At 46.6% G+C, this 288,358-nt stretch overlaps 2 protein-coding genes across 2 annotated transcripts; one reads left to right on the top strand and one right to left on the bottom strand.

Annotated features, from left to right (window-relative positions):
- Nucleotides 1-95,969: 95,969 nt before the first annotated feature.
- Nucleotides 95,970-163,619, bottom strand: ABCC6 (ATP binding cassette subfamily C member 6). Its single transcript, XM_060261036.1, has 31 exons — nucleotides 163,563-163,619; nucleotides 159,004-159,180; nucleotides 156,889-157,014; nucleotides 154,866-155,003; nucleotides 153,390-153,512; nucleotides 151,512-151,573; nucleotides 150,795-150,926; nucleotides 149,952-150,152; nucleotides 146,744-146,921; nucleotides 143,816-143,977; nucleotides 137,854-137,946; nucleotides 136,633-136,836; nucleotides 136,399-136,545; nucleotides 134,862-134,949; nucleotides 132,964-133,033; nucleotides 132,070-132,196; nucleotides 129,106-129,282; nucleotides 127,786-127,953; nucleotides 124,423-124,603; nucleotides 122,343-122,406; nucleotides 119,583-119,664; nucleotides 117,780-117,987; nucleotides 115,622-115,932; nucleotides 112,851-113,050; nucleotides 109,360-109,486; nucleotides 107,480-107,581; nucleotides 106,350-106,496; nucleotides 104,701-104,859; nucleotides 103,129-103,295; nucleotides 100,863-101,057; nucleotides 95,970-96,170 (listed from the first exon to the last, which is right to left on the bottom strand). Exons 1-31 carry the CDS (start codon nucleotides 163,617-163,619, stop codon nucleotides 96,062-96,064), a joined length of 4,482 nt encoding a protein of 1,493 aa, XP_060117019.1. The 3' UTR covers nucleotides 95,970-96,061.
- Nucleotides 163,620-167,686: 4,067 nt separating this feature from the next.
- On the top strand, nucleotides 167,687-222,660 carry LOC132588206 (BOS complex subunit NOMO1-like). Its single transcript, XM_060260557.1, has 31 exons — nucleotides 167,687-167,848; nucleotides 170,399-170,488; nucleotides 170,864-170,909; nucleotides 172,379-172,479; nucleotides 172,611-172,717; nucleotides 174,005-174,077; nucleotides 177,329-177,481; nucleotides 178,511-178,648; nucleotides 180,072-180,161; nucleotides 180,371-180,476; nucleotides 182,205-182,355; nucleotides 183,347-183,524; nucleotides 185,913-186,054; nucleotides 189,063-189,194; nucleotides 190,958-191,094; nucleotides 192,337-192,424; nucleotides 194,430-194,493; nucleotides 195,563-195,658; nucleotides 196,169-196,378; nucleotides 197,060-197,142; nucleotides 199,292-199,451; nucleotides 199,630-199,756; nucleotides 201,891-202,004; nucleotides 203,322-203,449; nucleotides 204,796-204,937; nucleotides 208,640-208,723; nucleotides 216,565-216,675; nucleotides 217,896-217,997; nucleotides 219,606-219,725; nucleotides 221,280-221,372; nucleotides 222,219-222,660. Exons 1-31 carry the CDS (start codon nucleotides 167,702-167,704, stop codon nucleotides 222,348-222,350), a joined length of 3,645 nt encoding a protein of 1,214 aa, XP_060116540.1. The 5' UTR covers nucleotides 167,687-167,701; the 3' UTR covers nucleotides 222,351-222,660.
- The last annotated feature ends 65,698 nt before the right edge of the window (nucleotides 222,661-288,358 follow it).

Genomic DNA, 288,358 nt, shown 5'->3' with positions numbered 1-288,358 from the left:
CGGTGACCTCTGGATGGCACTGGCTCTTCAGCTGAAAGCAGGCCTCTTCCCTTCCTGATCGGAGGGTGCTGAGGAATTCCACTTGGCAGCCATCTTTCTGAATAGACCCACTCAGCTGAGAACTACTCGGAAGCCTGAGATCCTAACAAGATATCAAAAGGCATTTTCTCAGTCTGTAAACCCATCAGGGTCTCTCAGTTTCAGAACCTTTTTGAGGAACCATGGTGTTTCAAAATGGAGGGGGAAAGCTAGAAATTACAGATAATGTGCTGTCAGATTAACATTTTTCCCCACAAAGATCTGCTTAACTAATCTACGGTTTTTAAGAGTATTTATGATTAAAAATTTAAATGTTAAATATCAGATGAATAATAGATGAAAGATAGCAGCAGCCACATTTAGAAGAAGAGATTGGATTTATATCCCCCTCTCCACTCCGAAGAGTCTCAGAGTGGCTCACAATCTCCTTTACCTTCCTCCCCCACAACAGACATCCTGTGAGTTGGGTGGGGCTGGAGAGGGCTCTCACAGCAGCTGCCCTTTCAAGGACAACCTCTGCCAGGGCTATGGCTGACCCAAGGCCATTCCAGCAGGTGAAAGTGGAGGAGTGGGGAATCAAACCCGGTTCTCCCAGATAAGAGTCCGCACACTTAACCACTACGCCAAACTGGCTCTCTCAAGGGTTTACAATCTCCCTTGCCTTCCTCTCCCCACAACAGCCCCCCTATGAGCGATGTTCCCTCTAAACTGCAGTTTTGTGGGCAAAAATTCTATGTTGTGAGCTACTGGCATTAAAGCTGTGAGCTACTGCATAAATTATTGTGATCTGGGGCCATTTTTCCTGAGCTAAGACTAAAAAGGCTAAAGAAAATCTGTGAGCTAGCTCATGCTAACTCAGCTTAGAGGGAGTGGGGCCTGTGAGCAGTGTTCCCTCTAAGCTGAGTTAGTGTGAGCTAGCTCACAGAGTTTTAGCCTCCAGCTCACACATTTTGTCTTAGCTCAGGAAGGATGACCCCAGAGCACAATAATTTATGCAGCAGCTCACAACTTTAATGCCAGTAGCTCACAACTTTAATACCAGTAGCTCACAAAGTAGTTTCAGCTCACAAGACTCTGCAGCTTAGAGGGAACCTTGCCTGTGAGGTAGGTGGGGCTGAGAGAGCTCTGAAAGAACTGCTCTTGAGAGAACAGCTCTGAGAGAACTGTATCTGACCCAAGGTCACCCAGCAGGCTGCATGTTGAGGAGAAGTGGGGAATCAAACCCAGTTCTCCAGATTATACTCCAAACCACACCAAATTGGCTCTTGGTCAGGACAATGAGGGAGCCAGGGAACTTCGCATAGTGATTCTTTTTAGACTATGATACACTGAAGCCTTTACTTTAGTGACGTGTTCTGCCCTTTTAGCATGCTTCCCCTAAACCACCACATGCACTACCTGTAGGATTTTGCAGTCTGCTTCCATCACCAGTGTCCATTCCGTTCTGTTGTGGGGCTGGAGTTCTCCTTTAGCTTCAAGTTTGCAGCTGCCGGCATTTAGCAACAAAAGCCCCTCCAGCACAGAGCCATTTGTAAGAGAAAGCAGGGCTGAGTTTTCAAAAGGAAGACCCAGATCACGGAGGCAGGGGAGAGAGTGACTCAGAGTTCCTTGCATGGTATATTTGTCCACAGAAGACAGCTTCAGTTGAAGGCCAGTGGTTTTGCTGTTAACCTGGAGGTATGCTGTTAAGCTGACATTATAGGTTTTAAAGAAGAAGGAGCCCCCGGAAGCCAGAGTCTGGGGCAACTCTGCTTTCTGGAAGACAAAAGGTGAAAGGATTCTTGTAAGTGTGTTTCTTATCTAGAAGCTGGTCTCATAAAACCAGTTGGTCTTAGAGATTCACATGGCAGAGTCCCACAACCATAGCATCATAGAGCTGGAAGGGAACCCAAGAGTCATCTGGTCCAACCCCTTGCACAATGCAGGAAACTACAAATACCTCCCCCTAAATTCATAGGATCCTCATCATTGTCAGATGGCCATCCAGCCTCTGTTTAAAAACCTTCAAGGAAGGAGAGCCCATCACTTCCTGAGGAAGCCTGTTCCACTGAGGAACTGTTCTAACGGTCAGGAAGTTCTTCCTAATGTTGAGCTGGAAACACTTTTGATTTAATTTCAGCATGTTGGTTCTGGTCTTCCCTTCTGGGGCCACAAAAAACAATTCCTCACCATCCTCTATAAGACAACCCTTCAAGTACTTGAAGATGGTGATCATATCACCTCTCAGCCGCCTCCTCTACAGTCTAAACATCCCTGGCTCCTTCAACCTTTCCTCATAGGACTTGGTCTCCAGACCCCTCACCATCTTCGTCGCCCTCCTCTGGACCCATTCCAGACTGTCTATATCCTTCTTAAAATATGGATTTTAAAATCCTGGGTTAAAATGTGGGTTTTAAAATCCTGGGTCTGATGCCATTGCAATAACAACACTAACATTCATATAGATCAGGGGTGGCGAATGGTAGCTCTCCAGTCATGCTGGCTGGGGCTGATGGGAGCTGTCGGCAAAAAACACCTGCAGAGCTACCGTTCACCACCCCTGATATAGATGTTGTGATGTTCAAAGTACTCCACACACATTTTCTTGTTGAAATAGGCGCACCAGCCCTGTAAGGTTGGCTGGTATTTTTATCCCCCATAAACAGCAGGGAAAGACCACAGCTTGCCTACTGCCAGTTATTGAGTTCAGGGCAGTGGATGGATTCAGGCTGAGGGAGGACTGGTACCTCATTCTGCTAGCTGAAGCCATGGAACGGCACACAACTTTCACATAGTAAAATCCAGTTGCTAAGTGCACTGAAAATAGATGAGAAGTGCATTATTTAGTGTGTGTGAAAGCACCTCAGGAGACCTCCCTCCCACCATGCTGCGGTCCTGAGACAAATCACACATCCCTCCCTCGCTTTCAAAATCATGCTCCTCGCAGCTGAACTGTCACTGCAGGGATAACAAGTTGGATTCAGGAAATGAGACCCAATGCATCAAAAAACATTTTGTGGCGTGGCCCTTAAACAACAATATGGAGGGGCAGCAGCGCACTTCAGATTGGGGCATGACGTACTTGAAGTGCAGATCCCACCTGACCATTGGAGGACAAATGCATTTGAGGAAAGACTTTCAATAATCACCCCCAAAGCCCTGACCTAGATAGCCCAGGCAAGCCCAAGCTCATCAGATTTCAGAAGCTAAGCAGGGTCAACTCCGGCAAGTACTTGGATGGGAGACTTCCTTGGAAAACCAGAGCTAGAGGCAGGGGCAGGCTTTATTCAACCACCTCCCTGAATATCCTCCAGGCTCCCAGTAGGGGTCAGTCACCAGAGGTCACCAGGACTTCAAGGTTCTTCTCTGGCAAGTTCTTGGATGGGAGACCTCCTTGGAATACCAGCAGTCAGGAGGGCAGGGGCAGGCCCCATTCAGCCACCTCTCTGAATGTCCTCCGGGCCCCCAGTAGGGGTCAGTCACCAGAGGTCACCAGGACTTCCAGGCTCTTCTCTGGCAAGTTCTTGGATGGGAGACCTCCTTGGAATACCAGCAGTCAGGAGGGCAGGGGCAGGCTTTATCCAGCCACCTCTCTGAATGTCCTTCAAGACCCCAGTAGGGGTCAGTCACCAGAGGTCACCATGACTTCCAGGTGCACACACACACTCACATACGTGCATGCACAAACACGTACACACACACACACAAAATAATTACCTGCAGAATGTCACATTTACTCCTCAGGACTATTCTCCACTCTGCAGCTGTTACATCGTCTTCTGTGCTCAGTTCCCCAGTCCCTGTTAACTTGCAGTCTCCCAATGTGACCTCCAGCAGGCTTTTGTACGGGTTCCCTCTTGCAGTTGCAATTTTGAACTGGTTCACTGGGGCAAGACACCAAGACCTCAGGAAAGACCAGGAATGTTGGAGGCTGATCTCCACATAGAATTTGGGGTTGCAGGCAGTGTGGATGTGGGCCTGGACAAACATATTGTCAGAAGCAACCTTTCCAAGGAAGCTGGCTGCACAGTTGCTAGCAAGCACCGATCCATTAAACAGAATCTTTGTTGGTGCCTAGAACAGGAAAAAAGAATCAAACTTGTCATGTTCTATTTACCAAACAAACCAGCATGCTCATCTGTTGAAAGCGGGGTTGCCAGCAGTGGGACCTTGGTCTTCTCTGGGAGTTTCTGCTGCATGCTATGATGTCACCCCGAAGCAATGTCATCACATTGCTGACATCAAAGGGTGATACTCTAGAAGCTTTTCAGCAAAACTCTATGGCAGGGGTGGCCAAACTTACTTAACAAAAGAGCCACATAGAAAAAACATCAGATGTTTGAGAGCTGCAAGACATTAATGTTAGATGTTGGAAGGAAGGAAGGAAGGAAGGAAGGAAGGAAGGAAGGAAGGAAGGAAGGAAGGAAGGAAGGAAGGAAGGAAGGAAGGAAGGAAGGAAGGAAGGAAGGAAGGAAGGAAGGAAGATAAATAGATGGAGGGGAGGGAGATAGAGAAGTGGAAAGAAAGCAACTTTAAATTTGTTCCTCAAGCCACCAGCTGGCTTGGCTTGAGGAAGTGATTTAAAGAGAAATGCCTTCTCCAAGGCCACCAAAGGGGTGGTGGGATTGAAGAGCCACTTAAGATGTGCAAAAGAGCCCCACGTGGCTCCTGAGCCATGGCTTGGCCACTCCTGCTCTACTGTTTGTAGCCAATTCTACCACAGGATTTTGCCCCAAAATGAGTGTTGCTGTGCAATTTTGGTGAGGTGATGATGTCACTTCCAGGTGATATCATCACATCACCTTTCAGGCCAGCTGTGGAAGTGCCCCACAAAAGCAGGGGTCCACTGGGGCCATATGGGCCATCTAGTCTCCATCTAGTCTCCAAAGACCACACCACTCCGTTGACCAGGTTTTGAGAAAGAACCCTGTACCTCAAATGGGCTGCTTGCAACCTCTCCACTACAGTGGCCAGTTAGCTGATTAGATGTGGATTCTCCACCACACTGGATCTACAGAAGATGAATAAAAACAAGTCATCAGTACAACTCAGATATCAGAGACAACTTAGTAAACAACGGTCGTTTTCCCACTGACCTTACTCCGGAGCGACGTCCCTCTTCACCGCGCAGCATCTGCGCGGATTTCGCACCAACTGCTCCGCAGAACCTGGAAGAGCCGCAAAGTCCCACGGCTTTTGCGTCGCAAATGTAAACTGCCAAAACCCAGTTTACATTTGCGCTGCAAAAGCCGCGGGACTTTGTGGCTCTTCCGGGTTCTGCAGAGCAGTTGGTGCGAAATCCGCGCAGACGGTGCTGGGTAAAGAGGGACGTCGCTCCGGAGTAAGGTCAGTGGGAAAACGACCAACATTTTGCAGTGCTTTCTTTGGTTAACAGCATTGTCACACAGGTAGCTCATAATTTCATAGGGCGTTTTCGCACTGACCTTCAAGTGGTGCGACCACCCTCCTCACACCGGCGGATCTGCAGGGATTTCGCACCAGAAGCGCCGGCGCACCCAAAAGAGCCGGCGACTTCCGTCGCGAAACCAGCTCAAACCGAAACCGCCAAGAAGCAGGAAAACGTTTGAGCTGGTTTCGCGACGAAGTCGCTGGCTCTTTTGGGTGCGCCGGCGCTTCTGGTGCGAAATCCCTGCAGATCCGCCGGCGTGAGGAGGGTGGTCGCACCACTTGAAGGTCAGTGCGAAAACGCCCATAGAGTTGGAAGGGAGTCCCCCCCCCCCAGGCCATCTAATCCAACCCCCTGTACAAATACCTCCCCCTAGATCCTTTTTGCACATACTACTGGTAAGACAAGTCTCCCCCATCCTATAACCATGCATTGGAAAGCAGAACTTCACATTTATCTGTTAAAATTCATTTTATTTGTTTTAGCTCAGTTTTCCAGGCTGTCAAGATCATACTGTATCCTGTGTTTCTGTCTTCTACTGTATTTGCAACCCCTGCCTATTTAGAATCATCTGCAAATTTAATAAGCATTCCCTCTGTTCCTTCATTGATAAAGATATTAAAGATATTTTCCCCTTCTTGAAGATGGGGACAACGCATATGTGTCCCTAATGCCTTACAAGATTCTAAATGGGAGACGTGGATTCTAATGGCACTCTGAACACATTTATACACGATGCACCAATAATTTGCTACTAACCTGTACTCCTGGTGGGATAAAATGCAGCAGGAGTGTGACATTATGATGGAGATCAAGAGCAAATCCATTGGTGCCTTGACTCTCCAGTTCAATCCTGAACTGCTCTTTCTCAGCCTGGATGGTCATCCCCACTGTAAGCTTGTTGCTGAAATTCTAACCAGAAAGGAAACTTGTTTTATGGCAAAGAATGACAAGTTCAGTAGGGCCAGATTAAAGGGCAATGGGGATCACCTATGCTGGGACTGTATTCAGCATCTCTAGGCCCCAGTAAACATCACAGTATAGGCCAGGGGTGGCCAACGGTAGCTCTCCAGATGCTTTTTTGCCTACAACTTCCATCAGCCCCAGCCATTGGCCATGCTGGCTGGGGCTAATGGGAGTTGTAGGCAAAAAAACACCTGGAGAGCTACCGTTGGCCACCCCTGGTATAGGCAACAGAGGCCTTTGCACAGACAGGACTTTGGAAGTCAGGGATAGTTAGGGAGCTGGCGAACTTCGCATGGTGGTCTATGATAACACTGAAGCCTGGTTGGGACACATGACCCAGGGCTGCAGTCTTGATCTGAGGCACAAAGATGTACAACCAACCACTGTAAATAACTTGTGGGACTCAATGCTACAGGGCTGTCATCTTACATAGTTTCAAGCAGAGGTTGTTTTGTAGCAGAATAGGTGGTGGAGCTCATCCAAGGATGGTTATGCAGCGGCACCTACTATTCAATGGACAAGGTGGGGAGGAGGAGGGGGAACCCTCAGAAAGGTTCAGGAGCTGTGCTTCTGTGAGCTCCTGCTGAATTCAAGGCCTGGTTTCAAGAAAGGGCTCAGTCAGATTTTAGAGCCCTTCGAACAATGAGAGGAATGGGATTAAGAATTGCGATTATGAGCAGGGATGGAATTGTAGCAGGAGCTCCTTTGCATATTAGGCCACATACCCCTGATGTAGCCAATCCTCCAAGAGCTTACAAAAAAGATCTTTGTAAGCTCTTGAAGGATTGGCTACACCAGGTGGGAGTGGCCTAATATGCAAAGGAGCTCCTGCTACAATTCCATCCCTGATTATGAGGCACAATTATAAAATGCAACTGCCCTGTTCCTCTGAATACCATTTTCCGGGGGGCGGGGGGAACAGGCAGCAGGCTTTGGCCTCTGAGCCTTAGTTTGTGAGGCTTCCGAAGGATCTGGCTAGCTATTGAGGGAAATAAGACATTGGACTAGATGGAACTTTGGTCTGATCCAGCAAGCCTCTAATGCTCCACCCCCTCCCCTTCACTACAGTTTGAAAACAAATGTGCAAGGACGATGCTCTCTGTGGAAGCCCATTCTCACAAATTAGGCCACTGTTCACACAGGCTTCCAAGTGGAGTGGCCATCAGAGAAGTGGCAAGCAGCAGTGTGCTTACACTAATTTCCACCCCTGGACCAAAGGAGGCCAGGTTACGTTTGAGACGAGCCAGGGCCTTCTCGGTGGCAGCACCAGAGTTATGGAATGCCATCCCGGAGGCCATAAGGCCCCTGCGGGACCTCCCTACATTCTGCAGGGCCCGTAAGACCGAATTGTTTAGACAGGCCTTCGAAGCTTAAACTGAGAGAGAGCTGCCACCTGACATCAGCTAGAGTTCCTGGTGACCAACCGTCTGAAAAGCAGAACCGCCAACATACCGTAGTAATGGTACAGCACCGTGGAATAGTTCTTAAATTTTAATTGTATTAATGTTTTATAGATTTTATTGACATTGTTCTAATCGTGTAAATGACTGTTGTAAGCCGCCCTGAGTCTGCTTGCGGAGAGGGTGGGATAAAAGTCTAATGTAAATAAATAAATAAATAAAATTTCTTCATTCTGTTGAGCAATGATTTTGAATTGAAGAAGAGGAAGAGTTGGAATTATACCCTGCCCTTCACTCGGAGTCTCAGAGGGGCTTACAATCTCCTTTCCCTTCTTCTCCCCATAACAGACACCCTGTGAGGTAGGTGGGGCCGAGACAACTGCTCTTGAAAGAACAGCTCTGAAAGAACTGTGTCTGACCCAAGGTCACCCAGCGGCTGCATGTGAAGAGTGGGGAATCAAACCCAGTTCTCTAGATTAGAGTCACCTGCTCTTAACCACGACACCAAACTGGCTCTCAGTTTGGATCTCGGAGAACGAGACAAGAACCCCCCCTGGCATCGTCACTCAGGCAGGAAACTGTCCTGGATGACTCATAACTAGAAGTGGTGGGCAGGTGGTAATCCAGTGCAACCAAGTCTGTGCAAGGAGCCAGTCTGGTGTAGTGGTTAAGTGTGTGGGCTCTTATCTGGGAGAACCGGGTTTGATTCCCCACTCCTCCACTCGCACCTGCTGGAATGGCCTTGGGTCAGCCATAGCTCTCACAGAGTTGTCCTTGAACTGTGAGAGCTCTCTCAGCCCCACCCACCTCACAGGGTGTCTTTTGTGGGGGGAGAAGATATAGGAGATTGTAACCCGCTCTGAGTCTGTGATTCCCCTCCCCCACCCACCTCACAGGGTGTCTGTTGTGGGGGGAGAAGATATAGGAGATTGTAAGCCGCTCTGAGTCTGTGATTCCCCTCCCCCACTGACCTCACAGGATGTCTGTTGTGGGGGGAGAAGATATAGGAGATTGTAAGCTGCTCTGAGTCTGTGATTCCCCTCCCCCACCCACCTCACAGGGTGTCTGTTGTGAGGAGAGAAGATATAGGAGATTGTAAGCCGCTCTGAGTCTCTGATTCCCCTCCCCCACCCACCTCACAGGGTGTCTGTTGTGGGGGGAGAAGATATAGGAGATTGTAAGCCGCTCTGAGTCTGTGATTCCCCTCCCCCACTGACCTCACAGGGTGTCTGTTGTGAGGAGAGAAGATATAGGAGATTGTAAGCCTCTCTGATTCCCCTCCCCCACCCACCTCACAGGGTGTCTGTTGTGAGGAGAGAAGATATAGGAGATTGTAAGCCGCTCTGAGTCTCTGATTCCCCTCCCCCACGCACCTCACAGGGTGTCTGTTGTGAGGAGAGAAGATATAGGAGATTGTAAGCCGCTCTGAGTTTGTGATTCCCCTCCCCCACCCACCTCACAGGGTGTCTGTTGTGGGTGTGGGGAGAAGATATAGGAGATTGTAAACCGCTTTGAGTCTCTAAGATTCAGAGTGAAGGGTGGGATATAAATCCAATATCTTTTATCTTCTTCTGCAAGGCTTGCAGGCTGAACAGTTTGAACTTTGCAAAACATGGCTGGTGCCATAGACATACGAACCAGGAATCCGTCTCCTTACTTGGTAGTAGCAGACCCCTTCAACAGCGAGAGGAATGCCGTGGTTCTTTAGCTTCACAATGTTGTGGCTCAAACTGGCCATGAGCTTGGCCTGGAGGGGGTTTAAGTGCAGTTTCTCAATTCCAAACACTACAGTGATCCTTCTCTTGCCTCCAAGGAAGTTTACAGTTATGGTCTGGTTGCTGCTGATGTGGCTGTACAGAGCTGTGATGCTGCCCTCTGTGAAAAGCCCTGCAAAGAGGGCCAGGGGGGGAAAGAGCAGACAATTAAAAAAATATATGTTTTTACAGAACTCTCTGAAAAAAAGACTCAAAGCAGATTACAAAGATACTTATAAACCGATAAACAGAAACTAATAAATAACATTTATAGAGCAAGTGCAACCAAGCAGGAAGCCAATTTAGAGCCAGTTTGGTGCAGTGGTTAGGAGTGGCATGTGGCATTCACACTACACTAAATGCTTTTTACATCCAGATTTTTGCTGTTCTTACGCAATAAAATCCAAATGTAAAATGCATTATTTAGTGTAGTGTGAATGCACCAGCAGATTCTAATCTGGAGAACCAGGTTTGATTCCCCATTCCTCCTTCATATGCAGCCAGCTGGCGTGACCTTGGGTCAGTCACAAATTCTCTAAAAAGGCCCTCCCCTCAAAAGTTCTGCTCTACACAATCTGCAGGGGAACATATGAACGCATGAAGTTGCCTTATACTGAATCAAACCCGGTCCATCAAAGTCAGTATTGTCTACTCAGACTGGTAGCGGCTCTCCAGGGTCTCAAGCTGAGGTTTTTCATGCCTACTTGCTTGGACCCTTTTTAGTTGGAGATGCCAGGGATTGAACCTGGGACCTTCTGCTTACCAAGCAGATGCTCTACCACTGAGCCACCATCCCTCCTCAACAAAACAGAAGCATCTGGGCTTTCATAACTCCCTCTGTTAAGCTGTTCCATCAGGCAGGTGCTACAGACAACAAGAACAGTGAGCATGTAACAGGAGTCTGGCTGGTGGGTGAGCTTGGCTTGAAAGTAGCTGGCGAGAAATGAAAGGAGCTTTACACTGCCGGAAAATTACAGGGGATGTTTCCAGGTGAAAGCATTCTTGATCTTGGGACACTAGGAAAAACTTCTTATTATTTTCACTTAGCTTTGATGTCTGAAAGTGTACTCTGGGCAATGGCTCAAGATCAGCTGAGATGGCCAGAGTCAAGTTTTTCTACTGTGAATTTAAGTACACTTTAGAATGGGATCAAAGTATCAAGTATCAAAGCAAAGCTGCCATTTAGAAAACAGAGACATTGCTTTTTTTTATCTCCCTAAGTTTCTAATTTCCTCCTCTTTGTATTCAGGTAGGTGAAACAGAAGAACTTCTGAGACGGCGGAGAGTTCCAGAACCACCTCAAGGAAATGAAATTCTAAAAAAAAAAGTTTAAAAGTTCATGAGGGGGCTCCCATGATTTTCTCCTTCATTTCCCTCATGAGAGTTCCGGCACCTCTTTTTCTGGAAAAAAAAGCTCTGGTCAGCCAGCTAAGTAAGTGGCCAAGACTGGTGGCTACCCCCACTAAAAATCTGCTGTCTGAGGCATCTGCCTCAGTTTGCCTCATAGTGAAGCAGATCTTTTCTGTTGGCACAACGGCTCGGGGGAGAATAGAGGATGTTCCAGGGATGTCAACAACATGTTCAGCATCATCACATCAGCAGGAAAAAAACAGCTACAAAGAAGAAGAAGATTTATATACCACCCTCCACTCCGAAGAGTCTCAGAGCACCTCACAATCTCCTTTACCTTCCTCCCCCACAACAGACACCCTGTGAGGTGGGTGGGGCTGGAGAGGACTCTCACAGCAGCTGCCCTTTCAAGGACAGAGAGCAGCCTACAATCTCATTTCCCTTCCTCCCCCACAACAGACACCCTGTGAGGTGGGTGGGGCTGGAGAGGACTCTCACAGCAGCTGCCCTTTCAAGGACAGAGAGCGGCCTACAATCTCCTTTCCCTTCCTCCCCCACAACAGACACCCTGTGAGGTGGGTGGGGCTGGAGAGGGCTCTCACAGCAGCTGCCCTTTCAAGGACAGAGTCTCAGAGAGGCTCACAATCTCCTTTACCTTCCTCCCCCACAACAGACACCCTGTGAGGTGGGTGGGGCTGGAGAGGGCTCTCACAGCAGCTGCCCTTTCAAGGACAGAGTCTCAGAGAGGCTCACAATCTCCTTTACCTTCCTCCCCCACAACAGACACCCTGTGAGGTGGGTGGGGCTGGAGAGGGCTCTCACAGCAGCTGCCCTTCCAAGGACAAAGTCTCAGAGCGGCCTACAACCTCCTTTACCTTCCCCCCCCACAACAGACACCCTGTGAGGTGGGTGGAGCTGAGAGAGCTCTCACAGCAGCTCCCCTTTCAAGGACAACCTCTGCCAGGGCTATGGCTGACCCAAGGCCATGCTAGCAGGTGCAAGTGGAGGAGTGGGGAATCAAACCCGGTTCTTCCAGATTAGAGTCCGCTCACTTAACCACTACACCAAACTGGCTCTCCATAGAGTTTTGTCCAAAAAGTAGAGCATCACCACTGAGATGATAACACCACTTCTGGAAGTGATGTTAGTATATCACCCACAACCCATAAGGGTTGGTTGTTTGGAGGTGAGGTTTCCCCAGCTGGCTGGTGGTGGGCCAGAGCCCACACCCCAGGGCCTCGCAACCCTACCTGAGCTGGCATTTCTATTAATTAGATGAGCCTTTCCAGCTGGCAGTGGGGCTGGGCCGGGCCAGGTCAAAACGGAAGCCCAGCTTTTCATTGTACAAGCTTGCCATTGACCCATGGGCTCAGACTGTCATCATCATCACACTGTCTTTTGACTGCTGCAATTAGACCCAATCCTTTGACCTATCCACTCTGGATACGCGTCTCATGGGCCAAATATAGGGAACAGCATAATTTAGTAGGACTGGAATGGAGCTTGTGCTCCTTTAAAAAAAATCCCATTCCTTTAAAGCATGTTTAACTTGCTTTAATGCAACATGGTGTGCACGCTTAAACTGTACTGCCTTAACCCATATATGGTAAGCAATAAAGCAAATGACAAATGGAGGGAAAGGAAGCTGCCCTCTCTAATTGATCAAATGCACCCTAGTCTGAAAACAGTCAAGGGTTTACCTGCAGTGGACAGAGCGCTGATGTTGTGTGTGAGTGTGGCTGTGAATCCCATCTTCTCCCAAATGTTGATGTTTGAGATGTCCATACGGAGAACAATTTTGTCCAGTTGGACGCTGGCTACACCTCTTCGGAGTCCCTCAGTGAGCGCCAGTTGTCCTCTTAGCTTGACCACTGCTGGTAATGCCCCACTGCCATTTTGGGTCAAGGCCACTGTGATATCATGAATGCGTGAGCTCCCAAGCACATTCCTGTTCCAGAAGCGAAATCTGTACGCTGACTGGTTCATCATCAAGCTTACAGCTCCTACGAAAGGGAAGTCAGAAGTTCACTTCAGTAAGGGGAAAATGCCTTGATGTGGCTCTTGGTGCCCATGAAGGTTTGGCTTACAACAGCCACATCAAGGTATCTTCCCCACTTTCCCCCAGCAGATTTGACAGCAAATAACTTTAAACCAGCCAGTGAGAGTCAAACTTTTAATCTTGACCCAATTCAAACTCAGGATGTGTCAAGTCTGCTGTGGGTTACTCAATATCTGTATTAAGGTTGGTTCTGAAGTGAAGGAGTCTGGGTACTTTACAGTGTACACCGGGGGCTGCTAGCTCACTCTCCTGCCCCCTCTCTAGAAATGCCTTTGTTGTGTAACCTGCTTTGAAATGCTAACCTGTGAACAAGATAGTGGCGCCTTCCCAGCTTTGTTCTCTGTGGGGAGTATGGGGCGTCAAGACTTCGGTCTGGGAACGAAAGAAGTAGCATCCTAGTGTGAAGATGTGTTGCATAGATTGCCCCCCGTAGGAATCCTTTAGATTCATACTTTAAATACTGGATTGGTGCATATGTGTTTCAGTCCTTCAATCTCTGCCATGGTCCACAGTTCTGATTACAATAAACTTGCTACTTTATCAAGAGACTCGTTATTGAATTCAGCCGACTTGACATTTTGAAGGACTCCCTATCTTGGAGTTCAACCTTTCCGGCAACTGAAAAGGCGATGTCCGAACAGTCTCCGGAGAATGGAGGATTCCCAACCAGAGTGGAGGGGGCCGAGACACCCTGGCACATCCATACTGCCAGAAGGACCGTGGCCTCCCCTCCACAGTTTCAGCTGGTGGCGACCCCACGGCAATACCAGCCAAGAACCTCCACTACGCTGATGGATCAAGCCCCGGTCCGTCGGGAGGCGATCATGACCCGCCACACCAAGCGGGTCCAACTGGCCGAGGCCACCGCCGTCCACCCGGGCGAGGCGAGCGAAGGCGCCAGCGCCGCGGGGGCGCAGGACCTCGAGAGTGGAAGCGAAGGGGCCGAGTGCGGAGCGGAGGACGGAGGGGCGAGCCCCAAGGACCAGACCGATGAGGAGTACGAGACGTTTCGCGCGATGGTCCGCAGGGAGATCGACGGGGCGGTGAGAGACCTAAAGGACCAGATGCAGACCCTGACCGCGCAGCTGGGCAGAGCGCTGGGGGTGACCGGGGCTCGCCAGCAACAGCCAGCCCCGGCGGGTCCGCGGGGACCCCCGGCTCGACAGGGCCCCGCCGCTCCTCCACCCGGAGCGGCCCCGCAAGCCCCAGCGGCGCCCCCCCCTGCCCCGGTCAGACAAAGAGACCTGGGGGGGGGGCCGGGAGCTGGACGCCACGTTCGACGGGGACCCGGAGGAAGTGAACTACTTCGCGATCCAAGCAAACAGCTACATGCACTACTGGGGGGACTCATTCCCCGATGAGATGAGCCGCGTGGACTACCTCGGGTCGAAGCTACGGGGCGCAGCGAAGAAGTGGTATGTGAGCCTATGCGAAACCAACAGCCCGGTCCTCCATTTCGTAAACACTTTCGTGCAGGCCCTGCTGACCCAGTACGAGGACCCCCTGCAAGAAACCCGAGCGCTGGCGGCGCTGCGGAACATGAAGCAAGGGGCCCGATCCATCCGGGAGTACGCGGCCGACTTCCAGGCCAACGCCGCCCGGGCTCGGAACTGGAACGAGGTGATGAAGATCGAGCACTTCACCAATGGGCTGAACCCGAGCATCCTGGATAGAGCGCTCACGCAAGCCCGCCCCGATACCCTGGTGGGGTGGATTCAGCTGGCGGGGGAGGTGGAGACCAACCTGAAACGAGTGGCGATGCTGCGCCAAGCACTGGCCGCCGGCAGGGGAACGCCGAAAGCAAGCCCCGGGAAGGCTGAGCCACCTAAAGTCAAGAAGCAGGCGGTGGCTGCCCCGGGGGGGCCCCGACGTTGTTTTCGGTGTGGGGACCCCAACCATCTAGCCTCCGGCTGCCCCCAATCAGCCACCGGGGCCGCCCCACCGCAGGGAGCCACCCGCCCGGGCACCCCCGGCCCCAAGAAAACCACCGGCCGCCCTAAGGACGCGGCGAAGAGCAGCGCGCTCCTGGTGCAAGACGACCTACAAGAGGAGGAGGTGCGTCTGTCAGAGGAGCTGGCCGAGCTGGCGTGGGAAGAGGAGCCGGCGGGAAACGACGCCGACCTGCTTTGAACGGTGCCAACCAGCAGGTCGACCGAGAGGAGGCACCGCTCACGGTGAGACCCACGGGAAGGTTGTACTTTATAGTGGTCAAATTGTTGAACCCAAAGCTAAAAAGGTTCCTACAGATCCGGGCCCTCATAGACTCGGGCTGTAATAGAGAGCTGATTTCCCCCAAGGTGGTGGAGGCTCTGGGATTGAAACGCTTACAACTGCCCCACCCCATGCACTTTGAACAGATGGATGAGTCAGTAATGGGGGGGGAACCCTGCACGCAAGAGACTGAGCCGTGCCCCCTGGGGATTGAAGATCACTGGGACTCAGAGACGTTTGTGATCGCGCCCGCCTGCGGCTACCCCGTGGTCCTGGGAGTGGGGTGGTTGGAAAAGCACGAGCCCCTCATCCGCTGGAGAGCCCAGACCATCAGATTTCCCGACCCAAGTTGCAACCAGCACCTTTGGCAGGCAGCATGGGGGCCACGAGCGCCAGCCGCTCGGGAGAGGGCGTGCGTCCTGGTGGAAGAGGTGCACCATGTCCCGGACGCCTACCGTGACCTGATGGAGGTATTTAGTGAGCGGGAGGCCAACCAGCTACCCCCCACAGGAGCACAGACTGTGCGATAGAACTAATCCCCGGGGAAAGCCTTCCCAGGGCCAAGCTCTACCAAATGGGGTGGGCTGAGAAGAAGGAGCTGCGAAAATTCCTAGACTTGAACTTGAAAAGGGGGTTCATCAGACCCGCGACGGCCCCCCACGCGGCCCCCGTGTTGTTTAGAAAGAAAAAGGACCACAGTCTTAGGCTTTGCATGGATTTTCGTGGGATTAACGCGATTTCCATGTCAAACGCCTACCCCATCCCCCTCATCAAAGATTTGCTAAGCACGGTGGCGGGGGGGAAGATTTTCACAAAGCTTGACCTGCGGGACGCGTACTTCCGAGTGCGCATCAAGGAGGGGGATGAGTGGAAAACGGCGTTCAACACCCCGATGGGGCAATTTGAATATTTAGTCATGCCGTTTGGATTGCAAGGGGCACCGGGGGTGTTCATGAATTTCATAAATGATGTATTGCGGGAATTTCTGTACAAGGGGGTGGTGGTGTACCTTGATGACATCATTATTTATTCGCAAGACGAACAATCCCATGTGAAACTAGTGAGGGAAGTGCTGGCCACCCTGCTGAAGCACCAGCTCTACGCCAAGCTGTCTAAATGCGAGTTCCACCGCACGGAACTAGACTATTTGGGCTTCCGGGTGTCTGGGGACGGGCTGGCCATGGATCCAGCCAAAGTTCAGGCAGTTCTAGAGTGGGCCCCCCGAGGACACGTAGACAGCTCCAAAGTTTCCTCGGATTCTCCAATTTCTATAGGACATTCATTGAGGGGTTCGCCCAGATCGCTCTGCCCCTAACAGACCTCCTGAAGACGAAGGGGAAGGGGGAGGAGGCAAAGCGACCAGGGGCCAGGCTGAATTGGACACCGACTTGTCAGGCGGCTTTCGACCGGCTTAAACAACTGTTCACAAGCGAGCCGGTCTTAAGCCACCCAGATGAGCGGAAGGGGTTTGTGGTCCAATGCGACGCCTCCGACGTCGCCGTAGGAGCCATTCTCATGCAGAGGGATGAGGAGGGGAAGCTGAGACCCTGCGCTTACATTTCGCGAAAGTTCTCGGAGGAGCAGAGGAACTGGTCAGTGTGGGACAAAGAGGCTTTCGCTGTCATGTTTGCACTGAAAACTTGGAGGTCCTGGTTGGAGGGAGCCAGGGTGCCCTTTGAGATATGGACGGACCACAAAAATCTAGAGGCACTAACAGGGAAAAGAAAGTTGAGTGAAAAGCAAATCAGGTGGGCGGGCTTCTTCTCCAGATTCGACTTCACCCTGAAACACATCCCGGGGACCCGCAATTTCCTAGCAGACGTCCTGTCCAGGCTCCCACAGCATGAGAGCCAGAGAGAGGAAGTGGTAGATTCCCTGATCCCCCCCACACAAGTGGCGGCTATGGTCACTACCCGCTCGCAGAGGAAAAAGGAATTGAGCGGGCTAAGCAAAGAACGAATCACCCTAGAGGCCGAACGGGAGGGAGGTGGGCGGCCGGAGGGGTTGCAGAAAAGAAAAGACGCTCTTTGGTACAAGGGGGAGAAACTGTACATCCCGGAAATATTAAGGAAAGAAATTCTCCAACTATGTCACTGCTCCAAATTAGCTGGGCACTTCGGCTATGTAAAAACCTTGCACTTGGTGCACCGGCAGTTCTGGTGGCCGTCCCTAAAGAAGGATGTGTCGGACTTTGTAGCTGGTTGCCCGGTGTGTGTGATGGCAAAAAGGAGGGGGGGGAACCCCCGGGACTCCTACAGCCTCTGGAAACAGCAAAACGGCCATGGGCCATGGTGTCCATGGACTTCATAGTCGAGCTACCCCCCTCCCGGGGGAAAACAGTCATACTGGTGGTGGTGGACACGTTTTCAAAACAAGCCCACTTCATCCCCTGCAGCCAATTACCCACGGCCAAGAAACTAGCGACTTTATTTTTCGACCACGTGGCCAAACATCACTCCATCCCTGACAAGGTCATAAGTGACAGGGGGCCTCAGTTCGTTGCCACCTTCTGGCGGGAGTTTTGTAAGTTACTAGGGATGGAACAGGGGCTAAGTTCTGCCTATCACCCCCAGACGGACGGACAGACTGAGAGAGTGAACGGGGTGCTAGAGCAGTACCTACGGTGCTTTGTGAGCCTACGCCAGTCGGACTGGGTGGACCTCCTCCCCTTCGCTGAATACGCTTACAACAACAGCGCTCACAGTTCCACAAAAGCATCTCCCTTTGCAACAGTGTTCGGGTATGAGGGAAAGCCGATTCCCATGCTGCCAGGGGGGGAGGGATTGACGGGCTCAAGTTTCGAGCAATGGTGGCAAGGTCCCAGCCAATGTTGGCCAGCCATTCAAGAAAACCTGAAGCTGGCCAAGGAGGCGTATAAGAAACAGTACGATAAAAGCCATGTGCCAGTCTGGGACTTGAAGGTGGGGGACTCCGTGTACCTGTCAACAAAAAACCTGCCTCTGGCACAACCGTCTAGGAAATTGGCTTTTAAGTTCTTAGGGCCATTCAAAATCAAGCGGGTAATCAACCCGGTGACAGTAGAGTTAGACCTCCCCCCTGCTCTTGGTAAAGTCCACCCTGTTTTTCATTGCAGCCTACTGCGCAGATCTCCGGGGCCGTCCAAATGGCATTCACAAGATTCACCAACCCTCCCCTCGAAGGGGGAGTGCCGGAGCCTCTCGGGGCCCGAGTTCCGGAGCCATAAATGTGACTCGCCCTCCTTGCAAGGCCGCCCGGCAGGAGGGGGATCCTAGGGGGGGCAGTATGTCAAGTCTGCTGTGGGTTACTCAATATCTGTATTAAGGTTGGTTCTGAAGTGAAGGAGTCTGGGTACTTTACAGTGTACACCGGGGGCTGCTAGCTCACTCTCCTGCCCCCTCTCTAGAAATGCCTTTGTTGTGTAACCTGCTTTGAAATGCTAACCTGTGAACAAGATAGTGGCGCCTTCCCAGCTTTGTTCTCTGTGGGGAGTATGGGGTGTCAAGACTTCGGTCTGGGAACGAAAGAAGTAGCATCCTAGTGTGAAGATGTGTTGCATAGATTGCCCCCCGTAGGAATCCTTTAGATTCATACTTTAAATACTGGATTGGTGCATATGTGTTTCAGTCCTTCAATCTCTGCCATGGTCCACAGTTCTGATTACAATAAACTTGCTACTTTATCAAGAGACTCGTTATTGAATTCAGCCGACTTGACAGGATGGCCCAAGTCCCACCCACCCTGGGGATCTTCTGTCCATAAAAGAGGAGCCTCGTGCCATAGAAAATTCTTCCTCAGATCCCTGGTCCAGAACTCTGGTTTCCTGGTGAGAACCCCTGTTGCACTACACAGGCTTCTTCTTCTTGCTAAGCTGCCTCCTCCTTATGCTCCTTGGACCTCAGCTGTGTTTGCCCCTGGACCTCAAGCCCAGAATTTCAGGTCACATGTCCCAGGGGTGGAATTCTAGCAGGAGCTCCTTTGCATATTAGGCCACACACCCCTGATGTAGCCAATCCTCTAAGAGCTTACAAAAAATGTGAGCTTGATACAGACATGCACTCCCAAAGATGTGTGCACACCTGTCGACTGCACTTAAAACACTGCGCCTCCCTTCCCTCCTTAGTTCAGAACCCATACCTTCGTGAATGTTGTTCTTGCACTTCAGGGATCCGTTCAGGGCAAGATCCTGGGGGAGGACACTCTTTATGCTCCCGAGGTCATGTTGGAGGCTGCCACAGAGGGCCAGCTCGTTCTGCTCCCTGGTCCCTACAATGCCCAGGTGAAAAGAATCCTCCCTCAGCTTCATCACAGAATTCAGTGTAATACTGTGTGGAAGGAAGGAGATGCAGGTCAGCAGAGCAGCATCGTATGCGGAACACTCAGCAATTGTTGGCCTTGAACATGGCTTATATCTTAGGTTTTGTGAAGCTGCACCACTGCACAAAGGAGCTTATACCAATCCCACACTGTGCAGGTTAATTCTCTAAGCTGAGTTCTTCCAACTCAGTTACCCTTTAATACTATTTATTTATTAACAACTGTTATCAACAACAACAGAATCACAATATAGGGAAAACATGAAGAAAATAGAAATTCAGACTTAAACAAAGAACAAGCAATGCCCTGACTTAGATAGGCCAGGCAAGTCAGATCTTCATCAGATCTCAGAAGCTAAACAGGGCCAGTCCTGGCAAGTACCTGGAAGGGAGACCTCCTTGGAATACTCGTAGTGGGAGGCAGAGGCAGGCTGTATCAAGCCACTTCTCTGAACATCCTCCCTGCCCCAGTAGAGGTTAACTGAAGCTACCATGTCTTTCTTTTCTTCTTCTTTTTTTTTAGTTTAATTGAATTTTAAAAAAGAAGACAAGAAAGACACGATGACTTCAGGCAACCTCTACTGGGGCAGGGGCGATGTTCAGAGAAGGGGTTTTCAGGCACACATGCACATAACACACACAATACAAAAAATACCCAACCATACCTCTCTCCCCCACAATCCCATGAAGAACAACAGTTAGAAGCCACACAGATGCCCCAGGGAGGTTTGTAGGACACAGGGTGGAGGGGGGACTGGGAAGGGGCATTTTAGTTCAGTGGAGCTTACTTCTGAGGAAAACTGCTAAGTGAATCAGGCTGTGCAAAGGAATGGAGAAGCTGCTCTTATTTTGTTTTGAGCAGCTGACATTTTGCCGGGTCAGGGCTAACCTGTGAGAAATGCTAATGATTTCCTGGCCAGAGACAATGACATGGTCAGTTTATACCTTCACCTAGGTCGTTTTTGCACTTACCTTATTCCGGAGCGACGTCCCTCTTCACCGCGCAGCGTCTGCGCGAATTTCACACTACTTACTCCGCAGAACCCGGAAGTCCCGCGGCTTTTGCATCGCAAATGTAAACCGCCAAAAACCAGTTTACATTTGCGACGCAAAAGCCGCGGGACTTCCGGGTTCTGCGGAGCAAGTAGTGCGAAATCCGCGCAGACGCTGCGCGGTGAAGAGGGACGTCGCTCCAGAATAAGGTAAGTGCAAAAACGACCCTAGTCAATTACTACCCAGCCCAACAACACTTTAGAAATGCTAATAACTTTCAGTGAAAGTGTCAGTTTTCACACCTCCAGCTAGAAGCTGACAGCTAGCAGGAAAATGAAAACAGCTTTTACATACAGAAGGGTTCCCCCCCCCCGCCCCTCTGTCTCTCCTACCAGAACAGATAGAAGTACAATCAATCTTTTGGTCGGACTGGACAAATTGGGGAGGGGGCATTTCCTGGTGAGAGCCCTCTCATAGCTACGGGCCTGGTTGGAGTCCAACTGCAGAACCTCTATTGAGTGCCAAAGACCACTCCCCCCACAAAGCAGGTACTTCTGAGCATGCACTGTGTGTGTTCCCTTTGCCTCTGATAACCAGAACCCATTCTCAATGGTATGTGGCTGTTGTTTTACCTGGATGGTGAAATCTTGCCCAGGAGCTGCAGCCACAGATATCTCAACTGGGTCAGAACTGTCTGTCTCAAAAAGATGCTCACTCCAACAGCCTTGGGATTCTCTCTCGCCTCGCTGGTGAAGTCAGCCTCAAACCGCACCAGGTCGCTTCCGCTGGAATGAAGGTAAAAGGATCCATTGAGACTGTTCCCATCGTAACGCTTCATGACAGCATAGGCCTAAGTCACAGGGGAAAATGGAAACAAGGAGTCTGCTGAATCAGAGTGCAGCTGCATTGGGACAACGCTCCTCCTACATGGTTGCAAATGCCAAGAGGAGAGGGAGGGCCCAGGGCTCCCAACAGGACAGGTTGCCATCCTTGCTGTGGCCACAGAGAAGCCCAGCCACTCCTCCTCTGGCCAACCCTGCTGTGGTCCCTTGACAGCACCAGCCACCAACAGAAGGTGTCCAGCTTCCCCTTGTCCCTTTGTAGCCTCTACTAATGGCTTGTGCCACACGGAAGTCATTAGATCTCTGATCAGAGTTCATATGGGCAGTGAGGGGAAGGATTTGGGTTTCATCAGGCCCATCCCATTCCTTAACTGACAGCGACTCTGGATTTTTCTTGTATATAATATTAGTGTCTGCCATTGTTGAGGGGGGGCGGGGTTTGCCAGCATTTCCTTTGCGGGTCTTCACAGGAGGCCAGAACGTGTATTTCTAAACAGACACGAGTAAACTCCTGTTTTTAAAAAATAAATATGGGATTCTTTTCCTTCGGTATGATGTATGCTGAAATTGCTACTTGCTTGAAAATTTTTGCATTATGCGTTTACCTTTCGTTAAATAAAAGACACTTTGGACCAGTTCTCTCTCTCTCTCATAAGAACATAAGAGAAGCCATGTTGGATCAGGCCAATGGCCCATCCAGTCCAACATTCTGTGTCACACAGTGGCCAATATATGTATACACACACACACATATATATATACTGTGGCTAATACCTGCTGATGAACCTCTGCTCCATATTTTTATTCAATCCCCTCTTAAAGCTGGCTATGCTTGTAGCCGCCACCACCTCCTATGGCAGTGAATTCCACATGTTAATCACCCTTTGGGTGAAGAAGTACTTCCTTTTATCCTGCTCAGCAATTTCATTGAATGCCCACGAGTTCTTGTATTGTGAGAAAGGGAGAAAAGTACTTCTTTCTCTGCTTTCTCCATCCCATGCATAATCTTGTAAACCTCTATCATGTCACCCCGCAGTCAATGTTTCTCCAAGCTAAAGAACCCCAAGCATTTTAACCTTTCTTCATAGGGAAAGCGTTCCAAACCTGTAATCATTCTAGTTGCCCTTTTCTGCACTTTTCCCAATGCTATAATATCCTTTTTGAGGTGCGGTGACCAGAATTGTACACAGTACTCCAAATGAGACCGCACCATCGATTTATACAGGGGCATTATGACACTGGCTGATTTGTTTTCAGTTCCCTTCCTAATAATTCCCAGCATGCATTGGCCTTTTTTATTGCAATCGCACACTGTCTTGACATTTTCAGTGAGTTATCTACCATGACCCCAAGATCTCTCTCTTGGTCAGTCTCTGCCAGTTCACACCCCATCAACTTGTATTTGTAGCTGGGAATCTTGGCCCCAATGTGAATTACTTTGCACTTGGCCACATTGAACCTCATCTGCCACGTTGATGCCCACTCACTCAGCCTCAACAGATCCCTTTGGAGTGTCTCACAATCCTCTCTGGTTCTTACCACCCTGAACAATTTAGTGTCATCTGCAAACTTGGCCACTTCACTGCTTACTCCTAACTCCAGATCATTAATGAACAAGTTAAAGAGTATGGGACCCAGTACTGAGCCCTGCGGCACCCCACTGCTTACCATCCTCCACTGCAAAGACTGCCCATTTATACTCACGCTCTGCTTCCTATTAATTAGCCAGTTTTTGATCCACAAGAGGACCTGTCCTTTTACTCCATGACTCTCGAGCTTTCTAAGGAGCCTGTGATGAGTAACTTTATCAAAAGCTTTCTCTCTCTCTCTCTCTCTCTCTGTTAAACTCTACGGTTCCTACTGGTTTCCATCCCTCTCCCCTATCAATCGTGGGGGGGGGGGGGAAATGGAAGTCCTGCACTTTTAATCTCTCCAACAAGAACATGACATTGAGTCACTGAGTCACAGCTGACTCACAGTGACCCCATCCAAGGGCATTGCAGGCCAGTGATGAACAGAGGTGGTTTGCCATTGTCTGCCTCTGAACAGCAACTCCTGTCTTCTTTAATCTTCCTCAGCACAGTCTGCTTGTGCATAGCGACCCCTGTCTCCCATCCAAATGACTGGGGCCAACCCTGCTTAACTCCTAAAAAAGTCAGCGTAGCCCCCCTATGCAAGCACCAGTCGTTTCTGACTCTGGGGTGATGTCACATCACAACATTTTCACAGCAGACTTTTTACGGGGTGGTTTGCCATTGCCTTCCCCAGTCATCTTCGCTTTCCTCCCAGCAAGCTGGGGACTCATTTTACCGACCTCGGAAGGATGGAAGGCTGAGTCAACCTGGAGCCGGCTACCTGAATCCAGCTTCTGCTGGGATTGAACTCAGGTCGTGAGTGACCAGAGGGCAGTACTGCAGCTTTACCACTCTGCGCCACAGAGCTCTTATAACTAAATTCTGACAAGTCCAGGCTAAGGCTGTTTGGGCTTCAGGGGAAGAATCAGATGACAACAAAGCTCAGTATCTGGACACTAGGAATAGCAGTTGATTGATTCAGGTGAGAAAGCTGGGAATTAATTCCCAAGTAAATTTCTTATCTGTCCAGGTGAGTGCTGAACTGTTGGCACAAGAGGTGGTGGCGGCCACAAGTATAGCCACCTTCAAGAGGGGTTTAGATAAAAATATGGAGCACAGGTCCATCAGTGGCTATTAGCCACAGTGTGTGTGTATATATAAAAAAATTTTTGCCACTGTGTGACACAGAGTGTTGGACTGGATGGGCCGTTGGCCTGATCCAACATGGCTTCTCTTATGTTCTTATGAGATACTAACAGAGGTTAAAAGAATACCTCCATTTTGACAAAAACAGTAACTGCTCTTATAATCTAGGCCAGAGGACTTTAACCCATGGATTGAGACTAGGGTTGCCAGCTCCGGGTTAGGAAATGTCTGGGTATTTGGAGCCTGGGACATGGGTGTTGAGAAGAAGAGGGACCTCAGCTAGGTAGAGTGCTATAAAGTCCATCCTCCCAAGTAGCCATTTTCTCCAGGAGAACTGACATCTATAATCTGGAGAGCAGTTGTAATTCTGGGAGATCTCTAGATGCCACCTAGGCACTGCCAGCCCTGACTGGGCCTGTCACAGTCCTTGGTAGAGCTGCCACGGGAAGGGTGTATTTTGCTACCAGCTGGTCACCCATGGACACTAAGAGACTCTACATCAGGGATGGCCAAACTTAGTTAACATAAGAGCCACACAGAATTAAACGTCAGGTGCTTGAGAGCCACAATACATGAATGTCAGAAGTTTGAGAGCCACAAGACATTCATGTCAGGTGTTTTGAGAGCCACAAGACATGAATGTCAGATGTTTGAGAGCCACAAGTCATGAATGTCAGATGTTTGAGAGCCACAAAACATGAATGTCAGATGTTTGAGAGATGCAAGATAGGAAGGAAGGCAGGCAGGCAAACAGATGGGGGAGGTAGAGGTGGAAAGAAAGCAACTTTAACTTTAAATATGTTTTTCAAGCCACTGGCCGGCTTGGCTGGGAGATGTGATTTAAAGAGACAGATGTCTTCTCCAAGCTGGTTGACGGGGCTTTGAGATCCACACAATATGTGTGAAAGAGCCACATGTGGTTCCTGAGCCGCAGTTTGGCCAACCCCTGCTCTACATACTTGGGGAATTCCTCAGGTATTCCAAAATGTTACTATATGAATTAACTAAAAGATCCTACACCTCCTCAACCAACCCTACCCTAATGAGGACTGAATCTGGTCTAAGCAGTGCAGATTGTCACAAGCAGTTAAAAGGAAGAGGATGTGAAATCAGGCCACTTAAGATCTTCAGATATTTTAGAGTCCTAAAGAGGAAGCTTTCCAAATTATTCCTATCCCCTCCCCCCACACAATTCCTCTTGCACTTCCCCACCCCATTTTATAACATCAATTTGTTAAATCTCCACATCGCATCGAATAAAACAGAAGCACACAATCTGACCTGTGAAGTGTCCTGCCGATTGACCGTTGTGTTCATATTCAAGCCCCAGGCAAAATTTCCTGGTTTGGTGTCTTTAGAAAATAGTTCCCCATTCATGGCTACTGACCATGGAAACTGCAGCTACAAGGAAGAGAGAACCAATTAATTCATAAATCTTCTTTCTCAGGATCAATGGAAAACTCTCTGATTCAGCTCAATGCAACTTTGAGGGCTGCATATTATTGTCTGAGCTGCATGCAAGATTTAAATGTATATATAAAATCTCTAGGGTTTCTGTTAAAGAGTTCCTGCTATATTGCTGCTCCCCAGGAAAAAGAGGGAATGTTGAAATTAGCGGTAATTTGGAACCAGTGAATGGTTTAAAGCCATCTTTTTAGCTATAATAAGGTAAAGGTAGTCCCCAGTGCAAGCTACCAGTCGTTTCTGACTCTGGGGTGACGTTGCTTTCACGTTTTCACGGGAGACTTTTTATGGGGTGGTTTGCCATTGCCTTCCCCAGTCATCTACACTTTCCCCCCAGCAAGCTGGGGACTTATTTTACCAACCTCGGAAGGATGGAAGGCTGAGTCAACCTCGAGCCGGCTACCTGAACCCAGCTTCCGCCAGGATTGAACTCAAGTCGTGAGCAGAGCTTAGGACTGCAGTACTGCAGCTTTACCACTCTGCGCGATGGGGCTCTTTTTGGTAGCTATACAGGCTCACAAATAAAGGAGTGGGGAAAGAGAAGAGTTTTCTTCTTTGTTACTTACCTGGAAGATATGGCTCATCTCCATTTGAACAAGATGCTGGAAATTAGCTGTGCTGGATGCATTCTGATACTTGCCCAGAAAGCTGAATACCTCTTTCTCATTGATTCTGAGGGTTGCTTCAACCTCACGTTTAGCCTGTGGGTAGACATTTTGAATATTTAAAATGGCTAGATCAGTAGAGCTGGGCCTACATTTGAATGATGAGAAAATTTAGGATTGCCAACTTTCCAACTGGAAAAAGTCCTGTCCCTTTAATAGAAGTTTAACATATTTACTCAAAGGGAAGATTTTTTTTTAACTTTTTAACTTTTTTTACAGCATAGTTCTCCTAATACTGCTGACATTAAAACTGGGATTAATGCTGGGACTAGAGCTATATTGCCAACATTAATGCTGGGATCAGTTGTACGAATCTTGACTGTATGAGCAGTGGTTCCTAACAAACAAGGCGACCAGATGAAGGTACGTTGTTGAAACATGCGAAGGAATACCTAGGATGCATGTCATCTCGCCTTTAATCTCTGCATGTTTATTGGCATTCCTATCAGTTGTTTATCTTGAGATATCATTATTAAGACTTTTATGTTAGCAGCTGAGACTGAGCCCATGTGCTAGCAATATTGTATGTAAAGATGTACCTTGTAGCATACTAACCAGTAACAGGTCTGGGAATACTGTGTTATCCACAAGAGAGACCAGATGTGGAATTGTTTGCAATACCTTTAATTGTGTTAAAAGAATATGCATGAGCTTTTAACAAAGTTGCAGAAGATCCTAAGTGTGGGGTTTCATATCCCATCTGTTTTTGATGGGATATGAGCCAGTTTGGTGCAGTGGTTAAGTGCGTAGACTCTTATCTGGGAGAACTGGGTTTGATTCCCCACTTGCACCTGCTGGAATGGCCTTGGGTTAGCCATAGCTCTGGCAGAGGTTGTCCTTGAAAGGGCAGCTGCTGTGAGAGCCCTCAGCCCCACCCACCTCACAGGGTGTCTGTTGTGGGGGGAGAAGATATAGGAGATTGTAAGCTGCTCTGAGTCTCTGATTCAGAGAGAAGGGTGGGGTATTAATCTGCAATTCTTCTTCTTCTTTTGGCCCTGAGTCTTTAAGTTATCACCAGACTGAATGTTTATCTGATTTTTACTGAAAACAACTCTGTAAAGTATTGCATAAGCCCCTTTGTGTGGAGTAGCGAATTGTCCCCCCCCCCTTCATTCTCTAACTTACTTTTTAAAAAAGGTAAAGGTAGTCCCCTGTGCAAGCACCAGTCGTTTCCGACTCTGAGGTGACCTTGCTTTCGCAACGTTTTTACAGGGTGGTTTGCCATTGTCTTCTCCAGTCATCTACACTTCCCCCCTAGCAATCTGGGTACTTATTTTACTGACCTTGGAAGGATGAGTCAACCTGGAGCCGGCTACCTGAACCCAGCTTCCGCTGGGATCGAACTCAGGTCGTGAGCAAAGCTTAGGGCTGCAGTATTGCGGCTTTACCACTCTGCGCCATGGGGCTAACTTACTTACACGGCTGAAATTTCGAGTCATGAAACATGCTTCTGTGTTCCTGGGGAAGATCTTGCTGCTGTAAGGATGAACCAATGCTGCATAAATCTGTAGAAGAGACAAGTAACTTTAGGTTGGAAACAACAGCCTCTTTTATGGGCTCTGAAAGTTGCAAGGAAAGTTTTCCTCCTTTGCCCCCAACTGCCTTAAACATTACTCACATATGGAGTTTCAGTCTGATAGCCTAGTGAGAGAGTCTGAACAGTCTCCAGCTCATTGATCAAAACTTTGGTCTCCAAGCAATAGAGCTTCTTCTTTTTGTCAACAGTAAAAGTTTCCTGCAGTAGGAAGCTTTGGGGAACCGGCAATTTAAACAGATGCCTGAAATGCAAAGGAGAAATTTTTTTAAAAAAAATTAAAGACCTTCTGTTTGGGCACTGAGAAAGGAAAAGACAATCAGGTGTTTGCTTTTGCATTAACAGTTACAATATGATTCTGCCCTGGGTTCCAAGATTAAATTGGGCTATATGGGAACACAAAGTTAATAAATATATTAATTCAACACTGAACAATTGTATGACCGGCTCCTATAGAAGGCATTGTGTCTAAGCAGATTTGACCCTCAACTGCTCTCATAAACTTGTGAAAAGTTCTGATGAATAAAATGATTATCTGTACCATACTGTGCTCACAGCAGTAAAACACCTGCTCCTCAGCAGCTAACCTGGTATGATGGTATAGAATGCTCATGAACATTCCAACTACTCTGTAAACAAAATAGTCAGAAATACCATCTCCTTCAATGAAGCTGATCATACCTGGCAGGAATAACAACTTCACATGGGGCTTTAGCGTTTGGAGAAGACTGAGGACTGAAAAGAAGGTCCTGGAGATCAGGAAACTACTGCAGTAGGGAAAGTAACAGTACAATCCTCAACAGAGTTATTGCAGTTAAGCTCATTCATTTCAATGGAGTACAGTAACTCTTTTTAGGATTGCACTGTAAGAGACCCAGCTTGGTGTAGAAGTGTAACACTGAGTCCAAAATCCATGGGTTCAAATCCCCTTTATATCATGAAGCTCACCAGGTGCTCTTTGAACCAGTCACTCTGTCTCAGCCTAACCTAACTTAGGGTGTACTTGTGAGAAGGGGTGGAATTCTAGCAAGAGCTCATTTGCATACTAGGCCACACCCCTTGATGTAGCCAATCCTCCAAGAGCTTACAAAAAAAGATTCTTGTAAGCTCTTGGAGGATTGGCTACATCAGGGTGTGTGTGGCCTAATATACAAAGGAGCTCCTGCTACAATTCCACCCCTTTTTGTGAAGATAAGATGGGGGGCCAAAATGTATGCCTCCCTGAATATTTCAGAAAATGGGAAGGCTTAAAATCTAAAGCAGACATTTAAAAACATAGCAGATATGGGCTGAGGGACAAGAGCAGACCATAAACTAAAAAAACGGAACCTGCGGCAAGGTCAGAAGTGGTGGAAGAGGAAAAAAAGTCAGAGAAGGCCGTTTTGATTAGCAACTTTAACTTGGCAGCTATATTTCGGCCACAAGCATTCAAAAAGAAGGCCGGGGGGTGGGGGGCATAGTACCTGAAGCGGATAATCCCCTGCTTTTGATAAAGCATTTTTTCCTTCTTGACTTCTTCAATCTGTGCCTCAGCATTCAACATGACCAGCAGGTTCTTGGGGTCTGTCCACGAAACCCACATGGAGACATTGGTCTTTTTAGGCTGCAGCATATCCAAGATATGTTGAGAACAGGTAAGCAAGGAAAGGGAGGCTGGGGGGATTCTCAGATTCAAGGGATGATAAACATGCAATGCCAAGCCATGCTGAGACGAGGCAACTGGGCCCCAGGGGGGGTCTGAAGATCTCCTTTGACATGCCCTCACTTATACCGAAGAGCAATTACAGTAGTTTAAGAGTGAGTGATTCACTTTGGCTGCACCCCTAAGGATATTTTCCTGGGAATAAGCCCTACTGAATGACGCGGGACTTACTTCTGAACAGGCCTCCTTAGGATTGCTTTCTCTGTTAGGAAGTTATAAGGTACATTTGTTTAAATATATTTTCTTGCTTGTTTGGGGAGAGAATTGTGACATTTCTGTTGGCAGTTCACAACATTGCTAATTTTTCCCATTTGCTTCCTTTCCTTTTATTCATTAGCTCTTTAGACCAGAGACCTCTAGCTTAAACCACATCAAAAAGTGAAACATTGTAAGATAAAATATTGCATAAAACAATTACAAGAGATCCAAAGAGACATTATATAATCATCAAAAATTGTCACGGGATTACAAATACTGCAAATTAGGAGACAGCAGAGAGACATTCAAACAGAAGTTAAAATATCCCAGTAGGATAAATATACTAACATGAGAATGATATGGTACAATAGAATTTGCTTCCTTGAAGCTATGCCTAGAAATCCTTAGTGCTGAAGGCTGGCAGTAGGCTCTGCATCTAATTCTCTGATTCATTTAATCAGGGCTTTTTGGGTAGAAAAAGCCCAGCCTTAACTCATTTACATATTAGGGCACACCCCCTGGTGTCACCATTGTTTTTTGTGCAGAGTTTTTTGTAGAGCCCAGCAGGGACTCATTTGCATATTAGGCCACACCCCCTGTCACCAAGCCAGCCGGAACTGTGTTCCTGTGCATTCCTGCTTAAAAAAAAGCCCTGCGTTTAGTACATTTTAAAATCTTGCCTGTCCTCAAAGGGGCTTCTGGCAGATTTCACTGTTCTCCCCTCCACCATTTTGTATTTTTCTGTGTGTGTGTGTGCCCACATCTAGAAGTTATGGCGAACTCTGGTGACTGACCCCTAATTGGAGGCCTGGAGGATGTTCAGTGAGGTGGCTGAATAAAGCCTGCTCTGCCCTCCGGACTGCTGGTATTCCAAGGAGGTCTCCCATCCAAGTACTTGCCACAGTCCGCCTTGCTTAGTTTCCAATATCTGATGAGACTGGGCTTGCCTGGACTATCCAAATCAGGGTTCCCTTCCTCCATTTTTTTTATCCTCACAACCAGGGGTGGAATTCTAGCAGGAGCTCCTTTGCATACCACGCCACGCACTCCTGATTGTAGCCAATCCTCCAAGAGCTTACAAAAAAGAGCCTTGTAAACTCTTGGAGGATTGGCTACATCAGGGTGTGTGGCCTAATATGAAAGGAGCTCCTGCTACAATTCCATGCCTGCTCACAACAAACCTATAAGATAGGAGAACCTGAGAGAGGCCGAATGGCTCAAGCCTACCTGGATCTGAACCTGGATCTCCCAGATCCTACTCTGATGCTATTATCAGTAAGCTACGCTGGCCCTCTGATCATCTTACCGCCTCCAGATGGAAGTAAGCAGCTGTGATGTTAAGCTCTCTCTTGCCAAACCTGATCTTGAAACGGAGAAACTTGGTGTGTTCGCTATTTTCTAGACAAATCTCGTTCTTGATTGGCTGGTTCCACAGAGACACCACTTCACTCTGGCTGTGCAGAATGTTCTTCTCAGACCGATAGACTGTGGATGCCTGAAGGACAGAATGATACAGTTGTTGTTGGTGATGACTTCATTCTTTGTACTGCATGGTACAGTCTAGAGACAAACATCCAGACACTGCGAGATCATGCTGCGAGGAAGGATGTATGCAAACAATTTGCATCTGGAACAGGAAAGGGCCTCAGTGGGACAGTGTGCGTGGAACTGGCAGGCTAGTGGAAGACAACTTGACTGAGGCTGTGGTCAGATGGGTAGTTTGGCCAGATATAGTTACTGTTCCCTTTTGGATTAAACGGGCTCATTCACACAGCCACATCTGGTGCCCATTCCCCAGTCATACTCACCCCATCATACGACAAGTTGGATGCGGAGTAAACAGCCATCAAAGAAGACGACGACTGCAGATTTATACCCTGCCTTTCTCTCTGAATTGGAGACTCAGAGCGGCTTACAATCTCCTGTATCTTCTCCCCCCACAACAGACACCCTGTGAGGTGGGTGGGGCTGAGAGGGCTCTCCCAGAAGCTGTCCTTTCTGCCAGAGATATGGCTGACCTAAGGCCATTCCAGCAGGTGCAAGTAGAGAAGCGGGGGAATCAAAACTGGTTCTCCCAGATAAGAGTCCGCACACTTAACCACTACACCAAACTGGCTCTCTCCAGTTGACCAGTGCTTACAGATGTTCGGTGTTTACGGATGCCCACGCATTCATACCACATTTCCAGATATCTGAACACATGGGAGAGCACACAAATTGGTTGGGAACTCTGAACTCTCCAATCAGTTCCAGGCAGGTTTTTCTCCCCTACCTGCAACGTGCACATAAGAGCATGTGCCAGGAAAACTTTTTAAAAGAACAACCCAAACCACACTGCATGAGTGACTCGCTGTAACACTGTGAACGATCATCTGTAGGCTGTAAAGGCACCTCAGGGTTTGGTGTCTGACCAAGATTCTCTGTTCTCAAATGAAACGGAGAGATTAGTGGTGCACCCATACTGCGCCAACCTTCCAGTCTGACTGCAACCTGATCGTGCCATACTAAGAAGAGTTGCACCACTGTAAGCTCATTGGATTCAATAGTCTTAGATTTACAGTATTTTTTGCACCATAAGACTCACTTTTCCCCCCAAAAAAAGTGGAGGGAAAAGTGTGTGCGTCTTAAGGAGCGAATATTGCAAAAAATTCACACAAATGCCTCTAAATTCACACAAACGGCTCTAAAAACTAGGTGCGTCTTATGGAGCGAAAAATGCGGTATTTATTTTTATTTAAGATTTATACCCCGCCCTTCCCACAAGATGGGTCTAACTCTGCTTAGGATAGCACTGTGACTGTCCAGTTCGCTTCCTTATTAGAGTGAGCTTAAGTTCAGCAGCACAGCATATCTTTTGCATAAGATCCCAGGTTCAAATCCCAACACATCCAAGTAAAAAATAATAACCACAGTGCTTCCATATTCAGAGACCACACCTCTCTGAATACCTATTGCAAAAGAGGCAAGAAGCTGGAACGTTTTGGCCTCTGCTTTTGGGCCTTCCAGGAAAAACAATTTATTTATTAAGTTATTTACTTTACTTGCTGAGACTGAGGCAGATTACACAGTGGGAGCCAATAAAATCAACAGGATGGGACATCCAGTGTGCATTGCAATAGGATCTGTTGTTGTTCAGTCGCAGAGCTAACACGGTAGGACTATACACACAGCAACACACAGTGTGAACTATACACAATAGTACCGCAGTGCCCATCACTTTACCATAGCAACATTCTGCAACATTTGAACACATGCAACTGTCTTATATCGAACCAATTCATTGGTCCATCACGGTCGCTATTGTCTATAGTCAGACTGGCAGCAGCTCTCCCAGGGTCTTTCACAACACCTGATCCTTTCAATTGGAGATGCCAGGAATTGAACTTGGGATCTCTTGCATGACAAGTTGATGCTGTATCACTGAGCCACAGACCCTCTCCTGTATTACAGTACAGCCCTATTCCTAAATAATTTATTTTTTCATAGACTGGAGAAAATCAGTAGAGTGGGAGTCTTCCTGACTGCATCTGGCATAACATTCCACCAGATGGGGGCCACAACAGAGAAGGCCCTGTATGGGCAGGTGTTGATCTTGCCCATTTGAAAGGTGGCACCTGTGGAATGCCCTGCTCAGATGAGCACAGCTGTCAAGGTGGAGCAAATATGATGGACCCAAGCCATGAAGGGTTTTGAATTGAGCCTGGTAACTGATTGGCAGCCCCTGGACCCATGAAACATGCAAACCCCATCCCTGCAGTCTGAAGTGGTATGGTCCATTCTGCCATCCCATCCTGCTGTTTTGCATAAACCAGGCTTAAGTTTGGGGAAATGAAGTCTCAAAAAAAAATTAAGGAAGATTTAAATAGGAGCCAACAAAGTCTGGCTTGCTTATAGGACCACCAAAGCAGCAATGGCAGGACGAACAAACCCTTAGGTAGGTAGCGGTTGGCGTGTGGATCCAGAGTCTCCCCTCCTTGTCACCTTCGTTATCTCTGCAGAAGATTTCCACTGCCAAACCTTTGACCACAAAGGCCTTCCCGGCAGTGAACTCCGCTGTAGCTGAGAAACTTGAGCGCTGCGGTTGGTGCAGTCTGTGAACAGCGTAGAGGTACAGCCAAGGGGAGTCTGTGTTGAACGTACCTGTAAGGAAGAAGAAGATATTGGATTTATATCCCGCCCTCCACTCCGAAGAGTCTCAGAATGGCCTACAATCTCCTTTACCTTCCTCCCCCACCTGTGAGGTGGGTGGGGCTGGAGAGGGCTCTCACAGCAGCTGTCCTTTCAAGGACAGAGTCTCAGAGCGGCTCACAATCTCCTTTACCTTCCTCCCCCACAACAGACACCCTGTGAGGTGGGTGGGGCTGAGAGGGCTCTCACAGCAGCTGCCCTTTCAAGGACAGAGTCTCAGAGCGGCCTACAATTGCCTTTCCCTTCCTCCCCCACAACAGACACCCTGTGAGGTGGGTGGGGCTGAGAGGGCTCTCACAGCAGCTGCCCTTTCAAGGACAGAGTCTCAGAGTGGCTCACAATCTCCTTTACCTTCCTCCCCCACAACAGACACCCTGTGAGGTGGGTGGGGCTGAGAGGGCTCTCACAGCAGCTGTCCTTTCAAGGACAACTTCTGCCAGAGCTATGGCGGACCCAAGGCCATGCTAGCAGCTGCAAGTGGAGGAGTGGGGAATCAAACCCGGTTCTCCCGGATAAGAGTCTGCACACTTAACCACTACACCAAACTGGCTCTCCAAGAACGCAGACTTTACAAAGTGCCTCAAACTGTATTCAGTGTTTTCCCAAGTCAGTTTTCAAATACAAACCTGGAAAGGGTTCTTTTAAAAAAAAAAAAATGGAAATATAGTTCGGTAGTTGTAAGCAGTGCCGGTTTGAGCCTTGTGGAGGCCCCTAGGCAGTCAAAATCTTGGGGGGCCCCTTGCAAATTATCTCTGAGTCAGAGCGCCTAACCCACTGCCTGCGGCCCCTGCTGTAGCCTGCAGGCCCCTTCTCCAAAGCCCCTTTGACAAAGCTGCAGGGGAGAGGCAAAGAGAGGCAAACTAGGCGACGACACCAGCAGCAGCCACACCAAGCAAGCTGGCCAAAGAGCGGCTCAGTTGCTGGCTGTGTGTGCCGGCTGGGAGGGCTGCAAGGAGGGTGGGAATGAGGGGGGAGCCAGCCTGCGGCCCCTAAAAGGCATGGGGGCCCATAGGCCAGTGCCTACTTGGCCTAATTGTTAATCTGGCCCTGGTTGTAAGGCAGATATGTACAAACAGTTAATATTTCAAACCAGCTTACATTGTTTTTAACTGTAAAGAGCAAGCAATCCCACAAAGATATAACCACTCAGAGCTTATATACATCAGGCAAGTCAAAAGTAAATAAGACCATGATAACATTTGTTTTTGGGGAGAACATCATTTTTAAAAAGGGTTCATCATCATCATCATCACCATCCCTAAAGAACGCTAATTTTGAAATGTAGGGCCCATTTTTAATAGGGTTGCCAGGTCTGCGTTGGAAAATACCTGGAGATTTTGGGGGTGGAGTTGGGAAAGGGTGGGGTTTGGGGAGGGGCCTCAGCATGGTACAATGCCCTAGAGTCTACCCTTCCAAGCAGCCATTTTCTCCAGGGGAGCTGATCTCTGCCAGCTGGAGACCAGTTGTAAAAGCGGGAGATCTCCAGGCCCCACTTGGAAGCTGGCAACCTGTTTTTAAATGTATGTGAAATTTCTGTTCTCCCCCTTGCAAATTATCTCAGAGTCAGAGCACCTGACCCACTGCCTGCAGCGCCTGCTGCAGCCTGCAGGCCCCTTCTCAAAAGCCCCTTTGACAAAGCTGCAGGGGAGAGGCAGAGGCAGAGAGGCAAACTTGGCAACGACACCAGCAGCAGCCACACCAGGCAAGTTGGGTGAAGAGTGGCTCCAGGGGAAGTGAAGTCATTGCGAAGGCAATGGTGTGCAGTGGCCACTCTAGGCGTTTTCAGGGAAACTCGATGGTTTTCCCAGATGCTCTAGCCATTTGGGAGGGGAAAGCTCTATGGTGTACCATAGAGCTTTCCCCTCCCAAATGGCTAGAGCATCTGGGAAAACTATAGAGTTTTCCCAGAAGCGCCTAGAGCAGCTCCATGTGGCATCACCAATGCAATGATGTCACTTCCGGGTGACATTATTGCCTCACATGTGCAAAAGTCCCCCATTCTAGGACAAAGAGGACTTGGCAACCTTAACCACTCTTCACATTTTTAGCTTGCCCTTCTGAGGCACTGTACATATTCTCCTCTCGCAACAATCCTGTGACACAGTCAAGTCTGGGAGAGAGATCGACTGACCCGGTGTCACCGTGAACTCTGGGATTCAAACCTGGAACTTCATTGTCCTACTTCAATCCTGTGACTCCTACTGAGCCACAAAAGTTCTCAAGTTTCTCAGAAAAAATCATTATGGAAATACTCCCCCCCCCCGGGCTGCTTTTCAGACTGGACGGAGCTGAAGCTTTTGCTGGTGAAGCTACCTTCCCACTTCCTCAGGTCATGTCTGGACGAATCTCTCCAGTGCAGCCCTGCTACAAAGGGCAGGTGGTTGTTGTACTGAGCTTTGAAGTTGGTGTTGCTCTCGATGAAGCTCTGAGCCGAATGGGAGTGCTGGAGCTGCGCCCTGTAGTCCACCTCCTTTTCGGGCACATGAACTGTGAACTAGAAAACAAGGAATGAATGCCTTGTGTTACCAGGCGGACATTGCCTTTGACCACATGCATGAGTCTTGAACCCAGGTTCACAGAGGGTGCAGGGTACTGTAGTCCCTTGTGCTTTTACAGGGGTGATTGGGTTAGGACTTGGCTGTGCTTGGACTTAAAAAAGTTTCAGGGGACAAATTGTCAAGTACCACACAGTCTTTATTAATGATGAGCTCTATGTTTGTTTAATCATAGAAAGCTTGATTCATTTAACAAAGCTGTTTCAGGCAAGACTTCATCTAGAATAAAGAGTCAAGGGTAAACAATCAGATACATAGGCTGGTTCAGACTGTTAGTTCATTTGAGTAAAAAGTGCCTTTTTTCTATCAATGAAACAGCTCCCCTACCCCCCTCCATTCCGGCGATAGTCTCTAAGAGTACAACCTTGAATATCCAAGTGTACCAAATACCTCAGGGTGAGAAAAAGGATACTTGTAAGCAGGAGAAAGTAGACAAAGAAGTCCTTTTCTCCCTTTCTCACAATACAAGAACTTGTGAGCATTCAACGAAATTGCTGAGCAGTCAGGTTAAAACGGATAGAAGGAAGCACTTCTTCACCCAAAGGCTGATTAACGTGTGGAATTCACTGCCACAGGAGATGGTGGTGGCTACAAGCATAGCCAGCTTCAAGAGGGGGTTAGATAAAAATATGGAGCAGAGGTCCATCAGTGGCTATTAGCCACAGTATGTGTGTGTGTGTGTGTGTGTGTGTGTATATATATGTGTGTGTGTGTGAATACACACATATATTGGCCACTGTGTGACATAGTGTGTTAAACTGGATGGGTCATTGGCCTGATCCAACATGGCTTCTCTTATGTTATGTTCTTATGTTATGTTAGGAGTCATTTTTCAGAAAAACATGTGGTGGAGCGCATTAGCATAATTCATTATTCAATGGACTAGTCAATGGACAAGGTAGGTGAAGAGGAAGAGGAGAACTGTCGGAAAGGTTCAGGAGCTGTGCTCCCATGAGCTCCTGCTGAATCTGAGGCCTGCTTGTAAGTTACATAGACAAAATATGTGTGATTAGCCAGCCATCTGCATCTTCAAGCACAACAGCCAAGTGTTACAGAAACTGAACCAACACAGAAGTGCTCATGGCAAGGAAATGCCTTGACACAAATAGGGATTGGGAGCATGGCTCTGGGGAAGGTGGAAGGAGTTAATTCTTCCCTTGTACCATGTCCTCCTTCAAAAATGTCTGTCCCACTTGCTTTCACATCACAGAGGGAAAAGTCATATACCATAGCTTCCAGTTTGGTGTAGTGGTTAAGTGTGCAGACTCTTATCTGGGAGAACCAGGTTTGATTCCCCACTCCTCCACCTGCACCTGCTGGAATGGCCATGGTCACCCACAGCTCTGGCAGAGGTGGTCCTTGAAATGGGAAGCTGCTGTGAGAGCTCTCTCCAGCCCCCCCCCCCACCTCACAGGGTGTCTGTTGTGGGGGGGGGGGAGAAGAAGAAGAAATTGGATTTATATCCTGCCCTCCACTCCGAAGAGTCTCAGAACGGCCTACAATCATCTTTCCCTTCCTCCCCCACAACAGACAACAGACACCCTCTGCCAGAGCTGTGGCTGACCCAAGGCCATGCTAACAGGTGCAAGTGGAAGAGTGGGGAATCAAATCCAGTTCTCCCAGATAAGAGTCCGCACACTTAACCACTACACCAAAGATAAAGGAGATTGTGAGCCACTCTGAGACTCTTGAGTGGAGGACAGAATATAAATCCAATGTCTTCTTCTTCTTCTTCCTGGAAGCCCTCCCCACCCCAATGGCTGAGGTTCATAGCATCATTTTGAGTTATTGGACTGAAGTAACTCTTCTTAGGGCTGTACCATAAATGTGCTATTACCTCCATGAAATAACTGGTCAGAGTTGGGTTGGAATTATTTTGAAAGGTCTGGCTGACCAGCACCCTCTTCTTGTTGTTGACTTCGTCCCAGTGTTTCCCATAAAGCACCTCCAGTTTGGAGTGCCGCTGAGATGCCGTTTCTTCGTGCTGCAAATGAACCTGCACAAAAAAATCAGTGTGCTTTATCCTCTCTTCCAAAGAATGCCAGTGTTCACTCAGTAAAAACAAGATAAGAGTTGCCAGGGGTTTTTTTGTTATGCTGGTGGGGGGATTTGGTGGACATTCCAAGGGTGGACGGGGAAGTCGCGCAATGCACTGATGTCACCCAGAAATGCTGTCAATGTTGCAGCAATATCAGGGGTCACGTGCTGCCTTATGGGCAAGATTCAATGGTAAAAACAGCCTCAAACCATAGAGATTTTCCAAAAAGCAGACTGCCTCCCCCCCCCCCCCCCTTCCCCAATGCTCTGAGGTCCTTTCTAGGTGATGTAACTACATCATGCACAGTGTCAGGACACGGGGATTTCCCTCCTGCCAGAGCCCACAAAAGCAGGAATTCTACCTACCTGGGGAATGGCACCCCTAAAACTAGTACTGTCTTCAGTTTTGGGCACCACAATTCAGGAAGTATATAGACAAGCTGGAAGGTGTCTAGAGGAGGGCTACAAAGATGGTGAGGATCTGGAGACTTAAGTCTTTCAAGGAAAGGCTGAAGGAGCTGGGTATGTTTAACCTGGAGAGGAGATGACTGAGAGGTTATATGATCTCCATCTTCAAGAACTAGAAGGGCTGTCATATAAAGGAGGGTACAGGATTATTTTCTGTTGCTGGAGAAGGTCAGACCAGAACCAACAGATTAAAATTAAATCAAAAGAGTATTTGACTAAACATTATGAAGAACTTCCTGAAAGTTCGAATTGTTCCTCAGTGAAACTCTCTTTCTTTTGAGGTTTTTAAACAGAGGCTAGATGGCCATCTGACAGCAATGCTGATTCTGTGAATTTAGGGGGAGGTGTTTATGAGTTTCCTGCATTGTGCAGGGGGTTGGACTAGATGACCCTGGAGGTCCCTTCCAGCTCTATAACTCTATGATTCTATAATAATCCTTTCGGCCCATCATACCTAAGCATCCTGTTTCCCATTGTGCCTAACTAGATTACTCCAAAAAGTCTACAAGCAGAGACATTGGATTATAGTTCTCCCCACTGTACATCCCCCAGTAACCCCTCAGTTTGGTTTGACTCAAAACCCCATTTTGAAATTTGGGAGCTTTCCATACCATATAGAGGACAATGTTAACAGAATGATCAATTCATCCTGTGATGTGTATCCAAATCATGACTTACTACACAGTCAAAACCTGGATCCAGTGCCATAAATCTGGACTCATGCCCAGCGCATCAAAGCAATTCACCTTGTGATTGTAAGCCAGAATCTGGGTGCAGTAAAACTCATGTTCCAGATGCATTCTGTAGGTGCTTGGTGGGCCATTTTCCGCTTTTAACTTCTGGCCCGTGTTGCATTCCTGTTGAAGGGCTTTTGCATCTGCTGCCCCAAGTAAAACGAAATAGCCACACGTCAGGGAGGAAAAGATCAAGGGCTCAAGTTTATAATCCTCGCCTTCCACAACAGAAAGATATTATCAATGGTAGCAGTAAAGACAGATCTATGTTTGGACTATTTAATTCAGTTTTAACAGAATGGTCTCTGGCGTCATGGCCTCTAAACACAGTACAAGAAAAATGGGTATCTGACTTTTTAACAAAATATAAGAGAATAATGGTGTACCGAACAATCCATATTTAATTCTCAGGGCATTGGACCAGAGATTTCCTCGTTGTTGTAGTAGACCAATGAGATGGTAGCCTAGAATTCCTGGAATGTGGGTTTCTCCTTCCAGTGAGTACTGCTTCAGCGTATCACCTGCCTTTTTCTCCAAGCATACTAGAGAAACAAGAGAAATTACACGATTCATTGCTTCTATCTAGCATGAAAGAGACCACACTGCAGGGGGTGCATGAAGGAGACCAAGTCCTACGAGGAAAGGTTGAAGGAGCTGTGTATGTTTAGCCTGGAAAGAAGACAACTGAGAGGTGATGTGATCACCATCTTCTAGTACTTGAAGGGTTGCCATATACAGGATGGTGTATTGCTGTGTTAGTTTTCTGTTTGCATGGAGTTTTATGCAAAAGAATGTTTCAGGGATATACTTCTGGGGGACACACTTCCAGGGAGCAGTCTGTGTGTGAACAAGATCTTGGGATGCAGATGGACTGTAAGCTAAATATGAGCCGTCAGTGTGATGCAGCAGCAAAAAAGCCTAATGTGGTCTTGGGGTGTATCAATAGAGGAATAATATCAGGCCTCACTGGAGTATTGTGTGCAGTTCTGGAGCTCTGACTTTTCAAAGGATATGGACAGAACCAAGCAGGTTCAGAGGAGAGGGAGGAGGAGGATCAGGGGCCTGGAGACCAAGCCCTGTGAGGAGAGGCTGAGTTGGAAAAGTTCAGTCTGGAGAAGAGGTGATTGAGGGGGGGGCATGGTTGCTCTCTTGAAGGCTTTGAAGGGCTCTTACTTAGAGAGCCAGTTTGGTGTAGTGGTTAAGTACGTGGACTCTTATCTGGGAGAACCGGGTTTGATTCCCCACTCCTCCACCTGCACCTGCTGGAATGGCCTTGAGTTAGCCATAGCTCTGGCAGAGGTTGTCCTTGAAAGGGCAGCTGCTGTGAGAGCCCTCTTAGCTCCACCCACCTCACAGGGTGTCTGTTGTGGGGGGAGAAGATATAGGAGATTGTAAGCCGCTCTGAGTCTCTGATTCAGAGAGAAGGGCGGGGTATAAATCTGCAGTCTTCTTCTTCTTCTTCTTAGAGGAGGGCAGGAACCTGTTTCTGTTGGCATTAGAGGAAAGGACTTGCAAGAATGGGCTTAATTTACAGGCAGAAATACACCAGCTGGATATTAGGATTTTTTTTTTTTTTACAGTTCAACAGTGGTTTTTTACAGTTCAACAGTGGTCCTCACTGGCAAATCTTTAAACAGCGGCTGGATGAACACTTGTCCAGGATGTTTTAGCCCGATCTTGCACTGAGCAGGAGATTGGACTAGATGGCTTCTATGGCCCCTTCCACCTCTCTAATTCTATGATTCTAAGACTGGAATTAATCACCTGCATGCAGTCTGAAGTATTATAGGCAATTCCAACCACCAGGCCTACAGTTAAGCAATTAGACAGTCAGCGTAGGACGAGGAAGACCTGGGTTCAAAGCAGGCCTCATTTTTTGGCAGAAGCTTACAGGAGCAGAGTTCTGGAACCTCTAAATTTTGTTTTGCCTTTCTTTCTCCCCATCCCCACCCCCAAATATTTGCTTCTGGGCTCTACTGTCCAAACCCCCTGTGAGAACTGTGCAGAATTCTAAGATTTGACAAACTTTCTAATATTTCACCCCACAAAAATGGGAAAATAATCAAAACACATAAAGCAGACAGATGGAAATCTTCAGCATGCCACTGTGGCCACGTAGAAGTAATTTTAAAAGTATGATGGGAGTAAAATTTAGTGTGACAATTATAATTCAAGAAGCATTTTAAGGTAGATGCTGAGCTGCTATAATTTGGTACACCTTCCAGTGATGTCAGCAGTGTGTCCCATATGCAAATGAGCAGAGCTTTTTTTGTAGCAGGAACTCCTTTGCATATTAGGCCACACACCCCTGATGTAGCCAATCCTCCAAGAGCTTACGGGGCTCTTTGTACAGGGCCTACTGTAAGCTTCAGGAGGATTGGCTACATTGAGGGTGTGTGGCCTAATATGCAAAGGAGTTCCTGCTACAAAAAAAGCCCTGCAAATGAGTTAAGCAAATGAGTTTTGCTAATGAGCTCCGGCACCTCAAAATGACTCCTGGTTCAAATCTATACATGGTTATTATAATATAGTGGGTTCAATGCAAGGAGGAGACGCTGTTGTAGTGATCATAGCTCTTTTCTTAAGTACAGCATGGCAACGGCTGAACTCAAGACTCAAGAATGGGATCAACTATATACACTTCAGGGTTCCTGCACAAGCACGTCATTGGACCATTCAAACCAGCAGGGGGCCCGTGATTGCAGCAGGGCAGCGGGGATTTGGATCCTACCGCCCATTGTTCCCAAGCTCAGTTCTAAAGGCTCCAATGAGCCAGGCAGGAACACCATTAATTATTCACAACTTTAATCCACATACACAACTGTTAAGAACATAAGAGAAGCCATGTTAGATCAGGCCAATGGCCCATCAAGTCCAACACTCTATGTCACACAGTGGCCAAAAAAAAAAATACACACATACATATACGCACTGTGGCTAATAGCCACTGATGGAACTCTGCTCCATATTTTTATCTAAACCCCTCTTGAAGGTGGCTATGCTTGTGGCCGCCACCACCTCCTGTGGCAGTGAATTCCACATGTTAATCACCCTTTGGGTGAAGAAGTACTTCCTTTTATCTGTTTTAACCTGTCTGCTCAGCAATTTCATCGAATGGCCACAAGTTCTTGTATTGTGAGAAAGGGAGAAAAGTACTTTTTTCTCTGCTTTCTCCATCCCATGCATTATCTTGTAAACCTCTATCATGTCACCCCGCAGTCGACGTTTCTCCAAGCTAAAGAGCCCCAAGCGTTTCAACCTTTCTTCATAGGGAAAGTGTTCCAGCCCTTTAATCATTCTAGTTGCCCTTTTCTGAACTTTCTCCAATGCTATAATATCCTTTTTGAGGTGCGGCGACCAGAACCGCACACAGTACTCCAAATGAGACCGCACCATCAATTTATACAGGGGCATTATGATACTGGCTGATTTGTTTTCAATTCCCTTCCTAATAATTCCCAGCATGGCGTTGGCCTTTTTTATTGCAAACGCACACTGACATTTTCAGTGAGTTATCTACCATGACCCCAAGATCTCTCTCTTGGTCAGACTCTGCCAGTTCACACCCCATCAACTTGTATTTGTAGCTGGGATTCTTGGCCCCAATGTGCATTACTTTGCACTTGGCCACATTGAACCGCATCTGCCACGTTGATGCCCACTCACCCAGATCCTCAACAGATCCCTTTGGAGTTCCTCACAATCCTCTCTGGTTCTCACCATCCTGAACAATTTAGTGTCATCCGCAAACTTGGCCACTTCACTGCTCACTCCCAACTCTAAATTATCTATGAACAAGTTAAAGAGCATGGGACCCAGTACTGAGCCCTGCGGCACCCCATTGCTTACCGTCCTCCACTGCGAAGACTGCCCATTTATACTCACTCTCTGCTTCCTATTACTCAGCCAGTTTTTGATCCACAAGAGGACCTGTCCTTTTACTCCATGACTCTCAAGCTTTCTAAGGAGCCTTTGATGAGGAACTTTATCAAAAGCTTTCTGGAAGTCAAGGTAAACAACATCTATCGGGTCTCCTTTGTCCACACGTTTGTTCACCCCCTCAAAGAAATGTAACAGGTTAGTGAGGCAAGATCTTCCCTTACAGAACCCATGCTGAATCTTCCTCAATAATCCGTGTTCACCAAATGTGCCTACTCATTCTGTCCTTGATAATGGTTTCTACCAACTTTTCCAGTATTGAAGTCAGACTGACTGGCTTGTAATTTCCCGGATTCCCTCTGGAACCCTTTTTAAAGATGGGGGTGACATTTGCTACCTTCCAGTCCTCAGGAACGGAGGCAGATTTCAATGAAAGATTACAGATTTTTGTTAGAAGATCCACAAGTTTAACTTTGAGTTCTCTCAGAACTCTCGGATGTATGCCATCCGGACTTATTAGTTTTTAATTTGTCTATCAGTTGTAGGACCTTCTCTTTTGTCACTTCAATCTGACTCAGGTCTTTCAACACCCCTTCCAAAATTAGTGGTTCTGGGGCGGGCAAAAAGTTCTCATCTTCCACAGTGAAGATGGAGGCAAAAAATGCATTCAGCTTCTCAGCCATTTCCCTATCCTCCTTCAGTAATCCTTTTACCCCATGGTCATCCAAGGGCCCCACTGCCTCCCTGGCTGGTTTCCTGCTTCTAATATATTTGAAGAAATTTTTATTGTTGGTCTTTATGTTTTTTGCAATATGCTCCTCAAAGTTCCTTTTTGCCTGCCTGATCACAGTCTTGCATTTGATTTGCCACAGCCTGTGTTCCCTTTTATTAATCTCACTTGGACTGGTTTTCCACTGCTTAAAGGAGTCCTTCTTACCTTATGATGCTTACAGTTATGATGCTTGTTGGATGTTCTTGGCCTGGATGCTTGCTCTCTCCATCTAACCTATCTCACAGAGTTGCTATGAGCATAACACGGAGATGGGGGAGAGAGCCACGCATGCCAACTTGAACTGCCAGGAGAAAGAACAGGGGAAATAGAGAGGTAGTCTAGTCCATGAGGAGATTGTACCTGAAAAAGAAGCTGTGTCTTTCAACAGGTTGACCAAGGACACCGAAATGGCCATCTTCTTGCTGGGTTGCCTTGTGACATTTCCAGACAGAATGATGGGGCTCCCATGTTTAAGCAACTTTGCCTCCAGGCGAGTCAGGTACCGCTGCTCCACACCCACTGCCTGCAGATCCATCCTTCCCTGCAAAAATCAACCCAAATGGCATGTTTAGCACACCCTGAGAGAAAGCATTTTTGTATAATGTCTGGGGTTGCCAGCTCTAGGTTAGGAAACACCTGGAGATGGGGGGGGGGGCTGAGGAAGGTGGGGTTTGGGGAGGTGAGAGACTTCAGCCAAGTATAATGCCACAGAATCCACCCTCCAAGGCAGCCATGTTCTTCAGGGGAACTGATCTCTGTCACCTGCAGATCAGCAGGGCTTTTTTTTTTTTTTAGCAGGGAAGTACAAGAATGCAGTTCCAGCTGGCTTGGCTTCAGGGGGTGTGGTTTAATAGGCAAATGAGTTCCTGCTGGGCTTTTTCTGCAAAAAAAGCCCTGGAGATCAGATGTAATCCCAGTAGATCTCCAGCTAACACCTGGAAGTTGGCAAGCCTAAGAGAATGCCCCCCCCGCCCGTAATGGAAAATAATACTTCTGGGATTCACTTGATGAAGAATGCTGCAGCATCTCCACAGACAATTCTATGCGAAGGTTGTGTCATCTTATTCCGTCTTCTGTCCTTTGCCATGTAAATAAACATCTTTGGCTCCGAAATCAGCTCACCTACCTTAATGTAATAGACAATGCTGTCGTCCAGAATTAATTCCAGATGCCCAGTACAGGAGTTTCTAGAGACTTCAATTTTCCCTGTAAAATACAGAAACAAATGTACAAATGATTTTAATTTGTTGGTTTGGTCATAGCCAAGTGCAGGCCTTGAATTCAGCAGCAGCTCACAGGAGTGCAGCTCCTGAACCTTTCTGAGGGTCCCCGTTCCTCCTCCCCACCTACCTTCTCCATTGAATAGTAGGTGCAGCTGCATAACAGTCCCTGGATTAGGAGAGCAGCCAGCCAGCCAGACATCAGAGGTTTTGCCGCACCCCCAGCAGCCCTCATTAACCCCTGGAGAAGCCTGTGCCACCCTTTCTTCACTTCTTATGTGAGTTTGGGTGACAGGTGGCTTGCTGACCTTTTGACTGTGGAGGAGGGCAGCTAAGGAGAGCCCCGGGTGAGCGAGGCCTGTTTGGGCTGACTGGATTTCTAGCCAGTCCAAGCAGGCCTCACTTGCTCAGGGCTCTCCTTTCTTGCATTGGGTTGCTTTTGGCTGGTGTGGGGAGGGGGGAGGGCGGCATATGCTAATGAGTTGTGCTAATGAGCTCCACCACCTATTTTTCTACAAAATGAACCCTGGACAAGTGATAGTCCACGAGGTTCACATGCTAGAAAGACAGGCATATATCTAAGAAACTTAAGAGTGGGATCCAAGACAGAAGTGTCCTCGGTTAAATCACCTTTTCTCAGTTTTCTCATCTGTAAAATCTGAATAATAGCAGATTATCAATTCTTGCAGAATGATCACAAACAAAAAAAATGCTCCAGGATGTGTTAAGTTTCACCATGTGGGGAAGCATTTAGACAGGGTGCTTTTGTAGAAAAAGCCCAGGAGGAACTCATTTGCATATTAGGCCACACCCGGACACCAAGCCAGTCAGAACTGCGTTCCTGTGCGTTCCTGCTTTAAAAAAAAAAAAAAAAAAACCTTCGTTGGGAGACAATAGACGACTAGCTGATGCCACTGGTGAATGGATCATTACCGTTCATTTGCAGTTTTTTCTTTGGCTGAATATATTCAAATGTGAACTTCTTTTGGGGGATATGGAAATATATGTTTATAGCAATGTCCCTCTTCAGCTCTGATTTTGGAGTCCCCACAAAGAAGTGCAAGCCAGCTTCATTCGGGATCCAGGAACCTTTCTGGGAGAGGGGAAAACAACAACCACCACCTGTGACACATGGAATGAATGCATGATTGTCAGAACTAGCTATCCTAGCAATCCACACCACACTTTAGAGAAGACCCAACTGTGCATCTATTTTATTTATTTTTATTTTGTTCATCTAGACGCAGGACTCCTCATCATACAGGTCATATTGCAATGCCTCAGGGCTGGTAGAAGAAGAAGAAGAAGAAGATGGATATTGGATTTATTTTCTGCCCTCCACTCTGAATCTCAGAGCGGCTCACAATCTCCTTTATCCTCCTTTCCCACAACAGACACCCTGAGAGGTAGGTGGGACTGAGAAAGCTCTCCCCGAAGCTGCCCTTTCAAGGACAATTCTGCAAGAGCCATGACTGAGAGCAGCTCACAATCGCCTTTATCTTCCCCTGCAACAAACACCCTTAGAGGTAGGTGGGACTGAGAGAGCTCTGACAGAAGCTGCCCTTTCAAGGACAACTCTGTGAGAGCTATGGCTGACCCAAGGCCATTCCTGCAGCTGCAAGGGGGGAATCAAACCCGGTGCTCCCAGATAAGAGTCCGCACGCTTAACCACCACACCAAACTGGCTCTCAAGAAGGCAAGGGTATGTGTGCTTGCATCAGCCTTTGGATTTGGAAGGCTGGCATCTCCCCATCTTGCCTGCCATCCCTGCCAGCCAGCTGCTCACTTGCTCTTCCCACCCCTGAACTAGAGGAACGCTTAGAATTGGAACCATCTTCAGCCTGAACTGGTCTTACTGTCTTCTACCAGCTCAGGATTCAGTTATTACTACAGGAATAGACTTGGTGTGTGATTATGCTAGACAGGAAACTACATCCAGGCTGGTTGAATAACAGGAACTGAACCTGGGAAACATAATTATATGCAGCTTTCATTAAGTACTGGTGTAGCCGTCTGTCTTGCTTCTTCAATGTTATGGCAGCTCGCATCGGTCCAGGGACTGGGAAAGTGAAACCTCCGGCCTCTTCACCAGGGAGAGAAACCTCAGAGCACAACTGCCAGCCCAGAGCTATAGACACTAGTGAGCAGAGGGAGAAAAAAGAGGGTGAATTATTTTGTTCTAATGGTCAGTTCCCATTGCCAGCAGATTATGATTAAAAACAAAATTAACATACATTTTATTTCTTTAGTGCATTTGTTTTTTTTTGGGGGGGGGGTTATATTTTTTATGCATGTAGGTGCATGTGAGTGTGTGTCTGCACCTGGAAGTCATGGCACTTCTGGTGACTGACCCCTACTGGGGGCCTGGAAGATATTCAGAGAGATGGCTGAATAAAGCCTGCCTCTACCCTCCTGACTGCTGGTATTCCAAGGAGGTCTCCTATCCAAGTACTTGCCAGAGGAGAAGCTGGTGACTGATCTCTACTGGGGCCCGGAGGATATTCAGAGAGGTGGCTGAATAGAGCCTGCCCCGGCTTCCCGGCTGCTGGTATCCCAAAGAGGTCTCCCATCCAAGTACTTGCTGGAGTTGACCCTACTTAGCTTCTGAGATCAATGAGACCAGGGCTCTTTAGTGCATTTTTGAGTCGCCATAGATTTGAAGCTGTGTCAGTCAACTCCTAGTCCAATGCTTCAACTGTCACAGCAATTTGGCTTTCATACAAAAAAAAATAGAGTTATTACAGCGCAGGTAACACTGCACCTACCTTCTTCATTTGTGCATGATTTAGTCTGAACTTTTCCTGGGGCGATGTTGACACTTTCTGTTCCATCTGCTTTGGTTAGAAAAAGCTGAGAACTATAATGAAGAAATGAAGTCACTGCATTTTCCTTCGTTTTACAACTTTTATATTCAAATGAACAGGGCTTTTTTTTTGCAGGAAAAGCCCAGCAGGAACTAATTTGCATATTATGCCACACCCCTTGACACCAAGCCAGCCAAAACTTTTTTAAAAAGCCCTACAAGCCTCAGTGGCATGCATTCCCTCATTTCTAGCAAGGGCTCAATTTCTTTCTTTTTAAAAAAAGTGTTGTCTTTGAGCCTTCTAAAGGTGCACTCATGCGCACTAAACTGTTTTAATGCAAGTTGCTGTTTGATTCTGCTACGTTAAATGGAAAAATCCACTTTCAAACAGTTGCAGGGTGAATGCACTTTAAGACAATATTCTGCTGCCCTTCAAACCCCATTCAGCCTTATTTCAGGGCCTAGCCAATTTTGGGGTTGCAGTTTCACAGTGATATTGGGGAAGCTCAAATGTGCTCTCCTTTTTCTGTTGTTGCATGCTCCCTGAACAGAAATAAGTTCCAGATGCAACTTTTTTTTTCAACAGTAAAGTTTCAAAGCTTTTCTGTCATACCGCCGAAAACCATTCATTGCCCCATCTTTCGGGGCGGGGTGGGGTGGGGGAGAGATTTCAAATACACATTCTTGCAAATGTTCCACAAAAATGGAAATAGCCTACTGAAAATGGCACAGATCCTTAAACAAAAGCAAAAGGGTTTTACCTAAAATAAACAATGTCCATGGAATCTTCAGGTGTGTTCAAAAAAACCTTGAACTCCTTCCCCTTTTTCACCTGGATCCCTCCGTCCAGGCTGGTCGATGACCTCAAAGCAGTGGTCCACTTCAAGCCTGTTTGTCCTAGAATCCCCACCATTCCCATTTGGGCAGAAATCTGAAATACTGAGCTGCAACAAGATGCATAGAAACACAGAAGCTGTTGAAATTTCTTTCTTTCTTTCTTTCTTTCTTTCTTTCTTTCTTTCTCTCTTTCTTTCTTTCTTTCTTTCTTTCTTTCTTTCTTTCTTTCTTTCTTTCTTTCTTTCTTTCTTTCTTTCTTTCTTTCTTTCCAACCAATATTTGCAGATATATTGCCTCGATTAACTGATTTCTTGGGGAAATTGCAAAATCCAGCTAGAGCTTTCTTAGAATCATAGAGTTGGAAGAGACCTCCAGGGTCATCTAGTCTAACCATCTGCACAATGCAAGAAATTCACAAATGCCTCCCACTTTACACACATACCCAGCGACCCCTGCTCCATGCCCAAAAGATGGCAAAAAACCTCCAGGATCCCTAGCCAAACTGGCCTGGAGAAAATTGCTTTCTGACTCCAAAGTTGCAATCGGCATTTCCATGGGCCACAAGAACTAAGCAGTGATGCAACCCTTCCTGCCCTCCTTCTCATAATCTGTCTAATTCACCGAATCAGCGTTGCTGTCAGATGGCCATTAATTGGCCTCTGTTTCAAAACCTCTGAAGTAGGAGAGCCCACCACCTCCCAAGGAAGCCTGCAGCACTGATTGTACCAGTAAACATGGAACTTTGGTTGTGCTTGGAAGATGGGACAGTGGGATCAAGAAATGACCAAAGAAATCCCAACATGACCGAGGCACAGAGAGACTGTGTTGGGCAAATAGAATTCTGATGAACTGGGAGCTATTTTTTTACAGACTCTTTCTGTTCCCATCAAACTGACTGACATGGTGTCATTCTTCAAAGCCCTGTTTCAAACATTCGCTACAGCAAAATGCAACTTTTTACCTTGGTTTGATGTAGCCATTGACAAAAAAATTGTTCCGCTGTTTGAAATCCACACTCCCTCTGAGGGTCACGTTGACCGCCGCCGAAGCGTTTAAAGCCAGGAGAACTGGCAAGCCAGAGAGCGCTGGGAACAGCAGCTGTTCAGTGGCCAGACTTAGACGTTTGTTGAACTGGACTTCTTGGCCCTGTTACAGATTAGACATTGGAAACCAGAAATAGCATGTAAATACCACTGGCCTCCTTACAGCAACTGAATAACCTCCAAGTGGGACATCATGTGAATACGTGAAGCTGCCTTTAATATTTATTTATTCCTTCAGTCTGTATCCTGCGCTCCCCAACTATTATGGGGCTCTGAGCAGGACACAACCAACGTTCCCTCTAAGCTGCAGAGTCTTGTGAGCAAAAATTCTACTTTTTAAGCTACTGTGCTCTGGGGTCCTCCTTCCTGAGCTAAGACAAAAAGGTGTGAGCTGGAGGCTAGAAATCTGTGAGTGAGCTCACGCTAACTCAACTTAGACGGAACGCCTACTGAAACAACATGCAATGAATCGTAACATAGTTAAAACAGACCGGTTTGAAAATCCCAAACATTTCCAGTTATTGGATGGCACATAATAACATTGTTGACACCGTCCCAGGAGAAGAAAAAGGGAAGGCAGAGGCAGAAAAGCTGTATAGGTGGGAACTCTCCTGACCTCACCCGTACATCTAACAGTATTTTGCACTTTACAGCCCAAGTGGAACTGTACCAAGTTCCACAGGGTCTGGTTCTCACTTGGAAGCATGTTCCATCAAACTGGAGCCACAGCCGAGAAGGTTCTGGCTCAGGAAGTAGCCAGGCAAATACTCTAAGCCAGGGGTGGCCAGCGGTAGCTCTCCAGATGTTTTTTGCCTACAACTCCCATCAGCCCCAGCCACTGGCCATGCTGGCTGGGGCTGATGGGAGTTGTAGACAAAAAACATCTGGAGAGGTACCGTTGGCCTCCCCTGCTCTAAACTGTGGAGTCTTTTGAGCAAAAATTCTACTATGTGAGCTCCTGCATAAATTAGTGTGCTCGCAGGGCTCTTCGTGCAGGGTCTGCTGTAAGCTCTTGGAGGATTGGCTACATCAGGGTGTGTGTGGCCTAATATGCAAATGAGTTCCTGCTACAAAAAAATGGCCAGAACGTTCCCTCTAATCTGCAAAGTCTTGTGAGCAAAAATTCTACTTTCTGAGCTATTGGTATTAAAAGTTTTGAGCTACTGGCATTAAAGTTGTTGTGAGCCACTGCATCAATTAGTGTGCTCTGGGGGTCATCCTTCCAAAGCTAAGACAAAAATGTGTGAGCTGGAGGCTAAAAATCTGTGAGTTGGCTTGCGCTAACTTAGAGGGAACTCTGGTCAGGGGCCATCCTTCCTGAGCAGGCTGCGCTAAGACAAAAACATGTGAACCAGAGGCTAAAAAACCCTGTGAGCTAGCTCCACTAACTTAGCTTAGAGGGAACACTGCTACGGAATAGTTTGTTTTGTTAGCACAGCTGCCCTCGCTGGTGGCAGCCACAAAGAATCAGGATTCCTCACGCTTCAGGCACTCTCAGGTAAGCTCATGATTGTTCAGGCCCAACCATGAAATGCTCACAAGATCTTCACCTTTAGCAGCTTGACCCCAAGTCCTGCCAGGTCCAGGTAGTAGGGCTTCACTCGACTCCTCAGATCTCCACAGTCCAAATACAAGAGCTCATTCCCAAAGATTTTTACGCTCAGGTTGCATGTTGGCCCTTTCTTCTTCTTCCCCATTCTTCTGGTGAACTGGCGCATCATGCGAGAGAGAGCAAGGCAACTTCATTAGATATTTCTTTTGCTACCATTTGAGCACAAATTCTGAAAGAGACTCATTATTAAAGTTATAATCAGTTATCATTAGCAAAGCTTTGCAAGCTACACTAGAAGTCTTGAAACCAGTGACTCTGGCTGCAAGGGCCAAGTCCTTCTGTGCTGCCAAGACAACAGACAAGCAGGAGAAACCACTGCTGCCACCCACGGAGATGGCCAGAAAGAGTACTGCAGTTTTTTTATCCCTGCAAGACTGGAAGATGTGAATAGGAGCCCATTTAATACTTCGTTGATTCCAGCCTAACTTTTCAGTATTGACAAACCGCATGCAAATACAAGCCATTCTAGTCAGAAATTTGACATAGTAGCCCTAGCTGATAATGGAGGACCAATCTGGTGCGGCTGAAGGACACAAAGGGTGTTTTCGCACTCACCTTCAGCCGGCGCGACCCCCCTCTTCACCGCGCAGGATCTGCGCGGATTTCGCACTAAATGCCGCGGAGCAGCCGGAAGAGCCGGAAGCTCCCGGTGCAAAAGCCGCTCAAACGTAAACCGCCAAAAAGCAGTTTCCGTTTGCGCGGCTTTTGCGACGGGAGTTTCCGGCTCTTCTGGCTGCTCCGCGGCATTTAGTGCGAAATCCGCGCAGATCCTGCGCGGTGAAGAGGGGGGTCGCGCCGGCTGAAGGTGAGTGCGAAAACGCCCAAAGTCTTGCAGATGTGCGCCTTGTTTCCCTCAATCTGCATACCTCCTCACAGGGGAAAGTCATCTGCAAATACAGATTTCTCAGTTCCAGCCACTCTTTCTCTGGTTGTCAACTTGTATTCTGTATTAATCCCTCAGATTGTCAACCCCCTGGCTTGCATAGGTGACTTTCTACCTGTTTCTCAGGCCCTGACAAATAATGTTACTAAATTTAATATCTTTTTCTTATCCATGTCCTTGTGTTAAAAACACACACATTATATACTTGGGTGTACTACCCATATTCACCATTTATCCCCTCTGGTTTTGCTGTAGAAGCTCTTGTTTGCTTGTCCAAAATTGGGCTGAAAGTGATATGTACCCAATCCTATCAGCTTTGGGAGGCCAGTTCCAGTTTGGGGTGGGGTCCCCTGACAAGATATGACTAACGTAAGAACATAAGAGAAGCCATGTTGGATCAAGCCAATGGCCCATCCAGTCCAACACTCTATGTCATACAGTGGCCAAAACCCAAGTGCCATCAGGAGATCCATCAGTGGGGCCAAGATACTAGAAGCCCTCCCACTGTTGCCCCCCCCGCAAGTGCTAAGAACAGAGAGCATCACTTGACACAGACAGGGAGTTCCATCAATAACCTGTGGCTAATAGCCACGGATGGACCTCTGCTCCATATGTTTATCCAATCCCTTCTTGAAGCTGTCTATGTTTGTAGCTGCCACCACCTCCTGTGGCAGTGAATTCCATGTGTTAATCACCCTTTGGGTGAAGAAGGACTTCCTATTATCCATTCTAATCCAACCGCTGAACAATTTCATTGAGTGTCCACGAGTTCTTGTATTGTGAGAAAGGGGGAAAAGTCCTTTTCTCTACCTTCTCTAACCCATGCGTAATCTTGCAAACCTCTATCATACCACCCCTCAATCGGCATTTCTCCAAGCTAAAGAGCCCCAAACATTTTAACTTTTCCTCATAGGGGAAATAGTAGGCTTCCCAATCCCCAGGTCCCAGTGGGGGATCCCCCGTTTTTACAGGCTTCTCCCCGCTCCCAGCCAGCTGGCCAGCGGGGGAAGCCCTGCCCCCCACAATCACCATGTAGTTTTAGAGCTCCTGCAGGTCTGTTTTTAAAATATGTGCCTTTAAGGCTGAGCAGGAAGCAGGAAACAGGAAAAGCTTCGGAGAACGGCCCCTCCCTTTGTTTTGCTTTTGTTTTTAGATCAAGTAAAGTTCTGCAGAAACAAGAACCAGTAAGTATTTGTGTGTGAGAGAGAGGGAGGGGGCAGGGGATTCCCTGGTTTGGAGGCCCTCCTCCCACTTTAGAAAGTGTGTGTGGGGGGGAAATGTCTACTGGGCACTCTATTATTCCCTATGGAGAACGATTCCCATAGGGAATAATGGGGAATTGATCCGCGGGTATTGGGGGCTCTGGGGGGGGCTATGTTTTGAAGTAGAGGCACCAGATTTTTAGTATAGCATCTAGTGCCTCTCCCCAAAATACCCCCAAAGTTTCAAAATGATTGGACTAGGGGGTCCAATTCTATGATCCCCAAAAGATGGTGCCCCTATCCTTCATTATTTCCTATGGAAGAAAGGCATTTAAAAAGGTCTGCTGTCCCTTTAAATGTGATGGCCAGAACTCCCTTGGAGTTCAATTATGCATGTTACACCCTTGTTCCTGGCTCCACCCTCAATGTCTCCTGGCTCCGCCCCCAAAGTCCCAGATATTTTTGAATTGGATTTGGCAACCCTAGGAAATAGACTAGTAGACTCTGAGCCTTCACTCTATCCCGGATTGTTGTGAAGAAAAAAATGGGGAAAACTACATAACCACCTTGAGCACAATATTAAAAAAAAAAGTAAGAGATTAAATTACCTTTTTCACTAACTCGCTCATCTTACTGCGCTCAGAAAGCCCTGGGCAGCTCAGATTTTCCTTCCTCAACTCAGACTTGCTGTCTTTAGGAGGCAATCGATGTCTACGGCTGTATCTTCCAAAAGTCTGCTTTATTCGCTGTGTTTGGTTTGCCGTCTTCTCTGATGAGGGTTCCACTTTGGAGTTCTGTTCTTTGTTGTTTCGAACAGGATGGAGGCCAACAAATTTCTGCACCATGCCTTCCACATCCTCTAGCCTTATACCCAACTGAGGAATAAGAGACAAGGTTTTACAGTGGAACTTGTAAAAATGGCCCTCTGCTGAACACCCTGGATTTTAGTGCTCCATTACTATCTTTAAATATTTACCGGTGACACTTCTGCAATTGTATTTGCATAATTCATACCACAAAGAGAAGCAGAAATATTAAATACAGGCCTCGGTTTCGGTGGGAGCTCTCAGGAGCGCAGCTCCTGAACCTTTCTGAGAGTTCCACCTCCTTGTCCATTGAATAGTAGGTGCAGCTGCATAACAATCCCTGGATGAGCTCCACCACCTATTTTTCTACAAAATGACCCAATTAAATATATATGAAATATATATTAAAATCCAGAAACTCGCTTTCTTTTGAGGGGGGTGAGAAATGGGGAGGGAGCGCAGCGATACAAATCAGCCTTCTTTTGAACTTTGGAATTGGAAGTTGATCACTGCAGGCTGAGCTTCAGGAAAGGTAGAAGGGGAATCGGGGCTCACATGCAATTTAAATCACACTGGAGGGGAAAGGGAGAGAGGTGGCCCCCAGCCTCGCCAGCTTCTTGTTCTCATTCCCATGGCCCCCCTTCCTACGGCCCCCTCCTCTGTGATTCTTAGCTACGGGGCTGGTTTGCTGGTATTCTTCTACTTGGGGAGCCCCCTGGTTACTGCTCATATTCCTCCGTAAAGCCTTCATATTAGCTCATTTTAATGTCCTTCCTTCTGCTGTGTTGTATAGGTGGCCAAAGAAAATTCCATACTCCAACAGGCAGGGCTGGACCTAAACTGTCCGGCACTGTAGGCAAGGCTAACTTCTCCCCCCCACACACATTGATAATGTCATTGAGTCACATGGGGGTGCCCAGTTCCATCACCCCCAGAAGGCTGGCATCCTCAGCAATTGCCTACTTTGCCTAGTGGCAGCAGGTTTGGGGTTTTACTGCTCATATTTGACTGCTCCTCACTGTAGGTGTGCCTTTCTCTTGGGGCACCTTAATGCCCAACGGTTTAAGAGTTTCTCAAGGGAGGTATCTCAAGAAACCATACTCTGATAGAGTATGTGACTATGAGGCAGGTAGTGTGGAGTGGACCCCCTGTATCATGGGACCTTTCAATGCAATCATTTTTCTGAGCCTTGACATTTTTCAGTTCTTCCTTTGCTCCAAAATATAAATAATATGGAGATATAACCTCATTTATTAGAAGACAATAGCGGACCTATCACTCTTTTAGCTGTGAAATTGTATGTATCTGCGACAGATACTTGCAGCCATTTAAATGAAGTCTAGTTTTTTCTATTTTTAAATAATCAGTATATAAATAAATAAATAAATATTTAAATAATCAGTAAAACAGCATGATGTAGAGAGAGATAGAGTGCAAAAATAGTTCCTAATAAAGCACAAATGACTCTTTCTTTGTTGTCACCTTTCCCTACAACCTAGCAGTCAATATACTCTGGAGCTAGTTATCAGTGCATTTAGGGTCACTTGCCTCCAAGAGATTAACAGCTCTTCCCAGCACATAGACTGTCAAGTTGGTTGCTAGCATGCGTGGTATGAAAGATTCAGGCGTAAAGATGACCCTGGCCTCAGAATTTGCACTTGCTGATGCTGCAGCATAAATTCAAAAATGATAAATTCAAAGATGATAATAAGCCGGAAGATCATGAGGGTTCACAGAAACAATTTGGAATCCTGCCCCCCCCTTCAGATAAAGAGCCCTGTAGCTCAGAGTGGTAAAGCTGCAGTGCTGCAGTCCAAGCTCTGCTCATGACGTGAGTTCAATCCCAGCAGAAGCTGGGTTCAGGTAGCCAGCTCCAGGTTGACTCAGCTTTCCATCCTTCCAAGGTCAGTAAAATGAGTACCCAGCTTGCTGGGGGGGAAGGTGTAGATCACTGAGGAAGGCAGTGGCAAACCACCCTGTAAAAAGCCTGATATGAAAACGTCGTGATGCAATGTCACCCCAGAGTCAAAAATGACTGGTGCTTGCACAGGGGACTACCTTTACCTTTTTTCTTCAGATAACTTCCTCCAGGATTCTATAAATTCTGAGGATCTTCAACAGGCTACCCCTGCCCCCCCATATGCTCTCAGCTGCTCTCAACACTTGGCCTTCACTAAGCCATTTTGGATCTGTGTCTTTTCCTGCAAACATTAATCTTCCCAAGTATGTAGAAACCTCTACTGATCTATGGGTGACAGACAGTCTGCTTGATGTCAAATGGAACTTATGCAAAAGCTTTGCTGCTTCTTTTGAAAGATACTGTGAAATTCATAATTGCATATTTTTACATATTAATAAACCTACCTGAGTGGAAAGTGGCATCCGAGTAGGAAGAAAACTTCCAGGCCTCCCATTCAAATTCTTTGCTAATAATGTTGTCGGGAATGGAATTCTTAAGGTCCTGCTTCAGTGGATCATTCGTTTCCAAGATTTGAGAAAGGTGACTCCACACAAAAGAACCCACTTAAGTTTGGATAAGAAAGAAGTATTTAAAAAAACCAAAACGACTTCATTTGGGGGAGGAGAGAAGTAGAGCCCCACAGTAGGCAGACAAAAGAGTCCAGTCCTGGATTTATCAACTAACTTTCCCATAGAAGGAAAACAAGCATGTTTAGGAGGGAACCACAAGGAACCTGCAGGACTTGAACACACAATGGAGAATTAAGGTCACTTTAGGCTGGTCTGACGGGAAGTGTGTGTGGGGGGGGCAGCCTGAGTGACAAGTCCAGATGACCATTCAGAAATAAAATATATGTTTTTGTTCCCACGACTCATGAGCCTCTATGCAGTGCTACTAAAAGTCACTAGGGACCTCCAGATGAAGATTCCAATCACAACACATTTGTGTCTCTCTGACATTCAGAAATTACACATACAAGATGCTCAGTTAGAACAGGAGTATTGCTACTATCTCCCATCCAGTGTTCCCTCTAAACTGCAGAGTCTCATGAACAAAAATTCTACTTTGTGAGCTACTGGCATTCCAGTTGTGAACTACTGGCTTTCAAGTTGTGAGATACTGAATAAATTATTGTGCTCCGCGGCCATTTTTCCTGAGCTAAGACAAAAATGTGTGAGCTGGAGGCTAAAAATCTGTGAGCTAGTTCACACTAACGCAGCTTGGAGGGAACACCATCAGTACCCTGGTGCCCCTAAAGTGATCCCCAACTCCTACATTTTGCACCTTTAACCACAACCCCTTTGGCAGACCTGACTTTATTTATTTGATTTATATCCCACCCTACCTCTCTAGTGGGCTCAGGGTGGCTCAAAACAAACTGTAGATATAGTTTTTTAAAAAATTAGAACATAATACTGTAAACTGTTCAAATTCAGTTCCTACAAAAATCATAAGATGGTAGAAAGTGCTCCCAGAGATTCTCCCTTGTATGTGTGCTCAATTGCACTGGTGATTAGCATGTGATCAAATTCCCACCAATCAATACATAAAAATATCCTCTACCTTGTGCATTGGGCAGAGTGACTAGGTGGGTCAGGCAGGTGGGTAGGTGTCCGCCACCTCAACCAGGTGGGTCAGGCCGGTGAGCTAATATGGTGCCCACCACCTCAACCAAAGGCCTGGCAGAACAGCTCTGTTTTATAGGCCCTGTGGAATGGTTGTAAGTCCCGCAGGAGTAGGATCATGTTCTGGAAGGGGCACAAGCCTATAAACGTGTTTTTACCAGACCTAGAGAAATGATGCTAGGGCCCTAATAATATTTAAATATTATTTAAATATTTATGCCACTATTGTCTCCTTAACAAGAGAGCCAGCATGGTGTAGTGGTTAAGAGTGGTGGACTCTACTTTGGAAAACTGGGTTGAATTCCTCGCTCCTTCACATGAAGCCTGCTGGGTGATCTTGGTCCAGTCACGGTTCTCTTGGGATTCTCTCAGACCTACCTACCTCGTAAAGTGCCTCTTGCGAGGAGAGGAAGGGAAGGCGATTGCAAGCCATTTCAAGACTCCTTAAGGTAGAGATAAGCAGGATATAAAAACCTACTCCTTTTCTACAATAGACTCAAAGCAGCTTACAATATTGATCTCTTCTCCTTCATATATTCTCACAACAACCAACCTGCAAGATGGTTAAGTTGAATGAATGTCACTTGACCAGGGTCACCACGCAAGCTTCCATGGCAGCAAGTTTCCACGCAAGTTTCCATGGCAGCAAGTAACTGTTACATCACGCTGGCTAGAGCCGCATACTCATGCAGTGCTAAAACTATGATGCGACATCACCCCAGAGTTGGAAATGACTGGTGCTTACACAGGGGACTACCTTTACCTTTTAAAAACTATTTTTGCACCGTTCCTGTCATCACTATGGATGGTTTTGATTGTTTTTTTGCAATTTTATTTTGCCCCCAGATACAGGATTTCGAAGACATTTATAGATTTTTATTTTCCAGGGAGATACCAGTCAAGCTAAGATAACATAAGGGAATCTTCATTAACTCTGGAATGAACAAGGAGAGGTTAGATACAACAGAGGTGGTTTCTTACCTTGGCTGGACTTCTCCTCCTGTAAAGTCCATTTAATTTGGCTAAATAACTCTTCACTTGGGCATTTCATGGATGCAAGATAAGAAGCAATTCTTATTTCCACATCTTCGTCATAGGTTTGATACAAACGCACCAATATGGTACGCTAAAATCAACAAAACACAGATATCTGTGTGCTCACTTTTGATGCACAATATTGATACACAGCCTTTCCATAAACCTCTTGGTGGCTTACAGTTCTGAGAAATCTTTAAAACAGATACTTTTAAACAATCCATTGTCACCAAGGCCAATCATTCAAAATGGCATTGCAAATAACAAAAGGCAGCAGGTAGCCCAAGGGCAAAGACAGAAAGAAGCCCTTCAAAACCCAATTCCCAAGTTAGCAAAAAAGTTGAAGTGGGGGTGTGGCCTGCCTCAGCAAAGGGACCTGATATATCTTTCAGGCAGGTCATTGCATAGAGCAGGAGCTGGCAAATGCCCATAGAGCAGGGGTGGCCAACGGTAGCTCTCCAGATGTTTTTTGCCTACATCTCTCATCAGCCCCAGCTAGCATGGCTAATGGCTGGGGCTGATGGGAGCAGTAGGCAAAAAACATCCGGAGAGCTACCATTGGCCACCCCTGCCATAGAGCATCCCTGGAAGGAAATGGTGCTTCACTCACACAGAAAGGTGGAGGAGGAGGAAGAGGAAGAAGAAGAAGAACAACAACAGGAGGAGGAGGAAGAGATTGGATTTATACCCCACCCCTTCACTTGGAGTCTCAGAGTGGTTACGATCTCCTTCCCTTCCTCTCCAGACAACAGACACCCTATAAGGTAGTTGAGGAGCTGGGGGAGCTTTAAGAGAACTGTGGCTGACCCAAGGTCACCCAACTGGCTGCATGTGGAGGAACATGGTCCTGATTCAAGTCCTGATTCAAGTCCACTGCCCTTAACCAGTACACCAAACTGGCTGTTAACAGGCTGGACTATGGATTTCTCTGTAGTTCCAATAGTGAGGTATGGCTGACATCCACAACCAGTCTTAGTTGAAGGCTTTTCTGAGACTGGGTGCTCAAATTAGAATCTCCTTGTTTTCTGGAGAAAAACTCACATGCTGAATGCTCACCAGTCTTCTATGATTTCACTCTGTTTAATTCAGACATCACATTGAACTGTGGTTTAGACATAGTTCAAAACCCTGACTGCCTAGTCCGAAAACATCCATCCAGCCAACAATGCCTTAGGGCTTATTTCCCATTTGTGCTAGGGCAGGGGTGGCCAAACTTGCTTAACTTAAGAGCCACATAGAATAAACGTCAGATGTCTGAGAGCCGCAAGACATGAACATTAGATGTCTGGGAGCCGCAAGACAGGGAGGGAAGAAAGCAAAGAGGAGGGAGGAAGAGGTGGAAAGAAAGCAATTTAAAATGCAACTTAAAATGCATTATCCAAGCTGCCAGCTAGCTTGGCTTGGAGAGGTGATTTAAAGAGAGAAATGCCTTCTCCAGGTTGGCCAACAGGGCAGTGGGGGCTTTAAGAGTCACACAATATGTGTGGAAGAGCCACACGTGGCTCCCAAGCCACAGTTTAGCCACCCCTGTGCTAGGGCTTCTTATCATCCAAAATTTATCTCGTCCCTCCCAAAATTTATCTCAGTCTTTCAAGGCACAATGGCAACTGAAACTATGGGTTGTGAAATCAGGTGTCTTGCCAAGGGCCACACAATGAACCTCAGAGTGGAGCAGTGGTTCTCTAAAGTCAGCCAATACAGTTTTCAGTACTTGGTTCTCTCTCCAGCCTCTCACGCACAATTTGACAGATTACAGATACAAGCTGGGCCTCAGGAGGCCACTTACATTGGCTGAACAAGGAATGCGTCGGAAGGCCTCTATAGCAGCCAGACGGATTTCCAAAGGGTTCCTTTTCAGACTTGCACAGGAAGTGAGGAGGGTGGCAAGAGGTGTCCCTGCTAGCCCTGCATTTCCAACAGCTTTTAACACAAGCTCCACCTGGAAATCCAAAATGGAATTGTACTAAGTCCCTTTTAGATGACCCCTCATCTGCATGTAGAAATGTTGTTAATAATAATAATAATAAGAAGAAGATATTGGATTTATATCCCGCTCTCCACTCTGAATCTTAGAGCAGCTCACAATCGCCTTTCCCTTCCTCCCCCACAACAGACACCCTGTGAGGTGGATGGGGCTGGAGAGGGCTCTCACAGCAGCTGCCCTTTCAAGGACAGAGTCTCAGAGCGGTCTACAATCTCCTTTCCCTTCCTCCCCCACAACAGACACCCTGTGAGGTGGATGGGGCTGGAGAGGGCTCTCACAGCAACTGCCCTTTCAAGGACAGAGTCTCAGAGCGGCCTACAATCTCCTTTACCTTCCTTCCTCACAACAGACACCCTGTGAGGTGGGTGGGGCTGAGAGGACTCTCACAGCAGCTGCCCTTTCAAGGACAACCTCTGCCAGGGCTATGGCTGATTCAAGGCCATTCCAGCAGCTGCAAGTGGAGAAGGGGGGAATCAAACCCGGTTCTCCCGGATAAGAATCCGCACACTTATCCACTACACCAAACTGGCTCTCAATAAACAATAATGATAGCTGTCTTTTAATCACGCATCCAGTAAATGACATGAACAGAATCAAGAGTTTAGAATATTCAGATTTTAAAAAAAAATCTTAGCTCATTCCTCCTTAGGAAGAGAGGATGATGCACATTAGGGACATGATGTTGGGGAAGGAAAGGAGATTTAATATAAAAATAGTGGAATGAACCCTTTGGTTCCTGTGGTGTTTCCTCAGTTGGAAACACCTCCCGCCCTGCTTCAAGTTCCATGATAGGGAAAAGACAGGGGTCCTATTCATTGTCTGTCTTTTTTTACTTTCCCTGAAGAAGCTCAAACCTGCCAATTGTGGCTAACTTTGATGGGGGAAATGGCAAGGGATGGGGAGCACATTAGACCAACCATTCATATTCCTTTTTGTAGCTAGAATACATGTCTAGGGAACCAATCACATATTCACAGCATCACATGTGATTTAATTTTCAGCCACTTAGCCACACTGCTACATCCACTGATTCTATACTGTGACAACAGCAATTTTCCTGGTTAAACCAGAATAAAGGATGGACAAAAGGCAGTGCATAGTAAGGCTTCCAGACCCCCCGGTCCAGACAGGGGTTCCCCCACTTCTGCAGGCTCTGTTCTGCCACTGGACAGCTGGCCTGCAGGGAAAAGCCCCACCCGCAAATCCCCCCAAATGCAACATAATGGCATCATCTGGAAGTGATGTCATCACATTGCTGATGTCAGAGGGTGCTGCTCTAGTTTTGGGGCAAAACTATGGAAAAACAAGGCTCAAACCATAGAGTTTTCCCCAAAAACTTGAGTGTCACCCCCTGACTTCAGCAGCGTAAAGACACTTCTGAGTGATGTCATAAGGGTGTGTGCACCGAAAATCCCAGAATTGACCCTGGAGCCCCATGTTGGCAGGCAGGTAGGACATTGCAGCCCTAGTGCACAGCAGTTTTCTGGAACAATAAAAGAACAAAATGGTGAGGGAGACACACCCTTTGCCATTCCGGTTCATTTCTCATGAGGCAAGGCACAAGGCAGACCACGCCCCCAAGGAAAGAGGCAGCCCCAGGTCTTCCAGACAATTTTCATACTAAAAATAAAGCCTGCAAATGCATCTGAAATATTACAAAGTTTCATCTCAGCTGCCTGACAAAGCAAGAATGAGAACTACTCATACACGTAGCATCTAAATCATCTACCTGTCTGGTTCTTTCTGATTTGTGCAGGGTACAATTTCCTTCCAGGTACTCCTCTAGAATTGTGGTTACCCTCCGTACTGCAGGCTCCTGGTCACAGGCGTCCCCCCTGGAGCAGAAGTGATGCACGAGGGCAGTCACTGCCAAAAAGGCACTTGGTCTTCCTCCCAGCGACTGCAGCAGAGGCTGTACAAACCCAAGACACAAACAGAAGGCATCTATGAAGAGAGAAGGACCGGAAGAGAGCAGGGGCTACAACACCTTCAGGGGGCTTCCCAGGCAGGCAGAAAATGAGTGCTTTGCAAATTAACCCCTCCCTAAATAAAACCAGATGATAAGATGTAAAGACCTAAGGGGAAAAAATACAAAAACTGGGGAGGGGGCTTTTTTTTTTCCTTCCAAATTTCCCAGCAGCAAAATTTATATGTTTGGGGGAGTACAGAAAAAAAGACTCCAATTAAATAGTTTCCCTTTTAGAACAAGCAAAATGCTTTTAAAGACAAGTTTGGCACACTGTAGACATGTACACCTCTTAAATCCAAGATATATTTCCACACCTAGATACGTTTTTGCACCTAGAAAGATACCTAATCTTCATGAGGGAAGACTGCTGGGCTTTTATTGCTTGTCAAGTGTTGTCCTTTTGTGATTGACCTTTTCACTTCTCTGATTTGTGGTTGACCTTTTCACTTCTCCCTCAAATCAACATGGCACATATACTGACAGACTAGGTAAGAAGTAGCTTATTGCCCTACCTTGCTGGAGGGGAGAAAAGATCAGAAAGAGGTGGGGCAGAAACTATGCCAAAGCCTCAGAGGGAAACTGAACGTTTCATTGAGAAAGGAGCTCTGTCTAGCCAGATAGCAAAAATTAAGGTACATGTGCTGAGATAGCATAGCCATCAGCCATGCTGGTTGGGGCTGATGGAAGTTGCAGTCAAAAAACATCTGGAGAGCTACCGTTGGCCACCACTGGCATAGGTGCATGAGTTTACAGTTTTCTCTTGAGCACTGGATATATTTACAATTTTGCTTATAGACAGGGCTTTTTTTTAATAGAAAAAGCCCAGCAGGAACTCTTTTGCATATTAGGCCACATCCCCAACATCACCATTGTTTTGCACAGGGCTTTTTGTAGGAAAAAAATCAGCAGGAACTCATTTGCATGTTAAGCCACACCCTAGATTTGTCAATCCCCGGGTCCCAGCAGGGTTTTTCCCACTTTCCCAGGTTCCTTCCTGCTCCCAGTCAGCTGGCCAGCGGGGGAAGCCCCGCCCCCACAGCCACCATGTGCTTTTCCACCTCTGGAGGCTTCAGTCTCTGCTTGGAAAGCCTTCCTCTTGGGATGGTGTGTGGCCAGACCGTCCCGGGCGCCCGGGAATGTCCCGGTTCTGGCCCCCTATTCCCACCTCCCGGGCTGGCTATACCGGGACCATTTAGAGGTCCCGGTTTAGCCAGCCCCGGAGGCGGTGAGCCGTGGGCGCCGGCGGGGAAGGCAGCGAGTGAGGGAGGGAGCGCCCCTGCGCACGCGCAGGGACGCTCCCTCCCTCACTCGCCGCCTTCCCCGCGCGCGGGGCCCGGCGGCGGTGGCAGAGGCCTCTCCGCGGCCTCCGCTGGTCGCTGGAAGCCCTCCAAAGACTCTGGAGGGCCTCCAGCGACCAGCGGAGGCCGCGGAGCAGCCGGAACTGGTCCCTGGAGGCCTCCAGAGGCCAGCGCCGGCAGTGGAGAGGCCCCCGCGGGTCCCTGGAGGGCCTCCAGAGGCCCGCGGAGGCCGCGGAGAGGCCCCCGCGGGTCCCTGGAGGCCCTCCAGAGGCCCGCGGAGGCCGCGGAGCAGCCGGCGCTGGTCCCTGGAGGCCTCCAGAGGCCAGCGCCGGCAGTGGAGAGGCCCCCGTGGGTCCCTGGAGGCCCTCCAGAGGCCAGCGCCGGCAGTGGAGAGGCCCCCGCGGGTCCCTGGAGGGCCTCCAGAGGCCCGCGGAGGCCGCGGAGAGGCCCCCGCGGGTCCCTGGAGGCCCTCCAGAGGCCTGCGGAGGCCGCGGAGCAGCCGGCGCTGGTCCCTGGAGGCCTCCAGAGGCCAGCGCCGGCAGTGGAGAGGCCCCCGCGGGTCCCTGGAGGGCCTCCAGAGGCCCGCGGAGGCCGCGGAGAGGCCCCCGCGCGTCCCTGGAGGCCCTCCAGAGGCCCGCGGAGGCCCCGGAGCAGCCGGCGCTGGTCCCTGGAGGCTTCCAGAGGCCAGCGCCGGCAGTGGAGAGGCCCCCGCGGGTCCCTGGAGGCCCTCCAGAGGCCTGCGGAGGCCGCGGAGAGGCCGGCGCTGGTCCCTGGAGGCCTCCAGAGGCCAGCGCCGGCAGTGGAGAGGCCCCCGCGGGTCCCTGGAGGGCCTCCAGAGGCCAGCGGAGGCCGCGGAGAGGCCAGCGCTGGTCCCTGGAGGCCCTCCAGAGACCAGCGCCGGCCTCTTCGCCGCCTTTCCGGCCTCCGCAGCCGCCGCCAGCCCCGCCAGCAGCCCGGAGGAGAGGCCGCCACCGCCCTGGATCAAGGTAAGCCAAAAGCGGGGGGGGGGCGGCTGGCGGAGGGGGGGCGGCTGGCCTTCCTTCTTTCCTTCCCTCCCTCCTTCCCTCCTTCCTCCCTCCCTCCTTCCTTCCTTTCTTCCTTCCTTCCCTCCCTCCTCCCTTCCTTTCTTCCTTCCCTCCTTCCCTCCCTCCTCCCTTCCTTCCTTCCCTCCCTCCCTCCTCCCTTCCTTCCCTCCTTCCTTCGCTCCCTCCTTCCTTCCTTCCTTCCCTCCCTCCCTTCCTTCCCTCCCTCCTCCCTTCCTTCCTTCCTTCCCTCCCTTCCCTCCCTCCTCCCTTCCTTCCTTCCCTCCCTCCTCCCTTCCTTTCTTCCTTCCCTCCCTCCTCCCTTCCTTTCTTCCTTCCTTCCCTCCCTTCCCTCCCTCCCTCCTCCCTTCCTTCCTTCCTTCCTTCCTTCCTTCCTTCCTTCCTTCCTTCCTTCCCTCCCTTCCCTCCCTCCTCCCTTCCTTCCCTCCCTCCCTCCTCCCTTCCTTTCTTCCTTCCCTCCCTCCTCCCTTCCTTCCTTCCCTCCCTCCCTTCCCTCCCTCCTCCCTTCCTTTCTTCCTTCCCTCCCTTCCCTCCCTCCTCCCTTCCTTCCTTTCTTCCTTCCTTCCTTCCCTCCCTTATTTCCCTCCCTCCCTCCCTCCCCCCTCCCTTCCTGACTGAATGCACCACTGGCCTGATCCAACAGGGCTTCTCTTATGTTGTTATGTGACACAGTGTGTTGGACTGGATGGGCCACTGGCCTGATCCAACAGAGCTTCTCTTATGTTCTTATGTGACACAGAGTGTTGAACTGGATGGGCCACTGGCCTGATCCAACAGGGCTTCTCTTATGTTCTTATGTGACGCAGAGTGTTGGACTGGATGGGCCACTGGCCTGATCCAACAGGGCTTCTCTTATGTTCTTATGTGACAATACTGACTTTGGTGGACCCAAGCACTGATTCAGTGTAAGGGAGCTTTGTGTTTGTGACTGGAGTGGACAATACTGACTTTGGTGGACCCAAGCACTGATTCAGTGTAAGGGAGCTTTGTGTTTGTGTCTTCTGGTGCAATTTTGTTCTCAGATCCTGTATTTACTTCATCAGTATATGGGATAAGGCACTTTCTCAACTGTGCTGCATAATGCAGCCTATTTATTTTGTCCTGTTTGCTCTGTTGGCTCTATCTGCGCCACCTTCATCACTTTCAGGGTGTGGATCCCCCAGTGGGGTGGTCTCGCGACTCCCTCCGCCGGCTGTTTCTGATAGCCCTGCGCCCCCTCTTTCATTTGATATGTGTCCCGTGCGGATGCCACCCTCCCGCCGGGAGATGCCGCAAAATGAACCCCCTTGAGGCTTATGGCAGCAGGGCTCGGGGGAAGCGAGCTAGACTGCTGTTCTTTTGAGGGGTCATAGAGTGTTTCGAGCCCGTCCCTGTGGCATCGGTCCCATCGTTGTGGGGCCCAGGGGGCCGGCGCAGCGGCACGCCGAAGCAGCCTGTCGGTCACTTCCGGGTTCCTGTCCTGCATCTCGACCTGTGTTATTAGTGACAGGCTGCTTCGGCGTGCCGCTGCGCCGGCCCCCTGGGTCCCACAACGATGGGACCGATGCCACAGGGACGGGCTCGAAACACTCTATAACCCCTCAAAAGAACAGCAGTCTAGCTCGCTTCCCCCGAGCCCTGCCGCCATAAGCCTCAAGGGGGCTCATTTTGCGGCATCTCCTGGCGGGAGGGTGGCACCCGCACGGGACACATATCAAATGAAAGAGGGGGCGCAGGGCTATCAGAAACAGCCGGCGGAGGGAGTCGCGAGACCACCCCACTGGGGGATCCACACCCCGAAAGTGATGAAGGTGGCGCAGATAGAGCCAACAGAGCAAACAGGACAAAATAAATAGGCTGCATTATGCAGCACAGTTGAGAAAGTGCCTTATCCCATATACTGATGAAGTATATACAGGATTTGAGAACAAAATTGTTTCCAGCGGTGATATTTGAGGGATTTTTGGGGACGTCACAGGAAGTGCTGTGAAGTCACTTCCTGTTTCCGGCAGTGGCATTTGGGGGAAATGATGTCATTTGGGGAAGTGATGTCACAGGAAGTGATGTCACTTCCCGTTTCCGGCAGGTGACGTGGGGGAAATGATGTCACAGGAAGTGGTGTCACTTCCTGTTTCCGGCGGTGGCATGACGTCACCAGAAGTGACGTCACTTCCTGTTTCCGGCGGTGCACGCTTCGCGCGCGTGCACCCCTACCTTCCCCCCCCCAAAGGTGTCCCTGGCTGGCCTTCAGACATTATGGTCACCCTAGATGTCTGTGTCTTTAAGGCTGAACAACATGGCTGCTCCCAGTGACTGTGAAAGCAGCCCAGACCCTCTGTTGGTTGCACAGTCTTTTCAGAGGTCGTTTGCATGGGAAAGGTAAACTTGAACCTTTGGTTGTTCTGTGTTACTTTGAAGAAGTTGGAAGTTCAGCAACTCGTGAGTAGAGATGTCAATCCCCACGTGGGAGTAGGCCCTCCCCTGCTTCAGAGTCATCAAAAAATGGGGGGGGGGGATGTCTGCTGGGCACTTCATTATTCCCTATGGAGATCGATTCCCATAGGGTATAATGGAGAATTGACCTGGGGGTATCTGGGGCTCTGGAGGGGCTGTCTTTTGAGGTAGAGGCACCAAAGTTTCAGCATAGCATCAGATGCCTATCCTCAAAATGCTCTCCAAGTTTCAAAAAGATTGGACCAGAGGGTCCAATTCTATGAGCCCCCAAAGAAGTTGCCCCTATCCTTCATTATTTCCAATGGAGGGAAGGCATTTAAAAGGTGTGCGGACCCTTTAAACGTGATGGCCAGAACTCCCTCTGAGTTCAGTGATGCTTATCACAACTTTGCTTATGGCTCCACCCCCAATGTCTCCTGGGTCCACTCCCAAAGTCCCCAGATATTTCTTGAATTGGACTTGGCAGCCCTAAGCCACACCTCCCCGATGCCCAGCCAGCCAGAACTGCTCAATGAAAGGCCTGCTTGTAGAAAACTAAGGCATTTATACCTTTTATGTTCCATAAATATGTCAAATATTAAAATTTTACATTCTAACCAAGGTATTAATTGTCCATTTTATGTTGTTAAAGTAGTATAATTAATTTAGATTGATAGGGCAGTAAATATTGCATATATTTCATTTTCTCCCAAATGTCCATATTTTTAAAAACCCTCACCAAGGGAGGGAATTTCCCCACCATGGCTTCAACATATATGGAAATCTGACAACTCTAAGTAATGTTTCAGGAGGCACGGGAGGTTGAGAAAAGTTGAGAAACAGGTAAAGTGGAGAAAATAGGAAGGGGCAGAGCTTTTTTTCTAGCAGGAGCTCCTCTGCATATTAGGCCATGCCCTCCTGATGTAGCCAATCATCCTGGAGCTTACAGTAGGCCCTGTAAGAAGAGCCCTGTGAGCTCTTGGAGGATTGGCTACATCGGGGGGGGGTATGGCCTAATATGCAGAGGAGCTCCTGCTGGAAAAAGAGTCCTGGGAAGGGGAACTATGCCTGCTCAAGCCTCCGGGAGCTTAAAGAGTTGTGGAGATTGGGGAAAGGATTACCTGTTTCCTAGGTGTCATTTTGTAGAAAAAGAGGTGCTGGAGCTCATTAGTACAACTCATTTGCATATGCCATACACGCCCTACATCAAAGGAAGTTGTACTAAATTATATTAGGGGAGGGACGGTGGCTCAGCGGTAGAGCATTTGCTTGGTAAGCTGAAGGTCCCAGGTTCAATCCCCGGCATCTCCAACTAAAGAGGGTCCAGGCAAATAGGGGTGAAAAACCTCAGCTTGAGACCCTGGAGAGCCGCTGCCAGTCTGAGTAGACTTTGGTGGACCGAGGGTCTGATTCAGTAGAAGGCAGCTCCATTTGTTCATTAGTTCAGCAACTACCTTAAAATGCTTCTTGAATGATAATTGTCATCATAAAACCTGACTCCCGTCATACTTTTTTAATTACTTTCTTCCAATGTGGCCACAGTGGCATGAGGAAGATTTCCATCTGTCTGCTTTATATGTTTTAGTCATTTCCCCATTTTTTATGGGGGAAAACATTAGAAAGTTTGTCAAATCTTAAGAGTTCAGCAGAATTCTCACGGGGGTGGGGGGTGTTGCACAATGGACCTCAGAAGCAAGGTTTTTTGGGGGGTGGGGAGAAAGAAAGAAGAAATAAAATTTAGGGGTTCTGGAGCTCTGCTCCTATGATCTGCTGCCCCAAACGAGGCCTCCTGTTTCCTCATGTGGTCCTTTAAGTCCCCAACCTAGGGTTGCCAAGTCCAAATCAAGAAATATCTGGGGACTTTGGGGGTGGAGCCAGGAGACTTTGGGGGTGGAGCCAGGAGTAAGGTTGTGACAAGCATAATTGAACTCTGAAGGGAATTCTGGCAATCACATTTAAAGGGACTGTACACCTTTTAAATGCCTTCCTTGTATCAGAGGTATAGGATAGGGGCACCTTCTTTTGGGGCTGATAGAATTGGACTCCTTGGTCCAATCTTTTTGAAACCTGAGGGATATTTTGAGGAAAGGAACGTGATGCTATGCTGAAAATTTGGTGCCTCTACCTCAAAACACAGCCCCTTCAGAGCCCCAGATACCCATGGATCAATTCTCCATTATTCCCTGTGGGAATTGGTCTGCATAGAGAATTATGGAGTGCCCAGCACACATTTCTTCCCCCCACCCCCTGCTTTCTGATGATCCTGAAGCAGGGGGAGGGCCTCCAACCCGGGGGATCCCCTGCCCCCACCTGGGGATTGGCAACCCTACCCCAACCAATAGAACACACGGCAACCAATAATATACTGTTTGCTTCTACAAAGAGGTTCTCCACAAGCCACACTTTCACATCCAAGCCATCAAGCTGTCCTCCTTACGGCCAAGGCATCAATCATGCCTGCAGTAGGCTCTGGGATGAAGGCCAGCGACCACAGAAAAGACACGATTTGGCCCTCGTCCACTTCCCCTGACACAATCATCTCTTTCATCAGGATAACGCAGGCTTCACTGGCACAGGCCGGGAGAGCGTCCACCAAGGGCTGCCTGAAAACCAAGAAGAAAGCAGATCACGTCGACCCAGTGGCCAAAGAGTTGGAGGCTTCCTCCATAAAACTCAAGAGCTTTTAAAATCGAGGGAGAACTTAGAGACAATTTCCTCCCCTGTGCATTTTCTACATCATCATCAGTTTAGCCATGAGATCGGCTGCCAGGCTGGTCTTGCACTTATTATGGCACCAGCAGGCAAGTAGCAAGAAAGGTTTTATGGAGGAGGGGGGAAATTACAGTAGGGTTGCCAATCCCCAGGTGGGGGCAGGGGATCTCCCAGTTTGGAGGCCCTTCCCCTGCTTCAGGGCCATCAATGTCTCATGACTCCACCCCCAAAGTTTCCTGGCTCCACCCCCAAAGTCCCCAGATATTTCTTGAATTGGACTTGGCAACCCTAGAGTACAGTGGTGGTCAGTCCATTTTTTTCTTTATTATTTCTTTATACGTTATTATTTATTTACCAATTGCCTACTTGAGACTTACTCAAGGGAGAGAGCCTACTCTGGATATTTTGTGCAAGGGCCCCACTGAGTCTAGAGCAGATTTTACTCTAGATGGTGTATTCTGCATTGAAACGACAGCTATGGAACATTTGGGGGGCTGTCTTACCAGTTGTGTCTACACTTCAGTGAAGATCTTCGCCACAGGCTCAGTAAAGCATTGATTTGGAGATGACGAAGTTCAAACACCAATGTCATGAAGAGATCTGCAGACTGGGGAAGGAAAAGAGGACAGGTTGCGTCTTACAGTTATGGTTGCTACTAGCTGAGCATCCATTTCACAGTCTCCAAGTTCCACTGCAGATATAAATAACTTGTTTATTCGCAGCCGAAGCCAGCATTTAAAACAGTAAAATCGTACAAAATTAAAACTGATTGACCATAAAATCATACATAAAAAGGCATAAAATACTGTTGTAAAACTACAAATATAACAGAACATGGCAGTTACAGCAAACAGATTAGCAAAGGTGTTTAGCCATTTCCTGACTGAATTATTAGAGTTTTCCTTATTCATGTGGCAAGCCAGCCAAATTTTGCTAATTTGTATGTACCCTCAGGGTTCTTATCGCTAAGAAGATTCTTAAGGAGTTGCAAATTTTGGCTATTGATAAAAGGTATGGCCGTGGAAAATGGATGTACTTCTTAATGATCATTATAAGCCTCACAGTCAAATATGACATGGACTAGAGATTCGATACCATCACTGCAGCAGGGACAGAATCGTTCTTGGAACAGCACCTTTTTTTATCTCCCCTCCATCACTGCTGAAAGGAGAACATCCCACCTCATAAGAGTGCAGATAATTTCTCCTTTTTACCAGTGTGCATGATTATTTCTCAGTCAGTCAGTCAGTCAGTCAGTTTAATACGGCTCTAGGCATGATTATTTGTAAAACCATGGACCACAAATTTCTGCCACGCTTTTCTTTAAGGTGCCACAAGATCCTACTTTATGCTTGAGTTTTGTGACCCTTGATGACCCTTTGAGGAAAAGGGCTGGTTTGCAATCCAAATACACGAACAGCAGTGCAAGTTGAGGGAATGCAAACATCCTCCACACAGAGGGCTTCATTCTCTAGAACTGTCAATAATCTATCTCTGAAGTGAATGCCTTCTTTCCTATCTAGACAGCTGCCTCCCTCCCCTCCCCCGTCCTGCCAGCTCAAGGCTTTTCCGGAGCTGAACGGCCCATTAGTCAATCTGCAGCTGCATTTAAATCCAATCTGTTCCCATAATGGTGGCTGAAATGATTATATAAAGATTCCTGGTGAGTGACATGTTTTTCCCATCCCCTGCTTTCAATGGGAATCGGGGTGGTTCTCTGCTGGCCCCCCACTCTATTTAGCCTTGCTTTTGTAACCTGAATGAAAACACACACACACCCCCTGTATAATCTTGCCTCATTCAAAACCAAAACAATACAGGGGATAAAAATAAGACTCTATATACTTATAGCGAATTAATGGTCTCCCAGGCAACACCGTGGACATTTCCCATAAACCTTTTGTTGGTCCAGAGGGTACTTTACTGGTTGGAAAGATACAGATAAGAAGGAGAGTGTATGTGTGCAAAGCCAAGAGAATAATGGATGTTCTATGCCCCTATTGAGGGTGTCCACATAAGGCAGATAATACCGCAAATAGCAAACAGCCGGTTCCAATACTGAATAAAATGCACTTCATGAATAATTCTCCTTGCTTCTAAAGAGAAGCGAATTACTACAGAAAGACATCAGCAACTCCTTTTCAAACCCCTGAAACTATATCCGGTTGGGCAAGGGGAAATTAAATTTGATGTTTCTTGCAAAGTCAGAGGAGTAACTCTACACGCATACACCTTGGTCTACATAGGCAGGGGAATGAAGTGGAAGGAGTAGATTGTAGGAGGGAAGTGTGTTTATGAAAATGTATTAAAAAACCACCTCTCATTGCAAGCAGAAAACTGACCTACAAGGCATAAAGATTCTGGCCCTGCTAAGGAGTTTTACAAGAATTACTTATTAGAATTTTTATATCTCACCTTCCTTTTTCCTTTTACAGCTGGATAAAGAAAATGCACCCCCAAATGGTCCTCCCAGATCAGTTGGCTGCTGTGAGGTAGGTGGGGCTGAGAGAGCTCTGACAGAAACAGCTCTTGAGCAGAACAGCTCTGAGAGAACTGTGGCTGGCAAAGTTCACCTAGCAGTTGCAAGTGGAGGAGTGGGGAATCAGACTCAGTTCTCCCAGATTAGACTCTGTGCACTTAACTACTACACCAAACTGGCTCTTAGTAACTTCTCACTTGGCATTTGGAGGTTATGCTGACACAGGGGTTAAAGAGCTGTCAGACAGCAGGTTAAGTATAAAAAACTGTGAGGGAAACCAACAGTGACAGTGATCCAGAATATGCTCTTATGACCTCTCTGTGTGACCTCTCATATCCATAGAAACAAGGAACTTCTATCACTCAAACTCGTTACCCTGGGCCCTCACTGTGTATCTGGATTGATCCACAAATCACACTTTCCCTTTCACAAGCACCATGTCCAGTCTGCTTCTGATAAAGTGGGATCTGGGTCCACAAAAGTCCACGACTATGAAAATCCAAATTCAATCCTCCCTCTGCAGTGAAGCTCACTGGATAACTTTAGGCCAGTTATGTTATCTCTCTCTCCAGGGATCATTTTGTAGAAATACAGGTGATGGAGCTCATCCAGGGATTGTTATGCAAATGCACCCACTGTTCAATGGTAGGTGGAGAGGAGGAGGGGGACCCCTCAGAAAGGTTCAGGAGCTGCGCTTCTGTGAGCTCCTGCTGAATTCCAGGCCTGTCTCTCTCCCTCTCAGCTGCAGGTGTCTCACAGGTTTGTTGTGAGGACAAAATGGGAAAAGGGTCACATGAAGGAAAAAAGTGCTCCCCGGAGAACAGACGGAAGCACACTCAAATCAACAAGTAGAAGAAGAAGAATTGCAGATTTATACCCCACCTTTCTCTCTGAATCGGAGACTTGGAGCAGCTTACAATCGCCTATATCTTCTCCCCCCACAACAGACACCCTGTGAGGTGGGTGGGGCTGAGAGGGCTCTCCCAGCAGCTGCCCTTTCAAGGACAACCTCTGCCAGAGCTATGGCTGACCCAAGGCCATGCCAGCAGGTGCAAGTGGAGGAGTGGGGAATCAAACTCGGTTCTCCCAGATAAGAGTCTACGCACTTAACCGCTACACCAAACTGGCTCTCTGTAAATCCCCATTAAATGTGCCTGTCTTGAAAGCGCCACACAACTTTGTAATAATTCCTAGGAAATCCAGGCTACCCTATGTCATCAGATTTTGGACAGTGAGCACTAGTTACTATTTGGATGGAAGACCAGCAAGGAAGTCCAGGTTCATAAAGCAGAGGCAAGCAATGGCCATCCACCTCTGTTTGCCTCTAGGGTTGCCAGGTCCCCTCAGTGTCGTGGAAGGGGGATTTTGGGGGTGTGTGCTTTGGGGGTGGACAGGATGTCATGCATGATGTCCCCAATGTGATGATATCACCTGGAAGTGTCATCAGTGGATTAAGGCGACGTCACACATGATGCTCTGGTTTTGGGGCACAATTCTATGGCTTTTCAGAGAGCCCTGTGGCACAGAGTGGTAAAGCTGCAGTACTGCAGTCAGAGCCCTCTGCTCATGACCTGAGTCCAATCCCAGCGGAAGCTGGGTTCCGGTAGCCGGCTCCAGGTTGACTCAGCCTTCCATCCTTCCAAGGTTGGTAAAATGAGGACCCAGCTTGCTGGGGGGGAAAGTGAAATGACTGGGGAAGGCAATGGCAAACCACCCCCTAAAAAGTCTGCTGTGAAAATGTTGTGAGAGCAACGTCACCCCAGAGTCGGAAACGACAGGTGAGTGCACCTTTACTTTTTTTTAGTAAATACACTCCCCACTAAGCCAATTGGAAGCTCACTGGATTGCGGCATTGGGCCAGCTGCAGACTCCCAGCCTAGCTCAGAGGTGGCCAAACTGCAGCTTGGATCCACATGTGGCTCTTTCACAAATATTGTGTGGCTCTCAGAGCTGTCCCCCTCCTCATCAACCAGTTTAGAGAAGGCATTTGTTTCTTTAAATCACTTCTCCAAGCCAAACCAGTGGCTTGGAGAAGGCATTTAAAGTAAAATTTGCTTTCTTTCCACCTTTCCCTCCCTCCTCCAATCTATTTTCCTTCCTTCCTTCCTTCCTTCCTTCCTTCCTTCCTTCCTTCCTTCCTTCCTTCCTTCCTTCCTTCCTTCCTTCCTTCCTTCCTTCCTTCCTTCCTTCCTTCCTTCCTTCTTTCCTTCCTTCCTTCCTTCCTTCCTTCCTTCCTTCCTCCCTCCCTCCCTCCCTCCCTCCTTCCAGCTCTCAAACATCTGACATTCATGTCTTGTGGCTCTCAAACATCTGATTTTATTCTCTGTGGCTCTTATGCTAAGAAAGTTTGGCCACCTCTGGTTAAGCTTTTCTTATACGGTTGTTAGGAGGAGGATCTGGAGGAAGGAACAGTGGTATATGCCACTCTCAGTCTGACCCATATCTGGACTTCTGGCCTTGGAAGCTCATCTGCCCCCCACTCCCAGTTTGGATGCATTTTAGTTATCCTCAAAAGCAAAACAAACCAAAAAAGATTAAAGATTGTAGTCCTGTTGTCTCTCCCTAAGAGCCCCATGGCGCAGAGTGGTAAAACTGCAGTATTGCAGTCCAAATTCTGCTCACATGACCTGAGTTCGATCCCGGCAGAAGTTGGGTCCAGCTAGCCAGCTCCAGGTTGACTCAGCCTTCCATCCTTCTGAGGTCGGTAAAATGAGTACCCAGCTCGCTGAGGGGAAAGTGTAGATGACTGGGGAAGGCAATGGCAAACCACCTCGTAAAAAGTCTGCCGTGAAAACGTTGTGAAAGCAACGTCAACCCAGAGTCGAAAACAACTGGTGCTTGCACAGGGAACCTTTTCCCTTTCCCTGTGGCTTTCTGCCTTCAAAACTATAGAGTTTGCCCAAAACCCAGGGCATCATTGCATCAAGACACCCGTAAGTGAGATCATTGCATCAGAGATGTTGTACAAGGATGTCCCTGTTTGGGGATGGGGGAAACCCTCAAAAGTGGGGGAAGCTCTCCTGGGACCGGGGGGCTGGCAACCCTACTTGAAAACCATAAATTGGCTGTGACTTGATGGGAAAATTAAAATAAAATGCAGGAATCCCTTGCTGTGCCAACCAATGAATGAATGGCTTAACAATAATTATACAAAAATTACCTCAGAATTCACCCTAGGCGCCACACACAGCTGTTGCAGAATGGCAGCCACTTCCTCTTCACTGAGCTGTCTCACTGGCTTTTCCTTTTCATAGAGCAAGTTGCTCTCATAGATATCCTGGATGTCTCCTGGAGCAGTGGAACAAGGGTTAGGGTTAGATTGCAGTGTACAAAATGGTTTACAAACTTGCTCAGATAAATGTTCTTTTGTTTTAAAACTAAACAGAATGTTAATGTTTCTAAATATTCCTACTGACCTAGCACAAGCTAAAAGATGATCAGTGAAAGAACATAAGAACATAAGAGAAGCCATGTTGGATCAGGCCAATGGCCCATCCAGTCCAACACTCTGTGTCACACAGTGGCTAATATATATATATGTGTGTGTGTGTGTGTGTATATATACACACACACAAACACACACACACATACACACACACACACACATATATATATACACTGTGGCTAATAGTCACTGATGGACCTCTGACTACGAGCCAGTTTGGCATAGTGGTTAAGTGCATAGACTCTTATCTGGGAGAACTGGTTTGATTCCCCACTCCTCCACATACAACTACTGATGTGACCTTGAGTCAGTCACAAGTTCTTACAGAGTTGTTCCTCTCAAGAGTAGTTTCTGTCAGAGCACTCTCAGCCCCACCTACATCACAAAGGAAGGGGGAAGGGGAAGGAGATTGTAAGCTGCTCTGGGACTCCTTTGGCTAGCGAAAGGTGGGGTATAAATCTAAGCTCTTCTTCTTCTTGACAAATAAAAGGTTAACGAGCCTCATGGTAACAACTAGACTTGGAATCCCAACCCTGTTCTTTCAGCATATTCACCTTATGAAACTCTGACAGTGATGCCGGTCCCCTGATTTTTCAGGCTCCTGTTTGCTGCTGGACATCTGGCTGGTGGAGGGAGCCACACCCCCAACCGCCATGATCCCACACATCCCTGATGTGATGATACCATATGGAAGTGACATCATCACACCAGGGATGCCACACAGCAGTGTGGTAGTTTTGGGGCAAAACTCTATGGTTCAGGCCTAATTTTACCATAGAGTTTGTCCAAAAACAGAGCGTCACACCACGATGTCCCCAGCATGATGTCGCTTCTGCATGACATCATCACATTGGGGATTTCATGCATGGTGATGTTGCCCAACCACTCCACTTCCAGAAAGCTCCCTCCCACACCCCACCAGCAAGAAGGTAAAACCTGGCAACCCTCGAAGCTTATGCCTATAAGGCATGTGTTCTCTCTTAATCCGGCCTACCTCACAGGATTGTTTTCAGAATAAAATAGAAGTAGGGGTAATTGGAGGCAGGGAAAGTCACATAGCTTCTGAAGCAACCTTGAACTAAGCATTCTCTCAGTCAGTACCAAGCTGGCAGTGCCAGCACTGTGCCACAATTTTAAAAAGGTAAAGGCAGTCTCCTGTGCAAGCACCAGTTGTTTCCGACTCTGGGGTGACGTTGCTTTCACAACGTTTTCACAGCAGACTTTTTTATGTGGCGGTTTGCCATTGCCTTCCCCAGTCATCTACGCTTTCCCCCCAGCGAGCTGAGTACTCATTTTACTGATCTTGGAAGGATGGAAGGCTGAGCCAACCTTGAACTGGCTACCTGAACCCAGCTTCTACCGGGATCGAATTCAAGTTGTGAGCAGAGCTTAGGACTGCAGGACTGCAGCTTTACCACTCTGTGCCACGGGGCATTATGTCACAATAAAAAGCAGTCCCCAAACTAACCTTTCTCAATTGTTCTACCAGCCTCCTTTTGAAACAGCTTCACCGTGGTTTGACTCTCTGTCTTTACACCATTGCTGCTTCTCACAGTAGTTGTCAAAAGGTTGGATTCGGCACATTTGGCTTCTGCCAGGAGGCCCTCCTCAACCCGCTGGATGCATTCAAGGTTGGCCGAGAGCAGATGCGATTGGTCCTGAAAACAGAAAGGCAGGGCCTTCTTGGCAGCCACTTCAGAGACCACATCTTTGTTCATCTGAATGCTCGTTTTTGCAGGTCACATGGAAAGACTGTTCCTTTATTGATTTCCAGGATTTAGAACCTGTTTAGTTTTATTACAATCTTCCAAAACAGGGCTCTCTTCTGAGTAAGACCGCAATTAATTAAACCGACTCCTGGCTATTTTTCTAACGTGTTATTTCCTAGTTCTGGAACACAACAATGCACAGAATCTGACTTCAGGGTCACTCTGCTGATGTTAGATCATGACGGCAATAACAATGAGGAGGCAGTATCTTTTTGTGGCCAACAGAGGGCAGGGCAGCCATTTGGGATCGTAACATAATGACATCTATCCATATTCCAGTTGCATTAGATCAGGGGTGTCAAACATGCAGGCCGGGGCCAAATCAGGCCCCTGGAGGGCTCCTATCAGGCCCGCGAGCAACTCACTGTCATCTGCTTCCTTCTCTCTCTCTTGCTTTCTTCTGCATCACAACTTGCTTTGCCAGGCTTGCTGAAGTGCACAGGAGCTACAGAGCAAAGCTCCTCCCTTGGGGAGGAAGTGGGGGAAGGAGAGCTTGCTTTGCCAGGCTCTCTCAATTGCACAGCAGAGCTACCGAGCCAAGCCTCTCTTCCTTTTTTTGGCTGAAGCTCAACAAGCCAGTGAGGTGGATTAGGCTGAGTGTGTGTTTGTCTGTGTCCTTGTCTGTGTGTTTATATCTCCCTTGTCTGGCATTACCTTTTATGACACACATGGCCCGGTCTGACAAAGTGAAGATTTGGTCCTCATAACAAACGAGTTTGACACCCCTGCATTAGATCAATTGCATTGCTTGCCAGTTTGTTTCAGGATTCAAGTCAAGGCGTTAAAAACCTTCAACAACTAGGACTCCTATATGTGAAGGATGCTGCTCCCCATGTGAACCTGGGAGATCCTGTCAGGGATGGTGCCCTGCCCTTTTCTTCAGCTAGGATGGGGCTGCTTTGGCCTGTTGAAGTGACAATCCCATTGCTGTGGCTATTTTTACAAGTTCCCTCCCTGAAGTCATGAGATAATTGTTTGTTTATGCATGCTGATCTCTTATCTAGCTTCAGGTGACAGACCAATAGAATAGTCAGCATGTGTTTGCAGCCAAAGCTAGGTGAAAATAGGCATAATTAATTTGTATTGGGATGTTTCAGTTGGGGATAGACTGGAGAATAGGACTGGGTTTCAGTTTTATGGCTCTTTGTTCCCAGGATCTCTAATCTTTCCTCACATGAGTTTTAGACTTTAGAGAATCAACATGTAGATTACTGAAGTCAGATAGGATGTTAATCATTTGTTTGTTTTTCTAGACTTCGCAGTTACCCTTTCCCTCACTGGATAAGTAAAGATTACCTTTTAAGCTAATACAGGTGTGTAGGCTGCTTTATTTCCTTTTACCCTTTTGCATAACTCTGCTATAGAATACCTAACAAAATGGTTATGGGCCCAGAAGTTGCCCAGTGAAGCAAGAGCTGTTGTGTCTTTGTTAAGAGTGAAGTCTGTAGGTAAGGAATATTTTCAACAGCCATTACTGCTAATTCCTTGACATACTAGCACAGTACTTACTGGTGCACTGGATAGAGTGACAGACCTCAGAGCAGTAAATTCAGAAAACCGATGAGTACACAGGTTTAAATCTTTTGTCTTAAGAAGGAGATTTCCTTTCCACTGGTATCTAGTAGGACATATTCCCAAGACATCCACCTTAGAAAGAATAGGAAAGAAATAAAGCTTATTACTTAAAAACTGTGCAAAAACTTGTCCATGCTAGTGTCAGGGAAGTGGGTGGTAGAAGTGCCACCAGAATCACAATCACACGCACACACACTGCCCACCTCCTGTTGTACTTAATGGTGTGGGGAAACAAGCTAATGATGGCCTTGTGTTTGGGTAAGAATATGGTAAAGGGTAGGAATGGCAGTTTTTTGTGAAATCTACCACTGGCATCCACTTGGTGAGATATAACAACCCGTTCTAGGGATGGGCACAAACCAGGAAAATGAAGGTTCATCCCAGGTTGTAGTTTGTGGAGTTTCACAAACCACAAATCTTCATGAACCTTTCCATTTAATGAACTGGTTTGTAAGGTTCATGGCACAGCAGAATGGCTCCCCCATGTGGGCTAGAGATGCCAAATTTGCAGCGAGTTTCCAGCTCTCCTCTACCTGGCTCTCCAAGTTTTGCCCCCCTCCAAATCCAAAGGTAAAAGTAGTCCCCTGTGCAAGCACAACATTGTTACTGACCTATAGGGTGACATCACATCATGATGTTTTCTTGGCAGACTTTTTTACATGGTGGTTTGCCTTTCCCAGTCATCCACATTTTACCCCCAACAAGCTGGGTACTCATTTTACCAGCCTCAGAAGAAGTCAACCTTGAGCTGACTACTTTAAGCTAGCTTCCGATGGGATCGAACTCAGGTCATGAGCAGAGCTTGGACTGCAGTACTGCAGCTTACCTCTCTGTGCCACAGAGCTCTTTATAGGTTCTCCACAAGGGTACTGCTCAGGGCTTTTTTTGTAGCAGGATCTCCTGTGCATCTTAGGTCGCACACCCCTGATGTAGCCAATCCTCCAAAAGCTTACAGTAGGCCCTGTAAGAAAAGCCCTGTAAGCTCTTGAAGGATTGGCTACGTAAGAGGGGTGTGGCCTACTATGCAAAGGAGTTCCTGGACAGAAAAAGCCCTAGTACTGCTAATCTGCTTTCATGGGCTTTTGGGGATTCAGAGCAGGAATATAAACCCAGCGTTGACTTCAAATGACTAACCTCTTCTGCACTGCTATTGGCAGCCGATGTCTGAAGGATGCTGAGGACCCCTCGCTTGATGTTGAGTGCCCAGGTTGGCTCCCTCTGCCGGGGGAAGATCTTCAGGATCTTCCCGTTATGAAAACAAAACCGCAGTGGATCCCGCTCCAACATTTCCCTGAGAAAAGCAGAATAGTGGATAGTTGCTTGGTTTTTCCAATTGTCATGTCGAGGCAGTTTGCCACACACTCCTGTAATTTTGCTTAGGTCTGTCATTTTGCATCTAGGGCTTATATCCATAGATGGTGACTCCCTAACCATGATCATAGAAAGAAATCACTGAGACTGATTTCTCACTAGGCTTGTTCTGGTCTCAGAGCCTCCCCCCGCCCCCTGGTGCTTTTGTCTGATTTTGCACAAGCTGCCACGCGGCTGCGACTCGCCCCGCCTCTTTCCCACGGCAAGCAGAAACCAATTTTCAGAGGATCTCACTTGCCGCAGGAAAGAGCTGGTGGGAGGGAGGGCTCCGAGACCGGAACAAGCATTAGAAATTGGTCTGAAAGAAAGTCCCATGCGGTATTCAGGAATGCTCATTTCACATAGAGATATAAAGATCTTTTATAGATGCATAATGTTTTCCTGATTGATCCAAAATCACAGAATGCAAATTACAAAAAAACAAGAACCATTTAGTGAATTAACTGCTCAAGACTTATCAATGAAAACATTTTTATTGACTAAAAACCTTTGACTAATCAGGCAGTAGATTCTAAAATTGTTTTACTTGTTTTTAATACTGCAGAAGGCAAACACCTTCTTGGACAAGGCAGTCCCTGTGGAAGATGAAACAGATTATGCTTGTTCTGGTTTCAAGTCCTGATTTTGAACTTATGGCTGGGAGTAGGGGGAAACCATTTGACAATAATGTTGCATACCTAATGGGCAGTATGGCTTAAAGGTTAAGAACAACCACGGCTTTTTTTTTTTTGTAGCAGGAACTCTTCGCATCTTAGGCCACACACCCCTGATGTAGCCAATCCTCCTGGAGCTTACAGTAGGCCCTGTAAGCTCTTGGAGGATTGGCTACATCAGGATGTGTGGCCTAATATGCAAAGGAGTTCCTGCTACAAAAAAAGCTCTGCAAACCACTGATCTGGACAGAACACTGCTTTACCTTAGACTGTCATGATCCTTGTGTAACTCTTCTTTAGATTCAAACGTCGTCTTTATCCGTACATCTTGCAACTAGAGATAACAACATGAGTTAGAAGCTTGTTTTTGTCCTCTTAAACGCAAAAGCAGATGAGCAAAGAGCTCAACATGTGAACAGACTGAGGAATTAGTTAGAGATAGAAATTTGTTGAGGGGATGGTATGACAAGACAGTGACCAATGTCCCAGGCCTCACCCTACTCACTTTTAAAACTTGATGGCATTTTGCTAGCACTTCAACGACCACTACGCTCTCCAAGATGACACCACTCCTTTTGTGGATGATCCCTTGAAGGAATGTATGGGTAGAAGCAAAATACCTATAGCTGAGCCTGGATCCGGGTGGGAGATTCAGCACGCTGTGCTCTAGGAAAGGGCGGAATATAAATCGACACAATAAATAAAATAAAATAAAGTCAGACATTACAACTGTGCCTTGAGAACCGCCAACAGCCTTATACTGAGTTTATCATTTTGATTCTCACCCAATGTTTCAGAGGTGAAGTCTAAAGACTACATTCCCCCCCCCCCCCCCCCCGGGATAAGAAGGGATGAGAGAAGCTGGTGGGAAAAGTGCTTCAGACAGAGAAGACTGCAGCCTAGGGACAGGACTGTGAGAAGGTGGAGCATCACACATGCTGGAAAATTAGGAGGGAAAGAGTGCAGGTGGTGGAATGTAGCTTTGCCCTTTACTTCACATAAAACCACCACAATGCAAAGAGAAAACCTGTATAGCAGGGAGAAAGATTTTACTCTCTCCTTGATATCCTTGTTCTCTGTGAAGAATTTTCATGGTAGGGGAGCATACTGAAATATAAATTTCCATGAACGTACCTCTGCAATCTAAAATGGTGCAATCCATGCAAGTTTATAAAATTATGTACAGTGTCGAAAAGGAAAGAAAGCATTTCGTCTCCCTCTCTCATATTATTGGAACCTCCCAGTGAAAATGATGGGCAGTAGAGTGAGGAATTCACTGCCACAAGACAGGAGTAGTATTGGCAACTAGCTTAAAGCCAGGGTTGCCAGATCTGACTCAGGGAATATCTGGGGACTTTGGGGGTGGAGCCAGGAAAAAGATGACCAGGGCTTTTTTTTTTTAAAGCAGGAACGCCCAAGAACGCAGTTCCGGCTGGCTAGGCATCAGGGGTGTGGCCTAATATGCAAATAAGTCCCTGCTGGGCTTTTCCCACAAAAAGCCCTGTGCGAAACAATGGTGATGTCAGGAGGTGTGGCCTAACATGCAAATGAGTCCCTGCTGGGCTTTTTCTACAAGGCGTGATTGAACTCTGAAAGGAGTTCTGGCTATTACATTTAAAGAGACCACACTCCTTTTAAATACCTTCCTTCTACTGGAAATAATGGAGGATGGAGCAACTTCTTTTGGGGCGAATAGAATTGGATTCTGTGGTCCAATCTTTTTTAAACTTGGGAGTTTTGCGGGGAGAGGCACCAGTTGGCTCTATTGAAAATTTGGTTCCTCTACCTAAAAAAACAGCCACCCCCAGAGCCCCAGATACCCACAGTTTAATTCTCCATTATACCCCATGGATACCAGTCTCCATAGAGTATAATGGAGTGCCCAGCAGACATTCAATTTCAAACCCTAGCTTTCTGATAACCTCTGCACCATGCAGAGACTGAAAGTACACATGCATTTATCCAAATGTGAAGATTTTTCTCTGTGGCTCCACAGAATGTTATGTAATTGACAGGGCTTTTTTTTGTAGCAGGAACTCCTTGGCATATTAGATCACACACCCCTGATGTAGCCAATCCTTCAAGAGCTTACAGTAGGCCCTGTAAGAAGAGCCCTATGAGCTCTTGGAGGACTGGCTACATAAGAGGGGTGTGGCCTAATATGCAAAGGAGTTCCTGCTACCAAACAAGCCCTGGTAATTGATATTATATGTTGCATGTCTACTGTGTTCATATGTTAATATGCTTATTGTTCGGTGCAAGTTTGTTTGACACCCCCTGGAGAAAATGGCTGTTTTGAAGGGTGGATTCTGCTGATGCCCCTCCTCTCCCCAAACCCCGCCTTCTTCTGGCTCCACTCCCAAGTCTCCAGATATTTCCCAATACAGAGTTGGCAACCCTAATGGGGAGGTGGCAATTCCATCTGCATTGGCTTCCCCCTGCTTTGTTCTCTTGTTTTTCCATCTGTTATATTATCATTCCAACATCCACAGATGACCATGAAGTATAATCTTTGGAGAGAAGGCACACCAAGCTGTGTCAAACTATTGGCTGCCACCTGATTGACCAGTTTAACTGCTGTTATAAATGGGGTTTTAATATGTAATTATTGTTCATTGTTGTAATGTGCAAGGGCAAAAGGGCTATAAGCTGAATATAATGCATACATACAGGGCTTTTTTGTAGCAGGAACTCCTTTGCATATTAGGCCACACCGCTCTGATGTAGCCAGTCCTCCAAGAGCTTACAGTAGGCCCTGTAATATAAGCTTTGTAAGCTCTTGGAAGATTGGATACATCAAGGGGGATGTGGCCTAACATGCAAAGGAGTTCCTGTTACAAAAAAAGCCCTGCATACATACGTACATACTCAGATTGGCCTAGACTTTCTTTATGTTACAGGTAACAAATTAAAGTATCTGTAATTCACTAAACTAAAAATTATTGTCTGCTGGCTGTTCAGACATCTCAGCAGCCAATGCCGTATTAGGCAGAGGCATAGATAGAAATGTTCCAATAATAGCTAGTGGTTATGATGATGGCATAGCATCTGGGAGCCCCAGATTCGAATTCCCACTCCATCACGGAAGCCTGCTGGGCGACCATAGGCCAGACACACACTCTCAGCCTCACCTACCTCACCAGGTCGGTGTGAGGATAAAGTGGAGGAGAGGAGCCTGCTGTAATTGTCTTGTGTCCCCACTGGCCCCACTGGGAAGAAAGGTGAGGTAAATATTTGAATTCAATGGTTCACATCTTGATGAGAAGGACTGCTGGATTACCCAGCTAGCTGATATTTCTTCAATCCTTCCCAGCAGAGCAAAACTCTCCATAGAAATCCTTGCATATCAACTGCTGCATCGCAGTTCCTTACTGGGAATTTGTCTTCTCTACTCACCAGCACATTGAGAAGGGCAGGAGGCTTCGTGCCTTAAATTCTCCGGGGGTTCTGCAATAACAGACCAACAGCAACTGTAGAAAGGCATTAAGAAACCCCTTGTGTTGTTCCAGGTGCTGATCCTGCAGCTGTTTATTTATCATAGGCCTTAAAGCAACATTAAAGCAGTGGTGCACATTCACAGAAACTGGGGTCAAACCTGTCATCATGGAAACTGCCATGTTTACTTAGGAATAATAAGGGACAGAGTGTGGGTGTGAAAAATACCCGGTTTTGTCTCTGTGGAGCCCGTTTTCAGATCTAATGTTTCAACTTCTTATCAATAGTGCGATGTGATCCCAATGTGTGTGCCCTAGAAATACCACCTTACTGTCTTCACATCAGAAAACCCAGTACACAAATTAGGGGCAAGGACTTGGTGTTTGTAGTGAAACTCATTCCACAATTTAGAGTCCCCTCTGAGTTATCCAATGTAGTATGGGTTTGTCTTAGGGTTGCCAAGTCCAGTTCAAGAAATACCTGGGGACTATGGGGGTGGAGCCAGGAGCAAGGTTGTGACAAGCAGAATTGAACTCCAAAGGGAGTTCTGGCCATCACATTTAAAGGCCTTCCCTCCATTGGAAATAATGAAGGATAGGGGCACCTTCTTTGGGGGCTCATAGAATTGGACCCCCTGGTCCAAACTTTTTGGCAGGTGTTTTGAGGAGAGGCACTGGATGCTATGCTACAAATTTGGTGCTTCTGCCTCAAAAACAGGCCCCTGCAGAGCCCCAGATATCCACAGATCAATTTTCCACTATACCCCATGGGAATCGGTCTCCATAGGGAATAATGGAGCACCCAGCAGACATTTCCCTTCCCCCCTTGCTTTCTGATGACCCTGAAGCGGGGGGAAGGCCTCCAAACCGGGGAATCCCCTGCCCCCACCTGGGGATTGGCAACCCTAGTTTGTCTTCTAGGCATGGGCACAGATTCCTAACACCGAGTCAAAGTCCAGCCCAAACTTGGCCCAGTTCAGGGGTTGTGAGCTGAGGTCTAGGGAAGACGTCTTCCCTGGACACTCACCCCGAGCTTTTCAGGCAGCTCAGGGTCACATTCAGAATGATGCACACCCACCAGTTCTGGGTAGCATCGAGCCCCGCCCATGGCATGCCAGCATTTTCTGGAAGTGACACTTGTGTTACTTCTGGAAAATGCCAACATGCCGGTGGTGGTGCCTGATGCTACCTGGAACTGGTGGGCGTGTGTTGCTTCCAAGTAACATGGGCATGCTGGGGGCGGGGCCTGATGCTGTCCAAACTGGTTCTATTTGGGTAGGGTTTGGGGCTCGGGGGTTCAGTCCGGGGCCACCTGGCTCGTGAGCCCCGAACCAAACCAACATTTTCCATCTGTGCCCATCCCTATTGTCATCTAAATAAGCCAGATGCTGAGAACTAGCGACTTGTCAATAAAACAAGCAGAGCTGGGATTTGCACCAGAATTCTCCATTGAATATTCTCATCCTTCCTCCACTGACACTTAGCGATACACCTTCCGAAGTGTATCAGACAGGTTTATACTCAGGCACACACACACCACCTAAGGTTGGCACAATGGACAAATTGTCCATCTGTCAGTGTCAGAAGACCACTCTTTATTTGACCATAGTCAAATGTTGTTGAAGATTTCATGAACTCCAAAATTTCAAAAACATTCAGTTCTGAGGCAACATGTAGGCAAACTTGATACTAAAAACCTCTCATTTCAGAAATCAGGCGGACAAAATGCACCCCTTTCTCTTTTGTTTGTTTTGCATTTTTTGGTCTCGATGACCTTGCCGTTCAATTGCCATCCAGTTTTTACAATTTCTTTTTGAGAGAAACAAAATCTTAACCCTTGCAAAATGATAGAAATAATGAAGGATAGGGGCACCTTCTTTTGGGGGCTCATAGAATTGGACCCCTGTCACCGAGTCAATAAAAAATGCAATATTTTAAAAACAAATTTCACCCTCCCCACAAGCGGACTCAGGGCAGATTACAACAAAATATTCTATCTTTCTCAGGACCAGATGTGATGCTTAGAAATATGTGGACAGATCTTACCAGTTTCTTTTAAAAGGACAACAGACATATAGAGCTCCAATTACTCCCACAAGGCACTATCAGTTCTGAATGGGAGTAACTGACTAGCAACTTCATGCTTAGCTTATAGAGCACTGGTTCCAGATAAAAAAAATATAGTCTGTGGTGCAGGGCCGCGTTAGAAAGTGATTGCCTTGGAAACTGACATGCACATACTTACAGAATAACCCTTCTGTGGTTCCAGAAGAGTTGTATTGTGGACGAAGACACGCCATCGAAACACGCCTATTACCAGAAGCGTGTCCAACTTCAATTTGTTTTCTTTCAGGAGCATCCTATTTTGTTACCTTGCCTAATACTTACTTGTGTAAACATTGTGGACTTTGTAACTTATGTGAATGCATTGTGGACTTACCAGGTCACATTTAAGTATATGCATTGCACATTTTGTTATGCTTATGTATGTTCATAAAGTAGTATTAAGCAGCTAATTGGTATTCATGTTGCATGTACAATGTATATTGTATGAAGTATTGCATTTAGACTGGTGCATTTTGAATGACACAAGCAAGGTTTCCTTTTAGTCTTTCCTTCTCTGTGCTTCCCCCCCCTTTTTTTAATTAATCCCCAGCCATTCTACATGGCTCTTACATTAAGGAAATTTGGCCACCCCTGGATTAGATCATTGAGTGGTGTGTGCAGAAAGAGGCGTATCAATGGCTATTTGCTATAAGGTTTAAAAATTGAACTTCTGCGCTCAGGGGGTAGGTGCTTTTGAGTTACCAGGGGGTGTTGCAGCCACACAAAGTGAAAGAGCCACGATCACCTCTTGGTCTCATCTAGGAAGACACATTTCTTACTCCTGTTGTTCTAAGGCAATCACTCAACTGGTAATGAAAGTTCTGAGCTGCACTTAATTCTTTAGACAAGGAGAAAAAATGAAGCTTTTAAAGAAACTTCAGAATAGAGAGGAGATTCACAACGTCAATGTTTAACCCTGCTAAAAACAGAAATGAAAACGAGCACATCACTTTTAATGAACAAATGTCTATTTGAGTGACTTATAACAGGTTCTACGATGAACCAAGAAAGTCCACTTGCTAGGTTAGCAGGGGCAATGTCCCATCAACATTAGCCCAATGTGCAATGCAGAACTGTGATTTTTAGCAACGAAAAAGACAATTTTGAAGCAGAACTGTTGTGAACATGGTAGCTTCATTCACAATATGCCAGATGCCAGGCAAATGAGATCACTGTTCTACAACCACAATATGCATTGAACACAGAAAAGAGCTAGACAGAGTGCGAGCAGGTTGCAGATTTTTAGGGGAAAAAGAGTTGAAACAGCATTTCATTCCTTGTACTTACGTCTTGATAGTCCAGCCATGAGAGTGCAAAATAAAACGATGGCATGCCATAGCAGTTCCATGACCTTCACAGTTCCCCCCACCCCAGACAAGTTAGCAAAAACACATCAGTTCTTTGAGGCAGCTCTGAAGAGATCTGGGGAAAGGAATTTTTCTTTACAAAGCTGGACTTGACTACTTCAGCCTCTTCTCTCCCCCTGGAGGAGGGGCTGAGAGATTTGTGTGTGTGTGTGTGGGGGGGGACACACTGGAATAACTCAGCTCTTTGATAATATGTTCAAACCTCCCCACCCCAACGATCTCCACCAGATGTCTAATGATAAACAGTAATACTTCTAGAGGAAAGAAGTTTCTCAGATTCTTTAGATATAAAGTGGAGGAACAAACTGAGTAAAGGCACAGAATACATAAGGAAAGCTTTATATCACAAAATGAAAAAGCCACACATTGAAAGAAATCTGCATTTTAAAAGTCAAGACCAGGGGTGGCCAAACTTACTTAATGTAAGGGAAAAGGAAAGATCCTCTGTGCAAGCACCAGTCGTTTCCGACTCTGGGGCGACGTTGCTTTCACAACGTTTTCACAGCAGACTTTTTATGGGGTGGTTTGCCATTGCCTTCCCCAGTCATCTATACTTCCCCCCCCAGCAAGCTGGGTACTCATTTGACCGATTTTGGAAGGATGGAAGGCTGAGTCAACCTCGAGCCGGCTACCTGAAAACCCAGCTTTGGCTGGGGATCAAACTCAGGTTGTGAACAGAGGTTAGGACTGCAGTACTGCAACTTTAACACTCTGCGCCACGGGGCTCTTCACTTAATGCAGGGGTGGCCAACGGTAGCTCTCCAGATGTTTTTTGCCTACAATTCCCATCAGCCCCAGCCATCGACCATGCTGACTGGGGCTGATGGGAGTTGTAGCCAAAAAACATCTGGAGAGCTACTGTTGGCCACCCCTGACTTAATATAAGAGCCGCATACATAAATGTCAGATGTTTGAGAGCTGCAAGACAGGAAAGAAGGCAGGCAGGCAAATAGATGGGGGAGGGAGAAGTGGAAAGAAAGCAACTTTAGCTTTAAATGCATTCTCCAAGCTGCTGGCTGGCTTGACTTGGAGAAGTGATTTGAAGAGAGAAATGCCTTTTCCAAGCTGACTGACAGAGTGCTGGGGGCTTCAAGAGTCACATAATTGTTGGGAAATTTTGTGAGGGAGATTGTTTAAAATTTCCCAGACAGTTCAATGGACCGCAGGATCGCAGAAGAAACGGAGACATCTTTAGTATTGAAATACATATATTTTATTTCTAAAGGGATAGGGACACAGGGATGAAAATTATAAAGCTATAGACTACATCCTTATTCTATTGCGAACAAGCTTGGTACTCCATCAGCTCCCCTCAGATCCGAAGCTGCCAACTGCTCTTTCTTAACCGTGGTTTCCAACCCTCTCCTTAACATTCCACCTGCTCTCATCTCATTGGCAGGGAGCCAGACATCTCTTCCTGAGTTAGCAAAACAATACTAATTGGTAAACATATTTAACCCTATAATGACTAAACTCAGATATTGCCTGGACATGCAATATAAATACGCAGAATTCCAACAACAATGCGTGTGAAAGAGCCACGTGGGGCTCCTGCGCTGCGGTTTGGCCACCCCTGGTCAAGATCCTTGAGTGCAAGTCAGCAGGAATCTAATTCTCCTGGGTCTCTTTTTTGGGGAATCTGTATGGATTTTCCAAACTGCTATTAACACTTTCCATTTGTTTTCTTACACACAGACGCACCCATTTTTTCATTGCAATAAGCTTAAGGACATTTTGGTCCTGCAATATGACACATATTTAAGATAAGGTGGCTGTTTTTTCCCCAGAATGAATTCTCTTCCGACCAAGACTATTTCTACGCTTTCATGAACAACAGCAATGGCCTTCAATGCCTCAATAAAATAATTCAAAACAAATCATCAGTCAGTCCTGGAACATTTAGAAAAGATTGCTGTGATTACTAAGAGCCAGCATGGGTTTCTCAAGAACAAGTCATGTCAGGATAACCTGATCTTTTTTTGAGAAAGTGACTACCTTGCTGGATCAGGATAAGGTTGCCAATCCCCAAGTGGGGGCAGGGGATCCCCCGGTTTGCAGGCCATCCCCCCGCTTCAGGGTCATCAGAAACCGGGGGGGGGGATTTCTGCTGGGTACTTCATTATTCCCTATGGAGACCAATTCCCATATAGTAGAATGGAGAATTGATCTGTGGGTGTCTGAGACTCGGGGGGGGGGGCTGTTTTATGAGATAGAGGCACCAAAGATATTTATGAAGATATTTACACTGAAGTTGCATGAGATAATGATGTTGGATTGTGCACTCACCATATATGTCCATAGATCCAGGCGGGCATCACTAGGAAATACATGTCCTTTTGTTTAACCTAGACTTGTAGCAATAGAGCAATTAACCGGCAACTTTTATTACCTTTTATTGGTTTCCTACGCAAATGCTATCCAACCAAATGGTCTTCCAGTTTGTTTATTGCACTATTTTGCCATTTGATCCTAACTTTGTCTCACTTTACACTCTTAATATTTATTTCTGCTCACTGTACCCCATTCCCTCGTCTGAAGAAGTATGCATGCATACAAAAGCTTACATTCCAAATAAAACTTTGTTAGTCTTAAAGGTACTACTGGACTCCTACTTGCTTCCATATATGTCCAGTTTTTGATGGAATGACATTGATTTTTGCAAAAAGATTGTTTAAAATCCCATTCTTTTTTTAGCCACTGTGATGACCGTCGATCTTACACTTCATTGTGTCATGCTAATTTAGCTGACCTGGGTCCACAAGGAGAAAGGAGGGATAGAAATACTTCTTCTAACAGCATTAAAGAACTCTTGGATCATATGATGACTGTAATGTACCCACTGCAAACCCAATTCAACAATCATACCAGACATATTATTGTGAAGCAGAGCACCCCGATTCCTCCCAAGGGTTAATGGGAATACTAACAAGCCTATTGCATCTTGCAGATGTTAGTAATTGGGTCTCTCTGCCTATATGGCCCTTATCATCTTCAAGTCCAGAGTTAAGAATGTGATCATGGGCTCTTCTTGAGAAACAGTGGCCTACAGAATGGGAGCTGGATGACTCTAGAGGATTTCAGTGCGAACATGTCTTGATTGGATTGTGTTTAAATTTTTAATTAAGGTTTTCATGAAAATACATGAAAAGTACATAAAAGGAAAAATTGAATAAATAAAACAGAAAAAAGGGAAATGTATTTCAATTTTTATCTTCAAGTGGTACATTTTAATTCTCTATTCACTCTCTCTATAAATGCATAAATAAAAACCCCTGTCTTTTATATTTCATTTCTCATTCTCCTATTCTTCAGACCCATAAATCATAAGTTAATTTCTCCATATTTCCTGCAAAAAATCCATCAGAGGTTTCTAGTTAGTTATAAATGTATTTAAAGTCTTCCCTGTGATCACAGAAGTTTGGCCACCTCCGCTAATTCCATCAGCTTCACAATCCATTCTTCTAATGTAGAAATGTAGATTTCCATTTCTGAGCATATAGTAATCTTGCGGCCATTCTCATATACAAAAATAAAGTTTCTTGTGTTCTTTTTAATTGACCATCCATTAATCTCAACAAATAAGCCTCTGGTTTCAGCTGTATATTAATCTTTAAAATTTCTCAATAACAGAATGTATATGTATCCATCATTTTCTAGCTTTAGTAGATGTCCACCATAAATGATAAAATGTCCCTTTTCTTGCTGTTATACATTTTAGCAAAGTTTTCTGGAGACATATGCCATTGACACATAACTTTATAAACGTTTTCTTTCAAATTAGTATTTAATGTGCATTTAGGACTCTTCGACCACATATTTTGCCATTGTTCTGATTAAATATTGTATCCAAAATGTTTAGCCCCTTATTTTGTTCCTCCTCTGTCTCAAATTTCAACACCGATTTATCCATTTTGGCAAGAATATGCTCATCATTCTTACATAATCTTGTTTCAAATTTCATCATAGATTGTCCTGATTGGATTGTCACCATCACCAGTTGACTCAAGACTATTTATTTATAAGTCACATTTTTTTTTTGGACCACCATTCCCACAGGACTCAGTGTGGTTTACAATAATTTTGTTGTACAATAAAATGTACAATACAGTATAAAACAAATTAAAACCATAAAAATACAACATTTTAAAGCATTCAGAAACATTTAAACATTTTAAGAACAAGATGGCAGTGCTAGCATTCAGTCATGGGGGGAGGGGGCAGCTGCCAGGCAGATGTAGAGAATCGTCGCTGGCCTCAACCGAAGGCCTGGCAGAGCATCACTGTCTTACATGCCCTGCAACTTCGACAGATCAGACAGGGCACGGATATCACTCAGTAGAGAGTTCTATCAGGCCATAATTGAGCTAACAGCCTAAGAGAAAAGGGGGCTAACTTTGAGACACTGGTGAACTGAGGCCTTGAGTATGATATGCTCAAGGCTTTTTTTGAGCTGGAGCATACTGGAACACCACTGGCTTGGTCAGGGCTTCGGTTCAAAAAAAGGTCTCTGGCAGAGCAGCTGAACCACACTGTGGCACAGCTTCCTCGGGGGTCCTGTTCTCCAGCCGGCTTTGCGGGGCCGGCTCACCAGCTGGGCTACTCTTTGGCATGGCTTCCTGGGGCCAAGCTGCGCTGGGGCACAAATTGTAAATCTACATTGTTTTTGTTGTTGTCGTCGTCCTCCTTCTTTTCTTCTTCTTCTTCTGGTCTGGCTTGCCAGCCAGGCTTGTGGGACTGGGCCACACAGCAGCATGGCTTCCTGAAGCTCCTGTGGGACTTCTTCTAGAAGATTCTATATTGCAGTGAACGGTTACATAAAGAATGCTCAAATTACAGCCTTTGACTTGGGGGGACTCCAAGATTGTGGTGCAGAGTGGTAAAGCTGCAGTACTGCAGTCGGAACCCTCTGCTCACAATCTGAATTCAATCCCAGCGGAAGCTGGTTCAGGTAGCTGGCTCCAGGTTGACTCAGCCTTCCATCCTTCCGAGGTCAGTCAAGTGAGTACCCAGCTTGCTGGGGGGAAAGTGTAGATGACTGGGGAAGGCAATGGCAAACCACCCCGTAAAAAGTCTGCCATGAAAGCGTTGTGAAAACAACGTCACCCCAGAGTCGAAAACGACTGGTGCTTGCACAGGGGACTACCTTTACCTTTAAGATTGTGCCATCTAACACAAAGTAAACATGTTAGAAAAGTTAGCTTTTTTTGTTTTTCTTTGCTGCAAGGATTATAGAGTGTTGTGCTGCTAGAAAAAAAACTATTTCAGAAAATATTTAATAGACTATTTTTTAAATAAAGGACTGGTTTCTTGTGTACTCTAGCTTTGGAAATTCACAGGGTTCAGGTTAGGGCTCCTCGACATATACAGACACACAATTCTATTTTGATTCATTTGAGGAGAATTCTAAGTACAGTGGAATAAAACATTGAAGCAGCATAGTGGCTAGGAGATGAAACTACTGGTTCAAATTTCACCACTGCCATGAATTCACTTAGAAAATCAATCTCTCCTCTCACTCTCTCTGTATCATATAAGGATAATACTGACAAGAGCCCCGTGGTGCAGAGTGGTAAAGCTGCAGTAATGCATTCTTAAACTCTGCTCACGACCTGAGTTCGATCCCAGCGGAAGCTGGGTTCAGGTAGCCGGCTCCAGGTTAACTCAGCCTTCCGTCTTTCTGAGATCAGAAAAATGAGTACCCAGCTTGTTAGGGGGAAAGTGTAGATGACTGGGGAAGACAATGGCAAACCACCCCGTAAAAAGTCTGCTGTGAAAACGTTGTGAAAGTAACGTCACCCCAGAGTCGGAAACAACTGGTGCTTGCAGCTTTACCTTTAATACTGACTTAGAAGGTTGTTGTAAGTACTGCAAGAAGAGAACATCTGTGAAATGCTGTGAACACTCACATGAACATGTCTCCTTCTCTCCCCTCCCACCTCACTGGCTGCCTTTCTTCACATAAACCTCCTCTTGCTTTTTTAATTGTTTCATTAGCATCCATTACTAGCATGGAATGAATTTTGCCCAGATCTAACAGATGTGGGGGAGGGAGAAATCTAACAGCACAACAACTTGCAATCTTTATTAGTGGAAGGGAGCACCTTAACAACCAAGAAGATTTGTGGCAGGGCGTGAGCTTTCATGAGTCACTACACACTTCTTCAGATACAGCTAGATTAGATTAGTCCATCTGTCCTTATATTTTGAAGTGATTTCAGACGCCAAATGACAATAGCAGGCATTGGTAATGAGAGAAGAAACCTAGGTCTCAATTCAGTCCAGGAGGATGCATTCTCTTAAGCTTCATTATTAGCTGCAATTCAACAGTCTCTCTTTCTATTCTCCCTTTGAAATTTCTTTGCAAGAGAAATTGCTACTCTTAGGTCAGCAACTGAATTGACCTGGAAGGTTAAAATGCTTCCCCATTGTTTTGAATGTTGGGGTCTCTAATAGCAACAGAAAGAGTAAGAGTCCAGTAGCACCTTAAAGACTAACAAAATCTGTGGTTTCATGAGTCACTGCTCACTTCTTTAGACTTATTTCTGTTTATTCTTTATTTCTCCTGGACTGAATCCTCCTGGACCAAATTGAGATCTAGGTTTCCTGTCTCATTACCACTGCTGATATCTCCACACCTAAAACTCCCCTTTGCTTATTTATTTATTTGTCTTATATCCTGCCCTCCCTGCCGAAGCAGGCTCAGGGTGGCTCACATTCCAAAAGGGCATAAAAACCAGTACTGATATAAACCATAAAACAGAGAAATATAAAAATACATCATACATAAAAACACATAAAACAATATTAGGTGCTATTTCCTAATCCAATCAAACCTGCTTCTGCCATTTGGCATCTGAAATAATCTTTATAAAGTTTATATCTCTGGTACTTCATGTTACTTTTTATGGCACACATGGTCCTGCCCAACAAAAATTTATGTCAAATCCGACCTCCGTAACAAATGAGTTTGACACCTCTGACATAGATATTCCTTTTGCATGCCTGCATGCCAGACCTGAGCCTTGGAAATCTAGCCTGAGCATCCACAGATGTACTTTGGGTTTTGAGCAAGTCTTCTTTCAGCCTCAGTTGCCTTTCAGTTCAATGGAAAGAACAACAGTTACCTCTCTGACTGGGATGTTGCAAGGTGAAGTATTTAATTAAGATCAACAGTGGCTCTGCAGCACTGAATGTTCCTGGACTTTGGTCACATTAGGCCGGATTCTTCAGCCATTCTGTAGAAAAGCCCTTTCTGGGCTATTAATGCCTCTGGGATATCAAATTCTGCCACGTGACCACTTTCCATCACTAGAATCCTGCAAATGTTAGAAAAAGGAATTTCACTGTTGAGAGACATAAAACGAGTTGCTACAAAGCCAAACACAGTCCTAGAAGCTTCTCCTCCCATATGATTCCTCTCAGACCATGAGACCAGCAGTCAGGCCCCACTACAGATCCCGATTTTTTGTGGATGCTTGTTTGTCAGACACTAGGAGCACAGCCTTTTTGGTGATGGCTCCTAGCAAGAGTGTCTTCCCCCAAAGAAGCTTTCTTAACATGACATCTTTCCTCTTTCCAGAGACAGCGATCTTTCTGACCTGTCAGAATGTTGAAAGAATGTTGGTATTTCTGCTCCTAGTTTCTGACATTTGTTTTATTATAAGTTAGAAGTGGAGGTGTGCTTTTGGCTCAATCCAAACTGGAAAATAGTTGGAAAATACCTTATTGGTATTTATCGGCTATTCTTTTCAGTCATATAGAGAGAGGAATGTATTTTTGGCTATAAAGCAGGGTTTCCCAAACTGTTCTTTCCCGTAGCCTGGTTATTTTTACACTTCTCCTTCGTAGCCCACTAAAATTCGGGGGTGGAGCCAGGAGACTTTGGAGGTGGAGCTGGAAGACAGAAATTATGTCATTTCCTATGGTGTCATTTCCAGGTCAAGGGCAAAGTGATGTCACTTCCAAGGCACACTGAACCAAAACTCCACTTCTTCCTGTGATGTCACTTCCAGGGCACTCCTCAAACCTGCCTCTTCTCTGAAGTAACTTCATTTTCAGAAAAATCTCTCTGAAACTCATGCTGAGCCAAAATGGTGGTGGAAAGTGTGCGGTTTGCAACTCTGTCATACATTCCCAGGGTCCTCTCTTTCCACCCTCACACCTGCGTGCATTTGTTTGTGTGTTCTTCTCCAGTTTGCAAGCACTCCTAATGCCCATGTTCAATTGCCTGCACCACCTACACACCCCTTCCTCAACAGCACTGGCCAGTGTATGCAGTTGGGAGTGCTGTTGCCATTGCCATCAGGAATGCCAGTGCTGTGTACCACCCACACTGGGCCCTGGCAGCTGCTCTGCCTCAAAATATGCTGACACATTTAGTAGGCCCTTCCTTCAGCTGCTGCTACTGGAACCCTGCCTCAAACTACAACCAAGCTTGCATGATTTCAAGAAAATCTTTTGACAGCTATTTTTCATACTTGACTGTAACACTGGGAAATTGGTGTGAAAGGTAGCAGAGAACTTACTGCAATTGATGGATTAATTTTAAGTTATATGAAGTTCATACAAGCTTTTGTATTTATGAGGATATTTATGAGTAGGCTTCCCAACCCTCCCGCCCTGGCGGGAGACCCCAGGATTTCCACCCTCTTCCCCCGTTCCCCCAAAAAATGGAAGCGGAGTGAGGGGGGGAATGGCGCCAGGGAGCATGGCGAGCCGCCTGATCCTGGAGCAGGCGAGGCCGCCGCGCCGCTGCCACCCCCTCCCTGCCCACCGCAGCTGCTCCTCCGAGATCGGCCCAGGCTGAGCCCATCTCGGAGGAGCAGCCAAGAGGCGGCAGGCAAAACCAGAGAAAGGGAGGGCGAGGCGGGCCAGGAGCATGGCAAACCGCGAATCCGGGCCCTTCTAGGACCCGGACTTGCCGCTCGCCATGCCCTCGGCCCGCCTCCACCCCCCCCTCCGCTTCCACCCCAGAGGCGGAGCGGGCAAGGCCGCTGTGCTACTGCCACCTCTTCTCTGCTCGCCGTGGCTGCTCCTCTGAGATGGGCTCAGGCTGAGCCCATCTCGGAGGAGCAGCCACGGCGAGCGGAGAAGAGGCAGCAGCTGCGAGGCGGCTCGCCATGCTCCTCGGCGCCGTTCCCCCCCCCCCCCGTAGCTCCACCCTAGTGTCTCCTGGCTCCACCCCCAAAGTCTCCTGGCTCCACCCCCAAAGTCCCCAGATATTTCTAGGATTGGACTTGGCAACCCTATATATGAGGGCCCTGCAGCTTTTTACTGGCTGAGTTTCCCATGCCTTTAAAAGCAACCTGTTGTGCAGATATTTAGCCAGTGAACTTCTTTCATCCTTTTTAATATCTACAGGAGAAGTTTAATTTGGGTATCAGACAGCTGTTAAAAGCAGGACCAGTAAAATAGTGCCAAGTCATAGTACCATCACTTCCAGTGCTGTTGAGTGCAGTAATCTCCAATAATCTCTTTCTGCCCCAAACCTCTCACTCTCACTCACTCACACAGAAATCTCATAGAAAGGCCAGCTGGGAGTGCCAACTTTTCATTGGTAGAGCTCCTATGTCTGCAACAACAGTATGATGAACAGAAAAGTTTCATCCAGTAAAAATGGAAGGAAGGAAAGAAAAAGAAAGGGAAAGAAAGAAAGGGAAAGAATGAAATGGAAGGAAAGGAAAAGAAAGACATGGAAAGAAAGAACATAAGAACACAAGAGAAGCCATGTTGGATCAGGCAGACGTGTTTTCTGTGGCCAGAACCAATGGGTTGAAATTAAATCAAAAGAGTTTCCGGCTCAACATTAGGAAGAACTTCCTGACCATTAGAGCGGTTTCTCAGTGGAACAGGCTTCCACGGGAGGTGGTGGGCTCTCCTTCCTTGGAGGTTTTTAAACAGAGGCTAGATGGCCATCTGACAGCAATGAGGATCCTGTGAATTTAGGAGGAGGCATTTGTGAGTTTCCTGCATTGTACAGAGGGTTGGACTAGATGACTCTGGAGGTCCCTTCCAACTCTATGATTCTGATTGGGTAGCACTTTTGCACCCAGTGTGGCAGATTTGTACATGGCTAGGATGGAAGAACAATACATTTGTAATGAGGCCGCTAACCTGTTTTTGGCTAATATTTATGCCTACAAAGGTTTCATTGATGGTCAGTTTTTCATAGTCCAGGATGAACAAGTTGGTACAGCCTTTCATCTACTGGCTTAGTAGTCTTCATCCTAATATTAAATTTTCAGGGTCCTCCAATAACAAATCCATTGCTTTTTTTTTCTTAAGGAAAGACCAGGTTGCTAATATCCCCCTATTGCTGGTCTAAAATGCACCAGGTCAATCAGGGATCAGATCATTAGGTCAGCTGTAGTAACCCCGTGAGCAGCGGCACATCCATTGGCTGGCCATTACCGGTGTGGCAGCTGCCTGATTTGTGCTCTTGTGATTGAAACCAGAGTTCCTTCCTCCAAATGGCCATTTTAGCATTCCACTTCAGGTGTTCAGCAATTGCAAATTTAAAAATTTGGTCCACGCCATCATCTGCCCTTGTTCTTTGCTGCATGTGGGGACACCCACCAGCCCCATGGAGGTGCGGCTCATGGAGCACCAATCAAGGGTGGTTCTGTGGAGCACTCTGTACATGCGCTGGTCCTGTGGAGCACTCTGTACATGCGCTGGTTCTGCTGCACTTGAAAAAAATCCCTCCCCACCTTCAGTTTCTACTGAAAAGACTGGGATCCCCTGGTCCAATCTTTTTGAAACTTGGGGGTTCTTTTGAGAAGAGGCACCAGAAGCTGCAATGAAAATTAAATTTTGGTGCCTCTATCTTTAAAAAGAACAGCCCTCCCCCAGGCCCGTGGATACCCCCAGATAAGAAGATATTGAAGATATTGGATTTAATTGGATATTGGATAAGAAGATATTGAAGATAAGATTCCTCATTGATTGTGGCCCTTTCTGTACTCACAACTTCCTGCAGAGTATCCAAGCAGTGAAACCTTTAAACTTGACTACAGATTTCTGTGCCTGCCATCGGCACCAATCTTACACCGTATGGTGTATTTATCCTGCAGCTTCAAGCTAAAAACCACACTTTTAAAAATCAGAATGGAACATCCCTTGTGACTTGCGGGGGAGGAAAAAAACCCTCTCAATCTTGGTAGTGGAGTTGACAAAAAAAAAAGAGGGGCAGGAAAAGTGTGGGGTTGAAAGATCCATGGAAATGTGTATGCTTCTGAATTACCTTTGGCTTGGAAGCGAGGCAAGTGAAAAGTCCGCCACAAAACAACTTTCAGAAAAGCCAGGGATACAACAGAAGGAAAGTGAACTGAGAGCTGAGTGGGCAAAAAGCAATGCACAATGAAGAAGAAAACCCAATGGACATACAAGATGAAAACGGAAGGAAATGCAGAACTAAATTTAAAAGATGCATGGAGATGCATGGAGAAAGCAAAGGAAATGACTGGAGCAGAAAGGCCCTATAATGGTCCCATAGCCTATAATGGATTGATCACTCTCTCTCTCTCTTTCAGGATTTTTTTTTTTAAAAAAACAAATCTAAATACCATACTGGTATAGGAATTCGAGTTTTTCCAAGAATCCTGAATATTTTGGTTTCCAGTATACCCAATCTGAAAAATCCTTGGTGCGTATGCACACACCCTTAATTACAGCCCTGTTGAATTTTAACTGGTTTTGGGATTTCCCTGTTATTTTGTTTTAATTTCTGTTAAATTTGAATTGACTTCAGGATTCGTCGTTTTCTTTTAAACTTTTAACTGTCTCAGAAAGGGTGGTTTATATCTTTTTGAACAGACACATGATTATTTTACTACATTTTTTGACCAGGTCTTTCCTTTGGACAGCACACGTGGCAGTGTAAGCAGTCCCTCAGTCTACCCACCATCATCACAACAAACCTATGAGGTAGGTCAGGATGACCAATAGTGGGCGTCAGGGCAAAGTCTCAAAAAAAGAAAGGCTGCAGATGCCTAACATGAACCTCCTACCTGTCATAGTCCATGATGGTCTTAACCCGGTGGGCTATGGTGAGGACAGTGCATTCGCTGAACTGAGTCTTTAGGGTTGCCTGAAGCTGCACATCCGTCTTGGGATCCACCGCTGCAGTGGCTTCATCCAGAACCAGGATTCGAGTTTTTCGAAGCAATGCTCGTGCCAGGCAGATGAGCTGCCGCTGGCCAACACTAAATGGAAGACAGAGGGACAGGTCAAGGTTCTGGTGTCACCATGGGTCATCAGCACCTTGCAAGAACAGCTTTGGTTCAGGGTTCCCCTTCCCTTTAGACAAGGGTTTCCTATTTATTTTATATTTATATCTATATCCCGAAGAGCCCTGTGGCGCAGAGTGGTAAAGCTGCAGTACTGCAGTCTGAGCTCTCTGCTCACGACTTGAGTTCGATCCCAGCAGAAGCTGGTTCAGGTAGCCGGCTTGAGGTTGACTCAGCCTTCCGAGGTCGGTCAAATTAGTACCCAGGTTGCTGGGGGGAAAGTGTAGATCGGGGTGGCCAACGGTAGCTCTCCAGATGTTTTTTGCCTACAACTCCCATCAGCCCCAGCCAGCATGGCCAATGGCTTGGGCTGATGGGAGTTGTAGGCAAAAAAAATCTGGAGAGCTACTGTTGGCCACCCCTGGTGTAGATGACTGGGGGAGGCAATGGCAAACCACCCCGTAAAAAGTCTGCCGTGAAAACATTGTGAAAGCAACATCACCCCAGATTCGGAAACGACTGGTGCTTGCACCTTTCCCTTTTTATTTATATCCCACCCTCCCTGTGAACAAGAATAACAGTGTGTAGTCTTGAACACATATGAAGCATCTTCGAATATCACATCACTTCACTGGTTCACCAAAACCAATACCTCCAAGCAGGGGTCATTTTGTAGAAAAACAGGTGGCAGAGCTCATTAGCATAACATTAGCATATGCTGCCCTCCCCCACCAGCCAAAAGCAACCCAACACAAGAAAGGAGAGTCCTTGGCTAGAGATCCTGCCAGCCCAAGCAGGCCTTGCTCACTTGGGGCTCTCCTGGGCTGCCCCCTCCCACAGTTAAAAGGCCAGCAAGCCACCTGCAACCCAAAATCCCATAAGAAGTGGAGAAAGGGTGGTGCGGGCTTCTCCAGAGGTTAACGAGGGCTCCTGGGGGCGTGGCAAAACCCCTGGTGGCTGGCTGGCTGCCCACACTCCTAATCCAGAGATTGTTATGCAGCTGCACCTACTATTCAATACACAAGGTGGGGAGGAAGAGGGGGAACCCTCAGAAAGGTTCAGGAGCTGTGCTCCTGTGAGCTCCTGCTGAATCTGAGGCCGCCTCCAATGTCTCAGATCTTTCCTAGCTGCCTATCAGAGATTCTTTACCTGGAAATGATGAAGGCTGAAATGCTGAGCTATAGCCATGAGACATGAGAAGGTGGTTTGGTAAAGAAACACACGTGTTCAGAGCAGGCTCATTTTGGGCAGGAGCTCACAGCAGCAGAGCTCTGGAACCTCTGAATTTTCTTGTGCTTTTTCCTTCTTACACTGCCCCCCCCCCCCAATACTTACTTCTGGGCTCCATTGTTCAAACCCCTGTGAGAATTTTGCTGAACCCTAAGATGTGACTAACTTTCAAATATTTCCCCCCACAAAAAAATGGGAAAATAAGAAAAACATATAAAGCTGACAGATGGAAATCTTCATCATGCCACTGTGGCCACATAGGAGAAAGTAATTTTTAAAAGTATGATGGGAGTAAGGTTTTATGATGGCAAGTATAATTCCAGAAGCATTTTAAGGTAGATGCATCACTTTCTGGTGATGTCAGGGATGTGTGGCATACGCAAATGAGTTGCGCTAATGAGTTCCAGTACCTCTTTTTCTACAAAATGACCCCAGGTTGGGTGTAATCTTAAACACATATGAAGCTTCTTCAAATATCATGTCAATTATTTGATTCACCAAAATCAATACCTTCAAGGTCTCGGGTCTTTCCTAGCTGCCTATCAGAGATTTTTTTTACCTGGAAATGCTGGCGGTTGAACTGCCTTTAAAAATCCCCTGCTTTACTGCTGAACTATAGCCAAGAGACATGAGAAGGTGATTTGATAAAGAGACACATGTGTTCAGAGTACTTTTGCTCTGCATCTTTGCCAGCATTCATAGCATATCGGTTGTGGGGGCAACAATAGGCAGTGTTGGTTGGAGAACACTGGAAAGTCAATCAGCCCATAAGATCTGAAACCAATGAGGGTGTCTTTTCTTCCCACATTTTGGGTACCTCAGATTTCTACCACCTTCAGAGCACTCATAGGCCAAACGGTCAGGCTGATCCAAGACAAAGCTCTTCAGCAGAACCCGTTCCAAAGCAATCCAGATGTCTTCATCAGAGTACTCATTCAGAGGATCAAGGTTCCTTCTGAGAGAATCTGGAAACAAGACCGGGTCCTGGGGAGGGAGGGGGAATATAAAATTAAACTATCTACAAGCGTAGGTTTTGTAAATAGATGAAATGAAAGGTGCTTCCTGAAATTAATAATCATTGGCCTGGAAGGCCCCTAATGTCAAGACAGTGCGCGATTGCAATAAAAAAGGCCATGCTGGGAATTATTAGGAAGGGAATTGAAAACACATCAGCCAGTATCATAATGCCCCTGTATAAATCGATGGTGCGGTTTCATTTGGAGTATTGTGTGCAATTCTGGTCACTGCACCTCAAAAAGGATATTATAGCATTGGAAAAAGTGCAGCAAAAGGGCAACTAGGATTAAAGGTTTGGAACACTTTCCCTATGAAGAAAGGTTAAAACGCTTGGGGCTCTTTAGCTTGGAGACACATCGACAACGGGTTGACATGATAGAGGTTTACAAGATTATGCATGGGATGGAGAAAGTAGAGAAAGAAGTCCTTTTCTCCCTTTCTCACAATACAAGAACTCATGGGAACTCAATGAAATTGCTGAGCAGTCAGGTTAGAATGGATAAAAGGAAGTACTTCTTCACCCTAAGGGTGATTAACATGTGGAATTCACTGCCACAGGAGGTGGTGGCGGCTACAAGTATAGCCAGCTTCAAGAGGGGATTGGATAAAAATATGGAGCAGAGGTCCATCAGTGGTTATTAGCCCCTATGTGTGTGTGTGTGCGTGTATATATATATTTTGGCCACTGTGTGATACAGAGTGTTGAACTGGATGGGCCATTGGCCTGATCCAACATGGCTTCTCTTATGTTCTTATCTGCAAACAAACGTTAGAAGAATTTATCTAGGCAAGAAAGAACCTTTGGTATCACTGCTGTTACAAACCAACTTCCAGCTATAAGGATAATTAATAGATATAAGATATACTCAGGGCTTCTGTTGTAGAAAAAGTCCAGCAGAAACTCATTTGCATATTAGGTCACACCCCCTGACATCACCATTGTTTCACACAGGGGCTTTTTCTGTAGAAAAAGCCCAGCAGGAGTTCATTTATATATTAAGTCGCAACCACTGGCACCAAGCCAGCTGGAACGACATTCCTGTGTGTTCCTGCTCAAAAAAAGCCCTGGATATACTGATCCTGGGAAAGTTTATGATCAGATTTCAATTTGGGTATGAGTTTTAAATGTGAGGAAATGAGCAATGGCAAACCACCCCGTAAAAAGTCTGCCGTGAAAACGTCGTGATGCGACGTCACCCCAGAGTCGGAAACGACTGGTGCTTGCACAGGAGACCTTTCCTTTTTCCCTTCAAATGTTAGATTAATTGTGATTTGATCTATGTGATTTACTGCTTTAATATGTTGAGAATGTTGGAAAGTTGAAATTAAAACAGCACCGGGGGGGGGGGGGAGGGAGAAACCAACTTCCTACCTGGGGGATAATGGTTATCTTGCTTCTCAGATCATGCAGACCTAATTGGGCAATGTTGATCCCGTCAACCAAGATATCTCCCTCTGCTGCTTCCACTAGCCGGAGGAGACCCATTGCCAAAGAGGATTTCCCAGCCCCTGTCCGGCCAGATATGCCAACCTAGGAATATAACAGAAGTCTGAGAAGAAAGATCTGAGTTGCTCTTGAGGCTTTTATAGTGGAGGCCCCTATGTTATGGAACTGCCTTCTTGAGAAATCACAAAGAAGATAGCCCCTCATGGTTTTTCAGAAGCTGTTTTAAGACGTATTAGTCAGGAATGTCTGTGTAACTGGATGATGTGAAGTTTTTAGCCTAGCTGGCACTGCAGGAGAATGGCTAATCAGGTTATTAATATTAGCTTTAGAAGAAGAATTGCAGATTTATACCCCACCCTTCTCTCTGAATCAGAGACTCAGAGCAGCTTACAATCTCCTCTATCTTCTCCCCCCACAACAGACACCCTGTGAGGTGGGTGGGGCTGAGAGGGCTCTCACAGCAGCTGCCCTTTCAAGGACTACCTCTGCCAGAGTGAAGGCCATTCCAGCAGGTGCAAGTGGAGGAGTGGGGGGATCAAACCCGGTTCTTCCAGATAAGAGTCCACGTGTCATGGGTGCTGGGGGCCCTGCAGAAGAAGCTGAGCCTGCAGAAGAAACTGTGCCCCTGCCACCTGCACCAGTGCCCCTGCCTCCTGCTGGAGAAGATCCAAGCCCCCCTGCCTCGCCCTCTCGGGTGGCTCGGGTGCGTGACCGCCTTCGTCAGGACCTCAGGGATCGGAGGAGGGCAGCACGCTCACAAGCAAGACGCTCCCTGAGCCCTGAGTTTTGAAAGGATTCTGGCCCTTCTGGAGTGAGGATGCTTGAGTCTCAGCAGGATCCTGGCTGCCTCTCTGAGCCAGCAATTAGCCCAAATGGGCAACAGCCAGCAGAGGGCTATATAGCTGTGGGCTTTGGGAGGAGGCTTTGTGGAAGCAACTAGTCACTTACCTGACGTTCTAGCATCCACTTCGGCTTTTGACTTTGGCTTCTGGACCCCCTGACTCTGGCATTGACTTCTGGACCCCCTGACTTTGGCTTCTGAACCTCTGGCCTGCGATACCTGGCCTGTGATTTGGTTTTGGCACCTTGGACCCTCTTTGCTCACAAGCTACAGACCTTGGACTGTCCCTGGACTTTGCCTGACCCGGCCTCAGCCCGTGACACCATGCACTTAACCACTACACCAAACTGGCTTTAAAAAACCTGCTTAAAATCTAACCAAGACCAATTCCCCACTAGGCTTACCCCACTCTCACTCTCCTCTTCTCCATGGGGCTTCTGTCGGATTTTGCACAAGCTGCCCTGGGGCTGCAACTCGCATCGCCTCTTTGGCACAACAAACAGAAACTGGTTTTTAGAGGATCTTTCTTGCTGCATAAAAAAGGCGGAGCGAGTTGCAGCCCCAGGGAAGCTTGTGCGAAATCCGACAGAAGCCCCCCCCCGGAGAAGAGGAGAGGGAGAGCAGGGTAAGGCTAGTGGGGAATCGGTCAAAGTCTGTGTTTGAAAGAGATGCTTTTTCAACAGTACTTGCCTGTTAAAGTCCCTAAACCATAACAGAAGCCTGGATGACTTACTTTTTCTCGCCCATTGATCTTGATGTTAATATTCTTCAGTGATAGCTCCAGGTCTGGCCTGCAGCGTAAGCTGTAATTTTTAAATTCAATCATTCCTTCAGGAGGCCAGTTCTCACTTAGAAAGCTGCTACCCAAAGTCCAAGGAGCCTGGATAAAATACAAAGAAACATCTCATATTCAGGACACCAGAGGCCCATGTTCCCACAATGACAAAGCAGGCAAAAAAAGCACCATGAATGTAGGTGAAAATTTCACTTGGGATGTTTTATTTATTGGTGTATGCTTGGTTTTAGTCTTAAATGTATAGTGGAATGAAGTCTCAGATTCAGCGGGAGCTCCCAGGAGAATAGCTCCTGAACCTTTCTGAGGGTTCTGCCTCCTCCTCCCCACCTCCCTTGTCTATTGAATAGTAGATGCAGCTGCATAACAATCCCTGGATTAGGAGAGCGGGCAGCCAGTCGACCACCAGGGGCTTTGCCACACTCCCAGCAGCCCTCATTAACCCCTGGAGAACCCCCACCACCCTTTCTCCACTTCTTATGTGATTTTGGGTGATGGGCAGTTTGCTGGCCTTTTGACTGGGAGGAGGCAGCCCAGGAGAGCCCCAGGTGAGTGAGGCCTGCTTGGGCTGGCTGGATCTCTAGCCTGCCCAAGTAGGACTCGCTGCCCCGGGGTTCTCCTTTCTTGCATCAGGTTGCTTTTGGGTGGGGGCAGCAGCATATGCTAAAGTTATGATGAGCTCTACCACCTATTTTTCTACAAAATGACCCCTGAGTGGAATCCTCTTGTCCACCTCGGTTAGAGTGAACCAGACTTTTCAAGCATTATCAGAGAATTCTTAGGAAAAAGGGCTGGGTTTTCCCTCTGAAATAAAAGTGAGTGGGTGGTGGAAGAGATAAGCAAGCCTCTCCACAGCTTTCTCTTCACTTCCAGCTACTTCCTCCCCAAAGTCACTTTTTGTGTGTTCAGTTACTATATACAGCAAGCATGTGTCATTTACAGTTTGGCCTTAACCAAAGCAATTTAACAAAGCTTTGGGCAGGGTAGGAAAAGACTGCTGAAGGCTTTGCTTGCAAAAGGAACTTCAATAATATGTTTTGTAGAAGAACTGAAAATTAATAGCGACTGACTTCTTTGGGTGTCTCAGAGTAGTCTCTCACTCTCTCTACTGACACAATGTTGTTCTCCGTATCTGCCAAGGAACGCACCATCCAGTTCAAAATGCCTGTCACCTGGTAAAAGGAAAGAGAAACTGAAGATATGGCCACAGTACGGTATTTTTTTGACAGCACCTTCCAACACAAACACAGACCAGTTACTCACGTATCACCATACCTTACCTATATACCTAAGGATGCCAGTGTTAAAAGTTGATGGTAGATTAATTATTATTGTAATAACTATGAAACAATTAAAAGGCCTCTGAAAAATGGGAAATATTGGAGGAACAACTGGAAACTTCCCTGGAAGCCACATGTCCATTCCTAAACATGTCTTGCAGTAGGAAAAAGTCAGTGGGGGAAGGGCTTAATCTTCTCCTTGTGCTCAGATTCTCTGCTCTAAATCACACCCTCCAAGCTAAGGGAAGAGGGGCACAAGGAGTGCTGCCAGGACACTGGGGAAGGGGTTCTTCCCATACACCCCACACCATTTATCTTACTGAAATCAGCTCACTGCCACCCATTACCATTGCTTTTAGTGGCAGTGAGATAGTTACATTTATTTCCCCAGCAGAGTTAAAAGCAGTCATGGGAGGGATTTTGATGGGAGGCAGGGGTCTCTCTGTAGAAAAACAGGTGGTGGAGCTCATCCAGGAATTATTATGCAGCTGCACCTACTATTCAATGGACAAGGAGGTGGAACTCTCAGAAGGAGGAGGAGGAACTCTCAGAAAGGTTCAGGAGCTGTGCTCCTGTGAGCTCCCACTGAATCCAAGGCCTGATGGGAGAAGATGTGTGTGGGGTATGAGCTAACTCTTACCCTGCCCCATCCCATACTTTTAATCCCTACTGAACTCTCATAGGATTGCTTTGGGGGTTAATTTGTATATGGAAGGGATTTCTTTTGTTTCAGTTGAGTGTTTTGCTTTGTTTACCAATTAAGAAGATGATGATATTGGATTTATATCCTGCCCTCCACTCTGAAGAGTCTCAGAGCGGCTCACAATCTCCTTTCCCTTCCTCCCCCACAACAGACACCCTGTGAGGTGGGTGGGGCTGGAGAGAGCTTTCACAGAAGCTGCCCTTTCAAGGACAGAGTCTCAGAACGGCTCACAGTCTCCTTTCCCTTCCCCCCCCACAACAGACACCCTGTGAGGTGGGTGGGGCTGAGAGGGCTCTCGCAGCAGCTGCCCTTTCAAGGACAGAGACTCAGAGGGGCTCACAATCTCCTTTACCTCCCTCCCCCACAACAGACACCCTGTGAGGTGGGTGGGGCTGGAGAGGGCTCTCACAGCAGCTGCCCTTTCAAGGACAGAGACTCAGAGGGGCTCACAATCTCCTTTACCTCCCTCCCCCACAACAGACACCCTGTGAGGTGGGTGGGGCTGAGAGGGCTCTCGCGGTAGCTGCCCTTTCAAGGACAGAGTCTCAGAGCAGCTCACAGTCTCCTTTACCTTCCTCCCCCACAACAGACACCCTGTGAGGTGGGTGGGGCTGAGAGGGCTCTCACAGCAGCTGCCCTTTCAAGGACAACCTCTGCCAGAGCTATGGCTGACCCAAGGCCATGCTAGCAGGTGCATGTGAAGGAGTGGGTAATCAAATCCGGTTCTCCCAGATAAGAGTCCGCACACTTCACCACTACACCAAACTGGCTCTCCATTAAGGATGTCAAGCTATGTCAGAGAGGTCCCTGTTACAGGTCAGCACCTGATGTATGTGAAAACCCCCCTGGGATGCCCACCCCCTGCCCCATGTACACCACTTTCTATATATATTCTATGAAACAAACAACAGCAGGCTATAAATGCAATGCATAATAAATGTAGATTTTTTTAAAAACCAATGGTTACCTGAAGAGCACAAGAAATGGAAAAGCCAACCATTCCTGGGCTGAGGTGTGGCTTGCTAAGCACAGCAAGTACAGCTGCAGAAAGGACGAGCCCATTCCCAAGGAGCTCCATGTTTGTGGCCAGCCACCTGGAACACAAAGGCCATGGTGTTGGTGCTTGACCGTCTTCACAGTCAGTGGGACTGGACTCCAAACTGCAGAGGGTTTGAGTTACGCCGAGGCAGCAAAAAGATGAGGATGCTCACATCCTGTCTAGGGTGAAAGTCTCTCCTCATCTGCACCCCTATTCCCGCATTCACCTTGTGCTCACAGTGCAGAGGGCAAGCATTTTCAGAGGTCTAGAAACCAGCAATGGCCCTACCACACTACCTCCAGAGTGAGACCAAACAAGGCCAGGAGGAGCACAAGAAAACGATGTCAACTCTATGCCTCTGGACTCCATGACCAACAAACTTCTGTTCAGAATATAAGCTTTCGTGTGCATGCATACTTCTTCAGACAAGGAATGAGGTACAGTAAGCAGAGCTACATATAATTGGTGGGGTTTAGAATGCAAAGTTAAAATCCAAAAGCAGAATGGTAAAATTAACAAATTCAGAAAACCTTTGATCTGGATTGCATTTGTGTGGGCAACCAATACAACAGTAGCATATCAGAATGCGAGAATGTCTGTTAATTATTCCTATTGCTGATAAGCCTGGGTCAACATGAGGCAAAAAATTACAATGCATCTGAGTAGCACATACAAGATTCTTAAAGAAATATTATTTAAAGACCCAATGCAACAAAATTACATAAAGAATGCAAAAAGTCCCAGTATACAAAATTCTCTGATACAGTCCAGACTCCAGTACTTAGAATACTGTTTTTCATAGAAATAAATTCTCGGAGAAGGAATAACAGGAGACTTGTTTCGGCCACGCCTTCCTCAGTCACAAGTTGCATCGCACATCACTGTGCATTTCTCCTCCTAAGACAAAATGTAAACCAGTACACAAAATATTTTCCAAAACATTATTAACAAAAATATATATAGTCCCAACCCCCTCTTTTTAACATACCAGTTTCATAGATGTTCATTCACTAGTGGGGACCCAGTCCTACTCATTCTATGGGCAATGCCTCACATTGGATCTATGCTGCCGGTTGCGTCCCTACAAGATCTCAGACGCTGCTTGCTTTGATATATCCCATTGCAAAAGGTTTCCCTCTAAACTCATGGTAGCTGTTACATCACCTTGCAGTTTTAAAGAGACAGCATAACAATATACAATTAACATTGCCAAATACCTTATATCAATTTGCTACTATGCACACGCATTGCTAAAAATCTATTTAGTTACAAATAACACTATTGCCAATTTTTTTCCACAGCATTGTTACAGCAAAATATTGTTACAACAAACAGACCAAATTGCCTCCTGTTACAAAAATACAGACCAATCCAGACTCTGGTTTAAACCCATTGGTGCCATTGTACTTAGGGTGTGTATCCAGTAACTTTCTCATCTCAGAAGACGTTTTTGAATACCTGTCCTGACATAGGGGTGTGCCTCAAACTTTTCCTGAACCGAAAAAACAAAATCAGAAGGCAAATAATCAGCTTCAGCAAAATGTTGGCTTAAAGGAACGTTATTTTGGATGTTCCTTAAACGTGAACAATGTTCACAAATCCTTTTCCTAATGGTCCTACTTGTAGAGCCCGCATATAATTTTGAACATACACATTTTATTAAATATATGACTCTTTTACTTCCACAGGTTGTCCAGGTTGTCAATTCCTTCTTAAAATGTGGGAAAATCAATTCATCCGTTCGCCGTGCCAATTCGCATATAGAGCAAGCCCCGCACGGGAAGTGCCCTTTCAGGGCTGTGGTTTCCTTCCTAATATCAGTTTTCATATCAGCTCTAATCAACATATTCCTAAAGCTTCTGGGCTTCTTAAGTCCAATAAAGGGGAGCCTTTCACAGCCTGGTATATCCTGCACCAAAAACCAATTTTTCTCTATGATTCTTTTAATCTCATGAGATCTATTATTAAATAATTTAAGAATCTTGTATGTGCTACTCGGATACATTGTAATTTTTTACCAAATATTTACCGGGTATCCTCTGTATTTACCAAACTCTGGGTCAAAATTAGGGCATTTCTTTTCCAGAAGTTTTCCCTGTCCAACTAATTTACCTTGTAACATGTAACATAAATATATACATCATTCTATTTTGCCATTAGAAAAAAATACATTAAAATATAGTGGAAGATGGGTTTAGTATATGTAATGAGATAAACAGCCAATATCCCTTGTTTGAGTATGTCAATACAAAAGCATTATTCTGATACTAAAAGGGAAATACACTGGAATACTGTGGATATATAGCTATACTCGGTGAAAGTGGGTTTAGCATATGTAATGAGATAAAAAACCCCAATATCCCTGTTCAGTCCTGGGGAGAGGGAATGGAGAGGGCAATTGCTGAATTACAAATTATTATGAAACTTGGATTCACTGTTATGATATAGCCAGGGAAGTCTATAGGGAACAGCAGGGTGCACAAGGCTGACATGCAGCAGCAAATTCTTGGTACTATGTGTGCTAGCAAAAGGTACAAAGCCTTTTGTCAGTTTCAAATTAATAAGAGTCTTTTAGTAGGGAACTCAATTCTAGATAGTATAGGTGAGAGATAGGGATAGAATCTAATCTAATCCAAATAGGATGAATGGATGCAGTTGCATATCTTGCAGTAGGATTAAGCCTCCCCCTTCTCTGTGTGTGTGTGTGAGAGAGAGAGAGAGTGGGAGAGGAGATGTCACACAGAAGAAAGGAGGGAGGGAGAGAAGGAAGGAAGGAAGCCTAAGAATAGCATCCCACTTCAAAGGGGTGGTATCAGATAACAGGAAGGATAGGATGCCCTGTGTCCTGATCCCCTCTATCTATCTAAATCTGTGGTGCTGTCTCTGAAGACTGAGGCAGGAGACAGTGGGCGTTTTCTCACTGACCTTACTCCGGAGCGACGTCCCTCTTCACCATGCAGCGTCTGCGCGGATTTCGCACCAATTGCTCCGCAGAACCCGGAAGAGCCGCAAAGTCCCCCGGCTTTTGCGTCGCAAATGTAAATCACCAAAAACCAGTTTACATTTGCGACGCGAAAGCCGCGGGACTTTGCAGCTCTTCCGGGTTCTGCAGAGCAATTGGTGCGAAATCTGCGCAGATGCTGCGTGGTGAAGAGGGACGTCGCTCCGGAGTAAGGTCAGTGAGAAAACGCCCAGTGTCCAGTCCTCCACTTCCAACACCAACTACCTCTACTTGGCTATTGTGTGGGGTGGGATGCTGGAGTAGACAGATTCCTAGTCTGATCTCATATGGCTGCACTTTTCTTCTAAGGCACATGGTAAACGGTTCTCTGGAAGCAAGACTAAACAGGGACATGACTTCTTGCTAGCACTGACCCTCTTCTCTGTAACCTTCACAGCTTGAAACTGGCTCTGTATACCTGTCAGCCACCACAGCAGGAAAAGCAGCCCTCTGGTTTTCATCCACATTGAAATCGTTCTGCAAAATGAACCGTTGCTGGTCTTTGTATGCACGGATGCTGCTGCTTCCTTGGAAGGTCTCTGCGATGTGGGAATAGACAGGGGAACGGCTGTGGGCTTCCAGGCGTTTTAGCTGGCAGGAGGTGGCAACAAAGAAGCTCTGACAGAGAGCAAAAGAAAGAGGCATGTCGGAAGCTGAAGGGTCCATTCTCATCTCACAGTGGTGGGGTTTGGCGTGTTGGTGGGTACATCAGGCCTGGCAAATATTACTCAAACAGGGCAAGAGCCCCTTGAAAAAATGCAATAGTGTCGATACAGAACACATGTGGGAAGCTGATCACATGAAACAATGTGTGATACGTTTTGGCCAACCCCACTCCAAACCCAATACAAATATTTAAATAAATACAAACAATGGGGTGGAGGAATGGGGAATAGCAAATGAGGAACTGAGGTCATGATTCCCACCAGCCCATTAGTGGCTCACAAATTAAACCATATTCAAACCAAGTCTTCACCAAAAACATAAGAGAAGCCATGCTGGATCAGGCCAATGGCCCATCCAGTCCAACACTCTGTGTCACACAGTGGCCAAAAATATATATATATACACACGCACACACTGTGGCTAATAGCCACTGATGGACTTCTGCTCCATATTTTTATCTAACCCCCTCTTAAAGCTGGCTATAAGAACAATTGTTTGTCAAGGGCCCTTGCCATTTTGCTATTTTTGTAGGCCCATAGCTATGGGGGGGGGGGGGGGTCCTGGGGTCCCTGGCTGCTCCACCCAAACCCCCCTTCCACTTGTATGGCCCCTTCTTTCCTTGCCGCTCTCGCTGCTGCTGCTCTCCCCATGCTCTTGCTTCCCGTTTTTGCCTTCCCCGCTCTCCCCGCCGCCAGTTTTCACTTCCCCCACTCTCTCCGCTGCTCTTGCCGCCCCTTTTTTCCCTCCCCCGTTCTCTCCGCCACCTGTTTTTGCCTCTCTCACTCACCCCGCTGCCTGTTTTCGCTTCCTCTGCTCTCATCACCCGTTTTCGCCACCCCTGCTCTTCTCGCCACCTGCTGCTCTCACTGCCACGTTTTTGCCATCCCCCACTCTCCCCGCTGCTTTCGCCCCCCCTTGCTGCTGCTGCCACTCTCCTTTTTAATTTTTAAAGTGTGTGACGTCATTTTGGGCCCCAACCTTCCTTAGCACCTGAAATGCTCTAAGGAAGAACTTCAGTGCAATATTTTCTGTTATGTTTAATAATATCTCTTTGTAGAGACAACTCTGCTGCCCACTGTCTGGTGTGAGAGGGATGTTGTGGGAATTGATTTGTATTGCACTATGTGGACTTTTTGCACTGCGGTTTTGGTGGGCTGCTTAATGGCCCTAGATAAGGCATATAAGACTGGTCACTTCACAAGTGAGTCAGTTCTGACACAGCTATGTATTAGGAGTGTAGTGTATTGTGCTTTAGTAAAGCACCGTGCGGCCACGCGGCAGAGGTGACCTGGGGGAATTTCGGCGCAGCGCGCGAAAGGACTCCGCCAATCAAGATCTGTGGCGGGAAGTTTGACTGGCCAGGATTGGTCTGGGCCAGCTGGGGGGCCGTTCCGGGCTGAGGGTATAAAAAGTGGGTCCCGGCCCACGTTGCCCAGTTCTGTTGTGATGTACCTTCCATTAAAGCATGTTGCCTTCAACACGTCTCGTCTCTGAGTACATTACAGCTACTGTTCTATCTATCAATAAAGCCAGCTTTCTGACCATACTGGAAGCCTTTTTTGGTCAAGGATAGTCCCAGAGGTGACATCGTCTTTAAAAAAAACCAAAAATCCTCAAAGCTAAGTTCTAAGTTTTCATCTAGATCTTCCATTTCCATCTCTCTCTCTTTTTTAAAAGTTTGTGTTGGACCCAGCATCTTCACAATGATGATATTGGTACCAATTCTATTGCCAGGGAAGAGGTTGAAAGGAGGCGGAAGAGGAGGAGGAGAAGAGTTGCATTTATACTATTCAAACCAAGTCTTCACCAAACACAATTGTTTGTCAAGGGCCCTTGCCATTTTGCTATTTCTGTAGGCCCATAGCTATGGGGGATGGGGGGGGAAACCGAGGTACCTGGCCACTCCACCCAACCCCCCCCTTCCACTTATATAGCCCCTCCTTTCCCTGCCGCTCTCGCTGCTGCTGCTCTCCCCACGCTCTTGCTTCCCGTTTTTGCCTCCCCCGCTCTCCCCGTCGCCTGTTTTCACTTCCCTCACTCTCTCTGTTGCTCTCGCCCCCCATTTTTGCCTCCCCCGTTGAGGCTGAAAGGACGCGGAAGAGAAGGAGGAGAAGAGTTGCATTTATACTCTGTCCCTCACTCAGAATGGCTTTCTTTCCCTTCCTCTCCTTGCAACAGACACCCTGGGAGGTAGGGAGCTGAGGGAGCTCTTTGAGAACTACTCTTGAAAGAACAGCTCTGAGAGAACTGTGGCTGGCCTGAGGTCACCCAGCCGGCTGCATGTGAAGTAGTGGGGAATCAAACCCAGTTCTCCAGGTTAGAGTCCCCCACTCTTAACCACTACACCAAACTGGCTCTCATCATCCATATCATCAGGCACTGCAGTTGGAGACAAGCCTGGAAGCTTCTCACAGCATTGGCACATCACCCCATCTTGAGACCATTTGTAACCAAGCTTGTTCCCTGTCTGGAGATCTGCCACAATGGTGAATCTGACAGCCTGCCTATGGAGGTCTTTCATACCTGGCACACAGCATACAAGGCAGTCAGGGGCACAATGGCCACTACGGCTATTGGCGTGGCCACCATTACTGCAATGTAAATCTCCAGTAGATGGAACATAAATCCAAGCAAGGACTTCAGCTTGTCCGGGATGATGGAATCAATCGAATCCATTTCTTTGGAGAAGCGGTTCAGCAGGTCACCAGTGGGCGTCTGTTCAAAGAACATCATGGGAGATCGGAGAACGTCCTGGAGAAGGTTCACAAAGAGCTTGCGGGATGCGATTGCTCCAGCCAGGAATACAGCGGCTGTCGACCCAAACTTGCTGAGAGCTGCAATGAATGCAGGACAAGAGATTTCCTTTGGCTCAGAAGGACATAATTTTCCTTTTGGTGCTAACATAAATATTAAGATTACTTGGAAATTAGCTCCTTTCAAATTAAGAAAGGCTCAGTACTGTGTCAGTTCCTAGGAAAGAATGACCAATGGCAGTAACAGATAAGGGGTGTACCAAGAACATGAAGCAGAATGACAGATGGGTGGCGAATAATGGAGGTTTGTGCAGACTATCCCTCAGTTGCAGGTGACTAGCTACCTTGGTAGAACTAAATTCAAGTCCAGTAGGACTTTGAAGACCAATAAATTTTTCCAGGTATAAGCTTTCATGAGTGAAAGCTCACTTCATCAGATACTTCATGCTGTTTGTATCTGATGAGGATAAATTTGACTCACAAAAGCTTACACCTTGGAAAGTGTTGTTGGTCTTTAAAGTGCTACTGGACTTCAGCGTTGTATCCTGAGGAGATATGATTTTGGTTTCTGAGACTGTAATCTAATCTATACATGTATCTAATCTTGGTTCCAAGAAAGCCGTAGGCCTTTGCACTGCACACCCTAGCTTGGCTTCCCAGGCAGTTCAGTACAAGACCTGGCTTTTCTTTCTTCTTAAAAAAAAAAAACTATTTGTGTTTTGTGTTTTGCACTCCTGCACTTCTGCAAGTCATGGTGACTTCTGGCAACCACTAGTGGAGCTAGGACATTTCAGAGAGGTGAGTTGTTTGTCTGCCTCTGCTTCCCAACTGCTGGTATTCCAAGGAGGTTTCCTATCCAAGTTCTTGCCAGAGAAGAACCTGGAAGTCCTGGGACCTCTGGTGACTGACCCCTACTGGGGCCTGAAGGTTATTCAGGGGTGGCAGAATAAAGCCTACCTCTGCTTCCCAGCTGCTGGTATTCCAAGGAAAGTCTCCCATCCAAGCAATTGCCAGAGAAGAGCCTGGAAGTCCTGGTGACCTATGGTGACTGACTTCTACTGGGGGCCTGGAGGATATTCAAGGAGGTGGCTGAATAAAGCCTGCCGCTGCCCTCCCGACTGCTGGTATTCCAAGAAAGTCTCCCCCATCCAAGTACTTGCCAGAGAAGAACCTGGAAGTCATGGTGATCTCTGGTGACTGACCCCTACTGGGGGCCTGGAGGATATTCAAGGAGGTGGCTGAATAAAGCCTGCCGCTGCCCTCCCGACTGCTGGTATTCCAAGAAAGTCTCCCCCATCCAAGTACTTGCCAGAGAAGAACCTGGAAGTCCTGGTGACCTCTGGTGACTGACCCCTACTGGGGGCCTGGAGGATATTCAGGGAAGTGGCTGAATAAAGCCTCCCCCGCCCTCCTGACTGCTGGTTTTCCAAGGAGGTCTCCCATCCAAGTACTTGCCAGAGAAGAACCTGGAAGTCCTGTTGACTGACCTCTACTGGGGGCCTGGAGGATATTCAGAGAGATGGCTGAATGAAGCCTGCCCCTGCCCTCCTGACTGCAGGTATTCCACGGAGGTCTCCCATCCAAGCAATTGCCAGAGAAGAACCTGGAGGTCCTGGTGACCTCTGGTGACTGACCCCTACTGGGGGCCTGGAGGATATTTAGGGAGGTGGCTGAATATAGCCTGCCCCTGCCCTCCTGACTGCTGATACTCCAAGGAAGTCTCCGTCATCCAAGCACTTGCCAGGGTCGGCCCGGCTTAGCTTCCGAGATCTGAGGAAATTGGGCTTGCCTGGGCTATCCAGGTCAGGGCCATACCTGGCTTTTCTTTTCTTTCTTTCTTTTTAAACCTGACCACTGCTTCCAACACCAACAGCAATTACATTCTGGAGAAAAATCAGCTCCCGAGAGAAAGGCAGAGCCGAGCATACCTTGAGCAACGCCAAGGAAAAAGAAAACCCCTAGGTGGAGCTGCACGTGCTGCTGCGTTCCATTGCCAGTGGAGTCGTTGGCCCAGAGGCTCAGCCAGTAGCTGCGGCTAAAGGAGGCTGTTTGCTGACAGATGAAGAGGAGCACAATGTAGGCCCAGAAGAGGGAGCCGCCTGCTCGCAGATAGCTGAGGTAGACTGAAGGCTTGACCTAGACCAAAACCAAGAAGGAAGGAAGTGCCTGAACCCCCTAGAGCAGGAGTGTCAAACTCATTTGCTATGAGAACCAGATCTTGACTTTGTTGGGCCGGGTCATGTTTGTCATAAAATGTAATGCCAGGTCAGGGAGACTATAAACTATAAAGGATATTGATAAACACATACACTCTGCCTAATCCACCTCACAGACTTGCTGAGCTTCAGCCAACAGAAGGAAGAGATGCTTGGCTCAGTAGCTCTGCTGTGCAATTGAGACAGCCTGGCAGAGCTAGCTCACCTTCCCCCCACAAGGGAGGAGCTTTGCTCTGTTGCTCCTGTGTGATTGAGCAAGTCTGGCAAAGAAAGTTGTGATGCAGAAAGAAGCAAGAGAGAGGGAGAAGGAAGCAGACGACAGTAGTTGTTCATGGGCCTGATAAGAGCCCTCTGGGGGCCTGATTCAGCCCCCGGGTCACATGTTTGACATCCCTGCTCTAGAGGATGGACAAGCTAAAACAAACAAACAAACAAGCTTTCTCTCAAAAACTGCTTTGGCATCTATACCTGTCAAGACCCCTTGCCATTTTGCTCTATCTGCATATCGTGCATTGCCTGAGTGGAGGAGGGGAGGAGGGGGAGAAGTGTGCCTGCTTTGCTTGTGCCTTGCCTTTCACACTTTGTACCAGACATAAGTTTCATTTTCTACCTTGCAGGAAGATGTAAGGCAGAGAACACTTTCCCTATGAAGAAAGGTTAAAAAGCTTGGGGCTCTTTAGCTTGGAGAAACGTCGACTACGGGGTGACATGATAGAGGTTTACAAGATTATGCATGGGATGGAGAAAGTAGAGAAAGAAGTCCTTTTCTCCCTTTTTCACAATACAAGAACTCGTGGGGACTCAATGAAATTGCTGAGCAGTCAGGTTAGAATGGATAAAAGGAAGTACTTCTTCACCCAAAGGGTGATCTCTTCCAACTGATTATCATTTAGTACATTGCTTATTGCAGGGGTATCAAAATGTGGCCTGGGGGTCGAATCAAGCCCCCGGAGAGGTCCTATCAGGCACCCAAACAAGTGGCTGTCATCTGTTTCCTTCTCCATCTCTCTGGCTTCCTTCTGCATCACAGCTTGCCTTGCAAGACTTGCTCAATCACACCCGAGCTACAGAGCAAAGCCTCTATTATCTCTATTGGCTGAGGCGCCTCCCTTGGGAAGGAAGGGGGGAGGGATAGCTTGCTTTGCCAGCAGAACTACTGGGCCAAGTCTCTCTTCCTTCTATTGGCTGAGGCTCCCCCCCACCAGTCCCCTGGGGAAGGAAGGCAGAGTCAGAGGTTCCTTTGCCCATTTCCCTGGATCCCGCAGGAGAGATACAAAGAAAGCATCTTTAAGACCAACCAGTGTTAATGTTTTAAGCATGTTTTAATTTTTAAAAAAATCTTTAATTGACGTTGTTTGTGTCTTTTATAAAATTTATCTCTCGGCTACCTGGCATTGCATTTTATGACACCCATGGCCTGGCCCTACAAGGTCTCATTGAGTTTGACACCCCAGCTTATGGCAAAAAAACCCCAGAACCACATTCAGTAAGGGGAGGGGAAGTCTCCCAAGTTACCCTGCCAGTTAATTCTCTCTCTCCTTCTGTTACTGGTTCTGCCATTTCCTCCTCTGTAGGTTTGTATCCACCTCTCTCAAGCCTTCATGGAAACAAAAAGCAAAAAAGTTTTAAGGTTGAAAACATGCATTGTGCTGCACTGTGGTAACTGTTTTGGTAACACAATAGAAGTATCCTGCTGCTAGCTGCAGCTATTTATTATTTTGAGTTGCACCAAATTTTGATGAGTTTCTGAGTTTTGAGTTGCACCAAATTATTATTTTGAAAACTTCACTCTTCTACCAAAATAACATTCAGGGCAGCGTACAAAATACTAAATATAACTCCCCCCCCCCATACACACAGTTTAAAATCAGATGCACCAAACAGAAATAAAGGAGTCATAAAACAATAAAACCCAAACCACAAAGGGGCAAGAAAACTGGAGCAATAGCCATACTTACAGCACAGTCTTAATAAGACTTAAGTCCAACTGAATAGACCTGAATAGAGTTCGGAGTAAGTAAACCCACTTAAAATTGCTCTCTTGGTATAAACATGATTCATATGTGGTTGGGGCACAGAAGAAGGGTTTCAGGCTCAGTCCCCAGCATCTTAAATAGCAGGTGCTGGAAAGAATTCTTCTGCATCTGAAATTCTAGAGCAGGGGGTAGCCAAACTTGATTAACATAAGAGCCATATAGAATAAACAACAGATGTTTGAGAGCCATAAGACATGGACAGATGTTATACACACATCTATCAAAACTCTTAATACTTCCTTTGCACAGAAAGATAAAATACATACGTATGCACTTGACAACACAACGAAGATTTTTTTTTTTTTAAAAAAAAACCCTGGGAATAACAGTCTCCATAAGACCAGCATAGAGAATAGTTAGGAATTGTTTTTTTGCACCAGTGGGAGAAGGAAACACAGATGTACCGCATAAATTACTGACCGTCATTTGCACCATTACGCATCTCTTTTTGCCTTGACACCAAGGTCCGTAAATACAGCTCCTCCAATAGCTATGAAGCTAAGGGGGAACTTGGTGCTGCCCTCTTTAATTCCGTCCCTCCTTCCAGTGGCTCCCTCAGCTCTTGTGCTATCTTTCCCCAGTCTAGGTCTTCAGGCGACCTCTGTGGTGATGGTGAAGAGTTTGCAAACCTGCCTATTTCCCCTTCTTTCCTGCTTCACACATGGTCAAAATATTTGCCTGCCTACCTATGGGTCAGAGCTCAGAGGCTGACTGAAGTCCCAATGCTAAGCATGCTTAAGAAGAAACCCTCATTAAGTTCCTCCTTGACCTCCAGGAACCATACAATGTATGTGAAAGAGACGAATGTGGCTCCCAAGCCACAGTTTGGCCATCCCTGCTCTAGAGAGACACTGTGGCGATCAAAGCAGGCAATACTGAACTAAACAGTGGTGTGATTTGGTATAAGAGAGTTCCACGTATGTACAGACACAGTTGGCCTCTGACAGACAAATCACTAGTTATGTAAGGACATCTTCTTCTGATTAAAATAAAAACAGCCTTTCCCCCTCTAAATAAGGTTTTTTTAAAGATAAGATTCAGTTCTCTCATAAGGATAAAAAGTGCAGCTACCACACAACTTTAACATATTACAATACGCAACATTCAAACCAGATAAAAAGAGTTTGATACCCTGCTGTTCACTACCCGAAGGAGTCTCAGAGCGCTTACAATCGCCTCCCCTTCTTCTCCCCACAACAGACATCTTGTGAGGTAGATGGGGCTGAGAGAGCTCTGAGAGACCTGTGACTGACCCAAAGTCACCCAGTTGGCCTCATGTGGAGGAGCAGAGAATCAAACCTGGTTCTCCAGATTAAAGTCTTGCTGTTCTTAACCACTACATTCATTGGGGGGGGAGGTTGTTGAAAAAAGCCCAGCAGGAACTCATTTGCATATTAGGCCACACCCCCTGAAATAATCATTGTTCCACACAGGCCTTTTCTGTAGAAAAAGCCCATGAGGAACTCATTTGCATATAGGGCACACCCCCTGGTGCCAAGCCAGCTGGAACTGCATTCCTGTGTACTGCTAAAAAAAACCCCAAACCCTAACTGCACAGGGCTGTAGCCAGGATTTTAAAAGTCAGAGGGCACTGTGGGGCACGCCACTTCTCAGATGCTTCCTGGGGTAGGGGCAAAAGCTGGAGGCTCTGAATGAGGCCAGGTCGAAGCAGCCACCCTGAAACTTTGGAGTCAAGAAGGGACTGCGCTCACCTCCATTGCTTTGCAGCCAGCAGCTCCATCTGTCCCCCCCCCTCCCCAGCCCATTCCACATGGCTTCCTCTGCTTCCCTCCTTACCTCCTGCTGCATTTGCTGCTGCAGTGCCCTGTGCCCTGCTCAGCTCTTCTGGCTCCAGCTGCCACTCATGGCAAAACAAAAACAAAAATGGTTGCACTGGGGGGGGGCTGGAAGACAGGGGGCCCAGTCTGGAAGTTGGGGGGGGGGCAGTGCCCCCACAGCCCCCCCCCCCCCCCGTGGCTACGGGCCTGTAACTACACCACACTGGCTCCCAGATAAAAGACTGTTTTATCAACCCACAGCCTAAACCATAGCCTATGGTTTTGGATTCAAGCCCCCAATGCAGAATTCATCAACCTTTTCTCCCTGGACAGGGTTTTGTTCTTTCTTTCACAGCACTGATGCTCCTCTGCACCAAAGCAATAAAAATATAAAGGAAATCCCCTCTGAGGGGCCTCTGACCTTGTGCATCCTTTGGAGACTCAATGCAATTTCTACTTACTCAGCAAGCTTTCCTTGATGGGTCACCTGCCTTGGTGGGATCATCTCATGACCATTTCCTGCACCTGCAAAAAGGCATGACTCATTGGACAGGTAGTATCTGGAGATTCACTTCCTTCCACAGGAACCTATCCATTTGTCACTGCTTAGATGGGTAGCAACTAATGGCCTTTTCAATATCGGCATTCCCATTATATCTCTAGACAGGACAAGTGGATCACTTTTGAAGAAGACTGGTCTAAGCATAAAGTGCAATCAACAGTGGAAGCAGCTATGGAGGGAGGTGGGGAGCTCCCCCTCCCAGGCAGTCTTGAAGCAGCGGCTGGACGAACACTGGTCAGGGATGCTCTTGGCCAGGGGTGGCCAATGTAGCTCTCCAGATGTTTTTTGCCTACAACTCCCATCAGCCCCAGCCATTGGCCATGCTGACTGGGGCTGATGGGAGTTATAGCAAAAAAAAAAAGCATCTGGAGAGCTACTGTTGGCCACCCCTGCTCTAGGCTGACCCTGCATTGGACAGGTAGTTGGACTAGATGGCCCCTTCCAACTCTATGATTCTGTATAGCAGAATGAGGTGGCAGGATTCTGGAGGTGACAGAATGGCTGTGCTGTCCAGGTGAGGGTGTGGTTACATTCTTAATGCTCATCCATTACAAAAACTCCCTTAAAAAATCTGTTTCCAGAAAAAAAACAACCCCTCCTGAAATAAATAAATTTGTTTCAGGGGGAAAAAAGCATGAACTCACATCATTTGCCCTAAAGAACCACTCTGATGTTACATTTCCTTACACCTGTAGATGTGGTACCAAAGAGCACACAAATGTCTCTTCAAGGTAACAAACCAATGTAGTAGTACAGGTGGGTTTGGAAATGATCTCCCATGCATCCTTTCCAGGATCAGAGATGCTGTTAGTGACTTCAGCAGACTAATTTAATTACTGGATTCTCAGCTGCTCTTATTATTCCATGCCTTTCAAAGAACACCCAGTAAGCTCTCATCAGGCCATGCTTGAGTTTGTTTGGATAATTTACATTTCACTGTATGTAAATAGTTTACTGTACATAGTCATTGGCCGTTTCAATATAAAAGCGCATTATGAAAAACACAATATAGAATTTACATTCAAAATAATAATAATAAAAAGGTAAAGATAGTCCCCTGTCGTTTTCAACTCTGGGATGATGTTCCTTTCACAATGTTTGCACGGCAGACTTTTACGGGGTGGTTTGCCATTGCCTTCCCCAGTCATCTACACTTTCCCCGCCAAGAAAGCTGGGTACTAATTTTACAGACCTCAGAAGGCTGAGTCAACCTGGAGCTGGCTACCTGAACCAGCTTCCGCTGGGATTGAACTCAGGTTATGAGCAGAGAGCTTAGGACTGCAGTACTGCAGCTTTACCACTCTGCGCCACGGGGCTCTTACAACATTCAAAATACCAAGCTTAAAAACCAAATATTCAGGTTAAAACTGTATGGAACTTCTAAAATTTCAAGAATACAACATTTAAAATAGTTAAATAATATTAACTATGCTGAACTATAGAGCTCAGTGTGAACCACCTTGGGTCTAACTTTTCTAGCTGCAAGTGCAAAGAGCGTTACCCTACGTGAGACCAAAGGATTCATATCTGACAGCAGGTAAACCAACTTTTCATTTCCAGGTAAGTTATGTACTTGACTTAAAATTCCAGATAGAAATCTGCTTCTTAGGTTTCTGTATGCAGAAACCAGTACTGTTCCAGAGGGCTTTACTGCTTTTGTGATGGGCAAAAGCCAGTCACTCAATTATTAGTTCAGGGAGTTTTTTTGTAGCAGGAACTCCTTTGCATTTTAGGCCACACACCCCTGATATAGCCAATCCTCCTGGAGCTTACAGAAGGCCCTGCGCTAACAGCCCTATAAGCTCTTGAGGGATTGGCTACATCAGGCCTAACATGCAACCGAGTTCCTGCTACAAAAATAGCCCTGAGTCTAGTAGTAATGAAGCACATCCTATACAAACGTCTCAAGGGCTGGTGGACTCAGATTCTCAATAAAGGCATCAGCTCATTGCTTAAACTGAGAAGGTGATGTGTAATACCTTGCCAAGCCCGGCTTTCTTTCTCTTTGTTATCGTGAGACCGCAAGAATTCTGCAAACGCTCCACCTCTCTGCACAAGTTCTTGAAAACGGCCAGTTTCAGAGATCTGTCCATCAGCCATCACAATAATGTCATCCACTTGGGGCAAAAGGTGGACTGCATTCGTCACCAGGAGACGAGTCTGGAAGGGAAAACCCCCCAATCTATTTCATCATGACTGTGAAGAAATACACAGTGGAGAGCTGCCACTTGAGGATGAGCATACCACAACCAACAGGTTATAGTGACATAAAATAACTAAGAAATTTGTTGTACTTGATTGTTTTGATTATCAAGGAGATTCCTGGAGATTCGTATTTACGTTGATGGAATTATTGCAAGTGCATTGTACATAAGTTATAAAAATTGCGGCTAGATTTATATAAGCTGGAGGCTTGGCTGACACATGACAGTGAGGGCGGAGGGGGCCTTCAGCCTGAGCCCCTGCCTGCCACCACAGTAGGGTTGCCAAGTCCAATTCAAGAAATATCTGGGGACTTTGGGGGCGGAGCCAGGAGACTTTGGGGGTGGAGCCAGGAACAAGGGTGTGACAAGCATAATTGAACTCCAAGGGAGTTCTGGCCATCACATTTAAAGGGACAGCACACCTTTTTAAATGCCTTTCTTCCATAGGAAATAATGGATAGGGGCACCATTTTGGGGGGCTCATAGAATTGGACCCCCTGGTCCAATTGTTTTGAAACTTGGGGGGTAATTTGGGGAGAGGCACTAGATGCTATACTAAAAATGAGGTGCCTCTGCCTCAAAACATAACCCCCCCCCCAGAGCCCCCAATACCTGCAGATCAATTCCCCATTATTCCCTATGGGAATCGTAATCCATAGGGAATAATAGAGTGCCCAGTAGACATTTCCCCCCCACACACACTTTCTAAAGTGGGGGGAGGGCCTCCAAACCAGGGAATCCCCTGCCCCCTCCCTCTCTCTCACACACAAATACTTACTGAGTCTTGTTCCTGCAGAACTTTACTTGATCTGAAAATGAAAGCAAAACAAAGGAAGGGGTCGTTCTCCGAAGCCCTTCCTGTTTCCTGCTCAGCCTTAAAGGCACATATTTTAAAAACGGACCTGCAGGAACTCTAAAACTACATGGTGGCTGGGGCAGGAAGAAACCTGTAAAAACCGGGCATCCCCTGCTGGGACCTGGGGATTGGAAAGCCTACACCACAGGCTCGAATGCCCCAGCAGCCCCAGGGAACACACGCCCTTGGCATCCAGGCTTATAAATGGGGGCGGGGCTCTCTGGGGGTGGGGCTTAGGAGAGGGGCGGGGAGCTCAGAGAGGATAAAAGACAGCAGAAAGGTCGAGGAGGAAGCAGACTGCTGCTGAGTAGGGGCTGCCCACTCAGAGAGAGACTGGAGCCCAAGCACAGCCGGGGAGAAAGGGGTGAAGTAACCCAGCTCTCCCCCAATTCTGAGACCTCTGGGGGCACCAGGCTGGAGGGGAGGCCAGGGGATAGGCCTCAGTTGGGGTGACAGGGAATCCCTTGCCCCCTCCCTCTCACACACACAAATACTTGCTGGGTCTTCTTCCTGCAGAACTTCACTTGCTGTGAAAACAAAAGCAAAAGAAAGGGAGGGGCCGTTCTCCATGGAAACTGTTACTGACCCTTTCCAATGAAGCCCTTCCTGTTTCCTGCGCAGCCTTAAAGGGGCACACATTTTACTAACGGATCAGGAGCTCTACAACATGATGCCTACACGTATGTTCTCTCCCCCCCCCTTCGCTTCTGGATTTTTGGAGAGCGGGGGAGGAGGCTGCAAATTCGAAAGTCCCACACCAGGGCGAGGGCGGGGGGGGGGGGGGTTGGGAAGCCTATCCCCACCTTGTCCATTGAATAGTAGGTGCAGCTGCATAACAATCCCTGGATGCACTCCACTGTCTATTTTTCTACAAAGCACCTCTGCTAATAGGACTAGCTAGAGACAATGGGATGGTCCAATCCCCCACCCCCCCCCAAAAAACAACCAGGAAACAGAGATTTGGAGGGATTAAGACTAGAAAGACTTCAGGAAGAAACTCCTGGAGATTTCAGGCAAAGTTTCTTTACGCAGCCTGACCAGTTCGGTGGGCGAGGAAAGAGACATGATAAAACTCCTCAGAGCAAGAAGGAAGTTCTTTGGCACTGGTTCTGTTGAGGCAGACAGAACTCTGAACTGAGCTCTGGAGGAGGCCTAGGGTTGCCAGCCTCCAGGTGGGACAAGAGGAGAGCTGCCACTAGAGAATGAGCAAACCACAACCAACAGGTTACAGTGACATAAAATAACTAAGAAACTTATTCAATAACTAAGAAACTAGCCGCAATTTTTATAACTTATGTACAATGCATTTGCAATAATTCCATCAAAGTAAATACAAATCTCCAGGAATCTCCTTGATAATAAAAACAATCAAATACAACAAATTTCCACGGGAACAGGATGTCGACTTTCATTTCCTGTTTCACATAGCTTCTTCCAGTCCAGGATCTTAATAGAGTTTCATTCACATATGCTTGGGTTACAATAATTCAGAATATACAAACTCATTCCTCATTGGCAACAAATGTATCCTCTTTTAATACTTGTTTATAATTGTTTCAGAATTTACACTCCTTCGTCTCACACAGATGATATTTATTTCTTCCTTTACCCAATGGGATGACGGAGCTTCCTAAACAGTTTTTGTTACACAGGCACTATGCTCAGTCTCAATACTTTTTGGCTCTTTCTTAGTTATTTTATGTCACTATAACCTGTTGGTTGTGGTTTGCTCAGCCTCCAGGTGGGGCTTGGAGATCTCCAGCTTTGACAACTGATCTCCCCATCAGCCAAACTGGAGAAGGCAATTCTCTCTTTAGATCAATTCTCCAAGCCAAGCCAGCCAGCGGCCTTGAGAAGCCACCTTCCCCTCTCTCCCCCCATCCCCATCTATTTTCCTTCCTTCCTTCCCTCCCTCCCTGCAGCTCTCAAACATCTGATGTTCATGACTGTTGCCTCAAATATCTGATGTTTATTCTATGTGGCTCTTACGTTAAGCAAGTTTGGCCAACTTGGCGCTAGATCGTCTGATCCAGTATGATTACTTAGGATTTAAAACGGGCTAAAACTGATATTATGCATGCAGATTTCAGATTTGCATAAATGTGCCTAGTAACTCTCGCCCAAAGCAGCAGACCAGATTTAGCATAAACTGGATCTTCAATGCAGCTGTGGAATGTGCTGTTCTTTCAGATCTGCTTTCTGCCTGTTCAGTTCTTGAGCCTTCTGCATCCTCAGTACAAAGGCAGACATACCAGCAACAAGAGAGACTGAGTTAATCATACCTTGTCTTTCAACAGGCCGTTGGGTCCAATGACCTGCTCAAAAATGTGCTGGCCAACCTGGGCATCCACAGCAGACAGTGGGTCATCCAGGAGGTAAATTGCAGCCTTCCTGTAAACGGCCCGTGCCAGTCCCAGCCTCTGTTTCTGTCCTCCAGAAATATTTATGCCCTGTAGAGCCACAAAACTTTATTTTATCCACAAGGCAAACACTTTGGGTGTGATCACACGAGAGATTTGGCTTGACCTAGCCACACCTTTTCTCTGGATTTAATATGCACAATCGCATGTGCCCATCTGTCTGGGCCCAGATTAAATAGCTACAGCAGGGGTGTTGAACTCGCTTGTTATGAGGGCCGGATCTGACATCCCAAGGTGACATTTCCACCCCTCCCTAGCTGGGAATAGTTCAGTCCTATGCTGAGCAGACTTTTGTATTGGGGGGAGGGTGATGGTGTTCCACGCTCAGGATCACACCCAGGATGAGAAGCTAATTCCGAAATTATTAATGCAAAATTACGGAGCACTTGCAATTGCTCACTGCATCAGCGACTCATTCCTTCCTCCTGAGCAATGGAGGGGAGCCATCTGGCATCTTCCGGATGGACCCGTTTTTATTGCAACCGAATCCAGTTCTTGCAGAGGCATGCTGAGCCGACCCTTGCTGGAGAGGCAGTTGAGGCGAGGAGCCTCTCTGTGATCACGCGATTTCTGGGTTGGGAAACTCCTGGAGATGCTGGAGCCTCGGAGAAGTCCCTGCTTAGGGTTGCCAAGTCCAATTCCAGAAATATCTGGGGACTTTTAGTGGCCGCGTTCCGCTCGCTCGCTTGCTCCCTTCCCCCTTACTTTTAGCCAGCGAGCCCCAAGGGGAAGGGAGCAAGCAGAGCATGGCAGTAGGCAGGTGAGCGGAGTGCTGGGGGGAGGGGCCGGGCGGGACACTGTGTGGGGGGGAGGGGATGTGGAGCCGCAGGGGGGAGCCATGGGGGGCGCTTTGGGGGGGGGCGCCAGGCAGCAATTTAAAAAAAAAATGTAAAACATGCTTAAAACTTTAGTACTCATTGGTCTTAAAGGTGCTTTCTTTGTGGGCAGGGGGGAGGAGCCTCAGCCAATAGAAGGAAGAGAGGCTTGGCTCAGTAGCTCTACTGTCCAATTGAGAGAGCCTGGCAAAGCAAGCTATTCGTCCCCCCTTCCTCCCCAAGGTAGGAGCCTCAGCCAATGGAGAAAAAAGAGGTTTTGCTCTGTAGCTCCTGTGCAACTGAGCAAGCCTTGCAAAGCTATTATGCAGAAGGCTTCCTGGCAAACAAACCTTAACAAGCCACAAACCTTCTCTCCTATTTCAGTCTGACTTCCGGCAGGGAAGTCCTCCAAGTCCAGCTGCAGGGCACAGGCTGCGATCACTTGCTCATACCATTTCCTGTCCATCCCTTGTCCAAAAACAACATTGTCTTCCACAGAAGCGTTTTGCATCCAGGGCTCCTGGGGAATGAAAGCCACTGTGCCCTGGAAAAGCAAGCAGAGGTCAGCAATCGCCGAGAAGAAGGATCAGCATTCCCCCAGCCAGAGGGAACATGGGGGCACTTCCGCAAATGCTGAATAATGCACTTTCAATCCACATCAGTGACCATATGCGGGTGAGTTTATTTCACACAGTAAAATCCAGTGGCAAGGTGCACTAAAAGTGGAAAGGAAGTGTGTTATTTAGTGTGTGGGAAAGCACCCGTGGATTCCTGCAGCATGATAAGAGTTTTTAAATCAAAATGGGGGGGTGGGGAATCCCATACATTATGTGGAGATAGGAGTTTAGGCCCTTTTCAGAGCTAGCACTCTGGGCTAATTACATATTGCCAGGGCAAGAATGGTTCTAAAGATAATCTGTGGGACATTTAAACATTTCAAGTTGGTAGGGTTAGTGGAAGAAGGGATAAATGCTCCCTCTAAGCTGGGAGCCTTGTGAGCAAAAATTCTGCTTTGCGAGCTCCTGGCAGGAAAGTCGTGAGCTGCTGCAGGAATTAGTGTGCTCCAGGGCCATTTTTCCTGAGTTAAGAAAAAATATGTGAGCTGGAAGCTAAAAAACTGTGAGCTAGCTCACACTAACTCAGCTTAGAGGGAACACTGGAAGGGATGTGTATCACAGTTATGGCAAGGCATTAGCCAATATGTGTCCACAACTCTGGCGTGATCACAATCCATTCAATATTCTGCAAAACATACTGAAATTCCCAGCAACTTGACATGCATTTGGCAGGTGCAGAAAACACAGTTCCTCAGGGACACATACAACAAAAAGCTGGTAGGAGGGGTCATGGCTTAGTGTTAGAGAATCCATTTTCAAGGGTCAGTCTCTGGCATTTCCAGTTCAAATAGTAGGGGATCTAGACTTGCGACCAGGGCTCATTTTGTAGCAGGAGCTCCTCTGCACATTAGGCCACACCCTGCTGATGTAGCCAATCCTCCAAGAGCTTACAGGGCTTATAACAGAGTGGGTTCTATGCAATGATGAGGCAAGGTGGTAGTGATCATAGCTCTTTTATTGAATACAGCATAGTATAGGGCTGCCTCAAAAGACTGAAGACTGGGCCAACAGGGCCAACCATATATACACACAAAGTTCCTGCGCTAGCATGCTATTGGACCATTCAAACCAGCAGGGGGTCCATGATTGGTGCAGGGTGGCAGAAATTTGGATCCTACTGCCTATTGTTCCTGAGTCCCCAAGCTCAGTCCTACAGTCTCCTATGAGTCAGGCAAGAACTCCATACAATAGATACAATTCCAGCCACATATACAACAGGGCTCTTATTACAGGGCCTACGGTTAGCTCTTGGAGGACTGGCTACATCAGCAGAGGAGCTCCTGCTACAAAATGCTTGAGACACTGCCTGCCAGTCACAGTAGCCAACCCCTTGATAGCCCAGTGATCAGACTCTTGTGCACTTTCACATACACTAAACAACACATTTTCAATCCACTTTGCAACTGAATTTTGCTGTGTTGTTTACATCCTGCCCTCCCCTGCAAGTGAGCTCAGGGCAGGTGACAACATATCAATTAATATAGATTAAAATTATACAGTAAACAAAAGAGTTTCCAGCTCAACATCAGGAAGAATTTCCTAACCGTTAGAGCAGTTCCTCAGTGGAACAGGCTTCCTAGGGAGGTGGTGGGCTCTCCTTCTTGGAGGTTTCCAAACAGAGGCTAGACGACCCTCTGACAGCAATGCTGATTCTGTGAATTAGCCAAATCAGGAAAAGACGGTCAGAAAGGGGATGTGGGAGGGGGGGGGGTGGTATTTGTGACATTCCTGCATTGCGCAGGGGGTGGGACTAGATGACCCTGGAGGTTCCTTCCAACTCTATGTTTCTATGACAATTTAAACAAGTGAAAATCAAACAAACCAGAGCGCAGAGTGGTAAAGCTGCAGTACTGCAGTCCTAAACTCTGCTCACGACCTGAGTTCAATCCCAGCAGAAGCTGGGTTCAGGTAGCTGGCTTGATGTTGATTCAGCCTTCCATCCTTCCGAGGTTGGTAAAATTAGTACCCAGCTTGCTGGGGGAAAAGTGTAGATGACTGGGGAAGGCAATGGCAAATCACCCTGTGAAAAGTCTGCTGTGAAAACGTCGTGATGCAACGTCACCCCAGAGTCGGAAAAGACTGGTGCTTGCGCAGGGGACTACCTCTACCTTTTTTTTACAATCAGAAGGTAAGAAGAAGAAGAAGAAGATATTGGATTTATATCCCGCCCCCCACTCCGAAGAGTCTCAGAGCGGCTCACAATCTCCTTTCCCTTCCTCCCCCACAACAGACACCCTGTGAGGTGGGTGGGGCTGGAGAGGGCTCTCATAGCAGCTGCCCTTTCAAGGACAGAGTCTCAGAACGGCTCACAATCTCCATTACCTTCCACCCACAACAGACACCCTGTGAGGTGGGTGGGGCTGCAGAGGGCTCTCACAGCAGCTGCCCTTTAAAGGACAACCTCTGGGAAAGCTATGGCTGACCCAAGTCCATTCCAGCAGGTGCAAGTGGAGGAGTGGGGAATCAAACCCAGTTCTCCCAGATAAGAGTCCGCACACTTAACCACTACACCAAACTGGCTCTCCTGGTAAAAATTCAGACAGTACTTAATGCCTCCTGGAAGAATGAAACTGATTTAATGGTGGATGAAATGGCAAAATCCACTTTCAAACAGTCACTGAAGTGAATTGAAATGGCATTATTTAGCATATGTGGAAGCGCCCTCTGTGCTTCTAGAAGGTGAAAAGTCTGCCCAGGACAGGAAAAGAAGTTACCTTGAGGACCACGCAGCCTTCTGTTCTCCACAGCTCACCAAGCAACGCTGAGAGTAAGGAGGACTTGCCCGCTCCTACTTGGCCAACCACAGCACACAGGCTGCCCTGGGGGACACTGAGATTTATCCTGCAGTGACAGGAACAATAAATATCCCATGAGCTTCTGGTTCTTAGCACTTACTGACAGGGTTGACCCTAGACTGGTACCCTAGGCAAGGCTAACTTCTGGCGCCCCCACTGCACTGCTAATGCCACTGAGTCACATGGCACCCAATTTGGCACCCCAGAATGTGGGGCTCACACGCTTGAGCCCCCAGACCCCACAAAGCCTGAAGACAGAAATGTGGGTGGATCTCCTCAACACGCATCAGCCTGAGCCGCCCACATTGTGTCTGAAAGGCTAAAAGGGCGCAGACATCTTACACTCATATTCACGCTTCCTTTTGCTGACACGTATTCTTGACAACTGCTGAGCTGGCATTAGTTTCTGTAGACTAGGCAGACACGACCTCATGGTAAAGGGGGGTATGTCTTCTGGTTAGTGCTTTTGTCTGTTCAATGCTGTAAGCTGGTTTATTTCTGGCACAACTGATGCAGAGATAAATAAACCCTTGCTCAGAGAGGCAAGGCAGAAGCATTTTCTCCTCAACACGCGTATTGTGTGGTTCATTCCAACACCAGAAAGCCCACGCCCTAGGCAATTGCCTAGTTTGCCAGCCCTGCCTACTGAAAAGACAACATTAACAGTCTGAAACTGCAGTGTGTGTTGGGACAGAAAACCTCCCATAGACCATGTGATGGTTGCATGAATTTGCCCTCAGTGATCCTTGCTTTGATAATCAATAAAAATCAGGGGAAAACATTTTAAAGCCTTCAGTTGTACCAACCACTTACCTTTTCAGGCAGGGAGGATATTCTCTGCCCCAGCTGAAAGTTCCATGCCTGACAACAATACGGGCCTGTACTAAAGAGACAAGAGGCATACAAAGGAGCAACACAGACTTTATTGTTCTACTTTGATCATTCATTTGCTACAAGTCCGTGTGGTGTTGTGGCAAGAGTGTTGCCTAGGATCTGGGAGTTCCAGGTTCAAATCCTCTGTCTACCCTGAAAGCTCGCTTGGTGGCCTTAGGCCAGTCTCACATACACTAAGGTTAACCAACCTTGTGGAGGTTTTGTTGCAAGGGTAAAATGGAGGAACAATAAATGCTGCTACAAGTCATTTGGATTCCCCACTGGGGGGGGGGGGGGGAAGCAAAGTATATAAATAAAATAAGCTACATAAACTGTAAGAAACAGTAAAATTATAATGACAACCGGAATTACTGCCACCTTAAGTGGAGTATAATTTTTTTAAATGCTGGCCTTTCTGTACAATTAATTTTAAAACACTGGATTTTTCTTTATTTGCTTATTACATTTGCATTCCATCTTTCCTCCAAGGAGCTCAGCACAGCTGTTGAGCCACACATCAACCCTGCCGGTAGGCTAGATGATAGACAAACATATCATGCTGTCTTGGATCAATTCAAAGCATTAAGAACATAAGAGAAGCCATGTTGGATATATATGTGTGTGTGTGTGCATGTGTACACACATGTGTACACACACACACGCTGTGGCCACTGATGGACCTCTGCTCCATATTTTTATCCAATCCCCTCTTAAAGCTGGCTATGCTTATAGCCGCAACCACCTCCTATGGCAGTGAATTCCACATGTTAATCACCCTTTGGATGAAGAAGTACTTCCTTTTATCCATTTTAACCTGACTGCTAAGCAATTTCATTGAATGCCCACGAGTTCTTGTATTGTGAGAAAGGGAGAAAAGTACTTCTTTCTCTACTTTCTCCATCCCATGCATATTCTCTACTTTCTCCATCCCATTGATCCACCTAGCCTACCACTGCCTGCAGCTCTCCCATGATCTTAGGAAAAGACCAGATCCTTTTGTGTCTGACCAGGGTTGAACCTGGGACTTTATGACTGGAAAGCACTTCACTACAGCCCTCAGACTTACCCTGGAGTTAGCTGTTCAACTTTGTACCTTGACCGTAGATAGAAAGCCACATCCAAACCCGATCGCCTCCCTCTAATGCAACATTCTCACTTAGCCCTGATTCACAATCAGCACTTCACCCACCTAAATACTATGATCTGAGAGATATGAAGAAGGAGGGGGCCACCCTGATCTGGATAGGCCAGGCAAGCCTGATCTCATCAGATCTTGGAAGTTAAGCAGGGCAAACCCGATAAGTATTTGGAAGGGAGACCTCCTTGGAATACAAGGCCTGGTGGAAGAGGCAAGCATATCAAGTCACCTCTCTGAATGTCTTCCATGCCCCAGCAGAAGTTGCCAGAGGATGCCATGACTTCCAGGCACAGGGACACAAATACACACATGCACACTCGCACAGACACACACAAATACCCCTCCAAAAAGGAGGGGGGGGCAGCCAGGCTGCAAGCTGGCCTAGTAACATTTTAAAAATCCTCTGTGTGCATGAAACAAATGCACCCACAAGAAGCCTTCTCTGCGACATGTTCATTTTCAACGGAGAAGCATTTAAATCTACTGAGCTACCACTAGCAGCCTGGATTTCTTTTATTTATTTACTTAGGCTATTTCTAGGCTGCCACCTCTTCAGAGTCCTGCTTGGCATATTAGAGTTTCCCAAGTCGCTTCATAGCAGCGTATGGGTTTGCATTTTTGGCAGAGAGTACAAAATATTGGAAGAGTGGAATTGGCCTCTAAAATACAGAAGGCAACTTCTCCCCAAGCTGGTACTTACTGCAGTCTAAAGAATCACAGTCTGCAGCCGGTTGCTCTAACTCTTCAAGGGAGAGAAAGGTGGCCAAACGTTTGAGGGAAACCTTGGCCTGGAATAAAACACACAAATATACACTTCAGCTGAAGGCCTGTGCGGTGGGCTTCATTTAAACTCCCAGCGCTCTGTACAAAAATATATCCATCTGTCAGAGTCAAACTGTTCATTCTTCTAGCTCAGTATTTTTCTACTGTGATTGGCTGCCATTCTCCAGGATCTCAGACACAGGAAAGTCTTTCCTAACACCGACTACCTAATACTGAACCTGCATGCAAAACAGGCACTCCCCTTTCCTTTCAGAATTAGAGATAAACTTATCCTATAACAAGCCTGACTGCAGTTCCACTTAGTACTGTCTCATCTGTTTGGGCTGACAATGGCTTTACAGATAATGGTGTTTCCAGACACTTTTGACTGATGATACCAGGCACTGAACCTGGAACCTTTTATTAGGCTTACCAATCCCCAGGTCCCAGTGGAGGTTCTTCCGCTTTCCCAGGTTCCTTCCCACCCCCTTCAGCTGGCCGGCAGGGGGAAGCCCCGCCCCCAGAGGACCATGTGACTTTCCACCTCTGGAGGCTTCAGTCTCCGATTGAAAGGCTTCCTCTTGGGATGGTGTGCCTGTGTTACTTGGAAGAAGTTGGGAGCAACTCATGAGTAGAGAGACCAATCCCTCGCTTCAGAGTCACCAGAAATGGGGGGGAGGGGAGGAAAACATCTGCTGAGCACTTCATTATTCCCTATGTGGAGATCGATTCTCATAGGGTATAATGGGGAAATGATCTGGAGGTTTCGGGGACTCTGGGGGAGCTGTTTTTTAAGGTAGATGCACCAAATTTTCAGTATAGTATTTAGAGCCTCTCCCCAAAGTACCCCCCCCCCCAGTTTCAAAACGATTAGACCAGGGGGTCCAATTCTATGAGCCCCAAAAGAAGGTGCCCCTATCCTTCATTATTTCCTATGGAAGGAAGACATTTAAAAAGGTGTGCTGTCCCTTTAAATGTGATGGCCAGAACTCCCTTGGAGTTCAATTATGCTTGTCACACCCTTGCTCCTGGCTCCACCCCCAATGTCTCCTGGCTTCACCCACAAAGTCCCCTAATATTTCTTGAATTGGACTTGACAACCCTAATTTACACCCCACTTTTCTTTCCAAAGTCAACTGGAACCAACCCGACCTGAAACACTCTGCCCAGCTACTGTTTGTTCACCTGGGGAAATGGAACAGGTACTGATTCAAGTGTATCTGCTTCAGTGGGGCAAACAGCAGCTCTGTGGGGCTGTTTCAGGTGGGGGGTGGTCACAAGGGGAAGTGTAGCCCCCCTTCCCATCACTTCCACCATGGTCCCAAACTCAACTGGGACTCCTGTTTGAAGGTTAAAAAAGATACCGAGAATTCTCAACATGGCACCTGGTTTAGTCCCTTTGGCAGATGGTCACCGACTTTTCCTGCCCCAGCACACCATCATGCAGCCAAATGAAAGATCCCCCTGGGACTCACTTGCATGACGGCATTGATGGAAAAGGGAAGGAAGGAATGAGCGGTGTTGAGGATGTTGACCAGGGCCAAGGAGACAAAGGCAATCTGGGCGTTCAAGACATGGTGCTCGTCTGCCAAGGTGTAGACGGCGAACATGACAAAGGCAATCTGTAGGGCAGAGAGGGGGAAATGGGTGAGGGGCTGGGGATGCCAGAGGCGGGGTGACTTCAGTTGTGTTGGCCAAACTGGACTCACCAGAAATGTTGAGGAGTGAAAAGAAGCCAGAGATGCTGAGAAGAGAAACTGGGAGGTTTTCAGGGCCCCGAGTTCCTGCCTTCGGGCGTCCAGCACTCGGCCTGTGAAGTGCTCCTCCCAGCCATGCAGCTTGAGGATTTTAATGTTGCCAAGAATAGAACCTATCAATTTGGCACGATGATCCTTATGCTGCATTTGGACTTTCTGAAAGAGAACCCAATACAGAAAACCATCGCTACGCCTGGTTGCTAAAAATCAACGTTTCTGGCAAGAATACTAACCTCCAGCCAGAGAGTTAACAGACAGATTTTAAAAATGCCTCCCCCTCTCCAAATTTTGAAAACCTTAATATTAGATAACATTTATGTAGGGCACCCTGAAGTGGAGCCCTCCCTGGAATCAGGCCCAGCTGCAGACTCACTTTGCCACTTGGTGGTGCAGGAGAGAGACAGGCCTTCCCCACCAAGCAGGCCACAGTTCAGGTCTGTGAAAGCCCTGCTGCAAGGCTGGGGAAGAGGTGCATGTGATGGGGGAAATCCATCTGATCGGTTGGCTTTGCTTCCAGCCAACCAGGACTACTTCCTGGAAAAGGTTGCAAGAGCCAACTGGGCAGAAGGAGATCCCAGCAGCAACCTTCATAAAGGGTCAGAGTGTGGCCCAGTGGGGACTGGAGGGCAGGCTGCGGAGGTGAGGCCAAGAGAAGAGAAGAAATGAAGTGATAAGAACACCCTCCCTTCTTCAGCTGTACAGGTGACAGGGGGGATGGAAGGAGACTGGCCTGAAGGAGGGGGCCTCACAAAGCGCTTTCATATCTAACCCATTACTAGGGAAATATAATGGTTCAAAAACAAAACCATTATTCCAAGTGAGAGTTTAGCTGGCAAGCTATTGTGCGATGCTGTACTAGACGGACCCCTGGACTCATCCAACATGGCACATTTTATATCATGTTTTTAATTCATTTGTAGAGTTCTGTGTTGCTAACAATGTATAATATTTTTGTGTGTGTGGGGGGGGGGTTAAATGCTTGTCCCCCCCCCCCCTTGGAAAATCTGTATCCAGCCTCTTAAGTTTAAATCAACTCCTTTAGCAGAACCAAGCTTATTTGTCCCAGAGATTCTTTCATTTGTAATGACCATTTCACAGCCTTTGCTCTAATAAGATTCAGTATCGTTTTAACTGGATTGCATAAAGCCAGCTAATTTGCTAGCAGGGACATACCTGGAAGTGGCTTCTTTTCTTGGTGATCACAAAGTTCAGTGGCAAGAGAAACAGGAACACAGCAACAGAGGTCAAAGCAGAGGGCCCAAGGAGCTGTTGGCATGCAAAAATCAAGAGATGGCTCCAGAACTCCAGCCTTCAAATTTAAATATGTTTATATACAGAGACCCTGTCACATGTTCCTTGGAAATGAAGTAAGAACTGAAATACCCTGCACCCAGAAAACTCCTAATTTCATTATTTATTTATTTTATTATACTTTTATCTCGCCCTCCCCCGCAAGCAGCCTCAGGGCAGGTTACAACCAATTAAAACAGTTAAAATACAGCTCCAAACATTCTCAAGATGGCAGTTTCCAGAAAGTCCCAGTTGAGGCCATGTATATGCCAGATGGATCAGCGTTAGGCAATAGATACTAACCGCCAATAACTTATCTCTATACAGGGGAAAATGAGGTGGGGGGGCAGGGAGGCCATTATACATGAACATCTGCTGCCTCAACCAAAGGTCTAATGCAACAAAAAATACAAGCTAGTGACCAATTTACTAAGAAATATATAGAAACCAGTCCAAATGTCCAAAACATGTACATTCAAGTCCCAAAGTAGTGTGGTGACAAGCCAATCGATTAAGTACTTGTTTCTTTCCAGTCTTCATCAGACCTGGGACCAATATTGATTCAATTATATAGATTCTTTACATAATTTTTTAAAAAGGGGATGCAGAGCATCTCCAACAGCAATTTCACATTGGCTACAGCTCAGTATGAGGCTTCTGGTGCAAGTATGAGGCTTCTGGCGCCAGAAGCCTCATACTGAGCTGTAGCCGATGTGAAATTGCTATTGGAGGTGCTCTGCATCCCCTTTTTTAAAAATTATGTAAAGAATCTATATAATTGAATCAACATTGGTCCCAGGTCTGATGAAGACTGGAAAGAAACAAGTACTTAATCAATTGGCTTGTCACCACACTACTTTGGGACTTGAATGTACATGTTTTGGACATTTGGACTGGTTTCTATATATTTCTTAGTCAACTGGTCACTAGCTTGTATTTTTTGTTGTGTTATCCATTATAGTGACCTCTCTCGGATTGTATTCCTTCTCAACCAAAGGTCTGGCAGAACAGCTGTTTTGCATGTCCTGCAGAATGTTAACAGTTCCCACAGGGCCCAGATCTCACCTTGGAAGAGCATTATACCAGGGCGGGGCCAGGATCAAGAAGAAGAAGAAGAAGATATTGGATTTATATCCCGCCCTCCACTCCGAAGAGTCTCAGAGCGACTCACAATCTCCTTTACCTTCCTCCCCCACAACAGACACCCTGTGAGGTGGGTGGGGCTGGAGAGGGCTCTCACAGCAGCTGCCCTTTCAAGGACAGAGTCTCGGAACGGCCTACAATCTCCTTTCCCTTCCTCCCCCACAACAGACACCCGGTGAGGTGGGTGGGGCTGGAGAGGGCTCTCACAGCAGCTGCCCTTTCAAGGACAGAGTCTCAGAGTGGCCTACAATCTCCTTTACCTTCCTCCCCCACAACAGACACCCTGTGAGGTGGGTGGGGCTGAGAGGGCTCTCTCTGCAGCTGCCCTTTCAAGCACAGAGTCTCAGAGCGGCTCACAATCTCCTTTACCTTCCTCCCCCACAACAGACACCCTGTGAGGTGGATGGGGCTGGAGAGGGCTCTCACAGCAGCTGCCCTTTCAAGGACAGAGTCTCAGAGTGGCCTACAATCTCCTTTCCTCCCCCCCCCCACAACAGACACCCTGTGAGGTGGGTGGGGCTGGAGAGAGCTCTCACAGCAGCTGCCCTTTCAAGGACAACTCCAGCCAGAGCTATGGCTGACCCAAGGCCATTCCAGCAGGTGCAAGTGGAGGAGTGGGAAATCAAACCCGGTTCTCCCAGATAAGAGTCCGCACGCTAAACCACTACACCAAACTGGCTCAAAAAGGCCCTGGCCCTGGTTGAAGCTAAAGGATGTCTTTGGGGGCAGGCACCACCAGAAAATGCTATTGAGAGGAGCACAGGGGTCTCTGGGGAACACATGGGGAGAGTTAGTCCTTCAGATATGATGGACCCGGATTGCATTGGTTTTTAAAAGTTAGTACTAAGATCTTAAATCTGATTCGTTATGCAGCTGGTAGCCAAGGCAGCTGGTGCACTGAAACAGAATGACCAAAGAACTTGTTAGTGTGACGTTTCATCTAATACAAACCATGGAAAGCCCTTCCTGTCATAAGAACATAAGAGAAGCCATGTTGGATCAGGCCAATGGCCCATCCAGTCCAACATTCTGTGTCACACAGTGGCCAAAAATATCTATCTCATCTGTCTCATCTAGCTATCTAGCTATCTATCTACACACACTGTGGCTAACAGTCACTGATGTACCTCTGCTCCATATTTGTATCCAATTCCCTCTTGAAGCTGCCTATGCTTGCAGCCGCCGCCACCACCTCCCGTGGCAGTGAATTCCACATGTTAATCACCCTTTGGGTGAAGAAGTACTTCCTTTTATCAGTTCTGACCGCTCAGCAATTTCATTGAATGCCCACAAGTTCTTGTATTGTGAGAAAGGAAGAAAATGACTTCTTTCTCTACTTTCTCCATCCCATGCATAATCTTATAAACTTCTATCATGTCACCCCGCAGTTGACGTTTCTCCAAGCTAAAGAGCCCCAAGCGTTTCAACCTTTCTTCATAGGGAAAGTGTTCCATCCCTTGAATCATTCTAGTTGCCCTTTTCTGGACTTTTCCCAATGCTATAATATCCTTTTTGAAGTGCGGTGACTAGAATTGCACACAGTATTCCAAATGAGACCATCTGGCTATGCAGAGAAAGCTCTTTTATGGTTCTCTTGCCCCATCTGCATCCTGTGCAGCGTCCCCAAGCACTGTTATCATCCACCTTCCTACCTACTACCCTGCCCTGCCCTTCCTCAAGGCAGTTTGGAGTGGCAGATACCACCGCCTTTGCCTCCAGTTTATCCTCATAACAACCCTGCAAGGAAGGCTAGACGGAGAGTCCACAACTGCTTTGCAGCCACCATCCAGCGAGCCTCCAATTGGCTGAGTGAGGAATGTATTTACGGAAATTATTTTTAGGTTTTTCACATTTTCTGCTGAGGCCGAATGGAAGCTCAGGCTCTTTAGGCAGCTTGCAAAACACTATCAAAATAGCAACAATGGAAAAATCACAACAGCATCCAAAGAGAAATAGCTAATCCGGCTATTAAAGTGACAAATGTATTGTTACGAATCAAGGTAGAAATAGAACGGTGGAAACACTGGAGCAAAATTCAGCCATAAGCAGCTTATTTTAAGACAGCCAAGACCAGAATGAACAAGGCCTGTGGAACCACAGAGTTGGAAGGGGCCAACCAGGCCAACTAGTCCAATCCCCTGTTCAATGTAGGATCAGTCTAGAACAGGGGTGGCCAACGGTAGCTCTCCAGATGCTTTTTTTGCCTACAACTCCCATCAGCCCCAGCCATTGGCCATGCTGGCTGGGGCTGATGGGAGTTGTAGGCAAAAAAAACCCTGGAGAGCTACCGTTGGCCACCCCTTGGCTAGAGCAGTGGCCCCCAACCCTTTTGGCACCAGGGATTGGTTTTGTGGAAGACACTTTTTTTCCCACAGACCAGTGGGGGTGCTGGGGGGTTTTGCTGCCCCAGGCTGCCCCCAAGCCCACACCCCATCCCTGCCCCCCCTTGGGGGTCTTTAAATAAGGAGTAGGTGAAGGTCTCTGCCTCACTCTGCGGCCTGATTGCTAACAAGCCATGGAACAGTATTGGTCTGCGGCCCAGGGGTTGGGGATTCCTGGCCTAGAGCAGGGGTGGCCAACAGTAGCTCTCCAGATGTTTTTTGCCTACAACTCCCATCAGCCCCAGCCAGCATGGCCAAGATCTCGGAAGGACGGCACTGAGTCAACCTTGAGCCGGCGACCTGAACCCAGCTTCCGCCAGAATCGAACTCAGGTCATAAGCAGAGCTTTGGACTAGAGTACTGCAGCTTTACCACTCTGTACCACGGGGCTCTTCTAAACAGAGATACACCCTTCTAAATCCATTGAAAGGCTGAAAAGGGTATAACTGCTTAGACTTGCACTGAAATACATTGTTATAGTCAGGCTTCATTTTGCAGCCTACTGGATAGGAAAAAGCTTCTCTTGGCTATTAGCTTTGGACTGACCATGCAGATGAGAGGATCAAGGGCTGTTTCTTGCAACCCAAGAAATGTGGCCTCAATACACTTGTTCTGTACCCCCATCTCCTCATCTGAAGAAGTCGGCATGCATATGAGAACTTACATTCTGAATAAAACTTGGTTGGTCTTAAAGGGGAAACTTGACTCCTACTTTGTTCTACACATGTTCTGTGTTAATGGCGACATCTGGTGGTCAGTTGTGCAACTCTGAATTCAGGTGACATTTGCAAAAGGGCACAGGATTTCCTTCTATTACCCAAGTCCATAGACACCGGATCGTGATTCTTTGATGTGAATTCACTGCTGCTACGTATGCAGAGACATTCACAGTGGTAACAGAAGAATCAACGTGGGAATTTTCTACACAGGTTCCTTAGCCATCTTCTGTGGCCACCTCCCGCTGCCCTGCAGTGCTGCCAAATACCCCTTTGCTGGCTTTATAAAGCTGACTAGGGAGGAAACACCAAGCACGTGCCTATTGCACTTTGTAACTATTGTAACTATTGCACTCTGTAACTATTGCAACTTTGTAACATATAATAAAATAACTCGATTTTAATCAAGAGTCTGTTAATTTTGCCCTTTTTGTCTAACTTATTTTAGCTTATATATACTCAACATCAATATAATAACCAATAGCAGCCAACAGCACAAACAGACAAGCCACAGATTGTGTACAGGCACTAAACACATAATGAACCATGAAAACAATGCACACAGGCACCCAATTATTCTTAATAAATGATGGTGCATGCAGCCACACAAGTACACTCAACACATATTTTGTGAGTGCTCAAAGGCACCTATGCAAGCATAATAACAGTCCAAATTGCTCCAGAGCAGTATGGATCGTTTCCTCAATGCTGAAGGTCCTATAAAGATTCAGCAGTCAGTATCTCCTGGAACACTCAAATGACCAACTTGAGATGTATAGCCTAGGTACATTTAAAAAAAGATGCCTTCTTCACATCACTTAACAGTACTGTTGAAGGACCCTATAAGCAAGTTTAAATCTCATACATCTCTCTCAAAAGCTGATTGTTATTGTCCTAGGTTAGTAAATACATTCCCCGCTCAGCCAATTGGAAGCTCACTGGATCACAGCACTGGTGGCCAGACTGCAGCTTGGATCCACATGGGGCTCTTTCACACATAGTGTGTGGCTGTCAAAGCTGTCCCCTCCTCATCAACCAGCTTAGAGAAGACATTTGTTTCTTTAAATCACTTCGCCAAGCCAAGCCAGTGGATTGAAGAAGGCATTTAAAGTAAAAGTTGCTTTCTTTCCACCTCTCCCTCCCTCTTCAATCTATTTTCCTTCTCTTCTCCCTTCCTCCCTCCCCTTCCCTCCCTCTTTGAAACTTCTGACATTCATGTCTTGTGGCTCTCGGACATCTGGCTATTCTCTGTGGCTCTTATGCTAAGCAAGTTTGGCTACCCCTGGTCTAGCTTTTCTTTCAGGGTTGTTAGGAGGAGGAGCTGGAGGAAGGAACAGTGATATATGTCACTCTCAGTCTGATCCATATCTGGCCTTGGAAGCTCATCTGCCCCTCCTCCCCAGTTTGGATGCATTCTTAGTTATCCTCAAAAGCAAAACAAACAAAAAAAGGATTAACGATTGTAGTCCCTTAGTCTCTCCCTGCAACTCGCTGCACTGTAGCCTCAACCACATATTTAGATGAAGAGCTAAGAAGTGGATCCAAGGTTACACAAGGTTCTTCCCTCTTAGTAATGGATCTAATTAAAAGAAACGTGAACTCTACCTGCCAAAGGAAGACAAAACAGATGATGATCCGTACAGGGGCCAGCCAGGTCCCATTAAAATAGACTATGAGGTCTGTTAGCTTTTGAACGTCGACAGACACCAAGTTGACAATTTCCCCAACGGTTGTTGTTTTCTTGGCTGCAGCTGACAGGACTAAGATCTACAGGAGAAAATATCAGACCCCAAGGGAGAGGGGGTGTCAGGGAATAAGTTTTGGATTCATAACAGCTCAGTTTCTTCACTGAAGAATATTATCTTATAAAGAAGAAGACTGCAAATTTATACCCCACCCTTCTCTGTAAATCAGAGACTCAATGAGAAACTTTGCATCCTGAAGGTTTGGTCTACTGCAGTTTTTAAGCAATGAATGGGGGTATCCTGCAGAATCTTGCCTTGTGTAAAGCTAAAGAGGAGGAGGAAGAGGAAGAAGAAGAAGAAGAAGAAGAAGAAGAAGAGGAGGAGGAGGGGGAGGAAGAAGAAGAAGAGGAGGAAGAAGGAAGAAGAGGAGGAGGAGGTAGAAGAAGAAATTAGATTTATACCCTGCCCTTCACTCTGAATCTCAGAGCGGATCCTTTACCCTCCTCCCCCACAACAGGCAGCCTGTGAGGTAGGTGGGGCTGAGAGAACTCTGACAGAAACTGACCTTTCAAGGACAGCTCTGCGAGAGCTATGGCTGACCCAAGGCCATTCCAGCAGCTGCAAGTGGAGGAGTGGGGAATCAAACCCAGTTCTCCCAGATAAGAGTTTGTGCACTTAACCACTACACCAAACTGGCTGTCTTTGATGAAGACCTTCCGAGGTCGGTAAAATGAGTACCCAGCTGCTGGGGAGAAAGTATAAAACACTGGGGAAGGCAATGGCAAACCACCCCGTAAAAAGTCTGCCTTGAAAACGTTGTGAAAGCAATGTCACCCCAGAGTCAGAAACGACTGGTGCTTGCATAGGGGAGCTTTCCTTTCCTTTTCCATGGCATGGTCTTTTAAGGTGTGTTCCCCCACCAGGTATGGGATTTCTTCTTCTGAAAGTTTGAGCTTCCACCATTTGTTCAGCCCTTTCAGAGAAACCTAACACACTTCTGAAAGGGTTTTGGAGGGAATGAGAGCAGCCCTGTGTTCCTCTTTTTCTGTTTCAGTTATGTGGTTCTTAAATATTTTAAATTGTTGCTCATTATCTGAAAATCACTGTGAGCCCCTAGAGGCCCCAGACTGGACCACAAAGGCAGCACACAAAGTAACTAAATGCAACCTGTGTGTATGTGTCATCATCAACTCCCCACTGACTTCTGGTGATTCCAGGCAAGGATAAAGCAGAGGTGGTTGGCCGTCACCTTCCTCTGCCGTCTTCCTTTGTGGTCCCCCATCCAAGGACTGACCCCGCTTAGTTTCCAAGATCTGACACGATCAGGCTATACCAGACCACTCCACACCCGGTCACCTCAAGATTGGATTACTGTAATGCCCTCTGGAGGACGCTTCCGTCCTAGACCCTAAACGCAGCGCTTTGCGAGCGCCGGTCGTGGAGAGGGCAGCGTGCTTCCTACTTCCCTGTGTTCCTGCCTTCAGCTGTGATGTTTAAAGCAAGCGCTGAGGTCGCTCCCCCCCCCTCCGACCCCAGCGCTTGCTTTAAACATCACAGCTGAAGGCAGGAACACAGGGAAGTAGGAAGCACGCTGCCCCCTCCACGGCCGGTGCTTGCAAAGCGCTGGCGCCACGTGGAGCGATCCCACGCTTGCCTGAAGAAGATGGAGCCAGGCAAGCAGGCACCGGGGAAGCGCCGGATTGGAGGAAAAAGCATCGGATTGCCCCCCAGGAGGAAGGTGCATCTTATCCTCCGGTGCGTCTAATCGTCCGAAAAATACGGTAAATAAAATTTTATTTTTATTATTATTATTATCATCCCATTACTAAATACAACAGAAGAAATGAACTCTAATTCCCTTCTCTCTGTTGCTAAGAGCTGCTTAAGTAGTTCTCAGCTCCTTATTTCATCCTCACAACTTCCCTATGAGGGCAGTTATGCCCAAGAGGCAGAGAGTGTGCAGAAGTCACCCAGCAAGCACCATGGCAGAATGGGGATTCGAACCTGGTTCTAGTCTGGTTCTAGTCTGACAGCCTAACCACTATGCAGTGCCAGTTTCCCAATAGGTCTACTGTCACATGGCACTTGCTACAAGATAAGTCAAAATAGACCACCTTTTGTTCCAGTTTGCAGCCTCTTTCTTCATCCCAAGGGAAACAATTAAGAACTGGGCACCAAGAAGATAATCTGGGAATTAACCTCTTCCATATCAACAGGTCTACACTGTTGGCAAAAACTAAAAACTGGTTGCTTCTACCAATGTTCCCTCCAATGCTCTCCTTTCTTGCATCAGGGTTGCTTTTGGCTGGCGGGGGTATGTGTGTACAGCGTTCACTAATGAGTTTTGCTAATGAGCTCCGCCACCTATTTTTCCACAAAACACCCCCTACACACACCTTTCCTCACCTTTGCTTCCCGTGAGCATTTTGCTTCTCCTGTTAGTGCCACCACGATGGAGTGCTCCAAGCTTCCTCGTGTCTCCACCTGCTCTGCTATCATATTTTTCAATGGATCCCTCTGAAACCATTTTCTGTTGTTTCCACTGACAAAAAGCTTCCCATTTGGTGCATACTGTCTAGTCTTGGCTTATAAAGGTTTCTGTTTCTCTGTTCTTGTCTTTGGGAACCCACCTCCTCTGTTCTCTTTCATCCCTTCCCTTCAAACTTATCCTCCTTTTGGAGCCTTTTGGAAACTAGCCTGCTACTGTGCTGATTGTCTGAATCTGTTATTTTAGAGTTTGACGTTTATAACAGTATTTGCATATCTGGAAACCACTTTCAAGGAATGGGAGGAAAAAAGTAATAGTGGCAGTAAAGGAATGAAAAAACATAGCAAGCTTCCTGCTTACCTTGCGATAAACAAGGCCTGTAACGGCAGTCTTTAACTTCACTCCCAGAGTCAGACACACGTACATGTAGCGCTGCTCAAACAGCGTTTGGAGACACGCTAACAGGAACAGCAGCACAGCATAAAAATATCCTTTCCAAGAGGGAGCGTCTTGATCAGCGATGAAGTCTAGGAAAAGGCTGTAAGATGTGGAAGTGCAAGCTAAAAACCATACAACAGCACCATCATGGTAGTTTTTCAGTATAGGAGCCCCCAATCTGATGACACACTTCTCCCAGTATGTCTCCTTAAGGGCATTAAGATCAGTAGATAAGAACCTTCTGGTGGTCCCCGGTCCAAAAGGGCCAGGGACTTCTCCGCCCTGGCCCCGGCCTGGTGGAACTCTCTGCCGAGTGAAATCTGTGCCTGTCTCATCTGCTAAAGTCAGGGCTTTTTGTGTAGAAAAAGCCCAGCAGGCACTCATCTGCATATTAGGCCACACCCTCTGATGTCACCATTGTTTCACATAGGGCTTTTTTGTAGAAAAAGGCCAGGAAGAACTGATTTGCATGTTAGGCCACACCCCCTGACGCCAAATCAGCTGGAACTGCGTTCCTGTGTGTTCCTGCTCCAAAAAAACGCCCTGGCTAAAGTTCTGCAGGGCATGTAAGGCAGAGATGTTCTGCCAGGCCTTTGGTTGAGGGCAGCAATAGTTTGATGCATCTGTCTGGCACCCTCCCCCTATCATGAGTGAATGCTACCACTGTCATCTTGTTTTAGAATGTTTAAATGCTTGGGATGTTTTAATGTTTGTGTATTCATGGTTTTAATTTGTTTTTCTATATTGTATTGTATTGAATTGTTGTGAACAGCCCTAAGTCCCGGACCAGTGGGGGAGGGTGGGCAAAAATAAAAATAAATGAATGAATAAATAAAGGCCAGCCCACAAGGACTGTGGTGGAACAAGATCAGGCTTCCAAGTATCAGATCACTAAGGAGGGACAGTGGCTCAGTGGCAGAGCATCTGCTTGGTAAGCAGAAGGTCCCAGGTTCAATCCCCGGCATCTCCAACTAAAAAGGGTCCAGGCAAGTAGGCATGAAAAACCTCAGCTTGAGACCCTGGAGAGCTGCTGCCAGGCAAGGGAGGGTCGGTGGCTCAGTGGTAGAGCATCTGCTTGGTAAGCAGAAGGTGTCAAGTCTGGCTTTAACTCTGGCTCAGCCAAAGAGCATGCTGGGTAGAACCAAAGTATAACCAAATGCTGCTAGCAACCCTTCCCCTGTTCCCCCCTCCCTTCCTTAGAGAATCTCCCTGCTTTGAAATGGTGATGTGTGAAAAGTCTTATCTGAACCTTCTCAGCTCAGGCCCAGAGAAAGGAGCCTGAAAAGCATCAAGGCCAGCACACCTAATCAACATGAGAATGTATTTGTAACCTGTGAATGTTCCCTGCACAATTTCCCTGCCCGTAGGAATGCCTTTGAAGTACTCCTTATATGCAATGTATCTACTGTATGTCTTCAGTCTTTTCAAGCCCTGGCTTAGGCCACAAGTAATAAACTAGTATCAATAAACTAGTTTCTTTGTATCTACATCGACTCGTTATTGAATCTGCAGACTTGACAGAAGGTCCCAGGTTCAATCCCCGGCATCTCCAACTGAAAAGGGTCCAGGAAAATAAGCATGAAAAACCTCAGCTTGAGACCCTGGAGAGCTGCTGCCAGGCAAGGGAGGGACGGTGGCTCAGTGGTAGAGCATCTGCTTGGTAAGCAGAAGGTCCCAGGTTCAATTCCTGGCATCTCCAACTGAAAAGGGTCCAGGAAAATAAGCATGAAAAACCTCAGCTTGAGACCCTGGAGAGCTGCTGCCAGGCAAGGGAGGGACGGTGGCTCAGTGGTAGAGCATCTGCTTGGTAAGCAGAAGGTCCCAGGTTCAATTCCTGGCATCTCCAACTAAAAAAGGGCCCAGGCAAGTAGGCGTGAAAAATCTCAGCTTGAGACCCTGGAGAGCTGCTGCCAGTCTGAGTAGACAATACTGACTTGGATGGACTGAGGGTCTGATTCAGTATAAGGCAGCTGCATATGTTCATATATGTTCACTTTACATGCATAGGCTCTCTGTGGTCTGCAAGGCTTTTTTGTAGCAGGAACTCCATTGAATATTAGGCCACATCCCCTGATGTAGCCAATCCTCCAAGAGCTTACAGGGCTCTTAGCACTTAGGGCCTACTCTAAGCTCCAGGAGGATTGACTACCTCAGGGGTGTGTGGCCTGATCTGGAAAAGAGTTCCTGCTACAAAAAAAAGCCCTGGCAGTCTGTATATCATGTGTACAGAATCCTATCTGCATATAGCTTGTGTGCTGGGCCAGAAGACCCAGGGATGCTCCGTGCCCTATCCATGAGCCAGTTCTGCAAACACGTGTCATCTAAATAAAGACAGGAGTGATTTTTAGAACAAACTTGCAGAAATGGGGAAGCAAAAAAAGACAACAATCACCCTGGAAGCAGTGAAGCTATGCTAGAATGGGATACTAATCTGGAGCAACTCTACACTACAGTAAGCTTGTTACAATGAGATGGAAGCTGCCAATCAGCTGCAGTCACTTCAGCGTCAAGTATTCTCCAGCACAGCAGTAGGCATCTTCAGTGTCAAAGCATAACATTCCTGGCCTACCCCCCTGGTACACTTGCTACATGCAAGCAGGGCTTTGGTTGGAGCAGGAACTCCTTTGCATATGTCTACACTCCGCCCCGCCCCCGACATAGCCAATTCTCCAAGAGCTTACAGTAAAAAGTAAAGGTAGTCCCCTGTGCAAGCAAGCACTAGTTGTGCTTTCACAACGTTTTCACAGCAGACTTTTTATGGGGTGGTTTGCCATTGTCTTCCCCAGTCATCTACACTTGCCCCCCAGCAAGCTGGGTACTCATTTTACCGACCTTGGAAGGATGGAAGGCTGAGTCAACCAAGAGCCTGCTACCTGAACCCAGCTTCCACTGGGATCAAACTCAGGTCGTGTGACAGAATTTGGACTGCAATACTGCAGCTTACCACTCTGCGCCACTGTGCTCTTGAGCTTACAGTAGGCCCTGTAAGAAAAGCCCTTTAAGCTCTTGGAGGACTGGCCACATCAGGGCGTGTGGCTTAATATGCAAAGGAGTTCCTGCTACAAAAAAATCCCCGCATGCACATACATCCGGTATTTTCTTTTTAGCATATTTGCCCATGCCCACATACCTCAATGTCTTTGGGATCAAAAACAAGAAGATATCCCCAATGACCAAACTGAATGTTCCGAGGAGAAAGTACAGCCCGAACGTACTCCAGAAAGCTTTCAGCAGTGGCTTGCTTGGACAATATTCTGTCTGCAGCAGGACGGAGGTCTCTTCAGACTCTTCCCTTGATTGCTCACTTCTAAACTGCACCAATTCTGCAACTCTTTGCAACAAAAACGAGCACAGAGCAAGAGACCAACAAAGAGGCAGCATAAGAAAGCCTATTTGCACAACTAAAACTGTACATCTTAACTTTACTGATGACTGACACAATTCAGGCTTCTGCAGCTTACCGCAAGTTCTGTTACAAAAAGTGGAACACAGGAAGTATCACAAATAATAAAACATACACACAGGCATTCTGTGCAATGGTTTTAGTGCACTGGCATACAACTGCGCATGGTTTGCACTTCCTGGACTCCTTGAAGAATTTCTCTTTCTGTAAAAGAAGCTCTTTAGTTCTGCAAAAAAATCTTTGCTGGCCATTCCCTTTACATAACAATTATTCTGATGTCACTTCTACCCCTCCAAAAGTCTTTAACTTAAAGTTTTCATTTTCTTGTTTAAAGAGCCATATCTGGCTCTGTACTGAGTCACATTTGGCTCTGAAGCCCCAGGTCACAGACCCCTATTATGAAGTGTTCTTTTACCGTTGCTAAGATGAGCCCTGCAGGACCACACTAAGACCCACCTACTTCCTTGAGTGGCCGTCTTGGCATTTCTGGGCAGTTCACAGATTCAGATGCTAGAAACAGAACTGGTACCTGCTGAACTCCCCTTGCATCTTAGGGGCAGGGCCACTTACCGCTTGGCTGTTGTGAGATTCTTTCTCCATGCCTTTTCAATCTGAGTCACAATCTCTTGGGAGGTATTTTCTCCTGTCAAGGACCACAGGTCTTCTGTTTGTAATGGCTGCCGGTATCCCTTCCAGAGCAGCCTGTAAAACAAGAGCCGCCTCGGTGGGGAGGGCGGGATATAAATCGAATAAAATGAAATGAAACTTTGCCAACACCTGCACAATTCTGTTAAACAGAAGAGAATGCAGGGGTTGTTTTGTAGAAAACCAAGTTGCGGAGCTCATTAGCATAACTCATTAGCGTATGCCACACCCCCACACACACACCAGCCAAAAGCAACCCAATGTAAGAAAGGACATCCCCAGGTGAGTGAGATCTGCTTGGGCTGGCTAGAGATCCAGCCAGCCCAAACAGGCCTCGCTCGCCAGGGGCTCTCCTGGGCACCCCCAGTCAAAAGGCCAGTAAGCCCCCACCCCCCTAGTGGAGAAAGGGTGGCATGGGCTTCTCCAGGGGTTAATGAGGGCTGCTGGGGGTGTAGCAAAGCTCCTGGGGACTGGCTGGCTGCCCGCTTTCCTAATCCAGGGATTGTTATGCAGCTGCACCTACTATTCAGTGGACAAGGTAGGTGGGGAGGAGGAGGGGGAACCCTCAGAAAGGTTCAGGGGCTGTGCTCTTGTGATCTCCTGCTGAATCTGAGGCCTGAGAGGACATACTTATTTTCTTACCCAAGGAACCACCAGAAAGTGATCTGGGACACAAACGAGGCCCTTCCTTCTGGACACGGGTTCTGTTAAAAGGTACAGCAAATCACAACCCTCGTCAGATTTAAAAACAGATACCAACTCACACCATGTTAAAACAACAGTGCTTGCCCTGGCCTGCATAGCCCAGGCAAGCTCGACCTCATCAGATCTCAGAAGCTAAGCAGGGCTGGCCAACCCTGGCAAGTACTCGGATGTGAGACCTCCAAGGAATACCAGGGCTGGGATGCAGAATGTCCCTCTCTGAATGTCCAAGTTCCACTAAGGGTCATCAGAAGTCAACCATGACTTCCAGGCACACACCCCAGCACACCAAAAAACTACAGTGTTTGTAGTGCTGTTCTGCTCTCTGGAAACCAGGGCTGGGGGGGGGGGGGCGCAAACTTGTTGTTAAGAGAAGATGATATTGGATTTATATCCTGCCCTCCACTCTGAAGAGTCTCAGAGCGGCTCACAATACCTTCCTCCCCCACAACAGACACCCTGTGAGGTGGGTGGGGCTGAGAGGGCTCTCACAGCAGCTGCCCTTTCAAGGACAGAGTCACAGAGCAGCTCACAATCTCCTTTACCTTCCTCCCCCACAACAGACACCCTGTGAGGTGGGTGGGGCTGAGAGGGCTCTCACAGCAGCTGCCCTTTCAAGGACAGAGTCTCAGAGCGGCTCACAATCTCCTTTACCTTCCTTCCCCACACAACAGACACCCTGTGAGGTGGGTGGGGCTGAGAGGGCTCTCACGGCAGCTGCCCTTTCAAGGACAGAGTCTCAGAGCGGCTCACAATCTCCTTTACCTACCTCCCCCACAACAGACACCCTGTGAGGTGGGTGGGGCTGGAGAGGGCTCTCACAGCAGCTGCCCTTTCAAGGACAGAGTCTCAGAGCGGCTCACAATCTCCTTTCCCTTCCTCCCCCACAACAGACACCCTGTGAGGTGGGTGGGGCTGGAGAGGGCTCTCACAGCAGCTGCCCTTTCAAGGACAGAGTCTCAGAGCGGCCCACAATCTCCTTTGCCTTCCTCCCCCACAACAGACACCCTGTGAGGTGGGTGGGGCTGAGAGGGCTCTCACAGCAGCTGCCCTTTCAAGGACAGAGTCACAGAGCAGCTCACAATCTCCTTTACCTTCCTCCCCCACAACAGACACCCTGTGAGGTGGGTGGGGCTGAGAGGGCTCTCACAGCAGCTGCCCTTTCAAGGACAGAGTCTCAGAGCGGCTCACAATCTCCTTTCCCTTCCTCCCCCACAACAGACACCCTGTGAGGTGGGTGGGGCTGGAGAGGGCTCTCACAGCAGCTGCCCTTTCAAGGACAACCTGTGCCAGAGCTATGGCTGACCCAAGGCCATGCCAGCAGGTGCAAGTGGAGGAGTGGGGAATCAAACCCGGTTCTCCCAGATAAGAGTCCGCACACTTAACCACTACATCAAACTGGCTCTCCTGAACACCAACTTAAGGAGCAGGGATGGGCTGGGAGAAAAAGATGGCCCTGGAAAAGGAATCCACCCACCCACCAGAGGGAGAAAGAGCCTCCCCAGCCAATGCTGTGTCGTGCTCAGCCGGGTGCCAAATTCCCTATTCCATGATCAAACCACCAGCATGCAGCAGCAGAAGTCTGCAACCACCCCACAGAGGGATTAGGCCACCCCTCGCTTGGGATGGGGGGTAGGATTAGGCCACTCCTCGCTTGGGGCAGCCCTCTGGGATTGTTCTCAGTGGCCTTAATGGCCAACTGATCCCTATTGATGAGTGTGGCTAGCAACGGACGATGAGGACTAGAAGCACAAAGCAAAAATGGAAAGCAGAATCCTAAGGAGGCGCCACAAAGAGACAGAAAGGCTGAATGCCTACCTCAGCTGCATCTTGGGAGAAGAGGGGAGGCTGGTCTGTGAAACAGCAGAGCACCAGCTCTAACAAGATCAGGGTGAAGTAAATATATGAGACCACATAATGGAAGGGGTCATTTCCGAAGCCCTAAAAAAAGACAGAAGACTTGCTGGTCTGGAGATAGCCAAACTGTGGCTTGGGAAACACATGTGGCTCTTTCAAACATACTGTGTGGCTCTTGGAGGGTGAGGAGGAACATAATGCAGGCTAACTCTCAAGTAAGCATGCTTAGCACTGGGAACTCAGTCAGCCTCTGAGCATTGACCCATAGGTGGGTGACTATTTCTGCCATGTGTGAAGCAGGGGGCAATAGGCAGGCTTGCAAGCTCTTCTCCTCCACCATGGAGGTTGCCTGGAGACCTATAGTGGGGAAAGAGAGTGCAAGAGTCGAGGGAGCCACCGGAAGAAGGGACGGAATTAAAGAGGGCTGTGAAGGGTTCCCCCTTAGTTTCATAGTTCTTGTAGGAACTGTATTTACCAACTTTGGTGTCAAGGCATAGAGAGATGCATGATTAAGTATACAGTGGTCAGTGGTTTATATGGTCCATGTGTCTCCTTCTCCCACTGGTGCCAAAAATAATTCCCTAACCTTTCCCTATGCTGGTTTTAGGGCAACTGTTATTCCCAGCTTTTTTTTTTTTACAGTCTTCTTTTAGCATGGTTGGGTTGTCAAGTGCGTACATATGCATTTTATCTTTCTGTGCAAGGAAAGTACTAAGAGTTTTAATAAAGACATGTATGTAATACCTGTTAATGTCTTGTGGCTCTCAAACATCTGACATTTATTCTATGTAACTCTTTTGTTAAGGAAGTTTGGCCACCCCCCATGCTAGCCCATCAGATGTACCCAGGAAACGGCTTACCTCTCTATCATATATGCAATATTGGCTTCCAAGTGGCAACAAAACATTACAGTGAAAGGGAGGCCACCAAAGAATACCAGGGTTATGACATGAAGGCAGGCAATAGCCAACCACCTCTGAATATCTCTTGACATGAAAACACCACCGGGGTTGCCATAAGTCAGCCAAGACTTGAAGGCAAAAGAAAAATGAAAAAGGCAAACCTGTCATATGAAACATCTATGGGCCCTTCCAACTCTGTGCTTCTATGGCCGATTTCCCCCTCGCCTCATGCCGTTCTCACGGTCCTCTTCTCAGCAAGGCTTCCTTCCAGTTTCACACTATCTGCCCCGGGGCTGCAAGTAATGTTGGTGTTTTTGCACAGCAAACAGAAACCCCTAAAAACCAGTTCCTGTTTGCTGTGCGAAAACGCCGACGTTACTTGTAGCCCTGGGGCAGATAAGTGTGAAATCGGAAGGAAGCCCCGCTGAGAAGAGGAACGTGAGATCAGCATATGGTGAGTGGGAAATCGGTCTATGATTCTATTCCTAACTTTCTGTTTGCCCTTAGGGCTACTGCATGATTAACATACACTTACACCTTCGAGGGCATGTTGAATTTTAGAGCTAAAGGAGATGGCAGCAGAAAAGAAACACAGCAGCCAATAAACCAGTAGCACGCCTGAAGACTGGACACCTTTCGATCGCTCCATCTGGGTGAGGAATATGACAAGTATCTAAGCAAGGAAAAAGAAATGCTTAATATTAAGAACAGCCAATCTCACAGAATAACAATTTTAATGTTTTTTTAAAAAACTCATGACACCATATGATGTACTGATAGCTACTGTCCTCAATAGGAGTTTAGACACATTTTTTTTTCATTTTTCAGGCCTAAAAGTAGCTGTTAGAATTAAAAAAAAAATCAATGAATCCCACTTTTTCATCCAACTGGACAGACTCAAGGAGGCTTAAAACAGGGCTCTATTTTTGAGCAGGAACATGCAGGAACGCAGTTCCGGATGGCTTGGAGTCAGGGGGTGTGGCCTTATAGGCAAATGAATTCCTGCTAGGCTTTTTTTGGTAGAAAAAGTCCTGTGTGAAACAATGGTGCTGTCAGGGGGTGTGGTCTAATATGCGAATGAGTTCCTGCTGGCTTAAAATAATAGCTAAATAAAACCTCCACGTTTGAGGGCAGTGTACCTCTAAACTACAGTAGCTGGGGGCAGTAGCTAGGGAGAGCTGTTACATTCAGGCCCTGTTGATGGACTTTCCAAGAGCAGCTGGGTGACTGCTGAAGGAAACAGAATGCTGCATTAGATAGAGTTTTGGTCTAATCCATCAGTGTTCTCCTTATATTTTATCCTCACTGTGAGGTAAGTCAGCTTGAGACAGAGAGACAGACTGACTGGCTCAAGGTCACCCAGGGAACATCCTGGCAGAGTTGGGACTGAGGCCTACGTCTCTTCCAGCCCTAGTCCAACATCCCAGGCATCACACCACACACTCTAAAGATGCCATTTTGAGGGCCAGAAATGTGCTTTTAAAGAAACCCCAAACAGTCCACTGAGGTCTTTTCACAGCTCTAAAGCGCAACACACATGCCTTCTGCTCTGCTGACCAGCATCTACTGGTTGTGTCCTGCCCAAAGGTCATCTCCTGGCCAGGGCTTTTTCATGTCCTGCCCCCTACCCCGTGGAACAAGTTCCTACTTCAGATCAGGGCCCTGCGGAACGATGCATTTCCGCAGGGCCTGTAAAATGCAGCTGTTCCACCAGGCCTTTGGCTGAGGCTGCAGACGCCCAGTCATCTGGCCTCCCTCACTGAAAACCAACCTGTTACATCTGCCCATGTAGGGCTTTTTTTGCAGCAGGAACTCCTTTGCCTATTAGGCCACACACCCCTGTTGTAGCCAATCCTCCAAGAGCTCACAGGGCTCTTCATACAGGGCCTACTGTAAGCTCCAGGAAGATTGGGTACATCAGGGGGTGTGACCTAATAGGCAAAGGAGTTCCTGCTACAAGAAAAGCCCTGGGTCCATGTAAAGAGGCGCTATTACTATTCCTGCTGTGGCTCTTGTTCTATTGTCTGTCCAGCTTTTGGGGACTTTATACATTAATGTATACTTCACCATCTTTTAACTGGTTTTAAGAGAGGCTTTTTTTGAGCAAGAACACACATGAATGCAACTCCAGCTGGCTTGGCATCAGAGGTGTGGCCTAATATGCAAATGAGTTCCTGCTGGGTTTCCCTACAAAAAAGCCCTGCACGAAACAATGGTGATGGTAGAGGTGTGGCCTAATATGCAAATGAGTTCCTGCTGGGCTTCTTCTACCAAGAAAAAGAGCCCTGGTTTTAAGTAATTTATTAGGATAACTTGTTTCAATGACCTTGTAAGCTCTGTTGGTGTTACCCACCCTTAGCTTGTTTGCAGGGAGGGTGGGACTTAAATCTAATAAATAAAAATAAATAAAATCCTTCCTGTCTACTCGGCAGCCTGATTTCACTTGCAGTCTCAGAGCCTCAGTGTCAGCAATTTGGGGGGCTCCCCTGTTCTGCAGGGGGAAGAGCACCCAATCAGGGTCTACCATGAAACAGTGTGAGAAAAATAACAGGAATTACCAGTGTAACCATCTGTAAAGCAGGGCTGATGATCAGCCTGGATGCCTGTGGGACCCCCTGGTTTGCTTGCCGGAGAATGAAGAAGAGGCTCGAGAAACACAGCAACAGCAAGGTGAAGCCAAGAACCTGAGAAGAAGGGGAAATAGCTCAGAGTGAGAAACACACCTGCAGAAAAACCCATTAAGAGCAGCAGAATGAAGTCAGGAGTACTGGTACTCAGGGCCGGCCCTGCCACTAGGCAAACTAGGCAATTGCCTAGGGTGCCAGCCTTCTGGTGGTGCCAAATTGGGTGCCCCCATGTGGCTTGGTGATGTTATCAGTGCGGGAGGGGGCAGAAGTTAGTCTTGCTGAGGGTGCCAGACAGTCTAGGGCCGGCCCTGCTTGTACATCATGGCTTGAAAACCATACCACCTCTGTCTACAATTCAGGAGGGCAATTGCTGAAATCTCTGGGTGTTGCTTTGATGTGGGGCACCCCAGCCATAAGATCATGCATGCAAGAGGGTTCACCCACCCTCCACTGCTAGATCATCTTTATATGTTCCCCCTGCTGTCCAAAAGTGAAGCTTTCTCGCAATTCAAATCCGCCTTCTTTCATCTTAGGCGGGCGAGGCAGTTGGCTCCCTTCCTGGAACGCAATGACCTGGCAACAGTGATCCATGCAACGGTCACCTCGAGGCTAGATTACTGTAATGCCCTCTACATGGGGCTGCCCCTGTGCCGAACTCGGAAACTGCAGCTAGGGCAGAATGCAGCAGCCAGACTGCTATTGGGCCTACCTCGGTGGGAACATGTGCAGCCTAGGCTGCGGAAGTTGCATTGGCTGCCAATTGTTTACCGAGTTCGTTACAAGGTTACCTTTAAAGCCCTATATGGCCGAGGACCTGCCTACCTTAGGGACCGCCTCTCTCCATATGTTCCCCAGAGAGCACTACGATCCAGTTCACAAAACCTTCTGGAAGTACCTGGGCCAAAAGAGGCCAGACTAAAAACAACTAGAGAACAGGCCTTCTCTATAAAAGCACCCCAATGGTGGAAGCAGCTGCCAGAAGAGGTGCAGGCCCTCCGGGATCTTGGCCAATTCCGTAGGGCCTGCAAAACCGCCCTCTTCCGGCTAGCCTTCTAAGATGGAGCTTGGAATAAACATCATGCCATCATTAACATTAACATAACTGAGATAGTAGCACTACTAGATTATATTTTTAGACTGTTTTTAGACTATTTAAATACTTAATTGTTAACTGTATTGAACTGTATAATCTTGTTTTATTGTTTTAATATGGCTTTTGCCATGTCCTGTAAGCTGCCCTGAGCCTGCCTCGGCGGGGAGGGCGGGGTATAAATAAAATTTATTATTATTATATTATTATTATTATTATATTATTAACTGTGAAGGGGCTGCTGGTGCGGGAACTGAAACAAACGCTGGGGGCTGATTTGTCCTGCCCAAATTGGCTGGACTGTGGCATGGCCTATGTCCAAGTCAGGTTTATTTCTATGCTATCCCTATTCTCCAGTTCAATAGAATATTTGAAAGATTTATATTATATTTATAATATTTGAAAGATTTATATTATATTTATAATATTTGAAAGATTTATATTATTCCAATTTATAATTCAATTTCCCAGGTAGAACCAATCAGTTTTATACTTCTCTCCTTTTTAGAGATTGTTGTAATTACACAACTTTTCACGTGGCCAGATGTTGCGCTCAGGCATGTTCAACTGGGCAGAAGCGTATGACCCAGTCTTAATATCTTAACTCACTATTGCATGTTACGTTTAGTGCATCTAGTGTATTTAAGATATGGAACCAATGTAAACCTTTGATGACAACTTTGATTTTGAATTCTGATCTCAGATCGTAATCAGGGCTTTTTTTTTTTTTTTTTTAACAGGAACGCAGTTCTGGTTGGCTTGGTGGCAGAGGGTGTGGCCTAATATGCAAATGAGTTCCCGCTGAACTTTTTTCTACAAAAAAAAGCCCTGTGAAAAACAATGGTGATGTCAGGGGGTATGGCCTAATATGCAAATGACTCTTCCTCTGGGACTTCCTGCTGCTTGGAAAAACAGGGGAACCTATAACAATAATCTTAGGCCATTTTAGATCTTACCATTTTAGATTTGAAGACACCTGACATCCGGATATAACCTCTGCTGTTCCTCTGGAGATAAAGATAATAGAAGGGAAACAAGACCCAAAGGTAGATACATGGAATCCAGAGCAGTACGGTATTCTGAAAGCACGGGGTAAAGTGCGGGGTAGCCGTGTACCATGTCCGGTTCCAGTCCTGCAAGAGCAGAAGAACAGACCCATCCCAATAAACACTTTCTTGGGAGTAAGACCCAGTAAATAGATGTGAGTAGACCTGTTTAAGATTGCTCTGAAAGGGGACTGCTGTGTGTTGCAGTAGTGCAGTCTCGCAGCTGTCCTGCACCATTGTTTATTGGAGATCCTTGTTGTCTGATTGAATTGTTTTTATATTTTGTAGTTCGCCTTCAGTCACAAAAAGACAGGCGGGCTATAAATGAAGTAAATAAAATATGGATCAAAGAAATATTGCTCAAGAGTGACTGCTTTTTTGAAAATCATGTGCAGTCATAGAAGAGTACGGTTAGGGTTGCCAATCCCCAGGTTGGTAAGGGAATCCCCCAGTTTGGAGGCCCTCCCCCCACTTCAGGTCATCAGAAAGCGGTGGGGGGGAGGGAAATGTCTGCTGGACACTCCATTATATCCTATGGAGACCACAGGGTATAATGGAGAACTGATCCATGGGTATCTGGGGATCCAGGGGGGCTGTCTTTTGAGGTAGAGGCACCAGATTTTTAGCATAACATCTAGTGCCTCTCTCCAAAATACCCTCCAAGTTTCAAAAGGATTGGACCAGGGGGTCCAATTCTATGAGCCCCCAAAGAAGTTGCCCCTATCCTTCATTATTTCCAATGGAGAGAAGGCATTTAAAAGGTGTGCAGTCCCTTTAAATGTGATGACCAGAACTCCCTTTGGAGTTCAATTAACCTTGCTCCTGGCTCCACCCCCAAAGCCTCCTGGTTCCACCCGAGAAGTTCCCAGATATTTCTTGAATTGGACTTGGCAACCCTAATTATGGTACGCATGCTGGAGACCATGATATATGTCTTTCAGCCACTAGGAGCTAAAAAGAAATGTCAATTACATTTAAGAACATAAGAGAAACCATGTTGGATCAGGCCAATGGCCCATTCAGTCCAACACTCTGTGTCACACAGTGGTCAATACACACACACACACACACACACACACACACATATACATATTGTGGCTAATAGCCACTGATGGACCTCTGTTCCATATTTTTATCCAATCCCCTCTTGAAGCTGGCTATGCTTGCAGCTGCCACCACCTCCTGTAGCAGTGAATTCCACATGTTAATCACCCTTTGGGTGAAGAAGTAGTTCCTTTTATCTGTTTTAACCTGATTGCTCAGCAATTTACGTAACTGAATGCCCACGAGTTCTTGTATTGTGAGAAAGGGAGAAAAGGACTTCTTTCTCTACTTTCTCCATCCCATGGATAATCTTGTAAACCTCTATCATGTCACCCCGCAGCCTCCCCAAGCTAAAGAGCTAAAGAGCCCCAAGTGTTTTAACCTTTCTTCATAGGGAAAGTGTTGCAAACCTTTAATCATTCTATTTGCCCTTCTTTTTGAGGCGCAGTAACCAGAATTGTACACAGTATTCCAAATGAGACCGCACCATCAATTTATACAGGGGCATTATGATACTGGCTGATTTGTTTTCAATTCCCTGCCTAATAATTCCCAGCATGGCATTGGCCTTTTTTATTGCAATCGCACACTGTCTTGACATTTTCAGTGAGTTATCTACCACGACCCCAAGATCTCTCTCTTGGTCAGTCTCTGCCAGTTCACACCCCATCAACTTGTATTTGTAGCTGGGATTCTTGGCCCCAATGTGCATTACTTTGCACTTGGCCACACTGAACCTCATCTGCCACGTTGACGCCCACTCATCCAGCCTCAATAGATCCCTTTGGAGTGCCTCACAATCCTCTCTAGTTCTCACCACCCTGAACAATTTAGTGTCATCTGCAAACTTGGCCACTTCACCGCTTACTCCCAACTCCAAATCATTTATGAACAAGTTAAAGAGCATGGGACTCAGCACTGCAGCACCCCACTGCTTACCGACCTCCATTGCGAAGACTGTCCATTTATACTCACTCTCTCTTTCCTATTAATTAGCCAGTTTTTGATCCACAAGACAACCTGTCCTTTTATTCCATGACTCTCGAGCTTACTAAGGAGCCTTTGATGAGGAACTTTATCAAAAGCTTTCTGGAAGTCAAGGTAAACAACATCTATCGGGTCTCCTTTGTCAACATGTTTGTTCACCCCCTCAAAGAACTCTAACAGGTTAGTGAGGCAAGATCTTCCCCTTACAGAACCCATGCTGAGTATTCCTCAATAACTTGTGTTCATCATTGTGCCTACTCATTCTGACCTTGATAATGGTTTCTACCAACTTTCTCGGTATTGAAGTCAGACTGACTGGCCTGTAATTTCCCAGATCTCCTCTGGAACCCTTTTTAAAGATGGGGGTGACATTTGCTACCTTCCAGTCCTCAGGAACGGAGGCAGATTTCAATGAAGGATTACATATTTTTGTCAGGAGATCCACAAGTTCAACTTTGAGTTCTTTCAGAACTCTTGGATGTATACCATCCAGACCTGGTGACTTATTAGTTTTTAATTCGTCAAGGAGTTGTAGGACCTCCTCTCTTGTCACCTCAATCTGACTCAGGTCTTTCAACACCCATTCCAAAATTAGTGGTTCTGGAGCCGGCAAACACTTCTCATCTTCCAAAGTGAAGACGGAGGCAAAAAATGCATTCAGCTTCTCAGCCATTTCCCTATCCTCCTTCAGTAATCCTTTTACCCCTTGGTCATCCAAGGGCCACACTGCCTTCCTGGCTGATTTCCTGCTTCTAATATATTTGAAGAAATTTAAGTGTGAACAGACAATCTGAATTTATTTTGGACTCTGCTTCTGAAGGGACAACTATCAGAAAAACAAGTCTCCCCCCTCTAGAACTCCTCATGAATTTTAAGAGAAAACTTTTAAAGACGAGCTTACCAATTTAGCATTTTTTATACCATGATATCTTTAAATCCAGCAGTATCTAACTGGGAATGGTGGGGAAGTATTAAAGCAGGAGGACACAGAAGCCACATTTTTGGAAGCAAATTTTCATATTTCCATTAAAGCCCAAAGTAGAATGTTAATAGGAAACTATTTCAACTATCGCACACATTCAGAGCCATACATTGAATTCTGCATAAACTGGTCTGATGCACATCATTCACATCCAGGCCCTGGGTATTCAGTGGCAAAAACACTGTTCTTAACTTGTTTAAGCTTCTACTCAGCTATACTAGAGGAGCTTTTTAGATGTTTACCTTGTCATTTTTTTCTGATCTACTTTTTCTGTGCTTTTGTTATATTTTTGTCCTGCCCTAATGTCAAGGAGCTCAGAACATTCATTTTATCCTCACAACAATCACGTGTGGTGGGGGGGGGGGAGTGAGAGGGAGAGAATGTAGCTGGCCCAAGGCTATCCTATGAGCTTCTGGATTGGATGGAGATTTAAACCTAGACCTCCAAAATCTAAACCATGATTTACACATGGAATAGAATTAAGGGAAAACAAGGTGGCAGAACCTTGAGGATGACAGCACTTCAGATTCCTGCTGTGACACAAATGTTCTTACAAATGGAAAAACTAGCAAATTGCTGTTTGCTGCTGACCTGTTTTTCTGTCTGTTTTTCTATTTGCACAGGGAAATTTTTTTTAGCTTTGAAGGACATTCCCAAATGCAACTCTCTGCCTGCAGCGTGAAAAACAAAAGCTTCAGGGGCTCTTAAAGATTAATACGTTTTTTATTCTACACTGAGCACTCCATTATAATCTATGGAGACAGGTCCCCATAAGTTATACTGGAGAATCAACCTGTGGGTATCTCTGGGGAGGGGGCTGTTTTTAGATGAAGAGACACCAAATTTTCAGCATAGCATCTGGTGCCTCACCTAAAAACAACAACAACAAAAAACCCCATCCAAGTTTCAAAAATATTGGACCGGGGGTCCAATTCTATGAGCCCCAAAAGAAGATGCTGGCATCCTCCATTATTTCCAATGGAAGGAAGGCATTTCAAAGGAACATGGTCCCTTTAAATGTGATGGTCTGAACTCCCTTCGCAGTTCAATTGTGCTTGTCACAACCTTGCTCCTGGCTCCACCCCCAAAGCCCCCAGGTATTTCCTGAGTCAGACCTCCCCCCCTCATGAAATGTTAAACCTTTTTTGAGAATTTTTTTTTCCCAGGGAGGTTCTGCATTCTCCCAGAAAAAAAGCCCTGTTTGTATGTCCTCAAGCCTGCATCACCCAAACTCACACTTCACCCCCTGACTACATTACAAGTTGAATCTGAAAGAAAGCGAAGCAATATCTACATTTTAGGGTTTTCCTTGCTTGATTTGAGTCCTGTGGAAAGTGAATGTAGCTGAGCAAGAGGGAGCAGGAAATTTGTACAGCGAAAGGACTATCATATATGCTCTCACGTCGCAGTATGTTTCAGAAAACTTTTCCCAAGTGAACATGTGGCATTCACTCACCCAGAGCTCAGGCGATTCCTCCCAGGAATTGCACAACCAGCTTGCCGTGACGGTCATCTTTCCTGCTTTGGTTTCAACTTCCAGTCCCACTTCAGTCTCCCTGCTCTGATTTGCTGACCGCTGCCTTCTGTAGCCACTACTGTCTCCTTTGGGACTGGGAATGAATGCCTGTCTCAGAGGGTGGGGGGGGGGGCAGGGGTGAATGGCAGTTCGGAGCAGATTGACAGTTCAAGGAGACAGCCGGGTACAGCTCTTCAGGCAACAGGGGTGCCAAGACGTGTTTGCAGGTTTCTACAACAAGAGAAAAGAGGACTTTATTTTAATAACAATGACATTAATTTTAATAATTTTTCATTTTCCATAAATAATGCCCAAAGCATCTGGGAACAACACAGAAACACATTAAGAACAATTGAAAACAGAACTGATATAACAGCAAAAAGGCGGCGGGGGGGGGGGGGGGGGAAGGTAAAATATCTATGGTTTTTAACCCAGTCTTCTTCCAAAGAGCTCAGAGTGTCTCTCCTCCATTTTGTTCTCACAACAACCTGTGAGGTAGAATAGGATGAGAGAGGATGACCCCCAATGTTACCTAATAAGCTTCATGGCAGAGGAGAAATTTGAACCCAGGTCTTCCCAACTATGTTCTCCTCACAACAATCCTGAGCAGGGGTCATTTTGTAGAGCAAGAGGTGCTGAAGCTCATTAGAACAACTCATTTGCATATGCCACATACACCCTGACATCACTGGAAGGTGTACTAAATTATATCACCTCAGCATCTACCTTTAAATGCTTCTGGAATTATAATTGTCATAATAAAACCTTACTCCCATCATACTTTTAAAATTATTTTTTCCTATGTGGCCACAGTGGCATGATGAAGATTTCCATCTGTCTGCTTGATATGTTTTGGTTATTTTCCCATTTTTTGTGGGGTGAAATATTAGAAAGTTTGTCAAATCTTAAAGTTCAGCAAAATTCTCAGAAGGGTTTGAACAATGCAGCCCAGAAGCAACGAGGAGTGTGTGTGTAAGAAAGAGCACAATAAAATTTAGAGGTTCTGGAGCTCTGCTCTTGTGAGCTCCTGCCCAAAATGAAGCCTACCCCAGAGGTAGGTTAGGCTTCCAGTTCTCGCCCACCATTTTATCATCATAACAATCATGTGAGGTAGGTTAGCTGGAAAGACAGAGAGGATGGGCCTAGTTACCCCTGAAGTGGTAAAACTGTGTCTGAGAGAGGCCTCACTTCAGACTGCAAGGCGGTGGGAGTAGTTCCTCCATGTACAAATGTCCTCCAGGACACAGAAAACCAGCATGTCGAAAGAGTGCTAGGCAGAACCCTGACATGCTAGTTTTCTGGTGCAGGGATTTTCAAAACCGAGATGTATTTAATCATCCCTGGACACAGAGTGATCATCTCACTCATATAGGGTTGCCAATCTCCAGTTAGGGGACAGGGGATCCCCTCGTTTGGAGGCCATCCCCCCATTTCAGGGTTATCAGAAAGCAGTGAGTGAGTTGGGCTCTCTGTTATACTCTATGGAGACTGTTCCCCATAGGGTATAACGGAGAATTGATCTGTGGAAATCTGGGGATTGGAGGGGATTATTGAGGTAGAGGCACCAATTTTTCAGCATAGCAATCTGGTTCCTCTCATCTACTACCCTGTTTTTTTTAAAAAAAAATTCAACCAAGGGGTCCAATTTTATGAGCCCCAAAGGAAGGTGCCCCCATCTTCCAATATTTTAAATGAAGGGAAGGCATTTAAAAGGAGTGTGATCCTTTTAAATGTGATGGTCAGAACTCCCTTCAAAGTTCAATCACAGTTGTCACACCCTTGCTCCTGGCTCCATCCCTAAAGTCTCCTGGCTCCACCCTCAAAGCCCCCAGATATTTCCTGAGTCACACCTGGCAACTCTGCACTCAGAACTAGGCCTTTAAGTCTATTAGATTTTCAGATTATGGGACTACTCCATTTGACGGGCAAACTGCTGTGCCTTCCTTGATATTTCCCTGATATGAACTGTGGATGACATACCTTTAAACTTCCAGTTACATGCATCTGGGAACTCACAGAAAGCCCAAAACACAGCTTTCACAAGCAAAAACTGCTCTAGACCACGAGGTAACCGCCAGGAGCAAAGTCCAGTTGAATATCAAACACCAAGTTTGTTGTAAAATGACTAATACAGTGAGGCTGGTAAATTATTCTCCCAGGCAGAAAAGTGTCAAGGAAAGCAGGCCGAAATTCCAAGGGCCAACATTGCAAAAGGCGGTCACTGGTTCAGTTCGGTGTATGCACCAATCAACGATGTGGATCAAAATGGTCCGCTTCTGAAATCCCCCAATCATTTGGGCCTCCTTAATATCTTCCGAAATCTTACTATAAGCCTGATCAAGCAAAAAAGAGCGTTAGAATTGTGATATATCTGTTGTATATATGGAATGGTACAGTTTGCTCCTCCCCTAAAATTTGTGTGATTTAGTTTGGTCCTATTGGGTGGGTGCAGTTTGGTGCAGTGGTTAAGAGCGGCAGACTCTAATTTGAAGAACCCGGTTCGATTCCCACTCCTCCTCTTCCATGCTGCCAACTGGGTGACCTTGGGCCAGTCCCAGTTCTCTCAGAGCTCTCTCAGCCCCATCTCCCTCGAGGGTGTCTGTGGGGGGGAGGAAGGGAAGAAGATTGTATACCATTCTGAGACGCCCAAGTGAAGGACGGGGTATAAATCCAATCTCTTCCTCCCCCCCAGTTTCTAGTTTTGAATGCTTGCTGAAGTTAAGAGTTGTCTCCTTGCAAATAAACAGTTGACGTTTTGAGCCAGCTTGTCTCTGCTGAAAAGACCTGAGAATGGGTGCCTGAGTGACGACTCCAATTTGGGAACCCACAGCCAGAGGAGACATTTCAAGAACCTGTTAAGACAACAAGCCTCAACCTATTGTTTGGGATATAGCTATTAGGATGGCATGGCAAGGCAAGACACCTGCCGAGCAATCCATAGCCACAACTATCTCTTTGCACATGCATGTTGCTACCACATGGCTGCTGAGAGCCACTGTGGGCCCTACCCTCACGCCATCCAGCTCCCACCAAAATATCACATTAAAAACATGTAATCTGCTGTAACACAAGTAGACTAACAAGTGGCAATTTCTGTACTAGGGTTGCCAATTCCCAGGTGGGGGCAAGGGATCCCCGGTTTGAAGGCCCTCCCCCTGCGTCAGGGTCCTCAAAGTGGGGGAGAAGAAGATATTGGATTTATATCCCGCCCTCCACTCCGAATCTCAGGGTCTCAGAGCGGCTCACAATCTCCTTTATCTCTCCCCCCCACAACAGACACCCGGTGAGGTGGGTGGGGCTGAGAGGGCTCTCACTGCAGCTGCCCTTTCAAGGACAACCTCTGCCAGAGCTATGGCTGACCCAAGGCCATTCCAGCAGGTGCAAGTGGAGGAGTGGGGAATCAAACCCGGTTCTCCCAGATAAGAGTCCGCACACTTAACCACTACACCAAACTGGCCCTGGGAGGGGAGGGAGATGTCTGCTAGGCACTCCATTATTCCCTACGGAGACTGATTCCCATAGGAAATAATGGAGAATTGATCTGTGGGTATCTGGGGTTCTGGGGGGGGGGACTGTTTTTTGAGGTAAGGTAGATGCACCAAATTTTCAGCATAGCATCCAGTGCCTCTCCGCAAAATACCCCCCAAGTTTTAAAAAAGATTGGACCAGGAGATCCAATTCTATAAACCTCCAAAGAAGGTACTCTTATCCTTCTTTATTTCCAGTGGAGGGAAGGCATTTTAAAAGATGTGCAGTCCCTTTCAATGTGATGGCCAGAACTTCCTTCGGAGTTCAATCATGCTTGCCACACCCTTGCTCCACCCCCAAAGTCTCCTGGCCCCACCCCCAAAGTCTCCAGATATTTCTTGAATTGAACTTGGCAACCCTAGCTGGGAACACTATGCCGTCCCTCCGGGGAGCGCCCATGATTTCCTCTCCCGTCGCCGGGGCCTCCCGGGCAGCAGATGGCAGCACCGCCTGGCCTCTCCTGCGGGCCCTTCCCGGCTTCCGGCGGCCTCTGTGGGGCTCTCCTCGGCGGGGCTGGGTGGTGGGGGAGGCTCCGCGTGCGCGCCGCCGGGATGGCGCGGGGATGGGCGCCGGCGCTGCTCTCGGGGGCCGTCTGGTGCTTGTGCTGGGCCTCCTGGGCGGGAGCCTCCGAGGACATCGTGGTGGGCTGCGGCGGCTTCGTCAAGTCGGACGTGGAGATCAACTATTCCCTGATCGAGGTGAGCCAGCAGGGTTGCCATCTCCGGGCGGGAGAATACCGGGAGATGGGAGGGAGAGAGCAGGGTTTGGGGGAGCAACAGCAGCGGGGTGCAATGCAATGCCATAGTGACCATTCTCTGCAGCTGCTCTTTTCTTAGGGTTGCCAGACTTTGGGGGTGGGTCCGGGAGAGGGCGGGGTTTGGGGAGGGGAGGGGCCTCAGCATGGTGCAATGTCATAGAGCACCCCCCCCCTTTCAAAGCACCCCCTCCATTTTCTCCAGGGGAGCTGATCTCAGCCAGCTGGACATCAGTTGTAAAAAAGATCTCTAGTCCCTACCTGGAGGCTGGCAACCCTACCTTTCCCCCAAAGGAACTGGTCTTGGTCCTCTGGAGATCAGGAGTAATATCAGGACATCTCCAGGTGCCACCTGCAGCCCTAGAAGCTTGCAGAGGAAGTAAGCAGGGAAAAGCTGCTGACACACCCCTTCCCCTACTGCCAGCATCTGTGCCTTGTGAGATAAGCTGAAAGGCATTTGGGGGGAGGAAATCAAATGGATCTCCTGCTAATTTGGGGGCATGGAGCTGGGGTTAAGAGGCACATGTGTGTGTGTGCTGCTCAGGGTGTCAGTTGACAGCCTTACAAACAGGGACGGAAAATTAGATTCAGGGAGATAGCAGTGTTGGGCTTTCGCATAGCGACTGATGGAACTTTAGATACTGAAGATCAAGAATCTGGTGATCTAGGGTGGCTTTAGCTTTAGAGAGAGACGGTCCTACGCGACCATTAGCTCTCCTTTCTGTATCATAGAGTCAGGTGGGTAATCATGTTGGTCTGAAGCAGCAGACCATCAAAGTTTAATTCAAGGTGTATAAGCTTTCGTGTGCAGGCACACATCACATACTTGCGGCTTAATCCGGTGCCTTCCGTTAAGGTGGATAGCCGTGTTGGTCTGAAGCAGCGGAACAAAACTGAAGTCCAGTCGCATCATTAAAACCCAACAAAGTTTAATTCTGGGGATAAGCTTTCGTGTCCAAGTAGGTTTCCTGGGATTCAAAAAGACAGTGCCTTTACCTTGAGTAAGGCAGTTCTATTTCAGATCCTCCCCATCTCTTCCCAAGAGGCTTTGGCAAGATCAACCAGTTCTTCATATCCATCTTGCATCGTTGTTGTGTTGCAAGTCTTTAATGGTTAGAAATTGCCAAAGTCTTGTGAAATAATTTCTGTGGAGCAATGTGTCAGTGAGCCCAACCTGAAACAGAAGTTTTACACTGTGGTCAGCTATTTCAGGGGGAAAGGAAAAGGTAAAGGCAGCCCTCTGTGCGAGCACCAGTCGTTTCCGACTCTGGGGTGACGTTGCTTTCACAACATTTTCACGACAGACTTTTTATGGGGTGGTTTGCCATTGCCTTCCTCAGTCATCTACACTTTCCCCCCAGCAAGCAGGGTACTCATTTTACTGACCTTGGAAGGATGGAAGACTGAGTCAACCTTGAGCTGGCTACCTGAAAACCCAGCTTCCGCTGGGGATCGAACTCAGGTCATGAGCAGAGCTTAGGACTGCAGTACTGCAACTGTAACACTTCGCCACAGGGCTTTTCCTCACCGGGAAAAGTGGGGTATAAATATTTTAATATAATAAACGTTTCTGCCTCCTCCAAAGCCCAGAGTCATACAAGACGCCCACCATGCCTCTTCCCTGAGTCTTTTGTGGGTGCAGGGGAAAGCTCTCTTCTTGTGTTGCCCTGGGCTATGGTATGGAGCAAGCAAAAAGAATGTCGTAGGACGTGTCTGATTAGGATCTGAGAGACTCACATGCGAATCTCCACTCTGCCATGCCATGGAACTTCATTAGGAGATCTGGGGTCAGTTATTCTCTTGCAGCCTAACCTACTTTGCAGGACTGTTGTAAAGTTAAATGAATGGTGGTCCCTAGCCTGAGATACATCTGGCTGTCCTCAACCAGGGCCTGGGCATTTCCTACCCTGGCCCCAACTTGGTGGAACTCCCTGATGGGTCCTGCAGGATCTAATGCAGTTCCACAGGACCTGTAAGACAGAGAGATTCCACGAGGCATTTGGTTGAGGACAGTGATGGTGTCCATCTGTCTGGCCCTCCTGTCCCTGCCCTCCCCCTGGGAGACATTGGCATAAGCGGTAGTTTAATGCCATCCTATCAGGTTGTTTTCTGTATTTTTAAAACATTTTTTATTGTTTTTAACGGTGAAACAAATATATGATTGTTTGTACTGATACACACCACCCTGAGCCCTGCCTTGCAGGAGAGGGCTTTATAAAAATCTAATTTAATAAATAACATAAATGAGGGAAGAACAATGTTTGAACCTTCTTTGGGCCCCCAAATGGGAGAAAAATTGGCTATAAATTTCTGCTTAAGTGTGGGAACAGAATGTGCTATGTGTAGGTTTTCCGCACCTAAGTTAAAAGATATTCTTCCATTTCTAGGGTGCAAGCAGGTATTTCCTGCTTTTTGTAAAGCAACCTGGTGGGTGACTTCCTGCTTGACCGGTGCAACAATATTCTTCCTTCCGTGGTTTTGTTTTGCCTTGCAGATTAAATTGTACACAAAGCATGGGACCCTTAAATACCAAACTGACTGTGCTCCCAACAATGGTTACTTCATGATTCCTCTGTATGACAAGGTAAGCAAACCTGTGGTATTGCTCCTAAGACAGAAATGCATCTCTAATTAGATCTTGATTGTGAAACTTACGGCAAAACCTGAATGCAAAATACATAAAGCATCCAATATTGAATAACATACAGTTAAAAGCACAGTTTGGCTCATTTCTGTTTACTAGCCCATGAAGGTCATGTGACTTAAAAGAGAATCAACTTTTATGAATTCCTCTCCTCTCTTTAATAAAATAGCAGCGGCTAAATCTGAAAAAATTACCCTAAAGTATAAGATGCACCATCAGCTAAAAAATAGCAACAGCTAATTTTCTTTAAGAAGAAAATGATTGGGTTTTATGGTCGTTGTGACATGCTTAAATGTTTTTTCTCTCTCTTTCTAGGGGGATTTTGTCCTTAAAATTGAACCTCCCCTAGGGTGGAGCTTTGGTAGGTCCCTGTTTCTAGAAACAGTTTTCTGTCCTGCTGTATGTTAGGGATTCTCATTCCTTGTTTGGGCATTTTCTCCCCCTGCCCCAATGATTTACCTAAAGATGGATTTCTATTGTGGAAAAGTTGTAGAATTTTAAAACTTCCATCCTTCCACTGATGGCCTCCTAACCTCTGGATTGTTATTATTGCTGCCCATATTTCTTCTTTTTCCAGGGTTAATAATGGGAAGGAGGTGTCAGTTTTGTTAGATGAAGCTATGTAAGGTGGAGTCCCTTGAGGAGAGTGCAAAGGGTATAACCAAACAAACACAAAAAATAAGGGTTGATCAATCTCCTGTCACCCCCTGGCCCTGCTCTGAGCTGAGACAGTTTGCAGTTTACTTTTAAACACCACTGGGAAGATCCAGTCACAGGTCTTCAGTCACTTTGGGTTTCTAAGCTTCCTTTTCCTTAAGAGAGCTCCAGCCTCTGTAATGGATAACAAACAGGGCTGGGAAACAAAAAGGAGTCCAGTCAGGGCCGGTGCGTGGGAGTAGACTGACTAGACAGTGGCCTTGGATGCCACCTGGCCTAGGAGCGCCACGAGGTGCCCCCTCTCTTCACCCCCGCACCAGTCCTGACTTCACCCAGGCCCCCCAAGTCTTGGGAAGCCTGGGCGAAGTGGTGGGGAGCGGGGCCACAAGTGCCTGGCTGCTGCCGCCTGGTCCTGTCTTTGCCCAGGCTCCCCAAAGCTCGGGAAGCCTGGGCAAGTGGTGGTGGGGAGCGGGACCATGAGCACCTGGCAGCTGCCACCCGGTCCTGTCTTCACCCAGGCTCCCTGAGGCCTGGGAAGCCTGGGTGAAGTGGGGGGGGGGTGTCAAGTGACTCATGAATATGATACCGGGGTGGGGTGCCAGAGTGCTATTCAGCCTGGGGCACAGAAAAGCCTAGCGCCGGGCCTGAGTCCGATGCTCAAATCTCTCTGTAGTAAATGCACTGGGCTTGCAGAAGAATGGGCGCTGAAACTCTTCCTATCATAAAATTTGAATGACTGGGTTTTGTGCAGCTGGTCATGAAATCAGAGGCCACAGAATTATAGGCAAGTGCTTGTAGCAGGAGTGGCCAAACTTGCTTAGCGTAAGAGCCACGTAGAATAAAACGTCATGTTTGAGAGCCACAAGGAAGGAAAACATGGGTAGGGAGAGGTGGAAAGAAAGCAACTTTAACTTTACGTGCATTCTCCAAGCTGTTAGCTGGCTTGGCTTGGAGAAGTGATTTAAAGAGAGAAATGGCTTATTTTTGGTGCAATCTTACCTTGAATTACTCTGAGCTCAGAAGCCAAGGGGCTTCAACTCACAAGATCACTACTTCGGTTCACAGTTCAGGCTTGAAAAATGCGAAGCTGTCTCCTAGAAGCAGCTGTAAAGTTTTCAAGGGATGCTGGTGCCTGTTCCTCCTTTTTATTTTTCATTCTGTTTTTTCTTTCAGAGCCAACCAGTGTGGACATCCATGTGGATGGTGTCAACGATATTTGCACTAAAGGAGGCGACATTAATTTTGTATTTACAGGCTTCTCGGTGAATGGAGAGGTGAGGCCTCTTTTCCTTGTTTTGCTGCCGTTTGCCTGATCGGTTGTCTGTTCTGCGGAGGTGGCGCAGAAGCAGGGAACTTTGCCTACGGATGATTGGAAGTTGAAATAGTGCTGTGTTAACTCTGGCAGGTTCTCAGCAAAGGGCAAGACCTGGGCCCTGCTGGTGTCCTGGTGGCCCTGAAGAACGCTGGTTCGGAGGTGACCATTCAAGCAACAGTGACTCAGCCAGGAGGAAAGTGAGTATGAATGGTTTAATCTAGGTTATAAAATGGAAGCAATTTTTAGGTGTATCTACACCTGGAAGTCATGTCGGCCTTTGGTAACTGACTCCTTCTGTGGGCCTGGAGGATCTTCAGAGAGGTGGCTGAATAAACCTGCCCCGGCCTTTCAACTGGGTATTTCAAGGACAGTTTCCCATCAGGTCAGGGCTGCCTGAAACCAGTTTTTCATCTGTGACTGTATTTTATTGGTTGGTGCAATGATCCCCAACTTTTCTAGACCTAGAACCCACTGAGCTTCGAGCAGGTGACAGGAAGTCTTCTGACACGAGGCTGCATGGCCATCTGAAAGCAATGCTGATTCTGTGAACTTAGACAGATCATGAGAAGGAGGGCAGGAAGGGTTCAATCGGTGTTTAGTTCTCATGGCCCTTTCTTACACTCCCAGGGAAATGCTGATTGCCACTTTGGGGTCAGGAAACAATTTTTCTCCTGGCCAATTCGACCAGGGATCCTGGAGGGGGTTTTGTCATCTTCTGGGCACGGAACAGAGGTCACTGGGTGTGTATTTGGGGTTGGACTGGATGACCCTGGATGTCCCTTCAGATGCTGATTCATTGACATTGGAGTGATGCTGCTAAAAGTGACATCAGTGATGTCAAGCTCAGGACTGTGGTAACACTTCCTTGTGGACAAATGAAGAATTTTTTTTAACCTTAAAAAAAAAAAAGCCCACGACTGTGAACATCACTCCAAGAGAATCAAGAACATAAGCCAAGCTCTGACAGATGTATTGTGCTGAGAAGCAGGGCTTTTGTGCGTGTGTGTGTGTGTAGCAGGAGCTCCTTTGCATATTAGGCCACACCCCCTTGAGGTAGCCAATCCTCTAAGAGCTTTCAGGGCTTTTCTTACAGAGCCTACTGTAAGCTCCAGGAGGATTGGCTACATCAAGGGGGTGTGGCCTAATATGCAAAAGAGTTTCTGCTACAAAAAAAGCCCTGCTGAAGAGCGGGTCAGGGTCACGGAAGAAATGTCCCCACACATGAGTGATATTGCCTCATTGCCGTGCTGTTTTTTCTCAGCGTTCATGCCAAGAGAGGTAAGAAGCACAGCGCTCCTGCTGTTTGTGCAGCAGCCCTTCCAGACGGTAAAAGAGATGGCACTACTGTAGGGGTTCTGCTACCCGGGAGCTGAAAACGAGTGCAGGGCTGCAATTGCATATGAATAGATTGTCAAGGGGAAAAAAATTGATGTAAATGCTGAGAAGTAGACAGTTGATGTCTGAATCCCTTTCCTCGTCTTCAGGTTCACCTTTTTCAGAGTGCTGCCTGGAGAATATGAGATCTTTGCTTCTCATCCCACCTGGACCCTGAAAGAAGTGAGTGCCGGTGCACACGGAACTATACAGGAGATGCTCCCCCAGCATCACCATTATTGCTGTAAATTGGAAGCAGTGATGCATCAGCCAGGGTTTCCTGGGTTTTGTGAGCTCTAGGAGAAGCAGTTTTGTGAGACCATGTGAAGCTTGGTTACTAGAACAGCCCTGCTTGACATGATACAGCTCCATCTAATCCAGTGTCTTGTTCACCACCAGTTTAGTCTTCCAGATACCTGAGCAGGAACTCCTTTGCATATTAGGCCACACCCTCCGTGATGTAGCCAATCCTCCTGGAGATTACAGTAGGCCCTGTATGAAGAGCCCTGTAAACTACAGGAGGATTGGCTACATCAGGGGTGTGTGGCCTAATAGGCAAAGGAGTTCCTGCTACAAAAAATAAGCCATGCCTCTGGGAAGCCCACTAGCAGGACATGAAAACCACTGTCAGTTTGTGTCCTTAGCCCCTGATATTTAGTGGTACATTTGCTTTGTACATTAAGTTTTCTCTGAGCCCCTGTGGCTGATAACTGTTGATAGAACCTCTTCTTCGGAGCCAGCTTGGTGTAGTGGTTAAGAGCGTCAGACTCTAATCTGGAGAACCAGGTTTGATTCTCCACTTTTTCTCCACATGCGGCCAGCTGGGTAACCTTGGGTTAGTACCAGTTCTCTCAGAGCTCTCTCAGCCCCACCTACCTCACAGGGTGTCTGTTGTGGGGAAGGAAGGGAAGAAGATTTTAAGCCATTCGGAGACTCCTTTGGGTAGTGGAAAGCAGGGTATAAAAACCAACTCTTCTCTTCATGAATTTATTTGATTCCCTTTTAAAGTCCTATAAACCAGTATCCCTTCTTCTTTTGGCAGTGAATTCCATTGGCTTTGTTTTTGTCCTGAATCTACATCCATTGGATGACTTCAAGTTTATCAGAAAGAATAAAAATGTCCCTATTCTGTGCCATTTACTAAATCTCTAAACTTCTTTCATATCGGGCGTTTTCGCACTGACCTTAATGGGCAGCGAGGCCCCTCTTCACCGCGCAGGCTCTGCGCGGATTTCGCACTAATTGCCGCGGAGCACCCGGAAGAGCCGGAAAGTCCCGCGGCTTTTGCGGCGCAAATGGAAACTGCCAAAAACCAGTTTCTATTTGCGCCGCAAAAGCCACGGGACTTTCCGGCTCTTCCGGGTGCTCCGCGGCAATTAGTGCGAAATCCCGTGAAGAGGGGCGTCGCTGCCCATTAAGGTCAGTGCGAAAACGCCCATCATGTCATCGGGCTTTTCCTCCAAAAGACATACATGCTGAGGTCTTTCAACACAGAACCATATTTTAAGAATCTGTTCTCCAACAGAGGAGGAAGGTATCCCTAGGATAGCTAGTTTTGTGTTTTTCAACCACATCAATCCCAGTATTGAGAGTTATTTCCTACTTATATCTTTATAAATGTACTTCATTGCTTGAAAAGGGCAGGTTGTGCATGTCTTCCTTCTGCAGGAATAATTCACCCTGTGATCTTATCAGTAAATAAGAGTTGAAGAAGAAGATATTGGATTTATATCCTGCCCTTCACTCCAAAGAGTCTCAGAGCGGCTCACAATCTCCTTTACCTTCCTCCCCCACAACAGACACCCTGTGAGGTGGGGGGGGGTGGATGGAGAGGGCTCTCACAGCAGCTGCCGTTTCAAGGACCCAAAGGGTGATTAATATGTGGAATTCACTGCCACAGGAGGTAGTGGGGGCCACAAGCATAGCCACCTTCAAGAGGGGTTTAGATAGAAATATGGAGCAGAGGTCCATCAGTGGCTATTAGCCACAGCGTGTGTATATATATATTTTTTGCCACTGTTTTTGGCAAAAAATTTTTTGCCACTGTGTGACACAGAGTGTTGGACTGGATGGGCCATTGGCCTGATCTAACATGGCTTCTCTTATGTTCTTAAGGACAACCTCTGCCAGAACTATGGCTGACCCAAGGCCATTCCAGCAGGTTTGGTGGAGCCAGTTTGGTGTAGTGGTTAAGTGTGCAGACTCTTATCTGGGAGAACCGGGTTTGATTCCCCACTCCTCCACTTGCAGCTGCTGGAATGGCCTTGGGTCAGCCATAGCTCTGGCAGAGGTTGTCCTTGAAAGGGCAGCTGCTGTGAGAGCCCTCTCCAGCCCCACCCACCTCACAGGGTATCTGTTGTGGGGGAGGAAGGGAAAGGAGATTGTGAGCCGCTCTGAGACTCTTCGGAGTGGAGGGCGGGATATAAATCCAATATCTTCTCCAATATCAGGTGCAAGTGGAGGAGTGGGGAATCAAACCCGGTTCTCCCAGATAAGAGTCCGCACACTTAACCGCTACACCAAACTGGTTGAGAATCATTATGCATGCTGGAGACTGATACAAATGACTGCTGCCTAATGTTTTCAAAGGGAGAACTCCCATTGCTTGTTCGCCCTTGCTTGTGGGCTTTGGTACAACTTGGTCATTTTTCACCAGGCATGGGTTCTTCTTATTATTTATTTGGATATTTGATTGCCCTTCCGAGAGCCAGGCTCAGGGCCATTAACAACAAAGTTATAGTTTACAAATGAAACCAAAATAAGAGAGCCAGTTTGGTGTAGTGGTTAAGTGTGCGGACTCTTATCTGGGAGAACCGGGTTTGATTCCCCACTCCTCCACTTGCACCTGCTGGAATGGCCTTGGGTCAGCCATAGCTCTGGCAGAGGTTGTCCTTGAAAGGGCAGTTGCTGTGAGAGTCCTCTCAGCCCCACCCACCTCACAAGGTGTCTGTTGTGGGGGAGGGAGATAAAGGAGATTGTGAGCCGCTCTGAGACTCTGTCCTTGAAAGGGCAGCTGCTGTGAGAGCCCTCTCAGCCCCACCCACCTCACAGGGTGTCTGTTGTGGGGGAGGAAGGGAAAGGAGATTGTGAGCCGCTCTGAGACTCTTTGGAGTGGAGGGCGGGATATAAATCCAATATCTTTTTCTTTTTCTCTTTGTGGGACCTGTCATATGCAAGCTATCCAGATGTATCAATATCACAAGCCACCTCCTCGCTGGTAGAAATCTGATGTCCCAATCTGTAAGGATTTTGTTTTGTTTAGCAATCAGATAAATAGTTCTGGTGAACAGCAAAGCTCATTCACCAGTTCATGGCATTTTACTGTGTCTCATCAAATTTGGATTTTTCCCTGTTTCTGTGGCTGTTGTTTGCTCTGGCCCTGCAAGGGTTCTGCAGTTGGGTGTGATCACACTGACCTTGTTTCTCTGCTTCAGGCCAGCACAAATGTGCGAGTGACCAATTCCAATGCCTATGCGTCTGGCCCTCTCATTGTAGCTGGTTACAACGTTTCGGGGTCAGTCCGAAGTGATGGAGAACCCATGAAAGGTGTCATGTTCCTTCTTTTCTCTTCTTCAGTACCCAAAGAGGTAGGTAGGGTCTTCTCCAAAAGGATTTTGTTCCTCATATAGATGGGAGCAGGTGCATCTAATCAGTCGGCCTTTCTTTTTCTCTTACAAGTTTGTAGATATTTGCTTGCAGACAAGTGGGTGACCAAATTGGGAAGCTGACTTCAAATTAAACTCATGCCTCAATGCATGCAGTAACTGTGTTGGCTGTCAGAATGTTTCCAAGCTTAAGGCACAGTGTGGGTTTTGTCCTTTAAAGCCCTAAATAGGTGAACTAGGACCAGAGTATTTTAGGAAAGCATCTTTTCACATGTAACATCTACTGCTGCCTTTCTTTTAGATCTGTCATTGAGAATCTGCTGCGATCATCATCTTTTGCTAGTGTACTATATATCAATATATATACTTATTTATAAAAGTAATTCTGGGGCAGTTTCAAGCATATGCAATAAAAATACATTTTAAAGTTGCATACCAAATTTAAAAAACTAATTTAAAAGTAAAATAAAGCAACTACATGTAATTTGATGAGCAGCAGATTAAAGAATCAACATAACCCTTCTAAAATCAGTAAATCTTTCTGTTAGGATTAGGGCCTTTTCAGGAGCTGCCCCTCTCCTGTGGAACTCACTTCCTCCGGATAATTTGCCCCTTCGCCTGCCCTTTTTAGGAAATGGACAAAATTATTCTTGTTCCACTGCTAAGCTTTTCAGAGGTTGGTCTCTTCATTTATTGATTTCAGACGCAACCTAGAGCGTTACTTCTCTCTACTTCTGTTATTTTTAACTGGTTCTGCTTTGCATTTTGTTAAAGCTGCATACTGCTTTGACAATCAGAGCTGAAAGCCAGAACTGACATTCAGTAAATTGATACAAATATTTCTGTGCAGGGTTTTTAAAAAAATCTTTGGAGGAGACAGCTTGTGCGAGCCAAAAATGGTTCAGAAATCCTGTGGTGCTCTCTGGCTCTGATCTGTGATCTTCTGGCTGACCAGTTACCTTGCTTGTGCTTGTGTCTGGCTCTTGTGCATATCTGCCTTGTTTTACACAGGACATCATGGGATGCAAAACCTCCCCAGTGGATGGCTTCCCCCTGAGGGAGGATTCTCTCACCTATCTGTGCAATGTGATTTCCAAAGAGGACGGCTCATTCACCTTTCTGTCTTTGCCCAGCGGGAAATACACTGTGGTAGGTAACAGGAGAAAGGCTTGTTTCCTCTGTGAGGGTTTCCTCTTCAGTGTGGGATATTCAGGGTGGTGTGATTTCATGGTGGGCAATACTGAAAAGGCAAATCTATTTTAATAGATACAAATTGTGAAATGATTTTTTTTTTGCTTGTTATGGGATTTGGAATTGCTTAATACACAGGGGTCAAACTTATTTGTTGTGAGGGCCGGAGCTGACATAAATGAGACCTTGTTGGGCTGGGCCACGTTGGGCCGGGCAGTGTTTGTTCCTATTTAAGATTAGGTAGCAGAGATATAAACTTTATAAAGGACACAGACAAACACGATTAAAGATTTCTTTTTAAAAAAACCCTTAAAATAAAACATTCTTAAAACATTTGCACTCTGTGGTCTTAAAGGTTCTTTCTTTGTATTTTTCCCATGGGATCCAGGGAACTGGGCAAGGAAGCTCTGGCTCTTTCCTTCCTTCCCCAGGAGACAAGGAGGGGGAGAAGCCTCAGCCAATGGAGAAAATAGAGGTTTTGCTCTGTAGGTCCTGTGTGATTGAGCAAGCCTTGCAAACCAAGCTGTGATGCAGAAGGAAGCAAGAGAGAGGGAGAAGAAGCAGACGACAGCCAGTTGCTCAGGGGCCTGATTCAGCCCCCAGGCCACATGTTTGACACCCCTGGCTTAACAAATGGATAATGGCAGGCAAAAGATGGAACACATGAAACACCTTTGATAGTGTGTTAGATGATCGGCCTGTCGAGATCAATCTTGTCTCCTCTGACTGACGGGGGTTCTCCAGGATCTCAGACCAGGGTCTTTCGCATCATCTACTACCTGAGCTTTTTATAACTGGAGAAGCTGGGGCTTGAACTTGGGACTTTCTGCATGCAAAGCAGATATTCCACCACTGAGTCATTGACTCTTGTGAGGCAGTTTGGTGCACTGGTTAAGAGCACGGACTCTAATCTGGGAGAACTGGGTTTGATCCCCCACTCCTTCACGTGCAGCTGCTGGGTGACTTTGGGAAGCCACAGCTCTCTCAGAGCTGTTGTCTAAATAGCAGTTCTCTCAGAGCTCTCTCAGCCCCACCTGCCTCACAGGGTGTCTGTTGTGGGGAGAGGAAGGGAAAGGAGATTGTAAGCTGTCCTGAGACTCTGAATTAAGGGTGTGATATAAATCTTATTTAGTCTTCCCCCGCACTGGTAAACTGTGGGATTGTCAGTTTGTTTTTTTTTAAACACAGGGCACTGGTCTCTATATTAATCTTATCTCTGGCCCTGAAGGGTCTTTTCTCATTTAAGTTTAATGAAATAGACGAACTCTCTCAATGCTGATATGTATGCTCCTTGAAATTGCTTTGTAGTCTTCACAAAGATTTTGGAGTCTTTTTTCGGAGAGATGCTTCAAAATCTGTACTTTTAAAAAAATCCTTTCAGGTACCGTTTTACAGAGGAGAGAGAATTACATTTGATGTCGCACCATCCAGGCTGGACTTCACTGTGGAACATGACAGTTTGAAAATTGAGGTGAGCTTTTGCTTTGTTTTCAAACTATGTCCCATATGTTGGATAAAGAAAAAAATCCTGCAAAGATTTCTGTTCAGGTGCCTCAGTTGTGATCTGTTGGAATTGGGAAAAGGCTGTGCTGAAGTCATGAATCCCGTTCCAGAAAGGAAAGGAAAGAGGTGGATGCCCTGTGACAGATTCTGTCTCTCAGGTTTCTCTTTTTCTTCCAGCCAGTTTTCCACGTCATGGGCTTCTCAGTGACAGGCAGAGTTTTAAATAGCCCTGAAGGTGAAGGAGTTGGCGATGCAACTGTGACACTGAATAACCAGATAAAAGGTATGTGGCAGCCAGTTTTGGGTCTTCCATTTGTCTGAGGAGGAGAACTTAGAAGTGGTTTGATCAAAATCTGTCACATTTTTATCCCTCCCTTCCTCTGAGCAGCTCAGAGCAGCATACATGGCTCTCCCCATCTCAGTGGTTAGGAGGTGTAGATTCTAATCCAGGTTTGATTCCCGACTCCTCTATGTGAAGCCAGCTGGGTGACCTTGAGTCACTCACAGTTCTCTCAGAGCTATACTCTCAAGAGCAATTCTCTTGAGAGCTCTCTCAGCCCCCAGCTACTTCCCAGGGTGTTTGTTGTGGAGAGAAGAAGGGAAGGCCACTCTGAGACTCTCAGATGGGCAGTGTATAAATCCAACTATTTTTCCGCTTCTTCTTCCTTACAACAACCCTGCACAATAGGTTAGACTGCGAGAGAGAGACTCGTCTAGGTAACCCAGTGAGTTTGAATGAGTAAGGATGGAATATCTGAAAAGCAATAAATTAGAACTCAATGCGCCCTGACCAAAAATACCACAAGCAAAATAATCTAGAAAAGGGGACCACTGAAGAAGAAGGGTAAACCTGCAGCCTGGTCTCATCCTACCACCCAGATTGCGAGATATTTTATCCAAGATAAAATATTCCCAGCACTTACTCATCCAGACAACTAATGAGGGAGGCGAATTTAACCTCCAGTTTGTTGCTGTTTGTTGCCCCGTGGTGCATAGAGTTAAAGCTGCAGTACTGCAGTCGTAAGCTCTGCTTACGACCTGAGTTTGATCCCCGGTAGAAGCTGGGTTTTCAGGTAGCCGGCTCCAGGTTGACTTAGCCTTCCATCCTTCCGAGGTCCGTAAAATGAGTACCCAGCTTGCTGGGGGGGAAGTGTAGGTGACTGGGGAAGGTAATGGCAAACCACCCCATAAAAAGTCTGCCATGAAAACGTTGTGAAAGCAACGTCACCCCAGAGTCGGAAACAATTGGTGCTTGCACAGGGGACCTTTCCTTTCCTTGTTGCTGTTGCAAACTTTGCTGCAGTTAGCAGCAAGTATGTCAACTCCTTCTTCCGCTCTGATATCCTAAAGTCCTCCCAGAGATTGAGAAGGCAAATGTTAGGGGATTGTGGGATCCAGACACCTGTAATAAAATAAATTTCAGTGATGACCTAAAAAGCCTCAAGCTTTCACGGTGAACTCTCTGAAAAGCCTCAAGCTGAATTTTTAATAAGTTTTATACTGTTTGCCTTTTCTTTTTCTTTTGTACCCTTAGAAGCTCATTGAGCAACAAAAGACACTTGTTTCCTTTTTTTTTCAAACAAGGGCTAAAAGGGCTGAGACAAATTTTGCAATTGCTAGATTATTGTTGTTGTTGTTAGTTGAATCACCCAGTCCTAGCTCAGACCAGACTCTGGGCGATGTACATCAAATGGAATGATATATAGATTAAAACAGCTCAACAATCCAGATTAAAACTATAAAATCCTTATCCTTGGGATCCTTATCATTGAGCAAAAGAGTCAGGGTTTCCAGAGGATGGGTTTATGATGCTTTTGGTTTTTATAATGTTTTATTTTATAAGCTGCCCTGGACAGGTTGTCTGGAGAGGCATCACAAATATTTTCCATGTAAATAAATAACATACTGTAAGCATCTGCGTATTACAGCTTCATATACCTGTTTTGCACCTTTTAAGCCAGTGATGCCAGATGTATTCCTGACATCTGTCCTTTTTTACTCTTTGTTGAAGTTGCCACGAAGTCCGATGGTTCTTTCCGCCTTGAAAACATCACGACTGGCACCTACACCATTCAAGCCCAGAAGGAGCATCTCTTCTTTGATACCCTCACGGTGAAGATTGCCCCCAACACTCCCCAGCTGGCTGACATCATAGTCACAGAGTGAGTGTCATTTGAGAACGAGGGACTCTAAAGAAACAAATCCAGTTTAAAGGGCAGAGCCAAGAGTTTGGGAGAGTTTTGGGGATCAGTTTTTATTGGCTGCACTCTGGATCAGTACTCCCTCTAAGCTGTGAGCAAAAATTCTACTTCATGAGCTACTGGCAATAAAGTCATGAGCTACTGCATACATTCGTTTGCTCTGGGGCCATCGTTCCTGAGCTAAAACAGAAATGTGTGACCTGGAGGCTAAAAAGCTGTGAGCTGGTTCATACTAACTCAGTTTAGAGGGAAGGCTCCTCTGGATAAACCTGGTATCCTTACTAGGACAACAGTTGATTTTTTTTTTGCAACCTGAAATTCAATTATTCTGTTTATTTTAACCTGTTGTGTGTTGCCCTGAGTCCTTTGGGGAATGGTGGTCTATAAATTTAATAAAAGTAATAACCAGGGCTTCTTTGTAGCAGGAACTCCTTTGCATATTATTCCACACACACCCTGATGTAGCCAATCCTCTAAGAGCTTACAAGGCTCTTAGTACAGGGCCTCCTGTAAGCTCTTGGAGGATTGGCTACATCAGGGGTGTGTGACCTAATATGCAAAGGGAAAAAAAGCCCTGGTAATAACCATCTCTATTGTTGAAAATTTGGGACCCAACATTTGCATGCGTGGGAATACTACAGGTGACCAGTAATTCGAAACTGGGACTTAAGAGGATGAGGTGAAGAGCTCCAGGAAGGATTTCAGCCAAAGGGTCAGTTTTTATTGACTTCACTCTGGATGAACCTGGTATCCACCAGGACAGCACTGGACTGTTCAGTCACCAAAAAGCCTTTTGGGTCCCTCTGAGTCTGCTTACATCATCCAGTCCTAACTCCTGCATCACATGAAAAGAAGTTATGTGACTTGCATAGCTCCAAAGATGCCCTTAGTGATTCTGCAGGTGTGACTAGAAAACTGTCCTATTAATAACTCTCCTTCCCATTTTCAATAGGTTCAGTGTCTGTGGCCAGATCTCGGTCACACGTTTTCCTGACTCGATCAAGCAGATTAATAAATACAAGGTGACCATGTTGCCCCAAGACAAGGACAAAGCCCAGATGGCTACTACAGAAACTGACAGTCATGGAGCCTTTTGCTTTAGGGCAAAACCAGGTGCATACATTGTTCAGGTAGGAATAATCTCTCATCCTAAAAAAGGATATTATAGCATTGGAAAAAGTGCAGAAAAGGGCAACTAGATTAAAGGTTTGGCACACTTTCCCTATGAAGAAAGGTTAAAACGCTTGGGGCTCTTTAGCTTGGAGAAACGTCGACTGCGGTGCTACATGATAGAGGTTTACAAGATTATGCATGGGATAGAGAAGGCCGAGAAAGAAGTACTTTTCTCCCTTTCTCACAATACAAGAACTCTTGGGCATTCAATGAAATTGCTGAGCAGTCAGGTTAAAACGGATAGAAGGAAGTACTTCTTCACCCAAAGGGTGATTAACATGTGGAATTCACTGCCACAGGAGGTGGTGGCAGCTACAAGCATAGCCAGCTTTAAGAGGGGATTGGATAAAAATATGGATCAGAGGTCCATCAGTGGCTATTAGCCACAGTATATATATGTGTGTGTGTGTGTATACACAAACACATATATTGGCCACTGTATGACACAGAGTGTTGGACTGGATGGGCCATTGGCCTGATCCAACATGGCTTCTCTTATGTTCTTATCCATTTGCTCGCCAGAGCAATCCAATGAGGTTTCTCTGGGATTCTTCCTTTGGCTGTTTTTTAGTTTCTTAGAAATCATAGAAGGAGGGATCATGACTTAGTCTCGAAGCACGCCTTTTGCATGCAAAAGGCCCTCAGGTTCTGATCTCTACTTCAGAGATCTTGGAAGACTGTTCTCTGACTGAATTTGTGAGGAGCTGCAGCCAGCGAAAGGGACCAGTGGTCTGCCATGGACATCCTCCCTCCCTCCATTTTCTTCTTCTTTCTGAAAGCAAAGATGGCATCACCAGAATGATTCTTCTTCGGAGAGGCTAGAGCTGACTTCATGCATCCTGACTCACTCGCTGAGCACCTTTGGGGCAGAATATTTCAGCCCTTTTGCCTGCAAACTGCAAAATAATTGTAAAGTTGTAAAATAAGCAAACTGTGGGTGATAACAGACAAGCAGATTGGAGCGGTTGGGAGGCGTTCCAAATTTGGCCGGCTCAAAAAGAGCTGCCTTGATGCTTCCGCACGCTCCCCAGTGAGGCAGCCCCATCCCGTCTGCAAGGCGACTTGGTGCGTTCAGATGGGGAGGTGCCTCAGAAGCCGGACTGCTCTTTTTCTTCCCTGAAGAGTCAAGCGCTTGTGTGCTCATGGACTCAAGTGCTCTGGTTAGGTTTTACAAAACAAAAAAGCCAGAAGTGGCTTGGCAGTTTCAAGGCACCTCGCATCTGCCCTGCTGCTTCCAGACGCTGACGGGGCAACTGGCTGTTGGCTCAGAAATTTGCTACCACTTCAGGTGGTAGCTTTTTGAGCTGGCCTGCAGAGGCCGGCAGACAGGGTGAGTGCAGGATGGGGATGGGCGGCAGATGCTTGTGTGTGGAAGGATTTTTGGGGTCGATTTCAGAGCCGTCTCTGAGTCAGCCCAATGTCCCAGTCTGTAATCACCCCGCGGGTACCAGATGTAAACCTCTGAGGATTGCAGAGTTGCCTTGCCCAGTCCTGATCCAGAAAGTTTAGATTTATAGTGATTTCTCGGGACGTTTTTGAGAACAAAACTAGCTCAAGTGGAGGTAAACAAGAGTGTCTTCTCCCCTCAAAGATCATGGCCTTTCTTGCATGCAATATTGCTAGAAGAGCCAGTAGAATATTCTGTGCTCTCATGGTGGGCGAGAGCGTCAAGGGGGATAGGTGTTTTATGAGATGTGTGAGATGGAAGAGCAGAGCTCATCCTGGTTTGAGGGAATAACATTCTGGTGACTGTGGCTATAGTTTTTGGTCCTGGACTACCAAGGAGGATGTTGGCAGAATGGTGATGTCATGCAAGCAGATCTCAAAGTAACCAGTCCTTGAGTTGAAACAAAGTATGGTTTTATTGATAATCCATGTGCTTCTATTGAGCCAAGTATTGGAATTGATACAGAGTAACAGTAGAATGCATACTTAAAGGTGGCACATCAAAGGTTCTCTAAACATTGCTACAATTGCTAAACAATCCCATATTCATGTGTGAAAGTTCACACGGTTCCCTTCTTTATCTCCTCTGTGGTTATTCTTCCTGGGTCCAGGGTCTGCCTGGGAAACTGTCCCTGGAGGCTTTATCTTCAAAGAGCAAATTCCTGCATTTGTTAGTAAAAGCGAAAGAGGCGCCGGCTAATTCTCTACTTTGATGTGCCTCAGCTTGGTTCAGGGTTAGTAACAGTTACAGTATAGCAGTTATATTCTGATAAACATAGACAGTCATAGTAAGATAAACATTACTTTACAGGCTAAGATACATCTAATCTTGGGGATCCTTATCTGTGGCATTGCATTTCACATGACGGTAATCTTTCCTGTTAACCTGTGTTCTGTAGGTCATCGTTCCCGAAGCAGAGAGCAGAGCTGGTCTTGCCTTGAAGCCCAAAATGTTTCCAGTGACAGTTGTTGCCAAGCCGGTGCTGGATTTAATCTTCTCCCAATTTCTGGCTGCTGTTTCTGGGGAAATCACTTGCTTGGGTGAGTTCGGTCTCTGTAGAGAAGCCTGCCTTGACCCCTTCACGTGGTCCTGTAGCTGGCTGAAGATGTAGGTCTCGAGACGGCTGGCCTCCCTTGGCAAGTGCAACATTCCATCTCTCTAATTGGTTGAAAACTTTTGGCCTCTCTAACCGGTTGACAACATTTCTTGTTCGATTTTTAAAGAGATCTCCCTAATTAATGAGGTGTTTTTTTAAAAAATGCTAATTTTAGTATAAGAATGTACAAATTAATAGGAAACCATGGAGGCCATTGTGGGCCTCAAACTGTAGCAACGTTGAGCTCAGCTGTTCTGTGAATGACTGAGGCTGAAAGAGGGGGCTGTTTGAGAAGAAGATGATGATATTGGATTTATATCCTGCCCTCCACTCCGAATCCCAGAGTCTCAAAGCGGCTCACAGTCTCCTTTATCTGCCTCCCCCACAACAGACACCCTGTGAGGTGGGTGGGACTGAGAGGACTCTCACAGCAGCTGCCCTTTCAAGGACAACTCCTGTGAGAGCTATGGCTGACCCAAGGCAATTCCAGCAGGTGCATGTGGAGGAGTGGGAAATCAAATCCAGTTCTCCCAGATAAGAGTCCGCACACTTGGAACTTCTTACAGTAAGAACTTCTTACAGTAACCACTATGCTAAACTGGCTCTTGGTGTAGTGGTTAAGAGTGGTGGACTCTGATCTGGAGAACCAGGTTTGATTCCCCACTCCTCCTTCACAGGCTGGGTGACCTTGGGGCAGTCACGGTTCTCTCAGATCTGTTCTCTGAAGAGCAGTTCACTCAGAACTCTCTCAGCCTCACCTAACAGGGTGTCCGTTGTGGGGAGAGGAAGGGAAGGAGATTGTAAGTCGCTCTGAGACTTTGAGTGAAGGGTGGGAATAAATCCAGTCTACTCCTCCTCCTCTTTAGAACTGTGGCATAGCAGTTAGTGTTGCGCCAGGATCTGAGAGATCTAGGTTCTAATCACCACTCTGCCATGGAATCTCTCTGGGTGACATTAGGCCACTTGTATCAGCCTAGCCTAACTCATGGGGTTTTGTTGGGAGGATAAAATGGAGGAGAGAACATTATAACCCACTGTTGGTCCTCATTGGGAAGAACAGTGCGGGGGTATAAAGTCAAAATAAATCAATGGTTGATCTTCTTTACATCTCCACTTAAAAGGGTCAGGTAGCACATGATGTAAAAGACCACTTCCAGAGACCCTGTAGAGAATTATCAGTTTGGGTAGACAATACTGACCTTCAGAGGTGGAATTCTATCAGGAGCTCCTTTGCATATTAGGCCCCACCCCCTGATGTAGCCAATCCTCTAAGACCTTACAAAAAAGAGCCTTGTAAGATCTCAGAGGATTGGCTACATCAGGGGGCTGGGGCCTAATATGCAAAGGAGCTGCTGCTAGAATTCCACCCCTGCTGACCTTAATAGACAAGTAGTTGGACTTGGTATGGAACGGCTTAATAGATTCACAAGTGCTTTTTTATTTTGCAATGGATGTTGTTTTCATAGGAAGATCTTCCTCAACAACAGAAGTTCATGCATGGGTACATTTTCCATGCTCTGCTGCAAATGTCAAAATGGGCCTCTGGCAAACTCAAGGACTGCCTGGAGTTTTCAGTAGAACAAAGTTAGGGCACCTTTAAACAATGTTCTCTCTAAGCTGAGTTAGTGTGAGCTAGCTCACAGTTAGCCTCCAGCTCACACATTTTGGTCTTAGCGCAGGAAAAATGGCCCCAGAGCACACTTATTGATGCAGTTGCTTACAACTTTAATGCCAGTAGCTCACAAAGTTGAATTTTTGCTCACAGGGCGCCACGGTTTTGAGGGAACATTGCCTTTAAGACCGACAAAGTTTTATTCAAAGTATGAGCTTTCGTGCACACACACATTTTCTCAGATACCTTAAAATGGAAGTTAACATATCTTAAATAAAACTTTGGGGGTCTTCAAGATGCCCCTGGACTCTGACCTTGTTCTGCTCCTTCAGACCAACACAGCTGCCCACCTGGATCAGTTTTTGGTAGAGCGTGTGCTGGACAGATTGGGATTTTAGGGAGGGACGGTGGCTGCTTGGTAAGCAGAAGGTCCCAGGTTCAATCCCCGGCATCTCCAACTAAAAAGGGTCCAGGCAAGTAGGCATGAAAAACCTCAGCTGGAGACCCTGGAGAGCTGCTGCCAGTCAGGGGAGGGACGGTGGCTCAGTGGTAGAGCATCTGCTTGGTAAGCAGAAGGTCCCAGGTTCAATCCCCGGCATCTCCAACTAAAAAGGGTCCAGGAAAATAAGCATGAAAAACCTCAGCTGGAGACCCTGGAGAGCTGCTGCCAGTCAGGGGAGGGACGGTGGCTCAGTGCTAGAGCATCTGCTTGGTAAGCAGAAGATCCCAGGTTCATTCCCTGGCATCTCCAACTAAAAAGGGTCCAGGCAAGTAGGCATGAAAAACCTCAGCTTGAGACCCTGGAGAGCTGCTGCCAGTCAGGGGAGGGACGGTGGCTCAGTGCTAGAGCATCTGCTTGGTAAGCAGAAGGTCCCAGGTTCAATCCCCAGCATCTCCAACTAAAAAGGGTCCAGGAAAATAAGCATGAAAAACCTCAGCTGGAGACCCTGGAGAGCTGCTGCCAGTCAGGGGAGGGACGGTGGCTCAGTGGTAGAGCATCTGCTTGGTAAGCAGAAGGTCCCAGGTTCAATCCCCGGCATCTCCAACTAAAAAGGGTCCAGGAAAATAAGCATGAAAAACCTCAGCTGGAGACCCTGGAGAGCCGCTGCCAGTGTGAGTAGACAATACTGACTTTGATGGACCGAGGGTCTGTTTCAGTGTAAGGCAGCTTCATGTGTTCATATAATGTGGTAGCTCTCAAGTAATGCTCCTGGCAATCTCTTGAAGACTATGATCAGCCTTCAGTTTCTTGGAATCTCCTTACTGTAAGAAGTTCCAATTTATAGGAATTTATTTTTTTGCCGGCCACTCACTGGTGCCCTTTTACTGCCTTCCCTCAGATGCTTGTGGCGAACTCCTCGTGGCTCTGCAGTCTGTGAACCGGCAGGGAGAGAAACGGAGCCTCCAGCTTGCTTCTAAGACCAACTCTGTGAATTTCATCTTTGAAAATGTGCTTCCAGGCAAATATAAAAGTAAGGCTCACTTCTTGGGACGCTTTGCTCTCCATCCCTCTCTGTATGTTCCCAGTCTTTTTTTTTTAGGATGTTGATGTGAAATCTGAAATTCTAAATGGGATATCTTAAAGCCACCACAAAATCCAAACAAATGCCACTTTATAGATTTCCAGCTCGCTGTGCTAAAATTAGAGGAGTTCTGTTAAGTTCCAAAGATCAATGCTGATATTTCTTACATGTCAGTGACCTTTAGCCCATCCCTCTGCTCTGCAAAGCCTGAATCCTTCCCCCAAGTGGCTCTTCCGCTGGAACCAGTTGCATAGCTTGTAGAAGCCCCAGGCTTTGCTGAGCTGGGTGAGTATTTCTAGCATGATTCAGGAACAAACACCTACTGTGTCTGGTCTACACGTGCAGGGTCAGGTGGCAGAACAGGGACGGCTCCATTTCACCCCAAGGCAGGGGGGTAATGTTGTAGCTCCGCTCTGATGCGCTGGCATTCTCCTTGCTCCTTCAAGAAGCGAAAATGTTCGGCGTCCTCTTTTGCTTGAAGCGGGGATTGCCGTCCACTTGGCGGTCTACACCTTTCGTTTGCAGGATGTGTAGAGCAGACACGACTGTTAACGAACCAATGGCTGATTTATGCCAGTCATGTCACCCTGAAAGCCCAGTGTTTTTTATGTCTGCAGCCGTGCAACAGTGGCAGATCTGTTACAACTCTTGTGTATGAGGCCTGCTTAACACATGCAAGAGATTGAAATGGGAACGAGGGGTTGGAATGGACAGACTGCAGGTGGGACAACTGCACCTTGGAATGCTCCCCTGTGTTAACCCCACCCCACCCCTCCCCGGAAACAGAAAAGCATCAAAGCAAGCAAAGGGGGTGTCTGAGCCCCCTTGTAGGGGAGGGTGGGTTGTAAATCTAAGAAATAATTTTTAAAAATCTTCCTCGTTGTGCTAGGGTATTTTTTTTAATGGAAGGGACCATTCCAAATTGGAAATGTTACACCTGCAACGTGCACATTACCATGTCATTCTCTGCACTTTACCATGTCAGCCTGTACTTTACCATGTCACATTCGGGCATGTGTGAACTTGACTCCAGTGGACTGTAATTCACATGTCTGAGGAATTCTTTTTCCATGTGTGTAAAGTGCCATCAAGTTTCAGCCAACTCATGGTGACTCCAGTGGGATTTTCAAGGCAAGAGACGTTCAGAGTTGGTTGGCCATTGTCTCTGCCTAGCAACCCTGAACTTCCTTGGAGGTCTCCCATCCAAGTTCTAGAAGAAGAAGATGAAGAAGATATTAGATTTGTACCCCACCCTTCACTCTGAATCTCAGAGCCTCAGAGCAGCTCACAGTCTCCTTTATCTTCTTCCCCCCACAACAAACACCCTGTGAGGTAGGTGGGGCTGAGAGAGCTCTTACAGCAGCTGCCCTTTCAAGGACAACCTCTGCCAGAGCTGTGGCTGACCCAAGGCCATTCCAGCAGCTGCAAGTGGAGGAGTGGGGAATCAAACCCGGTTCTCCCAGATAAGAGTCCGCACGCTTCACCACTACACCAAACTGGCTCTAACCAGAGCTGACCCTGCATAGCTTACGAGATTGAGCTTGCTCGAACCATCCAGGTCAGGGCTTCTTTCTCCATATTAGAATCTAGTGAACTGTTGCATCTGTATTTAGGGACTTTTTTATGCTGAATTTTGGCACAGTGTTTTCTTACTGTGATCTATAAGAGTCCAATCTGACCTCATACGATCCTCCTCATAACTTTCCTTGTAGTGAGCATTGTCCGTGAAGACTGGTGTTGGAAGAATAAATCCTTGGAACTTGAGGTGTTGGAAGAAGACGTGTCGGGGATTGAGTTCCGCCAGACTGGATACATGCTACGCTGTTCCCTTTCTCACGCAATTACCTTGGTAGGTGCAGGAAGCTGAATGCTGAGCATTCTTGCAAGTGACAATTGTATGGAGGGATTCCTGCCATCCTGGCCAGACATCCTCATGTGGGCATTTCCTGCCTGCAGAAAGTATTATTATTATTAGTTTATTTCTATTCTGCCCCTTCCACCTTTTGGGGGGCTCAGAGCGGAGTACAATTTAAATTAAAATCACAATAAAATCATAATAAAAACAAGTTCAACATTCAGTAAGTGCAGTTAGTTCAGCAAGGTGATATAAAGCAAGATAGTATAGCTCCACAATACAGTGGTGCAGCGAGCCATGAGGGCATAGGGGGAGGCCAACTGATCTAATAGGTAGATAGATGCCTGCTGCCTCATCCAAAGACCTGGCAGAACAGCTCCGTTTTACGGGCCCTATGAAAGGCCAGCAAGCCAGGTAGGGCCCGGATCTCCATAGGGAGCTGATTCCACCAGGTCGGGGCCAGGACCTAAAAAGCCCTGGCCCTGGTAGAGCCAAGACGGGCTGGGGAGTGTCAGAAGATCCTGGGAGACTGAACGAAGTGACCTCCGGGTGTATATGGAAGGAGACGGTTCCATAAGTATGTTGGTCCCAGGCCGCATAAGGCTTTAAAAGTAAAAACTAACACCTTGAAACGGATCTGGTATTCTATGGCAGGGGTGGCCAATGGTAGCTCTCCAGATGTTTTTTGCCTACAACTCCCATCAGCCCCAGCAATTGACCATGCTGGCTGGGGCTGATGGGAGTTGTAGGCAAAAAAAACATCTGGAGAGCTACCGTTGGCCACGCCTGCTCTATAGGCAGCCAGTGCAGATCACGGAGCGCTGGCCATATGCTCACCCGTATAGGTGATGCAGTCAGCAAGCAAGCTGCTGCATTCTGCACCTGCTAGTTTCTGGATCAGTTTTGGGGCAAGCCAGCGTAGAGTGAGTTACAGTAGTCCAGCCTGGAAGTGACCATTGCATGGATCACTGTAGCCAGATCTTGGGAGGATAGGTATGGTGCTAACTGCCTGATCTCCCGTAGGTAGAAGAAGGCAGACCGCGCAGCTGTTGTGAATTGGACCTCCTTGGAAAGGGAGGCATCCAGAATCACTCCCAGACTCTTCACCTGCTGGGCTGGTACCAAGGCAGCCCCGCCCAGGGCTGGGAGCTGGATGACATGCATTAGTCCTTCTGCTTAGTCTTTTGGTTGTTTGCTTGGTTTCAAGTAATTTTGTGTGTGTTTTTAATTCGTCAGGAGTTTTACCAAGATGGAAATGGACCCGAGAATGTTGGCATTTACAATCTGTCCAAAGGCGTGAACAGATTCTGCCTCTCAAAACCAGGTAAATGCCTTTCTGTGGCTGATTGCAAATGTTTATGTGCGTGGAAAATAATTATCGGGGGACGGGGATCAGGAAAAAACTCACATTCTTTTCCTTTTGACTTTCCCCCTTGAATCTTTCCCCCTTTTCCTTTTGACTTTCCCTTGAAGGGGAGGGACGGTGGCTCAGTGGTAGAGCATCTGCTTGGGAAGCAGAAGGTCCCAGGTTCAATCCCTGGCATCTCCAAAAAAGGGTCCAGGCAAATAGGTGTGAAAAACCTCAGCTTGAGACCCTGGAGAGCCACTGCCAGTCTGAGAAGACAATACTGACTTTGATGGACCAAGGGTCTGATTCAGTATAAGGCAGCTTCATATGTTCTTCATATGTTCAATCTCCAGGTAGACTAAGCTGAGATAAAATAACAGGCCTAGAGTCACCCGATGAGTGTCATAACTCTAAAGTAGGGGTGTGCGTTTGGCTAAACCTGAGCTGAAAAAATACCCAGAAAATACCTAAATCGGTATTTTTGGGGTGTTGATAAAGCTGGATTTTGATTTCAGATATTTTTTGAATTTTTTTTTTATTTTATTACATTTATATCCGCTCTCCCCTGATGGGCTCAGGGCAGCTCACAACAATTAAAACAACATAATGCTAAAATAAAATTGCAATAAAATTAAAAACATTTCATATAATTTTGTACAGTTTAAAAGAGATCTTGTTTCTCTGTCTGAAATGACTGCTGGACAGACGAACTTATTATCCCAGCATTGGGATTTAGGAATATCAAGAAAAACCAATATTTTTCAGATTCAGTATATCTCAGCCTGAAAAATACTGGGATTTCTTGGCACACCCATGTGCTAAAGTTTTGAACTTGAATCTTTTTACTGTAGCCCAGCATTCATTCCACTCCAGTACAGAGCCTTGCTTCTTACCCAAGTCTCTCCAACGAAGCCGTTGCTCAATTAGACTATGATTCCAAGTCCAGCCTGCATTACCTAGAGCAGGGGTGGCCAACGGTAGCTCTCCAGATGTTTTTTGCCTACAACTTCCATCAGCCCCAGCCATCAGCCATGCTGGCTGGGGCTGATGGGAGTTGTAGGCAAAAAAACATCTGGTGAGCTACCGTTGGCCACCCCTGACCTAGAGCACATCGTCTTCAGAATACTGGACAAAATGTCCCAATTTTAAAATGGCATTGAAATGACTGTAGCAGTCTAAGGAACTATGTCTTTTTCTGGGGAGAGTGAGAGTACCTTGGAGAGCCCAGGGCTTTTTTTTTTAACAGGAACTCCTTTGCATATTAGGCCACACCCCCTTGATGTAGCCAAAAGAGGCTAGACTGAAGACAACTAGAGAGCAAGCCTTTTCAGCAATGGCCCCCCGATGGTGGAATCAACTTCCAGAGATGGTGCGAGCCCTGCGGGACCTGAATCAGTTCCGTAGGGCTTGCAAAACCTCTCTGTTTCAACTTGCTTTTGAGACAGAACCTGGCTAAACGGATCTGTACCCATCCAGCCATCTTGTCCATGATTGTGATCTGTAGCACTTTATAGCACCTGTTTTATCTATTTAATTAATTAATCATGTAACTGTATTTTAACTGAATTGTAATTTTAAAATTGTTCATTTATATGGTATTTCATGTATATCATGGTCTTCCATGTCTGTGAGCCGCCCTGAGCCCGCCTTTGGCGGGGGAGGGCGGGATATAAAAATAAATTTATCTTTATCTTATAATCCTTCTGGAGCTTACAGTAGGCCCTGTACTAAGCGCCCTGTAAGCTCTTAGAGGATTGGCTACATCAGTGGTGTGTGGCCTAATATGCAAAGGAGCTCCTGCAAAAAAAAAGCCCTGGGAGAGTCCTCCCTATTTTCTGTTCTGATGAGTGTTTTGGTCCAGCAGAAACGGGAGGGAGGTGTTGTCCAAATGGGGAAAGAAGCCCAGGAGAGAAAAGTGTGGACATTTACCTTTTACATGGGAAATCTGAATACATTTCTGTTTTTTTTCTAATTCCTCCAGGCGTATACGAAGTAACGCCCCGCTCCTGTCACAGATTTGAACACGAATACTACACCTATGACACGTAAGCCTGGGTGGTGGAATAATGCTTGCACGAGGAGCTTCGGTGGCCATTTGAACATAGTCCTCCTCTTCCCCAGGCTCCACAGGGCAAGATGGCTGCTCCCTCATAGCAGAGATTGCAGCTCTTCAGCATCCTGGTTCAGTTTAGGCCAAGATCCTAAATGCTGATTTAAAGAAAGATCAGAACAGCCTTTCCCCCTTTCTATGCACTCTGCTTCCATCCCTTCAGGCAAGACTTTTTAAAAGTAGGAATGCAGAGGAACGCAGTTCCAGCTGGTTTGGCGGCAGGGGGTGTGACCTAATATGCAAATGAGTTCCTTTTGTAGATAAAAGCCCTATGTCAGGAGTGGCCAACGGTAGCTCTCCAGCTGTTTTTTTTCCCTACACTCCCATCAGCCCCAGCCAGCATGGCCAATGGCTGGGGCTGATGGGAGTTGTAGGCAAAACATCTGGAGAGCTACCGTTGGCGACCCCTGCCCTATGTGAAACAGTGGTGATGTCAGGGGGTGTGGCTTGATATGCAAATGAGTCCCTGCTTGGGATTTTCTGCAAGAAAAGCGCTTCCTTCAGGCATTTCGTGCTTGAAAGAATTCCTCATCTCCACTGTGCTGTTGAGGGACCTTTGCTGGAGCAGCTGAACTTCTTGGGCGGTCTGTTCTTTGTGGATTGTCTTCTTGAAAGAACTCTTGAAAAGATCCCACAACCAGCTGCTTCCTCTCCCGAACTGCCTCCTTTCCACTCCGTTCCATTCCTTGCCCTTTCACTGCAGTCAGTTGCTAAAGATGCAACCCCCTTTTCAGTTTAGGTTTTAAAATGAAAACAGCTTCTTGTTTCAACATGCGGTGGGAATTGTCTCTCTCTGTTTTGTGTGCACGCGCCCACACTGCTCTTGGGGATCGCCTGAAACTGTACCAGGGGCTCCCAGCTATTACCAGCCTGCAGTCTCAACTCCTGAAAACCACCTGAATTTTATGTTGCTTGGAGCTTTGTGGGGTGAAATGGAGGGAAAGGAGAGGTTGTTGGGAACCACTTTTAAGCGCACTTTGTTTTTTCTTTGCCTTGGTTTCCAGGTCTGCGCCGAGTATCCTGACGCTTACTGCCATTCGACATCATGTCCTTGGAATGATAACGACGGACAAATTGATGGATGTGATGGTGACCATTAAGTAAGGACTTGGAGGCTATAATGTGTGTGTCCTTACATGGTTTATTCAGCCTTTGACCAGCATGTAGGTGCTCAAGTTAGTGGCTTGAGTGAGTGATCCAAGTTGCATTTTACAGGGGAAATCCTCCTTTTCTAAGTCCTGTTCCAGCCTACAATCCAGTGTAGTTTATACTTTCCAACAGTGGCGTATGTGACCACCTCCAGTTTTCACTTTCTTCCTTGTACCTTTTCTATGATGTAGTGATGAAGTGCATTGACTCTTATCTGGGAGAATCGGGTTTGATTCACCACTCCTCCACTTGCAGCTGGAGTGGCATTGGATCAGCCATAGCTCCCACAGAGGTTGTTCTTGAAAGGGCAGCTTCTGTGAGAGCTCTCTCAGCCCCACCTACCTCCAGGGTGTCTGCTGTGGGGGAGGAAGGTAAAAGGAGATTGTGAGCCACTCTTAAGATTCAGAGAGAAGGGCGGGGTATAAATTCAATATCTTCATCATCTTCTTTTCCCCACCCAGGTCTTCAATTGACAGCGAACCAGACTTGGTCCTTGGCCCACTGAAATCACAGCAAGAACTGCGCAGAGAGCAGCAGTTGGCTGAAATCAAGACACGCAGGGAGGAGAGAGAAAGGAAGGGCCCAGAAGAAGAAGGGTCGAAGCCACCAGTGCAGGAGATGGTGGAAGAGCTGCAGGGGCCATTCCACTACGAGTTTTCCTACTGGGCCCGGTATGTTGCCTTCTCTCTCAAAGGATATGTGGCTTTCCCCTGCATTTGTGTTTCCATATATCAGAGCTTTTTACTGATGTTTTTAAAAGAGGAGACGTGCATGTTGTCGGGCCAGCAGGGGCATAGACGTCTGCGGTTCAAGAGCCAAGAGCTGTCACCTTGGATGATGTGATCTGCATTTTGTAGCCCTTCTATTTCAGTGCAAAAAAATTTCCAAATTTCTTTTTTGCTTCCCTCTGCCTGTGTGAAGCAACCCTAAAGCATTTTTATTCCTCTAGACTTTTGAGAGCTGCTTGTATTTATTGATTTTTTTGTGTGTGTGGGCCATAAGTGTGGCTGCATTTGCACTTGCTTGGGTTTGTGCTTTATTCATTTTCAAGCAGTGAGTTTTAAACCACTTTTATCTATCAACCTTCTTGTATCCCTTGCTATGACCCAAACTGCTGGCATCACTTTCTGAAGTTCTTGTCCCAGATCCTCACTGGGGCTCACCTGTGGACCACTGAACCTACTCATTTTTTAAAGAGTTTGAGCGGTTAACAGTTGAGGAGGCTCTTTCCTTAGAATGTTTGCAAGAAAATTTGAGAGGACAAACCTCACTTTCAAACTTCAGCATGTCAGAACTACAAGCTATATGTGATCTGGATCCAACTTTTGTATTGTTTATGGCTTTTATAACAGGTCTGGGGAGAAGATAACTGTGACACCATCCTCAAAAGAGCTCCTTTTCTATCCACCATTAGTAGAAGCTGTCGTCAGTGGAGGTAGGTCTTGGAGGTAGATTTGCAGCGCAGAGTTATTGATGTGGTTGTTCATGGCTCTGTGGTACGCTCATGCTCTCCATGAAGAAGGCCCAGTGTTCAGTCCCAGGCATCTCTAGTTGAATACTCTCAAGGAAGAAGTTTGGAGAAGACCCCTGACTTGAGATCTTGGTGAGCTGCAGTGCAGTGCAGAAGAATACTGAATTGGATGGATGAAAGATCTGTCTCCAGACAAGACAGCTTGACTGTGCTGTTTGTGGGTTAATTTGTGTTCCCTAGGCCCGTGGTGCAGAGTGGTAAAGCTGCAGTACTGCAGTCCTAAGCTCTGCTCACAACCTGAGTTTGATACTGGTGCATGCTGGGTTCAGGTAGCCAGCTCGAGGTTGACTCAGCCTTCCATCCTTCCAAGGTTGCTAAAATGAGTACCCAGCTTGCTGGGGGGAAAGTGAAATGACTGGGGAAGGCAATGGCAAACCACCCCGTAAAAAAGTCTGCCATTAAAATGTCATAATGCAACATCACCCCAGAGTCGGAAATGACTGGTGCTTGCACAGGGGACTACCTTTACCTTTAGCATATTAAAGAGATCACTGTTTCCTAGCAAATTAAAGAGATCACTGTTCCCAGCCAAAATTCCCTCTAAGCTTCAATCAATCAATCAATCAATCATTTTATTTATATCCCGCCCTCCCCGCCGAAGCAGGCTCAGGGCGGCTAACAGCATCAATACAGTAAATTATACAATAAATTTTTAAAAACAATAGCTAGTTTAACAGTTTAATTTAAGATTCTAAAATTACTAAAATTAACATTCTGGTGCTATTTCAGCAGATGGTGAAAATCACTTAGGCAAGTCCTTCTGTTTTCCTTTTAATCGGCGAAGGCCATCCCAAAGAGGATGGTCTTGCAGGCCCTGCGAAACTGTTCAAAGTCCTGCAGGGCCCGCACTTCTTCCGGGAGCTGGTTCCATAGGTGTGGAGCTATAATAGAGAAGGCCTGCATGCGAGTGCTCTGTAGTTTTGCCTCCTTCGGCCCGGGGATGGTCAGTTGGTTCTTCCCTGCTGACCTCAGTGCTCTTTGGGGTTAATATGGGGAAAGACGGTCCCTCAGGTAGGCAGGTCCTCGGCCATATAGGGCTTTAAAGGTAATAACCAGCACTTTGTAATTAATCCAGCATATAACTGGCAGCCAGTGCAGTCCGCGCAGCCCTGGCTGTATGTGCTCCCATTTCGGGAGCCCCAATAGCAGCCTAGCCGCCGCGTTCTGCACTAGCTGCAGCTTCCGGGTTCGGCACAGAGGCAGCCCCATGTAGAGGGCATTACAGTAATCCAATCTCGAGGTGCATGAATCACTGTTGCTAGGTCCTGACGCTCTAGGAAGGGGGCCAACTGCCTTGCCCGCCTTAGGTGAAAAAAGGCTGACTTAGCAGTGGCTGCTATCTGGGCCTCCATTGATAGTGAAGGCTCCAGTAGAATTCCCAAGCTCTTGACCCGGTGTGCCGCTTTCAGCAGCACCCCGTCAAAAACCGGGAGAGGTATTTCCCTCCCCAAAGCGCCCCGACCCACGCAAAGGACTTCTGTCTTCGTCAGATTCAGCTTCAACCCACTCAGCCTTAGCCAAGTTGTCACAGCCTGCAGTGCCGGGTCCAAATTCCCTGGGACGCAGTCAAGCCGGCCATCCATTAGCAGATTGAGCTGGGTGTCATCTGCATATTGGTGACACCCAAGCCCGTGCCTCCGGGCAATCTGGGCAAGGGGGCGCATATAGATATTAAATAGCATCGGTGAGAGAATTGCTCCCTGAGGCACCCCACAATCTAGTGTGCGCCTCTGGGACAGCTCACCCCCGATTGCCACCCTTCAGAGTCTTCTGAGCAAAAATTCTACTTTGTGAGCTACTGGCATTCAAGTTGTGAGCTACCACATACATAAGTTTGCTCTGGGGCAATTTTTCTTGAGCTAAGACAAAAGATGTGTGAGCCAGAGGCTTAAAAATCATGAGCTAGCTCACACTAACTCAACTTAGAGGGAACACAGTTCCTAGCATATTAAGGCAATAGCTTGAGAGGCTGGTGCTCTAAACCTTCATATTTGTGCTCTCACCCTAACACCCTTATTCCTTTTCCTTCTCCTGCTCTGCTCCACCCATTAAGAAAGCTGCCCTGGGAAGCTGATAGACATCCACGGCAAGGCAGGTTTATTCCTGGAAGGGCAGATCCATCCTGAACTGGAGGGTGTCGAGATCGTCATTGGTGAAAAAGGCGCGCTGTCCCCCCTCATCACAGTTTTCACAGACGACAAAGGCTCTTACAGGTGAAGCCTGGTGGGTGGTTTTTCTGAATCAGCTGAAGTTTTTAAAGGAGGTTCGTATGTGCAAAGGGGCTAATGTATAACCCCCGACAAGAGTTTGGGTGTTGTGGTTCTGTTCGTAGGATAAAGGGGTTGACTCAGGAATAGGTAGTTTTAATCCTTTTTCTTCTTTTGTTTGAAGCGTGGGGCCACTCCACCGGGACCTGGAGTACACTGTCGCTGCCCAAAAAGAAGGATTTGTTTTGAGTGCTGTGGAGGGAACTGTTGGGGACTTCAAAGCTTTTGCTCTTGCTGGAGTCACATTTGAGGTAATCGTATTATTTGGGAATGTCCTCTCTGCAGAACACTCAACATCAGCAGGCAGAGGATCCTGGGGGTTTGTTACAGTGGCTTGTGGTGAGGAAAGGTGAGGGAGACTTGTCTCTCCTACCAAAAAAAACAGACACAGATCTAGTCAGCAGGGGGTTTCTCATCTCTGGAGGCCTCACACAGCTGCAGCTGTAGTCTGTGATGGTGCCAGCTGTTGAGAGAGTTGCATAGGCAAGTCATATAGTTCAGTTTAATTATCCAGTTTGGCGTCGTGGTTAAGTCCGTGGACTCTTATCTGGGAGAACCGGGTTTGCGTCCCCATTCCTCCACTTGCACCTGCTGGAATGGCCTTGGGTCAGCCATCACTCTTGTAGACATTGTCCTTGAAAGGGCAGCTGCTGTGAGAGCCCTCTCAGCCCCCACCCACCACACAGGATGTCTGTTGTGGGGGAGGAAGGTAAAGGAGATTGTGAGCCGCTCTGAGACTGTCCTTGAAAGGGCCGCTGCTGTGAGAGCCCTCTCAGCCCCACCCATCTCACAGGGTGTCTGTTGTGGGGGAAGAAGATAAAGGAGATTGGAAGCCACTCTGAGACTGATTCAGAGAGAAGGACGGGGTATAAATCTGGTCTCCTTCTTCTATCCTGTTTTGAGTGATTGTTGGAGAGCTTTAACAGAGGTGATGTGTTAAGAGTATTAGTTGAGAGAATTTTCCCCCCGGACTGTTCAGCATGGGTAAACCATTTATTGTGATAATAATCTGTTCATGATCCCCAAACAGGTTTTGAGCGCCTGATTTGTCACATTTGACAAAAATGCTGACATCTGCTCCCAGAGCAAAGAATGCAGATCTGCAGAAAAGCTTTTCTCAGCTTAATTTATTGGGGGTGATCATGGCATTCTTTTAATTTATTTTTTTCCTCCAGACTTTAAGAGTGCCACAAGTGAATTCCTGTATTGTCCAGTATTTTCACAGCTGATGGATTCATACAAGGATAGTGAAGTGTCCAGGTCACCTGGGCTTCTACAGTTTTGTGCCCCATGATTTAAGTGATTTTTATGTTTCTGGTTCAGTAGATGGGCCTATATATGTCAGGTACAATGGTCAGGTTTCAGATTTGTGATTCAGAAACAACCAAGTGGTTTTCTTGTTAATGAATGGTCAGATACTAAAAGCATATACATGTATCCACATATAAATTCAGATAATTAAAGGTAAAGGTAGTCCCCTGTGCAAGTACCAGTTGTTTCCGACTCTGGGGTGACATTGCTTTCACAACGTTTTCACGGCAGACTTTTTACGGGGTGGTTTGCCATTGCCTTCCCCAGTCATCTACACTTTCCCCCCAGCAAGCTGGGTACTCATTTTACCCACCTCGGAAGGATGGAAGGCTGAGTCAACCTGGAGCCAGCTACCTTAACCAGCTTCTGCTGGGATTGAACTCAGGTCATGAGCAGAGTTCAGACTGCAGTACTGCAGCTTTACCACTCTGCACCACAGGGCTCTGTATTTACATAATATTCACATATTCATATCTACATTTCCACCTGTATTGTTTCATATGTAATTATCCAAATATAATCACGACTGTATTAATATCCATTTTTAATATCAGCGTTGATTAACATATATCTATATATTCATTATGGTTTTATAGTATAAGGAAGAATAGTATGAGGCCCCAATAGAGGGTAAGTTCTTGTGGGAAGCCTGGGCCTAGGAATGAGAGAGAGGTACAAACGGAAAGATGTCTGCAGAACTGGAAAATGCAACACTGTGGTGGTCTGGGAATTAATTCAAAGACTTTTAGGTGGCAAGAGCTCAGGCAGGAATTTGTAACCTATATCTGAACTGTGACTTTGGGTTATTATCAGTCTGGCAAGATGGTAATTTTGCATGCAGCTGCACCTGCTACAAGTGTTTGCTAAGTGATTCTTCATTAAAAGCTTCTTTTGCATTTACTCAAGAAGTTTCCTGGGCAAAACTTTAGAGGATAGGTAATGGTTCATTAGTTACTCAGCGGCCATTTTCTTCTGGACCATCACAAGCTTACCAGGCCAGACCTCTCTGTGCATGTGGTGTTGGGTTCCTCTCACTGAGTTGTGTACATTCCATTTTCTTTTCATTTGCTGCAGATCAAATCTGAGGAGGATCACCCTCTTGCCGGAGTTCTCCTTTCTCTCAGCGGAGGAGTGTTCCGATCGAATCTCCTGACCCAAGACAACGGCATGCTGACCTTTTCCAACCTGGTACGGTTTATCTGCATCTGCTGTTCAGTCCTCCTTAAAATCCAGACCCTTAAATACATCTCAGTTCTTTGAGATGAGAACCTAAATGAACCATGGTGGTGGTGAAATGATGGATTAGCTAATTAAACAGACCACTATCCTGCCTTGCTGCTCGCTTAGGGGTCTTGAGGCCCTCAACAATTAAAAGACGCTAAAAACCAACTTTTAAAAACAACTCTTGTCAGCAATTAAAAGCTGGAAAGGGAGAGGGAATGCAAAATAAAACAGAAAAGTCTGCACCTTCTGGCAAAAGACAGTGATCGAGGGGGATGGGCAAACTTCCCTGGGGAGACAATTCCATAATTATGTGCCACAACCATGAAGTGCTGTTAAGTCACAAGTGACCTCTGACAACCCTGGAGGGTTTTCAAGGCAAGAGACGTTGATGTTGCCTGTTGCCTGCCTACTTGTCACATCCCTGGGGTTCTTGGGATCTCACCTACAAATACTAATAAGGGCTGAGCCTTGCTTAGCTTCTGAGATCTGACAAGATCTGGCTCACCTGGGCTATCGAGGTCAGGGGTTAGGTGATGTGAAAGACCTCAGACCTTGGAGAGCAGTTGTCAGGCGGAATAGACAACAGTGATGTGGAGAAGCTGATGGCACAGGGCAGGTTCATGCATCTCAGTAGCATCTTCCAGCTATTTTTTTAACTCGTAGAATCATATAGAATCACAAAGTTGGAAGAGGCTGTACAGGCCATCTAGTCCAACCCCCTGCTCAGCGCAGGACCAGTGTAGAGCATCCCTGACCAGTACCTGTCCAGCCGCTGCTTCAAGGTTGCCAGTGAGGGGGAGCTCCCCACCTCCCTAGGGAGCTGATTCCATTGCTGAACAATTCTTACTGAAAAAAGTTGGGCTCACATCTGTTAAAACATCTCCATTATGTGCATACTGGTTTGCTGTTCAGCCTTTTCAGGGGTGGCGAAACTGTGGCACAGGAGCTACATGTGGCTCTTTCATACATAGTGTGTGGCGCTCAAAGCCCCCACTGTTCTGTTAGCTAGTGGCGTGAAAAAGGCAGTTAAAGCTTCCTTCCTTCCTTCCTTCCTTCCTTCCTTCCTTCCTTCCTTCCTTCCTTCCTTCCTTCCTTCCTTCCTTCCTTCCTGACATTTATTCTGTGTGGCTCTTATATTAAGCAAATTTGCCGCCCCCCCCCTCCCCCGCCAGCTAAGAGCATTCCTGACAAGTGTTTTTCCAGCTGCTGCTTCAAGACTGCAGCGAATCCTGCAGCCAGGAGCAAAGTTAAAATGGTGCCTTCTTGTTTGCCTCCTTGTAGAGCCCTGGGCAGTACTATTTCAAGCCCATGATGAAAGAATTCCGCTTTGAGCCCTCCTCTCAAATGATCGAAGTTCAAGAGGGACAGAATCTTAAAATCACCATTGTTGGTTACAGAACAGCTTACAGGTCAGTGCATGCAAGTCGCCGTTATTCAGTGCTCACCAACTCGATTGTTGGGTTGAGGATGGGCAAGCACTTAACCCTGTGGGACAAAGTTAGGTATACCCAACAAAGATAAACCAAATCCAGCTGCTGGAGAAGAGAGGTATGTTTCACATAGAATCATAAGAACATAAGAGAAACCATGTTGAATCAGGCCAATGGCCCATTCAGTCCAACACAGGGAGGGACGGTGGCTCAGTGGTAGAGCATCTGCTTGGGAAGCAGAAGGTCCCAGGTTCAATCCCTGGCATCTCCAAAAAAGGGTCCAGGCAAATAGGTGTGAAAAATCTCAGCTTGAGACCCTGGAGAGCCACTGCCAGTCTGAGAAGACAATACTGACTTTGATGGACCAAGGGTCTGATTCAGTATAAGGCAGATTCATATGTTCATATAACACTCTGTGTCACACTGTGGCCAAAAAATCCAAGTGCCATCAGGAGGTCCATCGGTGGGGCTAGAAGCCCACCCACTGTGCCCCCCAAGCACCAGGAATACAGAGCATCACTGCCCCAGACAGAGAGTTCCAGTTATAAGCTGTGGCTAAGAGCCACTGATGGACCTCTGCTCCATATGCTTATCCAGTCTCCTCTTGAAGCTGTCTATGCTTGTAGCCGCCACCTCTTTTGGCAGTGAATTCATAGAATTGGAAGGAATCTCCTGGGTCATCTAGTCCAACCCCCTGCACAGTGCAGGAAATTCACAAATACCTCCCCCCACACACACCCAGTGACACCTCTGTTCCATGCCCAGAAGATGGCAAAAAATCCAAAAAACCCAACCCTCCAGGGTCACTGACCTGGAATACATACTTTGTGAATTTCTCATCTCATCTCCCCTCCCCCTCCCCCCCCCCCCACTTCTTTTGGTTTATCATTTGTGGTGGTTTTTTGAAAGTGTTCTTCAGGCAAGCCAAGTTCTGTAGCATTTGTTCGGAATCTTCCTGCAAGAGAAGCAGCTTCTCAGCTTTGGTATCTTTGTGACGCAGCGGCAGTCTCTGTCAGGCCTCTGGGTGGCAGTGGCGCACCACTTAGAATTCTCTGTTTGCCCAGTGGGATTTCATAGGTGCCCATTTGATTTTCAGACAGGTCTTTTCTTACAGACAGTAAAGCTGTCTGGTAAGCCAATGAGATTTGGCTACACACCGGCTTCACCAAGGGCAAACACAGGAAATGTGCCACCAGAGTGGTTTGCCACCTCCCTCGGTAGCAGATTCCACTGATGAACGACCCTTACAGCAAAAAGTTCTTCCTTATTCCCAGCTGCTACTTTCCCACCTTCCATTTAAACCCGTTGTGTGCCCTTTTTCTTAGCTGTTATGGTACTGTTTCCTCTTTAAATGGGGAGCCCGAACAAGGTGTTGCCGTGGAAGCTGTGGGCCAGAGAGACTGCGGCATGTATGGAGAAGACACCATCACGGATGAAGAGGGCAAGTTTAGGCTTCGAGGGCTGCTGGTAAGGATCAGGGCAGTCACTGTGGGATTTCAGTTTGGTGTACTGCGCTTCACGGGACTTGGAAGTTCTCTTTGTGTTATCCAGGGGTTTATTTATTATTTATTACTTTAAATTTCTATCCCGCCCTCTCCGCAAGCAGACTAGGGGCAGCTAACAACATACATTTTTACAATTTAACCAATAAAAAACTACAATTTAAAATTATTTAAAACATTTAAAACATTCCATTGCATTTTTGGTGCTGTATCACTATAATATAATTTAACGTAGATATCAATGTAAATGGTGATCATGATACTCTGTAACGGTGTAGAGTGGCAGCTCTCTCCCAAATTAGGTTAGTTCTCAAAGGCCCGTCGAAACAGTTCGGTCTTACAGGCCCTGCGGAAAGTAGAAAGATCCCGCAGGGCCCTTTTGGCCTCTGGAAGAGTATTCCACAATTCTGGCGCTGCCACCGAGAAGGCCCTAGCTCATGTCTGCCGCCACCTAGCCTCCCTTGGTCCAGGGATGGACAACAGATTTTTTGTCCCTGAACGCAGTGCTCTCCGGGGAACGTGTGGGGAAAGGCGGTCCCGCAGATAGACAGGCCCCTGACCATAGAGGGCTTTAAAGGTCAATACCAACACCTTGAAACCGACTCGGAACACAATAGGTAGCCAGTGCAGCTCTCTCAGCACTGGCCGAATGTTCTCCCACTGGGGGAGCCCCATTAGCAGCCGTGCTGCAGCATTCTGTACTAGCTGTAGTTTCCGGGTCAGCGCCAAGCGTAGCCCCATGTAGAGAGCATTACAGCGATCTATTCTTGAGGTGACCGTAGCATGGATTACCAGTGCTAAGTCATTGCGCTCCAGGAAGGGGACCAACTGCCGCACCCGCTGAAGATGAAAAAAGGCAGATCTAGTAGTGGCTGCTACCTGGGCCTCCATTGTAAGAGAGGACTCCAGGAGCACAACCAAGCTTTTGACCTTGGGGGCCGGGATTAGTGACACCCCATCAAAAGCCGGCAGAGGGATCTCCCCCCCCCCCGGACCACCCCGGCTCAGACAGAGAACCTCCGTCTTTGTCGGATTCAACTTCAACCGACTCAGCCTGAGCCAAGATGCTACGGCTTGAAGAGCCAGGTCTAGATTTTCCAGGGTACAGTCGGACTTACCACCCATCAATAGATAGAGCTGGGTGTCATCTGCATATTGGTGACATCCCAGCCCATACCTCCTGACAATCTGGGCAAGGGGGCGCATATAGATGTTAAATAACATCGGGGACAGAACCGCACCCTGTGGCACACCACATATAAGTGGATGCCTTCGGGATGATTCTTCCCCTATCACCACCCTTTGTCCCCGATCTTGAAGGAAAGAGGCCAACCACTGTAAGGCAGACCCCTGAATCCCCACATCCGCAAGGCGGCTAGTCAGTAGCTGATGGTCAACCGTATCAAATGCGGCTGACAGATCTAATAATAACAGCACTGCTGAGCCGCCCCGATCCTGATGTCGCATGAGGTCATCTATGAGGATGACCAGAACCGTCTCCGTCCCGTGACCTGGTCGAAAGCCGGACTGGAATGGATCCAGTGCGGAAGTGTCATCTAGGAATCCCTGTAGCTGAATTGCCACCGCCCGCTCTATGACCTTACCCAGAAAGGGAAGGTTTGATACCAGCCGATAGTTCGCCAATACAGCTGGATCTGCAGATGGGTTTTTCAAGAGGGGACGGACCACCGCCTCTTTAAGAGGTGTGGGAAAGATCCCTTCTACCAGGGATCTGTTGACAATACCCTGTAGTGGCTCACGTAACAGCGCCTGGCTAGCTTTTATAAGCCAGGACGGGCACGGATCCAACCCACAGGTCGTAGGGCGCACAGCGAAAAGGATCCTATCGACTTCCTCCAGGCTGAATGAATTGAAGGAGTTCAGAACTGGACCAGAAGATGCACTCAGTGCCTCAAGTTCTTTCACTGTTTCAATTATGGTGGGGAGGTCGCGTTGGAGCGATGAGATCTTATCTGCGAAAAAACTCGCAAAAGCCTCGCAGCCAATTCCCAATTCTCTAACGTTTGGTTTACCTTGCGGTAAAACTGTTAATGATCGAATTATACTAAACAATTGTGCTGGGCGCGGGGTCACAGATGCAATCCGGGACGCAAAGTAAACCTTCTTTGTGGCCCGGACTGCTATCTCATAGGTCTGCATAAATGACCTATAAGATGTTCTTGAAGCTTCGTCACGAGTACGTTGCTATTGTCTCTCTAGTTGTCTCAATCACCATTTATTTATTTATTTATTTATATATTACTTTACATTTATATCCCGCCCTCTCCGCAAGCGGACTCAGGGCGGCTTACAGTATCATAAAAACAATCTATTCCATAAAACATATAAAAAACATAATACATTTATCAGTTTAAAACTATTACGCTTTCATTGATTGCAGCTCCGGGGTATACCACGGAGCGGATGGAGAGGACTTCGGGGAGCAATTTTGTCAATGGCTGTGGAAAGCTGGCTATTCCAGATCTCCACTAGCTCATCTAACGAGTCACTAGAGGGCCAGGGTTCCCGCAAAGCCATTTGAAGCCGCAAGGGGTCCATCTGCACTTATGCACTTATTGCTCCTTTCCCAAAAGATAGTTTCCTATTAGTTGGTAAACATGCGTTTGTAGTGTAGTCAATCAGCAGGACAGTTTGGTGTAGCAGTTGCAGTGTTGGTGAATGGCAGGAATCCCTAAGGCCCTGCCAGTGGGTACCACAACACTCACTTATATGGTTCCTGGTGTTCCCTCTGGTTGCTTCTCCAGACCAAAGAGTCAGTGCCGGCTTTCACTGGAGTAGAAGGCATCACCTTTGTCTTCAGGGAACACCCATTCAGAAACATCAGAAGAGGATGCTTGGCTTGGCACCTGCCAGTGATTGGCCCCAGATTCCCTGGCTGCCATTTTGTGGTTGTCTGCATCCTCTGTGGCAATCATTTTGTTTGTGGCGCTTCTTCAGAGAGCCAGTTCGGTGTAGTGGTTAAGTCCGCAGACTCTTATCTGGGAGAACCAGGTTTGATTCCCCACTCCTTCACTTGCAGCTGCTGGAATGGCCTTCGGTTAGCCATAACTATCTCAGAGCTGTCTTTGAAAGGGCAGCTTCTGGGAGAGCTCTCTCAGCCCCACCTACCTCACAGGGTGTCTGTTGTGGGGGAGGAAGATAAAGGAGACTGTAAGCTGCTCTGAGATTCTGAGATTCAGAGTGAAGGGTGGGGTATAAATCCAATATCATCATCTTCAGAAAGCTAGTTCGGTGTAGTGGTTAAGTCTGCAGGCTCTTAACTGGGAGAACCTGGTTTGATTCCCCACTCCTCCACTTGCAGCTGCTGGAATGGCCTTGGGTCAACCATAACTATCTTTGAAAGGGCAGCTTCTGGGAGAGCTCTCTCAGCCCCACCTACTTCACAGGGTGTCTGTTGTGGGGGAGGAAGATAAAGGAGATTGTAAGCTGCTCTGAGATTCGGAGTGGAGGGCAGGTTGTCAATCCAATATCATCATCTTCTTCACTGTACTTAAAGTTCTAGAAGGGCTCATGGACTCAACGCAGTTGAGCGCTTCCAAGTCCTCACAGTCTCAACAGGAGACCCAAGTTCAAATTAAAACAATTTTTTTGATGACTGCTGTTAATGGGGGTCAAGTTTCATATTGTCTCATTCTTTTTTTAAAAGCCGAATTGCATGTATCATATCCAGCTGAAAGCAGAAGGCAACGATCACATTGAACGAGCTCTTCCACAGCATCGTGCCATTGAGGTAAGCAACGCGTTGAAACCTAAAGCCTAATTCCCTAGATTGCAGAGCACTAGTGTGATGAAGGAGGCATTCCACTTGAATAGCATGCAAAGGAACAGTTCTCAGAATCTTTTTGCTTAAGGTGAAGTTGTGCTGCACCGGGGAATGTGCATGCTTGTAGAGAAGAGATAACAATTAAAAGTTCTGTACCCTGGCTTTATAGGAGCCCTGTGGGGCAGAGTGGTAAAGCTGCAGTACTGCAGTCCAAGATCTGCTCACAACCTGAGTTCGATCCCGGTGGAAGCCAGGTTCAGGTAGCCGACTCAAGGTTGACTTAGCCTTCCATCCTTTCGAGGTTGGCGAAATGAGTACCCAGCATGCTGGGGAAGGCAATGGCAAACCATCCCGTAACAAAAAAGTTTGCCAAGAAAATGTCATGATGTGACATCACCCCGTGAGCCGTTAACGACTCTGAGCTTGCACAGGGGGACTACCTCTTACCTTTAACCTTGTTTTAAATATAACATTTATTTCCCATCAAGGATGTGTGTACTCGGTGCCTTCAAAAAACTGTTGCCAAGGAAAGATTAATTCTCTGATCCGTATAAACTGTGCAGTAGATGCACTTGTATTTCACAGGACCAGCCCTAGGCTGCAGGGCTCCCTAGGCAGAATCATGGCCTGCCCACCTTTGCAGTGCCGCGCTCCGCCGTTCAGCCTCCACAGCTCCTCCTCCTCCCTTCCCTGCCAGATCTATTTCAATGCCCTAGAATGGGCAGTTGATCAGCTGATCGACGGGGGGTGCCTTTAGATAGCCCAGGAGCATGGCACTCGACCACCTGTTCCCGGGCATTGAAATAGACCTGGTGGGGAAGGGAGGGAGGAGGAGGCTGGCGAGCAGGCAAGCTAGTCATTTGCCTTGGGGGGAATGGGGGGAAGGCCAAATTCGACAACCCTGCTCTGCTGGCACCCTAGGCAACCACCTAGTTTGCCTAGTGGGCGAGCCGGCCCTGGTGTTTCACGACTTCATGCTGCTGCTGGGGAGAGTGGCAAAGAATTGCCCTTTGGAAATCCTCAGCTCTTCCCTTTCAAGCAGGGTTGCGTAGCAGCTGAGCGACTGAACTGTGGATTTGAAAGCCCCTTGCTTTATATTTATTTCTAATTTGGATTTATAGATTGCCCAGTCCCTGGGCCTGGGTGCCCAGGGCTCTGAGCAATGAACAACAATAAAACACTATACATCACAGACATGATCGAAGATATTATAAATACATGATTACATTCTTAAAAACAATCCCCAGATGGTGTTAATGAATCATTCTTTAACCAGTTCCAGACTGGGCTGCCGGTAAAAAGGGTAACGGGATGCTTTATTGTGATTTGTTTTAATAATGTTGTAAATCGCCCAGAGCCCTGCGGTAGCAGGGAGTGGGCAATCCATAAATTTAATAAATGATAATAATGAGGAGGAGGCGGCAGAGAGGAGAGTGCCAGCCAGGATGTTTCCTGTTGTCCCCAACCAAAAGCCTGGTGGAACATTGCAGGCCCTGCATAAAGTGTGGGAGGACCTGACATTCTCTCATGTTCTTATAAAGAAGTCCTTCTTCACCCAAAGAGTGATTAACATGTGGAATTCACTGCCACAGGAGGTGGTGGCAGCTGCAAGCATAGACAGCTTCAAGAGGGGATTGGATCAACATCTGGAGCAGAGGTCCATCAGGGGCTATTAGCCACAGCGTATTGTTGGAACTCTCTGTCTGGGGCAGTGATGCTCTGTATTCTTGGTGCTTGGGGGGGGGGGGCAACAGTGGGAGGGCTTCTGGTGTCCTGGCCCCACTGGTGGACCTCCTGATGGCACCTGGGCTTTTTGGCCACTGTGTGACACAGAGTGTTAGACTGGATGGGCCATTGGCCTGATCCAACATGGCTTCTCTAATGTTATGTGGCACAGAGTTCCACCAGGCAGAGGAAGCCCTGGCTCTGTTCGAGGGCGGCTGAAGGTCGTGAGTTTCTCCTGTAGCACAAGCTCAGCAAGTGAGAGATGGTGGCTCAGTGATAGAGCATTTCCTTGGTAAGCAAGAAGGTCCCAGGGTTCAATCCCTGGTATCTCCAACTAAAAGGATCCAGGCAAATAGGCATGAAAAACCTCAGCTTGAGACCCTGGAGAGCCGCTGCCAGTCTGAGTAGACGATACTGACTTCAATGGACCAAGGGTCTGATTCAGTAGAAGGCAGGTTCATAGGTGACCTTAGATGTGCCAGGCTCTCTCAGCTGGGGGGTCCTAATGCTCACCTGCCTTACAGGAGTTACAGCGAGATAATGCTTGTAAGGGTTACAGCAAGATTATGCGTGCGGAGCACTCTGGCACTGTCAGCGCTCTCTATAAATACTAGGCATCATTACTAGGGCCACCAGATTTTAGTCAATGTATTTCTTTTTATATTAATTTTGATCAAGTGAACAGCTGGACGCAATTAAGATCTGATGATGATTTGAATAGGAGCCGCGGGGGGGGGGGGGTGTGACGTCTTAGCAGTGGCCCTCCCTGTGCAAACGAGAGCACTTCTTAGAGGACGTTTGCATCTTCTCAAAAGTTGCCCAAGCTGCTTTTGCCGGTTGATGCTGCAGTGAATGATGCTTCGGCGAAACGTTAGGAAAAACTTCCTGACGGTTGGAGCGGTTCCTCGGTAGAACAGGCCTTCTCAGGAGGTGGCGGGCTCTCCTTTGGAAGCTTTCAAACAGAGGCTGGATGGCCACCTGGCAGTAGTGCTGATTCTGTGAATTTAGGCAGCTCCTGGAAGGAGGGCAGGAAGGGCTGCAGCAGTGCTTTGTTCTCGTGGCCCTTTCTGACACGCCCAGGGAAATGCTGATTCCCACTTTGGGGTCGGTCAACAGTTTTTCTCTTGGCCACTTTGGCCAGAGATCCTGGAGGTTTTTTGCCATCTTCTGGGAATGGAGCAGGGGGTCACTGGGTGTGTGTGTGGGGTGAGGTATTTGTGAGTTTACTGCGTTGTGCAGGGGGTTGCATTAGATGACCCTGGAGGTCCCTTCAAACGCTATGATTCTAATTAGGGCTTTTTTTGTAGCAGAAACTCCTTTGCATGTTAGGCAACACACTCCTGATGTAGCCAATCCTCCAGAGCTTACAGTAGGCCCTGTACGAAGAGCCCTGTAAGCTCTTGGGAGGATTGGCTATATCGGGGGTGCAGCTTAAAGGAGTTCCAGCTACAAAAAAAGCCCTGATTCTAATAAATTGTCCATTCAGCTAGAGCAGTAAGGTTAATGGACTGGAATTTCTTAAGAACATAAGAGAAGCCATGTGTCAGGCTCTGTAACTCTATCATACTAAAATTATAGAATACTAACCAAATGGACTCTGCATACTAACCAAAAGCCTTTTGTTATATTGTAGCTAGCCCACATATCAAAGAGGGGACGTTTGAAGGGTTAACTTTGTTTAGGTTGTAAAAGGAGCAAAGGAATGCGACCGTTAGTAGATACCGCATTGCCCAGCAGCTTCCCAGAGGCAAAGAGATAAGTGGAAGCTCTCGTGTGAAAGTTTGCACCTTCACTCCCTGTTGTTTTGAGAATAGTACTTTTGTTTAGATATCGCTTTGATGTAGATTCCATAAGACTAAGAGACACCCGTTCCCAGGTATTAGTCTCAACTTCTGTATCCAGCTATGAGTTTTCAATAAAGTATACATTGTTTCAATGAATACTGCCTGGAGTCTCCATCGCCTGACACCATGTTGAATCAGGCCAATGGCCCATCCAGTCAAACACTCTGTGTCACACAGTGACCTATATATATATTGGCCACTGTGCGACACAGAGTGTTGCTATTAGCCACTCTGTGTGTGTGTATACACACACACACACATACACACGCATACATTGTGGCTAATAGCCACTGATGGACCTCTGCTCCATATTTTTATCCAATTCCCTCTTGAAGCTGGCTATGCTCGTAGCCGCCGCCACCTCCTGTGGCAGTGAATTCCACATGTTAATCACCCTTTGGGTGAAGAAGGACTTCCTTTTATCCATTTTCAATTTCATTGAATGCCCGTGAGTTCTTGTATTGTGAGAAAGGGAGAAAAGTACTTCTTTCTCTACTTTCTCCATCCCATGCATTATCTTGTAAACCTCTATCATGTCGCCCCACAGTTCTTTAACTGGAGGATAGCCCCAGTTCATTCTCTTCCGTTTTGGGGAGTTTCACCAGTATTCGTTTTGAAGCTCTTCTATATTCTACCAATGTGTGTGCATTTGTGCTCTGATTGTCCCTTTGTGATGGCAAATGTATTCTCAGACAGCTTGGGAGGAGAGCTGGGGACCAGACTAGAGTGGGGGTACTTTGGGACAGAAATCTTTGGCAAGTTCAGAGGTCCTCTGGGAGATGGGTCCAAAAGATGGCAGGGCAGGCCCCATGACAAAACTCATCTGACCACTCTTGTGATGGTTTGGCCAGGGGAAGAAAGCCCCGAGAGATCTTGCAGGATCTGTGACACACAACAGCTGCGTAGGCCAGCTTTAGACCAACCGGTTGGTGACTTAATTTCTGGCATTGCTGGAGACAGGCGGGGGCCTCTATTGCCCGGGGATCAGCCAACACAGGACAGGCCTGCCCTTTTTGAACTCGCAGCCCACGCAAGGAGATGCTCTGCTATCGTGAGCCACAGAAGTTGACAGACCGGCCTTCTGTCAATTTGTCTGATCTCCTCTTGACAGCCAGCAAAGCCAGTGGCTACTCGGGGGACCCAATCCCACAAATTAATGAAGCACAGCAGGAAGAAGTACTTTTTTGCTTGTCCTGAATATTCTACTGGTCAACCTTGCCAGAGTTCCAAAGTATTGCAAAAGAGAGATTCCACCTCCCAACTGGAGAGCCAGTTTGGTGTACTGGTTAAGTGTGTGGACTTCCCCACTCCTCCACTTGCACCTGCTGGCATGGCTTTGGGTCAGCCATAGCCCTGGCAGAGGTTGTCCTTGAAAGGGCAGCTGCTGTGAGAGCCCTCTCCAGCCCCACCCACCTCACAGGGTGTCTGTTGTGGGAGAGGAAGGGAAAGGAGATTGTGAGCTGTTCTGAGACTCTGTCCTTGAAAGGGCAGCTGCTGTGAGAGCCCTCTCCAGCCCCACCCACCTCACGGGGTGTCTGTTGTGGGGGAGGAAGGTAAAGGAGATTGTGAGCCGCTCTGAGACTCTTCGGAATGGAGGGCGGGATATAAATCCAATATCTTCGTCTTTCTCCAAACTACAGGTAATTTGTTATGCTCTTGCTCTAGTCTTCATCTGTCCTAGACTAGAAAATCTTCGACTGCTGCAATCTTTCTTTGTGAAGGAGGTGCTCCAGCTGCAACAGCATTTGGACTGTCTGCTTTTCCTTGCACCTAATTTCCTCCCTCTGTGGACCTTTTTCAATGACTGGCTTACTGAATGAATGATATACATGGCTGATATAATTCCTGCTGCTTTCTCTCTTTTTCTGGTCCGTAAACTCTGCATTAACTCTAATAGACCAGGAGGCCTTTTGCTTGACTAGACTGAATAAAACTCCCTTGCCTGTCAACCTTAGTAGATGTTGCACTGCCATTCTCTTTCCTCTTGGCCCTTCACATTATGCAACTTTGTCTTTGTACCTTTTTGGTACCTGCTGAAGACTCCCACGACACTTCCATCTATTCAGCAAAAGAAGAACCCAGAATAGGGACCTGCCTACCTCCAGGACTGCCTTTCCCCACATGAGCCTCAGAGAGCACTACGATCAAGTTCCCAAAACCTTTTAATGATCCCTGGGCTGAAGGCTGTTCGGCTGTTTGGCTGTCCATTAGGGCAAGGGCCTTTTTGGTGGCGGCCTCTACCCTCTGGAATGCTCTCCCTAAAAACATTAGGGCCCTGCTAGTCTTGCCACAATTCCGCAGGGCCTGCACGACGGTTCTGTTTAAACAGGCTTTCAACAACTAATGGAGGCATCCAGTACTTCACCACCCCACAGCCTTAATATCTATCCCAACCTTCCCCTGTGCAAGTACCAGTCATTTCCGACTGGGGTGACGTTGCTTTCACAACGTTTTCACGGCAGACTTTTTATGGGGTGGTTTGCCATTGCCTTCCCCAGTCATCTATACACTTTCCCCCCAGCAAGCTGGGTACTCATTTGACCCGCCTCGGAAGGATGGAAGGCTGAGTCAACCTCGAGCCCACTACCTGAAAACCCCGCTTCCACCAGGGATCGAACTCAGGTTGTGCGCAGAGTTTAGGACTGCAGTACCACAGCTTTTCTGCGCCATGGCCATGCATTTAACAAGTGAGAAAGAAGTCTGTACTGATTAATGCAAGCAAAATGCAATCCCAACCTTAGACAGAAACAAGGTGCTAATAACATCTAATGTCACTACAGCAAACAGCGCTAACCAAGAATTAACAACACCATCTAGCGACTAAAATTTGTATATGTTAAGATGAAGAAGAAGACTGCAGATTTATACCCCGCCCTTGTCTCTGAATTAGAGACTCAGAGCAGTTTACAATCTCCTATATCTTCTCCCCCACAACAGGCACCCTGTGAGGTGGGTGGGGCTGAGAGGGCTCTCACAGCAGCTGCCCTTTCAAGGACAACGCCTGCTATAGCTATGACTAACCCAAGATCATTCCAGCAGCTGTAAGTGGAGGAGTGGGGAATCAAACCCAGTTCTCCCAGATAAGAGTCCATACACTTCACCACTACACCAAACTTAACCACTACAAGATGGTGTGGAATTGTTTTCTGTGGCCCCAGAAGGTAGGACCAGAACCAATGGGTTGAAATTAAATCAAAAGAGTTTCCGGCTCAACATTAGGAAGAACTTCCTGACTGTTAGAGCGGTTCCTCAGTGGAACAGGCTTCCTCGGGAGGTGGTGGGCTCTCCTTCCTTGGGAGGTTTTTAAACAGAGGCTAGATGGCCATCTGACAGCAATGAAGATCCTGTGAATTTAGGGGGGAGGTGTCTGTGAGTTTCCTGCATTGTGCAGGGGGTTGGACTAGATGACCCTGGAGGTCCCTTCCAACTCTATGATTCTAAGACATTGTCATGATTTTTATGATTTTACTGTAATATTTACTTTTGTGTGTTTTAGCTGTTGTTAGTTGCCCTGAGCCTGATAGGGGAGAGTGGGATATAAATATAATAAAATAAATACATTTGTTTAGGCCATGCATTTAGCAGGAGAGAAAGAAGTCTGTACTAATACAAGCAAAATGCAAATGCAAAACTAGGAAACGGAGTTCATATCCACAAGGTGGACCAATGGATACCACTTTAGACTCTTTTAGGGGGTGGACAAATTAAAGGACTGCTGTCTTGAACTTGGCTCTCCAGAGGCTCTCCTCTGTTCACCAGAAGTTGGGAGGTAATTCACAGGAGACGTTTCCGGAATCGTTTGGCTGGTCTCCACCACTGGAGACAGAACGTGGGCTTAGATGGCCCTAGGTCTGGTCCAGCAAGCCGACTCCAGTGTTCTCACAGCCATCTGGCTTCATTGTAGCTGCTTGGTGCAGCAGTTCCCCCTTTAAATGAAATAGTTTGATGGGGAGGGATTATCACTACTGAACTCCTTCATTGAAGTTTTGGATTTGAAAGTCTGGGGGAGTTGTATTTTTTTTTTAAAAAAAAATTCCGCCTGGAGTCATCTGTTCAAGCCATTTCATGCATGATGTTCCTTTTATGTGGCACAGGGTATATTTCTCCGCACTTGAAATGCGCATGAATGTTCCATTTTTTTATTGCTGCATGAGCTGATTAGGAGCAGCTGATAACGTCATTCGTACTTAAATATCAAACGTTCCGTCTGGCCAGCCACTGTGTGTTTGCATATTGCAGGTTGGCAACAACGACATCGGGGATGTGAATATTATCGCCTTCCGCCAGATTAACCAGTTTGACCTCAGTGGAAATGTGATCACCTCTTCAGAGCACCTCCCCACCTTATGGGTAAGTGCATTCTCCAGCTCTCTCTGGGACTTCCTCCAAGGAAAGATTTTTCTTCCCATGGATTTTATTTGCAAGCATTCCTCCCAAATGCTTAATACTCCCTCTCTCTCTCTCCTTCCTTCTGTCCTTCAGTTTTTATCCCACCCTGCCTGCATGTGGGCTCTGCAAACATATCCATTCACAAAGCGCTTGAAAGTTCATGGAAAGTTCGTGCCGGTTGACCTACCACAAACTTTCATTCGTTCCCATTCCTAGCAGTGGTGCTCTGTCTGCTTGGTACTTGGGGGGGGGGCAACAGTGGGAGGGCTTCTGGAGTTCTGAGCCCACTGGTGGACCTCCTGATGGCACCTGGGTTTTGGCAACGGTGTGACACAGTGTGTTGGATTGGATGAGTCTTGGCCTCATCCAACGTGGCTTCTTTTATGTTCTTAAGTTAGACTTGTGCAGAAAACTCTAGCACAGTAATCGTCGTCTTAGCTTTCCTGCTACTTCTGCTGGCAGCTAAAGGCTTGGAAAAAGACTAGGGCCTGGTTCGCACGCTCATGATAGTATGAATATGAATTTTATTTAGAATGGTCATAGACCAGCAAACTGTTCATAAAAGTCCAATTCATAACCAATTCAAAAGTGATATAATTATACAATAATAATATATTATGCCATCTAAAGGACACATAAAATATGAATACAAAATTCAAAACTCAGAAGATATAAAATTAGTGTTAAAACCAAGGATAAAGTAAAAATCCCGACTAGACCTCCTTGTTTCTTCCCTAATTCGATGAGCCATCCAGCCAAATTTAGCAACCCTCCTAATCAAATTTTGATTATTGCCCGCAAACATAATTGATGTAAGTATCTTCCTGTTGTGACCATGGTAGTGAGGTGGCAGACTGGGCCACTTTGGACTGCTGGTGGTGTATTTCAGCATTAAAGTTTCCTTCAACCCCACACCCAGCTCTTCTATGCAAATAGAAAGCTCTATACATCAAGGAGAGAGATTCTGTCCCTCTCCTTTGCCTGCAGTCCTGGGTTTTGATTTGCAAGGAGACTTGTGCATGTGAGATGCATTCAGACATTTGATGCCCTTCTCAATTCTCCTATGTGTGCTAACCAGGCCTAATACCAAGGGGAGGAAGAGGGGGGCAGTAGCAGCCTTCTGTCAGTCACAAGTAAGACTTTGCATCTTTTTGGTGTTTTTTTCCCCTCTCCCTTTGCAGGTGAAGCTTTACAAAAGTGAAAACCTTGATAACCCCGTCCACACAGTCTCGTTGGGGCAGTCCCTGTTCTTCCACTTCCCACCGCTGCTCCGAGATGGAGAGGTATTCTTCTGGTTCCCTCCCTAGGAAGCTGGGCTTTAGGAGATGCTGCAAGGCAATCAGACTCACTGGGGCTTTGAAATGGGTCATCTCCCTGATGATAGGCTGGGTTTTATTGGGCTTGGGTTTAAATGTGGGGTTGTAAGCTGCCTAGTGCCATGAGATAAGTAGAGTACAAATCAGGCATGACCAAACTGCAACTTGGGAATTGCATGTGGCTGTTTCACACATATTGTGTGGCTCTCAAAGCCCCCACCTCCCCGTCACCCATCTTGGAGAAGGTATTTCTCTCTTTAAATCACTTCTCCAAACCAAGCCAACTGGCTACTTGGAGAATGCATTTAAAGTTAAAGTTGCTTTCTTTCCACCTCTCCCTCGCACCCCCATTTATTTGCCTGCCTTTCTTCCTTCCCTCCCTCCCTGTCATGTTCATGACACTCCCAGCTCTCAAGGATCTAACATTCATGTCTTGTGGCTGTCAAACATCTCACATTTATTCTATGTTGCTCTGATGTTAAGCAAGTTTGGCCCATCCCTGGTATAAATGTTTAATCGATGACGATAGTTTTGTCACTACCAACCAATTTGGTATTGTGATAGGATGTAGGACTAAGTTTGGGGCAAACTACATTCAAATCCCTACTTAGCTATGAAGAAGAGAAGAAGAAGAAAAAGACGAAGAAGAGTTGGTTTTATACCCCACTCTGAACTACCCAAAGGAATCTCCGAGTGGCTTACATTTGCTTTCCTTTCCCCTCCTTACAACCAACACCCTGTGATACAGATGGAGCTGAGAGAGCTCTGAGAGAACTGTGACTGGCCCAAGGTCACCCAGCTGGCTGCATGTGGAGGAGGAGTGGGGAATCAAACCTAATTCTCCATATTAGAGTCCACCATTCTTAACCACTACAGCGAGTTGGCTCACACCAAGCTGAAAATGAAATGCTGGGTGATTTGGGGCCTGGCCCCATGGCGCAGAGGGTTAAAGCTGCAGTACTGCAGTCCTAAGCTCTGTTCACGACCTGAGTTCAATCCTCATGGAAGCTGGGTTTTCAGGTAGCTGGCTCAAGGTTGACTCAGCCTTCTATCCTTCCGAGGTCGGTAAAATGAGTACCCAGATTGCTGGGGGGGGGGGAGCGTAGATGACTGGGGAAGGCAATGGCAAGCCACCCCGTAAAAAGTCTGCCGTGAAAATGTTGTGAAAGCAACATCACCCCAGAGTCAGAAACAACTGGTACTTGCACAGGGGACCTTTCCTTTCCTTTTCCCTCTTTCTCAGCCTAGCCTATCTTTCAGGGCTGTTTGCCACTCTGAATTCCTTGAAAGGGTGGCATTAAAATATTATAGCTTAGCAGTGTTTTTGTAGATGTCTGGGAGGGAAGAAATTGCAGAAGAACAGGGGGACTTGCTCTTCTCCAAAGGGCAAGCCAGGCTACAACAGGAAGGTGAAGACAACGAACTCCTGCCTTCCATCATGACGCAGCAGCTATTGACAGCGCTGATCTTTGTTCTCTGGACTGAGTGGCCACGATCCAGCACCTATGTTCAGTTTCCACCATTGCAATTCTCTGTTGCCGGTCTAATTTTTTTTTCATTGTCTCCATTTCGCAGAATTACGTGGTGCTTTTAGACTCAACTCTCTCCAGATCTCAGTACGACTATACCCTGCCTCAAGTTTCATTCACCACCGTTGGATACAACAAACACATCACTTTGGTTTTCAATCCCACTGTAAGCGTCCCTCTGTTTAATTTGATTCTGAGAATGACACAAATGATTTCTGATTCGAGGCAGTTCTTGATTTCCCAGCAAGTTCTGTTTGAGGGAGGGTTCATGTTCTCCAGTTCTTCTGCAGTTGTGTTTTCTTTGGCTGTAACATCCTCCCTCTCCTCCAGATCAGCCTTTGTAACCCCACTATGGCTGTCTGGGTGGTGTTGGAGTACTCCAACCAGCTTGTCTTTGGGGGCGGGGGCAGAGGAGATGCTGCCAAGAGGGGAAAGTTCAGCGGTGGAAACAGGCATAGATTTACAGGAAGGAGTCTGAGATACCAGAATGCTCGGCCTCCTTCCAGCCTGTGTACTATCCCAACGGTTGAAGACAGTGGAGCCAAGTTGAAGCACCCGCCTCCGACATTGGTGTTGTGTAATGCCAGGTCCATAAATAATAAGACCTCTGTCCTTTGGGACTTTCTGCTAGAGCAAAATATGGACCTGGCTTGCATGACCGAGACCTGGGTGCGAGAAGGAGAGACAGTTGCTCTCTCCCAGCTAGTTCCACCTGGTTTCTCAGTCCTTCACCAATCACGGACTAGCGGAACATCTGGACCACTGAGATATGCTTTACGGAGGAGAACACCGAGCTGGAATAGCAAGACAACACACTTAAGATCATAGCACCCGAAATGTCAATTTCTATGTTTTAAATGGTTTTAACTGTTTTAATGTTTTATTGTATGTTTATATTCATGCATATGCATGACCACTGAGCCTGCTTCAGCGAGGAGGGCAGGATACAAATCGAATTAAATAAATAAATAAGAGGGTTGGTCCCTCTTGGGCAAAGTGTGATGTTAAAAGATGGTGACGGGAGGCTGCTGGTGGGGGCAGGAAGGATGAGATTATGAAGATTAGTTAATCTGCTTTGGTTTCAAATTACGTTCTATTCTGTTCCGTAATTTGTTTTGTAGTTCTTTTATTCGATGTCTCGTTTTATGTTGAGCTTAAGACCATTGGTCAAGGGAACTAATAAATGAAAGGAAAGGATAAATCTGTATGGGTTGCATAAGAGCATACAAAGGGCCTGGAATCCATCCAGTCCAGTTTACTGTTTCTTACACTGAATAAATCTGCTGCTCTCAGAAGGCAGGGCTTTTTTTGTAGCAGGAGCTCCTTTGCATACTAGGCCACACCCCCTTGATGTAGCCAATCCGCCCAAGAGTTTACAGGGCTCTTTCGGGGCCTAGTGTAAGCTCCTGGAGGATTGGCTACATCAGGGGTGTGTGGCCTAATATGCCAAGGAGTTCCTACTACAAAAAAAAGCCCCGTCGGAAGGCACAAATGCAGGGATACCAAGAACCAAAGCATACCTGTGTTGTTGGTACAGGTCACCCCCCGCTTCCGTTACTGGCATTCATAGATATGCTGGCTTTGGACACAAAAGTTTTATTTAGCCCTCAAGGCTTTTGGCGTTTCCAGTAGCATTTCTAGAGGTGCTGCTTGAAAAGTGCGCTACACAGAAGGTGATATGCTTTTCACAATAAAAGTAATAACTGTTGTCCGTTTGCAGAGAAAGTTGCCGGAGCAAGATATTGCACAAGGGTCTTACATTGCCTTGCCGCTGACGCTGCTGCTTCTGTTGGCCGGATATAACCACGATAAGGTAACAGACTCTTCAGTTTCCCCTTCTTTTGGGGTGTTCCCAGGACACATGAGCGTATGTTGCTGAAGCCATGCAGGCATTCCGAGGCCTGGAGCCGGAACTGGGCATAAGCCGAGCTCCTTGCTTGGCTTGGCTTCTCATGGTGGGTCAGTTTGAGAGATGGGGCAAAGGAGAAGGACCTCTTGCGGGCCCAAGATAAGCCAGGTTTGGCTGCATTGACATTCATTATGGTGTTGAATGAGCTAAAAGAGAAGAGTCGGCGTTCTCAGAATTGTCAGCTTCCCCTTTGACTTTTTTACAAAAGACAATTGGGAGGATAAAACGAGGAAGGGAGAACAACATATAGTGCCCTGTTCTCCTTGGAGGAAAGGTGGGACAAAGAAAGAATAAATTAATCATACGTCCCAGAGTTTTGTTATAGCAGGGCTGCCCAAATTTGCTTAAATGTTAAGAGAATAAATGTTAGATGTTTGAGAGATGCAAGACACGGACATCAGATGTCTGAGAGCAGGAAGGAAGGAAGGAAAATTGATGGGGAGGGAGAGGTGGAAAGAAAGCAACTTTAAATGCATTCTCCAGACTGCTGGCTGGCTTGGCTTAGAGAAGTAATTTAGAAAGAGGAATGCCTTCTCCAAGCTGGCCAACGGGCTGCGGGGGGTTTTGAGAGCCGCACAATATGTGTGAAAGAGCCACGTGCGGCTCCTGAGCCACAGTTTGGCCACCCCTGCGTTATAGGTTTGTTTGGTGTCGTTTTATGGACTTGTTAGTTTACGGCTGCATAACTGAACCTGATTGCTTTCTCTTGGGTCAGTGTGGAGAGACCTGCTGTGTTTTCTGTCCCTGCAGCTGATCCCCTTGTTGCTGCAGCTCACGAGCCGTCTCCAGGGTGTGCGCGCCCTTGGGCAGGTGGGCTCCGACGCGGGCAGCCTGGAGGACATGAAGAGGCAAGCCAAGAAACAGAAGACGAGGCGGACGTGAGCTGGGAGGAGCTGCGGTTGTGTCAGAGCGAGCAAGAGCAGGTCTGGGGCCAGGGACATGGCAAAGGCGTTCTTTCCCCTCGAGCCTTTGACTCAGGGTAGCTCCATGGTGGGTGGGAGCAGGATGTTGCATTAATAGAATTTCAGGTTTTTGTTTGGTTGGGTTTGGTTTTTGCCACTGAGAAACATCTCCCACCCTGAAAGTGTTGACAGGATCACTTTTGTTTGAAGAACATAAATTATTCCCCCAACCCCACCCCGTTTTCAGCTTAGCAAGACCAACTCGCTAATAAAAACTGATTTGCCTCCCAGCCTGTGTCATTAGTCTTTGTAAAAAGCATTTGTGTGTGTGTGTGTGTGCCTGCATCCCTTGGTGACCGATGGCGACCCCTACTGGGATCTGGATGTTTTTCAGAGAAGTGGCTTGCTATTTCCTGCCTCTGTGCCCCAGCCTTGGTCTTCCTTGATGCGGTCTCCCATCCAAGAAGAAGAGATTGGATTTATGCCCCAACCTTTGCTACCCAAAGAAGTTACAGAGTGGCTTGCAATCTCCTTTCCCTTCTCCTCCCCACACCTTGTGAGGTAAGTGGAGCTGAGAGAGCTCTGACAGAAACTGCTCTTGGAGAGGAACAGCTCTGCGAGAACTTGAGACTGACTAAAGGCCACATCAGCAGGTGCATACGGAGGAGTGGGGAATCAAACTGGTTCTCCCAGATAAGAGTCAGCACACTTAACCACTACATTAAACTGGTCAAGTAGTTTCCAGGGCTGGTCCTGCTTAGCTTCCAAGATCTGATGAGAGGCACACTTCTTCAGATACACTAAGAACATAAGAGAAGCCATGTTGGATCAGGCCAATGGCCCATCCAGGCCAACATTCTGTGTCACACAACGGCCAAAAAACCCAGGTGCCATCAGGAGGTCCATCATTGGGGCCAGGACACTCCCACTGTTGCCCTCCCCCAAGCACCAGAATACAGAGCATCACTGCCCCAGACAGAGAGTTCCATCTATACCCTGTGACTAATAACCACTGATGGACCTCTGCTCCATATGTTAATTCAATCCCCTCTTGAAGCCGTCCATGCTTGTAGATGTCACCAACTCCTGTGGCAGTGGATTCCATGTGTTAATCACCCTTTGGGTGAAGAAGGATTTCCTTTTATCCGTTCTAACCTGGCTGCTCGGCAACTTCATTGAGTGCCCACGAGTTCTTGTATTGTGAGAAAGGGTGGAAAGTCCTTCTTTCTCTGCCTTCTCTATTTTGTGCATAATCTTGTAAACCTCTATCATGTCACCCCTCAGTCGACGTTTCTCCAAGCTAAAGAGCCCCAAGCGTTTTAACCTTTCTTCATAGGGAAAGCATTCCAAACCTTTAATCATTCTAGTTGCCCTTTTCTGCACCCTTTCCAGTGCACCTTTGTTGAGGTGTGACCAGAATTGTACACAGTATTCAAAATGAGGCTGCACCATCAATTTATACAGGGGCATTGCGATACTTAGAGCCCCGTGGTGCAGAGTGGTAAAGCTGCAATACTGCAGTCTGCGCTCTCTGCTCATGACCTGAGTTTGATCCCAGCGGAAGCTGGGTTCAGGCAGCCGGCTCAAGGTTGACTCAGCCTTCCATCCTTCCGAGGTCGGTAAAATGAGTACCCAGCTTGCTGGGGGGAAAGCATAGATGACTGGGGAAGGCAATGGCAAACCACCCCCATAAAAAAATCTGCTGTGAAAATGTCATGATGCAACGTCACCCCAGAGTCAGAAATGACTGATGCTTGCACAGGGGAATACCTTTATTATGATACTTGCTGATATTGAAATGGAGGTTATCAGTCTATACATATAGGTAATAACATGTAGTTAACTAATTGGTCCCCAGGAAGCCTACAAAAACGGTTTTAAAGCAATACTTACCTCCAGAGAGCCAGTTTGGTGTAGTTGTTAAGTGCGTGGACTCTTATCTGGGAGAACTGGGTTTGATTCCCCGCTCCTCCACTTGCACCTGCTGGAATGGCCTTGGGTCAGCCATAGCTCTCGCAGGAGTTGTCCTTGAAAGGGCAGCTGCTGTGAGGGCCCTCTCAGCCCCACCTACTTCACAGGGTGTCTGTTGTTGGGGGAGAAGATGTAGGAGATTGTAAGCCGCTCTGAGTCTCTGATTCAGAGAGAAGGGCAGGGTATAAATCTGCAGTCTTCTTCTTCCTGCTGGTGCCTCCCCGCCCCCACCGCAATAGCATACTTTCTCAAAACATGGATGGCCCATTTAGCTTTTGAGTCTCTTTTAAAGTCTTCTAATTCTGTGGCCATTGGTGAAATTGCAAATCCTGCACATGAAATCAAGCATAAGAACATAAGTGAAGCCATGTTGGATCAGGCCAATGGCCCATCCAGTCCAACACTCTGTGTCACACAGTGGCCAATATATGTGTGTGTGTGTGTGTGTGTATATATATATATACACACACACATATCCAAGTTTTCTCCATATATCCTTTAAATTTTCTCCACTCCCTTTTGAATATCTCTAAATCATAGTCTCTTAGTGTTCTGGTTAATTTGTCCATTTCACACCACGATAAAACTTTCATGGTCCATTCCCATTTCTCTGGTATTTTTTCTTGCTTCCAAAGCTGCGCGTACAAAGTCCTAGCAGCTGATAACAGGTACCAAATTAAAGTCCTGTCTTCTTTTGGGTATTTTTCTAATTGTAATCCAAGTAAAAACGTCTCTGCAATTTTCTTAAAATCATAGCCCAAAATTTTGGTGATTTCTTGTTGTATCATCTTCCAGAATTCTTTCGCTCTTTCACATGTCCACCACATATGGAAGAAAGAACCTTCATGTTTTTTACATTTCCAACATCTATCCGACATTTTCTTACTTATCTTAGCCAATTTTTTCGGAGTCATATACCACCTATACATCATTTTAAAACAGTTCTCCTTAATGCTTTGACAAGTTGATATCTTCATTGAGTTCTTCCAGAGGTGCTCCCATGTTTCCATTTGTATTTCTCTATTCACATTAATTGCCCATTTGACCATTTGAGACTTTACTACTTCTTCTTCTGTAGACCATTTCAATAATAACTTATATACTTTTGATATCAATTTTTCATTGTCACCTAACAGGACTCTTTCCAGTTCTGTTTGTTCTCGTCTAATCCCCTCTGATTTTATGTCATTTTCCATCAAACTTTTAATTTGTTGCATTTGAAACCAATCATAATTGTTATTTAGCTCTTCTGAGGTTTTTAATTCAATTTTGTCTCCTTGAATCTTAAGCAGTTGGTTATATGACATTTCTCTTTTTTCTTCAGAATCAGCTGTTATTTTTATTACTTCTGCTGGCACTATCCATAATGGTTTTCTCTCGTCCCCGTATTTCTTGTATTTTATCCAAGTATTTAGTAATGTATTTCTGACATAGTGGTGAGAGAAAAAACCATCCATTTTATTCTTCCCATAATACATGTATGCATGCCAGCCGAATCTATTTCCGTGAGCTTCTAACCACAAAGGTTTTTTATCTAACAGCATTATCCAATCTTTTATCCATGTCAAACAAACTGCATCGTGGTATAATCTTAGATCGGGAAGTTGAAAACCTCCTCTCTCTTTGGCATCCGTTAAGATCTTCATCTTTATCCTTGGTTTCTTTCCGGCCCAAATGAAATCAGAGATTTTCCTTTGCCATTTGTTGAATTGTTTTGCTTCTTTTACAATCGGGATGGTTTGAAACAAATACATTATCCTTGGCAAAATATTCATTTTGATTGCAGCTATCCTGCCCAGTAAGGACAAGTTGAGTTTATTCCATTTCATCAAATCTTTGTCCATCTTACACCACAGTTTTTCATAATTGTTTTTGTATAAATCAATGTTCTTCATTGTTATCTCTATTCCAAGGTACCTAACTTTGGTTGTGACTTCACAACCTGTCACCTTTTGTAGTTCGTTTGTTTTATTTGGTTGCATGTTTTTACAGAGGAATTTCGATTTCTCCTTATTTATGTATAATCCTGCTAGTTCTCCGTATTCTTTTATCTTAGCTAACAGCAGTGGTGACACTTGAACCGGATTCTCCATTATGAACACTATATCATCTGCAAAAGCTTTATATTTATAAGAGAATCTTCTAATTTTTAGACCTTCTATTTTTTCATCTTTTTGAATTTGTTGTAACAAAATTTCAAGAGTCATTATAAACAACAATGGTGATAGCGGGCATCCTTGCCTTGTTCCTTTACTCACTTTCAATTCTTTGGTAAGGTCTGCATTTATACACAATTTTGCATGCTGATCTGTATATATTGCTCTTGTCATTTTTATAAATTGTTCCCCTAAATTAATTTTTTCCATTACCGCAAACATAAAGTCCCAATTTAAGTTGTCGAAGGCTTTCTCTGCGTCAACAAAAAATAAGGCCACTTCTTTTTCCGGGTGCTTTTCATAGTATTCCACAACATTAATAACAGCTCTTACATTGTCCCTTATTTGTCTTTTAGGAAGAAATCCCGCTTGGTCTTTGTTTATAAAGTTGGTCAGGTATTGTTTCAGTCGCTCTGCTAAAATTCTTGTATAGATCTTATAGTCATTATTCAACAATGAGATTGGTCTATAATTTTTTACGTTTGTGCTATCTTTATCTTCCTTAGGAATCAGAGAGATTACAGCTTCCCTCCAGGTCTTTGGGATTTTCCCTTCTTCTCTTATCGTGTTTAACAACTTCAACAGTTTGGGTGTTAATTCATCCTTGAGAGATTTGTAAAATTTTGACGTGAATCCATCTGGCCCTGGAGCTTTACCCTCTTGCATTGCTTTTATTGCTGCTTCTATTTCAATTTTCTCTATTGGGTCATTTAATATCTTTTTCATATGTTCCGTCAAAGGTGCCACCTGAATGTTTCGTAGATACTCTTCCACTTTTTCTTTACTTACATTCACACCCTTGAATAAATTTGCATAGTATTTAAAGAATTCTCTTTTAATTCCTTCTTGATCCACTACTGTTTTCCCATTTGCCATGATTTTATTTATAGTCTGTTTTTCTTTCCTTTTTTTTAATTGCCAGGCCAGGTATTTACCAGGTTTGTTTGCACTTTCAAACGATTTCTGTTTCAAATTTTTTAAATTCCATTCTAATTCTTTATTCAGCAAATGTTTAACTTGGGATTGTAATATCGTAATTTCTTTTATTAATTTTTTCTTCCCTGGTCTTTTTTTTAAGTCCTTTTCTTTTTTATCTATTTCATTTTGCAGTGCTGACAGCCTTTCTTCTCTTGCTCTTTTGTCTTTATTATTCAATGTAATTAATATACCCCTCATTACTGCTTTATAAGTGTCCCATACTGTTGGATATTCCATATCATCCGTTTCATTTATTTGGAAGAATGCTGCAGTCTCCTTTTCTAAGAATGATACAGTGTCTTTATTTTGTAGTAAATCCTCATTAATTCTCCATCTTCTTGATTTTCTTTGCAATTTTGTTGACCAGCATATTGGATTATGGTCCGCCCAAACCTTTGGAAGAATCTCAATTTTTTTTGTTATGAGGCCCAAGCCTTGGGAACCCCACAACATGTCAATTCTGGAAAAAGAATTATGCCTTGCTGAGAAAAATGTATAGTCTCTTACCTCAGGGTTGAACTTTCTCCAAATGTCTTCTAGATTTTCCTGTTTAATCAACTCAAAGAAAGAATTGGGCAGCTTCCCTTCTTTATCATTCTTCTTTGGACTTGATCTGTCAAGGTTATTTTGTATTGTCCCATTAAAATCGCCCATCATCAATACCTGATCATAAGTCTCTTCGTCCATTTGTCTATTTATGTCTTTAAAGAATTTGTCTTTCGCTCCATTGGGTGCATAGAGCCCTAGTAGTAACGTTTTTTTCGCCTCTATCGTCACCTCAACAGCAATGTATCTTCCTTCTTTGTCTTTAAAGATTAATTTTGGGTCAAGTTGTTCTTTAATGTAAAAAACCACCCCTCTTTTCTTTTGCTCTGCTAGTGAAAAAAATTCCAACCCCAAATTTCTATTCCACAAAAATTTACTGTCCTTGCGTTGTATATGAACTTCCTGTAAACAAATTATATTACATTTTTGCTTTTTAATCCAATGAAATGTTCTCCTTCTTTTCTGTGGTGAATTTAGTCCATTTATATTCCAAGATAGTAATTTGTACTCCATTATGATGTTGGTTCTTTATTTTCTTCAAAAAAGCTATGCATCTCTTGTTCGCTTCTTATTGTAATCCTTTTGCCATTTTGTTCAAATCCAAGACCCTCTGGTATTATCCATCTATATCTTGTGCCCTCTGCACGCAACTGATCGGTTAGCTTCTTGTACTTTTTCCTATCGCTGATCACTTCTCTTGGTAGCTCTTTCATTATTTTAACTCTGCTCCCTTCTATTGCCCAGGCTTTTTGGTACCCTTTCCTCAAAATTTTCTCTGCCACTTCTTTTGATCTTAATCTTATGACGATGTCTCTTGGCAGACCTTTATTTTTCGCATAAACTGAGTTGACTCTGTAGGCACCCTCCAACATACTCTTAAATCTGTCAGGGTCTTCTTCTATGTACTCAGTGATGATATCCACCATATAGCCTTTTAAGTCTGTGTCTTCTTTTTCAGGTACCCCTCTTAGACGCACTTGTGACTCCAGCAACTTACAGTCGTGTATTATGACCTTTTCTTGAATTTTTAGCAAGGCAGAGGCCTGTGTATCCACTTTCATCTCTACCTCTTTCACTTTATTTTGAGTCTCTTCCTTAAAATTCTCTATCTCCTTCTTAAGGTCTCCAACTTCTTTTTTAATATCTTTTTTTATTGCCAAATGCAATTTGTCCATAGCTTTTAACATTTTTGCCTCCAGAGCGTCAAATTGAGCCTGCATCTTGTCAAATGATTGGGCTCTTGCACGTGTTGTTCTTTCTACTGACATATAAAAAATCACCAAACCTTAAAAAAATCCCCACATAAAATTTAGCATCCAATCCAATAGCTTAGAGCCAGTTCTTTCAGATGAGACTAGTTTCGTTTTTCTCCCTTCTTCCTGAGCAAAGATATTGAATTTTAACAATTTTGACAGTTTTTCTCCCTTTTAAAATGGCAATCGTTATTTCTCTATGGTACAGTTCCAGCCTAGAGAGGTCTCTCTTCGTCTTTCTTGATCTGAGTCTTGGAATCAATTCCTTCCTAGTTCAAAGGTCGGATGTCACAGCTCTTGTTGTCCTTATAGGCTCTGATTTATTGTCCAGCCCCTTTTAGTTTCACTTCCTGTCACAGCTTAGACTGATCTCGTGTCTAATCTCGCAGTTTTTTGATCTGCATGAAGAAACCGCAACCACAAAAATTCACAACAATATGTCCTTTCTCCAAAATATCTTTGAAGGCAATTGTTTTTACGGCGTTCAGTTTTCCCAAGCTGAATTCTTTTCCTGCTGTGCCCCCACTCAGCTCAGTTCATTCTAGGTTCTGCAGTTTATGGGCATATATACACGGCAACTCTCTTTTCTTTCTTCTGCGTCACCAGCCTCCCATTGCCAACTTTCACTCTTATCTTGAAAGGTTTTTTTTTTTTTTTTTTGCTGTTGTTCACATCCAAAGCCACAGAGCTCAGCTTAACAAGGTAAAAGTTTTTTTTTTCCATTCAATTATGCTTTGCCTTCGTCTGTTATTAATCCACTCAGTGTTTAAACTATATTCAAAGTCTCTCAGAGTGAAGATAAGAATGATGAGTCTACCTTTTAGATGTTCTCAACTCCCCCGGCTGCTATTTTCTTGCAATTAAAATCAGTCCTTCTAGCGTGCTTGGATTCCAACAGCCTTAAGTGACCGAAGTCACTTTAGAGTCACTGCAGACGATGGTTGACATTCCATTGCCGGACATCAAGAAATGAAGGAGTCAGCTCCCTGACTGCTCCAGTTCGATATCAACAGCATTAAAGGAAGATAAGTCGTCTTGGGTTAACCCTTGCCTAGGGTTAATGAGCATAGACCTTATCAGGGGTCTTTAATACCCTGAACAGTGACAATAAAATCCCCCTCTGTTAGGGAGCTGCAGACTGTCTTCCAGCCAAACAGGAAGTCCCGCAATAGCATACTTTCTCAAAACATGGATGGCCCATTTAGCTTTTGAGTCTCTTTTAAAGTCTTCTAATTCTGTGGCCATTGGTGAAATTGCAAATCCTGCACATGAAATCAAGCATAAGAACATAAGTGAAGCCATGTTGGATCAGGCCAATGGCCCATCCAGTCCAACACTCTGTGTCACACAGTGGCCAATATATGTGTGTGTGTGTGTGTGTGTATATATATATATACACACACACATATACACACACATAAATATATATATATATATATATTTATATACTGTGGCTAATAGCCACTGATGGACCTCTGCTCCATATTTTTATCCAGTCCCCTCTTAAAGCTGGCTATGCTTGTAGCCGCCGCCACCTCCTGTGGCAGTGAATTTCACATGTTAATCACCCTTTGGGTGAAGAAGTAGTTCCTTTTATCTGTTTTATCCTAACTGCTCAGCAATTTCATTGAATGCCCACGAGTTCTTGTATTGTGAGAAAGGGAGAAAAGGACTTCTTTCTCTACTTTCTCCATCCCATGCAGAATCTTGTAAACCTCTATCATGTCACCCCGCAGTCGACATTTCTCCAAGCTAAAGAGCCCCAAGCGTTTTAACCTTTGTTCATAGGGAAAGTGTTCCAAACCTTTAATCATTCTAGTTGCCCTTTTTTGCACTTTTTCCAATGCTATAACATCCCTTTTGAGGCGCAGTGACCAGAATTGCACACAGTATTTCAAATGAGACCGCACCATCGATTTATACAGGGGCATTTTGATACTGCTGATTTGTTTTCAATTCCCTTCCTAATAATTCCCAGCATGGCGTTGGCCTTTTTTATTGCAATCGCACACTGTCTTGACATTTTCAGTGAGTTATCTACCGTGACCCCAAGATCTCTCTGCCAGTTCACACCCCATCAACTTGTATTTGTAGCTGGGATTCTTGGCCCCAATGTGCATTACTTTGCACTTGGCCACATTGAACCTCATCTGCCACGTTGACGCCTACTCACCCAGCCTCAACGGATCCCTTTGGAGTGCCTCACAATCCTTTCAGCGGATTCAATGGCCATGCACTGGTGTTGTTTTCCCCCCTCTCAGCAATCCCTTTTTGGCTGTTGTTGGGAACATGATCCCTATCTCTTAGCACAGCAATTGGAACACAAGCATTTAGGGGAACTTGTTTGTTTAAGAATGAAAAGGCTCATTAATATTGAATGTTTACAAGCTAGTTATAGCGGATGATTCATGTTTGATTCATTAAATGTGCCTTTTATCGAATGGGTGATGGATCAAGTGGTAGTTTTCCCCCCCTAAAAAAACCTAGTCCTCGGAGAACAGTTGAGGTTGCTAAGTAACAGCTGTGTCATTATTTGTTATCATTGGTACAACAAAGGTCTTAAAAGCTCACTGAATTAATAGCCAAAAACAATAATTGGTTTTACAGAAGCTAGACACAAATGCTTTTATCGAGGCTTTGTTACCAGCTCAACAAGACTATCTCCAATTATAGAGAGGCGTAATTTTTTTTCAAGAAACGTTTTCATTTTAAAGCTTGGGTCTAATTGTTGCAGAAGCATAAACTTGTATTGGGCTGTACCACATTTGGGGCTAAGGAGCTCTCAGGACTGAATGTTCCTATCTATGAAAATACTTTGGCCACCAAATGAGAAGGGAGCACTCAAATCCAAATCCCTTTATTGGCATAGAAATAAAAAGTGCAGCATAGCAAATTTACATGGAGTTTCAGCTATAAAACCAGTCAAACATCAAGAAGGGGAGCTAGCCTTTTGCTCCCTGATTGTTATGGCAGCCAAAAGGTACTTTGCAACCAAGGCTTGTGATATGGGAACATTGGTCAGATACTAGGGAAAAAACCTAACTTCGCTTCAGGTAATCCATAAAAATTAGACAGCTGGGAACTCTGCTGTGGGTGAGAGCCCGCCAGACCATCTTAAAGGCACCGAGAATGTGGGTGTTGGGGCTGGGCGCTCGGAGATTTTATAGCTGACTGCTAGAACTATCGACCAGCTTTGTAAAATGATTCATTTGCTGCACCATAAAATGGATTCTATGAGCAGCATCCTAACCAATATGTCTGATAGGAAGACTGAAGCTCTTAAGGAAGGGAGCACTCACTGGAAAAGATCTTGATGCTGGGGAAGACAAGGCAAAAGATAGCTGGACAGCATTACTGACGTAACAGACACGAATTTGAGCAGGCTTCAGAGGATGGTGGAAGACAGGAGGGCCTGGCGTGACTTGGTCCATGGGGTCGCAAAGAGTTGGACTCAACCGTGCGACTGAACAACAACAAATCTATGAAAATATTCCTGCCTATGAAAATATGCCATCTATCTGAAAGATAAAATGGTTTAGAGAAGTTCTTCCAGATGGGTTTAGAGCCACATGTTAATTCCATTCTGATGCTCTGCTAATTTTCACACGGTTGAGAGTCTTTGGGTATTTTCTCACTTTTTAAAACCAAGGACTGAAACATCCAGAGATTCCTCCTTTCTCAAGTTAAAACATCTTTTCTCTAGAATGGGATATCTGGATTTGGATCCTTGTGGGTTTTTATTGTATAATTTATTTCTTTTCCACTGAGGGACTCCTGTTGAAAGACTGCTTCCCCCTGTTCTCTGTCTTTCAGGCAGAAGAGAGACCTTAAATCAGAGGCAGAAAGACAAGTGATCCTGTGAATAGAGAAAGGGTTACAGAATTAATAAAGAAGTTGAAAGAGAGTGGGAGCAGACCATGTATTGAGAGAAGGGGAGAAAACAGAGCTTCAGCCCATGGAAAAGAAAGAAGGAATAAAAATGGCTCAGCCAACCACACAGAAGAAATCCACAGCGAATATGTAGGGATAACCAAACCTAATTTGTGGCAGACAGGAATCAAGCTACTACAGCTGGAGTCAACAGTGTATCACCTGGAGGTGAAAGGAGGCCACTTGTAGCATAGCACTAGGCCAAAAAAAAATCCCACTTCCATGTGCAGCTTTCACAGTCTGCATTTTTCTTTGTAAATCCAAAACTTGTTCCTTGTAAAGGAGTTATTTCATAGGTCCACAAGTTCAATAGCAAATCAGGCAGCACACACTGCTGGAAGTCTTCAAATGCAATTGCTCAAGAACTAGAGCTGAGTGTGCAATACCTGATTGAGGATACATCCAGGTTGGTCTGAAGCAGCAGAACGAAGTTTGAGTCTAGGGGCACCTTTAAATTCGACAAAAGCTTATTCAAGGTATGAGCTTAGTTTGCAGGCACACTTCCTCAGATACATAGAAATGGAAGTATATGTAGCCAGATGCCTCTACAGAGGTGAACAGCAAAGTAGCACACAACTTAATAAAACTGTTGATATCTGCAAAGACTAAATAGCACTAACTCTATCAAGAAGGTTGGAGATATAGGCCCCTTCCCTGCAGGAGTAGGCTCCCAGTAGTTAAGGAGCCATCCTAGTTATAGCAGCAAGTACTGCAATGGGGCTCAGGCTCTGAGAGGCTAGAGGGGTCTGTGGTTGAGAGGACCATTAGCTTAGCAGCAAGCTCGGGTGGAGGATTCAGGGCAAGCTTGCCAGGTGTCCCTTGGCCACCAGTGGGGGGTAGGGTTGCCAGATCCAGGTTGGGAAACTCCAAAAGATTTGGGGATGGAGCCTGGGGAGAACAGGACTTAAGTGGGGAACAAGGCCACAGAGCTCACCCTCCAAAGCATCCATTATCTCCAGGGGAACTGCTCTCCATAGCCTGGAGATGAGCTTTAATTCCAGAGGATCCCGAGGTCCTGCCTGGAGGCTGGCATCCCTAGTCCAGGGTTCAAGTCCGAATCAGAAGGCGGGGCTGTTTTCTGGCATAAGCAAGTTGGCTCAGTCTTGGAGCCACTCCTGTACATGGTGTGGACTTCCTAGCTGCCTCCCCTTCTGAGTCTTCAGCCTCTTCTTCTGATGGGGAGCAGTCTATACTCTGGTTCATGACAAAGTCTCAGCTGCCTGCTTCCAGTTTGGTGTAGTGGTCAAGTGCGCAGACTCTTATCTGGGAAAACCGGGTTTGATTCCCCACTCCTCCACCTGCACCTGCTGGAATGGCCTTGGGTCAGCCATAGCTCTGGCAGAGGTTGTCCTTGAAAGGGCAGCTGCTGTGAGAGCCCTCTCAGCCCCACCCACCTCACAGGGTGTCTGTTGTGGGAGAGGAAGGTAAAGGAGTTTGTGAGCCACTCTGAGACTCTGTCCTTGAAAGGGCAGCTGCTGTGAGAGCCCTCTCCAGCCCCACCCTCCTCACAGGGTGTCTGTTGTGGGGGAGGAAGGTAAAAGAGATTGTAGGCCGCTCTGAAACTCTGTCCTTGAAAGGGCAGCTGCTGTGAGAGCCCTCTCAGCCCCAGCCACCTCACAGGGTGTCTGTTGTGGGGGAGGAAGGTAAAGGAGTTTGTGAGCCACTCTGAGACTCTGTCCTTGAAAGGGCAGCTGCTGTGAGAGCTCTCTCCAGCCCCACCCACCTCACAGGGTGTCTGTTGTGGGGGAGGAAGAGAAAGGAGATTGTGACCACTCTGAGATGCTGAGATTCAGAGTGAAGGGCGGGGTATAAATCCAATATCATCATCATCACCACCACCATCATCTTCCTCTTCTCCCTCTTCTTCCTCCTCCTTCTCCTCTTCTTCCTCCTCCTCCTGGTCCAGTTGATGGAAGGTGGGGAGAGAAAAGGGCTCTTATCCGGACATGGCAAAGGGGTAACTGTTTCCTGCCTTCCTGTTCATGGGGGAAGCTGGGGTGGCAGGGCTCTCTGCTGCCACCACATCCAGGCATGGAAGATGCTATCTCAAGTTGCTCTTTGGATCCCAGCTGGTTTCTTAAAAATATCTTCTGAGTCCTTATCTGGACAATTAGTCATCATGCTTGCTGGTCATATTTTAGATTTAGTGGAATGCTTTATAGCAGCTTATGATGTTCAGCGTTGCACTGTGGGTGAGTGTATCAATGTTAAAAAATACATGGGGGGAATAGGGTGTGCTAAAATAATGGGCTGTGGTGGAGAAAGGATAGCCCCAAACATGGATTTTATACATATAAGAAGAAGAAGATATTGGATTTATATCCCACCCTCCACTCCAAAGAGTCTCAGAGTGGCTCACAATCTCCTTTCCCTTCCTCCCCCACAACAGACACCCTGTGAGGCGGGTGGGGCTGGAGAGGGCTCTCCCAGCAGCTGCCGTTTCAAGGACAGAGCCTAAAAATGGCTCACAATCTCCTTTACCTTCCTGCCCCACAACAGACACCCTGTGAGGTGGGTGGAGCAGCTGCCCTTTCAAGGACAGAGTCTCAGAGCAGCTCACAATCCCCTTTACCTCCCCCCCCCCACAACAGACACCCTGTGTGGTGGGTGGGGCTGAGAGGGCTCTCACAGCAGCTGCCCTTTCAAGGACAGAGTCTCAGAGCGGCCTACAGTCTCCTTTCCCTTCCTCCCCCACAACAGACACCCTGTGAGGTGGGTGGGGCTGAGAGGGCTCTCACAGCAGCTGCCCTTTCAAGGACAACCTCTGCCAGGGCTATGGCTGACCCAAGGCCATTCTAGCTGGTGCAAGTGGAGGAGTGGGGAATCAAACCCAGTTCTCCCAGATAAGAGTCTGCACACTTAACCACTACACCAAACTGAACATAAGAGAAGTCATGTTGTATCAGGCCAATGGTCCATCCAGTCCAACACTCTGTGTCACACAGTGGCCAAAAAACAAAAACAAAACCCAAGTGCCATCAGGAGGTTCACAAGTGGGTCTAGAAGCCCTTCCACTTTGTCCCTCCCCCCACAAGCACCAAGAATACAGAGCATCACTGCCCCAGACAGTTCCAGTAATATACTGTGGCTAGTAGCCACTGATGGACCTCTGCTCCATATTTTTATCCAATCCCCTCTTGAAGCTGACTATGGTTGTAGCCGTCATCACCTCCTGTGGCAGTGAATTCCACGTGTTAATCACCCTTTGGGTGAAGAAAGACATCCTTTTATCTGTTTTAACCCGACTGCTCAGCAATTTCATATATAGCTTCTTTTGTTTTGCAGGGCATGAAGAGTGAGAAGATGCATGTCTCTGTGTCTTAAAAACAGAGTTAGATATAACTATTCAGGGGCAGCCCTAGACTGTCTGGCACTCAGAGCAAGGCAAACTTCTGGTGCTCCTCCCCGCCCCCCGCCCCGCAGCACTGCTCATGGGCTGAGAATGCACTGTGGTTGGAAGCATTCTTGCCATATGGAATGCTTGACTGTTAAGCTAGAAAAAGCTTTTATGTGAAATGAGGAAAACCGAGTACCACCTCATCGCACCAACCCATTATTCGTGCAGAGCTGCGCACCCAGAATTTGTGCTTTGCTGCACGCATCAAGAGCTGGACTGGATTTTTGAATGGACATTTTATTATTTATTTCTTGTTGTTTGTATGCAAAATGGGGTTTTGCCCCATCATTTACAATCCTTGTGTATTTTGAATATTGTTGTATTATTAAAATATTTTTCATTGTTTCTTGACTTAAGAAATTACACACATATATTTTTCCAGTATCTTTGATTATATATGAGGCTGGTTGGCACTGAACCCTAGCATTTGTTATTGTTCAGTTGCACAGTCAAATCTGACTCTTTGCGACCCCATGGTCCAAGTCACGCCAGGCCCTCCTGTATTACACCATCCTCCGCTCAAATTCATGTTAGTTACGTCAGTAACACTGTCCAGCCATCTCATATTTGGCCATCCCCTTCTTCTTTTGCTTTCTGTCTTTCCCAACATCAGGGTCTTCTCCAGTGAGTTCTCCCTTCTCATTTGGTGGCCAAAGGATTTGAGCCTCAACTTCATCATCTGATTTTCCAGGGAACAGTCTGGGTTGATTTCCCTTGATCTTGATCTTCTTGCAGTCCAAGGGACTCTCAAGATTCTTCTCTAGCACCATAACTTGAAAGCATTTATTCTTCTGTGCTTGGCCTTCCTTATGGTCCAATTCTCACAGCCTTAAAGTTACTTATCTATTTACCCAACTGGGGATTGGCAACCCTACCTGCACCTATAACTTATTTTTAATAGATCTTATAAAACACAATTTACCATGAGGCTCCCAACTCTTATTAACAGCTAACCTGAATCATCTGAGCTTTGGTGCATTTCTTCTCAATGGACTGAGTCCTACTATGGCAAGTCTCTGACCACACAGTGGGTCCATTAATCAGCATTTTTTTTTGCTAAACTTGATCGTGTTGCTTTGTAGCCCTGAGAGCTGTATGCTAATCCTTGCTTTGATGCTGCTGTGCGTCTGTTGGCGTTTTGATATGATGCGTCTTTTCATATCTCAAGAAAGACTTGTGGTGGAAAGAAAAATTCCCCGTGATTCATAACTTATCCATACAACTGTGATTTTCAACTATATCCTTTTTCTCAATTAGATTTGATTCAGTTATTCAATTGATTAGAGAACTTAATTATTTGCATGTTGTTAAATTATTTGTAAATATTGAATTGATTTGCATTGTAATCCTACGCAGCTGCTCCAGTCTAAGCTCTTTGAAGTCAGTCTTCTTCGACCAGAGTAATTCTCTTATTCCTGTATGCATTTGTACTTAGCTAAAACAATGGAGGGGGGGGTGGTTTGGGGAGGGGGTGTCTTTGCTTTTCCATGTTATATAAATGTATCACAGCAAGAACTATCTCAGACAAGGCATTTCTTATGGGAGAGAAGAGGAACACTTCAAAAATAGCATTAACCATTTTGGGGATTTGTAAATGCTTGCATTACCTTTTTTTAAAAAAAAAATCTGCTTATTGGTTATTTGGGTAAACCTTTTAGCTGACAAATAAGAGTCCCGTGGTGCAGAGTATTAAAGAAGATGCCCCCATCCTCCATAGTGATGGGCAGAACTCCCTTCAGAGTTCAGTCACGCATGTCACACCCTTGCTCCATCCCCAAATTCCCCAGACATTTCCTGAGTTGGCCCTGGCAATGCTATTCCAGCCCCCACCTGAAGCTTGACAGCACTAGGCCCAGGGCTTGTTGTTTTATACTTGTTTAAGCCTGGCATACACATCCCTTGTTATACATCCCTCATACACTTCAAGCAAATGCATTCATCATTGTGTCCTAGGGTTGCCAAGTCTCCCACTGCCTCTGGCGGGGGACTGTTTTTGTGTGCACAGCATGGTGACTTCACTCGCAGTGACATAGTTGTGCAGGCGACATTGTGCACCAGCCGCTCTAGGAGCTTCCAGGAAAACTCTGTGGTTTTCCTGGACGCTCTAGCAATTTAGAATTTTCTCTCCCAAATTGCTAGTGTCTGGGGAAACCATAGAGTTTTCCCAGTAGCTCCTAGAATGGCCGGCATGTGACGTCGCTGGCATGATGTCACTGATAGGGCATGTATATAGAGAGGGACAAATTGTGTTTTACCCATTTCTTTTGGAATCCTTTGCTCAGTCTGGTGCTGTGCTAAAAGTATGCTTGTGATTTTTTTAAAAATAAATATTTTAATCTTTAAATGCCGGTGGTCATTCTCTGTACCACACAGACCTCCATCATCTTGGACACGCTATTCTAAGAGGAGTGCCAGGGGGGAGGCAGGCAGTTGGCAAGTGGCTATTCCTTCAGGGGCACACAAGGCAGTAAACTGTCCCCATGGTGACCAATGCTGGGAGCAGGGCCTCCAAGATCCCCTGCCTGGGATGGCCCCAACCCACTAGCAGGGAGCAGGCCGCCGGGGGATCCCCACCCCCGAAGAGCCCTGTTGGTGTGTGCCACCCCCGGCATGATGATGTCACCCGGAAGTGACATCATTGCACAGGAGACAGAGCACGGGAATGCTCTAGGACTTGTGCTAAAGACTCTATGGTACCATAGAGTTCTTAGTGCGAGTTCTAGAGTGTTCCTGCACAACACCCCTGGTGTGATGATGTTACTTCCAGGTGATGTCATCACTCTGCACGCACAAAGCACACATAAAGAACAAGTCCCCCACCATAGCGGTGGAGGGACTTGGCAACCGTAGCTAGGAGGCAAAGCCTTTGAACTTGGAACGGAAGCTGAGTGTCTTGACCTTCTCAGTGGCAATTCCTTACAAAGTTCAGGTCGTGGTGGAAGTTACCAAAGAGAGAGAAAAGTCTCTCCAGGTGTTGAGGGAATCCTTGGAGGACAGGACAGAACAGAGCTTGCAGGCCAGAGTGGGCCAATTCTGCCACAGTAGGCTACTGAGAGGAGGCAGAGAACTGGGTGAATGGAGGAGCCTGTAGGATTTGCTGACTACTGCATACAGGTTCTAGCTCAGCTTGTTCAGAAAGTACACTGGCTCATTTTGAAAAAATAATTCCTTTATGTCAGAAGTAAAGTTTATGTAGCAATACATCGAACTTCACGGCTGTACTTTTCTGAGAAGTAAAGAGCATTTCATTTGCAGGAAATGTAATGACATTTAGAGGAATCTGATCTGCTTTTCATCATATGGGTGAAAAATGTGCGCGGAAAATATCAGGCTGAGAAGATGCTGGCCCTTCTGCAGAAAAATCAAAACCTTTTCAGTTGAATAGTGACTCTCTAGGTGTCTGTCCAGCACCTTCCACGCAAGCCAAGGAGATGAATTTAGTGATTTGACTGAACTGGGTTCCTCCACAGTCTTTTCCTGTGTCTTCTCTGCTAAGACACCCCTTTTGAGAAAGGTTACTTACTTTCATTTATCTATTATATTAAATTAATTTCTTACTTGGATGTGATCATTTTATATGGTTATTTATGTAGAGATTGGTTCTTTGAGATTGCACCTGCTCAAAATTACTGTTCAATCTAGAGACCAGAAAAGTCAGAATTTTTCCAAACTTCCAGAAGACTGAAAGAAGAGGTGGAAGTAGGATTGTCAAGTCCAATTCAAGAAATATCTGGGGACTTTGGGGGTGGAGCCAGGAGCAAGGGTGTGACAAGCATAATTGAACTCCAAAGGCAGTTCTGGCCATCACATTTAAGGGGACCACATATCTTTTAAATGCCTTCCCTCCATTGGAAATAATGAAGGATAGGGGCACCTTCTTTTGGGGCTCATAGAATTGGACCCCCTGGTCCAATCGTTTTGAAACTTGGGGGGTACTTTGGGGAGAGGCACTAAATACTATACTGAACATTTGGTGCCTCTACCTCAAAAAACAGCTCCCCCAGAGCCCCCAAAACCTCCAAATCAATTCCCCATTATACCCTATGAGAATTGATCTCCATATAGGGAATAATGAAGTGCTCAGCAGATGTTTCCCTCCTCCCCCCCCCCATTTCTGGCGACTCTGAAGAGAGGGAAACTTAGGTGATGTTTTGGAGAGAGGCTCTGGATGCTATGCTGAAAATTTGGTGCCTCTAACTCAAAAAATAGCTCTCCAAAAGTCCAAGATACCGACAGATCAATTCTCCACAATAACCTATGGGAATTTGTTTCCATAGGGAATAATAGAGTGCCCAGCAGACGTTTCCCTCAACCCCCCCCCCCCACTTTCTGATGACCCTGAAGTGGGGGGAGGGCCTGCACACCAGGGGATCCCCTGCCCCCACCTGGGGATTTTATAGCATCAAAAAGAGTAACGTGGAAAGGAAAAGAGAAAGCAAGCCCTAAGGCATCCACAAAAAAACAGTCTCAATTATGAAAACATAAAGTTTATCAAACAATTTAAGCAAAGGTGCAAAAAATTACCCAGAAACCCCATGTCCTTTCAATTCATAATAGAAGTTCATAGCCTTTGTGGTGGAGATCAGGGAAAGAAGTTGGCAAAGCTGTGAATAGAGAGTCCAATGCTCCGGAGATTTCTTTCAACCGGCATGAGTCGAAAGAAATCTCTGGAGCATTGGACTCTCCATTCACGGCTTTGCCAACTTTTTTCCAGGATCTCCACCACAAAGGCTATGAACTTGCATTATGAATTGAAAGGACATTGGGTTTCCAGGTGATTTTTTGCACCTTTGCTTAAATTGTTTGATAAACTTTATATTTTCATAATTGAGGCTGGTTTTTCGTGGATGCCTTAGGGCTTGTTTTCTCCTTTCCCCACCTGGAGATTGGCAACCCTGGATGGAAGAAGAGAGGGGAGTGCCAGCCTTGACAGAGCCCATTGCTGTCCTCAACCAAAAACCTGGCAGAACATCTCTACTTTGCAAGCCCTGAGGAAATAATGAAGGATAGGGGCACCTTCTTTTGGGGCTCATAGAATTGGACACCCTGGTCCAATCGTTTTGGAACTTGGGGGGGGGGGTACTTTGGGGAGAGGCACTAGATACTATACTAGAAATTTGGTGCCTCTACTTCAAAAAACAGCTCCCCCAGAGCCCCTGAAACCTCCAGATCAATTTCCCATTATACCCTATGAGAATTGATCTCCACATAGGGAATAATGAAGTGCTCAGCAGACGTTTCCCTCCCCCACACACACACACCCTGTTTCTGGCGACTCTGAAGTGAGGGATTGGCCTCTCTACTCACGAGTTGCTGCCAACTTCATCAAAGTAACACAAACACACCATCCCAAGAGGAAGTCTTTCAATCTGAGACTGAAGCCTCCAGAGGGGGAAAGGCACATGATACTCTAGGGGCGGGGCTTCCCCCCGTCGGCCAGCTGACTGGGGGCAGGAAGGAGCCTGGGAAAGCGGAAGAACCCCCACTGGCACCTGGGGATTGGCAAGTTTAGCAGGAACTCATTTGCGTATTAGGCCACACACCCCTGACATCACCATTGTTTTACACAGGGCTTTTTGTAGAAAAGGCTTAGCAAGACTTCACTTGCGTATTAGGCCACACACCCCTGGCACCAAGCCAGCCGGAACTGTGTTACTGTGCATTCCTGCTCAGAAAAAAGCCCTGCTTTTAACTAGATATGCCAAGGGGATTAAGCCTGGTAACTTCTGTATGCAAAGCCTCCCTCCCCCTCCCAGATAGGCTAGGAATCACCATAAAGCTGTATGGTGTTACTATAGAGTTTCCAGAGATTCCTAGAGAGGGCTCTTAATTCCAGGAAGCTGGGAGTGACATCATGCCACTACTGATGGTGAAAGTTAAAAGTACTTTTTCTTTCACCCACTGGATGCTTGGGTACTGGTGGGCACAGGGAAGTCCTACTTAAATGACCTTAAATCTTTAGAATGGATGGATGGATACAGGCCATTGTCTTCACAGTTTCCTCCAGTTTCTCTCTGAATTTCTCTGTCTTTTCATCTGTATCTATCAGTTGCCTATAACCCTTCATGTATCTAATGAACTGGACTTTAATTTCCAGTAGTTTAAGCTACAGTCAATCTCTTAGGCCCTATAGTGTTTCAGTAATCATAGCGAATTCGCTGGTGAAAATCCAACATACTTACGTAAAAGTATACTATCTGTAACAGTTCCAATAGCAGTTGCTACCAATAGATGTATTGAAACAGGGTTGCCAACCTCCAGGTGGGACCCAGAGATTTTTTTTTTGTTTATTTAATTCAATTTGTATCCCGCAGGCTTAGGGTGGCTCACATGGTCATGCATACAATAAAACATTAGAACAGTAAAAACAATTTAGAACATTTCATTTCAGGTGCTATGATCTTAGGTGTGTTGTCTTGCTATTCTGGCTAGGTGTTCTCCGTAAAGCAGATCTTAATAGTTCAGATGTTCTATATGGAGCAGATTGCAAGAAGTGGTCCAGATATTTTTCGGAGCCTGCAGTAGCCAATGATCTAACTTGCAAATGCCTGCTGGAAGAGCGTTGTCTTACAGGCCCTGCGGAACTGTACAAGCTCTTGCAGGGCCCTGACCTCCTCTGGGAGCTCATTCCACCAGTGTGGGGCTGCTACAGAAAAGGCCCTAGCTCTAGTTGTCATGAGCCTGGCCTCTTTAGGACCAGGGATTGATAGTAGGTTTTTTGACCCAGACCGAAGTGCTCCCCGGGAATATGTGGGGAAAACGGTTCCTAAGGTATGCAGGTCCCTGGCCATAGAGGGCTTTGAAGGTAAGAACCAGCACCTTGAAACGAATCCAGTATGCAATGGGCAACCAGTGCAGTGCTTTTAGCACAGGTTGAATGTGCTCCCGTAGGGAAAGACCCATTAACAACCTGGCTGCAGCATTCTGCACTAGTTGGAGCTTCTGGGTTTGAGACAAGGGCAGCCCCATGTAGAGGGCATTGCAGTAATCCAGTCTCGAGGAAGGAGATCTAGAATTACAATTCCTTTCCAGATAACAGAAATCAGTTCCTCTAGAGAAAATGAGTGATCTGGAGGGTGACTTCTATGCTGTTACAGTCTACTGAATTCCCCATGTTCCACCTGCAAATCTCCAGGAATTTCTCAATGCGGAATTGGCAATCTGAGTTGCAAACAACTTTTTTAAAGCAGGAACGCACAAGAACGCAGTTCCAGCTGGTCTAATATGTCAGGGGGTGGGGCCTAATAGGCAAATAAGTTCCTGCTGGGCTTTTTCTACAAAAACCATTGTGAAACAATGGCTATGTCAGGGGGCATGACCTAATATGCAAATGAGTTCTTGCTGGGCTTTCTCTAAAAAAAACCTTAGTTGCAAAATAAATAATTTGCAAGCCCCAATAAACTCAAGCAGGTCTCCACCACAATAATTTCACCTAAAACTTAGCTGATTTTAAAGCAAAAGGTCTGGATCTTAGGAAAATGGGAGTCTATATCACATTCCACCCCCAATTCCCTTAGTTCATTGCTCAACTCTGTAGTTTTACTATAGAGTTTTACCCAAATCCTAGAGTGTGTCAGAATCCACCTGTCTTCTGCCATACTCTGATTCATAATAGTTCCTACATTGGTTTGTTCCTATGTTGATTTCACTGTAATTACATCTCACCATACTCTGATGTGCAACTGCTATTTTTTTCTCCCTTCCCCCTCTTGCTCTCTCGTGTTCCTCTCACTTGGTTCTCAACAACATATGTGAATTGTTTAATGTCCTTGGGGACTGGAGATGTCACATGAAAACATTCCCAAGTGAATTGCCCTGACCTAGGAATGCACTGGTGCTGGTGCTAATGATTCCTCCATGCCATCTTCGGAGGAAACAGAGCTGCGACCTTCGAGATAACACTCACCACGGGTGAATAAATGTCAGATGTTTAAGAGCTACAAGACAGGGAGGGAGGGAGGGAGGAAGGAAGGAAGGAAGGAAGGAAGGAAGGAAGGAAGGAAGGAAGGAAGGAAGGAAGGAAGGAAGGAAGGAAGGAAGGAAGGAAGGAAGGAAGGAAGGAAGGAAAATAGATTGGGGAGGGAGGGAGAGTTGGAAAGAAAGCAACTTTAACTATAAATTCCTTCTCCAAGCCTTCAGCTGGTTTTGCTTGGAGAAGTGATTTAAAGAGAGAAATGCCTTCTCCAAACCAGCTGACAGGACAGTGGGGGCTCCAAGAGCCACACAATATGTGTGAAAGAGCCACGTGTGGCTCCTGAGCTGCAGTTTGGCCACCCCAGCGCTGTACCCTTTGAACTATATTCTACTTTTGTTTAGCCTAAAGAAAAACTGCTTTTCGATGGTTTATGTTAGAATGGCTAGTAGGGATGGAGGGGGGGGAATAGCGGGGTTATTTTAGAGCTGGATGTATCAATACCTTTCATGCCTACTAATGCCTTATTAGTAAGGCAATTTGGTGTAGTGGTTAAATGCGTGGACTCTTATCTGGGAGAACCAGGTTTGATTCCCCACTCCTCCACCTGCACCTGCTGGAATGGCCTTGGGTCAGCCATAACTCACACAAAGTTGTCCTTGTTAGGACAGCTGCTGTAAGAGTTCTCTCAGCCCCACCTACCTCACAGGGTGTCTGTTGTTGTGGGGGAAGAAGATAAAGGATATTGTAAGCTGCTCTGAGACTCTGATTCAGAGAGAAGGAAGGGATTTAAATCTGCGGTCTTCTAAGAGGGTGTGTACCTGCAACATCTCGGCAATAAAGCTTCATTCCTTCAACCTGAGATTACCCGAGTGTTACCTGGAAAACCTTTCTGAGCGAGGCATCGACACCACGTCACTGATGTGATATCATTTTCAGCATTCACCAAAAATGGTGTCACATAGTTGGCATGGAGTCATCTCTCCCCATCCCCACACCCAACTGCTACTGGCGGCCAGCAGTACTGGTGGTCCCCTGTGCAAGCACCAGTTGTTTCCGACTCTGGGGTGACGTTGCTTTCACAACATTTTGATGGCAGACTTTTTTACGGGGTGGTTTGCCATTGCCTTCCCCAGTCATCTACACTTTCCCCCCAGCAAGCTGGGTACTCATTTTACCAACCTCGGAAGGATGGAAGGCTGAGTCAACCTCGAGCCAGCTACCTGAAAACCCAGCTTCTGCTGGGGATCGAACTCAGGTTGTGAGCAGAGCTTAGGACTGCAGCTTTACCACTCTGTGCCACGGGGCTCTATCGATCCATTAACAACTTCTATGCAAAAAAGACGGCTTGAGCTTGCCTTTTTACTTTATCTCCTTTTTACATATTGCTTCCCCCCACCCCCCACCCCCATTTGCAATCTTATATTAAGAACATAAGAGAAGCCATGTTAGATCAGGCCAATGGCCCATCCAGTCCAACACTCTGTGTCACACAGTGGCAAAAAAATTTGCTCCATATTTTTATCTAAACCCCTCTTGAAGGTGGCTATGCTTGTGGCCGCCGCCACCTCCTGTGGCAGTGAATTCCACATGTTAATCACCCTTTGGGTGAAGAAGTACTTCCTTTTATCCGTTTTAACCTGTCTGCTCAGCAATTTCATCGAATGCCCACGAGTTCTTGTATTGTGAGAAAGGGAGAAAAGTACTTCTTTCTCTACTTTCTCCATCCCATGCATTATCTTGTAAACCTCTATCATGTCACCCCGCAGTCGACGTTTCTCCAAGCTAAAGAGTCCCAAGCGTTTCAACCTTTCTTCATAGGGAAAGTGTTCCAGCCCTTGGAGCTGTACTTTTTAAATTAAATATATTGGACCTGTACTTTTTAAATTAACCAGTCCAATTGAGACTGAGCGGCTGGGATTGGTGCCAGGGAGTGGGTGGAGGTCTAATGGCTTCTAATGTGCAAAGCCGCTAAAAGGATTTGGGGAAAAGAAGTATATGCCCAGGGCCTTTGGGGGCATCTGAGCAGTGCCTCTTGACTGCACTCTGCATTAGTGGGATAACTTAAGATTCAGGCTGTCAACCACAGTCTAACTGGGGGAGCGGAGAACCTCCAGATGTTTCTTAAGATGCTTTCCTTACAGTTTAAAGGGGCTCCTGTGAATTATGGAAAGAAGAAAAATCCCTTTACAGATTGCCCTCTGCTGGCATTCAACGCGAGGCTTAATTTATTATATTAGTAAAACTCTCTCGGGCAAAGCCTAAACATTCATCGAGAGACTTACTCTGTGTCTTGTACATTCCAGAATGGAGGGGGAAATTAACTTCATCAAAGGCAGAGGTCTAATTTTTGCCAATTAGGATTGCCAAATCCAATTCAAGAAATATCTGGGGACTTTGGGTGTGGAGCCAGGAGACTTTTGGGGTGGAGCTAGGAGACATTGGGGTGGAGCCAGGAGCAAGGGTTTGACAAGCATAATTGAACTTCAAGGGAGTTCTGACCATCACATTTAAAGGGACAGCACACCTTTTTAAATGCCTTCCTTCCATAGGAAATAATGAAGGATAGGGACACATAAGAACATAAGAACATAAGAGAAGCCATGTTGGATCAGGCCAACGGCCCATCAAGTCCAACACTCTGTGTCACACAGTGGCAAAAAATTTTATATACACACATACACTGTGGCTAATAGCCACTGATGGACCTGTGCTCCATATTTTTATCTAAACCCCTCTTGAAGGTGGCTATACTTGTGGCTGCCACCACCTCCTGTGGCAGTGAATTCCACATGTTAATCACCCTTTGGGTGAAGAAGTACTTCCTTTTATCCGTTTTAACCTTTCTGCTCAGCAATTTCATCGAATGCCCACGAGTTCTTGTATTGTGAGAAAGGGAGAAAAGTACTTCTTTCTCTACTTTCTCCATCCCATGCATTATCTTGTAAACCTCTATCATGTCACCCCGCAGTCGACGTTTCTCCAAGCTAAAGAGTCCCAAGCGTTTCAACCTTTCTTCATAGGGAAAGTGCTCCAGCCCTTTAATCATTCTAGTTGCCCTTCTCTGGACTTTCTCCAATGCTATAATATCCTTTTTGAGGTGCGGCGACCAGAACTGCACACAGTACTCCAAATGAGACCGCACCATCGATTTATACAGTGGCATTATGATACTGGCTGATTTGTTTTCAATTCCCTTCCTAATAATTCCCAGCATGGCGTTGGCCTTTTTTATTGCAGACGCACACTGTCTTGACATTTTCAGTGAGTTATCTACCACGACCCCAAGATCTCTCTCTTGGTCAGTCTCTGCCAGTTCACACCCCATCAACTTGTATTTGTAGCTGGGATTCTTGGCCCCAATGTGCATTACTTTGCACTTGGCCACATTGAACTGCATCTGCCACGTTGACGCCCACTCACCCAGCCTCAACAGATCCCTTTGGAGTTCCTCACAATCCTCTCTGGTTCTCACCACCCTGAACAATTTAGTGTCATCCGCAAACTTGGCCACTTCACTGCTCACTCCCAACTCTAAATCATTTATGAACAAGTTAAAGAGCATGGGACCCAGTACCGAGCCCTGCGGCACCCCACTGCTTACTGTCCTCCACTGCGAAGACTGCCCATTTATACTGACTCTCTGCTTCCTATTACTAAGCCAGTTTTTGATCCACAAGAGGACCTGTCCTTTTACTCCATGACTCTCAAGTTTTCTAAGGAGCCTTTGATGAGGAACTTTATCAAAAGCTTTCTGGAAGTCAAGGTAAACAACATCTATCGGGTCGCCTTTGTCCACATGTTTGTTCACCCCCTCAAAGAAATGTAACAGGTTAGTGAGGCAAGATCTTCCCTTGCAGAACCCATGCTGAGTCTTCCTCAATAACCCGTGTTCATCAATGTGCCTACTCATTCTGTCCTTGATAATGGTTTCTACCAACTTTCCCAGTATTGAAGTCAGACTGACTGGCCTGTAATTTCCCGGATCTCCTCTGGAACCCTTTTTAAAGATGGGGGTGACATTTGCTACCTTCCAGTCCTCAGGAACGGAGGCAGATTTCAATGAAAGATTACAGATTTTTGTTAGAAGATCCACAAGTTCAACTTTGAGTTCTTTCAGAACTCTCGGATGTATGCCATCTGGACCCGGTGACTTATTAGTTTTTAATTTGTCTATCAGTTGTAGGACCTTCTCTTTTGTCACCTCAATCTGACTCAGGTCTTTCAACACCCCTTCCAAAATTAGTGGTTCTCGGGCGGGCAAAAAGTTCTCGTCTTCCACAGTGAAGACGGAGGCAAAAAATTCATTTAGCTTCTCAGCCATTTCCCTATCCTCCTTCAGTAATCCTTTTACCCCATGGTCATCCAAGGGCCCCACTGCCTCCCTGGCTGGTTTCCTACTTCTAATATATTTGAAGAAAGTTTTATTGTTGGTCTTTATGTTTTTTGCAATATGCTCCTCATAGTCCCTTTTTGCCTGCCTGATCACAGTCTTGCATTTGATTTGCCACAGCCTGTGTTCCCTTTTACTAATCTCACTTGGAGTGGTTTTCCACCGCTTAAAGGAGTCCTTCTTACCTTTTACAGCTTCCATTACTTTGTTTGTTAACCACGCAGGCCTTTTCTTATGCCTTACACCTTCTTTTGGGGCTCATAAAATTGGACCCCCTGGTCCAATCATTTTGAAACTTGGGGGGTATTTTGGGGAGAGGCACTAGATGCTATACTGAAAATTTGCTGCCTCTACCTCAAATAACAGCCCCCCCCCCCCGAGCCCCAGATACCTCCAGATCAATTCCCCATTATACCCTATGAGAATCGATCTCCGCATAGGGAATAATGAAGTGCCCAGCAGACATTTCCTTCCCTCTCCCCCCACCATTTCTGGTGACTCTGAAGCGAGTGATTACCATCTCTACTCATGAGTTGCAGCCAACTTCTTCAAAGTAACACGGACACACCATCCCAAGAGGAAGCCTTAACAACAGGAGACTGAAGCCTCTGGAGATGGAAAGTCACATGGTGGATTTAGGGGAGGGCCTCCCCGCCCCCCGCCAGCCAGCTGACTGGGGGCGGGAAGGAGCCCGGGAAAGCGGAAGAACCTCTACTGGGACCTGCGGATTGGCAAGCCTATTGCCAATGTCTACTGCTAATAACTTTTAAATGTCTACAATCCTCATAATGAAAGGTTTGCTTAGGATATGAGGGCTGAAAGTAAGGGGTATGGGCATGGAACATAGGAACATAACCAAAACATATAAAGCAGACAGATGGAAATCTTCATCATGCCACTGTGGCCACATAAAAGAAAGTAACTTAAAAAGTATGATGGGGGGTAAGGTTATATTATGACAATTATAATTCCAGAAGCATTTTAAGGTAGATACTGAGCTGATATAATTTGGTACACTTTGCAGTGATGTCAGGGGTGTGGCATATGCAAATGAGTTGTGCTAATGGGCTCCAGCACTTCTTTTTCTACAAAATGACTCAGAGAGATGCTGGTCCCAGGCTGCATAGGGCCTTGAAGGTTAGTACCATGACCTTGAATCTGATCAGGTATTCAACTGGCAACCAATGCAATTTGCTCAGCACTGGCTGAATGTGTGTGTGTATAGACTCACCAGTCAGCAGGTGCTCCACTGCATTTGGTCCAAGCTGAAGGTTCCAGGTTAGACTCACAGGTAGGCCTGCATACAGCGAGTTGTGGAACTGACTATTGCATGAGTCACTGTTGTGAGGTCATGGAGGGAGAGATAAATTTACCCCTGAGAGATAGATTTACCCCTGTATAAATCGATGGTGCGGTCTCATTTGGAATACTGTGTACAATTCTGGTCACCGCACCTCAAAAGGGATATTATAGCATTGGAAAAAGTCCAGAAAAGGGCAACTAGAATGATTAAAGGGTTGGAACACTTTCCCTATGAACAAAGGTTAAAACGCTTGGGGCTCTTTAGCTTGGAGAAATGTCGACTGCGGGGTGACATGATAGAGGTTTACAAGATTATGCATGAGATGGTGAAAGTAGAGAAAGAAGTACTTTTCTCCCTTTCTCACAATACAAGAACTCGTGGGCATTCAATGAAATTGCTGAGCAGTCAGGTTAAAACAGAAAAAAGGAAGCTCCCCTTGCAGGGGAGGCGCATTGGAAGAAGGCCACACCGCCTCTTTCATCGGCCCAGGTCCTAGGTGAAGGGGGCACTGCTGCTGCAACCTTTGCCTACCCTTCATTTATGTTTTATGGCAATTTTAGAACAGTTTTACAGCACTGTGAGTCTGAAGAAGATGGTGATATTGGATTTATATCCTGCCCTCCACTCTGAAGAGCCTCAGAGCGGCTCACAATCTCCTTTACTTTCCTCCCCCACAACAGACACCCTGTGAGGTGGGTGGGGCTGGAGAGGGCTCTCACAGCAGCTGCCCTTTCAAGGATAGAGTCTCAAAGCGGCTCACAATCTCCTTTACCTTCCTCCCCCACAACAGACACCCAGTGAGGTGGGTGGGTGTGAGAGGGCTCTCACAGCAGCTGCCCTTTCAAGGACAGTCTCAGAGCAGCCTACAATCTCCTTTCCCTTCCTCCCCCACAACAGACACCCTGTGAGGTGGGTGGGTGTGAGAGGGCTCTCCCAGCAGCTGCCCTTTCAAGGACAGTCTCAGAGCAGCTCACAATCTCCTTTCCCTTCCTCCCCCACAACAGACACCCTGTGAGGTGGGTGGGTGTGAGAGGGCTCTCACAGCAGCTGCCCTTTCAAGGACAGAGTCTCAGAGCGGCTCACAATCTCCTTTCCCTTCCTCCCCCACAACAGACACCCAGTGAGGTGGGTGGGTGTGAGAGGGCTCTCACAGCAGCTGCTCTTTCAAGGACAGAGTCTCAGAGCGGCTCACAATCTCCTTTCCCTTCCTCCCCCACAACAGACACCCTGTGAGGTGGGTGGGTGTGAGAGGGCTCTCACAGCAGCTGCTCTTTCAAGGACAGAGTCTCAGAGCGGCTCACAATCTCCTTTCCCTTCCTCCCCCACAACAGACAGCTTGTGAGGTGGGTGGGGCTGGAGAGGGCTCTCACAGCAGCTGCCCTTTCAAGGACAGAGTCTCAGAGCGGCTCACAATCTCCTTTCCCTTCCTCCCCCACAACAGACACCCTGAGAGGTGAGTGGGGCTGGAGAGGGCTCTCACAGCAGCTACCCTTTCAAGGACAGAGTCTCAGAGCGGCTCACAATCTCCTTTCCCTTCCTCCCCCACGACAGACACCCTGTGAGGTGGGTGGGGCTGGAGAGGGCTCTCACAGCAGCTGCCCTTTCAAGGACAGAGTCTCAGAGCAGCTCACAATCTCCTTTCCCTTCCTCCCCCACAACAGACACCCTGTGAGGTGGGTGGGTGTGAGAGGGCTCTCACAGCAGCTGCTCTTTCAAGGACAGAGTCTCAGAGCGGCTCACAATCTCCTTTCCCTTCCTCCCCCATGATAGACACCCTGTGAGGTGGGTGGGGCTGGAGAGGGCTCTCACAGCAGCTGCCCTTTCAAGGACAGAGTCTCAGAGCGGCTCACAATCTCCTTTCCCTTCCTCCCCCACAACAGACACCCTGAGAGGTGAGTGGGGCTGGAGAGGGCTCTCACAGCAGCTACCCTTTCAAGGACAGAGTCTCAGAGCGGCTCACAATCTCCTTTCCCTTCCTCCCCCACGACAGACACCCTGTGAGGTGGGTGGGGCTGGAGAGGGCTCTCACAGCAGCTGCCCTTTCAAGGACAGAGTCTCAGAGCAGCTCACAATCTCTTTTCCCTTCCTCCCCCACAACAGACACCCTATGAGGTGGGTGGGGCTGAGAGGGCTCTCACAGCAGCTGCCCTTTCAAGGACAGAGTCTCAGAGCGGCTCACAATCTCCTTTCCCTTCCTCCCCCACAACAGACACCCTGTGAGGTGGGTGGGGCTGGAGAGGGCTCTCACAGCAGCTGCCCTTTCAAGCACAGAGTCTCAGAGCGGCTCACAATGTACTTTCCCTTCCTCCCCCACGACAGACACCCTGTGAGGTGGGTGGGGCTGGAGAGGGCTCTCACAGCAGCTGCCCTTTCAAGGACAACCTCTGCCAGAGCTATGGCTGATCCAAGGCCATGCTAGCAGGTGCAAGTGGAGGAGTGGGGAATCAAACCCGGTTCTCCCAGATAAGAGTCCGCACACTTAACCACTACACCAAACTGGCTCTGCAAGTAATATAATGTTTTACTATCCAGTTGCTGTTTTTCATTTCAAGGAGGACCTAGACCAGAGTAGCAAAAATAATGTGCTTTGTTGTTTGAGTGGACTGTTTTTGCCCCAAATCTTTTACGTTTGGTCAGGGATCCTGAGGGTTTTTGTTGATTTTTTTGCCATCTTCTGGGCATGGAGTAGGGGGCCACTGGGGGTGGGTGGGAGAGGTATTTGTGAATTTCCTACATTGTGCAGGGGGCTGGGCTAGATGACCCTGGAGGTATGTTCCAACTCTGATTGTAAGTAGTGTTTTGTAAATGAATCATTCGTAATTAAGCACAGAGATGTCTTGAATGGTGTGAGCGGTTCTCACAGTGCAGGCATCCAGGAATTTGAAATCACAAGGGAAGATTCATGCTAATGAGATGCTGAAAGTAGAAGCTGGTGCTGGTTGGCTTTTTTGTCTGGTGAATTATAATGATCAAATTTCACCTGCATTAAATTGCAGCGTGAAGTCAATTGTCAGTGTGAAGCAAATTAAAATTAGACACCTTCTCTGGCTTGGGAATTTATTCTCACAGAAATAGGAGTGAGGCTTGTTTTCAATCAGAATGGAGCTCTGTTCTCGCGGGAAGGAAATTGGCACCTCACTGTTCTAGAAAGGGATCAATTTGACAACCATGGAAAACCACAACCCCATCTCTCTGTGATCCAGATACAGGACTTAGACTGAAAATGACAGCTATTAAGGTATCACTTCTTCTGAGACCAAGGACAGATGGAAATGTGTAGATACCTAGGACACAAATTGTAATACGGGTGGTTCATCCAGTATTCTAAGCAGTTGGGTCTGGACTAGGTGGGTTGTAGGCAGGGCTTCTTTCAATAGAAAAAGCCCAGCAGGAACTCATTTTAATTTAATTTTTTTATTTATACCCCGCCCTATCCCATAAGTGGGCTCTGGGCAGCTCACAAGATTAAAAACCGTACAGAAACATTAAGCATACTACATCCAGACTAGATAATATCATTACAGAATTAACAGAAACCATGATCCACATCATTGTGAACAAGTGATAAATCACATATAAAGCACCAGTCCTTTCCCACTCTGGGGTGACGTCACATCATGACATTTTCATGGCATACTTTATACAGGGTGGTTTGCCATTGCCTTCTCCAGTGATCTACACTCCCCCCCACCCAGCAAGCTGGGTACTCATTTTACTGACCTCAGAAGGATGGAAGGCTGAGTCGACCTTGAGCCAGTTACCTGAACCCAGCTTCTGCTGAGATTGAACTCAGGTCATGAGCATAGAGCTCAGCCTGCAGTACTGCAGCTTTACCACTCTGTGCCATGGGGCTACTAAACCACATATAGGCTGGTAGTATTCAGCATAACATAAGCACCTAGATCAGGGGTGGGGAACCTTTTTTCTGTCAAGGGCCATATGGATATTTGTAACATCATTCGCGGGCCATAAAAAACTATCAACTTAAAAAATAGTGCTCCACCAAGGGAGAATGATTCAGGCCAGCAAAATTAATGCAAATAATTGTTTTTGAAGTCATTGGGGAATTTGAAGTAATGTGGGAAAAGCCTAATCTGGCATGCACACACCACCCCCGCCAGCCCGCCACTCTAGAGAAATGCATAGGTCTACAAAAAAGCCCAGCAGGAACTCAGTAGACCACATCCCCTAATATTAGCATATTAGGCTGCACCATCTGGGATAATCAAGTGCAAACTGAACTGTGACAGTAACTTTTCCAGACCCTGCAGCAATTCTGGCTGGTCAGTCAGGCCCCAGGGAGGCTGCCGCACAGTACATCTGGGCCCTGTGATCTGCCTGGCCCTGGGGAGGCTGCTGCACAGTGTGGCGGGGCCCCATTATCCTCGCTGGTCAGCCAGGCCCAGAGAGGCTGCCACACAGCTCGGTTCGGCCCAGCAATCCCCGAGGGCCACATCAAGTCACCTTGAGGGCCGCATACGGCCCTTGGGACGGAGGTCCCCCACCCCTGACCTAGATGGTAAAGTGCAAATAAGGTACTGGGGGAAGCGATGACTTCAAGGGACACCCGCTGGACACCCACTGGCAAAAGAGCTCCACCTTACAGGCCCTGCGAAACTTAGATAAGTCCCACAGGGCCCGGATATCCTATTTTGCATATTAGGCCACACCCCCCTGATATCACCATTGTTCCACACAGGGCTTTGTTTGAAGAACAATCACAGCAGAAACTCATTTGCGTATTAGGCAGGGCTCTTTCTCTAGCAGGAGCTCCTCTGCATATTAGACCACACCCTGCTGATATAGCCAATCCTCCAAGAGCTTAGAGGGCCCTTAGTACAGGGCCTACTGTAAGCTCCAGGAGGACTGGCTACATTAGGGGGTGTGGCCTAATATGCAGAGGAGCTCCTGCTAGAAAAAGAACCCTGATAGGCCTGTTAACCCCCTGATAACCCCCTGATACCAAGCCAGCTAGAACTGCATTCCTGTGCATTCCTGCTCAAAAAATTCCCTGGTTATAAAATGGCCAATGCCAGTTTAGGAAATTCCTGGAGACTAGTTACTTTTCCCTGGGCTCCTTACTTGCTCAAAGTACTCTGGCACAGACTAAACTTTCTCAAGCTGAACTCTTTGTAGAGTCACCAACTGCAGGTTGAGAAATTCCTGGCGAATTGAGGGTGGATTTTGGGGAGGGGCAGGACCCAGACTTAGCTAGGGCTGCCAAGCCCCCAGTCTGGGTGGGGAATCCCCTGCCCAGAAGGTTCCCAACCCACCGGCCCATATTGGGCCGGTGGGGGAACCTCCCCCTGCGTCGCTGGCACGATCACGTCACCCGAAAGTGACGTCATCAAAATGGTGGCACGCGTAGGGCCGCTCTAGGTATTTTCTGGAAAACTCTATGGTTCTCTCAGATGCTCTAGCCATTTGGGAGGTAAAACTCTATGGTCCCCCACCGGGACTTGAAGAGGACTTGGCAACCCTAACTTCAACGGGGTATAATATCATAGAGTCCACCATCCAAAGCTGCCAGTTTCCTTCAGGGGAACTCTTTGGAATGACAACTGATCTCTGTAGTCTGGAAAGCAGTTGTAGTTCCAAAAGAACTTTACACCCTACCCCACCTCCAAATGCAATGGCAGACTTATCCTCAACAATAGGGCAACATCCAGCAAGCCCCCAAGAAAATTCTGAAATTTGACCAATTACAGAGACACTTTGAGACCATATGGAGCAGGTATTAGAACATATTCTAAGGTCAATATTATTTCAATCCATTGGCTTATGATTCTGTCACTGAAATAGCCTTATTTTAATAACAAACACTTTAAAAACACTCTATCAATTTTGTTGAAAATTTACTCACTAAAAAAAAAAAGTTACCTCAGGACCCCTCCAGGATTAGGGGCCCTGAAGCTTCATTATAGTAGATCTGCTCCTGCCCAGATGTTGGCAATACTAGGCCATTAGAGGAGTGAGGCTCCTGACAGATTAGATTCACCTGACAGCTTCATCTCACATTGTGGTTAGTTTCCCTGTGGACCGGACATCTGCATTCTTTGAGCCTATGGGCACTTAGAATTTTCTGAACAGGTATTACCACGATAAAATCTGGTGGGCAGCCGTGTTGGTCTGAAGCAGTAGAACAAAGCAGGAGTCAAGTTTCACCTTTAAGACCAACAAAGTTTTATTCAGAATGTAAGCTTTCATGTGCTAGAGGCACAGTTCATCAGACAATAGTATGGAATGGCAAGCAGTCCTAAATATAAAGAAACTGGGCATTGAGTTGGTATGCAAAATCATGGACATCTCACTGCCCACTTTCTCTATATTTAGAACTGCCATTCTGTCAAGTCGGCAGAGTCAATAACCAGTCATTTGTTGATACAAAGAAGCTAGTTTGTTGCTACAGTTACTTGAGGCAAAGCCAGCATTGAAAGACTAAAGAATATACCTTGATACATTGCATTTAAGGGGGTACTTCTGAGGAATTCCTAAGGGAGGGGATTATGCAGAGGACATTCACACATGTTGATGTTACCAATTCGTTCCCAGGCTGATGGCCTTGATCGTCCTGAGCTCTCGACTCCCTCCTGAGAGCCAAGCCTGAGAAGGCACAGATAAGGCTTTCACATCTTTCCATTTCAAAGCAAAACGATCCACTACAGGAAGGAGGGGATGGGAAAGGTTTGAGCTAGCAGCATTTGGTTATACATTCTACCCAGAATGCTCTCTGACTGAGCCAGAGTTTACAGACAGACTTCACACATTCCACCCTATTGTCTGATGAAGTGTGCTTCTAGCACACAAAAACTTACATTTTAAATAAAACGTTGTTGGTCTTAAAGGTGAAACTTGACTCCTGCTTTGTTCTACCATGATAAAAATGGTTGCCTTTGTGGGTGGGGGAGATCAATGGCAAAATGGCTGCCATGTCCAATCACAGAGGAAGGTTTCCTACAAAATGTTAGGAGAGCTGGTGCCCCAGATTCTCCTATGACAGAGGCAGCTGTTTCCATGTAAGTTCTCCTGCAGATGCAAAGGCGATTTCTTCTGTGTCCTTCCTAAGCACTTCTTGCTGGGGTTGCTTGCCAGCTCTGTGCTGGAAAATACCCGGAGGCTTTGGGGGTGGATCTGGAAGAGGGGAGGGTTTGGGGAGGGGAGGGGAGGGGCCTCAGCAGGATACTGTCAAGCATGTATATTTACATGTGCCATGTAGGCCCAACAGACACAGAGCAGAACACCACTCTGGCCTGCTCCCCCCACCTTTACAACTAAAGGGTGCATAATAATGCCATCTGGCCCGAGGATGTTTAGGTTAGCTTTGTAGCAACGGTGTAATGCGCCTCTCCCCCAGATTCACACAGACAGGTCTTTTCTACTCTCCGAGAAAGTGTGAGAAAGGGAGATGTTAGCTTGCATTCCTTAGCAGTAAAAGAGATACTAGATAGTAGCCTTTGAACCCGTGACTCAAATTGCATCTGGATGTTATCCTTTTGAAGTCTTCCTATAAAGTAACTATTTGAATCTGTATACGTCATTATTTCCAAGGATTCTGTCCTTGACTAAGCTATGGAGTTTCACAATAAAGCAACTTTTGATTCAACAACAAAAGCTTGATTATTGAGAAATATTGATGCTTGACAGATACAATGCTATAGAGCAGGGGTGGCCAAGGGTAGCTCTCCAGATGTTTTTTGCCTACAACTCCCATCAGCCCCAGCCAGCATGGCCAATGGCTGGGGCTGATGGGAGTTGTAGGCAAAAAACATCTGGGGAGCTACCGTTGGCCACCCCTGCCATAGAGTCTATGTTGGAATGCAAAAGTTATTCACATTTCAGCCATTATAGGGTTAACAGATACTGTAGTCCACCCTTCCAAGCAGTCATAAGAACATAAGAGAAGCCATGTTGGATCAGGCCAATGGCCCATCCAGTCCAACACTCTGTGTCACACAGTTGCCAAAAAATAATTATATATATATATATACACACACACACACATACACACTGTGGCTAATAGCCACTGATGGACCTCTGCTCCATATTTTTATCTAACCCCCTCTTGAAGCTGTCTATTTGTAACCGCCACCACCTCCTGTGGCAGTGAATTTCACATGTTACTCGGTCTTTCACCAATCGTGGAATAGCAGGCGGGGGGGAGGGGTGGCATTGTTCATATGGGAGAGTTACTCCTTCTGGGCTCTCCCGGCCCCAACGATCAACGGTATTGAATGTGCCGGTCTGGCGTGGGATGTCAGAGCAGAGAGGGGTTGGCGATTTGGCTGGTGTACTGTCTGCCTAACGCACCAGCTAGCACCTTACCATCCCTGATGGAGGCGGTGGCGGGCTGGGCGTTGGAGTACCCAGGGCTTATGGTCCTGGGTGATTTCAACGTCCATGCTGATGACATGGCCTCCACTCAGGCGATGGGTCTAGTGTCTTCCATGGCGACACTGGGACTCTCTCAATTTGTTACGACCCCCACGCACCAGGCTGGGCACATGTTAGACCTGATCTTTGTGTCCGGGATTTTGATGAACGATATCGCGGTAGAAGCGGTACCATGGTCAGATCACCTAGCCCTCAAGGCCCGTATTGAGATACCACCCCAACCCTGTATGGGCAGAGAGCCTATTTTGGCTCGCCCCCGGAGCCTGATGGACCCAGAACGGTTCCAAATGGCCCTGAGGGATCCCTGGCCCCCTGGCGATTCCCTTGATGACCTGGTGGAGGCCTGGCAAGGCCGGCTATCCAGGGCTATTGATGAGATTGCACCTCGATGCCCTCTGCACCCTTGTATGAGGCTGGCTCCATGGTATACCTTGGAGCTACGTCAGCTGAAACAAGGGCTCAGATGACTAGAGAGGCAGTGGCGGCATACTCGGGATGAATTGACGAGAACATCCTATAGAACGTTTATGAAGTCTTATGAGATGGCAGTCAAGGCCGCAAAGAAAGACTACTTTGCAGCCAAGATTGCATCTGCAAATTCGCGCCTGGCACAATTGTTTAGAATAATTGGAAATCTTACTACATTGCCACAAGGCAAACCAAATGTTAGAGAATTAAAGATAGGCTGTGAGGCTTTTGCAAAACATTTTGCAGATAAAATCACGTCGCTCCGCCAAGACCTGCCTATCACATTGGATACAGTACAGGAACTTGAGGCTCCGTGCCTGTCTTCTGGCTTAGTGTTGGGTCACTTTGACCCACTCAGCCTGGAGGAAGTCGACGAAATTCTCTCTGTTGCACGCCCAACAACTTGTGATTTGGACTCTTGCCCCTCCTGGCTGATTAAATCTTGCCAGAGGGAACTTAGATGTCCTTTACGGGACATAATAAATAGATCCCTCTTGGAGGGGCGCTTTCCAACACCTCTGAAAGAGGCTTTGGTCCGTCCCTTCCTGAAAAAATGTACAGCAGACCCGGCCGAATTGGCAAACTACCGACCGGTCTCTAATTTACCGTTTTTAGGTAAAATTATTGAGAGGGCAGTGGCGTTGCAGCTGCAGAGTTTTCTGGATGACGCTTCCATCCTAGACCCTTGCCAGTCCGGCTTTCGCCCAGGCCATGGGACGGAGACAGTGCTGGTCGCCTTGGTAGATGACCTCCAGCGGCAACTGGATCGAGATGGTGTGGTGGTGCTGATGCTGTTAGATCTGCTGGCGGCGTTCGATATGGTCGACCATCAGCTACTGACCCGCCGCCTCACTGACATAGGGGTTAAAGGGTTGGCCTTACAATGGCTTTCCTCCTTCCTCAAGGGACGGGGACAAAGGGTGACAATCAGGAGCGAACTCTCCCAGAGGTGCACACTAGACTGTGGGGTGCCCCAGGGAGCAGTTCTCTCTCCGATGTTATTTAACATCTACATGCGCCCCCTTGCCCAGATTGCCTGGAGGTTTGGGCTTGGTTGTCATCAATATGCAGATGACACCCAGCTCTATCTGCTAATGGATGGCCAGCCTGACTGCGTCCCAGGGAATCTGGACCAGGCACTGCAGGCCGTGGCAACCTGGCTTAGGCTGAGTGGGCTGAAGCTGAACCCGACGAAGACAAAGGTCCTTTGCGTGGGCCACGGCGCTCTAGGGAGGGAAATACCTCTCCCGGTTTTTGATGCCAAGTCAAGAGCCTGGGAGTTCTACTGGAACCTTCATTATCAATGGAGGCCCAGGTAGCAGCCACTGCCAAGTCGGCGTTTTTTCATCTGAAGCGGGCAAGGCAGTTGGCCCCTTTCCTGGAGCGTCGGGACCTAGCAACAGTGATTCATGCGACGGTCACCCCAAGATTGGATTACTGTAATGCCCTCTACATGGGGCTGCCTTTGTGTCGAACCCGGAAGCTGCAGTTGGTGCAGAACGCGGCGGCTAGGATGTTACTAGGACTCCCAAAGTGGGAGCACATACAGCCAGGGCTGCGCGAACTGCACTGGCTGCCAATTACATACCGGGTTCGCTACAAAGTGCTGGTTATTACCTTTAAAGCCCTATATGGTCGAGGACCTGCCTACCTGAGGGACCGTCTTTCCCCATACGAGCCCCAGAGAGCACTGAGGTCAGCAGGGAAGAACAAGCTGACTATCCCTGGGCCAAAGGAGGCGAAATTGTAGAACACCCGCGCACAGGCCTTCTCCGTTGCAGTTCCATGCCTATGGAACCAGCTCCCGGAAGAGGTGCGGGCCCTGCGGAGTCTTGACCAATTCCGCAGGGCCTGCAAGACCATCCTTTTTAGGTTGGCCTTTGCAGACTGCTGATTAAGGATCGCCGAACTGATGGATCTGCAAAAGTGACTTTTGTCTCAGTGAACTTCACCATCATGCAAACAGACAGAATAGTGCCAGGAACACCACTGTTACTGTTAAATTATGTCGAATGTAATCTAGAATGGTTTTTAAGATAATGCTGATTTTAAAATTATTGTATAACTTTTGTATGAATATGTTGTTAGCCGCCCTGAGCCTGCCTAGGCGGAGAGGGTGGGATATAAATAAAATTTATTATTATTATTATATTAATCACCCTTTGGGTGAAGAAGTACTTCTTTTTATCCATTTTAACCGGACTGCTCAGCAATTTCATCAAATGCCCACGAGTTCTTGTGAGAAAGGGAGAAAAGTACTTCTTTCTCTACTTTCTCCATCCCATGCATTATCTTGTAAACCTCGATCATGTCGACGTTTCTCCAAGCTAAAGAGCCCCAAGCGTTTTAACCTTTCTTCATAGGGAAAGTGTTCCAACCCTTTAATCATTCTAGTTGCCCTTTTCTGGGCTTTTTCCAATGCTATAATATCCTTTTTGAGGTGCGGTGACCAGAATTGCACACAGTACTCCAAATGAGACCGCACCATCGATTTATACTGGAGCATTAGGATACTGGCTGATTTGTTTTCAATTCCCTGCTTAATAATTCCCAGCATGGCGTTGGCCTTTTTTATTGTAATCGCACACTGTCTTGACATTTTCAGTGAGTTATCTACCACGACCCCAAGATCTCTCTCTTGGTCAGTCTCTGCCAGTTCACACCCCATCAACTTGTATTTGTAGCTGGGATGCTTGGCCCCAATGTGCATTACTTTGCACTTGGCCACATTGAACCTCATCTGCCACGTTGACGCCCACTCACCCAGCCTCAACAGATCCCTTTGGAGTGCCTCACAATCCTCTCTGGTTCTCACCACCCTGAACAATTTAGTGTCACCTGCAAACTTGGCCACTTCACTGCTCACTCCCAACTCCAAATCATTTATGAACAAGTTAAAGAGCATGGGACCCAGTACCGAGCCCTGCGGCACCTTTTCCACTCAACCTCATCTTCTTCAGACTGAACATTCCCAAGCCCCTCAGCCTTTCTTTATAATCCAGTACCTTTGTATGTTCTGTCTCATAGAAAGTACTATAATGGAGAAATGGAGATCAACAGGTATTTCAGCAATAGGTTGCTTATTTAAAAAAACGCCACCTAAGAACATGGCAAGAGCAGATAAGGTGGGATGTGTAAAGTAGCTCATACTTGGAGGCAAGTAAGTATACGTCAAAAAAAGGAGGGGCATTCTGAATAAATACGTTTAGTATTGTGTCAATGTTGCGGTTAAATTTAACTTATTAAATTTAGGGGGTTTCAGCAGGCTGTAGCTATTTTGTGAGGCTGGGAGCCCCAAAAGGCTGACTGAGGCATCAGAGCCCTCCTCCCCCCAGTAACTTCTAAAAAAGGGTCTTATAGTGGCAATTGCATATTGACAGAACTTCTGTTGCCAAGGCTGGTTTTCATCTCCCTTTTAATATGCTGCTGCTTTCTTGCCGGCTGCGAGGACTGGCTAGCATGACAATGCTTGTCCGACTTGGAAACAGTCTCTGCTTCATCCACTCAGTTTTGAAACTGTGTATTTGTTTGTTTTATTCAATTTATATCCCGCCCTACCAGGCAGGTGGGTTCAGGGTGGTTTCCATTAAGGAACTCCTTTGCATATTACACCACACACCACTGTTGTAGTCAATTCTCCAAGAGTTTACAGGGTTCTTAGTACAGGGCCTATGGTAAGCTCCAGGAGGATTGGCTACATCAGGAATGTGCGGTCTAATATGCTACAAAAAAAGCCATAAATAAGACAATAAATAATCATTCAACAATAAATGATGATTCATTAAAACCTCAACAGTTTTTGTTCAAACTCCCCTGAGAATATTGCTGAACTCTAAACTTGACAAACTTTCTAATATTTCCCCCTCACAAAACATAGGAACATAACCAAAACATATAAAGCAGACAGATGGAAATCTTCATCATGCCACTGTGGCCACATAGGAGAAAGTAACTTAAAAAGTATGATGGAGGGTAAGGTTATATTATGACAATTATAATTCCAGAAGCATTTTAAGGTAGATACTGAGCTGATATAATTTGGTACACTTTGCAGTGATGTCAGGGGTGTGGCATATGCAAATGAGTTGTGCTAATGAGCTCCAGCACTTCTCTTTCTACAAAATGACTCATAGAGATGCTGGTCCCAGGCTGCATAGGGCCTTGAAGGTTTGTACCATGAGCTTGAATCTGATCAGGTATTCAACTGGCAACCAATGCAATTTGCTCAGCACTGGCTGAATGCGTGTGTGTATAGACTCACCAGTCAGCAAGTGCGCCACTGCATTTGGTCCAAGCTGAAGGTTCCAGGTTAGACTCACAGGTAGGCCTGCATACAGCGAGTTGTGGTAGTCTAACCTGGAACTGACCATTGCATGAGTCACTGTTGTGAGGTCATGGAGGGAGAGATAAATTTACCCCTGAGAGATAGATTTACCCCTGTATAAATCGATGGTGCGGTCTCATTTGGAATACTGTGTACAATTCTGGTCACCGCACCTCAAAAGGGATATTATAGCATTGGAAAAAGTCCAGAAAAGGGCAACTAGAATGATTAAAGGGTTGGAACACTTTCCCTATGAACAAAGGTTAAAACGCTTGGGGCTTTTTAGCTTGGAGAAATGTTGACTGCGGGCTGACATGATAGAGGTTTACAAGATTATGCATGAGATGGCAAAAGTAGAGAAAGAAGTACTTTTCTCCCTTTCTCACAATACAAGAACACATGGGCATTCAATGAAATTGCTGAGCAGTCAGGTTAAAATGGATAAAAGGAAGTACTTCTTCACCCAAAGAGTGATTAACATGTGGAATTCACTGCCACGGGAGATGGTGGTGGCTACAAACATAGCCAGCTTTAAGAGGGGATTGGATAAAAATATGGAGCAGAGGTCCATCAGTGGCTATTAGTCACAGTATATATATGTGTGTGTGTGTGTGTTTACACACACACACATATATTGGCCACTGTGTGACACAGAGTGTTGACCTGATCCAACATGGCTTCTCTTATGTTCTTATGATAAGGATAAGGAGATGGGGGGAGAGATAAGGAACCAGCTTCCTGACCAGCTGTAATTGGTAAAAGGCCATTTTGGCAGCATTGGTGACCTGGGCCTCCATAGAAATCCCTTCTAGGCTCCTGACCATTTGGCACCTCACCAGTATCAGTGGCACCCCACCAAGGATTGGGACTTGGATTCCCCATCCCATCCCCGCACAAAGCAGGTACAGGACCTCTGTCTTCACTGGATTCAATTTCAGCCAGCTCTGTTGCAACCAACCAGCCATGGCCTTCATAGCTTTGGCCAGATTTTCTAGGGCAGTCGATCAACAAATGCAGCTGGGTGTCATCAGCACACTGATGACCAGGCCTTTTTTTTTAGCGGGAGCTCCTTTGCATATTAGGCCATACACCTCTGATGTAGCCAGTCCTCCTGGAGCTTACAGATAGGGTCGAATTCAAGAAATATCTGGGGACTTTGGGGGTGGAGCCAGGATACATTGGGGCGGAGCCAGGAGCAAGGGTGTGACAAGTATAATTGAACTCCAAGGGAGTTCTGGTCATCCCATTTAAAAGGACAGCACACTTTTTAAAATGTCTTCCTTCCATAGGAAATAATGAAGGATAGGGGCACCTTCTTTTGGGGCTCATAGAATTGGACCCCTTGGTCCAATCGTTTTGAAACTTGGGGGGTACTTTTGGGAGAGGCACTAAATACTATACTGAACATTTGGTGCCTCTACCTCAAAAAACAGCTCCCCCAGAGCCCCCAAAACCTCCAAATCAATTCCCCATTATACCTTATGAGAATCGATCTCCATATAGGGAATATTGAAGTGCTCAGCAGACATTTCCCCACCACCACCCGTTTCTGGCGACTCTGAAGCGAGGGATTGGCTTCTCTAGTCACGAGTTGCAGTCAACTTTCTCCAAGTAACAAAGACACCCCATCCCAAGAGGAACCTTTCCAATCGGAGACTAGAGCCTCCGGAGGAGGAAAGTCACATGGTGGCTTTGGAGGCGGGGCTTCCCCCCCTGCCGGCCAGCTAACTGGGGACCGGAAGGAGCCTGGATAAGCAGAGAAACCCCCACTGGGACCTGGGGATTGGCAAGCCTACTTACAGAATGGCCCTGTACTAAGAGCCCTATAAGCTCCTGGAGGATTGGCTACATCAGGGGTGTGTGGCCTAATATGCAAAGGAGTTCCTGCTACAAAAAAAGCCCCAATGATGACAGCCCAGCCCAAACATCCAGATTATCTGGGTGAGGGGTGCATAAAGATGTTAACGTCAGGGAGAGCATAGTCCCTTGTTGGACACCTCATACCTATGGGTAATGTGGAGATAGCCTCTCCCCAAGTGCCACCCTCTGTCCCTGACCATGGAGAAAGGAGGACAGCCACTGCAAAGTAGTCCCCGGCAATGTTCCCTCTAAGCTGCAGAGTCTTGTGAGCAAAAATTCTACTTTGTGAGCGACTGGCATTAAAGTCATGAGCTGCTGCATAAAAAAAGTAGTGTGCTCTGGGGGTCATCTTTCCTGAGCTAAGACAAAAATGTGTGAGCCGGAGGCTAAAAATCTGTGAGCTAGCTCATGCTAACTCAGCTTAGAGAGAACACTGGTCCCCGGAATCCCCATGCAGTATCAAAAGATCATAATCTACTGCATCAGAGGCTGCTGTTCAATCAAGTAGTAACAGCTGAGCCTCAGTCCAGCTGCCTCTGGAGGTCATCCATGAGGGCAACCAGCACAGTCTCCACTCCATCCAGTGTTCAGAGTGGAAGCCAGACTGGAAAGTATCCAGAAGCCCCTGGAGCTGCTCAACAACTGCCCTCTCAACCACCTGACCCAGGAATGGAAGGTTTGACACTGGGCAATAGTTGACTAGGAATGTGGGCTCCAAAGATTGCTTTCCCAGAAGTAGTCTCAATTTGGTGTATTGGTTAAGTATGCAGACTCTTATCTCGGAGAATGGGGTTTGATTCCCCCATTCCTCCACATGCAGCTGCTGGAATAGCCTTAGGTCAGCCATAGTTCTCACAGGAGTTGTCCTTGAAAGGGCAGCTTCTGGGAGAGCTCTCTCAGCTACACCCATCTCACAGGGTGTCTGTTGTGGGGGAGGAAGGTAATGGAGATTGTAAGTAGGGATGTGCAAAAAAAAAAAAAAATTCGGTAGTACACGGATTTGGAAATATACAGGGGGAAAAAATACAGAATCCCATATATTTCTGAATTCCGTAGTCGGAATAGCCGCATATACGGTAGATGCATGGCTATTTCAGAATATAGGGTCCCAATATACCCTATGGGCCATTGAAATCAATGGCAAATAGGGTATATTTGAAGCCGCCTGGAGGGGAGGGGGTTTGAGGGAGAGCCCCCAAATTTGCAGGGGACTCTCCCCTACAAACCCCCCAAGTCCCAAAAAGATTGGGCCAGGGGGTCCAATTCCTGGGGCACCCAAAGCCAAACCTAACTTCACACCAGAGAATCTCTATAGAACCCAAATGCACTATATTCATCTATCTACTCTATGAACCCTGCCACACAATCTGCTCAAGGTCTGCTCTGTAGACCTGGCTGCAGCAAACCCAGGTGCCAGCTCTCCAGCCCTGCCCCAAAGAACACAGGGAGAGCTGGCCAAGCACAACAAGCCTGCTGGCTCTGGGTCTCTCACCCAGGTGCCAGCTTCCCTGCCACAGAACACACAATCTACAGATGCCAGCTCTCCAGCCCTGCCCCAAAGAATGCGGGGAGAGCTGGCCAAGCACAACAAGCATGCTGGCTTTGGGTCTTTCACCCAGGTGGCAGCTTCCCTGCCACAGAACACACAATCTATGGATGCCAGCTCTCCAGCCCTGCCCCAAACAACACAAGAGAAGCGGTGGACCGCACCTAGCTCCACATCATTCTGTATCTGACACAAAGCAAGAAGCATTTAGACTTACCTTGAGTGATGGATGGTTGGCTGGTCTAGGCTGTTTTGCGTTACCCAGTGTGCACCACGAGGAGGAGAGCCAGAGTTGCACTGCAAATGAGGACGATCACTGGGAGGGCCTCAGATTATGTGAGAGGAAGGCAACCATTCCTTCTCTCTCAGTCTCAGACTCCAAAAATAACTCTATAGAAACATGAAAGTGACCCAGCCCACACACACCCTCACCAACCCCCACACCAACCAGAGGTAATTAAAAAAAAAAAAAAACGTGACAGAAAGAAAAGTAACTTTTAACCCACCCACCCCAAAAACCAGCACAATCAGAAAAGGCCAAGCAACTCAACTGTTAACAAAGTGGCCTTTTCACCAATAAGAAACCTCAGGCTAAATCAGTCAACAACACCCCCCCCCCCCCAAAACCAGAACCAGGAAAAGGGACAACAGGAGAAGGCCAAGAAACTCAACTGTTAAAAAAGTGGCCTTTTCACCAATAAGAAACCTCAGGCCAAATCAGTCAACAACACCCCCCCCCCCTAAAACCAGAACCAGGAAAAGGGGGACAACAGGACAGGAGGATGCAAAACCTGCAGCAATAGAGAATAGATCCAAACAGAAGGCCAACACAAACTCAACTGTTAAAAAAGTGGCCTTTTAAACAATGAAAATTAGGCCAAACAGCACCTCCCCTCAAAAACCAGAACCAGAAGAGAAAAGGAACAACAGCAGCACAACACAGCAGCAATAAATCAAACACAGAATCCTTTTAAAACAGTAAAAAAATTAACTTTGAACAATACAGGAACTTTACCAACCCCTCCTCCCCAAAAAAGCCTTCACCCTAACCCCAAGAAATCCAAGCCACCCAAATCAGGAAAAGTAAAAGGACACTGCACTTTTAAAAGTCCTCTCACTAAAGTAAATATGGGCAAATTGGCAAAAACCCCCCACCCCAGGCCCCCTCCCCCAGCAGAACCCCCTAACCCTAACCCCAAATAAGCTACCCACCACCCAAATCTGGATAAGTAAAGGGACTCTGAGTCTTAAAAAGTCTTTTTACCAACTAAAATAAAAACAAGAACCCCAAGACTGTCTTACTTTAGACGTCTTCTCTACTCCAGGCAAGTCTGGTAAGGCTGAGAGAGAGCAGCAGCAGCTGAGGCCATGGGCCAGCACAGCACAATCTCTCTCTCACACCAACACAACAGCAGTGGAGGAGTCCAGCCAGGCAGACTCCTTAAAAAGGTTCTCTGGCCCTACAGAGAGCAGTTTCAAAAAATAGCACTGCTCTGTGATTGGCCAGACAACAGTGCTTACTTGGATACCCAAGTAAGCAAAAGATCAAAAGAACAACAATGTTGCTGATGGCTGGGGGATCAACCGCACAACAGCCCTGCAAAGCATGCATTTGCAATGCATTTTGCAAATGCATGCTTTGGATTGGCTGCTGGGGCTCCTCTTCCCCCTCCCCCCCTCCCTGATCCCAGGGAGGCTATGGGAGAGGTGGGAAAAGGCTACCAAAGGCGGGAAAGGAGGCAAGCAGCTCCCCTGAGGCTGCAGAAGCCCCTTTCCCGCCTTTTCCATGGATTTCCGTATACTTCCGAATATCTATACGGAAGTATACGGGGAGCCATACTCAGCTCCCGCATAATGGGCCCCAGTTGGATTCGGCTGTATGCGATTCCGTATACAGCCGAATCAGGGGTGATTCGGCAGTTGATTCATTTCAGCCGAACTGAATGCACACCCCTAATTGTAAGCTGCTCTGAGATTCGGAATGGAGGGTAGGATATAAATCCAATATCATTACCACCACCACCAATAAATTGGGAATGTTCCTGATGTTAGGGACAAATTGAAAATTTCCCCCAGAGGAATCCGAATTTCATCTCCACAGGCTTTGACAAGCCATCACAGACATGGGTCCAGCTGCCAGGGTCCTGCTGACCTCCTCCTGGGAGGTTTGGCTGAATCAGTCCAGAAATGGACCAGAAGACAGCCAAGGAGCTTCCAGTTCACTTACTATCTTAACTGTGGCCAACAGATCATGGCAGAGCAACAAAATATTGTCCTCAACATAGCTCACAAAACCCTCACAGCCAATGGTCAATTCCTAATTGCATTGTTTTCCTTGCGACAGGGAAGTTAATGATCTAGACATCCTAAATAATTGTATTGGGTGAGAGTCAGCAGACGCAATGGAGGCTGCATAGAATTCCCTTGTAGCATCCTTCTATGCCATCTCATAGGCTTTCATAAGTGTCCTATAAGACACTTACAGCTTTGTCACACACCCCCCCCACCGTAACCGTTTTCTCTCTGGCTTCTGTCATGAGTCCTGATGAGGAGGAGCTAAAAGGGTTAACAGACCTGGAAGAGTTGCTAGCCAGTTCCTCAGCTGAACAAACAGCAGCTGGCCCATCTCTAGGCACCAGTATCAGCTGTTGATGATCAATCTCCTCCAAGCTCTCTTCCTCCCATCTCGAGAGTTCGAAGCAGGCTCCAGAAAGAACTTTCAGAGCGAAGACATGAAGCATGCCAATGTTTCAGATCTCTCAGCCCTGAGTTATAGCAGAGTCACTGCCACTCAGGGAACACGCTGATTGAAACTCCCATATAGCTCCCACCCAGGACCTGGTAACCTAGTGGAAGCAACAACTCTATTTTCTGGTTTGCATCCACACTCCTTCCTGATCTGTTTGATTTCCTTGGCACCCTGAGTTTTTGGCTTTTGGACATCGACTTCTGATTCCGGTTTGTGATTCTGCACTGGTGACTTGGCTTCTGCTTGACTTCCTGGTCTTTGACCTTGGACTGGCTTTGGACTCCTGCATGCCTGCACCCTGAGAACGTGACCGCTTCATCTTTCGCAGCTCCAAGGGTCTGTTCTGATGCGAGAGCAAAGAGGGTTCCGGGGAGTGATTTCATCAATGGCTTTCAAGAGCCAGCTGTGCCAGTCCTCCACCAGCTCATCTAATGCCCAACAGGGGGCACTGAAGACTATTTTACACAAGATGGTGTCATGGGGTGAACAGAAGTTGGAGCTCTATTGTGTGCAGTTCTGGAGGCCTCGCTTCAGGGATGTGGCCTAATGGCGCAGCTGCAGAGGAGAGTGTAACTCTAATAGCAGCTCTTTAGCACTGCAGGCAGAAATTCAGTTTAATGGGGGGGAATTTATCTTTCCCACACACTCAAAAGTTCAGGGTGGTGGAAGGGGAAGTTTTAAAAATACGCTGGGAAAGGAGAGCTGGAATAAAACCAACATTGTGGTGGCAACTGCCAGGGAAATAACTTCTTTAAAAATCTCTACAGCCAATAAGAAGCCTTGCTGGGCGAGAGCCTCCCCTGGCCCTGCCCACTTTTGAAAATAACTTGATGGGTACTCCCACATTGGGGTCCTTCCTTGGCATTATATAATGTTGGTTAACAGGGCTTTTTTTGTAGCAGGAACTCCTTTGCATATTAGGCCACACACCCCTGATGTAACTCACCCTCCTGGAGCTTACAGGGCTGTTGGTACCGGGCAAACTGTAAGCTCCACGAGGATTGGCTATATCAGGGGGTGTGGCCTAATTTGCAAAAGAGTTCCTGCTACAAAAAAAGCCCTGGTTAAGACATTTCTCACCAAGGTCTGGAATGATAAATGAAATTCACATAGGAGAAGTTAAGAATGATGAGAATTATTTTTAAAAAATGTTGTTCTCCCAGTTCCCTTGAAAATAAAATTGACTGTCGAGGGACCTACGAGTGGAGTTTCAGCCCCACGGCTAGTTCTTTCCTGGAAATCTCTCTGTCACAAAGAGTCAAAAAGTTTCTCGCTTTAGGTGGTATAGATAAAACCCTCTTGAGTCTTGTTACTTCTCTCACTTCTGGTGAGAAACAGGGCTTGTGTTTTCCAGCAGCGTTTGTGGAAGCATCAGAAGTTGTCAGAATTGCTAAGTTCAGCCTTAGGATAGAGCCCACCAGGAGAAATTTAGAATTCATAATGCAGCAGGTAGCACACATTAAGTTACTGTCTGATACAGTGCCAATTATTTTACCTTCTGTAGTATAGGTGATGCTCTGGAGATTGTCGGCAAATCTATCAGAATGAGATGGAGGCCATTTGATTTTCCTGGTCCTTTTGTGTGTGTGTGTTGGCTCTCTTCCGCTGGACATCTGAGAAACCGAAAGACAAGAGACGAGAATGAACCAGTTTTAAAATGTCACCAGTAATATTAATAAGCTTGGAAACAGCAAGGATAACAATACAAAGTTATCTAGTCTTAGCTAGTGTACAGCTAGTGCTAAGAGGGCCAGGAAGAGATCTGATGGAAACCCTGAGAATAACCCTGGGTTCTGTGATGGAAGAAAGGCAGGAAATAAATGTTGTACAATATGGTATAGAGAAGGGATGGCCAAAGTGTGGCTTCCTTCCTTCCTTCCTTCCTTCCTTCCTTCCTTCCTTCCTTCCTTCCTTCCTTCCTTCCTTCCTTCCTTCCTTCCTTCCTTCCTTCCTTCCTTCCTTCCTTCCTTCCTCTTACATTAAGCAGGTTTGGCCACCCCTAGTATAGAGATTAGTGTTTCAAGAGCCCCATGGTGCAGAGTGGTAAGCTGCAGTACTGCAGTCAAGCTCTGTTCACAACCTGAGTTCAATCCCAGTGGAAGCTGGGTTCAGGTAGACGACTCATAGTTGACTCAGCCTTCCATCCTTCCGAAGTCAGTAAAATGAGTCCCCAGCTTGCTGGGGGGAAAGTGTAGATGACTGGGGAAGGCAATGGCAAACCACCCCATAAAAGTCTGCCATGAAAATGTTGTGAAAGCAACATCATCCCAGAGTCAGAAACAACTGGTGCTTGCACAGGGGACTACCTTTACCTTTTAAATTTCTATACAAGTCTGGTGTAGTGCAGGGGTGTCAAACTCATTTGTTAGGAAGCTGGATCTGACACAAATGGGACTTAGTGGGGCCAAGCCATGCGTGTCCTAAAATGTAATGCCAGATACCAGAGATATAGACTTTATAAAGGACACAGGCAAAACACAATTAAATATATTATTTTTAACATAAAATACAAATATGCTTAAAACTCTTGCAATATTTTGTTTAAAATGGAAAGGTAGGGAACTAGTAGGATTTTGCAATGCAGTTTTAAAAATAAAACATCAAGGAAAAGCACAAGGATCACACAGCAGAAAACTAAAAATATAAAATGCTCTCAGCCTGGGAAAACATGAATTGGCAAGGCATTTCAAGTTTCTTCTGCCTTCTCTTTGCAAAGACTAAAACAGGAGTGAAGTTGCAAAGAAAATACAGAATGGATTTCCCATTCGGGCCTATGGGCAGAGCAGACCAGAATGATAAATCCACTCCATGTTTTCCTTGCAACTTTGTTTCAGTGAAGAGGTTTAACTCCATTGGTAACCCTAAAAAAGGTAAAGGTAGTTCCCTGTGCAAGTACCAGTCGTTTTTGACTTTGGGGTGACGTCGCATCACGATATTTTCACGGCAAGCTTTTTTATGGGGTGGTTTGCCATTGCCTTCCCCATTGGCAACCCTAAGGAGGAGTAATTCAGAAGATAGTGTTCCCAGGCTCTACAACAATTCAGAAAAGAATGCTTTCAGGTCTTTCTCCAATCATTCCCCAAGGACATGACATATGACATTACACTTACATTAACCTGAAACAAGTTATGGCAGAAGGCATAGTATGGATTCTGACAAATGTTGCCATGGATCTCCCTTTAGCTAAGAAGGATGCCACATGTCAAAGGCAGTGGGAGAGGGAGTCCCAGCTAATCAGGATAACATCATGAGCTTGCATTGATGAATTGTCACTCTGGAATATTAGCTACATATCAGCCTGATAAATGGAGCATCTTGAAGCATTGGTAGTCTTTCAGAAATAGGGTAATATGCCCAATTTTGGCTCCACAGATGACACAATTCCTGCATACATGAGTGTCCACAATCCATCCCAACAGATCTGGACTTACAACCCACACTGCAGTTCACCTCTCCTGGCAAGGGCCAGCAGGCCAAGACAAGCAGGAGAAGGGAATTGGATAAAACTATGGAGCAGAGGTCCATTAGTGGCTATTAGCCACAGGTAGATGAAACTCTCTGTCTGGGGCAGTGATGCTCTGTGTTCTTCGCTCTTGGGGGGCACAGTGGGAGGGCTTCTAGTGTCTTGGCCCCACTGATGGACCTCCTGATGACACCTGGGTTTTTTTTTGCCACTATGTGACACAGAGTGTTGCACTGGATGGGCCATTGGCCTGATCCAACATGGCTTCTCTTATATTCTTATGATGGGACCAAAGGACAAGCAAGAGGACCATAGAGACCTGGGAGAGGAGCCCCACTCAGCAGGGAAACGAGGTCAACCAAGGGAGGCAAGATGGGCCTCCCAGATGACTTGGGATGGGCCTGTGAGGGCCAATCAAAGGCACCTGAGCAGCCCATCCACCTGGACTCACTAGAGGAGTGGGGTCAGGACAATGGATATACAGGGGAAATGAATGCCCAAGGCTGAAGAGTAGAATCACAGAGCTCACCTGGCATTAAGACTGGATGGCCAAGCACAGAGAGAGACATAGGTGTTTGAGCAGGGGGAGAACATGGCAGAAGAGGAGGAACTCTCCCTTTTCAATTCTGAGGCCTAAGGCGGACAACATTTGCTGAGCAACATTTTCACCTCCTGGAGCCTCCACCCCATCAGGAGTCCAGTCCCGGAGAACAACTGCTGACAATTAGCTTATCTTTTCTGATGCTCCCAGCGAATTTCAAGTGCAACCCTTCACCACGAAATTAATTCCCTCCAATACTTGAACTGGTAGCCCCTAAGGCGTGTTTTGTTGGTACTCATGCTTAATGATAAACTACCTAAGGTATCTTTGGGGGGGGGGGGAATCACAGGCCAACAAAAAAACATGTCAGGTAAGTCTAAAGACCTCTTTATCTCCAGTATGATTTTGATATTGTGCTTTGTCCTTCAACATATAAATTACCTCTTCCTCCTTTACATCCTCCCTACAAGGTCATCACACCATTACCAGCAAAGAATTCCAAGATAAAACAAGCAGTGAAACTTTCAGGTCATCCTTCTTCCGATTGCAGAGGAGAGTGTGTGCCATTTCGAAGCATAATTCAGGATTCAAAGGAGAGGGGAAGGGCTCAGCTGACACGTTATCTTGACACACTGTTCTTTAGCCACAGGTTCTTCTATTAATCATGATCTTCATCATACTGCTGCAGCCTCATTCACCCAGTGTGTCATTGCATATCAGCAGCATCAAAGCTTGAGATGTAGGCTAATCTAATATCATGAGTGCATCTAAAATACTCAGAAATAAAAAGATTATGAACCTAGAGTTGCTAGCTCTAGATTAGGAAATACCTGGAGACAGGGCTTTTTTTGTAGCAGGAACTCCTTTGCATATTAGACCACACACCCCTGATGTAGCCAATCCTCCAAGAACTTACAGGGCTCTTATTACAGAGCCTACTTTAAGCTCCAGGAAGATTGGCTACATAAGGTGTGTGTGGCTTAATATGCAAAGGAGTTCCTGCTACAAAAAAGCCCTGCTGGCTGGAGATTTTGCGGGTTCTTTCATTTTCCTGTTAGTACAAAGAAATTGGCCTGCTCATCCTTACCTTGTGATAGTGTAACCCTGACTCCACTAGAGGGAGCTACAGAGCAGGGCTTTTTCCTATAAGAAAAAAAAAGCACAATTTCCCTTCTCGACTGGAAGGCCTGAAGCTACAGGAAGGAGCACTCCCACCACAGAAGCACTCTTTGCTGTGAATACTTATATTTTGTTCTCGGTATGAGAATTTTCTATAATATTTGCTGAAAGGGAGGGTTGTGTTTATATTAATTGATTATCAGTCTGTATGTTGATTGTTGTTGAGCTTATATGAAATGGATGTTATAGAAAATTTCCTTTCATATGGTTATATTCAGCAATGTGAGTAAATTGCCCCACTGAGATCACAAACGTGTGTTTTTGCTAACTATGCTTAAAAGTTTAGTGGTGGGGGACAAGGAAATGAAGACTGTATTCAGGGGAACTGCATTGCTGTATTTTTATTTATTTTAGGGAATGAGAATCCCCTGACTCCACATGCAAAGTCTCCCAACTCCACCCCCAAAGTCCCCAGATATTTTCTGAGTTGAACCTGGCAACCCTATCAATAAAGTTTATATTCAACAGTAAATACATGCTGATTTTGATATTTTCCCCAATCTTCAATACAATAAAGTACTTGTGCCCAAAATGTTAATATTAATTTTCAAAGTGCCAAGGGCCAGAAGAGGGCAGGCCAACAGATCCGGCTGATGGCAGACAGTAGTGTCTTTGCTTTCTCTTTTTCCCCTTTTTCCTTTTTACCAATTTTTTCCATTGTGTTTTGCTTGTACCGAGCTCCTGCGCAGAGTGTAGGTAAGATTAATGCCACCTAATCCACGAGAGTATGTGAACGGAAAAGAATATAGGAATTCATTTATTTTCATTAAACCAAGACAGCAGAAAAGTTATGTTGGGAGCGAAAGATTAATCTGTGAGCAGAATAAATGGCAGAGAGAGAAATTGATGCTCTGACTTGGCAAAGCATTTGACAGGAGAGAGTTAACGTACTGACTTAAAGCCTGATGTGGCTGAAAAGGATGTTTGCCCAGGATTTGAGATAATGCTGAGCATTTGAGCTATTGTTTAATAGCATTTGAGCTATTCATGATGACAAAAATCTGGATTCTCCTCCCCCCCCACCCCCTTAAATACTTCTTTGCCACTTCTTCCTCAAAGCAGTTCTATCAAAGGTTGCAGTCAGATGGGGATTTTGGTCTGGCATAGCCACCCCTGGATTTAACGTGCATGATCTGTTCACCATGGCCTGCTCTTCCTTACCTTGTGATAGTGTAACCCTGACTCCACTAGAGGGAGCTACAGAGCAGGGCTTTTTCCTATAAGGAAAAAAAAGCACAATTTCCCTTCTCGACTGGAAGGCCTGAAGCTACAGGAAGGAGCACTCCCACCACAGAAGCACTCTTTGCTGTGAATACTTATATTTTGTTCTCGGTATGAGAATTTTCTATAATATTTGCTGAAAGGGAGGGTTGGGTTTATATTACGTAATTGATTATCAGTCTGTATGTTGATTGTTGTTGAGCTTATATGAAATGGATGTTATAGAAAATTTCCCTTCTAGACCAGAAGGCCTGAGGCTACAGGAACTCCCACCACAGAAGTACTCCTTGCTGTGAATATTTATATTTTGTTCTAGGGATACCATAAGCTCCTGTGGAGATGCTCCTGTGGGCATCTGAGCAAAAAGGCACAGCTTGACGGGGCATCTTCCTCAAGAAAGCCTGGTTAAACAAGAGTCAGAAGGACTGAGACCCCAAGTCTCTCGAATGCAACAGGTTTGAATTGTTATGATTGTTATATATATTGAATTGCTGTTTCAGTACAATGTGTTTCTGAATTTGGTTTTGTTGCTATTCTCAAAACTGCAAGTGCAATTCTCAAAACTGCAAGGTAGGATCACACTGTCATAGATGTGAACTTTTCCCTCAGTTCTTTAATAACGTGTGTATGTCTGTCTGTCTGTCAAGCATGCATATTTCTGTGTGCCATGATGGTTCCTTAGATGAAGAGCAGATCACCAACCGCTCCTCTTCCCCCCTCCTTTACACCCTAGGGGCAAGTAATAAATCCATCTGGCCCAAGGATGTTTATTTTTAGCCTGGCCGGTGACAGTGTGATGTTCCTCTCCCCCAGATTCACACAGACAGGTCTTATCTGGTCTCAGAGAAGTGTGAGAAAGGGAGATGTTTTTAATAGCCTACATTCCTTAGTAATAAAAGAGATACTATGTTCTTGGAAGTAATGACGTACACAGGCTTACATAGTTACTTTATAGGATAGTTTCAAAGGTTATCATGCAAACCTTTGAACCCGTGACTCAAACTGCATCTGCTTGATAACCTTTGAAACTATCCTATAAAGTAACTACATAAGCCTGTGTACGTCGTTACTTCCAAGAATTCTGTCCTTGGTAAAGCTTTTGCGTTTCTACAATAAAGCAACTTTTGATTCAACAACAAAAGACTAATTATTGAGAAATATCTATCTATCTATCTATCTATCTATCTATCTATCTATCTATCTATCTATCTATCTATCTATCATCTATCTATCTATCTATCTATCTATCTATCTATCTATCTATCTATCTATCTATCATCTATCTATCTATCTATCTATCTATCTATCTATCTATCTATCATCTATCTATCTATCTATCTATCTATCTATCTATCTATCTATCTATCTATCTATCATCTATCTATCTATCTATCTATCTATCTATCTATCATCTATCTATCTATCTATCTATCTATCTATCTATCTATCTATCTATCTATCTATCTATCTATCTATTCTTCATCTATCTATCTAATCTCTGTTTCCATAAATTCCATAGGTTACAATAGGACAGCCTAGGAACAGAGTAAATAGTTCCTGGTGGCAAAGTCTTTCTAGGGCTTCCAAGGCGTATTCCTAGCCATCTGATCAGACTGAATACACCATGCATGCACAGGAGTGGTCTGATCACGCCGCATGACTATTCCACTCTGGGCAGGCGGGTGCCAGCTGATTGCTGCGGAGCGTCTCTGACTGGAGCAGCTTTTTGAAAGTTGAGAGACGATCCTGTCTGATCGCACCCAAAGAGAGTTGTTTAAAACAAATCCAGAAATCAAACATCAAAAATAAGAACAAAATGGAATAGTTTAGCCTTAAAGGCTCGCTTTAAAAGCTCTGTTTTTAGCTTCTCATCCAGGGCAGCAGAAATGTAATAGGCCTCACTTCCCTGGGTAGCTCTTCCATAGGGCCAGAACACCACAGAAGAAGCCCTCGTTCAAGCTACCTTAAATCTAACCTTCCTCACTAAGAAGAAGAAGAAGACTGCAGATTTATACCCCACCCTCCTCTCTGAATCAGAGAATCAGATCAGCTTACAATCTCCTATATCTTCTCCCCCCACAGCAGACACCCTGTGAGGTGGGTGGGGCTGAGAGAGCTCTTACAGCAGGTGCCCTTTCAAGGACAACCTCTGCGAGAGCTATGATTAACCCAAGGCCATCCCAGCAGGCGCAAGTGGAGGGGTGGGGAAACAAACCCCGTTCTCCCAGATAAGAGTCTGCACATTTAACCACGACACAAGCGAATATTTAATAAACTCTCCATTGAGGATTGGAGTTCTTCCTCAAGTCCAGTGAGTATGAGAGTCCTAGAACACAGGGCTTTAAATGTCAAAAACTTGAGTTCAACTCAGAGCCTGCTTTGGCGGGAGGGTGGGATATAAATCGAACAAAGAAACAAATAAATAAACAAACCAAACTGGCATCCCAATGTAAATGTTCTAAAACCTCAGTTAAAGGAACTGAAGCAGCTTGCTGCAGTCCACATATATCCAGGCGACTGCATTTTTTGCCTAGAGATTCAAGGACTGCACATTAAGCAATGAAGAACCAGGATATTTGATAGTTTGTTGTCCTATCAGCTAAGTGCTGCAAGAGAGATGCCACTCTTTGTACCACTCAGTCTGGGAAACAAGTATGGTTGCCAGCCTCCTGGTGAGGCCTGGAGATCTGCTGCTTTTACAACTGATCTCATAGCAGAAATAAGCTCCCCTGGAGAAAACGGCTGCTTTAAGGAGTGGACTCTGTGGCATTGTATCAAGCTGAGGCCCCTCCCCTCCCCAAACCCTGCCCTCTTATGGGCCCATCCCCATAATCTCCGGGTATTTTTCCAACACAGACCCGGCAACCCTAGAAGTAAGATAGTGGTGACACAAAGCCAGAGAGCCTATGTGGTGGTTCCCTAACTATGGCACGGGATTCCCCAGTTTGGAGGCCCTCCCCCCACTTCAGGGTTATCAGAAAGCGGGGGAAGGGGGAAGGGAGGGAAATGTCTGCTGGGCACTCCATTATTCTCTATGGAGACAGATTCCCATAGGGTATAACGGATAATTGATCCGCGGGTAGCTGGGGCTCTGGGGGGCTTTGTTCTCTTTTCTTCTTCCATATTTGCAGTGGTCTCTACACATCACCTATTATCTTTGGCACCTGTTATCAGTGATCAAAAAGTATAACCTCTAAAGTATTAGAGGTTATACATCTAAAGTATAACCTCTGAGGATTTTAGGCTTCTGCTATATATATTTTAATGCTTTGACTCCAATCCTTTCCTGATTTGAGCCATTTTTGGGGTCTCCTGAACTGTCTAATATTTTGGAGTAATAGCTTTGAATGTTTACCAGCTAGCAATATTTGTATTGTCTGGTTTATCTTTTAAAATGCAGAATTTGCCAATGAGGCTCTAATCCCCACTCTTTTTATCTCCCTATAATGCAGTTATTTGTAAATGAGTAATTTAGCAGACTTGATACTTTTTTTGCATTTGGTGACAAACACATCTAATTCTGCCAATGTCAGAGCTGTAAATTTCCCCAGTTTACTTGATACTGATCATTGTACATGGCTGTCTCTGTTCTTGTACTGCCACATAGGAGTTGTAGTTATTTTTCTGGAGAAGACTATAGTTTTGCAGACAAGCACATAGCCCTCAGTCTGTGCCATGGTGCCTTCACATAATCTTGACCAGCACATAAAGCAACTTATGTACAAAAGCTCATAATGCCCAGATGCTTCATGTTTTCCTCTAGGTCTGAGGCTCAAAGCATTGACTATGAGATCTTTGCAATGAATGTCAATAAATCAAAAGTAGGTTTGCAACTTATAGATGTGCACACTTGAACAACATTTGAACAGCATATTCAAGACTGGTACAGCACAGACATTGTCTGCAGTTTTTGATGCAATAATTCACAGCAAGAGATGATATTTATCAGACTGCAAAAAAAATATTGCAAGAGGGCTAATGTTTTAAGTCAAAAAAATTGTTTGTCTGTGCCCCCTTTATGCAGTTTATATGTCAGTTACCTGGCATTACATCTTATGACACCCATAGCCCGGCCTGACAAGGTCTTATTTATGTCAGATTCGGCCCTCATAACAAATGAGTTCAACACTGCTGCTCTAGCCTACCTGTTAAGATCCTCTTCCTAAATTTTGCTTGATGTGCCCATATAAAGAAGTGGAGTGGGTGGCTAACAGAGATGGGCTTTTTCAATCCCTCTGGAATGCTTTCTGCCTTGAGGCTCACTGGCACCTACTTTATCATACTTTAGATACCAGGTCTATGTCAGCTCTGGGACTATCTTTAATTAAAGAAGGCTTTCAGTGTGATCAGAAAGCTGGCTTTATTGATAGATAGAACGGTAGCAATACACGTCTCTGTTAGAACTGGCTCACCTGCGAGGTGACCAGTCTTGTATACCTTATCTAGGGCCGTTAAGCAGCCTGCCAAAACCACAGTGCAAAAAGCCCACATACAGCAATGCAAATCGCTTCCCACCAACACCTTTCTCACATCAGACAGTGGGCAGCTGAGCTGTCTCTGCAAAAGATAAAACGGCCTTGATAAGCCAGGCTTCACTCACTTCTGCAGGGCATAAAGGAATACTTATGACGATTACAAAGTGAAAGGACACAAAGGAATACTTATAATGGTTACAAAGCGAAAGGGGAAGCACAGGCAAAGTGAGCAAGGTGCACCCTCCCCCATCCTTCTTACATCAAGAGCATTTGGCCATACGCCCCTGAGATAGCCAATCCTCCTGGAGTGGACAGTAGGCCCTGTACAGAAATAGCAACATGGCAAGGACCCTTGACAGTCTAAACATTTCCTTTCCCCAGCTTTAAATTGAAGAGTTTCATCTTTTAAAGGCTGTTATTATGATCCCCCCCACCCTTTCTAGCCTGAAAGCTGTTCTATGGCTTGTTTTAATACTGAAAATGTTTATGACTCTTGTTTTCATGATTTTGCTGTATTTTTTCCTTCACTTTGTGAGCCATCTCAAGAAGGTCTGTGGAGAGGCAGCATATGACTTTCCAAATAAATGGTACAGTGGTGTTCTTTGTGTTTAGGATAAGAAAATTTATGCTGAGGGAAAAATAAATTACTGGTGGCTGGACCTCTCCCTCCCAAACAAGTGGCAGTGCCAAGGTGACAGCTAACCTCCTTGGGTAGAAAATGAAAGAAAAATCAGTGATTTATTCATAGCCAATACATTTTAGAACCTTATCATCAACTCCACGTTCCCAGAGGTATATTAAAATTTGTCAGTTGCTAACATCAGAAACAAGAAATAGCCATTTCAGAAGTTTTTAAATTAAAAAACTCTAATGAACACCTTCCTTGAATTATCTCACATGTTTAACACTTTGTCATGCATACAGACACAATATCTAATGAGGGGTTTTTATGGGGGTGTGTGGAGAAAAATGCTTAAGCATGTTAAAAGCAGCAGTGGTCTTGAAAAATTTTACCTTCAGTCATGGTGAGATTTCTCTTGGGTAGGTAGGATAGGTGGACACTTTTGCTGTGCAGCTTTTAAAAATAGACATCTCTCCCCACCCCCCCCACAATCCTCCCCATCTACTAATTGTGAATTCTGGGGAAAACAAACTTGGCTAATACTTCAAGCACAATTTTTGAAAGAACTGTAGAATAACGACACACTCACTCCGTTATTCTACAGTTCTGTTTACCTCCATGGTCCCTGTCAGAACTGGAAGAACTTCAAACGAGGCCCAAGACTTTGTTGCAAAAGTATAGGCATTTATTGAGAACTGCAGAGCTGAAGGTACAGGATAACACTGATATCGAAAGTTAGCATTGGTTACATTATATGCGGTTGTGCGACAGCAATAAAACGATCTTTCACACGGCCAGAGACGATAGTCTGTTTCTCAGGGTCTGTTATCAGTAAGGGACGATGGAGTCCTGCTGAGAGAGCCTGACCGGCCCGGCTTCAAAGAGCCACCTGCAGATGTTGACCAGAGGCTATCTGTCACCCTTCAGTGATCACAGTTTGTTTTGAAATGCACAGAACTGTTTGTTAGTTGCCAAAGCAAGGTTGCAGGGGTTAGTGCCTGGTTACAATATGGAGTCACATAGGCTAACAGCATATAGGAAAGTTACAAGTTCTGACAGTCCCATTCTCCGCTGACAATTTTTGAAAGAAACAGGAATCCTGGGCTCTTTTCTAATTTGGTCCTTGGGTGATAAGGATGAAGCAGTTGTCCCACTTACAGTAATGTTTACAAGCACACTTTTAGCACAGCACTAGTTTCGAACAAGGAAGACAAAATAAATTGGTGAAAATGCACATCCTCTGTCCCTTCTCTACATGTGCCTTAGCTGGAGAGCCAGTTTGGTGTGGAGAGCCAGTTTGGTGTAGTGGTTAAGTGAGCGGACTCTTATCTGGGAGAACTGGGTTTTCCCCCCCACTCCTCCACTTGCACCTGCTGGAATGGCCTTGGGTCAGCCATAGCTCTTCCAGAGTTGTCCTTGAAAGGGCAGCTGCTGTGAGAGCTCTCTCCAGCCCCACCCACCTCACAGGGGGTCTGTTGTGGGAGAGGAAGGTAAAGGAGATTGTGAGCTGCTCTGAGACTCTTTGGAGTGGAGGGCGGGATATAAATCCAATATCTTCTATCTTCTTCTTCTTCTGATGGCAAAATCTAGGACAGCCTCTTTAGCTTAACTGTTCTAGTTCTCTACTGAGTTCACCTCAAAGCTTGCTCCCTGTCTCCCAGGTGAGCACATGGCCATCTCAGGAATTGAGTCCTGTGTCCAAAGCAAGATAGAACAATAATTTGGTATATGCTTTCAGCTTCACGGATATTATATGCGCAAATGTGGAAGCAAGACAAAATACCAGAAAAGTGGGAATGGACTTTGTGTCAGGCGTGGGTTCATTGAAGCTCACAAGTAAGCAGACTTAGTATTTTGAAACAAAGTTGTCTTTATTGGACACTTCAGTTACTCCAGCATTTATTTATTTATTCCGTAATTTATATCCCGCCCTTCCCACAGAGTGGCTCAGGGCGGCTCACAACAAACGATAAAACAATAAAACAAAGCAAAGTTATTACATTTAAAAGTTAAGCATTTAAAAACCTAAAAACTATAACATTATAACATTAAACGACACAGTATAAAACACAGCAGTCTAGCAGGCTACATTTATCCAGTCAGGCGTAGGCTAACCGGAAGAGGGTTGTCTTACAGGCCCTGAGTAAGCATGGCAGGTATTGGAACTGATGGAGATCAGCTCGAACTATTGGCATTTAACCTTCTACATCAAAGCAATTGTTTCTACCCCCTAATTCCCAAAACAAAAGGTTACTTTGCATGTGAGACTTTTCCCAACGCTTCCCCCCATTATCTATTCAGCTGGTGGTTACAATTCCCAGAGGCAATGTCCTTGGGGCCTCTGGAGAAGAGGTGCGAATCTGGCACACACTGTCTACTTCAAAGAGACCTTGGCAACCTTTGATATTCCTGGGAAGCTGTCCTCTACTCTTCCCCCCTCCCTCCTGGCTATTCCCAGCTTCTATATTAGTTAGCATTTCTATGCAGCATTGAGTATGGTTAGTAACAGCATTGATTAATATCATGAATGAACAGAGCCTGACATACTGCCCCCCCCCTAAGCTCTTGCTCGGGGTTTGTCTGGGTGCAGTAAGTAAAATTGCTTAAGCAGTTGCGGAGCGTTTAGATCAGAGGCTTTGACCCATTCATCGCAGCTGGGCGGGAAGTAGCGCCAGCGCACCAAATAGTAAAGCACCCCCCTCTGGATTTTAGAGTCCAGGATCTCTTTGACTTCGTGGTGCTTCTGCCCCTTCACCAAGATGGGCTTGGGCTCCGGCCCACAAGGGTGTCACCTCGACCCACCCGGATCTCGACGCAAAAGGCTGCAATGGAAAACAGGGTGCACTTTATTAAACAGTTTGGGCAAGTCCAGTTCTACAGTCACTTGGTTGATCACTGTTTTTATTTTGAAGGGCCCAAGGAACTTGTATGCTAGTTTGGGCTTTGTAATTGGGCTTTGTAATCCTTTTTGGGCAGTTCCAGGTTTTCCTGGATCACCTTCCAGGTTTTCTCCAACAGGCCCCACCACTGCTGACAGTCTGTGGGTTTGGAGTCGCTAGCCCCTCCCGGCAGCGAAGGGAATGGTTTCCCCTCATAGCCATTAACCGCTTGGAAGGGAGTCATTTTAGTGGAGCTGCGAAGGCTATTGTTGTATCAATACTCGGCAAATGGCAGCAGCTTGTCAGACTTGGAACTTCAAAGTAAAACGGACCATCGTTTGTAGCAGATTAATCCATTTATTTGAGAACTAGTTGTCTAGGACAGGGACGAGTTGAGATTGATACAATTCAAAGCAGAACATGCCATTTTAACCTCTAACAGCAAAAGCTAAACAATAAAACCATTCTCACACTTTCGGGAGGCAATAGCCGGTTCTCAGGCCTCCTTATCTCTTTCTCAAGGAAGGAACCCTGCTGGTTACCTTGAGGCTCACTATCTTCAAAGCCCTGTTACATTTGTTAGTGCTATGCGAGGAATTCCCATGGGAGTTAGTAGCAGTTACAACAATGTTTGAAATGCAAGCTTTTATTCACAGGGTTAGTAGAAATATTCAAAATGGAGTTAGTTAGGGCAAGGGGACATGAACAGTTTAAGGCACATAGAGCAGGTAAGTTCCATTGTCTGACATACTGCCTCCCCCCTAAGCTCTTGCTCGGGGTTTGTCTGGGTGCAGTAGGTAAAACTTCTTTAGTAACTGCGGGGCTCGTAGGTCTGTTGACTTAACCCACTCGTCACAGCTACTGGGGAAGTACTTCCAACGAACCAAGTAGTACAACACCCCCCACTGTACCCTGGAGCCCAGGATTTCTTGCACCTCATGGTGGCTCTGGCCCTTCACTTGAATAGGGGTTATCTTGTAGTGCCTTGTTTATGGTGCACTTGTAATTGGCGCATATGCGCACGTCCCCATTGGGCTTCACCGGGGTTACTATCGGAGTTTCCCATGTGGCGTAGGAAACCGGTTCTAGCACTCCGCTGTGAGGCAGTCCAGCTGCTTCAATTTTGGGCTTCAGATGGAAAAGAACCCGTCTGGCCTTTAGCCGTATCGGCCGCACGTGGGGGTCGAGGGGTAAGGATATGGGAGGACCCTTGTAGCATCCTTGTAGCATCCCCATCAAACACCTCCGGAAATTCCCTGCACACATGCTCAAACCCCTGCGTCCCCAGCTGCTGCACCCCCACGATCTGAATTCCCAACAGTCGAAACCAGGCCAGGCCCAGCAGTGTGGTGAGCTGGCGTTTGACCACAAGTATATCCAGTTTCCCCCTAAAGCTCTTAAACTCCACCCTCACCGTGGCCCATCCCAGGATCTGTACGAGGTTCTTTTGGAAGTCCCGTAGTATGAAACCGGCTGGTCGCAGCCTGGGCCGGCCATATGGGCACAGTTTTCTTAGGGACTCCTCCAAAATTATGGAGATGGAGGAGCCCGAGTCCAGTTCCATCAGGCAGGGGCTGCCCTCGATCCTGATCGATACCTTGACCTTGTCGGGGGTATTGCTGGGCAAGTTCATTACCTGCAGGCTGGTCGAAGCGGTCGAGTAGTCCTCGGTCGAGTCTTGGCTGGTGGACTGGCGTCTGCGGGCGGTCTTGGCCCGGCAAGCCCGCGCAATGTGGCCCATTTTCCCGCAGTTCCTGCAGTCCACGTTGTGATAGGGCAGTTCCGATGCTCGTGCGGGTCCCCGCAGCTTGCGCACTTGGTGATGGTTGGTTTCTCTGTCACTCGTGGCCACTGGGTTGCTCTCGGTCCCATCCCTGGTTGGCGGTGTAGCTGGTGCGTCTCCTTCTCCTCCGGGTGGCTCGGCGCTATCTCCTCCTGGTGGACGGCTTCTGCCTGCGGGTTGTGGAAAGCTTTAGTGGCTCTCTCGAATGCAGTAGCCTCGTTGAAGGCGCCCTGGAGAGTGAGCTCTTCCTTTGCAAAGAGCTTTTGCTGTAGTCTTTCATCCCTCAGGCCCCAGGCAAAACGGTCCCTCAGGGCCTCCTCTAGCTTGTCTAAGCTACAGTTTCCCGCGATTTGGCAGAGAGCGGCCAGGTATTTGGCTGCTGTCTCTCCCGCCTCTTGGTCCCTCTTGTGGAAGAGGAATCGGTGGGCGATGATTGAGGGCTGGGGCAAGAAGTGCCCAGTAAGGAGTTGGACTATCTCCTTGTACGTCTTCTCTGTGATCCTTGCGGGGGCCGAGAGACCCTTGGCGATCTCAAATGTGGCCTCGCCGCAGACACTCAGGAGCATGTCTCTCTTACGGCTGTCGTCCGTTATCACATTTGCTCGAAGGTAGCAATCGGCCCGCTCCATGTAGGTCTCCCACCTCTCTGGTTTAGCGGGGTTGAATTCTTCGAGACGACCCGTCGCTCCGCTCGGGTTAGCCATGATGGCTGCGGCGGTGGGTGCTTCCGTCTCCCTAGATGGTGTGTCTTCTTCGTCTCCAGCCAGCTCCGCAAAGTCCTTCTTCGGGAGTTACCTGGCTAGGATCCCACCTTCGTCGCCACTGTAATGTACTGAGTCATGAGACAGTCTGAAGGCAACATGCTTTATTCGGTGGTACATTACAAGATAGACAACACGCGGGCCGGGTCCCGCTTATATACATTCCCCAGAACTGCCCCCCAGTCTGACCAGTCCAATTCTGGCCAGTCAAACTTCCCGCCACAGATCTTGATGGGCAGGGCGTCTAGTGAGCTACATCCGGGGACCCGTGGGTTTCCCTGGGTCGCCTCTGTAGCGATCGCCATGCGGTACCTAAGCTTATGTTTCAAGACATAACATCTTCCCCGGTCATTACACTTCCCCCCCCCCCCCCCCAGCAAGCTGGGTACATATTTTACCAACCTCGGAAGGTTGGAAGGCTGAGTCAACAATTGCTGGCGCAATGATATCATTTGGAGTGGGCTCTCGCAGGGAAGCAGATGTGTGCTTGCGATGAGTCGGCTACAATGGAGCGTTCAAACATAGAAAGTATGCGCGGGAGTCGTTGGAAGCATTCTTATTCTGGATTTATGTACTATCACAAAAGTCCGCATCTCAGTCATGGCAGTTCGGGACACGAACAAGCCAACGACCATTGTCAGATGCTGATGTTTGGACAACCGCATAAAATCCGACATGCATCTGGCTTTCATTTATGCCCAGCTTGTCAGTTTATGTGCGTCTGACCTCGGCCTTGGTGATCTTTGACAGTGGTTAATCTTTAAAGAAACTATATATAGATTACAGTTTAAAAAAATAGAATTATTGGATTATAACTTTTTCGTTTACTTGCTAACGACTAAGAAGATGGACTATAATTATAACCTTTGGGCTTTTTAGAGAAAGATTCTTTAATAGATAGAGTTTATTACCTTATAACAAACTAAATTAAATAATAATATGGAGATGTTTGTTAAGGTGGAAGGCACTGCTGGGGGTCACTAAAAGGGGGGGTGGGGTGGAGAAAATGTGATATATGTGTATGTGTATATATGTGTATTAACATTTTATGACAAATGATAACATACCATTACAATATATTACATTATTAAAAAAAAAAAAGGAATTGAGTCCTGTGTCCCTTCATCGCCTGAGCATCCCAAAGAAAGAGACCACCTTCCTTTTGCAAGAAGATTTTATTATCTCTGTTTCTCCCTCCCACTTGACCTAGCCAGGCCAGGACAGAGTTTATAGCAGGGGTTGCCAAACTGCAGCTCAGGAGCCAAATGTAGCTCTTTCATACCTATCATGTGGCTCTCAAAGCCCCACCACTCTGTTGGCCAGTTTGGAGAAGGCATTGGCCTCTTTACATCATTCTCTAAGCCAAGGCAGCCAGCATTTAAAATTCCTTCCTTCCTTCCTTCCTTCCTTCCTTCCTTCCTTCCTTCCTTCCTTCCTTCCTTCCTTCCTTCCTTCCTTCCTTCCTTCCTTCCTTCCTTCCTTCCTCCCTTCCTCCCTCCCTCCCTCCCTCCCTGTCTCCCTGTCTGCAGATTCAATAACGAGTCAATGTAGATACAAAGAACTAGTTTATTGATGCTGGTTACTTGCGGCCTTGGCCGGAGCTTGAAAAGACTGAAGACCGTATAATAGATACATTACATATAAGGAACTCTTCAAAGGGATTCCTATGGGCCGGGGAATCTAGCAAAGGGAACATTCACACATAGATGTTACTAATACATTCTCATGTTGGTACTCCCAGGCTTCCTGTCTCCCCCAAGCCTGAGCTGAGAAGGTTCAAATAAGACTTTTCACACATCACCATTTCAAAGCAGGGACATTCTCTACAGAAGGGAGGGGGGAACAAGGGAGAGTTAGCTAGCAGCATTTGGTTACACTTTGGTTCTA

The sequence above is a fragment of the Heteronotia binoei genome, chromosome 20 (assembly GCF_032191835.1).
Source record: "Heteronotia binoei isolate CCM8104 ecotype False Entrance Well chromosome 20, APGP_CSIRO_Hbin_v1, whole genome shotgun sequence".
Taxonomy (NCBI): Eukaryota; Metazoa; Chordata; class Lepidosauria; order Squamata; family Gekkonidae; genus Heteronotia; species Heteronotia binoei.
The sequence above is the reverse complement of the archived record's forward strand: the minus strand, read 5'-3'. Positions and strand labels throughout refer to the sequence as shown.

Bases quoted from the DNA above. Each gene is read 5' to 3' on its own strand.
- ABCC6 (XM_060261036.1), bottom strand. From the start codon at position 163,619: ATGACCGTCACGGCAAGCTGGTTGTGCAATTCCTGGGAGGAATCGCCT. The intron at 134,950-136,398 runs GTGAGTCCCAGG...GTTTTATTCCAG, and splicing joins CCATCAATGCCGTCATGCAA to GCCAAGGTTTCCCTCAAACG. The intron at 115,933-117,779 runs GTATGCTCGGCT...CATTCATTGCAG, and splicing joins TTTCCTTGGCGTTGCTCAAG to CTCTCAGCAAGTTTGGGTCG.
- LOC132588206 (XM_060260557.1), top strand. From the start codon at position 167,702: ATGGCGCGGGGATGGGCGCCGGCGCTGCTCTCGGGGGCCGTCTGGTGC. The intron at 180,477-182,204 runs GTATGTGGCAGC...TCTTTGTTGAAG, and splicing joins ACTGAATAACCAGATAAAAG to TTGCCACGAAGTCCGATGGT. The intron at 195,659-196,168 runs GTAAGGACTTGG...TTCCCCACCCAG, and splicing joins GATGTGATGGTGACCATTAA to GTCTTCAATTGACAGCGAAC.